General features: G+C 41.6%; 4 protein-coding genes and 1 long non-coding RNA gene across 17 annotated transcripts; 1 reads left to right on the forward strand and 4 right to left on the reverse strand.

Annotated features, from left to right (window-relative positions):
• Window positions 1–9223: 9223 nt before the first annotated feature.
• Window positions 9224–119919, reverse strand: LOC117514315 (threonine--tRNA ligase 1, cytoplasmic-like). 4 transcript variants are annotated; one of them, XM_034174701.1, is made up of 18 exons: window positions 42759–42966; window positions 32789–32961; window positions 32588–32702; window positions 31871–31992; window positions 31573–31681; window positions 30236–30300; window positions 29971–30049; window positions 20681–20827; window positions 19415–19513; window positions 16988–17157; window positions 16750–16912; window positions 15140–15277; window positions 14067–14144; window positions 12001–12101; window positions 11631–11732; window positions 9876–9948; window positions 9627–9741; window positions 9224–9465 (listed from the first exon to the last, which is right to left on the reverse strand). In XM_034174701.1, the coding sequence occupies exons 1-18, from the start codon at window positions 42822–42824 to the stop codon at window positions 9323–9325; spliced, it is 2058 nt and encodes a 685-aa protein (XP_034030592.1). In that variant the 5' UTR covers window positions 42825–42966; the 3' UTR covers window positions 9224–9322. The 4 variants fall into 4 exon arrangements, 3 of the variants coding, with proteins under 3 accessions (XP_034030592.1, XP_034030591.1, XP_034030590.1); XM_034174700.1 differs by lacking the exon at window positions 42759–42966 and adding an exon at window positions 37296–37549; XR_004561856.1 differs by lacking the exons at window positions 9224–9465; window positions 9627–9741; window positions 9876–9948; ... (11 more) ...; window positions 31871–31992; window positions 32588–32702 and adding exons at window positions 44988–45155; window positions 48681–48935; window positions 49084–49369; ... (4 more) ...; window positions 67305–67434; window positions 119694–119919 and having other exon boundaries at window positions 32825–32961; window positions 42759–44879.
• Window positions 119920–120037: 118 nt separating this feature from the next.
• Window positions 120038–155801, reverse strand: prpf3 (PRP3 pre-mRNA processing factor 3 homolog (yeast)). Of its 3 annotated transcripts, none has more exons than XM_034174702.1 (17): window positions 155578–155801; window positions 153068–153215; window positions 146511–146626; window positions 142103–142270; window positions 141724–141804; window positions 141297–141556; window positions 141066–141184; window positions 140804–140991; window positions 140513–140679; window positions 140200–140282; window positions 138421–138564; window positions 138240–138339; window positions 127234–127347; window positions 127030–127148; window positions 121813–121890; window positions 121042–121097; window positions 120038–120935 (listed from the first exon to the last, which is right to left on the reverse strand). In XM_034174702.1, exons 2-17 carry the CDS (start codon window positions 153204–153206, stop codon window positions 120786–120788), a joined length of 2082 nt encoding a protein of 693 aa, XP_034030593.1. In that variant the 5' UTR covers window positions 153207–153215; window positions 155578–155801; the 3' UTR covers window positions 120038–120785. The 3 variants fall into 3 exon arrangements, with proteins under 3 accessions (XP_034030593.1, XP_034030594.1, XP_034030595.1); XM_034174703.1 differs by having other exon boundaries at window positions 155493–155801; XM_034174704.1 differs by having other exon boundaries at window positions 140519–140679; window positions 155578–155799.
• A 32302-nt stretch (window positions 155802–188103) lies between these two features.
• LOC117514318 lies at window positions 188104–190553 on the reverse strand. The gene is made up of 2 exons (XR_004561857.1): window positions 189723–190553; window positions 188104–189686 (listed from the first exon to the last, which is right to left on the reverse strand). It is a non-coding gene; the product is annotated as an uncharacterized LOC117514318 (long non-coding RNA).
• Window positions 190554–191243: 690 nt separating this feature from the next.
• LOC117514317 lies at window positions 191244–201470 on the reverse strand. Its single transcript, XM_034174705.1, has 6 exons — window positions 201242–201470; window positions 198200–198555; window positions 198031–198106; window positions 196987–197065; window positions 192328–192511; window positions 191244–192204 (listed from the first exon to the last, which is right to left on the reverse strand). Exons 2-6 carry the CDS (start codon window positions 198551–198553, stop codon window positions 191599–191601), a joined length of 1299 nt encoding a protein of 432 aa, XP_034030596.1. The 5' UTR covers window positions 198554–198555; window positions 201242–201470; the 3' UTR covers window positions 191244–191598.
• A 25074-nt stretch (window positions 201471–226544) lies between these two features.
• Window positions 226545–286940, forward strand: ca14 (carbonic anhydrase XIV). 8 transcript variants are annotated; one of them, XM_034174707.1, is made up of 13 exons: window positions 226545–226863; window positions 227112–227135; window positions 243643–243822; window positions 257624–257769; window positions 260119–260214; window positions 261478–261544; window positions 262146–262303; window positions 264883–265009; window positions 274247–274270; window positions 278795–278879; window positions 280446–280487; window positions 281322–281375; window positions 286655–286940. In XM_034174707.1, exons 1-13 carry the CDS (start codon window positions 226800–226802, stop codon window positions 286764–286766), a joined length of 1179 nt encoding a protein of 392 aa, XP_034030598.1. In that variant the 5' UTR covers window positions 226545–226799; the 3' UTR covers window positions 286767–286940. The 8 variants fall into 8 exon arrangements, 7 of the variants coding, with proteins under 7 accessions (XP_034030598.1, XP_034030599.1, XP_034030605.1 ...); XR_004561858.1 differs by lacking the exon at window positions 286655–286940 and adding an exon at window positions 284522–284785 and having other exon boundaries at window positions 226547–226863; window positions 281322–281461; XM_034174714.1 differs by having other exon boundaries at window positions 226547–226863; window positions 280446–280479; window positions 286655–286783.
• The last annotated feature ends 1418 nt before the right edge of the window (window positions 286941–288358 follow it).

Genomic DNA, 288358 nt, shown 5'->3' on the forward strand with positions numbered 1-288358 from the left:
CCAGATTCCGATTCAGCACCCCCAAATTTTCCCCCCAAAACCCTTGAAAAATTGTGTTGACCAGTGTTATTATTACAACTATGTGCACAGTACAATCCTAAAATCTAATCAGCCCCTCTTCTCCACAGTAGGTACTTACAGTGCAACTACCAAGTGTCAACCATCATGAGTTGTCATGGTCACAACAATACTCACAGAACCGATGTAACCATGACAACACAATGTCTCAAATAATGTGTGCCTGTTATTTTCTTTTAAAAAAGGGTTCCAAGCTGTTCATCATTAAAAACTGTTATTCTAAACAGATATTCATTAGTTCAGAAATGTGCTTTCAGCTTGAGCTTGCTTCGCCATGACCACCCCCCACCCCACCCCGCCCCCACAAAACCTCAAAAGTGACTCACAAAAGCTTTTTTAAATCTATTTAACTATGCGTTTAAACCCTGGTCAGATTACTATCCACCGGGGCAGTGCACACACACACACACACACACACACACAGACAGAGAGAGAAAAGAAATATTCCATGAGAGCCAACGTACTGTCAAGCAGAGGGGCCCAGATCTTTACACACTAGAGATTCAAGACTGGAAAATCATGCAGGGCTCTGAGAGAGGCCCCCATCATTTCCGTCGATACTGTGCATGAATAGTGCATATTCCCACACAAATTAGCATTCAATCAAATTGCCACTAACCTGGGGCCGGCCTATAGGGCCCCTGGGGTGCTGGCATGTTTGGAATTGTAATTCAACTTTAATACCTACAAGTCTTCACAAATACTGATACATTATTAAATGTTTTGTTAATCTGCTCAATATTAGACACTTTGCATGAGGGGAACAAAAGGCGGCGGGGGGTTTGCACAGTTTTTGTTTCTGGGTGGTATCAGTCAGGAAGCTAGCACAGCAGGCTTGTGATGAGAGGATTCTTGGTTTGATTCCCTGTCAGACAGGAAAATCATTAAAGACCCCTGAGCAAGGTCCTTAATCTCAAAACTGCTCCCAGTGTGCAGCTGAGCAGTGTATGTGTGCGTGAATGTGAGGCATCACTGTAAAGCTCTTGGCTGCCAGCACCAGATGTAAAAGTGCTACAGTCTGTTTGCCTATACTAGACCATCAGATATTAAAAACAGACACACAGCGCAAAATGACCTTACATGATGAGAATATCTTTCTTTTAGCTGTAAAAACTCAAAGCAGCCCTCACAAACATGAGTACAAACCATTCAAAACGTGTCTAGCTCTACAAATAAACTTTTCACCACATGTATGTGAAACCAAAGATAACGAAGAAAGAAATTATTACACCGTTATCACACACAGAAACTGTTATGAAACAGTGACATGATAAACTTCTACAATATATCATAGATATCTTCATGAAGGATTTGTCAGTTTAATCTGCTCTCCCTCCCTTTGTTTAGCTCTATATTAACTCTCCACTCAGCCTCCTCAGCCACGTTTAGGCCTCGCTCTAAAAGCAGGAATCCTTAAAACAACCCGAGGGTCAGAGTCTGAGATCACCTGCTCCTGCTCTTACTCCCCGAGGCTTCACTAGTTTGTACACAGCATACTGAGAGAAAAGCTGCAAAGGGGGTGAAAACAAATTCAGCATACATAAAACAGATGCTGACGTTCGCTTACGGAGCTCAGTGGACAGTTTTTCCGGTAAAATATGCAAAACAATATGACTTTGGTTGCAAGTAATGAATAGTTGGCATAGTTGAAATTGTATTATAAATTATTACGATGGTTGTTTACTCCAGAAATCATCTTGAGTGGGCTAGCTATGATTTCTATGACTGAGGTTTGCAAATGAGAAATTATTCATGATGACTGCACAGAATAATTGACGATGCATTCAGCTTCATTTTCTTCTCATCAAAAAGATGAATTGACCATAGAGTGAGAGTGTGTTTGTATGTCCATGTGTCAGCCCTGCAAAAAGACTGGTGGCCTCTCCAATGTGCACCCCCCCTTCTCCCCCAGTGACCACTGAGATACACTCCAACCACCCCATCCGACCCCCACCCGTAACCCTTAACTGGAATAAAGGGGTTTAGGAAATAGAATATTGACTCAAATACAAATGTAAGAATAGCTTGTCCTGTCAATTTTGAAAACCGTCACTGATTCTGGCTCATGCTGAGGCGGATTAGTGAATGGGCCTGCCTGGGATGTCAGGGACCACAAGTCACTTTTCATTGTGAATTGTGGAGTTCATTCCTGTTATAAGCAGAAGGGACTCATTCTTCTGGTTAAAGCAGCAACGCGGTCACCACTGGCAATAGATTTACGAGGGATGATTGAGAAGTTCTGAGTGTTACCCAGAAAAAGTAGGCGTGGTTCTCCATCTTTTGCATTCTGAGAAACCAGTATTTCTCAAAAATGTGTTTTAACTCACTGGGTGCAATGCTGAGAAATGTTGGTTGCTCAAAATGCAAAACATGGAGAACCATGCCCTACTTTTTCTGGGTCAAGCCCAAAACCTCTCAATTGGCCCTCATATATGTACTTATAGGAGAGCAGCATCGCCATACGGATTTGAAGGTAAGTCACTGCCTGCATCATCAGTCATTTAATAAAAGTTTCTTTACGTGTACTGAAATAAACATGCACATCCCCATAGGGAACCTCTTCATGCTAAAAGATACTTATGACATTTTCACCTATTCAGTGGTGAAAATGTAGACCTTAAACCCAAAAATATTTAAGGCCAAGTTTGAAAAATCCCAGAGTTTGCCTTTACAGTACTAAGTATTGCTGTTTCAAGTCAGGTCTGCAAGCATGCACCAATCCTGAGTGTCGCATCCCCGCATCTTGAAAGTAATCATTGTCTGCTGCTACCTGGTGAAACATAGGAGTCCCTTTGGTCTTCTCCAGCCACCAGGGACCTCAACACTGAGGCACCGCTGGATATAACTTAGCACAGAGGTATCTCAGTGCTGAGGAAATGTGAAGCTGATGGTCTCTCACAATGCAAGTGCCTTCTTGTCAAAGGTTTTCCCCCAGTAACCGCTCACTTGGCAGAAAGTCCTTCTAGCAGTACCCAAGGATTCTCTGAAGAGATCTACTACCAAAGACATTTACAATAGTCATTGTTTCAAGTCACTGTAAAGCATCCAGGTCTCACATCCACACATTAAGACAGGAAGAACCAGAATCTTTCAGACCTGGACGTTCACTGTTCTGCAGAGGTATTAATATTGCCAGGCATCTCTCTCCAGGGACCTCATGACTCAAAGGAACCAGAGCCATGAAGGAGCTAAGCTAATCTCTCTATAAGTTCAACACTTTCACCACATGCAGATACACTTCTGATGGCTGAGTCCAGGAAGTCATTAAAAGCCTGGATCTTTGTCTTCATCCAGGACAATCACACACCCAGACACTAGGATTCTTCATTCAGCTTCTTAAGTGCTGCAATCAGGGAATACATTGATCCAACAAAGGTCACAGCAGCGTCAGTTAACTCAAGGTCAGTAAACCTTTCCTCAGCCCTACATGGACCGCACTGTTTGCAATATTTTAAATCTGTGGCTGCAATGGTGTTTTAAGGGCCCTCAGTGTAATCCGGTGACCTATGGTCAGTTTATACAAAGTCTGCACTGAGGTGCGAGTACATCCTGAGCTAAATCAGTCCCTCTTTCCTGTGCCTTCTGAGCATTTGCTCCCTGAAACATTTGGACATAAACAGTAATGGAGATCAGAATGTGGGCGTTTTCTACATGGGTTGGCACAAAGTCATCCAAACAAATTCAAACCTGATGCGTGACTCCCGCATTTTATTTCCTCGCTCCTTTTCACTTCGTATAAAACGTTTTAGAATTTATAGTGGGTTATTGGGGCTAGAGAACTGTAAATATTTGTAAATTTAAACAGGGCAGGTTTATACCCAATGCCCTTTCCCTGAACCCTGAAACTCCTCCTTTCTGACAGCGACACAACAGGGTGGCCGGAACAATAAACCGAATGTTTCTTTCACACAGAGGCTCTTGGTTCTTTCCGTCTGGTCTGTCTAGGTGTTTGCATACACTCAGATGAGAGTAGGACGTAGGACGGGAGATGTGCTGAATAGCAGACATACTTTGCAGCAGACTGCAGCCAGCTTGAGACTGTACAGCTCTGTGCAGAGTTACAACTTATCGTTGTAGCAGCTCAGTCAATGTGTGCGACTTCCGCGGCCTGGCACACTTGCAAGTTGTGAGTGAGTGTGCATGCGGGAGCATCCATTACTTTGAAATTAATCTAAAGTCAAGCACAAACTACACAACTAAATCAAAGGCGTGAACTACACACCGGTGGATTAGAGTGGAGACCGTCTGACGAAGGGAGAGAGCAGCCAGATCAAATAAAGAGCAACACACACACAAAATAGTTCTTTATAGAAGAGGAGAGTTGAGACTGAGCTAAGAGTTTGGCTAGAGTTATTCAAGCCAGAAGTGAGAGGGAAAATAGTCTGAGAGGGAATTGGCAAGAAGGAATAAGAGCCAACCAAGCTTGTTCGTCCGTGGCAGTGTGGGTGGCCTGAGGTTTTGGGGTATCCAGCTGAAGCACAAAACCTTCTCGCAGTTGGTAACAACAATAAGGAATTTCATTTTTGTGATTGCCCTTAAATTAAGACAAATGAGGCCTCATCCAGCTGTGATACATATTGTGGAAATCTGCACGAATCTAAAGGAAATGGAAATATTCCATCAAGTGGTATTTTACAATCCCCTGTCCAAACATTAGGGATTTACATGCTGTGCACAAAGTACATGCACAATTGACTCAGAAACCTGAGAGTTAGAAGGAGTGTGTGTACTGCAAGCACGAAGCAGATCAGTGTGTTTGCTGAAGACGTATTGACCAGCGGGTCACAGTTTGTCACTCAATCCTCTTGTTTGTTTTCGGTGACTTCACTTTCTAAGACAACATGGAGGTGATTACATGCAATTCTTTACACACACACAAGTTTCACTGATTCCTCCGATCATAAAATGCATGAAAATAAGGTATGTGCGCACATACAGGTTTATTTATAACAGGGTGGATAGGAAAGTCATCCCGACCCCACCGGGCCTATTTTGGGCAACGCAGCTTTCAATCATTCAGGCTGACAGTTTATCTGTGATAGCGGTAGAACAATACAGAGCAGCCTGTTTATCTTCCTCCAGCCAGCCTGCCAGACTTTAGCCTCTTTGCCTCCGGCCGGCAAAAAGAAGCTTCCAGCTGCTTTATAAGTGTTGAGGGGCTTTCAGAAAGCTTTTCCATTCTTGAGACCTTTCCTAATATTTTGTTGCTGTGCCATAGTTTGACTTTTATTTATATTTCTCCTGTTTGGTCAAATCTAAAAGGAAATTTATGTGAAATCTGTGCAATTCCTGCAGTTGAATGAAAAACTGCTTTGCCAGTATGGAAGCAGAGAAAAGATGTTTTGGGTTGCTGGCGAGGCAATGGGAAAGAGAGGTGGGTGAAGGGAACTTGATAGTGTTATCTATAGAGTGAAGAGTTTGGGAGTGTTTGTGGCAGCTAATGGTCTATATCATCGCTGTGGAACTACTGTGCAATACCCCCGGGCCGGGTCAAACTTACACTTTATCTCATTTCACCCAAAACCTACAGCCAACTCTAAAGCTCATAACTACGGGATGACTTCAAGAAAAAAAAGGTGCTAAAAGAGTTAACCTTGCTGCTTGGGAAGAAGTAGATTTTGTGAACCACACCCTTTGCGTCCACTCGCAAACCCCAAAACTACTGCTAAGACTAATTTTAAAATCTTATATAGTGGAAAAACTGCAAACCCTTGGGCTTTGAAAGAAAAAACAAAACAAGGCAAATTGCTGCAATATCCACTCATTTTCTGAATACACTTATTCCAGTTAGGGTTCAGAGAAATAATAAATCATCAATCACAGCGTGTATACAAATATCTTCAACCCGTTATAGACATCTTAGTGGTGAGGAAGGGCCCAGGTTCAAGAACATTTTAAAGGATTATTTACAATTGAAAGCTACTGAAGGCCCATTTGTAATTCTTCACATGAATGTCAGACAAAGATGAAGCAACCGTGAAAATGATGCGTTTCTGACTGGCTTGAAAATTTTAAAATGTAACAGTGAATGCTGTCACTTTCAGCCAAATTTGAGACTGAACTCTACATTACTAAAAATACTTTTGTAGGGAGCCATTTTCATCATAATGTTCTCCATCTCTGGTGGAGTGCTTCAAATAAGCAGGAACATTGTGATTCAGTGTCGTACTAATCTTCACTAAAGAGCCCATTTCCTCTGGTTTAAGAAGAAAAAAAAAAAAGCAAGAATTTTTAAGTAAATCTTAGTCTATGTACGGGTTAAGGTGACTCGATTTTTGATTTATTTATTTATTGGGAGGGGGTGGGGGGTACCTGGGTATTAAAAATAAATACATTTTCACAAGACTGTGGTCCTTTCCAAGGGAACATGCTCTCTAAAAGCCCTGCAGCTGGCCTATTGTGGCATTCTTTACATCACTAAAAAAGTTCCATCAGCTCAGGTTACTACAGGCCCCACTGCACCACCACGACTGAGCCTCAGGTCTACTGATGACCTTTTGTGATCCCCTTTTCAGCATTGTTGACAATTACTCTTACAACACCAATTCCAATGAAGTTGGGACATTGTGTAAAATGTAAATAAAAACAGAATACACTCATTCACTCATCTTCAACCGCTTTTCTGGGTTCAACCTTTATTCAGTTGAATACACCACAAAGACAAGATATTTAATGTTAAAACTGTTTTTTTGTGCAAACATTTGCTCATTTTGAAATGGATGCCTGCAACATGTTTCAAAAAAGCTGGGACAGTGGTATGTTTACCGCTGTGTTGCATCACCTTTCCTTCTAACAACACTCAATAAGCATTTGGGAACTGAGGACACTGTTAATCCACTAACTGTTATCTATGGAGTGAAGAGTTTGGGAGTGTTTGTGGCAGCTAATGGTCTATAACATCGCTGTGGAACTACTGTGCAATACCCCCGGGCCGGGTCAAACTTACACTTTATCTCATTTCACCCAAAACCTACAGCCAACTCACCTTTGTAGGTGCATGGCCACCTTTGTAGGTGGAATTTTTTTCCCATTCTTGCTTAATGTCTTAATGACTTCAGTTGTTCAACAGTCCAGGATCTCCATTGTCGTATTTTGTGCTTCATGCGCCATACATTTTCAATGGGCGACAAGTCTGGACTGCAGGCAGGTCAGTCTAGTACCCGCACTTTTACTACGAAGCCATGTTGTAACACGTGCAGAATGTGGCTTGGCATTGTGTTGCTGAAATAAGCAGGGATGCCCCTGAAAAAGACATTGCTTGGATGACAGTATGTGTTGCTCCAAAACCTGGATGTACCTTTCAGCATTGATAGTGTGATCACAGATGTGTAAGTTGCCCATGCCATGGGCACTAACACACCCCATACCATCACAGATGCTGGCTTTTGAACTTTGCGCTGGATGGTCTTTTTCCTCTTTTGTCTGGAGGACACGATGTCCATGATTTCCAAAAACAATTTGAAACGTGGACTCATCAGACCACAGCACACTTTTCCACTTTGCGTCTGTCCATTTCAAATGAGCTCGGGCCCAGAGAAGGCAGCGGTGTTTCTGGATGTTGCTGATATATGGCTTTTGCTTTGTATGGTAGAGTTTTAACTTGCACTTGCAGATGTAGTGACAAACTGCGTTAGCTGACAGTGGTTTTCTGAAGTGTTCCTGAGCCCAAGCGGTAAGATCCTTTACACAATGTTGGCTTTTAATGCAGTGCCACCTGAAGGATTGAAGGTCATGGGCATTCAATGTTGGTTTTTGGCCTTGCCACTTGCATGTAGAAACTTCTCCAGATTCTCTGAATCTTCCGATTATATTATGGACTGTAGATGATGGAATCCCTAAATTCCCAGCAATTGAACATTGAGAAACATTGTTCTTAAACTGTTGGACTATTTTTTCATGCAACTGTTCACAAAGTGGTGATCCTCGCCCCATCTTTGCTTGTGCATGGCTGAGCCTTTTGGGATGCTTTTGTGACTGACTGTGATATGGTCTGACCTTGTTTGCCTGTGAAAGTGATTTATTGTGGGAGAGGAATTTTAGAATATTGTGCAATTTCATTGTTAATTTATTTGATATACCCAGGGACTGCAGCTGGAAATTAGCTATAATCTGGTGCAACTCATCTGTCTCGTTGAGCTTAATGATGCTGTACATTGTCCCTTAAATAATCTAATAAACTAAATTTATACCCAATCATGACACTCACCTGTTTCCAATTAACCTGTTCACCTGTGGAATGTTCAAAACAGGTGTTCTTTGAGCATTAATCAAACTTTCCCAGTCTTTTGTTGCCACTGTTCCAGCTTTTTTGAAATGTGTTGCAGGCATCCATTTCAAAATGAGCAAATATTTGCGCACACACACACACAAAAAAACAGCCTATCAGTTTGAACATTAAATATCTCGTCTTTGTGGTGTAGTTAATTGAATATAGGTTGAAGAGGATTTGCAAATCATTGTATTGTTTTTATTTACATTTCCCACAACGTACCAACTTCATTGGAAATGGGGTTGTAAAAAGGCATTTCATCTTGGGCGTTACATGCATTTGAAGGTGCATAGCCACATGTGGGACATATCTGGGTTTGATTTAAAGGTTGCATGACTGTTGATCTTCTGAATCCAACCAATAGCAGAGGCTTTGCCACAAAGGTTTCTGACCGTTCGTCCCTGACCCACAAAATGAGTTCCAGAACAATTGAAAACGTTTTCACGTCTAGGTTTGCCCTCTCTACTGTTTTTTCCTCTCTTTCATTCGCTTTCTGTCACTGTTGTGACCAATGTCTTTCCATCCTACTGCTCACTTACAAAAAGGAAAAACTTCCAATTCTTTTGACCTTTACCTTGACCTTCCTGTTTCCAGGAAATAGAGGATAACACGCAGCCCTGACACTTTTGATCAGTCTCCTATTTTAGGCAAATCCCCCTCCACATCCTCTCTTTCTTGCAGTCTTTCAAGGGCATAGCTGATTCCCATTTCCTTATCATGACACAGGCTTAGGTAAGAGGGAGAGTCACGCATTTAATGTATCTTAGCTAACAACTATGAGTAATGTTTATACTGGACTGACAGTAAACTTATAACAACTTTTAATCTCTACTTTTCAAGACTGATTTATCAGAAAATATCTAACAAGACAAATTACTTTTTAATATTTTATTACAAATTTTTGCAGCTAATTCTTCAACATTACAGTTCAAGAACTTGAGGATGCAAGACATTTATGGCAGTAGTGACTTTTCTTCAAAACTCATTTTGGTTGCTCCTTGTGTTTCGTAGCTGTATGAGAGAAGACAAAACCTCCTCTATGCACCTCCTCCCCAGCCGTTTTCCTCCTCTGCTCCTCACATTCACTGTCCCACTCTCATGCTCTGCATCTCCCACCACTGGACATAAACAGCAAAACAAAATATTGTATTCATAATTAAATGTGGCAGCTTCAGTGGCAATAACCAAGTCTAAGTCAATGTGTTAAATCAAAAGTCAATGATGGCAGGATTTAATATGCTGCAGAAATAATGAGCTTGTTTTTACTTATTTATTTTACCAAATATGTAGTTGTACTGTGCAAGCTGTGCAGAGCGAATTTTCTTATTCAAGGTCGCTCCCTGATCGGCGTTCAAATCAGTCATGAAGCCAGCTTCACAGAACTGCTGAACCACCTTATTAAAAAACAGACAATTTTTACTTTTTAAAATCTTCAATACACTGCTCACATCAACATTAAAATGAATACATCATGTGCACGTGATCAAATAATGTACAACAACAAAAAAAATCTTCCTTCAGGACTGACCTGTCTGGCATATGACTCACTGTTGCCTCCTACAGGAATAACCATGATTTGCGCTGGGGACAACCACAGTGGCCTGAGAGGGGAAGAGAGAGAGGCGCTGGATCAATGCCTGGAACACACGAGATGTGTTTTTGTGTGTGTGTGTGTGTGTGTGTGTGTGTGTGTGTGTGTGTGTGTGTGTGTGTGTGTGTGTGGTGGTTGGGTTGCATGCTGATTTTCATTTCGGTGACACTTAACAGATTACACCTTGCACACTGTTTGTATGAGGAAAGCATCCCAGACACATGACTCGCACTGTGGCTGCTGCGCCCCTCTAGAGAATGGAGCTGGCATCTATTTTTCACAAGTGATGCAAGTGGCATGCAACAAGAACAGAGAAATGATTTGTAGCCAACCACTTTGACATCATAATGGTAACATTTACTGGAGTTTCTACATCTGGGGAAGAGGTTGCAGACATGTTAAATATAAACAAATTTTTTTAAACCATTTTTTAAACCATTTTGATGATTGATAAACAGTTACATGACTCCTATCATGTTAGAAGAAGTCACTTTTCTGAACACTCCTCAACTCACACCAATCTATGACCCACAAGATATGGATTATAAAACTAAACCACAAAAGGAAAAGGTGTTGGTCCAGATGGTAAATCGATGCATATTTCTATTTTTAAGTATATACAACAAATATAACACAATGTGTGTTTTCAGGGAGGGCTGTCTGCTGACCACTGGATCATCTGCATGCCATAAAAAAAAAAACTCCCCACAAACAAATCCCTGTAAAATGAGTTCTACAAAACAATCATTGAAGATGTAAAGTATGGGAGACAGTGACAGTCATCATTACAAATGATGTGGAAACTACAGCTGGGTATTGATTCAAATTTCAAGAATCAATTCAATTCTGATTCTTAAGCTTTAGAATTAATTATTTTGATTCGATCGGATAGCGATTTGGCTTAGTGTTATTAAAACCGGTTTTTGAGCTGTTACCTGATTGTCTAATTATTCAACATATTAATACTACTTTACAAAATTTGGTCCTTAAAATGCTGCCAATAGTGTTTCAGAGTTATAAATTTAAAAATTTTCCAGGGGAGGAAGGTGCCAGTCTCCGCTCTCTGCATGGCACGCTCCTGCAGCAGGAGAACAGAGTTATGGGAAAAGTTCACACGCAGCTATGGGGAAAAAACCTTTGTGCGCTGTCCCACTGAAATGGCACGTTATGAGGAATGAAAATTCACCTACCGTGTGAATTAAATGGTGGACGGTTCTCTTTTTTTGCCCGCAACAACAGATAAGAGTTCTGGTGAGAGGCTGATGAATAAATTGTGGCCGCGCTGCTTCTAAATCAGAACCAGCGCGTCCACAATCAATGTAGAGAAATTATCTTTTCTCATTACACACCTTCAGAAGTGGCATAACAGCCCAAGTGCAGCGCAATTTTTTTCAGGCAGGCTGGTATAATGCTGGTGAGAAGTGCATATATATATATCTTTGGATGTATGAATCTATCTGTGGGAATTAAAATGAGTATCAATTTAAAATTGGAGAATCAATCTTTTCAACCTAGCACTAGTGGAAACATGAAAAAAAAGTTGAGCAATGACGCAACAGAAATGCTCCATTGTGTAAACACATACACACGTGAGCCTCAGCAGCTCAGACACCATGCACAGACAATTCATCTGGTGTGTTTCAGGTCTAACATATAACTGACTGACTCAGCATTATCCAGTTACATTCTCACCATTTCCCTCCAAAGTTCTCAGCCAATATAGCAATCATTCTCTCCAGTGAGCCAAGCACTGCTCTGTGGATCATCACTGGCTGGTGATGCTGTCTGTCCTGCCTGAGAGAAAGGCATCCAAGTTCATTAAGAAAGGAGGAAAAGCCACTTAGTACAAGGAGACCATGAGAAAAGTAGCAGAGACTAAAAAGACACATAACTTCACTGAATTAATAAGACACATGCTGACCTAAATCTAATAAAGGAATCATCATACATTATCCAGTTAGGGCCATTATACATTCCTGGTTTAAATCACTATAGACAGAGCAACAACTACATTCCAGTAACACACCTCCGTAAAAAACAAAACAAAAAAACATCAGCTCACCCGACATACTGAAGCTCAAATCTGATTGGCAGCTGAAAATCTAACTGGATGGTGGCACACTGGTGCTGTCTGCCAATAGCATCTTTAATCAGGATATCAATCTAAGATGGAAAATGAAGGAACATGTTACAGTCATGCTTCATGACTCCAAGCAAAATGTTTATGAGTTTAAAGGGAGACATTTGACACAAGATGAATATTTGTGGATGGAAACAGCTATCACCAGTAGCTCATCTTTCTACCTGTAGCGTACACACCCCTAGCTACATGGCTGTGAGGGATGTTAGCTTTAGGACCATGTGTCTCAGCCCACCCTGACTTGACCTACCTCTGTTCTCTGCACCTCCTCATCACCGCCATCATTATAATGTCTGCCTGAGGCTGTTTTCCTCTTGATGCTTAATGACTTCTTGCACTAGCGTGACAATAAAATGACCTTCAAGAAATTCAAAGTAATTCTTCTCTTACAACATTTATTTACAAACAAACTTGTGACATATATATGTATTCATTCTAGGAATCACCTTTTTGCAGTAATGAAGTTGTCAAATTTCTGCTGTTAATGGTGTATTTGTGGCTACAAAATATAGATCAAGAGAGTTTTTCAATGTTAAAATCAAATGTCTGCTAAATCTGCCATATGGATCAGATGCAGATCAGAGTGTCAGTTTGCACCACATTGTGACAAATGAGTAACTGAGGCACTTTTGATTGAGATATAATACAAAATGTACACCAAATTGGCTTTTTGATATTAAATTCAAATGTCCACAAAATCCACAATCCAGATCATATTCGGATCAAACTATGTCAGGCAATAGTGAGTGCCAGTCTGCACCTCCCTTTCAAATATGAATGTGATTGGGGCATGTTTGATTAAAATGTAATGTAAAATATACATTAAATATACATCAATTTTTTTTCCAATGTTAAATATAAATGGTCACAAAATCTGTCATCTGGATCAGTCAATAAAGGATACCATCCTACATAACGCTCTCAAATATGAAAGCAATTTGATGTTTTTTGACAAATATGAAATTTTGAAAATTTGCTCAATGCTAAAATAGGGATTTTTCCAAGACTTTTCCTCCTGACTTTGCCCTTTGATCTAGAAATCTAATCAGTTATTGCCTATCAGGATTTGAGCCCTCTGTAAAAAAAAAAAATTCATAATATATGAAAAGTTGTGGGTTACAGGCTGGTCACAAACAAACAAACAATACATCCTCTCAGCTTCGTTGGCAGAGGTAGTAATAAGTTAATTTTACTATGAATTCATGTTTGTTACTGCATCAATTAAAATCTGGGACAAAACTAAATTGTCCCCAAGAGTGAAACACACACACACACACACACACACACACACACACACACACACACACACACACACACACACACACACACACACACACACACACACACACACACACACACACACACACACACACAGCACCAGGTGGGGTACACCCAGGACAGGACGCCAGTCTGTCACAAACAGACAAACAAACACATTCACACCCACTCGCACACCTATGGACAATCTAAACATTCCAACCCACCTAACCCGCATGTCTCTGGATGTGGGAGGGCACCGGAGCACCCTCAGGAAACCCACAAAAACACGGGAGAACATGCAAACTCCACGCAGAAAGGCCACAGGCGGGAATTGAACCCATGACCTTCTATAGCTGTGAGGCAACAGTGCTAACCACTAATCCACTGTGCTGCCAAGAATGAAATAAATAAAAATTACAAAGCCAAACCTGTAAAAACCTGAGCCACCATACACTACAGGCTGTTGATGTATAACATTTCTTTTGTTTTTTTGCTGTCACTGATCTATTAAATCCACATATGGGCCTTGAGAATCGGTCAAACATTGTATCTACACTCCACTTTTAATCTGACACCAAGAGGAAATTCCTATTCAAAGCATTTGAAATAATAAAGGTTTGCTTATTTTTACTGTATGCCGATACTATAAATGATGACTGTACAACACAGATTGTCTTCACTTGTGTGGAAACCAGATTCCACAACTGCATGTTTGACATGCGACTGACCTTTGGTCCATAGAAGGCTCCGTCTCCTGGGTTCAGCTCCCAGTATTCTCCAAAGTGCTGCAGAGCTCTCTCCAGCTGCTGCTCACAGAAGCAGATAGGAATGCAAAAACAGTAAGACTGTATGACAACAGTTGTGGTATTGTGGAGTGTAAGTAAATGCTTTAATGCACATTATGACCATCCTGTCAATTTTTCTCTGTGTAAGTGCATGCCTGCGTTTAGGACCCCAGAGAGCAGGGGATCATAATGTTCAATTACAGTCGAGTAAATCATCTTAAATTACTGCTGTGCCTCTTTAGAAGATGTCTCTGGGGATTTAGAGATATACATAAACAGAGCAGCCATTCACAGTATAGCTATCTGTCAGATCACTCACAACTGATCGTACACTACCTCATCTTGTTTAGAGATGTTTTATATCAGATTTATAGCCTTACAGAACACAAGAGTTTAAAACCAGAAGTCAACTAAAGTGCACACCTCCCCCATGGGCAAAAACACCAAGTATTGCAGTACTATAAAGCTAAGGTATGTTCTGCTGATCCCCATAGGAAAATATGTCTTCTGCATTTAACCCATTGCAATCACAAATTCAATATCATTTAACCTCGAAGAGCAGTAAGCTAAGGGACCAGCTTCAAGTCCACAGCTGCTGCCTTGTCAAGGACAGTTGAAGAAGCATGAATCTAAAGTGGTGTTTTTGATGGTAGGAGGAAACCGGAGTGTCCGGAGGAAACATACATAAACAAGGGGAGAACAGATAAACTGCACACTGAAAGGAACTAGGCTCTGGAGGAGAATTGAAGCCAAGACTTTTTTGCCGAGAAGCAAAATGAAGTAAACCATTACTCAAATGTGCTGCACTGTGCAGACACTGAAAACTCTATTATTCAATTTTTTCTTTTTAATGAGATCCCCTCCTTTAATAGTGTATATTCCACTTGGTAAAACAAACTTTGCGCAAGAGGTAAAACGGGTGCAATGTCAACCTTTACTTAATTATTCAAAATACACACACACACACACACACAAAAAAAAACAGCAGCAAAGTGTGTCAGAGTGAGTGTACTGACCTGCTCAGCATTGTCCCATTGTTCAGGGTCCCCCAAGCACTGTGGAGGACGTGTGGAGAGGAGGCAGTGGAAGGAGAACCCAAACACTTGATACACATTCCTCACAAAGTCCAAACATCCTACAATCTCTTCTTCCAGCTGGAAAGTTAAGGATGACAAAAAAATGCAGACTGTGAGGACAACCACAAGGAAGGGAAGACATCATAATATACACATCTTAAAGATGAGAGGTTGCAGCACAGGAGCCAGGACACTTCTGACAGGTAAGGCAAGAAGCGATTGTTTGCACGTATTATACATATGTGGTAGGAAATCATTTGTGATGAAATATCTAAATTAAACTTACCTATCGACCTTTGTACATGTAACTGGCAAATGTGATGTCTTACAAACAAAAACAGCAAAAGTCCAATTATCTCTCACTGAAGATGTCGGACCAGAATTGTTCTCATTCACGCAGATCTTCATATGGTATGGAAGTTAGGAGGATTTCCACGAATTATGAAGAGACAGATATGATGATTCCTGCATACCCTTACCCCGCCCAAACTTTTTGTTTGTGTTTTTATAATAATAACGACACGTCCTGTCACCTAACACCACCGTGTTATAGGTCCAAGCTCTGCAATATGTGGATCACAAATAGGATATCAAATTTAGGATATCAAATTTCCATAACAAATTTGTGTGAGGTGGAGACAGATGTCTCAGGTCTTGAGACCCCAAGATGAGGGAGCAGCCAAAAGAATGAAAGAGAAAAAGAAATCTACACATCTCCACTGCCAATTCACACAAGGTTTGTTCTGTCTACACAAGCGCTTGAAATGCTATCGCACTCATGAAATAATTAATTTTGACGGTGAATATGGCCAAGGTACTCATTCCTATATCTGGGAAAATGCTAGTATGCCATGCTGGTGCACAGCAAAAATATTTCCATGTTTGTGATCTAAAACTGGGTGTACTATTTGCTCTCTCAACATCTGTGTGCAGTCATCTTGGTGCGCTACACACACAGCAGAAATACTTGTATTTGCACAAATTACATGGGAACAAATTCATTAAATCATGATAACAAATTGCACCTCATTCGCACTCAGCAGCATTTCAAGTGCTCAATTTAGCAAAATGTAACCTTGACATGTATTCTTCCTTGTCATCACTCCAGGGTTCTGAATTGATTATGAATGGGACCATAACTTGTTGAAAATGCAGCTCCAGGATCCTCCTCAGGAAACACAGTTATGTATATGCCGTTATTCAGTGGCTCTTCTGTATTACGATGTTGTGTTGCATTAATATGTTTATGACATGGCAGCATCTTATTGTATGATCGAGTGGTACATACATGCCTGGTTAAGGCGCCATCTAGGTTAAGGATTACACAAACAATACAGCCAAAGAAATGCAAATGGCTTGAGGTGGAATGCTTGAACAGGGCAAAGACCATCATGAACTGGTACTGAGGCATACTGCAATGTCATCATTGAATTAATGTAGTACAAGTCTACATTTCAAAGTTTCTGATCCTGTTACAGAACCTTAAGAATTGCTGTAGCCTAGAAACAGTATATCAGCTAAAAGACAAATGTCTTCGTACTCAAATGTACCTGCTCAGGAGTGCAGAAGATGTGAGCATCATCCTGGCAGAACCTGCGAACACGGGTGAGTCCTCCTAGGGCTCCAGAGGGCTCATTACGATGCAGCGCCCCAAAGTCAGCCCATCGAAGAGGAAGCTCCCGCCATGAACGTACACGATGTTCAAACATGAGGCTGGGGACAGAACAGGAGAGTTCAGAGCAGCAGAAGCTTGTAAGGCCATTCGAGTGTAATTGTGTGTGGGCTCACCAGTGTGCGGGGCAGTTCATGGGTTTGAGAGCATAAGTCTCAAAGCCCTCTGATGTCACTGTGAACATATTCTCGCTGTAATGTTCCCAGTGGCCCGAGCGCTCCCATAATGCAATACTATACAGAGTTGGTGTCACAACCTCAGTGAAACCTCGCCTTCGGTATTCACTCTAGGAGAATACAGGAAGGAAGAAGGAGGAGCAGCGACAGTGAGACCATAACAGGATTGGACGAAGGTCAGACTGACACAAAAGTAAAAGAGCTGAAGGTTAGTAAGGAGTAATATCCTGATGAGTGATATGAACTATGTACTCCATCAATTTTCTAAACTCGTTTGTTCTAGTTAAGGGTCACCTCAGCAGTCACTGTGTGAGAGGCAGGGTACATCCTGGACAGGCTGTCAGCCCATCACATGACGCATAGCACAGACAGGAAAACACATTCACACTCTCGACACACCTACAGTCAAGTTAAATTCACCAATTCACCTAACCTGCATGTCTATGGAAGTGGGAGGAAGCTGAAGCCCCTGGAAGAAACCCACACAAACACAGGGAGAACATGTAAACTCCAAACAGAAAGGACTAGTTCGGAAGCAAACCTGACAGCTTCTCACTGTGAGACGACAGTGATAACCACAAAGCCACAGTGCTGCCCTGATCTCTGTATTTCCAGAATGCATGTACCATTGTCTGATATTTACCTGGCCAGTGACATTATAAAAACTGACTGAGAAAAACATTAAATGAACTAGGGGCACTGAGAGGGCACAGTATTTCATAAGACTAACAATGAACCTGAACACACATTTTGTGAAAAGGCATCTTCCATGATAACTGCCATATACAATCCACTCAGTACTGGTAAAAAATAAATAAATAAGCAGTCATTTTGGTGACTTTTCGCCTGGTGGTCAAAATAAATTTTAATGTAATGCTACAACATAAATGTGTAAGAAATTTGGAGGTTTAGCTCCGACTGTGAATATGGTATTATACTTAGTATCTTTGGCACTATATGGCTTGTAGTTTTCATTTTACACCCTAAAATGGAGAGGGATCCCCCACAATCGCCTACTGCAAAATAAAATTATATGTGAGCCAACAAATCCATCGTTTGTCCGTTTGCATATTTTGAAATTTAGGATTTGATTGATTATATCGTAATGCAAATTATGTTCAAAGTACAAAACAAAACTTCTACCACATGTCCAGGACCTGTTTAAAATGAGGGACTCCAGTTATAATTTACGAGGAACATTGTTATTTCAGGAATCAAAGATTCAAACTACCGTAAAAAGTCATTGTGTTTATGTTAAAGGTGTTAATATTTGGAATACATAAATGTCCGGATAACATGAAATCACTCGGTATTATGGTTGGCTTTAAAAGGCTCAAAAAAAATGTTTTTTTTGATTACTTGCTATAGCATGTTAAAGTAGGTTTATTGATTTTGTTTTGTTTTTGGGTGCACTGCTGCTTGCATGATTGTGTTTTTGAAATTTTAGTTCAGGGATCAATTTATACTTTGTATTAGTTATCATGGGTATATGTACAATTTTATATACTTATGTATATTTTTATTTTTGGTTAAAGGGGTAGGCCTTTACTAGCGTTTGCTTCTGCCTACGCCCTTTCAGGCGCATTCTTTTCTTTCTTTGTATATTTTTTGTTGTTTTGCATGTGTGTGTGCCGAATAAATTCATTCATATGTAATGTATACAAACAAACGAGGGAAAAAGCAAATAATGACACTGTCAAATTATTTTTTAAATTGTTGAAAATTAGTGATGCTAAAATGTCTGAAGAAATGCAGCCAGCTCAGATTGATAGCAGCGTAGGAAGTTATTGGCAGTCAGTGTTGCTGCTGGATATGGTGCACTCTAAATACTCCATACACAGATTTCATAATAACACCAACAATATTTTTCATAAATAAATAATCATAAAATGCATGAATGTGTTAGTAAGGCAACCCTGTAATTTTAAGGTTTAGAGAAACACGATTTTGAGTTGATTTAGACCTCTACTACCAGGTGATCTATCGACACCAATGTATTCCCTTTCATAAGTTTTTTTTTTTTAAACAGGATTTCTCTCATGTGCAGTGGTCAAAGATGAGTTCAGCACTCAGAGGCTTTATTGTTGGAAATATTTAAATATGACTAATGTAAAAAAAGTGAGTTTGTGCTTTAGCCCAAGTCTTTGGTTTAGCATTTCTTACATTAAGTCACCATCACCAGCACATTACACACATCCTGGGAGTTGATTTTGATTTTTTTTTTTGTTAAACTGTTGTGTTTGCTGCAGCTGAAAGTTTCTTTAAGTTCCACCCCCTCATTATGATCAGGTTGAGAAAACAATGGACAGTTAGATTCTTGCAGAGTGTACACAGTACACACAAGAGTGTACAAATGCATACCCTCACCTTTATGAAATCAGTAAGTGTGTTGTAGATGTGAGCTCCTTTAGGCAGGAAGAAGCAACTTCCAGGACTGACCTCATTGAAGAAGAAGAGCTCCTGGTCCTGCACACAAACATAGAAATGTGGCAAAAATACTTTATCTGGTTGTTCAATTGTTGCATTTTTACCCGAGGTCATCAAATTATGCCCATCAGGTATTGCAAAGGCTCCACGTCCATCTGTCCATCCGTCTGTCTGTCTGTGCCCAGCATAAGTCCAGTCCTATTACTGCCAGAGTCTCACATTCACAGGGAACGTTCTTGGATCCCAGACCTCAGACAAGTTCAAAGATGGCTAATCTTGACCTATTTTCACAAAAGGTATTTTAAAAGGTTAAAATGTCACATTCTGCCTCATATTTTTATGCTATGAATCATGCCAATCCACTTTTGTTTTATGAGGGGAGGGGGTGAGAGCCAATCACGGCACCGTGACATCACTGCTCCGTCTCTCTCTGGCGCTCCAAAACCGCTTTGTTTATGTGTAAATATAACGTGTCTCATATCAAACATCATCAAACAAAAAGCTAGCAAGAAATAAACACTTCTAAAAACTGAAAATGCTGTTTTTGGAACCTGGTAACACCTCTGGAGTGATTTACAAAACATTTCGCGGACGTCAGTGTGGTGACGTCACTGGCTGGTTTAGCTAGTTGCTAACTCTGTTTCATTTGTGTGTAAATATAACATCTTTCTCATACATTATGTAAAAGCTAATAAGAAACAACCACTTCTAAAACTGAAAACACTGGTAACCTGATAACACGTCAGGACATCAGCGTGGACACTAACGTGCTAACGCAAAGCTAACTTCCCCTCTTGTCAAAAGCTCATGTAGGCGCACATGCATGCAATCCTGCAGACGCCGTTAAAACACAAATAAAATACTATTTATGACTGACTGATGAATTGGGTTTATTCTGCAACATCAATATAAACATACAGAGGTGAATATCAATGATACATGGTTAACACAATAAAACATAAACGCTAATTTCCATTATGGTCCTTGTGAAATTATTACGTGAAAAAATAGAGGGGCTTGATTGAACAAGTACAAATTGTACTAGGATCTTAATAATTATTATATATATATTGCACTGGAATACCAATTAAACAACTGCAAATTATAAAGAAGACAATGCGCATACGGCTGAGGCTATTTTAGCACTGCATTATATTACTACGTAGTTCTAATTTTATGCAGCTCCTAGTCTGTATTCCATCTTACCTTACCAACGCGTCTGTGGTCCCTCTTCTGCGCCTCCTCCTGCTCCAACTCCCATTCCTCCTTGTCCTTCTCCCGTGGAAAGACCACACCAAATATACGCATCACACCGGAGCACTCTATCTGATTGGGCAGTGTCACAGGTTGCAGCTGTATTGTGAGAAAGCAGAGAACATTAGTGGACAGAGAGCACAGACACAGGGATTAAAGCAAAAAAACAAACAAAAAAAACCAATAACAAAAAAAAAAAAAAAAAACAAAAAAAAAAACACTTCTGTCTGAAATTTTTTTTCACGGCCAAATCATAAGCTGTTCACCATCGACCTTTTATAGAAACCCTTTTGCGATGGCGTCCTAGTGTTTAACCCTCTGGGGTCTGAGGGCATTTTTTTGACAGTTCACTCGCCTGGCATAAATGTTTTATTATTGCTGTTAACAGCTCTCCCTGCATCCCACAATCAAGTTTTATGTCTCTTTTTTCAGGACAACCTGTTCTTTTATAATATATATGCTTTTGTTGTGTTTTATAAGTGTAATAAAGGTTTACAATCAGTAATAAAGATAAAAGTAAAGCAGAAAATAATTTTCCACATACATTTATTCAAAACGCACAGTAAACTATAATAAACAACCGTTTTGACACTTTATAAAGGTGATTTGAGGTCTTGTGTGAAAGACCGTACAACAAAACAGTTCAAACAATAAACACAAATGCACATTTTGAACAATATATACAAAATGGTCTATGTGTTTATGCTCCAGTCTGAGGAGCGGCCCCTCTCCCTCACCCCATTGATATGGTAAACAGTGCTTTACGCCAGAGGGAGAGAGCCACAGGGTAATCCAGTAACATTCAAATGCAAACTAGTGGAGCAATCGTGATAGTTACACACTCTTTGTTTGAGCACGTGAGATTGTCATGCGAGGCTCTCTGTCTGCTTTCACTTTTGCTGTGCGTAATGGCGCAGGGCGCATTGGAGGAGTTAGGGGGCTATTCAAACGGGCCAACTAGTAACATAACTCCTGAAAACAATCTAATTGTTTTCCTGCTGAACAAGATTATATTTCACTCACTAACCATTGCTGGTCTTTGCTAATGCAGCATCATATTACAGAAAGATGTTAACCTCCACATTATTTAAATACTTCAGGATAAACACATTTTAAGGACGCAGCTTTTCTACAACATTTACTTCAATTGATACCAATTAAAATTTCAGGCGTGGAGCTAGGATCTGGATTGGGGGGGGGGGGGGGGGGTTAAGGTTAGGTGGGTGGGGTTCTTTTTTTTTTGGTGAAAATGGCGTACTGGGTCTGGGGGCTGCTTAAGGCCCCACAAAATTTGGGGGTTTTGATGTCCAAGGATGCATTCTGGAGTTGGTTAGAGGGGTTCTGTAGTTAGTTCCACCACAAGGCTACTGAAGGAGGTTGGAATGAGAGGACAAGCATAGCGGAGGACTGTCAAAGAGCTTGAAGCTACTGCCAAAAGCAGCAGTCACTGGCTGTGGCTGAAGCAGAGGGAGATGGTATGAGATACCAAGTGATTTTGTGAAGCCTCCGGTGCGACACACACCCAGGCCTGATCAGCCTTTGGTGGGCCAGCCTTGGGTGAGGCTGCATTGTGATAAAAGGCTGAAACATCCGATGAAGCCGGGGCGCACAACCGATGATGTGTCAAATTGGAGGCACCAGGTGGACATCCCTAAATCCAACCCCAATGGAGAGGAAATCCCCATCAACAGCATTGTACTGATTCATCAAGGGATTTTAACATCTAGTCCTGGTAAGAATACTTTAATGGCTATTTTGTCACCCCGATCTCCCCAATTTAGCTGTACTTCTTAATGTGAGTTGTATGTGTATTTTCTTTTGCACATTTTCAGCTTTTCTTTGCCTTTAACCAAAACTGATATCACAACAATGTTAAGTCAGTATTATACTGAGTGTTCTACTTTTACGACTGCCATACACAGAATCACCAGCCGCTTACTCCAATTAAGGGTCGCGGGGGGCTGGAGCCTATCCCAGCAATCATCGGGCATGAGGTGGGATACACCCTGGCCAGGACGCCAGTTTATATTCTTATAAACTTGCCTTTTTCCAAACAATATGTTGCTGATATAATACGTGGTCTATTAAACATTAGGTCTCTCTCTTCTAAGTCCCTGTTAGTAAATGATATAATAATTGATCAACATATTGATTTATTCTGCCTTACAGAAACCTGGTTACAGCAGGATTAATATGTTAGTTTAAATGAGTCAACACCCCCGAGTCACACTAACTGCCAGAACGCTCGTAGCACGGGCCGAGGCGGAGGATTAGCAGCAATATTCCATTCCAGCTTATTAATTAATCCAAAACCCAGACAGAGCTTTAATTCATTTGAAAGCTTGACTCTTAGTCTTGTCCATCCAAACTGGAAGTCCCAAAAACCAGTTTTATTTGTTATTATCTATCGTCCACCTGGTCGTTACTGTGAGTTTCTCTGTGAATTTTCAGACCTTTTGTCTGACTTAGTGCTTAGCTCAGATAAGATAATTATAGTGGGCGATTTTAACATCCACACAGATGCTGAGAATGACAGCCTCAACACTGCATTTAATCTATTATTAGACTCAATTGGCTTTGCTCAAAATGTAAATGAGTCCACCCACCACTTTAATCATATCTTAGATCTTGTTCTGACTTATGGTATGGAAATTGAAGACTAACAGTATTCCCTGAAAACTCCCTTCTGTCTGATCATTTCTTAATAACATTTACATTTACTCTGATGGACTACCCAGCAGTGGGGAATAAGTTTCATTACACTAGAAGTCTTTCAGAAAGCGCTGTAACTAGGTTTAAGGATATGATTCCTTCTTTATGTTCTCTAATGCCATATACCAACACAGTGCAGAGTAGCTACCTAAACTCTGAGTGAGATAGAGTACCTCGTCAATAGTTTTACATCCTCATTGAAGACAACTTTGGATGCTGTAGCTCCTCTGAAAAAGAGAGCCTTAAATCAGAAGTGCCTGACTCCGTGGTATAACTCACAAACTCGCAGCTTAAAGCAGATAACCCGTAAGTTGGAGAGGAAATGGCGTCTCACTAATTTAGAAGATCTTCACTTAGCCTGGAAAGAGAGTCTGTTGCTCTATAAAAAAAGCCCTCCGTAAAGCTAGGACATCTTACTACTCATCACTAATTGAAGAAAATAAGAACAACCCCAGGTTTCTTTTCAGCACTGTAGCCAGGCTGACAAAGAGTGAGAGCTCTATTGAGCCGAGTATTCCTTTAACTTTAACTAGTAATGACTTCATGACTTTCTTTGCTAATAAAATTTTAACTATTAGAGAAAAAATTACTCATAACCATCCCAAAGACGTATCGTTATCTTTGGCTGCTTTCAGTGATGCCGGTATTTGGTTAGACTCTTTCTCTCCGATTGTTCTGTCTGAGTTATTTTCATTAGTTACTTCCTCCAAGCCATCAACATGTCTATTAGACCCCATTCCTACCAGGCTGCTCAAGGAAGCCCTACCATTAATTAATGCTTCGATCTTAAATATGATCAATCTATCTTTATTAGTTGGCTATGTACCACAGGCTTTTAAGGTGGCAGTAATTAAACCATTACTTAAAAAGCCATCACTTGACCCAGCTATCTTAGCTAATTATAGGCCAATCTCCAACCTTCCTTTTCTCTCAAAAATTCTTGAAAGGGTAGTTGTAAAACAGCTAACTGATCATCTGCAGAGGAATGGTCTATTTGAAGAGTTTCAGTCAGGTTTTAGAATTCATCATAGTACAGAAACAGCATTAGTGAAGGTTACAAATGATCTTCTTATGGCCTCAGACAGTGGACTCATCTCTGTGCTTGTTCTGTTAGACCTCAGTGCTGCTTTTGATACTGTTGACCATAAAAATTTATTACAGAGATTAGAGCATGCCATAGGTATTAAGGGCACTGCGCTGCGGTGGTTTGAATCATATTTATCTAATAGATTACAATTTGTTCATGTAAATGGGGAATCTTCTTCACAGACTAAGGTTAATTATGGAGTTCCACAAGGTTCTGTGCTAGGACCAATTTTATTCACTTTATACATGTTTCCCCTTAGGCAGTATTATTAGACAGCATTGCTTAAATTTTCATTGTTACGCAGATGATACCCAGCTTTATCTATCCATGAAGCCAGAGGACACAAACCAATTAGCTAAACTGCAGGATTGTCTTACAGACAAAGACATGGATGACCTCTAATTTCCTGCTTTTAAACTCAGATAAAACTGAAGTTATTGTACTTGGCCCCACAAATCTTAGAAACATGGTGTCTAACCAGATCCTTACTCTGGATGGCATTACCCTGACCTCTAGTAATACTGTGAGAAATCTTGGAGTCATTTTTGATCAGGATATGTCATTCAATGCGCATATTAAACAAATATGTAGGACTGCTTTTTTGCATTTGCGCAATATCTCTAAAATTAGAAAGGTCTTGTCTCAGAGTGATGCTGAAAAACTAATTCATTTATTTCCTCTAGGCTGGACTATTGTAATTCATTATTATCAGGTTGTCCTAAAAGTTCCCTGAAAAGCCTTCAGTTAATTCAAAATGCTGCAGCTAGAGTACTGACAGGGACTAGAAGGAGAGAGCATATCTCACCCATATTGGCCTCTCTTCATTGGCTTCCTGTTAATTCTAGAATAGAATTTAAAATTCTTCTTCTTACTTATAAGGTTTTGAATAATCAGGTCCCATCTTATCTTAGGGACCTCATAGTACCATATCACACCAATACAGCGCTTCGCTCTCAGACTGCAGGCTTACTTGTAGTTCCTAGGGTTTTTAAGAGTAGAATGGGAGGCAGAGCCTTCAGCTTTCAGGCTCCTCTCCTCTGGAACCAGCTCCCAATTCAGATCAGGGAGACAGACAGCCTCTCTACTTTTAAGATTAGGCTTAAAACTTTCCTTTTTGCTAAAGCTTATAGTTAGGGCTGGATCAGGTGACCCTGAACCATCCCTTAGTTATGCTGCTATAGACTTAGACTGCTGGGGGCTTCCCATGATGCACTGAGTGTTTCTTTCTCTTTTTGCTCTGTATGCACCACTCTGCATTTAATCATTAGTGATTGATCTCTGCTCCCCTCCACAGCATGTCTTTTTCCTGGTTCTCTCCCTCAGCCCCAACCAGTCCAAGCAGAAGACTGCCCATCCCTGAGCCTGGTTCTGCTGGAGGTTTCTTCCTGTTAAAAGGGAGTTTTTCCTTCCCACTGTCGCCAAGTGCTTGCTCACAGGGGGTCGTTTTGACCGTTGGGGTTTTTCCGTAATTATTGTATGGCCTTGCCTTACAATATAAAGCGCCTTGGGGCAACTGTTTGTTGTGATTTGGCGCTATATAAATAAAGTTGATTGGATTTTGATTTGATATTGCCAGCCAGGATGACAAATTCCCACTCTGCCCAGTAAGAGACAAAATGGAATACTCTCTCCCTAAATCACTGAGTGATAATTTCTGCTTGGGACGACAATGACATAAGTTTCAGTAATGAGCATCCAACATCCTGCAAAGCACATATAGAAAAGCAAGTAAGCAGTCTTACATAGGCACTGAGGCCTGCTGGTGCCGCTGCTTATCTTCAGAGTTGGTAGCACAAGTCAAACTCAGGTTACTTCCCCAGCCAAATCTGGTACCCAGTTACAGCTGGGTGGACTGAGACCATGCAGATTTAACTGTCTCATCCAGGGATACAGACAGGTAGTTTGAGTGGGAATCGTAAAAAAAAAAAAAAAAAAATACGACTGATGTGTATATCATATTTCCTTGATGAAACGTCTGACCTTAAATACAGGCAAGCCTCATTTAATTGGCGGGTCAAAACTCCACTGGAAAAAAAACAAAAAAACAATCTGCCTTAAACATGGGTGCTGATGAGAAATTTTTTTTGACTGAAACCTTTTTGGTGTTGGACAGATTGTGCAGTGAAGGGGTACGACATAAGCACCGAAGGCGCAAAGTCCTCTGGGGGGTCTGGGGCATGCCCTCCAGAAATTTATTTTTAAAATGGTGCATTTTGGTGAATTCTGGTAGATTCTTGACACACAATTCTTACTTAGAAAAATCAGTGTTCTCAGTTATATCTTAACAAGATATAACCCTAGAAAGTGATTTTTTATTTTTTTTTAACAGTTAAATAAGCTCTGTTCTTGTTTAAAGGCCGGGTCACTTATGTTAGGCTCCAGATGTCTCTGCCTGGCTCAATGTCAGTGTGAGCAGTCAGAGGCCCACATAGCAGCCTCCTGCTCTAGCGTATGTGCTGACACACAATATACTGGCAATTTGACTCTATAAAGTGTACCTTTATATGGTATGGTGTTTACTCCTGTAGGATTTTCATGCTAAAATTGATTTTGTTGCTGTTTGGGTTTCAATAGCGCCTATACTACCAGAAAATGACAGGGTTCAAATTTTCAGACCCCTGCTTCTCTTCTGCAAGGGGGCAAACATTAGTACAGGGGTAAATTGAAATTCAAGTTAAATTACATTAAAATATAAACCAATATATCTGTCTCGTTGAGAGGATTAAAATAAGTATAGTTTGTCTAGGTTCTAAACAAAAGATTTAAGGTCATCCTGGGGTAAATGCTCAGATTAGGGCTGCAGCTATCGATTATTTTAGTATTCGAGTATTCTATCGATTATTCTGGCGATTAATCAAGTAATCGGATAAAAAGTACTTCTGCGTTTTTAAATGACATCAATAGTCCAGGGCTCTCCCTAAGCAATGGCACAATGTCACTGCGCCAAAGTGTTGGGTTTTGCTGAAACGGCGATGGGATGTGGCTTTCTGCTTTGTTTTCTCCAACTTGTAAAATGTAACAATTTTTAAGTTTTTTTTTATTTTTTATAAAGGCTGATGGACTGGGTCCCTGCGTGATTTTTTTTTTATCCCTCTTTCTCTGCAATTCAGCAGATGCATTTCAGCTGGAGGTTGAACATGCAGCCTCGCAGTCAGTTTTTTTATTATTTTATTTAAGTTACCGTGTTTGTGAAGTGTTGTGTGTTGCCCAAAAAAAGCAAAAATTAAAAAGTCAAACACTCAGTGTGAATCTGAGGGAAACACAGAAGAAAGAGTGGACTTCAGCTGTTTGTCAATATAGCCGGGGATGGAGCTGCAACTCGCCTGGTCTGAGAGCCCCTCACACTGTGCAGAGAGAAACAGCAGCCGGCCACCAGGTCAATAAACGACTTTCCGATGATGTCACAGATATCCTACAACTCCACAGTCCACCATATTGTGTGGCTACTTTCTTTGTTTGCTACTTTCTTTGTGTGCATCACCACAATAATGCTGCCGTCGAAGATGGATAAAAATAGCGCGAAGGAAAAACCGAGATATCGTGACACATTGGATCCAATTAGCAAAACGAGGTATTTGCAGAAAATCGCTGAAACTGACAACAAGTACCCGTACACGATCACAAAAGAAGAATGGTCCTCGGACGAGGAAGCGTTCCCAGCTATCACCTTCCCAGATGTCGTCAACTATTTGGTATATGGTGTGAGTGTCTTCATTTAAAACATAAAGATCAGTGAAACATTGTGTTTCTAACAACCAGTTCATGTACCGACGCTGTAAGAAAAAAGTGTTAGCTTGCAAGTAACAACCCCACCTTTACTCGCTCTCCGCCCGGCCCATTTGTACCATTTTTGTTTAAAATGTTATTAAACACAATTCATGTTACTTGCCTGTGATGAAATGGTCGCAACAGACTTTATAATGACGTTTTTGGGGATCGGGATTGAAGCCCTCTCGGTTGATCCTGGCCAGCCATTGATTCCGCCACTCAGTCGACAAGCGTTCAGTTTCCTCCTTGGTTCTTAATTACCTTTGGAATGTCAAAAAACTGTCGCTTATTATCTCCAGGAACAGCACGATTCGTACAGCCCCACACAATGCATGTGTGCACCATCGCTCGCGGCGAAAAAAAAAAACAAAACAAAAAAAAAAACACGTCTGTAGTTGAGGAACTACTGAATCAGTGTCCGGTAATGTTCGACAGCTACACAAGATGGCGCATGCGCACAGGATCATGGGAAATACATCGGAGCGGAAAGTCATCTATAGTCCCTCCCCACGTAGAGCAGACCGTTTGTTTTTTAAAAATAGACAAAAACACTGCTTCGCTTTAAATGCACAGTAAGACTATTTCAGATGATCAGCATAGACCATCTTTCTCTTAAAAGCCTTTATTTTACTCTGTGTGTCATGTTGGAAAGCGGTAGCTATCATTGCTAATTTGATTAGCTGTTAGGCTCCAGTCTTCTGTTTTTTTCCCTGCCGACATTGCAGCGCCACACACAGGCCTGGCATATGTACTGCAACGTTAAACGAAGCTTCGAGGCACAGAATTTGCCTCGAACATTTTTTGTAATAGAATTATTCGAGTTACTCGACTAATCGTTTCAGCCCTAGTTCAGATATGATTGAAGTTGGTGTCAAATAGCTCCTCTTGTTACACTGAAGCCAAAAATGCATTTTAACTGATTTGGTGACTGATTTGTGGCACCATTTGCAACATCCAGGGAAAGTCTTGGTGACCCCATAGACCATGTAGACCATTGATACATTTTGCCATTTAATTATTCAACCAAATGCCACACACTGTAAAATAGTACATGTTTGGATCCTATGAGACAATAAGAACAACTTGTCACCAGTTTCAATAAAATCTGAGCAACGGGTAAATTTTACCGCAGGATGACCTTGAACCATTATGGGACTATAATGCTTTAACTAAAAGGTTGGAACCTAAGCAAATACATACTTTTTCCAATCCTTATAAGGAGACAAACACGTTAGTGTACATTAAAACACAATTTGACTCAATTTCAAATTTACCCCTGTACTAATATCTTCCCTCCTTGAAGAAGGGGGCAGCAGTCTGAAAATTTGAACCCCATCATTTTCTGACAGTCTGGTCCCTACTGAATTCAAAACAGCAAGAAATCAATTTTAGCACAAAAATCCTTTGGGAATTCTTTCACTGACATACCATACTACACTCTTTAGACACTACATGACAGATGTAAATCGGTTGTCTTTGGTTCACCACAGCCAGAGATATGTGTGAAATTTGTAAATTACAGAGCAGGCAGCAAGCACTATTTTGTTAATAGTCACTGGCCTTGAATAAGAGCCTGCCTTGTTTAGGCACCAGGTCTGCACACGCTTTGAAAAAAATTAATGCCCCAGCTATTAATCAAGGAAATACAATGCATACAGTACATGCATGCACACACCTTGAGCATCTTGAAAACCTTGAGGAGGCCAGTGTGTGGGAGGAGGGGGCCACTGCAGACAGCTATACTGTCCCCACACCTGATTCACACAGAAAAAGAAACTGTTTAACTTGTATTTCATACTTCTGAATTTATTTTTTTGTTTAAATTTAGTTTGTATTTAAAAAGGGACAATGGACAATTAGTAAATTTCCTGGTGACATACATTTCAAATGAGAATGGAAGGTAAGTCATTTTACTGTATGTTTGCTGTACTTATACATACCTAGATACTGTGATGGTGGGGCCAGTCATCTGCTCCTCAACAAGCTGCTGTCTCAGGTTGCTGTCCTACAAAAATTATGGGCACAAAACAGTCACAAAATCAACTACAGCTCAGAAGGGGCAATAACAAAATAAACGAGGCCTGATGGAAATATCAGCAAGTTCTGTAAGACCAAGGTCCTCATCTGCAATAAACTTATAAACTTAGAATGATATGGTGGTGAACAGCACTGTTGGACAATGGAGAGCGTAAGATAAGTGGTTAACTGTATAATTGGTCCTCTTAAAAGTCTATTTACATTTTGTGAGGTAAACGTGCATGTTTATCTCTGTAGGAATCCTCTCCACACTATTAATCAAATTTCTGCCTCTTCAGTGCTCATAAGAAAGGTTTACTGTGAGTACTTTTTAGTATGACCCATCCAATAGTATGACATAGCCGGTTAGCCCATGATAGTGTTTGTGTTCTAAGCCAACAGTGCACCAATTAAATTAGTTTTTGTCATGTTTCATGTTGTCAAAAACAGCTGAGACTATGCAGTGCCCTCTAATGTGTGTACTGCTTAACATCTGTGCCAGTGTAAAGGACACACACACGCTTCCCACTGATCTTTACCTGTACCCAACGCCTTTTTGTCCCCTGTTGCACAATGGGGAGACACAGAAATGCTGCCCACTCATCCAAAACATTCCCTATAACTTTTCATAGATTTGAGACAAGTTTACCAAACTTGCAGCAGGAATACATCCCTTTAGGGTCTAGGTCAAGTTTGATGATGAGTGACCTTGATCAAATGCTGAAGGTCACAGAGCCAAAAGTAGTGTCTGTGTGTGATGAAGGCAGTACTCTCAACAACTTGCTAAGGATTCAACGTCTAGGCCAACTGCGACGGTGGACACATGGTTTTCAGGCCATTAATACATTTTACTTTCAGTCTCAGATCATTTTCTACCACCCTATTGTCATTTTGGAGGCTGGAGCCAGAGGTATTATTATTGAATTCCCTTATGCTGGAATAAGCTTTTGTTTCATTGCTTTTTTAATGCGAACTAAGTTTTTAATGTGTTAGACAGAACTTAATATGATGCAGTCTGATACACTACATCCAGGCAGGACTACTACACTGTACTATGTTACAATGTAAAAATGGGTCCATTTTCTAGTAACTGAGTACGGATGCATTGCAACATATAAATATTTAGGATAAGTAGCATCATGGGAAAATGGAGTTGAGCTAATTACAAAACATAAATCAAACCTCTAAACATGTTCAAATTGTCAAAACAATTTCCCATAAACAGTTGGCTCTGGACAAGAGACAAGTGTGTACTGCTGACCTGAAACAGTTGCTGAACCTCTTCATGATTTAATTCTAGCCTGAACAGAGGGTGTTTGAGTGTTGCAGCTTCCTTACACTTCTCCTCCACATCAGGTAAGGACAAGGCGCTGTGGGTGATGAGAGACTGGTGAAACATACCAAAGCCTAAAAATTCAACAACACACCTACACTACAAACACTGAACTGATTGCATCATCAGAAACTGTTCACCTGATATGATAATAACCCAAAATTATACACGTGAACACTGTCAACCGTGTCTTTAAATTACACATGGACTTGCATACACACCTCACCTGTTCTCCAATATATAGTCACAGTACAGCCCGAGCTCCGATTCACCTTCTCTGCACACCTCGGCACCAAATACCGACTCCAACACACTACCCAGGAGGCAGGCGCCTGTCCTCCACGCTGCCTGTGACAACAGGTGACACATAAGGACCCTTAATGTTTTATGCTTGTCTCAAGAGTATTAGTAAACAAGTATTTAAAAGATAAAAGGTATTAAATGACACCCCTCCCCCAACATTTTTTAAACATAAGGCATTGTTGGATACATTTTTCCTGTCATAACCTTCAAGATTAAAGACAGAAAAAACAGAAAAAATACCAAGCCAAACTCAAACCAAAAACAAAGATGTTTCCTTTAAAGAATCCAAGAATTAACACCGGGTCCTTAATGAATGTAAGGAAGGTTGTCACTTTCGAGATGTACCTGTTTCAGTTCGTATTTAACATATAAGGGTCAAAACTCCTGCCCACTTCAATGTGACAAAAATATCATCCAATGTCATGTGATGTTCCAAAGTCCAAGTTCACCTGGCTGCAAGGTTGTTTTTAGTTCTTGCATCTGTTTTCATTAATCCTTCCTTGATTTCAGAATAAAAAAATAATAATTTTTTGAAAAAGTATTTTTTACACGTCAAGAAAAGACATTTTTGTCAAATAGGGAAGAGGAGGTACGAAGTGAAAATTATTTCAGACCAGTTGAAGGCAGCAAATATTATTACCTGCTTTCCCTCAAGTGTGTTAAACCCCAGAAGTTGTAATTCACAGTCTGTCTCTAGGGGGCGTGCAAGCTCCCAAAGCTCTCCATTCACCTTGCACACCAATGCTCCCTCCACACTACAATCAAAGACGATGCTGTTTTAGTATTAGAGGAAGATTAAGCACTAACAAAGTGCAATCCTGTGTGTAATGTGTGAACTGACCGGGCACTGTGAGCAACAAACAGAGGTGTGGTCACACCAGCGGTTCCCTTTACCGTCTGACCACCAGCCAGACAGATAGTGAGGGGTTTTTCTTGAGCTTCAGCTCTCCTCTGATTGTTTTTCTCCCTGAATGATTCAAAAGCTTGCAGTCGCTTTGAAAGAGCAGACGATACCTGCAGCCAAACAACAACAACAAAAACAAACAGTCAAAAAGAGTGAATGGAAAAGAAGGTATCTGGTAGGTTTTTTTCATGACAAAGTATTGCTGCCAGAGAAATCAACATGTCCAAATTGTGATGAAACTTCCTAATGTTTTAGATTTATTTTGGTTTCACACTGCTACGTCACTGAAATCAGTGACGTAGCTGGGTGACTGAAAATGCCTTTGCCTTCTCCTCACTCTGATTGTTTATTTTACATGGTACATGAAGCTAAAACTGAAATAATGAAAACTTTTTTGAACATCAATTAAGCACTGGAGTAAAATTAGCATACAAATAAGACAATTAATTGCTTCCGGTGTGAGGATCTGTTATTTTGAGTGTGACCTCAGTATAAGATGAACACTGGTTAAGATTTTTAACTACAATTATTATCACTTATTTTTAAATTATAAATAATGTCTATAAAACATAGGAAAACAACAATCAGGTACATAAGTATTTGGACAGTTAACCTTTTTTTAAAGTTTGCCTTTGTACACCATAATAGTGGAGTTGAAATGGAGCAGTGTGAAGGACCTTGGGGCAGCTTTGTTGTAATATGGTGCCATTTAATCAAATTATAATGAAGCAATCATGATGTGATTGTGATATATAGACTTTCAGCTTTAATTCAAAGGGCTTAACAAATATTTTGCATAAACTATTTAGCAATTACAGCCATTTAGCAATTGCATACTTGACTGACAAGCAGCTTAATGGCCAGATGTAGCCTGTTCCATCTTTATTTCCCCACAATTTAAATAAATAAAAGCTCTGGAGATGATAGCAAGTGTTGAATTTAGATTTGGCTGTTTTTCCTTGTAACTTGCAACACAAATTAGTATGATATCCAAAGAGTAGTCCATGGAGGTAAATAAGGCCATAATTATGCTGGACACCCTTCAGTGAAACATAAAGCTAGGTCACGCAAAAACTGGGTAGGCCAGATCGATTTAGTATATCCTCAAAAAGAAGGAAGCAGGGCAACAAGGCCTGGAAGACCACTGAAGACAACTGAAGTGGATGATGGGAAAATTATTTCCTTGGTGAAACCCTACCCAACAGCTAACCAAGGCAAGAACACTGTGGGGGAGTTCATAAGTGTTAACACTGTGGGTTTACAACAAGGCACAAAACACTGGTAACCATAAATTCAGGAAGACCAGATTAAACTTTGGCAAAAATCATTTGACAAAACCCTGCCCACTTCTGGAACAAGATTCTTTGGACACATGAAAAAGATTACCTTGTATCAGAATGATGGAAATAAAGGGTATGGAGGAAGAAAGAACAGGCAGTTATGATCCAAGTATGCCACACCATATGCTAAAGTTGACTGAGGCAGTGTTTAGGTACAGTTGTGTATTGCTGCCAAATGAACAGGGTCACTGGTGTTTATTGATGATGTAACTGTTGACGGAGGTTGCATAATGAACTCTGAAATGTATAGGATTAAGCTGTCTGCTTGCATTCAGTGTACATGGATAATGACTTAAAACATAATGCCAAACAACTCAAGACGTATAATAAATCCTTCAATGGCCAGCAACTCGAACAAAGCGTGTTTTCCAATGACTGAAGACAAAACTGAATACAGAAAAACAAACAGCAGCAACTTTAGGAGGCTGCAGTCAAGGAAGGAAACATTATTTGGTGATAAATCCCAGACATCAGACAGCCATCAACTGTAAAGGATTTTCACCAAACTACAAACAATAATACTCATATTTATATATTTTTAATCCTTTACCTCCCAATGAAAAAAGTCCCTTTGGCTGCTCCCTTGTTTGCACTCGGGGTCGGCACAGCAAATCCAAGGTGGATCTGCACGTTGAATTGGCACAGGTTTTACGCCGGATGCCCTTCCTGACGCAACTCCACATTACATGGAGAAATGTGGCAGGGGTGGGATTTGAACCCAGAGCCTTCTGAACTGAAACCAAGCGCATTAACCACTTGGCCACCACCCCTGCTTTTACCTCCCAATGAAAATTTAGTTTATTCCCCCTGGGTCCTCTTTACTTGTCTCTCTTGTAAAATAAATAAATTGGGCTTTGTTATCAGCATGGGTGCAACTGGGTGATTGCGGAAGGAAAACCATGTCTTGCCCCTTGCAGATGCCTTTAATGTTCTCTTCTCCACTTTAACCACTACCTGACACTCATGTAAACAATCCGTGCATGATCTCCTGTCACCAGGGAGAGGGTAGGGCTTCGATCAGTGTTAATGGTAAAAGAAATTAAAAGCTGGGATAAACAGAGCCCAGCTAACCAGAATCTGATAGCAAAAAGCTATGTTCAATCAGGAACAGTACTGTGAGTGCACGTAAAGGGGTGATTCTTTAACTACGGGCACTATTGGCCTTGTAAATGTAATTTCCACCACACCATTGCCTTACAATATAAAGTGCCTTGGGGCAACTGTTTGTTGTGATTTGGCGCTATATACATGTGCTCTGATGTCACTGTCTCCATAGGAACTACCCAAACAATCTTTCATACAAACTGTTTAAAGGGACATTATAGTGTTGTGGTGGAAATTACGGCAATAGTGTGGGACAACTATATTTTGTTTTAAAAAAATCACAACTGTTGTATGACATTGAATACCCCAATTATGTTTTGATTATTTTACTGATATTTTATTCAGAGGACATTTTAAAACATTAGACAAACATTTTTTTACCATTCATTTTTATCATTGAAGATCAAAAGTCTGGGTGTGGGACAAGCACAAAATGGCAATATTTGCATATATTGATGCTGAAATTTCTTAAAACACTTTCATTGTAAAGATAACTATAAAAGTGTGATATTTCCCCTTTTTTCTGTTTTTCATACAATATGATCAAAGGACATAAGTGCCCGTAGTCTAAGAATCACCCAAAGATGACTTGGGATGGAAATTAATAATTATGCAAATTTGTCCAATTACTTCTGGTCTTTGAAATGGTCTGGTCAATTCCTTAATATGATTGTTTTCTTAAACCCTTTTGAGTGACAATTAATGATTATTTTCATGATCTAGTAATCTGTCCATTGTCTTGATTATTCAAAATGTTGCTTGGCACATAAAATCTCAGACAATGGTGAAAAATGTTGATGTGTCCACGAGCCATCAATCAAAAAATATTTTTTTATATACCCATTTACTCCATTTAAGGGTCAAGGGGGGCTGGAGCTTATCCCACCAGTCACAGGGGGTGAGGCAGGGTACACACCGGACAGGATGTCAGTCTGTTACAGGCCACATATAGACAGATAAACACATTTACACCTGCGTGCATACCTATGGACAATTTTTTTAAGTTTCCAATTCACCTAACCTGCATGTCTCTGGATGTGGGAGGAAGCTGGAGCATCCGGAGGGAACCCATGCAGACATGGGGAGAACATGCAAACTCCACACAGAAATGCCACAGGTGGGAATCAATCCCATGACCTCTTACTGTGAGGCAACCACTAAGCTATCATGCTGCCAAAGTCCATGATCTTGTTCAACTATCAGTTTACTGTCAGAGGCGTAAATAAACTAGTAACGAAAGCAGCAATTTGTTACATTGAAGAAGTTAAATTCAGAGAATTTAGGCACTGATGATCAAAATAGTACGCAAATAATTGCAGCAGTTAAAAATCCTTTCAGGCCAAAAGCCTTAATCTCATCTTGTTTCATTTCAACTACTATAGTGTACAGAGGGGACATCAGAAAATATAACTGTCCAAACACTTATGTACCCAAATATATTAAAAATGTTATTCACAATTCCCAAGGTCAGAAGATGACAATTTATTCATGTCTGTCCAATGGCGTACAGATGAAAAACACCACACAAAAAAGACCCAAAATGACTAAATTAAAGCACTGCACCTAGTCAAGAACTGACATTTTTAGTTGGTAAAACATGATTTATAATTTACATTTTTTTCTTTTGCTGATAAAAACAAACAAACAAAAAAAACAGAATTTCAATTAAATCCCCCCCGCCAAATAACTTTTAGTGACTGTTCCAAAGCGAACAGTATTTATTCAACATGGCACGTGCCACAATTCAGTCAGTATTGTAATTACTGAGTTACTATTACTTTTTGGGGTAATAACCAAGAGAGAGCAGAAAGAGATTTTTGGGTCTATTTGGTGTCAATGTCACACTGCTGTTCGTAATAAAATAGTCAAACCATTACTTGATTTAGCAAAGAAACGCAGCAGCACCACGCTGAAGCAGCAGCAACAACAAACTTCAGCGGTAGCTAGCTTTAGCTTAGCGCTACTTCAGCGCGCTAAGCTAAAGCTTAGCCTTTGCGCACCTTGCTGTAGCCTCTGTGCACACAGACTGTAGTGTGAAGCGATGACCGACATGTGACCAGTCGAGCCAGGTGAGCGACCGCCATCCTAAACATTCATTTCAGCGCACACGTTACTGCCTCCCCTTCCAACCGAGCCGACATAACCTCACAATTACACACAAGAAGGCGCCGCTGACGTCACTCTTTGGGCGGGGACGCTGTGACGCCGACGTAAAGTGGCGTGCGCGCCCCCTGATACACTAGAACGCGCATCCTCTGCAGAACTGTGCAAAGAAGTGTGATGCTTTTCTCTTACATGCCGAGTACTGCGAACTGGGTGTACTGATACAAACACTGCGTACACTTCGGTAGCTGGCGGAAGATCTATAGCAAGAAGTTTAGTCATCCAAATTATTTCTTTACAGCAGTCTGCTGCAACACGACACGAAAGCATGCAAAGCAACGGATCCGGTGATCCATCATGGAATCGGTGCAAGAAATCGTATTCACTTTTCACTGTGCTTAGTAGTGCGACTGGCCTAAATGTTGCAGTATATTGTCAGTAAAATGTATTTGCATGCAGTGACCACTGTACGCTGTGAGAAGTCTAGTTAAAAGGCTCTGATCGCTGACATTTTAATATGCACATTCTGGAGTAAATCCAACTGTGCAAAAATGCTATGAGATCTTAATTTCAACCTGGGCGCTGTGATAAATGATTTATTCACCAACCCCACACAGCCAGATATAAAATTTCAAACTGAATGTCATAAATCAGATTCCCGAGCTTAAAGCTGATGGTTTGAATTTTCAGAATGACACATACATGTTCCACATGAGATGAAGTGTCACAAAACGGCCACCTGAGGGTGGTAAAGTACTTTCAGAGAGAACTACAACCTTGCGCATTTGAACACATAGTACTATGATTTTAGTCAGATGTCCAAAAACATAAGATAGCAAACAATTTCACTGTTACTTATATGAACCTTTTTAGATTTTGCAACATGAGTAGCAGGATTTGCTTGTATCACCTAAATCCACCGTGAATGTAGTGAAAAGTACACATGCGCAGTGCAGGATGTAGGGCTTTGAAGTCTGGCATCAAATTAGTGCATACAATTAAAACGTCTTCTCTTTCTTTGACATCTTATGTAGATATCATGACGTCACAGGTGGTGTGCAGGTTTAATTTTATGCCTTAGAAACACTTCTCTGCACGGGTATAATGAAACTTTTCCATTCACAGATCCATCGTGTCCACTGTAAGACAGTGGAATAACATAAAAGATTTTTTTAAAAATTATGTGGAAAAATGCGTTTTTACTCCAAGAGCTTTAAATAATACGAGATTTTCTATCAGTCAGTATTTTGATATGAAGAGTGAATTTTGCTAAAGTAGCCCATGTTTACCTACAAATGTGAAGTGAAAAGTTTTACAGCATTTTTAAAGTTACATTTCTCACAATGGAGTGCACTTTGGAGAAAAACATCAGTAAAAAAAAGAATACAAGTTCAAGTTCGAGCAGAGCTATCAAAAGCAATCAACTGAAATATTAGTTAATGAGAATACTATATGTTAATTTAAATCAGGGCACCGACTGCTTACAGTAAATGGTGCAACCCAACATTCAGACCAGTAAGTATTTGGACAGTTTGTGGTTTTACCTTTGTATACCACCACAATGCAGTAGAAATTCAACTATCAAGATGGGCTTGAGATTTCTCTAACCATTTAAGAATTATAGTTATTATTCCCTTCATTTTTAGAGGTCTTAAATAATCTGGACAAATGTTGGACAAGTATTTAAAAATATATTATTCAGCTAGTTTGCTACAAAGGGCATTAAAGAGCCTGAATTTAGTTTTGTTGTATCAAACTTCTCTTCCACTCCACTACCAAGATGCACAACTTGGTTATGTAACAGAAAAGGTTTTTCCAATCACAGCGTCTCCTTCAGAGTTAGGGTGTCTGTGGCTTCCCTCACTATTCTCCTCCTCGCTGTACACCACCTAATCCAAAAAGATCAACCATGTCTGATTACATTTCTGACTCCCTGATGTCATTCACAAGTGATCTGGAAACATTCATGTATCCATCCCCTAACTTCTCTAAAGAAATCAGCAGGTACGTGATGATTTCTGTAATACTTTTCTTACTCAGTTACATCTGACCTCTGAAAATGGTACTATGTATAAAAATGACTATAATACCAAAAAGATTGATGTGTATTTTTGCCTTACACTAAAGCTGAAGGTCTACATTTCAATCACATTTTGATCATCTAATTTCTACTCCATTGTGGTGGTATACAAAGGCAAAATTCCAAAAATTGTACTGCCACTTTAACACTTACAGACCTGAATGTGTGTACATAGCTTATGTGTGGAAAGTGGATTTCATTCCGGGACAGACACACTCATTTTTTCTGTGTGCTGTGCAGCAGAAGAAATACCTGTATCCATTTATCTAATGCAATATGCATCTATAAATATTTGGATACTGACAAAGTTTAGAAGTGTGATTTCCAAGTACCAACACACAGGTATTGTGGTGTAGGATTGTGTCACTTGATGTGTATGTTGAGTGATAGAAAAAACTTTCACAAGTTTATCAAAATCAAGAACTGCCTCCTCTTGATGAGCATCATCTGTGTCAGAGTCAACAAAGCCCCCCCCCCCCCCCCCCCACCCGTTAGTAATTATGTCAGTATGGCCAATTACTTTGACCCAAGACAAGGAACGGGTCTGAAAAGTGATAAATCCCCACACCATTCGTGTGATTTGAAAATGAACACCAAAACAAGTCAAAGTCTCCACTTTCAGTTTATGTTAGTGGTTTCCTTCAGCTCCAATATGGTGTTCCCCGAGACGAGTCCGTCAGTGAGCGGGTCTGCAAAATTTCTGTCAGTACCTCTGTAAAAACTGCTGCATACAGCTGGAGACCAGTTCATTTAATTTGGACCATGTTGGCATCTTCTAACATAATCTGAAATTACTTTTATATTTTAGTTCAAATAATAATGGCACACGGGGATATATATGAGTTTGTTCAGGCAGCTACATGTAAACTACAGCCATGTATTTGTATGTGATTTAGAACTAAAACAGTAATTCTTCATGTCTTGATATCTCCTTCAGAAAGTGTGTAAAGGTGCATCTTAAAAAAAAAAAGATCATGAAAAAATTCTGTTTTGTCAGTTATTTCAGAAAGTCAACATTTTATATATTTTAGACTCATTACATATAAATTAAAAATGTTCAAACACATAAAAAAACCTCCCCAAAAATATGAGAATAATTCAACTTTGAGTAACTATAAAAATATAACAAATCTCTGTCTGGTTCAGTACAGACAGACACAATCACGAGGACTTCACTTTCTTACAACAATTATTTCAAGAAAGTTTTTACTTTCTGAAATACTGACAAACATTGAACTTCTTCCATAATATTGTATTTTTTTTTAGATGCACCTGTATGTTCATCACCACTGAAACAAATGGACACACAGAACACTGACGCAGCATCATTGAGGAGTACAGCAATATTCACTCATCTTCAGCTTACTAACATCTGCAGATAGTTTCAAAAATTAATTTGTCAGAATCGTCTTGAAGAGAACAAAGCGGGACGCCATTTACAACTCTAAGCATGCACGGAAAAGCATACAGCCATTAAATCTGAGCTTCTTGATGTACATTAATACACCAAAGAGATGTGAGATGAACTGTCCCATAAATGATGCACAGGTTGCAGAGGGTGGTAACAGACATCTGCGGGGTTCAGTAAAACAGAGCTAACGTTGAACCAACATTGTACAGATAAATATGTTCACTGCCATTACATTTTTAAAATATATGCAGCAACTTGTTTGTGTGTGTGTTTTTTTAACTTGGGAATTAGACAATGCACAGAAGACGCATTTCATGATGTAACGAGAAATGTTTTAGCAGCATCACTCAACCTGCTGTACTGGATGCTTTAGACAGAATGAAGCATTATGGCTGCAGTCCCTCCAAAAGTAGAAAGGACTATCTCTGGCAAGGTAAAAATCTTTTTCCCCCTCTCCTCCATTAGTGATAAGAGGTGTAGAAGCATTTGCTGGACAAATGCACATGGACAAGCACAATGTAAGCACAAAGGCCTCAGAGCAAAATAATGAAGATAAAGACAAAGGTGGGGACCTAAATAATATGCATTTAAATTAATAATTTTCAAAAACAATTCTACCAACTGTAGAGGTCATCATACTGATCGCTATAGTTTGTGGAAGAACTGCCAAATGTATAAAGCAGAACTATGAAATGTGGAAAAAAAAAGAAATGAGGTGTAAACTGTACTCAAAGAAAATGGCAGCTGTGTAGATTAATGTGAGAAAACAAGCAGAATTATCATCTTAAATTGGGGGGGGGGGGGGTGGAGCTGGCTTGGGACTGACAGCGACAATAACCACGCAGTTCAAGCCATTAATTGTGATTGAATAATAAAATGCCTCCCCCCCAGTTGGATTGAAATGCTGGGTTTTATTCAAGTCAGTACATAGACACCTAGCAAGAGTGTTTCAAGCTGAAAATCCTCCTTTATCCTACACCCGAGTATCTTCATGATTCTAACCTGAAGCGCGCACAGGTAGGCATTTCTTTTGGAAACAAACCACAATTATATCCGCTCTCCTCCTCTATCTGGTGGCTTCAACAGAAGGAGAGAAAGACGCAACAGATATTGGAGAGAAATTCTTCTGGAATTAAAGCTGTGTCCAATCACAGTAAAGACGGGGTGGGTGAGTGACAATCACTTTCCTTGTTTGCAGAAACAACAGCTTGAAGAGAAACAGATGCATCATTTCAGTCAGTCTTTACATTTACAAGCTTATATACAATGGGAGGGGTAAAAGTGTGGAAAATACTTAGCAAGAGAAGAAGCGCATTATTTACAACAGGTACTCGAAAAAAGAGAACAAAGACTCCTCTTGAAATCAGTTGTAACTCAAACCTTATTTAAAGTGAGAATTCAGGAGAGATGTAAAGATACACTCAATAGGTTACTGGAACTTTGGGCACCATCTACTTTCACAAAGTAACTATTTTAACTTTTCTCTGTAGCCTACAAGACCCAAACCATTCTCTCTTGCTCTCTCTTGAGAAAGGTACCCCCCCCAAACACACACACACACACACACACACACACACACACCACAGAAAGGCAATTTAAATATTATCAAATGTATAGTTTCTATTCTGTTTGAACTATTTGTGTATTCTCCCAAGGGTTATGCCACTCTAGGTCCTAGAACTAGAAAAGTTTAATAGCTTGTGTTTGCAGTGATGGAACAAAGGAGTAGATTTCGGGCTGGTAATACGGCACTCTGTAACTAACTTGTTACTACACTGTACAGTGCAAGATTAAATCAGCTATTTACACACACAACTCAAGGTCATTTTAATTCAAGCAACTAAACAGTTAAGATATCTAGGCTCATACCAGCAGGCCTAACACACTCAGTGCTAGATTTAGCAGAATGTGTGGCTTGCACTTCTCATTCAGCATGCCATCAATGACCACTTCAGTAGCGCGGCGGTAGGAAGGGTCTCTTTGATTTATGGAAGGGACCACCTGTGAATGGAGGACCAGGCCGCTTGCCCCCACGAAAACCTCGTACGTTGAAATCTCGGTTAAAGTGTGAATTGGAGGGCCGGCCTTGCAGCAGAGGTCTTGGTGGGGTGGGGAGGATTGGGGGCCTGGAAGTAGGCAGGTCAAGGAGAGGAACAGGATTAGCCGTTTGGTTGCAGGGCTCAGATGGGGGACTTAAGGTGGGCTTCTGAAGGAGAGGGGCAGAAGACAGAACAGGTGCAGAGGTGCGAACAGGGGCAGTGTCGACTGCTGGGGAATTAGGAGTAGAGGGAGGAGTTGTGGAGGATGCAGAAGTTGGCGTAGTGGAGGGTGATGGAAGAGGTAGACTCAGAGGCTCCTTCACTCTGCCTAGCAAGGGTGGAGGAACACCAGGGGTACCTGGGCAGTGAAGAGGGGGTACGTGGCGTGGCATAAAAGCCTCTTTCGCTGTGCATGGATGAGGCAGCTTTGGGGGCTCACCCAGCAATGACGTCATGAGCGGAGGAGGGGGTACTTTCCCTCCTCTGGGTCCTACTGCAATTCCCATTTGCTCTGCACCTTCAGGTCTAACTGAAGGAGGAAGGGATAGGGGGCATTCAACAGGGACCATTACTCCACCCACCATGACTGCAGAGGGCATTGGGGGGAGGGTGGGTGGAGGAGGAGGGGGCGGTCGAGGGATTGGTGGAGCAGTGCTAAAGAATGCGGGTGGAAGCAGGGGAGGATGGTGGAGGTGTGATGGAGGAGGGGCTCCAATGTTATCAGTATGGTAGGGCATTTGGAACTGAGGCTGGGCAGGAGGATGTGGAGGAAGGGGGGGAAGAGGGGGAGGAGGACCGTGAAGGTGTGGAAGAAGGACATGTGATTGAAGAGGCAGCTGTATAGAGGGAGCCATGTTCTCAGAGCCTCCTCTGCCAATCTCAAGGGGTGGGGGAACAGCAAGGGGTGAGGAAGGCTGAGCTTCCATATATTCTTCCTCTTCATACCACATTGCACTTCCCGAACGACTGCCAGCCCCTCCCCCTCGACGAGGACCTCTGCCAGTCACCCGGATGCTCTCCACCGTCTTGATTCGCTCTCCAGCAAGAGGGCGGTTGGAGTAGCCAAGAGTCTGGATGGGTGCTCCTTCAGTGCAGGGTGACACCAGCGTCTCAATACGATGATACTGATCTTCCTTCCCTTCCCCAACTGGAGAAACAAGCTCTGGACCTTTCGTCTTGTCTTCTCTTTTCCCAGTCAGACCTCCTTCATCTGAGCCAGTGCTTATTTTTCGAGAACCCCCAGAGAGTCTCCTCTCTCCTACTACTTTGTTATTTCCCACTGTCTTCATGTGCTGTCCATCTTTCTTACCCTTCAATGTCTCATTGCAGGGCAATGATGCAACAGTAGTCTGCTTTCTCACATCACCATCCTTCAGTTTCGAGGTGCTTTTTTTCCCAGAGGCATACTGGGAAGAGGAGGAACCTACAAAATCTCCACTGCTGTTGCTACCTGAAGGGGTGATCACTGCATCCCATGGTTCATTACGGTATGCTGTGGGTGAGAGGGTATGACCTCCAGATGACCCTAGAGATTCTGACACACTCCCAGGTGTGTCCATTATCTCATCTTGGGTGGGGGTGCCAGCAGCCTCATCTCTCACTGGCGTTCCATCCACCCCATCACCCCCTAGAGGACTGATATCACCAATAGCCAGACTAAAACTTGGATTACCCTGCAAGAAACTGTTGATCTTTGATTCTAGACTGGGGGGAGCGATAGAAGAAGCTGAGGAACGGGGTGGCGGGGGTGGAGGAGGAGGTGACATCTGTCTCGCCTTCTCCCAATCTCTGTTTCTCCCAGGTGTGTTTCGCTTCAGGCTATTTCCTAGAGTTGACTTAGTTTTGGGGGTGGTTGGAGTTTGAGGAGTTTTGACTGCAGCTGACTCTGGAGAAGTTCGGGTGGGAGCAGCAGACACAGTGTTTGTCACACTTTGCAGGAGAGAAGATAATCCTGGGCCACAAGAAAAATTAAGAGAAAGAGGGATGTGACAAGAAATTGCCATTTCAAAATATTTTTTTTCAGCAATAAATAAATAAACAAAAATAAAAGTTGGTTTACCTGGTGTGTTCGTCTTAGACAGAGCGTTGAGTATGCCTTCAGGTGTGATATCAACCCGTGACAGAATGCTGGCAAGTGTGGGGCTTGGAGGGGTCACTTTGGACACCGCTGATTGGCTGGAAGGTGTGGTGGGTGTTCCAGGAGTTGGTCGAGGAGGTGGGGTAGCTGCTGAAAAGTAGATGAAGTTTCATACAAAATGAAAGTTAGTGTGGCAACCAGTCTTCATTTTCAGATCTGTATCTTATAATTATTTTGAAGATAAACTCAAGTAAACGATTGAAAGACTACAACTCTGATTAACTGCAAAAGTCAAGTCTGGGAGAATGCGCTGGTGCTGCGCTTTGCCACATCTACGACAAAACAGAACTGCTACTTGAGGGTGGCTCCGAGCAGACTCCCATCGAAGCCCATGTTAAAAGATACAATTTTAGAGCAGAAATAAACATGTTTACAGTCTAATGCAAAAAATGGCTTTGATCAGGATTCTAGCTAAGACCATTTCAGTGCCAGGTAAATTATGTGATCATGGTTCATAGCTTTGGGGGGCTGCGGGCTCCGGGATCCGCGGCTCCCCAAAGCTATATAGTTTTATACCACTAAAACATTCTTGGCAAGTCTTATTTTAACTCATTTTCGGTGGTTATAGATGCATTAAACACAATAATAATAATAATAAAAAAAATTATATTTATATTGTGATATATAAGATCAGTTATTTTTTGCATGTTTCTGTCAAAGTCTAAGTTAATAAATTAAATAACATTGAAACTGTTAAAAACACATTAATATTTAATGGACATAGCATTTACTCTTCTTCAAAAATGACACACAGTAGTATTTAATCCAGTGAAGCAGGCAGTTTTTCTGCCATCCTGACAGTTTTTCTTCTCTCAACAATTTGAGTGGGAAAGACCTGGATTAATGTTGGTTTTTCATGGTGGCTTTTTTTCAACTCAGAGCAGAGATGCTGTTTTCTGCTGCTCTTCACAGCTCTGTGGCCACTGACTCTCTGATCTCTACTGTTTGTGATTTGATACGAAGAAATATATTTCTTATTACTTTAATTACTGGTTTAAAATAGCTAAACTATGACTCTATAAGCTTGAAATACAATCAAACTGGTACATTTTCAGCAACATTTCACTTAATTTTTCAGAAATTCTGTGCTGGGCGGCACAGGCAATTTGACCTCGAGAGCCGGGCAGAAATTTGCAGTACCAGACAGGGCCGCCCAGCACCGCCCACCGTGGCTAGAACCCTGGTTTTGATCTGTATATCTAGTTTCTATTCCATGACAACTCAATAGGTGGGCATTACAAGGCATCAGTTTAACATATCTTCAGCCATAAAGTTATGAATAATTAGGGGAGTGGTTGCTTAGGCAGTGTGTGCCGCTGAATCAAGTCCAGCGCTCCACTACCAGAGAGGATACCAACTGTAGCGTTGCTGTCCTTTTTGAGCATTTTATTACAAATAGTTGTAAAAATATGGGTTGTTGTGTGGTTAATTATCTGAACAGATCATTTAAGAAGTCTGTGCTCTAATATTTCCGGCGAGTGAAATTTTTGTGTTATTTAATTTGTACGTATGTTACAGATGTTAGCATCTTTAGCAGCTATTGGGAACTTGATGACATTGGGTCCAGTCCAGGTTTACTGAGGAAATACACTGGTCATATTGTTTACTACCCACACTCAAGCCACCAGTCATGAAAAACAATCGCCAAAAATATGCTTTAATAAAAAACCCAAACCAAAGTCAGCTTTAGCTTGTTTGGTAGCTCTGAGATGGAGCTGTGCTAGAAGGAAAGCAAATGAATGGGGGTAAATGAAGCTGGAACACTTCATCAGTTCATCTTGCCCAGGTCATGCAAGGTCTTGTCCATGCTTCACCCCTTTACTGATTTATGGGTTGGCCAGGATGTAAGAGCGGAGTAAGCACTATCAATGTGGCAACACCCAGAGAGGCAATTTTCAAAATAGATCTTTCAGGTATCTTCAGAAAACCTATGGGTGACATCATGGAGGCATCTGCATGCTGTATCACGCACAGAGAAGCATGTCATGGCTGATATTCTATCACAGTGCATGAAGTACACCTCAACTGAGTCTAACAAAGCAACATTCATTAATCACAAAGTTATTTAAAAAGATCTAGCAACTCATAACCTCCAACTTTTTTTTTGCAAAGCTGAGGAGCTTTAAGCCAGCAGGGGTGATGACCAAGTGGTTAGTCCGCTTGTTTCCAGTGAGTTGCATCAGAAAGGGCATCTGGCATAAAACTTATGCCAATTCAACATGCAAATCCACCTCGGATTTGCTGTGGGGACTCTGAGTGAAAAAGGAGAACCTGAAGGGACTTACTTACCGAGGAACTTTAAGCCATTTTCACAAGTTACCAGATCCCCAAGAACCAATACAGTCCCTGTCAGGGCCAGTTTTTGCAGTGAAATCACCCATGACTATTAGGGCAGTTGTCAATCAAGTAGTGACGTTGAGATAACAGACAGGAAACCTGAAGTATGTTCAAGTCTAAGTCTCATAATACACCTGCTGACGGGGTGATATCCAACAGTGCCACAGCAACTATCAATGCCTTGCTATGGCTACTATTTGAGCATCCAGACCAATAGTAGATATGTCCACGCATTGATATCTGGTCATTTCTTAGGTTTGCAAAGCTCTGAAAGTGCAGCCACTCCAATATGGAGCTTTTCAAACCCCTCCAACAGCTGTGGAAGATGGCAAATGGTAAAGAGACTGCATTTATATAGGGCTTTTCCATCTGCATCTGATCCTCAAAGCGCTTTACCATTATGCCTCACATTCGCCCATTTACACAGACATACTCACACACCGATGTCAGGGTGCTGCCATGCAAGGCGTTCAATACACACCGGGAGCAACTATGGGATTAAGGACCTTGCCCAAGGGCCCTTGGAGATTTTCCAGTCTGGCTAGGTTTTGAACTGAGAAGCCTCTGGTCTGAATCCCAGTGCTTAACCACAGACCATCACCTTTCCACATGCAAGATGTTTATCCTTGCTTAGAGAAAGGATGCTTCAGGTCCCCATGTGGATGAGCTGCCTTGGGTTTGGACCTGTGTGCCATGATGTAGTGGATGACCCCTCACCACACCAGTTACCACCCTCCAAAGACAAGACCCTTTGTGCTCTCTGGTGGGTCTCCCCCATCTCCTTCACATCATTTACCACTTTCCGCTGGCAGTTGGCAGCCGAATTACTCCCAGAATGTGGAAACAAAAGAACATTTTAAGTACAGAAAGTAATAGTAAATTAAGGGTACAGGCAGTGTATTATAATCTATATTTTGACAAAATATAATAATTTTTAACATATCAGGAATGTGAATGATGGTATATCAGACTATACTGCATAAACAGCGAGAAAAGTTTCTATAAACACATTCTACCCCTACCAATGATTGTGATATTTGTTTACTAGAGGAATATTTTTTAGTCATACTGAAGGTATCTAATAATTCTTCCTGTGCATTAATGGCCAAAGAACACAAAATGCTTGCTTTAAGCTTGGCCACAACATTTAAAATTTTCTTAAACACAACTATGTGTCCTTTTGTTCCGCAGATCTGATAAATCCTGTGGATTTCATGTTGCTTTTAAATACAGATCAAAATTCTCATTACACCATCATATTACAACTACCAAACAAACCTGTGTTCTTCATAGCAGATGTGAGTGAGCTGAGAATGGAACTGATCTTTCCGAGGTCCACTTTAGCCAGATTGACCCCCAGAGCAGTGGTGGGAGCACTCTGTGTGGGTGTAGTGGAGGTGGGAGTCAGTGGGGTGGCTGTGTTAGCAGCACCACTCTTCGTAGCTTTGGTGGGTGTGGTTGGAACCTTTGGTGACACAACCAACTTTGTTGTCTTGGACACAGTCGAGGGCATCTTATCTTTCTTGTCATCTTCTAATGAAAACAATCACAGCCAATACAGTTTTACATCATAAATCATAGACATGGATAAGCAAGGGAAGTAAGAAATGCTTTTTTTTCACCTCAGTGTAACACTGCCCCTCAAAACTCAATGAAACTAAAGCAATTTGTAGGCACTAACCCAATGTTTCAGTAGAGTTTGGCTCATCATCAGACATATCCACATCCTCTGTGTCTATATTGTCACTGGCTATTTCTCCTTCATCCATGGCCTTCCCATCAAGGTCTGGGTCCAGCTTAGCTCTGGCAGTCCCAAGTCCCATGAAGGGTGAGTCTGACCCGGTGGGGGAAGGGGCATCTTCAGAGGGTGAGGGGATGGGAGAGTCTTCTGGTGCAGGAAGGGTTGACTTGAGGGAATCCAATTTCTTCTTAAGACTAGCTACCCGGTTTGCAAAAGCATTGTATGCCTGAGCACATGAGAAGAGAGCAGGGAGAGGAAACAGACATTGTTTCTTAGGAATAAATAGTATAATCATTCAATTTCTGAATTATTGTATTATTCTGAATACTCATGAATATACAGATGTATTAACATAAAATTGTTACAATATTCACTTGTAAACAATTTAAGTGCATCATAACTACAAAAACATGGCAACAATTTAACAACTCACATTTGCCACAATCTTAACTTCCTTGTACTGCATTTCATAGAAAATGTCTGCATTTCCCAAAGCTTCCAGCAGAGGAGGCCCTGTTTTCAACTCTTTCTCCAGGAAGTTGACAAACTCCTGCAGCTTCAGACTGCTGTCCTCAAAGTCTTTTGCAAACATGTTCCCTCCTGCTTTGTCTGGAATAACATACAATGAATAAACAAAACAACATTTTTCCCTTGGAAAAAAACAATCAAACAACAAACATAAGATATGATCAATGTTGTCAGACTGAAATTTAGAGCTAATATCAAAACTAAAACCTGAAGCATATCTGTGACTATGACTTCCCTGCAAAATATTTATTAAATTTTAAATCCTTGTTTTGTACAATACGTTTATGTACCGTGAAAATGAACCATTTCCACATCATAGCTTTTTCTTCAGTCAGTCCACCAAACCATTAAATCCACTGTTCAGATTGAAGGACATATTTTTGTAAAAGTGGCTTTTCTAAAAAAAAAAAACAAAAAAAAAAAAAACAAACAAAAAAACCAAACCCTTTTGGAATATGGGAACCTCTTAATGGCACATCTGGCTGATTTGATTTTATAAATGTATTTGGGCTGTTCCATACTAAATCACATAGGATGAAGACAGTCTAAAACTGTTTGTTTCCTGTTCTCACAAGTGGACTGTCCCATTGTCCACATTGTGAGAGCTGACAATGTGCTGTTTCGGCTACAATGGTGAATAAAACTGGAGCTCCCACAGGCTTTATATAGTCTAAAGCCATTTGATTCATATCTTTTCTGTTTGAATCTAAAACTGTTTGATTCCTGTTCTGGACTGTCTTGCTGTCCACCCTGTGAGAGCACAGCTCGTGTCACTTTGTTTACCATCCAGCATGCCAGTATACTGCTGGTTTCCGGGTTTGACGTCATGTGCATACCCTCTATATATTAAGTCTGTCTGTGACTGTTTGGAAACTACATCCCTTTGGCATTTTACAGTGCATCCGGAAAGTATTCACAGCCGTCACTTTTTCCACATTTTGTCATGTTATAGCCTTATTCCAAAATAGATTAAATAAATTTTTTCCCTTAAAATTCTACACACAATACCCCATAATGACAATGATTTTTTTTTTTAAGCTTTTTGGAAATTAAAAATAAATCCAAGCTATCACGTGTACAAAAGTATTCACAGCCTTTGCCATGAAGCTCAAAATTGAGCTCTGGTGCATCCTGTTTCCACTGATCATTTTTGAGAAGTTTCTACAGCTTAATTGGAGTAAACTTGGAGTAAATTCAGTTGACTGGCCATGATCTGGAAAGGCACACACCTGTGTGCATACACTTGACAGTGCATGTCAGAGCACAAACCAATTAATTGTCTGTAGAACTCCAAGACAGGATTGTATTGAGGCACAAATCTGGGAAAGGGTACAGAATCATTTCTGCTGCTTTGATGGTCCCAATGAGCAAATTGGCCTCCATTATCCATAAATGGAAAAAGTTTGGATTCACCAGAACTCTTCCTAGAGCTGGCCGCCTGTGTACACTGAGCGATTGGGGGAGAAGGGCCTCAGTCAGGGAGGTGACCAAGAACCCGGTGGTCACTCTGTCAGAGCTCCAACATTCCTCTGTGGAGGGAGAACCTTCCAGAAGGACAAATGCGGCCCGCTGGAACTGCATTTGGTGTCATTTCTTTCTTTCTCTTTTTGCTCTGTATGCACCACTCTGCATTTAATCATTAGTGATCGATCTCTGCTCCCCTCCACAGCATGTCTTTTTCCTGGTTCTCTCCCTCAGCCCCAACCAGTCCCAGCAGAAGACTGCCCCTCCCTGAGCCTGGTTCTGCTGGAGGTTTCTTCCTGTTAAAAGGGAGTTTTTCCTTCCCACTGTAGCCAAGTGCTTGCTCACAGGGGGTCGTTTTGACCGTTGGGGTTTTACATCATTATTGTATGGCCTTGCCTTACAATATAAAGCGCCTTGAGGCAACTGTTTGTTGTGATTTGGCGCTATATAAAAAAAAAAATTGATTGATTGATTGATTGATGAAAACAGTTTTGTGTGTTGGATCAAGCCTGGCAGAAAAAAATAAATCCCTGATCCATCATCATCTGAGAATTGGAATGATAACATTGACAGGAACCCTAGTGCAATGTTCCTTACAGCAGTGGAAGAAAAAGAAATAATAGATATTGTAAACACATGTAAATATAAAATATCTATGATTGTAATGAAATTCATATAAAGTTGTAAAAAAAAAAAAAGGTCATCAAGGGGATTTCAGAACCACCAACATATACCTGTAACTTATCATTCCAAAGCAGTAAATTTCCAAACAAAATGCCATGTATAAAACTGGCGATAGACACCAATTCACAAATTAAAGTCCTGTTTCTTTACTTCCACAATTCTCCAAAATTCTAGAAAAACCTTTCAATAACAGATTAGACAAATTCATAGAAAAACATCCCCCAGGGGTCAGTACTGGGTCCAAAACTCAGCTGGTTCGTTTTGATGAGAAGAAGCAACAGCTCTACTCCAGAGTCCCTCTCGGATATTCGATCTTCTCATCCTGTTCCTGAGTGTATGCCCTGCTCCAGATAGAAGAGTCTAATTTCTGTCACTTGACCTTGTTCTTTAGGTCATTACCCCAAAGCTCGTTATCATAGGTGAGGATACAATTGTATGCAAAAGTTTGGGCACCCCTGGTAATTTTCATGATTTTCCTTTATAAATCATCGGTTGTCTGGATCAGAAATTTCAGTTAATCATATAGCAGACAAACACACTGATATTTGAGAAGTGAAATGAAGTTTCTAGTAATTACAGAAAGTGTGCAATAATTATTTAAACAAAATTAGGCAGCTGCATAAATTTGGGCACCCTTGTCATTTTATTGATTTTAATACATTTAGCACTAATTATTGGAACACAAAATTGGTTTGGTAAGCTCATTGACCCTTGACCTCCTTACACAGGTGAATCCAATCATGAGAAAGGGTATTTAAGGTGGCCATTTTCAAATGTTCCCCCTCTTTGCATCTCTTCTACTGAGTGGCAACATGGGAGCCTCTAGACACCTCTCAAATGACCTGAAAACAAAGATTGTTCAACATCATGGTTTAGGGGAAGGATACAAAAAGCTATCTCAGAGATTTCAGCTGTCAGTTTCCACTGTGACGGAACATAGTAAGGAAATGGAAGACCACAGGCACAGTAGTATTTAAGGCCCGAAGTGGCAGGCAAAGAAAAATTTCAGATAAGCTGAAGCAAATGATGGCGAGAACAGTCATAGTCAACCCACAGACCTGCTCCAAAGACCTACAACATGATCTTGCTGCAGATAGTGTCTCTGTGCATTGTTCAACTATACAACACACTTTACACAAGGAGATACTGGATGAAAGAGTAATGCAGAGGAAGCCTTTTCTGTGTACATGCCACAAACAGAGTCGCTTAAGGTATGCTAAAGCACATTTGGACAAGCCAGCTTAATTTTGGAATAAGGTGCTGTGGACTGATGAAACTAAAACTGGGTTATCTGGACATAAGGGGCGGAATGCATGGCTGAAAAAGAACACAGCATTCCAAGAAAAACACTTGCTACCTACAGTAAAATTTGGAGGTGGTTCCATCATGCTGTGGGGCTGTGTGGCCAGTGCAGGTACTGGGAATCTTGTTAAAGTTGAGGGTTACATGGATTCCAATCAATATCAGCAGATGCTTGAGAACAATGTTCATGAATCAGTGACAAAGCTGAAGTTGCACCGGGGCTGGATCTTTCAATAAGACAATGACCCTAAACACTGCTCCAAATCTACAGTACTAAGGCATTCATGCAGAGGAACAAGTGCAACGTTCTGGAATGGCCAAAGTCCAAGTCCCCAGACCTGAATATTATTGAAAATCAGGTGTGATTTTAAGCGGGCTGTATATGCTCGGAAACCAACAAACCTGAGATGTTTTGTAAAGAAGAGTGGTCCAAAATACCTTCACCCAGAATCCAGGCTCTCATTGGAAGCTATAGGAAGCCTTTAGAGGCTGTTATTTCTGCAAAAGCAGATCTACTAAATATTGATGTATTTTTTTCTGTTGGGGTGCCCAAATTTATGCACCTGCCTAATTTTGTTTAAAGAATTATTGCACACTTTCTGTAAATCCTTTCAACTTAATTTCACTTCTCAAATATCACTGTGTTTGTCTGCTTTATGATATAGTTAACTGAAATTGCTGATTCAAAAAACCAACGATTTATAAAAGAAAATCATGGAAATCATCAGGGGTGCCCAAACTTTTACATACAACAATAGAAGCGTAAGCTGACTGGTAAAACGAGAGCCTCATCTTCTGGCTCAGCTCTTTCTTGAACACAGCAGTTCAGTACAATGTCCGCAGGATCTCAGATGCAACCGCAATCTGTCTGTCAATTTCACAGTCCATCTCAACTCCACTTGTGAACAAAACCTAGAGACACGAGGGAGCGTCAGCTTTTGGTCATGTGGCACGATTCTGTATGGATGAGCAAGCACATAGGTGCCTGGATGTTCAAGACTCCAGTGGCTGGAGAAGTCCAAGGGGATGCCTACCTTTCATCTGGCTGCTGCAGATAGATGGTTACTTTCAGGTGGTGATGGACCGGTTGTCTACCTGGCTGGTTGCTATTCACTACGAAAGGCAGTTCTGTGGTGTTCTGATGTGGCCACATGCCACGCCTGTGCATGCTCCCAGACTCGACTTGGTATGATATGAATGACATCTGTATTCAGTGACCTGTGCACACACCGGCTCAGCAGCTTGGCTAGAATCTGTTGAATTATTTTGTATAATTTTATATAACTTTTGTTGATAAAATTTTGTTTCCAGATTTTTAATGTTCTTGCTATTTTGGCAATCCATATATCTTGCTGTGAACAGTTTTCACTGTTTGTGATATTATGACCATAAAGATGTGTGACACTGTAAAGTGACATCTGACCTTTCAGTCTTTTGAGGGCCTCTGTGTTGCAGACATCTACCCGAAGGGTGGTCAGCTGTTTTTCTCTGTACGCCTCTTCTGAAACTATTCGTTTGTACCGTGACAACTGTTCAATGAGGGACTGGGGCTTGTGGAGAAATGGAGGGTAAAGGAGAAAAGATGAAAAGCTTCTGCAGTGTTGATAATACAGGTTTGGACACATTTAACAAACAAGACCTTGAATCAGCAAAGTAACAACATGGGACTTACAGTGAACTCTGCAACAATCTTAGACTTGAGGGCAGCTTTAGTGGTAGCTTTTTCTGGAACTGCAGAAAAAATAAATGTATGGTTCAATTTAATGACACTCAAAGGTATATACAAGCCATTTTCAACAGAATTGATTATTCTAAGACTCATTAAGATTTGATTAGGAAGACCACTTCAATATACTGTTAAGAAAAAGTAAATAAACTGACCATTTGGAAGGGAAGCCTCCTTTTCTTTTGCCTTTTCTTTTTCTTTTGTCTTTTCTCGCTCCTTGTCCTTTTTATTCAGGCTGGCTTTGAACTGGGAAATGAGCTCCTCTGAATACACACTCCTCTCTTCCCATATTGAAAAGATCCTTTCCACTGATTTACGGACCTTCGCATCCCTGACAATGCAACATAACAGTATGACAGGATTCACGTCAATAGCAAAAAGACCATATGCAATAACACAAACATTTTACAGTATAAGTATTAGCACAGTATAAGCACCAAGACTAATACTATTTCAATGAACACATGACTGACTTGAAAGAACTTCAACACAAACTGGCAGATTTTTTTTCCAAGTAGATCCAGTGATGAGGAAAATTTGCACTCAACCCGGAAGGTACGTCTTTTGGATCATTGTCCAACATGACAACGATCCAAAACACAAGGACAAGTCGACCTGTCATTGGCTACAGCAGAATAAAGTGAAGGTTCTGGAGTGGACATCTCAGTCTCCTGACGTTAATATCATTGAGCCACTTTGGGAGATCTCAAATGTGCAGTTCATGCAAGACAGTCGAGGAATATACAGGAACTGGAGGCTTTTCCCCCAAGAAGAATGGGTAGCTTTACCATCAGAAAAAATAAAGAGCGTCATCCACAACTACCACAAAAGACTCCAAGCTGTCACTGATGTTAAAGGGGGCAATACACGGTATTCAGAACTGGGGTATGTAAACTTTTGATCAGGGTCACTTGGGTACTTTGTTGTCATTATGATTAAAAAAACAAACAAAGAGTAAACACAGTTGTTTGACAATGAATGGCTTCACACAACCACTTTTGTCTCACTCATGGTGAGAAAAAGTTTTTATCATTCATATTAAAACAGAAAACTGGCAGTTAAAACAATATTTCTGTGTAGGCTCTCAGTTGTCCAGGTGGTTTCCATAGTAGAGAAGCTTGAATCTTCGACTGGACTGGGTTGCTTGACGTGAGGACGTTTCGCTTCAAATCACAGAAGCTTCCTCAGCTAAAATTCTTGCTCTGGTAGTCTGACTTCTGTCTTGACTCTTGTAGAGAAGAATAAACCAGAAGCCAACAAAAGCTGGAGTTTTTTTTTTTTTGGAAAGGACTGCTAAAAAGATAGCTAACTTTAGAAACCACTTAAGATTTAACCTAAGATGCAAACAAAATGTTATTCCCAAATGCATGAAGCAAAAGGCACTAGAAGCAGGCCACACAGCAGAAAAGATCCAGCACAGTTACCTTAGGAGGATTTTGGGTCTTAGAATTAGAAAGCTTCATTTTAAAATATTAGACCTCCAAAATAATCTTGATAGTCTTTACAAAAGGTTAGAAACCTTAGTGGGGGAAGAGGCCCATAATAAGATCACAAAGTTCATAGTTAAAATTCAAATGGCTGAGCATTTAAAAAGTAAGGAGCGGCAAATCAGGAAGTTTCACAACCTTTTAGTGCAGAAAAGGTGTACTTTCAGTGGGAGTAGTTTTAAAGATACACCCAGACAAATTAGTGACAACAGGGAAAATTGGGTAAAGAATCTCTCCAACAGGGTTCTTACACAGACAGAAAAGGATGTGCTCACCAAAGGACTAAATTTCTCAGTGACCCCTAAACATATACCGACAGTAGATTACATCACTGCAGTAGAGTCAGCCATTAAACATAACAGTTTGTCAGAGTCAGAAGCTTGGGACCTCCGACTTAGAGTCACAGCAGCGCTTAACAGTGCTAAGCCTCCTCCGTCCAACATCACAGGAGAAGAACAGAAAGCTCTGGCAGCACTGCAGAAGGACCAAAGCATCCTTATCCTGCCAGCAGATAAAGGCAGATGCACGGTGATCCTGAACACATCGGACTACAAGGCCAAGATCAACTTGCTCAATGACTCCAGTACATACAAACGTCTGAAGAGAGACCCCACGAGTGGCTATAAGAAGAAAATCATTAGCTGCCTCCAAAACCTGGAGAAAGAGGGACTCATCAACAGGCAGACATATTACAGACTATATCCGGGGGACGCCACTCCATACATCTATGGACTGCCCAAAATCCACAAACAGGACGTGCCACTCAGGCCTATTGTATGTAGCACAGATTCCATCACATACAATTTGGCCAAGCACCTCAAGTGGATTTTGGCTCCTCTAGTGGGTAACTCAGACCACCATGTGGCGAACACAAGATTCTGTGAACAAAATCAAGGACCTGCAGCTGGAGGCAGATGAAACTATGGTGTCATTTGATGTGACTTCGTTGTTCACCTGCATCGCCACCGCTGAGGCCATCTCAGCTGTGAGGCGGAGACTGCTAGAAGATGTGTCTCTACCTGAAAGGACCAAACTCACACCAGACCACATCTGCCAACTCTTGGAGCTCTGTCTTAACACCATGTATTTCCTGTTTACGGGGAATTACTACAGGCAGATCCATGGTTGTGCGATGGGGTCTCCGGTATCCCCCATTGTGGCCAATCTGTACATGGAGCGAGTGGAGAAGACGGCCTTGACGTCGTTCACGGGCATCTCTCCCAGTCACTGGTTCAGATATGTCGATGACACATGGGTTAAAATCAAGCAACAGGAGGTCGAGGACTTTACAGAACACATCAATTCGGTGGACTCCAATATCAAGTTCACACGTGAGGATGCCAGAAACAACCATTTAGCCTTCTTGGACTGTGATGTTACGATTGGAGAGAACAGGCAGCTCCAGACAGAGGTTTACAGAAAACCCACTCACACTGACCAATATCTGCTCTTTGGCTCAAACCACCCACTTGAACACAAGCTCGGGGTGATCAGGACTCTTCAACACAGAGCCCTACAGGTGCCCACAACTGCAGAGGGAAGGGCTAAAGAGCAACAACTTGTACAGAAAGCCCTCACAGTATGTGGGTACCCACGTTGGTCCCTGGACAAAGTGCAGAAGTCCCAGAAAACAAAGAGACCAGATAGACAGGAGACGGAGACAAGAAGAAGAGGAGTGTCTCTCCCTTATTTAGCAGGAGTAGGGGAAAAACTACAGAGGATCTTCAGACAGCACAAAATCCCAGTTTACTTTAAACCAGTCAACACCTTGAGACAGAAATTAGTTCACCCTAAGGACAGGATCCCTAGTTACAAACAGAGCAATGTAGTGTATCATATCAGATGTCAGGAAAACTGTAATGAACACTACATAGGTGAGACGAAGCAACTTTTACACAAGAGGCTATACCAGCACCGCAGAGAGGTCGCCAGTGGACCTCAGTCTGCAGTTCATCTCCACCTGAAAGACACTAACCACATGTTTGAGGACAAGGAAGTTAAAATCATAGCCAGAGAGAAGAAATGGTTTGAGAGAGGTGTCAAGGAAGCATTCTTTGTAAAACAGTTGAAACCCAGCCTTAACCGCGGAGCGGGTCTCAGACACGCTTTGTCCCCTGTTTACAATGTGGTACTCAGGTCAAAGCAGTTTCAGTCTTTTGTTCATGGTAATGAGTCATTCACGTCATCAGGAGAGAGTCGTCAAGGGAGCCATCAGGGGAGGCTTCTGTCCTGTCATTAGGAGAGTGCTAACTAGAGCACAATAGGTGCTAATTAGAGCTATTGTTTAGTCACTAGCCTATAGCAGTCAGCCTCTCGGTAAGTGGGGTCAGGTTAGGTTAAAAAACTCCAGCTTTTGTTGGCTTCTGGTTTATTCTTCTCTACAAGAGTCAAGACAGAAGTCAGACTACCAGAGCAAGAATTTTAGCTGAGGAAGCTTCTGTGATTTGAAGTGAAACGTCCTCACGTCAAGCAACCCAGTCCAGTCGAAGATTCAAGCTTCTCTACTAAGTTAAAACAATACTATACATATGAATGAATGAATGATTTATTCAGCACGCACAAACAAAATTTCTCATTTACAAAACAAGTCAAAAATTAAAACGTATAGAACAAAACAAAATTTACCAACTTTGTGCGGCTGAAAGGGTGTGGGCAGAAGCAGAAGCTTATAAATGCCCACCCTGTACATCAGTTTCTGTGTACAAACAAAAAATAAACACACACACAAAAAAATGCCAGTCAGTAATGTAATGCAGTGAAACAAAGTAATACAACAGACAAACAAAAAATAGCCACACAGGCAATTTACTTAATTATTTAAACTATAACAAGTTAATATATTATTTTTATACAGTCTTTTAAAACAAGCCAATGTACTAGATACTTGTATCTAAACAATCATTCTACACTCTAACACCCTTTACCGAAAAGCAATGACCTTTAGCAGTAGTTCGAATCTTTCTTCTATCAAATACCAATATCAAATTCTATCAAATTTTATTCTATCAAATACCAATATCATTTTAAACAGCTCCTGGACATGTTGAGGCAGGAGTTCATTTTTAACTTTATACATTATCTGTATTTTAAGATAATCAACCAAGTCATAAAATTTCAAAAACTGAAGACGATCAAACAATGAATTTGTTGGTTCACGATATGGTTTTTTACTTATCACTCTTATAGCTTTTTTTTTGGTAACAGAAATATTGAATTAGTATTTGTTTTGTATGTATTTTCCCCAAACGTCAATGCAATAAGTCATATAAGGGACAAGGAATGAGTGATACAATGAAACCAACTGATGCTGGGGGAGAAAGTATTGTACTTTGTACAAGACAGCAATAACTGTTGATATTTTGGACTCAATATGGTTTATATGAGTTTTCCAACAAAGCTTATCAACAAAAACTCCAAGAAATTTAGTTTGAGATACAATTTCAATGCCATTCAACAATAATTTACTGCTTAAATTTCTAGGCTTATTTCCAAATATAATGCACTTAGTTTTAGTGAAATGAAGTGATAATTTCTTCTGTGGGTTCACCACCTGCAGAGGGGGCCATGGGGGTCAGGTGCAGAGAGGATTGGGTGGCGATCGAGGGCAGCTGGCCTGGCGGCCCGGTCCATGCTCACAGCCCCTGGCTGTTGGGACGTGGAATGTCACCTCGCTGGGGGGGAAGGAGCTTGAGCTTGTGCGGGAGGTTGATAAATACAGAGTAGAGATAGTCGGGCTCACCTCTACGCACAGCTTGGGCTCTGGTACCCAACTCCTGGAGAGGGGCTGGACGCTTCATTTTTCTGGTGTTGCCCATGGGGAGAGGTGGAGAGCTGGGGTCGCACTGCTTATTGCTCCCCAGCTCAGTCGCCATGTGTTGGAGTTCACTCCAGTGAAGGAGAGGGTCGCGTCCCTATGCCTTTGGGTCGGGGACAGGTCTCTCACCATTGTCTCGGCCTACGGGCTGAGCGGCAGTGCAGAGTACCCGACCTTCTTGGAGTCCCTGGGAGGGGTACTAGATAGCGCTCCGACTGGGGACTCTATTGTTCTCCTGGGGGATTTCAATGCCCACGTGGGCAGCGACAGTGAGACCTGGAGGGGGGTGACCGGCAAGCACGGCCTCCCCGATCTGAACCTGAGTGGTGTTCAGTTGTTGGACTTCTGTGCTAGTCACAGTTTGTTCATCACAAACACCATGTTCGAGCCCAAGGGTGTCCATAACTGCACGTGGCACCAGGACACCCTGAGCCGGAGGTCGATGATCGACTTTGTAGTCGTATCATCTGACCTTCGGCCACGTGTCTCAGACACTCGAGTGAAGAGAGGGGCAGAGCTTTCGACCGATCATCACCTGGTGGTGAGTTGGATCCGCTGGGAGGGGAGGAAGCCGGTCAGACGTGGCAGGCCCAAACGTATCGTGAGGGTCTGCTGGGAACGACTGGCGGAACCCTCTGTCAGCGAGGTCTTCAACTCCCACCTCCGGGAGAGCTTCTCCCAGATCCCGGGGGAGGTTGGAGACATGGAGTCCGAGTGGACCATGTTCTCCACCTCCATTGTCGATGCGGCCACTCACAGCTGTGGTCGCGGCGGCAATCCCTGAACCCGGTGGTGGACGCCGGCAGTAAGGCATGCCGTGAAGCTGAAGAAGGAGTCCTACTTATCTTTGTTGGTAGGTGGGACCCCGGAGGCAGCTGACAGGTACCGGCAGGCCAAGCGTGCCGCAGCCCGTGCGGTCGCAGAGGCAAAAACTCGGGTCTGGAAGAAGTTCGGGGAGGCTATGGAGGAGGACTATCGGTCGGCCTCGAAGAGATTCTGGCAAACCGTCCGGCACCTCAGGAGACGGAAGCAGCTCTCCACCCGCACCGTTGCGGGTGGAGAGCTGTTGACCCTGACTGGGGATGTTGTCGGGCAGTGGAAGGAATACTTCGAGGATCTCCTCAATCCCATTGTCACGTCTTCCGAAGAGGAAGCAGAGACTGGGGACTCAGAGGCGGACTCATCCATCACCCAGGACGAAGTCACCCAGGTGGTCAGAAAGCTCCTCGATGGCAAGGCTGCTGGGGTAGATGAAAAATGTCCAGAGTACCTTAAGTCTCTGGAACATCTCGTGGTGGTCGTGGACAGTGCCTCTGGATTGGCAGACCGGGGTGGTGGTCCCTCTGTTTAAGAAGGGGGACCGGAGGGTGTGTTCCAACTATAGGGGGATCAAACTCCTCAGCCTCCCCGGTAAGGTCTATTCCAGAGTACTGGAGAGGAGAATTCGACCGATGGTCGAACCTCGGATTCAGGAACAGCAGTGTGGCTTTCGTCCTGGTCACGGCACACTGGACCAGCTCTACACACTCCATCGGGTGCTCGAGGGTTCATGGGAGTTCGCCCAACCAGTCCACGTGTGTTTTGTGGATCTGGAGAAGGCGTTCGACCATGTCCCTTGGCTTGGGAACGCCTTGGGGTTCCCCTGGAGGAGCTGGGGGAGGTGTGTGTGGATCGGGAGGTCTGGGCGGCTTTGCTTGAGCTGCTGCCCCCGCGACCCGACTCCGGATAAAGCGGAAGAAAATGGATGGATGGAAGTGATAATTTATTAGAGTCAAACCAATATTTAAATTTTGGCAGTTCCCTCTCCACCAAGTCCAAGAGCTGTCTCAAATGATCCCCACTACTGATCACAGTGCAAACAAAATACAACTTAAAGACTTAGAAACCAAACCTATATCATTTATATACAACAAAAACAATAATGGCCCGAGGACTGACCCCTGGGGCACCCCACACGTAATCCACAAAAATTCAGGATTTTATCCCACCAAGATGAACACACTGATATCTATTACGTAAATAGCTAGCTATCGAGTTAAAGGCCAGTCCTCTAATACCATACATCTGTAATTTTTCCAATAATAAGGTATGATCAATAGTATCAAATGCTTTCTGTAAATCAAAAAAAAAAACAAACAAACAAACAAAAAAAAAAAAACCCCAACACTGTATTGCTTCTTCTCTATTACATTTGTAACTTGTTCCACAAAGTCTACAACCCCTGGCAATAATTATGGAATCACCGGCCTTGGAGGATGTTCATTCAGTTGTTTAATTTTGCAGAAAAAAAGCAGATCACAGACATGACACAAAACTAAAGTCATTTCAAATGGCAACTTTCTGGCTTTAAGAAACACTATAAGAAATCAGGAAAAAAAAATTGTGGCAGTCAGTAACGGTTACTTTTTTAGACCAAGCAGAGGGAAAAAAATATGGACTCACTCAATTCTGAGGAATAAATTATGGAATCAACCTGTAAATTTCCATCCCCAAAACTAACACATGCATCAAATCAGATCTGCTCAGTCTGCATCTAAAAAGGAGTGATCACACCTTGGAGAGCTGTTGCACCAAGTGGACTGACATGAATCATGGCTCCAACACGAGAGATGTCAATTGAAACAAAGGAGAGGATTATCAAACTCTTAAAAGAGGGTAAATCATCACGCAATGTTGCAAAAGATGTTGGTTGTTCACAGTCAGTTTGGGGATGATGAAATCATTTTTCAAGATGATAATGCATCTTGCCATAGAGCAAAAACTGTGAAAACATTCCTTGCAAAAAGACACAGGGTCAATGTCATGGCCTGCAAATAGTCCGGATCTTAATCCAATTGAAAATCTTTGGTGGAAGTTGAAGAAAATGGTCCATGACAAGGCTCCAACCTGCAAAGCTGATCTGGCAACAGCAATCAAAGAAAGTTGGAGCCAGATTGATGAAGAGTACTGTTTGTCACTCATTAAGTCCATGCCTCAGAGACTGCAAGCTGTTATAAAAGCCAGAGGTGGTGCAACAAAATACTAGTGATGTGTTGGGGCGTTCTTTTGTTTTTCATGATTCCATAATTTTTTTCCTCAGAATTGAGTGATTCCATATTTTTTTCCCTCTACTTGGTCTAAAAAAGTAACCGTTACTGACTGCCACAATTTTTTTTCCTGAATTCTTATAGTGTTTCTTAAAGCCAGAAAGTTGCCATTTGAAATGACTTTAGTTTTGTGTTATGTCTGATCTGCTATTTTCCCTACAAAATTAAACAACTGAATGAACATCCTTCGAGGCCGGTGATTCCATAATTTTTGCCAGGGGCTGTATTAAAGCCAAAGACGTTGTTCGATTTTTTTCTGAAACCATACTGTTGTTCGTTAAGTATATGATGTTTTTCTATAAAATCGTTCAACTTCTTTACAAATATTTTTTCCAGAATTTTAGAAAACTGTGGTAACAAAGAGATTGGGCTATAATTTGAAAAAAATGTGTTTATCACCAGATTTAAACAGTGGTATCACCTTAGCAATTTCATTCTGGAGGGAAATTTCCCAGTCATGAGTGACAGATTACAAATATATGTTAAAGGTTTGATAATACAGTCACTAATGTTCTTAATCAAAACCATATCAAAGCTATCGCTATCAGTGGATTTTTTTCCCTTAATTTTGTGAACTATATTAAGAATTTCTTTGTCATCCGTTTCTCTAATAAACATTGAATCCTGAATTTTATTAATTACTTTACAGTTGTCCATAGAACACTTTGCCGTAGTTACAATTGAGTTTGATAAATTTTTACCAACATTAATAAAATAATCATTAAAATAATCAGCAATTTTATTTCCTTTTACAATTTTAGCAGAGTCTATATAAAAGTAAGATGGATAATCTTTAACAACTTTTTCTTTTTAATGATTTCGCTTAAGAGCTTTCAGGTTCCCCTAATCTTCTTTGTGTTTCGGCTGTTCCCATTAGGGGTCGCCACAGCAGATCAATCATTTCCATCTCACCCTGTCCTCTGTATCTTACTGCAGCTCTGCACATCACCCTTGTTCTTGATAATAGGAACCAGCACACTTCGTCTCCACTCCTCAGGCATCCTCTCACTTTCCAAGATTTTATTAAAAATCTGGTTAGAAACTCTACTGCCATCTCTCCTAGACGTTTCCATGCCTCCACTGGAATGTCATCTGGACCAACTATCTTTCCACTCTTCATCCTCTTCATAGCAGCCCTCACTTCTTCCTTACTAATCTCTTGTACTTCCTTTACTCTCACCACATCATCCAGCCTTTTCTCTTGCTCATTTTCTTTATTCATCGGCTCTTCAAAATATTCCCTCCACCTTCTCAGCACACACTCCTCACTTGTCAGCACATTACCATGTGTATCTTTTACCACCCTAACCTGCTGCACATCCTTTCTAGCTCTGTCCCTTTGTCTGGCCAATCAGTACAAGTCCTTTTCTCCTTCCTTACTATTTAACTTCTTGTACAGCTCATAATATGCCTTTTCTTTCGCTTTTGCCACTTCTCTTTTCGCCTTATGCCGCATCTCCTTGTACTCCTCTCTACTTTCTCATAAATTTTATAATCATTCAGGCATCAAGACTGGCTGTGTCCCATCGTTTGGTTTTCTTAATGATGTCTTCTCAATTGAAGCCCAAGACAGATTCCATGACGTGCAATGTTCATGTAACTATCTCCTGACTTGTGTAAAGAAAAGTGGCTGTAAAAGTGCTGCTTTATATTGATATGGTAATTATAGTTAATTTGTCCAGTTACATACAGACTCTGAAACTGTGCACCAAAATGGCTGGAATTCCTAAATAGTTAATGTGATATATTAAACCCTGAGAATTTAAATGATCCACACTACAAGCCCATCTTTATAGTTTCATTTCAACTCCATTGTGATGGTGTACATAGGCAAAATTACACACTTTTTACTAAGACATACTTAATATTGACCTGTCTTTGCAGTTTTCCCACTGTGTAATCTGATGAATATATGTTTGATATGCTAATACTTGCTTGTTAAAAAAAAAAAAAAAAAAAAGCACCAGAGAGACACGTTACTTCCTGGACCCCCCCCCCCCCCATGCAAGAATGGATATAGTAAATAATATTGAGGCTATAGAAGGGATGACTTTTTCCCCTTTAAAAAATAAATAAATAAATAAATAAATAAAAGTTACCTCCCCCACAATGCATAAAGTTCTCACAGATCTTATGTGTTGTAAAAATGATGAAACACCAGACGAAACAGTTCAGGTTCTGTATTAATATCTACTTTTTATTATAAGCTGCTATGTGAAAAAAAAATTATATATATATATATATATATATATATATATATATATATATATATATATATATATATATATATATATATATATATATATATATATATATATATATATATATACACACGAGGTCTATTAGATAATAAACTGACCCTTTTATTTTATTTTTTTAACTATATGGATTTGAATGACATGCGATTACACCAATCATGCTTGAACCCTCGTGCGCATGCGTGAGTTTTTTCATGCGTGTCGGTGACGTCCTTTCCCTGTGGGCAGGCCTTGAGTGAGATGTGGTCCCGCCCTCTCGGCTGAATTCCTTTGTTTCACACGCTGCTCGAGACGGCGCGCATTGCTTTATCAACATTTTTTCTGGACCTGTGAGGAATATCCGAGTGGACACTATTCGAGAAATTAAGCTGGTTTTCGGTGAAAAGTTTAATGGGGGATGAGAGATTATGGGGTGTTTCTGTCGCTGTAAGGACTTCCCACAGAGCAGGACATCGTGCAGCGCCTCCAGGCGCCGTCGTCGGCCTGTTTTGACCTGAAAACATCCTAATTTAAGGCTTAATTCACCCAGGACGTCGTGAGAGAACAGAGAAGATTCAGAAGAGGCCGGCATGAGGACTTTATGCGGCCATTCCACTGTTTAAGGACATTTTTTAATGAAAGACGTGCGCGCAAATTCGCCAAGTTGTTTCCGTGACAACTTGGCAAATCTGTGTGCGCCGCGACAGGAAAAACACCTCCGTGTTGAAAACCATTTGTAAAATTCAGGCGGCTTTTGATGGCTTTCAACAAGTGAGTAACTGAGAAATTGTTTAACAGCTTGGGCATGTTCCAACTTGCCCGTTAAGGTTTCCAACGGAGGTGTTTTTCCTGACGCAACCCCCCACGGTCGGGTCCAGCCCGACATGCGACTCTGCCCGCACATTCTTTCATTACAAAATGTCCGTTAACAATGGAATGTCCGAATAAACTCCTCATGCCGACTTCTTCTGAAAGTTCTCTGTTCTCTGACGACTTCCTGGGTCAACAGAGCCTGAAATGTGGAAGTTTTCAACTTGAAACGGCGAGATGCTGCCGCCTCGAAGCGCAGATCGCTGTCAGGCGCCATGGGCCGTCCTTACGGCGACACTACCAGACCAAAATCTCTCATCAGCCGTTAAAATTTTTATCAAAAACCAGCTGAATTTATCGAATGGTGTCCACTCAGTTGTGCCTTACAGTTTTGAAAAAAATTTGATCAAACAAAACAGCAGTCTCTGAGTTATTCCTAAACAATGAAAAAAATCGACGAGAGGGTGGGCGACTCCTCACTCAAAGACTGCCCACAGGCGAATGACGTAACCGACAGGCGTGAAAAAACTCTCGCATGCCCACGAGGGTTCAAGCATATCTGATGTAATCACACGTGATTCAAATCCATATGTTTTTTGAAAAAATAATAAGGTGGGATACTAATAGACCGCGCACACACAGAACAATTCCATATCAGCTCCAGAAATTGAAGAAAAAGCGCGCATATGCAGTCCTCCCCCCCCTTTATTTTTTCCATGGACAATGTCATCTTTTTGACAAAAGAATTTGAAGCTTTAAACTTTAGACTATTTTACTGGATCAGTATTATTATTGACTCAATGTTATGACATGAAAGGCTACTTTTATTAACTGGTACTGTTCATATTACAACTGAGTGTTCTTATGCAAGACCATAGGCAAATATTCCTGGTTTTCAAAAATGGAAAAAGTGATTGAATCTGAAAATTCTGGGTTTTGTGCTCAATTACACCCCAATCTCAAATATAAACAGATCTAATGTGGATCCAACACAACAGATGAATACACAATTTGTGCACTTACTTGATCAGATGGGCAGCACTTGGAAGGATTTCTGCAAAGGCTGAACGAAAGGCAATAGCATTCTTTCTTTTGCAGTTTTGTATCACATCATTGGCAAGGTAGAAAAGATTCAAGCGGTGATTGTTGTCAGCTGAAAAAAGAAAATAATGAAGAACTAATTAGGCATGAATGTAATCCTCAAGTTACATAAAGTGATTGTGGGTACAGATCAAGTCAAGTCTGGGAGGATGCGCTGGTGCAGCGGTTTGCTGCATCCACAGCACCAGAGAACCACGTTAGGACCTGGATGACAACCACTTAGGCAGACAACCGGTCCATCCTTACATTCCTAAAATAATCTATCTGCTGCAGCCATGTGAAATGTGCGTGTCCCCATGGCCTTCTCCAGCTACTGGATACTCAGGCACCTGCTCACTGGATTGTGCACAGAGAAATGCATCGCACGGCCAAAATGTCAAAACTGACAGTTTCTCACAATGTGTGTTATTCCTCATCTTATTCTCTCCAAGTGACTGCTTGTTTGATACAAAGTCATTCCAGTGGTACCCATGTTTAATTTTTTGCATCCGTTTCACGTTGTCCTTTGCGTCCGTCAGCGTATTGTGGTGTTAGGCTGCATAACTTGGCAATGTCATGATGCCGCATGACGCAAACCTATGTTGGCCCGGTGTGAAAGGGGCTTTAGTAAGAGAATTTGTACTTGTTAGTGATTTTCTCCAGCAACCGGACTTCAAACATGCTACAGCACACAGCCTGAAGCAAGTGAACATAACCAGGAAATTTGGACCTGGGCTGGAGGGAGCAACTGGCTCGAGCGGACATACGGCGCCAGGAGTAGAGAAACCCACCGATCCGAGGACACAGACCTATGTCCTGTTGATATTTTCTCCTGCTAGACCAATGACTAGTTAAAAATCTTGTCTGTCTTGTGATTAAAAGTGCTCGAGAAGTCCAACAATTTTTTTTTTTTTCAAACTTGCGCCTTAAATATCTGAGCCATTTGGCGATTCGGCCTTCATTTGGACGGTCAATTTTCAAAAAAGATGGCCGAAAAAGCAGTGGACGCTTGTTCAAAGCAGTCTAAAATGTTGAGTTTTTCAGACGAGCTCTGTGTGTGTGCAGTCAGCTGGCTCACAGACGCAGACAGTGTGAGGGGGCTGAACGGAGCAGTGTCTCAAAGCTACGTTTTATTTATTTCAAAGTAAGTTACATCTTATTTTATTATTATTTTCAAAAGAACATGGAAAGTTGAATCAGCCTGCTTTGTTCTGTTCAATGTACGATATTTACGTATATCAAAGTTTTCCTGCACATGTTCGTGTATTTTTTTCTTTCTTCATATGAGTTTGGTGATTACATTTGTTCTACAAAGTGTTAAAAAAAACAATAAAATGTTAACACTTTTCTTTATAGCAGTTCTGTAATTTCAGAAATACAACAGAAAACAACCACAAATCAGAAAAAAGTTGGGAGTATATGTAAAATGAAGTAAAAATGTTGCATGATTCTTAGTTTCTCCCCTCACACCCACAGAAGCCAAAAATCCTTCCAGAGTTGTGTCTTGGTGACTTCACTCACTTGTCTCCTTCCAGCATGGTCATTTAGTTTTTGAGAACTGCCTACCTGACACAGATTTACCACAGAGTACCACACTGTTTGTGCTTCTGAATGATTGACGTAAATATTCAGTGAATTGGAAATGTTCATGTTTTCATCCTCTGACATTTCTCAATAAAAGTGGCTAGAAAAATGACTGATTATATTACATTTAGAATAAACTGCCCTGTCCCAACCTTTTTTTTTTCTTGGAAAATGCTGCAGGTCTTAAATGTCGGAATGGATATATATTAACAAATAATATAATGCTGACCACACAAAACATGAAATATGTTGGTCAAAGAAAACATCAGAATCATTATGGGTCCACCACCACCACATATTTCATATCATCCAAACGTTTCTGATTTGGAGTTTGTATATAGAAAACTTTATAAGCTGTATTATCTTTATTCATCCATTTTAAAGGTCAAATATGTTTTATGGCTCTAGAAGAATTTTATTTGTGGATGACGAGACAAAAATGGCTCTTTGACAGCAAAGGTTGCAGACTCCTGACCCATTCATAAAATTTTGATCTAGGGCTGCAGCTATCAATTATTTTAGTAATTGAGTATTCTATCTATTATTCTGGTGATTAATTGAGTAATCGCATAACTCAGCCACATGGGGTGTGCAGCCAGTACATTCTGAGTGCCGGTCCCAAGCCCGGATAAATGAGGAGGGTTGCGTCAGGAAGGGCATCCGGCGTAAAACAAGCCAACCGAAATATGCAGACTCAGAATCGAATTACCATACCGGATCGGTCGCGGCCCGGGTTAACAACGTCCACCACCGGTGCTATTGCCCAACAGGGTGCCGGTGGAAATTGGGCTACTGCTGGGCAAAGAAGACGAAGAAGAGGAGGAAAACGTTGCCACGAACAGCGGGAGAAGAAGAAAACTAGAAGGGTGGAAATGAGAGTGGGGACTTTGAATGTTGGTAGTATGACTGGTAAAGGGAGAGAGCTGGCTGATATGGAGAGGAGAAAGGTAGACATATTGTGTGTGCAAGAGACCAAGTGGAAGGGAAGTAAGAGCAACAGCATCGGCGGTGGGTACAAGTTGTTGTACCATGGTGAGGACAGGAAGAGAAATGGTGTTGGGGTCGTTTTAAAGGAAGAGTATGTTAAAAGTGTGTTGGAGGTTAAGCGAGTGTCTGACAGGGTGATGAGTGTGAAGTTGGAAATTGAAGGGGTGATGATGAATATCATCAGTGCATATGCCCCACAGGTTGGTTGTGAGATGAAGGAGAAAGAAGATTTCTGGAGTGTGTTAGATGAGGTGGTGGAGAGTGTGCCCAAGCATGAAAGAGTGGTGATAGGAGCAGACTTCAATGGGCATGTTGGTGAAGGGAACAGAGGTGATGAGGAAGTAATGGGTAGATATGGTATCAAGGATAGGAATGGGGAAAGACAGATGGTAGTTGATTTTGCAAAAAGGATGGAAATGGCTGTGGTGAATACCTACTTTAAGAAAAGGGAGGAGCACAGGGTAACATATAAGAGTGGAGGAAGGTGCACACAGGTGGACTACATTCTTTATAGGAGATGCAAGCTAAAAGAAATCACAGACTGTAAGGTGGTAGCAGGAGAGAGTGTCACTAGACAGCACAGGATGGTTGTTTGTAGGATGACTTTAGAGGTAAAGAAGAAGAAGAAGAGTGAGAGCTCAACAAAGGATCAGATGGTGAAAGCTGAAGGAGGAAGACTGTTGTATGAAATTTAGCGAGCAGGTGAGAGAAGCACTGGTTGGAGGGGAAGCAATTTTGGACAACTGGAAAAGTACTGCAGATGTGGTGAGGGAGACAGCTAGGACAGTACTGGGTATGACATCTGGACAGTGGAAGGAAGACAAGGAGACTTGGTGGTGGAATGAAGAGGTCCAGGAAAGCATAAGGAGAAAGAGGTTGGCGAAAAAGTTTTGGGATAGTCGGAGAGATGAAGAAAGTAGACAGGAGTACAAGGAGATGCGGCGTAAGGCGAAAAGAGAAGTGGCAAAAGCAAAGGAAAAGGCATATTGCGAGCTGTACAAGAAGTTGAATAGTAAGGAAGGAGAAAAGGACTTGTACCAATTGGCCAGACAAAGGGACAGAGCTGGAAAGGATGTGCAGCAGGTTAGCGTGGTAAAAGATGCACATGGTAATGTGCTGACAAGTGAGGAGTGTGTGCTGAGAAGGTGGAGGGAATATTTTGAAGAGTTGATGAATAAAGAAAATGAGCGAGAGAAAAGGCTGGATGATGTGGTGAGAGTAAATCAGGAAATTCAAGAGATTAGCAAGGAAGAAGTGAGGGCTGCTATGAAGAGGATGAAGAGGATGAAGAGTGGAAAGGCAGTCGGTCCAGATGACATTCCAGTGGAGGCATGGAAATGTCTAGGAGAGATGGCAGTAGAGCTTCTAACCAGATTGTTTAATAAAATCTTGGAAAGGGAGAGCATACCTGAGGAGTGGAGACGAAGTGTGCTGGTTCCTATTTTCAAGAACAAGGGTGATGTGCAGAGCTGCAGTAACTACAGAGGCATAATCAGCCACAGCATGAAGTTATGGGAAAGAGTAGTAGAAGCTAGGCTTAGAAAACAGGTGAAGATCTGTGAGCACCAATATGGTTTCATGCCGCGAAAGAGCACTAGAGATGCAATGTTTGCTCTGAGAATACTGTTGGAAAAGTACAGAGAAGGACAGAAAGAGTTACATTGTGTGTTTGTGGACTTAGAAAAAGCTTATGATAGGGTGCTAAGAGAAGAGTTGTGGTATTGTATGAGGAAGTCTGGAGTGGCAGAGAAGTATGTTAGGGTAGTGCAGGACATGTACAAGAATAGTGTGACAGCGGTGAGATGCGCAATCAGAATGACACTCATTCAAGGTGGAGGTGGGATTACACCAAGGATCAGCTCTGAGTCCTTTCTTGTTTGCAGTGGTGATGGACAGGTTGACGGATGAGATCAGACAGGAGTCCCCATGGACTATGATGTTTGCAGATGACATTGTGATCTGTAGTGAGAGTAGAGAGCAAGTTGAGTCTAGTCTTGAGAAGTGGAGATATGCTTTGGAGAGAAGGGGAATGAAAGTCAGTAGAAGCAAGACTGAGTACATGTGTGTGAATGAGAGGGAGCCCAGTGGAATAGTGCAGTTACAAGGAGTACAAGTGGTGAAAGTAGATGAGTTTAAATATTTGGGGTCAACTGTTCAAAGTAATGGAGAGTGTGGTAGAGAGGTGAAGAAGAGAGTGCAGGCAGGGTGGAGTGGTTGGAGAAAGGTGGCAGGAGTGATTTGTGACCGAAGAATATCAGCAAGGGTGAAGGGGAAAGTTTACAAAACAGTAGTGAGACCAGCTATGTTGTATGGTCTAGAGACAGTGGCACTAACAAAAAGACAGGAGGCAGAACTGGAGGTGGCAGAGCTGAAGATGTTGAGATTCTCTTTGGGAGTGACAAGAATGGACAAGTTGAGGAATGAACATAGAGGGACAGCTCAGGTGGGAAGGTTTGGAGACAAAGTCAGAGAGGCGAGATTGAGATGGTTTGGACATGTGCAGAGGAGGGACCCAGGGTATATAGGGAGAAGGATGTTGAGGATGGAGCCATCAGGCAGGAGGAGAAGAGGGAGACCAAAGAGGAGGTTCATGGATGTGCTGAGAGAGGACATGCAGGTGGTTGGTGTGACAGAGGAAGATACAGAGGACAGGGTGAGATGGAAACGATTGATCTGCTGTGGCGACCCCTAACGGGAACAGCCGAAAGAACAAAGAAGAAGAATTGAGTAATCGCATAAAAGTACTTTGGCGTTTTTAAACAACATGTAGGGGTGGTGCGGAAGGTTCCCGGTTCGAATCCAACCCCACCACATTTCTCCATGTAATGTGGAGTTGCGTCAGGAAGGGCATCCGGCGTAAAATTTGTGCCAATTCAATTTGCAGATCCACCTTGGATTTGCTGTGGCGACCCCGAGTACAAAACAAGAGAGCAGCCGAAGGGACTTACATCAATAGTCCAGGGCTCTCCCTAAGCAATGGTACAATGTCACTGCGCCATCACGCAAATTGTCAAATTTAGTGTATCCCTTTCTGTCGACAGTAGACGGTGAGCGCAGGCGGTCAGTGTAATCCTCAATTAGTCTGGCTGCACCTGAACGTGAGCGCAGCTGTGTGACGATTTATCCAAACTGACACAGACTGACTCCAACAATTTACCCAAACTGGACCAAACTGACTTCAAATATGACTAAATGAAGTACTTTTATTCATTTTCAGAAATGCGCTCCATTCTCAAAACAGTACATGAAGCGCTCTCTCTCCCTCCCTCCTTCTGTCTCGCTGTCTCTTTAGAATGCCGAAACAACAAACAAGGGATGTTTAAGTACATTTGTGAGTACTGCCAAGTTTTTTTGGAGGGGGGAGAACATACAACAGATTCTGAACTTTAAGACCTGATGTTACAAGCCCTGACAAGGCACCAGTGCATCCCACTATACGTCTGCAAAGGCGAGTGCCATTTAAACAACTGCGCACTTAAAGTGAACCGCGGTCAGCCTATTTCAGATGATCAGCGTGGACCCTCTTTCTTTTAAAAGGCTTTATTTTACTCTGTGTGTCGCGTTGGAAAGGTGTAGCGTTTGGTGCTACATTGATTAGCTCTTACGTGGCTTATGTGAATGCTCCAGTCTTATTCTATTTTTTTCTGGGGATGTTAGTGCCGCACACAGGCCCGGCATATGTACTACAATGTTAACCGGAGCTTTGAGGCACAGAATTTGCCTTTAAGATTTTTATTTTGTAATCAAATTATTTGAGTTACTCGATTAATCGTTTCAGCCCTATTTTGATCATACTAGTCTGAGAAGCAATAAGTATAATGGTTGCCCAAAAATCAGAGATATTATAGTAGAGCTTACACAGAGAGAATAGACAAGTGGATTAAGTAACAAGAGTAAAGGCTGTTTGGGCTGCATAAGACAAGCACAAGGGCAGAATTACAGAGAAGCGAAGTATAAGGTGCATTATAAGTACATTCACATAAAAGCAGAGGATCATGTAAGAAAATGTTTATAACTTCACATACATTCAACACAAAATGAAAACATTCTATCATGCTATAGATTTACAAATACAATATTGATTGAATCTATGCACATGATGTGATGATTAATGCTATGCTGAGGCTCACCGGCTCGCTGTCAGAGTCTCTGAGCTTCCAAATACCTGGGGCCACTACCTTGGACCAGGAGGGCCAGTAACAAAACTGGTGCTACTGGTCCTGACCAATAGGCTCAAAAAAATTTCTCTAACCCCGGGCGTCTCAATCGGTAAAAGACTAACAGATGGCGCAAGCGGCAGAAAACGACAGCATTCAGAGGAAAAGTACTTAATCAGTGAAGTTCCACAAAAACAATGTATGAAGCATATTATTATTATTATTATTGTTTTTCCTTTACATGAAGTACCATAACTTCAGCTTGCTGGCACGCCGGTAACACTGGCAGCATTTGGAGGAATGATGTTCAAGAGCCATTATTTGTAAAGTTCAGGCTGGTTTACATTAGGGTGTGATTCAAGCTGACGCGGATTTCAATGAAACTTGGCTCCGAGATGGAACCTACAAAGAAACGAACTTTCCCAAAATTTCTCAACCAAAAAAAACAAAGTGACCTTGCCTGGGGTCATCAAACTTTAAGGCAAAAAAACAAAAAAAAAAACCTGATATCTCACTAAATTCCCATCTTTCAAGTGGTGTAACATTGAGTGCCATCAAGCCCCCAAGATAGTTTAACTATCAAATGACATAGGGAGGCAAACTCTTTCATCTTATATACATATTTGACTGGGGGATCGATGGCGTTGAATATAGGGGGCACTCAAAGTCTGGTCATTTTGCGAAATTGGCTGTATTTAAAGGCCCATAACCCTCTGCACCATCAAGACCCCAACCAGATTTCAATGTTATCAACAAATATAGGCCGTACTTTATCAAATGCAACTTAAAAAACATTGGGGTCTTGATGGTGCTGGCCACCAGAGGGTGCCAAATTACTCGGTTGGCCAAATTTTGAGGATGTTTAGCGCCACCTATTGATTTGCAGGACTGGATAAACCAACATTTCTACTTTATATAACAGTTCTGGGGACTCCTCTTATATTGATTTGATACCCCTTTAAAATCAGGTCATTGGTCAGACATTTGTCTCTCAATCTGCGTCATCTGCAGTACAAGAGTTCATGCATGACTTACTTGGATATGCCTCAAATTGCCTTTTCCCATGGCAGACTGGAGGATTTAGGTATGGGACAAATAACTTCAGGAAAATTATTATGTTCTATTGAACAGGACATGTTCACAAGCTTGTTGCCATAACAAATGATACCAATACACTTGTACTGGATTGACTTGATTGATCAAAAAATATCAGACCATACATCATTCATGTGGTAATTCATGCAACTACGTTTGCTGGACCAAGAACCATCATTTCAGTCTTATCAGAGTTTAAAAGTAGCAAGTTTCTAGACATCCAACTTCTCACTGCTGTAAGGCGATCTTCTAAGGATTTTATGTGAACGAGTTTACCAGCAGTTATCGGCATGTATAACTGAGTATCATCTGCATAGCAGTGAAAGGTAATCCCAAAACGCCGCAATATGTGCCCAAGGGGTGCTATATAAAGGGAGAAAAGCAGGGGGCCTAAGACAGACCCCTGTGGAACCCCAAATTTCATGTCACTAAGGTTAGAGGTAGTATTACTGTACAAAACACAGTGAGAACGACTGGTCAAGTATGACGTCAGCCATGCAAGGGCACTCCCAGTAATCCCAAAATGATTTTCCAGCCTATCAAGTAGAATATGATGATCCACTGTATCAAATGCAGCACAGATCTAACAGGACCAGAACCGTAGTGGTGTCTGAATCCACTGTAAGCAGAAGATCATTCACCACTTTAGTGAGAGCTGTCTCTGTGGAATGTTATTTTCTAAAAGCAGACTGCAGTGGCTCAAAGAGATTATTCTCAGTATGATAGTCTACGAGCTGCCATGACACCACTTTTCCCAGAATTTTAGAGAAAAATGATAGATTTGATATTGGCCGATAGTTTGTCAATACACTAGGGTCAAGATTAGGTTTCTTAAAGTAGACCTGCATTGAAATAAATGCAGTCAAATCTTTGGACCAAAGAATTACTTACATTTACACATAAGATCCTTCTGAATGTAGTAAAGTAAATCTGGAAGCCCAGATCTGTCATTCAACGGAGAAATCTTCATTTAAAATGACAAATTTACAGCTAACATTTAGCCCTCCGCAAAACTGTTCCCTCTCATCATGGACGCTGCCGAGACGTCACGGAGAAGACCCTCTCTCCCAGCATGCATTGCGCGCCAACTGTAATTGGTGGATTTACGTCAGTTTGCATCTGCACCTTTTTCTTGTCTTATACGGAAGGATCTACTTTTTTAAAAACTTAATATTGTCTTGCGGCACGTTTGGTGAGTACACATTTCTTTTATTTGTCCTTGAAAATTATTTTGGGGGACTTTTTCATACGCCCGTTTGATTGAGTGGTGTCGCAATGAAAATCTACTGTCTTTCGCCTCCGGTACCATCGCGGGATATGGAGGCGAGACCCCGCAAAAAATCCCAGTCATTAAAAATATATAAACCTCTCTCAGCGTCCATGGAGCGCTGGGGCTCTGATTGCCGAGACGTGCGGTGCTGTGGATTTTGCCACAAGAAGTCTGTCCTTGCAGCAACAGGTGTACCGGCCACTTCGCATTAAAACAGCGAGCGTAATCTCAGGACTTGTGCCAAGTGTGCTGCAGCTCCATTCAGTAGACAGAGAGGTGATGCCGGTGTTGTGCGCTGAATCTGTCACAACATCGGCTGCAAAGCAGACATGGGCGGTGTGAGTGGCCCGTGTCGGCGGTTAACGAACTTGTTAACTAGCCCGCAGACTTAATAAGCGCAGCGGAGGCAGAGAGTGGGAGAGGAAGAATGGCGCCCGCTGTCGATGTCGTTGCTGATCTGAGCACACAGATCTGTATCTCACATTCATTGCAGCTTACTTTTGGATGTTGAAACCAGGATGTGTATAAGTAACATTACTAACAGATAAAATCAATTTCAATGCGGGATCTGACTGAAGGCGGGAGTGCGTCGTGTTGTCCCTGACGTCATGGAAATGATACGGCTGTACAAACTGTTTTCACAGAGGGCCAAATTTTAGCTGCAAATTTGTCATTTTTAAACAAAGATTTCTCTGCTGAATTACAAATTTGGGCTTACAGATTTACTTTACTGCATTCACAAGGGTCTTATAAATACATATCAGCTATTTCTTTCTGAAATCTGACCACATTTATTTCAATGCAGGTCTACTTTAAGTAATGGTTTAATCACTGCAGATTTGAAACATTTAGGAACAGATCCAGAAGTTAAAGAAAGATTAATCATTTCCAGCACAGTCGGCCCAAGAGTGGGCCACAGGTCCTTAAACAGTTTTTGGTATAGGATCAAATAAACAGGTTGTGCTTTTTTGTTGACATTACAAGTTTTGTCAGCATGCCTAGTGAGATACTGTCAAATTCTGTAAATCTAGGTAATACCTCAGTAGTGGCACCCACATCAATAGCAGGGTGTAGTGGCTGGGTTAAGGCATGCTGGGATATGTTTAACCTGATGTCTTCTATTTTCTTCCCAAAGTAATCCAGGAAATCTTGTGCTGTAAAAGGAGAGCGAACTACAGGTGGTTGTCCATGCAAAAGTGTCGCCACCGTGTCGAACAAGAACTTTGAGTTATGCTTGTTTTTGTTGATCAAATCAGAGTAGTAAGTCCGCTTTGTAGCCAATAATGCATACTTATAGTCCAAGATAGCATCACGCCACGCAAGGTGAAATACTTCTAATTTTGAACGATGCCATTTCCATTCTAGACCTTTTGCTTTATGCTTGAGGTCACGCAGATAATCACTGAACCAAGGTGACTGTGATTTGGGGGAGCACAGTTTTAACACAGGTGGTGCAGTCATGTCGAGTGTAGTTTTGAGCACCGAGTCTAAAATATTCACAAGTCTGTCTACTGACTGGGTATTTGTCAAATGTGAAGCTAAGACATCAGGCAGTCTAGCTTCGAGTTCAGTCTTAGTTGAGGAGTTGATGCATCGCTGTAATGATATATAAGGTTGTTGTTCCACTAAACACAGCAGCAAAACTGTGAACATATTAAGTGAGTGATCAGACACCACTGATGTAAGAGGCATGATGTCAATATTCGTGACAGCAATACCACGTGCGAGAACCAGATCCAGGATATTTCCACTAATGTGCGTCGAATCCCGAATGCATTGCTGAAATCCTAATGCATCCACAATTTCCATAAATGATTTGCAGAGGGGATCAGAAGGCTTATTTATATGAATGTTAAAGTCACCAATGATCAGAATGTTATCTACACTAGTTGCCAAGTTAGAGATGAATGCACCAAATTCATCTAAGAATTCAGAATATGGGCCAGGAGGCCTATATACAGTGACAAAGTAATACGACTTTATTCTTCTGACCTTGGCAATGTGTAATATCCTGAGCAGAGCGGAGAATCAGATGCTCAAATGAGTGATATTTGTAACCCCCAACAGCTAATAAGCTAAACCTAGATTTATAAATAAGACCAACACCCCCGCCTTGCTTCGCATCATGAGGGATGTGACTAAATGTATATGCTGGTGGGCAGGCCTCATTTAAGGGGAGGACAGCTGTAGGTTTAAGCCAGGTTTCACATAGCCCAATCATACTGAAGTGATGATCAATAATTAGATCATTGATCAACAGTGATTTTGAGGACAGTGATCTTATGTTAATGAGACCCAGTCTAAGGACCTCCGTGGGGTTGACAGTTGAACTGTTTGGGTTTAGGGGTGGTTCCAGAGTAGCATATATAAGATGCCTAGAAGTAGGTTTAGGTTTAAGACATTCCACGCGCGTTGTAGGTAGCAGACACGAAATCTTTGCTATTGCTGGAACAACCACTGGGCCATCCTCAATTTCAACATCATCCAATATAGTAATGGGTATTAAGTTTGGAAAGCATATCCCTCTATGATTTTTATGGACACGACTACGGAAGCAGGCCACAGTCTCAACTTGTTGAAATTCCCTCATTGGCAAATAAACTGCACTATCACCATAGTGGATTTTGTGCACTAAATTCCCCACTAAGCTAATGGATTCCACACCCACATTTGTCATAAGCCTTGCAGGGTCTCTAATCACCTGCTCCGTGGCCTGCTGTAGATTCCTAATGTTACCCTCCCTGTACAGCTCTATCTATGTTCGCAGACAAGATGGCGGCACCTTCCCCAGTAGGGTGGAGGCCATCCGGCATCGGCAAGCCACGGCAGCCCCCAGAACAAAGGCCAGTTATCAATAAAGCTAAAGCCTTACTGTCTACAAAACTGCACCAGCCACCTATTTAACGATGTCAGCCTGCTAAGCGCCTCATCAATACTCCGGGAGGAGAGGGGACCAGAGACTACTAATCGATGCCGACACATCTTTCTTGCAAGGTCACAAGTCCTCTCTATGTCCATTTTTGTGACCTCTGAGTGCTTCATCCTGATATCATTAGTGTCAACGTGAATAACTATGTGACTATATCTCATGTCATGTTCCTTCATCTGTCTTACCTTCTGCAGCGTCAGCACCCTAAGATGAGATGCAATGTCGGGAGCTCTGGCCCCAGGAATACATTTAACGTCAGCCGGCGTCTGTAATCTGACTTTGCGGGTGATAGAATCCCCTATCACTAAAGTCTGGTGTTTCGGCCTGGAGACAGGAGTGGAAGTCACTTGTGGGATCTGGCAAATCCAAGGGGGAGAACCGATTCACAGTTCGCACTGGCAAGTGTGATTGGGGTGCCACAACTGGGCACCAAGCCCTATGGGGCTTCCTCCACCTAGCCACAGTCTGAAAGCCGTCCTCCACAGCCGGCGTTTCTATCAACAACAAAAGTGTATTAAATATAAAAATATAAATATATAAAAATATAAAATCAACAACAAAAAGTGTATTAAATAAGAACAACTAAACTCAAGAATGAAAGACCAAAATAAAAGCAAGAATAAAACCACGATATAGAATACAAGAATAAATAAAGTGCATGTTCAGATACATCCTGTGACTATGACTGTGCCTGTCATATAGAAACAGAAAAGGTGGCCATTCTACATTTAGCAGCTTAATGACAAACAACAAAACAGACTTTCTAAGTTCTGAATATCACAAGTACCAATTAGTTAGGTCAGGTCAGGGAGCATGCATCAATGCCACACTTCATCGTATCCACCACACCATGGAACCAGACCAAGTCCTGGATGGCAACTACCTAAGCAGACAACCGGTACATCCCAAAAAGTAGTCATCAATCTGCCGCAGCTACACTTGAGACTGAAGCCCAAGGCCCCCACTACAACACTGAAGCATATGCTAAATGAGAAAACAAATGGCATTAATCATTTATCACTTTAGCAAAGTTTCAGTTCAGGTCATCGCATGCTGGCGTGGCACGATGCTGCATTTACCACACTACAGAAATGAGTCTTTGATAGGAACCACACAGGCAGGCAAGCAGTCTATTTTTCTAAGTATTCAAAATGACTGTATTCTGGATGCATTTATCATTCATTGCATGCATGCATGTAGTGGAGCTGCCTGAGTCAAACCCGTGGTGAAATTCTGTCTCAGAAGACAAAATGACAAACAGCACAGACGTGAAACATTCATTTGAGGATAAAGTGCCCAAGGGGACAGAAGGATCTGGGGGTCTCCCCTAGGAATTTTGGATGTTTTTAAGATGTACTTTGAGGCATAAAATTGTGTTTTACAACAATGCTTTTAGACAAGCACAATCAAGACAAACGTGAGAATACTGTGTAGACCTTCTAAAGAACCGGTGGTGAAATTATAATATACACTTCTCAGACTAAACTGAACACCATCATGTAAGACATATTAAATATAGGAATGGAAACTAAAAACAGATTTGTTATCTGCAGCACTGTAACCATCCAGATTCTGGATGGATACAAAGACATTTCTTTCATATCACACTGATGGATAATGATTTGGCTTCAAACAGTGTAACAATTATGAAGGACAGACATCATGGTAATATCATTTGAATTCCAATCATTACTCATCAGTGTGATATGAAAGAAATGTTGTCCGCAGTCTATGGTGTGCATTTTGTGTTGCTGTCTTTTATTATAAGCGTTTTAAAACCTTACAAATGCCAGATAAAAAAAAAAAAAAAAAATCACAGGTGTTAAAACTGACAGTTTTTCAAACTTGAACTTTTCTTAAACTATTTGAGGAGTGTTTGAGTTAAAGAGGATGATACTTTTCCTTCCTACAGGTCAGCTGTTTACCGGTTTTGTTTACCAGTACATATATTGTCTCTAAGAACTGATACCAGAGCTTTCTCGTCCCCCAATTGGTTAAATGTGTCACCTGATAAAAAGACACTGGGCCTCATGTATCAACGTGCGTACGGCGATATTTGAGCGTATATGGGGTGTACGCCAAAACGGCTGCGCTACTTGGCATTTATCAATGTGGTCGTTGGCGTACGGTGCGCTGAAAATATACACCAGGTCGAGAGGTGGCGTAAATTATACACCAAAATGAACCAGCGCTGGAATCCACATAAAAATGAAAATTATCAACATGATAAACAGTGCCATTATACAAATCAATGCATATGTTACATAAATAACACTTTCTTGATTATACTACATAATAATCAATACAAATCCCGTTTTTGCGGGATTGCTGGTCTATCGAGCACGATCTGTGGCCAGAGCGCTGACCGCAAAGAAAGTGCTGCTCGCCTTTTTCTCCAGAGCCTGGAGCCAGAGCAGCGCTGAGCTTAACTTCATGTGGTGTGATTGTTTTAGACAATGAAATTGATAATTACAACTGTAGTGTTGTCATTCTCTTCGCCCGTGCTGCAACCAGGTTTTGTTTTCTCCATTCGTTTGTTACAATAAAATAAAGAAATCCATTTTAAAAATAAAGAAATCTGAAAAATTAGGCGTCTTATTAACTGAGCGAGCAAATATCTACATGTCAAGATTTATTGACATGTGAAAAGAGAATACAGTGGTCCCTCGCTATAACGCGGTTCACCTTTCGCGAGTTTTTAGTCCAATTTTGCATGCCTTTTTTTTTTTTTTTTTTTACAGTGTTCTGTGTGTCTGTTTATAAGAATCTTCTCGCCCAGAAGAAAAAGCAACTACTCATAACTGTGTTTGTCACTCGAAAACAGATACCTGCAGCGAGGTGTGAGTGGAAAAAGGCGCGGCGTCAGGACGCAGAGGCGCGATCAGAGTAACTGTGAAATACTGGTCAGTCACTATTAATAATTTCTTATGTGTCCAACCTCGTACATTGATCGTTAAAATTAAATTTGTTAGTTCTAAAAGCCATCATAATTATTTATAGGAAAACGTTCTATTTTTATTTCTCAAACAAATGTTTGGGCCTGAAAACAGTTTGGTCTTATTTTCCTACTAAGGTTTGAACTTTGAGAGTGTTTACACACGAGAGAAAAGTGTTCATGCCTGATTGAGAAAATGTATAAAGTGGTTTTACAGCTTTAAAACGTCTATAATAATTGTAAAAAAATAACGCTGACTACGTCGCAGTTTCACGTATTACGGGCTATTTTTAGAATGTAACTCCCGCGATAAACGAGGGACCACTGTAACACTTTTTTGATTATACTACAAAACAATTGATACGACGGCCGCTTCTGACGCTCTATTGGCATGCGTCGTGATTGGTGGAGTTCTTTTTCTTTGCCGTCTACCTGGCTTCCATGTCGTAAAATGAGGGTGTGTCTGAAGCGGAGTCTGAATATTTATGGGCGTGTTTATTATAATTACGATTGTTTTCACCTGCCGCATTTATCAAGGTCACCTCAGGCGTACGCTGGAAATGGGCAGGTGCGCACTGCTTGATACATGTCATGGCAACTTTGGTGTACTTCAAATTTACACCGTAAATTTACGTTACAAGTGCGCAACATTGATACATGAGGCCCACTCTGACTACCGTTGCATCCTATTTCAGCTCCACTATTTGCAGAATCACAACGGTAACGTTTCTTGCTTACATGTTTCAATTACCTCTTAATCTCACGTTCTAACTTAGTCTGCATCAGCCAGCCACAAAGCAACGGAATTTAATGAGCCTTATGAAAATGATATGTTAAAGCTGCTTCCACACACTTAATGGTGCAGACACTTGAACGTCATTTACCATTTAGTTGCTTTAACACCTAAGAGAGATCAATCTAACACTGCATTGGAAATTTTATCTTTGGTTAGCATTTGTTTATATTTACCAACAATAACGTTACATCATGAATACATCTCTCTTGACTCCACCGTCAACAAAGTGATACCAAGCAATGCTTCATATGAGTCAGACTCAGCTAATGTACGCTTCAAACACTAGACCAGGGTGCAAATTAGTTTCCTGCTGCAATGTTGTTTTTCCTCTTTCAGCCACAGACTGCTGTAGACTGTACAACTGACCATGCCAAAAAGCTTGACTTCAGAGCCAGAAAAACTTCAACCATCACCAGCTGGGCAGACCATAGACTATGAAGAGGAGCCAGACAACACCATTGCAATGCATGGTGATGGCAACTGTTTCTTCCGCAGCATCTCCTAATTCTTGACTGGTGCCTAGCCAAACCATGCAATCCTGTGTAATCTCACTGTGTAGTACATGAGGGAGAACACCACCACATTCAGCAACCTGGCAGCACAAACTGACTACAAAGATACTAGCATCATCGCCAAGCCTGGACAGTACATGACAGAGGTGGAGATAACAGCAATCATCAACCTTCTCACCACACCAATACACATTCTCACCATTTGGAAAGAAGTACCCCTGGCAGTGCTACTACCCGCTACTAGATGTGCTATTTTCTTTCTTACTTTTTACTTTGGCCTTTCATTCAGTTCTGTTCTAGTTTTCTTCAGTCAGTTGTGTTTTCATTTATTGTTCATTAATTTATCACTTGATTATCTCTCATTCTCTCATTTGTAACATTTGCTGTGCTTTAATGTCAGGTTTTGTTTTCTATTATTGTTTTGTCACTGCTTTTCTTATGGTTTGTTTTACCACCTTGTTTTCTTAGTTTCTGTTTAGTTTTAGTATTTATCTCTATTCTCATGTAGTTTTCATTAGGTTATCACTTGTTGATTTTGTTGTTATTATTGTCATCAGTTCTGCTTACTTATCGGGTTCTGCTTTCTGTTAATTATTTAGTCTGATTATTTGTTCTGTCATCTGTTTATCTCCTCCTCTCACACTCATCCAATTATGTTCTCACTTCACATCTCTGCACCTGCCTCATGTCTTTGTCTTGCACTTAGTTTCTGTCTGGTCTGTTTTTCTTTCACTCTCACTCTTGGCACATGCTCACACATCTTTGCATCCTACATCACTTCACTTTGTGCACGCTCTTCCTCACCATCTTGCACAGTGTTAAAGGTAATTTGGGGTCTTGTGTGAAAGACTGTACAACAAAAAGGTTTTAACACAAATGCACATTTTGAACAATATATACAAAATGGTCTATGCGTTTTGTTTGTCTTCATCTCAAAGCAATTTCTGTCTGCTATTACACAAAGGGCACATCACAAACTTCTACTTCTACTGTGTTTTGGAGTGTTCTGTCCTGCTCTGAAAGCAGCTTTCACAGTTTGGCCCACTTTGGTTCCTTACACTCTGAGGAGTGGCCCCTCCCCCCTTGCTCCATTCATATGGTAAACAGTGCTTCACGCCGGAGCGAGAGAGCTTGCCACAGGCTTATTCAATAACATTCACAGGCAATGACTAGTGGAGCATCTCTGAAACTCACACACGCTGTGTTTGAGCGGCTCTCCGTCTGCTCCCTCTGATGAAATTCTGTGCGTAATGGCACAGGGCGCATTGGAGCCAGAAGCCAGGGGCCTAAAAAAAAATTTAATAAACGTACTTAATTTACTTCTATTTGATATTTGGGTAAATAGTCTCATCCTGGCTGATTTGACGTTCTGTTCCGGTTAGCAACTTGTTGCGTTATTTAATGTGCCACTTTGTGAAATGTTCGATTCAGGTCACGACGGACTGCCCACCTCTCGGTTCAATGGCTTTGCAAATATTTCACGTTGCTGTGTGGTGCTCAGGGGACATATCAGTGACAAAGGTTCTCAGTGCATGCCTGCTAGCCACATGCTAAGAGCTGAAAGGACCTCCTGAACGGAGGTATCTTATTTACATGACTCATTTCTTATCTCAGTGAGAGACACACCTCCAATGAGAAACCCCCTCCCCTCCTCTACAACAAAGACAGCACTTGTGACTCACAGACATTTCACAGAGTTTTCTTATATCGCGAAACCCCGGAGGATGTATTGGAAAATTCCAATCCGTGAATAATGTTGGTATAGCAACCTAATACTGATACTGGATCGGATCAGGATGGGGCTGATCCACAATTTTTCACTTCCGATCAGATTCCAATACCTGAATTTGGATTAGGGATGGGTATTGATAAGATTTTATCGATATCAATACCATTATCGATTCTGCTTATCGATCCAATTCCTTATCAATTCCCTTATTGATGCCTCTTGTGAATTTTCTGGGTACTAGAAGTACCCTTTACAGGTTTGTCAACATTTTATTGAGTCTTAAAGCAAATAAATATGAAATTGGTCACTGGATCCTGAAACTCTCGACATAATAAACTCTACATGGTGGATCCTTGATCTCTGGACATAAATAGCCATACAAACTCTTTTGAAATTAAGACTTGACATGTTTCACGTTTTCAGGAGAATTAAACTGAGATATATGTTTGGGACTGGAAATGAAAATCAAAGTGAAAATAAACCTATGTTCAAGCCTAAAAGTACCTTTGTACCCTATGTAAACCACCCCTCGATTAATACATTCTGTAGGGTTGTTGAACAGGAGATTCTTGAGAAATTACAGAATGCACCTTAAGCCCCGTTCACACATAGACGGTAAACTCTCCCGGAAGTGTCCCGGCGTAGATTTTGCCCCCTCTGGGCCATTTTAGGGATCAAACACCGTAGTTAACGCCGGCGCACGGGGGCGTGGTTTGGTTCCGGCTTCACCGGGAATTGTCGAAAAAATTATTCAACATGTCGAATAATTGCGGGAGCGCTCCCGGAGAAGTGGCCTGACGACGGAGACAACGCGAACAACGGCGTTTGATACTTTTTAATCGCCATGTCATCCCGCCCCTTCCTGTAGTGCCGCAGTTTACACTGCCGTAATTGGCGGCCGGCGTTGTATGCCTAACCAACGGCTTGTAAAACGGCGATAGAGCCCACATCGGCGTCCTCAAAGGCGTTTTAAAAGGCAACAGAGGCAGACAAAACGGCGGCGCTAGTGGACAGTACGCTGTTCTAAACGCCACCTCCCGGTTAACGGCGTTCCAAATGGCCGATATGCGGCAGTCAGTATAAAAACGCTAGCGCGCTGCATGCAGGTCTCTCACTCGCGGTCAGCTCCAGATATTTTTGCAGAGAAGCTCCAGAATACCTCCTAAAATAAAACTGGCAGTGGCAAGGACTTACCAAGAGGTCTGGTTCAGAAGCAGAGGGTAGCCCTGTGGTGGAAAGGAGCAACACGTTGAGGAGGGGGAAAAAAGAGAGAAATGAAAAGGCTGAGAGATGAGCTCCCTGTCACTCCCTCCCCCTGCACTGACAGCTGCTTCAGCCTATTATACTCTGGGGGCGGTGCCTATAAGCAAAAGTTCCTGGAGTAAGGCAGGATTTGCCTGGATAAATCCAGCGGTACACAGGGCATTATCGGCGGCAGCAGAACACCGCTGTTCTCACGGGCAGCGTTTTATCCGCGTATTTGCGGCTAGTACGGCGCTCAAAACGCCAGTGAAATGCTCCGCCCCTTTCCACCGCAAAAACAGCCGGAACTACCGCGAACTTCGGTCTACGTACTACCCGCGAACAAAACCGTCTATGTGTAACCTGGGCTTTACTCACATCAGTAGAATCTTGGCCGGGAGGACGAAATGCCATTCAGGAGCTTGCCAAAGACCCTGAAATTATAATAAAACCAGCTGATAAAGGTGGTGCTATAGTCATCTTGAACCATAGGTGTCAAACTGATTCCAGAAAGGGCTAAGAGGGTGCAGGTTTTCTTTGTAACCACCCACTGCACCAGGTGATTTCACTGATTAACATCACTTTGAGCAGATGGAATCAGTTAATCAGTGAAATCACCTGGTGCAGTGGGTGGTTATAAAGAAAACCTGCACCCTCTTGGCCCTTTCTGGAATCAGTTTGACACCTATGTAACAGTACTGACTATGTAACTGAGGCATACCGTGAACTGAATGATGAAACATTCTACAGGAAGCTTAAGACTGACCCCACTATGGACTTTAAAAAGATAGTTGTTGAGCTGACTACTCAAGCTTTGGAACAATATTGGATAACTAAAGATGAATTTAATTATCCTAATAAACAACATCCTGTTACCCCAGCATTTTATATGCTTCATAAAATCCATAACAGCCTAATTAAATCTAAAGGCAGACCCATAGTTGATAGTAATGAGTCACTGCTTGAGCCACTATTGAACTTTGTGGATTTTTTCATCAAACCTTTTGTGCAAAAGCTACCTGCCTATGTACAAGATTTTACTGATGTCACCAATAAAATCTCAGAACTACAAGATCTCCCTACTGATACCATCCTAGCCACGTTTGACGTAGAAATTCTCTACACGAATCTCTCATGAGCGAGGTATTACAGCACTTGAATATTATTTGCAGAACCGCCCAGAGGATGAGAACCCCCCAAATACCTTCATCTGTGATCTGGCATCATCAATCCTCAGATTAAATTTCTTTTCCTTCCACCAGGGAGAGTATTACCTCCAAATTAAAGGCACAAGTATGGGGAGTAATTTTGCCACCAGCTATGCAAATTTGTATGTGGGATTTTTTGAACAACAGTTCATTTTCAATGAGGACAGATATCCATTCTACAGTAATATCATCAGATATTTTATGTATTTAGATGATGTTCTTTGTGTTTTTAAAGGGTCTCGAAATGAGCTGAATGAATTTACCACACACCTGAACAGGATGAGCCCAGACCTGAAATTCACTGTTGAGTTTGACTCTAAACATGTGCATTTCTTAGATATGTGGATCAGACTAGAAGATGGAAAACTGACCACAACTCTCTATCGGAAGGAGACTGACCGCAATTCTTTCCTGTTGGCAAACAGCTCACATCCCAGTGCTCTAAAAAAAAATGTACTGCCCAAGAGCCAGTTCTATAAACTCAGACGGATCTGTCACTCTACTGAAGAATATGAGGAGAATGCATTAGAAATGAAACAAAGATTCTTGACCAGGGTTTACCCCATGAAGACTGTGGAGGAGGCATATAACATTGCCCTGTCCACACCATGGCCGCACCTTTTGAAAAAAAGTGTCAAAAAAGATATAAAGTTTTCAGTTTCTTGCATTACTACTTTTACTCCGAAATCCCACATAATTAAAAACATTATCATGAAATATTGGCATCTTTTATGTGATGATCCTTCACTCCAGGGTAAATTCAAGGACCCACCGTTGTTTGTCTCCAGACGAGGTCCCAACCTCAGGAATAAGCTTGTCAAAGCATGTATAAGATCTGCTCCTTCTCAAACACTCTTAGCCCCTCTGAAGGATGGTAACGACCCATGTGGTAACTGCCCAGTGTAACAGTACACATAAGACCTGTAATTTTAAACACCCTAGGTCTGGTAAAAGTTACAATGTGAAGGGTTTTATTACATGTTACACCAAGAATGTTGTTTATTTGTTAAGATGTCCCTGTGATAAGGTCTATGTGGGACAAACTACACGCAGTTTAAAACAAAGGATAAGTGAACATAAAAGTTCGATTAGATGTGCTGACCTGAATTATCCTGTGGCCTGTCACTTTGTACAGTGTGCCCACCCTGTTTCTTCCCTACGGTTTGAGGGAATTGAGCAAGTTAAATTGTCAAGAGGTGGGAACATTGATAAAGTGCTATGCCAAAGGGAATTGTTTTGGATCCATACCTTGGATGCCCTACACCCTAAAGGCTTAAATGTAGACAGCTCATTCATGATTCTCCTGGTGGTTGGCTCTCACTGCGGTATTGTATCACTTCCTGTTCTGGAGCACAGCCGTGTTTTGCTGCATCTGTTAGCTGTTTAATCTGCGCAGTTAGATTGATCTAGTTAACTAGATAACGATTTGTTTCACAGTGTAATCTTCACGTGCCTTAACTAAAGCACTCCCTCTGCTGAATCACCTCTAAATTATTTACACATTATTCACTTTGCGTGTTTTTAGGAATCCGCTAGCTTAGCGCAGCTACTAGCTCTTAGCCGGTTTCGCATGGCGGCTTCTCCTGTCTCTCCCACACTTTTCTGCTCTGGGTGTGAAATGTTTAGTTATTCCTCGGCCTCCTTTAGCAGTAATGGTACTTGTAATAAGTGTAGCGTATTCGTAGCTTTGGAGGCCAGGCTGGGCGAGTTGGAGACTGGGCTCCGCACCTTGGAAAATTCTACAGCTAGCCAGGCCCCTGTAGTCGGTGCGGACCAAGGTAGCTTAGCCGCCGTTAGTTCCCTCCCGGCAGATCCCGAGCAGCCGGGAAAGCAGGCCGACTGGGTGACTGTGAGGAGGAAGCGTAGTCCTAAACAGAAGCCCCGTGTACACCGCCAACCCGTTCACATTTCTAACCGTTTTTCCCCCCACTCGGCGACACACCCGCCGAGGATCAAACTCTGGATATTGGCGACTCTGTTTTGAGAAATGTGAAGTTAGCGACACCAGCAACCATAGTCAATTGTCTTCCGGGGACCAGAGCAGGCGACACTGAAGAAAATTTGAAACTGCTGGCTAAGGCTAAGCGTAAATTTGGTAAGACTGTAATTCACGTCGGCAGTAATGACACCCGGTTACGCCAATCGGAGGTCACTAAAATTAACATTGAATCGGTGTGTAACTTTGCCAAAACCATGTCGGACTCTGTAGTTTTCTCTGGGCCCCTCCCCAATCGGACCGGGAGTGACATGTTTAGCCGCATGTTCTCCTTGAATTGCTGGCAGTCTGAGTGGTGTCAAAAAAATGAGGTGGGCTTCATAGATAACTGGCAAAGCTTCTGGGGAAAACCTGGTCTTGTTAGGAGAGACGGCATCCATCCCACTTTGGATGGAGCAGCTCTCATTTCTAGAAATCTGGCCAATTTTCTTAAATCCTCCAAACCGTGACTATCCAGGGTTGGGACCAGGAAGCAGAGTTGTAGTCTTACACACCTCTCTGCAGCTTCTCTCCCCCTGCCATCCCCTCATTACCCCATCCCCGTAGAGACGGTGCCTGCTCCCAGACCACCAACAACCAGTAAAAATGTATTTAAGCATAAAAATTCAAAAAGAAAAAATATAGCACCTTCAACTGCACCACAGACTAAAACAGTTAAATGTGGTCTATTAAACATTAGAGCTCTCTCTTCTAAGTCCCTGTTAGTAAATGATATAATAATTGATCAACATATTGATTTATTCTGCCTTACAGAAACCTGGTTACAGCAGGATGAATATGTTAGTTTTAATGAGTCAACACCCCCGAGTCACACTAACTGCCAGAACGCTCATAGCACGGGACGAGGCGGAGGATTAGCAGCAATCTTCCACTCCAGCTTATGAATTAATCAAAAACCCTGACAGAGCTTTAATTCATTTGAAAGCTTGTCTCTTAGTCTTGTCCATCCAAACTGGAAGTCCCAAAAACCAGTTTTATTTGTTGTTATCTATCGTCCTCCTGGTCGTTACTGTGAGTTTCTCTGTGAATTTTCGGACCTTTTGTCTGACTTAGTGCTTAGCTCAGATAAGATAATTATAGTGGGCGATTTTAACATCCACACAGATGCTGAGAATGACAGCCTCAACACTGCATTTAATCTATTGTTAGACTCCATTGGCTTTGATCAAAATGTAAATGAGTCCACCCACCACTTTAATCATACCTTAGATCTTGTTCTGACTTCTGGTATGGAAATTGAAGACTTAACAGTATTCCCTGAAAACCCCCTTCTGTCTGATCATTTCTTAATAACATTTACATTTACTCTGATAGACTACGCAGCAGTGGGGAATAGGTTTCATTACAGTAGAAGTCTTTCAGAAAGCGCTGTAACTAGGTTTAAGGATATGATTCCTTCTTTATGTTCTCCAATGCCATATACCAACACAGGGCAGAGTAGCTACCTAAACTCTGAGTGAGATAGATTATCTCATCAATAGTTTTATATCCTCATTGAGGACAACTTTGGATGCTGTAGCTCCTCTGAAAAAGAGAGCCTTAAATCAGAAGTGCCTGACTCCGCGGTATAACTCACAATCTCGCAGCTTAAAGCAGATAACCCGTAAATTGGAGAGGAAATGGCGTCTCACTAATTTAGAAGATCTTCACTTAGCCTGGAAAAAGAGTCTGTTGCTCTATAAAAAAGCCCTCCGTAAAGCTAGGACATCTTACTACTCATCACTAATTGAAGAAAATAAGAACAACCCCAGGTTTCTTTTCAGCATTGTAGCCAGGCTGACAAAGAGTCAGAGCTCTATTGTGCCGAGTATTCCTTTAACTTTAACTAGTAATGACTTCATGACTTTCTTTGCTAATAAAATTTTAACTATTAGAGAAAAAATTACTCATAACCATCCCAAAGACATATCGTTCTCTTTGGCTGCTTTCAGTGATGCCGGTATTTGGTTAGACTCTTTCTCTCCGATTGCTCTGAGTTATTTTCATTAGTTACTTCCTCCAAACCATCAACATGTCTATTAGACCCCATTCCTACCAGGCTGCTCAAGGAAGCCCTACCATTAATTAATGCTTCAATCTTAAATATGATCAATCTGTCTTTATTAGTTGGCTATGTACCACAGGCTTTTAAGGTGGCAGTAATTAAACCATTACTTAAAAAGCCATCACTTGACCCAGCTATCTAGCTAATTATAGGCCAATCTCCAACCTTCCTTTTCTCTCACAAATTCTTGAAAGGGTAGTTGTAAAACAGCTAACTGATCATCTGCAGAGGAATGGTCTATTTGAAGAGTTTCAGTCAGGGTTTAGAATTCATCATAGTACAGAAACAGCATTAGTGAAGGTTACAAATGATCTTCTTATGGCCTCAGACAGTGGACTCATCTCTGTGCTTGTTCTGTTAGACCTCAGTGCTGCTTTTGATACTGTTGACCATAAAATTTTATTACAGAGATTAGAGCATGCCATAGGTAGTAAAGGCACTGCGCTGCGGTGGTGTGAATCATATTTATCTAATAGATTACAATTTGTTCATGTAAATGGGGAATCTTCTTCACAGACTAAGGTTAATTATGGAGTTCCACAAGGTTCTGTGCTAGGACCAATTTTATTCTCTTTATACATGCTTCCCTTAGGCAGTATTATTAGACAGCATTGCTTAAATTTTCAATGTTACGCAGATGATACTCAGCTTTATCTATCCATGAAGCCAGAGGACACACACCAATTAGCTAAACTGCAGGATTGTCTTACAGACATAAAGACATGGATGACCTCTAATTTCCTGCTTTTAAACTCAGATAAAACTGAAGTTATTGTACTTGGCCCCACAAATCTTAGAAACATGGTGTCTAACCAGATCCTTACTCTGGATGGCATTACCCTGACCCCTAGTAATATGGTGAGAAATCTTGGAGTCATTTTTGATCAGGATATGTCATTCAATGCGCATATTAAACAAATATGTAGGACTGCTTTTTTGCATTTGCGCAATATCTCTAAAATCAGAAAGGTCTTGTCTCAGAGTGATGCTGAAAAACTAATTCATGCATTTATTTCCTCTAGGCTGGACTATTGTAATTCATTATTATCAGGTTGTCCTAAAGGTTCCCTGAAAAGCCTTCAGTTAATTCAAAATGCTGCAGCTAGAGTACTGACAGGGACTAGAAGGAGAGAGCATATCTCACCCATATTGGCCTCTCTTCATTGGCTTCCCGTTAATTCTAGAATAGAATTTAAAATTCTTCTTCTTACTTATAAGGTTTTGAATAATCAGGTCCCATCTTATCTTAGGGACCTCATAGTACCATATCACCCCAATAGAGCGCTTCGCTCTCAGACTGCAGGCTTACTTGTAGTTCCTAGGGTTTGTAAGAGTAGAATGGGAGGCAGAGCCTTCAGCTTTCAGGCTCCTCTCCTCTGGAACCAGCTCCTAATTTGGATGAGGGAGACAGACACCCTCTCTACTTTTAAGATTAGGCTTAAAACTTTCCTTTTTGCTAAAGCTTATAGTTAGGGCTGGATCGGGTGACCCTGAACCATCCCTTAGTTATGCTGCTATAGACTTAGACTGCTGGGGGGTTCCCATGATGCACTGAGTGTTTCTTTCTCTTTTTGCTCTGTATGCACCACTCTGCATTTAATCATTAGTGATTGATCTCTGCTCCCCTCCACAGCATATCTTTTTCTTGGTTCTCTCCCTCAGCCCCAACCAGTCCCAGCAGAAGACTGCCCCTCCCTGAGCCTGGTTCTGCTGGAGGTTTCTTCCTGTTAAAAGGGAGTTTTTTCTTCCCATTGTCGCCAAGTGCTTGCTCACAGGGGTCATTTTGACAGTTGGGGTTTTTCTGTAATTATTGTATGGCTTTGCCTTGCAATATGAAGCGCCTTGGGGCAACTGTTTGTTGTGATTTGGCTCTATATAAATGAAATTGATTTGATTTGATTTAGACTTTGACATAAGTGTCGTTATGACTGGAGGTTTACCTTTTTGTTTAATCTTGAAACTGCAGTTTATGAAGTTTTTACTGATGTCTATGCAGTTTTCTTGAACTTATACTGCTTGTATGTATGTGTGCTGACATGTAAATATATTGTTTTTTGTGGAGGGTAATTCTTTATTGGTGTATTTGTGTAGATTTAATGCCTAGCTACCTTGGGTAGAGGAATTATGAAAACAGGAAGAACGGGAAGAACTACACCTCCCACTACACTTGGACTACAACTCATCGGTGCAGGTGTTACTGAACACCTAATGAGTCTTAATTGATATGTGTGTTGTATGTTCCATTTGTGACTGAGCCCTGAGGAAGGTCTGTCGACCGAAAGCTTGGCTATCAAATGTACAAAGGATTTAAGTGTGCAGACATTTTTCTTTTTCTTTCACAGTTTTCGTTTATGTTTGGCAACTTTTAATCGTGAGTGCGGTGTCTCTGTTTATATGCATAAATAGAAATAAACAAAATCTGTAGTTTTTGTCAAAAGCATTTCCTTTCATTACATTATTGGCATGAATATCACTCCATATCCCTGAACTGAGCTCTTGCAAAGTGAGACATGCAGCACGCACGTCTCATTTTGGGAGGAAAAAACACTTTAGTCGATTGTAGTTTATCGTCTGTATTACAACATTTGGAAAGAGGTGTCATTTTATTTAAAGCGGCGATTCGCTTTGAAGTTATTAATTCCGGCCAGACTGTAACTTGACTTGGCAGAGAGTGGCGCAGTGTTTGAAGCTGTGTGAACATAACGGAGGAGAATTCTCATTTCTTGACTGCAACAAGACAAGAGTCTCAATTAGTGAGTTTAATCCACAGAAAAGTGACTCATGACTCATCCCTAGTTCAAACATCTTTAAACAGGGTAGTCCTAGCACAGGGGTGTCCAAGTTCTGTCCTTGAGATGTACCTTCCTGACACTCTTAGTTGTCTCCCTGTTCCAACACACTTGAATCCAATGAAAGACTCATTAGCAGGCTTTTAATGAGCCTTTCACTGGATTCAGGTGTGTTGGAGCAGGGAGGCAACTCAGTGTGAATCTGATTTCTACTCCTCAGCCCTTCCCCTTACCCCTTCTCCTCTGTTTTGTGCGGACACGAGACAGAGGGGTGTCTCAATTCTCTTTTTGGAGCGAGGCGGAGGGGTAGGCGGAGGGCTTCAAACCCCTCCTAACGGAGTGAATCTGGATGCACACTCCGTTTGGAGGGGTTGGAGGGGCTTACTGCTGTCTCCAAAGAAACTAATATGGCACCAAAAGAGCCGCACAAATGAAACAGTTTTTATTACAAATTACGCTGTTTAGAAAATTATAACTTGCCAAAAAACTTTACAGGCAATTACCTATGACAGCAACGTCTGTGCTGCTGGATGCACGTTGCGTATATTGTTGTTCTGAAGAATATCGTAACTTCGCTCGTGCGCTGAGGCGTTATAATGCATTCACATGAACGCTACGATAAGACACTTTTATATCTCACAATGGAGAAAATCATGATAAAGTGTAAGCATGTTAATTTGTATGTTCAGAAATCTTTGGATAATATCAATCCCTGGTGTTGGATTTCAAGGTCTGTAACGTGTGTGTATTTTGTAAATAAACAGGGAGCCCTGAGCACACTCGGCTCCTAATAAGCTTTCAGGCAGAAAATAAGAAGTTTCACCAATGGGAATAAGTTGGAAAATATACACACACACACACACACGTACATGTGTAACACATAACCTGATGTCCTAATAGACTGCTATTATTTGTCAAGGACATTTCTAAAGGAAATAGGGCTGGATGCAAAAAAAATGGGAGAAACTGAAAAAGAAATATAAGGTTAACAGAACTAGATGCACCCCATAACATACATACAGGTGCTGATCATATAATTAGAATATCATGAAAAGGTTGATTTCAGTAATTCCATTCAAAAAGTGAAACTTGTATAGATTCATTGCACACAGACTGATATATTTCAAGTGTTTCTTTATTTTAATTAGTAATTAATTACTAATCAATCAATTAATGATTAATCAAACATTAATTATTATTGATTAATTATTGTTAGTATTAACATTAATTAATTACTAATTAATTATTAATACTATTAATTATGATTATAAATTACAAATTAAATTAAGTAACATTAGAACCCGGCCGATATAAGCCCTTTTCAAAGTACTCACTATTGGCCGAAATTTTGCCGATAGAACGCCGATAATTTCTCAAACAGAATAGTTACTGAAATAATGTTTGTGTCGGCAATGTAAAATCTCCTTGCACCGTTTATCCAGTAGATAGAGATCTGACTCCATTCAACTGAGAGCTGCTTACACCCCTGCTTAAATGTGTTCATCACCGGCCCCCATAGTTCGCCATCACACTGCACTGATCGGCTGACAAAAGCATACAAGTAAGTTTATAAGGATGTTGTTTGTAATAACGTTGCGATTACATTCACCCGATTTCTCCCGTTTCAGTTCAACTCAGTTGGATCAACTCAGTTTATGTAGTAATGTGTCAAATGTGCTTCATTGCGTCGGTCACGCTTTTTATTAAGCCCACGTTGTGTAGACCGTATTTCTAGCATGAAAAACTTTCATTTACTGCTAAGTGGTTGAAACATTCAGATTCACTGGTCATCCGGAAGGGTTCTGGGAATTATTGCCGTTCGCCACTAACCCTCTGGGGCCGACGCCGTCGTATACAACGGTTGGGACCATGCTTTACTAAATTGTAAATAACTTTAATAATATGAGATAGAAACTTACTTTTTTTTTTTGCTGAAAAGTTAACTCCACGGACTTTCGATCCACCGTTGGCCATCTTGGTACTCCTCATAGAAGATGTGTGATGATGTGCAATGTGAGTATCCAATCAGAATTGGTTCTCCATCACATGGTTTTCCAAAATCCAATCACAGGGCAGATTTACCTCACGTGATATGGCAAAGATCATTTTCAGGAGCAATATGGCCCATTTGAATAGCCCCTTAACTGCTCCAATTGCATTTTTGCATTTTTTATTTTTTTTTAACTTGAAAATTCTTCTCTGTTATAAAGTTTATCAATATGAGGACAAAGCTTCAGCTTTTAGCTCATACCTTTTTTGTTAAGGGTCCAAAAAAGAACATTTTATTCATTAAAAAAAAAAAAAAAAAATCGGCTGATTTATCGGCTATCGGCAAATCAGCCGATTTATCGATTATCAGCATTTTTTTCATCCAAATATCGTTATCGGCATTGGCCTCAAAAAATCCATATCAGGCTCTATGTAACTTAACATGATTGCGATGTGTCGAATTTGCGACTTCTATTTCTTTGCATTTACGCAGAAAGGCGAGAAAATAAAAAGAGCAAACAGGCAACTGCAACAAGTTGCATTTCGGTTGCCACGTTAAACAGTGAAGATGGCAGTCTGACACGGGCAGTTTTTTTTTTTTCTCCTAAGGCGGAGGGGTGTCTCAATTCATAGGGCTAGAGACATACTCCTTCACCTTACCCCTTGTTTTAAAGGGGTAGGGCCAAGGGGAAGGGGTACAAAAGAGAATTAAGATTGGGGTAAGAGTGTCAGGAAAGTAGATCTCGAGGACCAAACTTGGGCACCCTTGTCCTAGTGAGTACAGCTTGAAACCTGTTTGATTGTGTTCTGTGGGGGTAAAACTTTGAAGCAAAAGCAATGTTTGTTGCGATTCTGGAGCCGCTTTAGTTTTCGAGCGGGTTGCCAGGTATGCCCGTTAAAAGGCTGCCAGTTGCCAGGTCTGTACTTTATAAGCCAACTGATACGAGGCATGACGGAGTAAACCCTTTCATCCCGTTTTTGCACTTTTTGTGGATTGTGGAGGATTGTAATAGAACGGTGCCCTGTGGAAATGGGGTTTTACTACAGCAAACACTGCGCTTACATCAAATTAGGGATGCACCGAGCACAGAGCCACAGTGTTTCACTTCCGATCCCATCCCGATACCTGAATTTGGATATATGCCGATGCGATACTTTTCCAATCGATACATGAGCTCTGTTTGCTTTAATATTATCATCATCATCATCATCATCATTGTTGATGATTTTATATGAGGACTTTCTTAAAAAGGAGGCCTGAAACTTCAGCTACAATTTGCCAGAAGGTGCATCTAAGATGAAAGCCAGGATTTGATGTTTTGGTGAAAGAATTAAGTATTTTTATTTTTATAGACTTTATAGCCTTATTTTTATAGACAAAGAGAAAAGACAGCACTCTGTCTGTCTGCCTGTCTCTCCTAAATTGTCAATTTCAGGGGAGCTTTATTGATATGGGAGACATATGTTTACATTGTCAAAGCAAGTGTTAGAGTAAAAATTAAGTCCTCTGTCTCTCTCCCTCTGTCTGTCTCTCTCCCTCTGTCTCTCTCTCCTTTCTGTCTCTAGTTTGCTCTCAATCTCCCTCTCTCTCTCGCTTTCTCTCTCCCTCCGTCTCTCTCTTTTTCTTTCTCTCTCGCTGTTTTTCTCCCTTTTCTTGCTTTCAGCGGACAGAATCTCTCTTCGGCTTCTCCTCGGCTGCATGCTGAGCTGGCTTTTCACAGCCTCAAGACAGTGAAGCAGCTAACTTTTAGCACAGATTTTCGGCAACAATTCAGTTAATTTTTCAGAAAATCCATGCTCAACAAACAGACAATTTAAACCCAACAGCCAGGCAGAAATTTGCCGCTACCCGCAGCTAGAACACTGCGGAAGAGAGCTTTCTCAAACAGCCCGGCATCAAAAACCTCCCTCTCTCTTCTTCCCGCTCGGCAGTAAACAAATATAGAGCAAACGGCAGTTGAGAGGGTTGACAGTGGCTCTTCTGTGGTACTGGAAAATGTCACAGGTTGGATTGGTATCTTCCAATACGTGAATTACATCAGTATTGGAACAGATACTGATCTGGGATCAAATCGGTCCCATCCCTATATCAAATCCACACACATAAAGCAGCCAGAAAAAGTGACGTACACTAAACACAGACTTAAAGGTTCAAAGAGATCATTGTTTGAAATCATTGTTCGACAAATGCCATACTTTCAACAGTATGAGGTTTTTTTTTTTGTTTTTTTTTTACTAGATTGGGAGTTACTGCAACTCCCAATCTTTTTCGATGCAACTAGGGTGCAGTGAAAAAACAACATATTTGTTATTGTTATTATATTAATAATAATAATAATACGAGCAAAACAACACACAGCGGGGCAAAGCTCACTCATGGTACAGAGAGTCCCAAACAGGAAATGCCAAATTTTGAGCCCAGAGTGAAACAGGAAATGTCAAATGTTGAACACAGTGCCAGGGTTGCACTGGACTCCCCTAAAACCCAACTGGACACAGATGATTGACATGTCACGGCACCGCACGTCTGGTTGAAAAGAGCTGCATTTTGAAATCAGTGAGTCATACTGACTGTTAGGTTCCTCCTGTCCAGTAGTTTGTGCTGTGTACCACAAAACGTTCTAATCCACCTTAGTAGAAGAAGAAAAATGTTTGCCTCAGATTTGTACTGAACACATCATTTGAACCATGGACTAATAATGACACCAAAGTTAAATTAGTGAGTAAACGACCACATTTTATGCCAGAAACGAGATCCAGGTTGTTAAAAGCGGCACTTCTCCTTTAATTTGGGTTGCCTTATATATACACACACGTGTTTTTCCATTTATTTTTAAATGAGCAGGCAGCTATTGATTAAATAACCTCTTAATTTTGCTGTCTGAGTGGCAACCAGTTACACAACTTTAGATAAATAAATATAAAGTTACCTTCTTTCAACTCAAACTGAAAGCAAATCTCTACAACTTGATATAAATTAATTAAAAATATAAAATCCAGCTTCCTGATGAGGTGGTGTAGAGGAGGATTTTCTTAAAAAGAAGATCACCCCGTAGTTCAGCTACAATTTGCCAGAAAGTACATCTGAGATGCAAGCCTAGATTTGATGTTTTGGTGAAAGAAACTTTTGCATTTCTTCATAACTGATGTAAATAAAGTCCAAGACATATTCAGTGACTTGAAAAAGTTCATGTTTTCATCCCTCGACTTGTCTAAAGAAAATTGGCAATAAAACTGATTATTATTTACAGGTATTATCAAGTTTGAGAGATTTGCTTTCAGTTCGAGTTTGAGGAAGATAATTTTAGAAAATTTTATTCTTTATATTTTTTATATTTCTTGTATTTGAAATGGCATAAACAAATGAAAATGTGTGAAATACCAAGTGGTCGAATACGTTTGGAGGGCATTGTATTCTAACCTTATGAGTGCAAAATGAGCATGGTATTATTACTGTTTTGTTTAAGAATGTTTAATTTTCACTGTTGCTGCACTTTGTGTCAAATCATAGTCATATACCATATTGATATGACAATATTGAGATATGATAATTTGGCCATATTGTAAAGCCCTACTGTCAACGAGCTGAAAACTGTCAATATTAATTTACATCTACATTAAAAAAAATGCTTAAAGTGGCAGGGGGTTAGGGGGTTCTGGGGGGGGCGGAGTCCCCTCAGAAGCTGAAAGGTTTCTGACATGCCAATACTCCCCAAGCATTTGCAAAAAAACAAACAAAAAAAAAAAAAAAACAGTCTGAAGGACCTCAATGACATGGTGAGATGCTGAAGAGCTTCGCTCCCCATAACAGGGTAAAAAATGGTTTGCCACACTGCACTCAAACTTACAGAGGCCCCTTTACCCTGTTATGGGTGCAAATTCTGCAAGTTCCATGAAAATCGGAGGAAGCTGCCAATTTAATATATCTGCCCTCTTCATGAAGTGGTCCAACAAAAACTGTGAAAAAAGGGTCAATACCAAAACCAGTCACAAAACTCTCTTTACCACTGATACTAGAGATGCTTTGTGACAATATGAGCCACAGTTCATCACTTTTGACTTAGGGTGCATGGAGAAATCACTGCGCGAAAAGGTGGTAATTTTGCATTTTGGCAGCAAAAGCTCCCCCTATACTTGTGCGCCCAAAGCCAAAATTTTCATCGAAATCAAAGTAAGAGGTCCTAGTCCATCATCAAGTGCATAAAAGACCTTGGCTGACTAAGGGCGCAGGCCACACCGCCCCTGTGAAAATGTGCACAATTACAAAAAAATAGCGATTTGCAGCGCGACTTATGGGCTGTGCCCTAAGTCAGCCGCTAAAATTTTCACATTTTTGGAGAGTCCATACCCAATAGCATAACACAAGTGAAAATCAATTTGGCTCACTCAGGGCACACGGAAATATGAGCTTTTGAAAACCTAAATTTTGTGATTTTGCTATTTTGGATCATTCTGACCCCAAATTTCCAAATTTTAAAAAGTGATTTTTGTTCATTTCTAACATATCTACCCATAAAAAATTGGGACAAATCTGAAGAAATAATAAATCACCACCTGCCTGACTCTTATAAAAACTGGCTCTTAATAATAATAATAATAATAATAATGAGCATTTATATAATAATTTTGACTCCTTGTGACCCTTAATTGGAGCAAGTAGGTAGAGAAAATGGGTGGATGGCTAATTATGACTATTTCTGTAAGACTTTCCCAGTAATCAAAGCACTAAAACTAAACTAATAATAAAAAGTAAATGGCAATAATAGAGTACACTACAACAATGCACAAAAATTTCAAATTAAAGAGCTGATAATACAGAAAAAAGGTGCAGTTTATACGCCAGTGTGATTTATACTCCAGAGCAACTTGTATATGGGGTTTCCCTCTGCAAGAGGCACCCTTTAACAGCTGCAACTTACACTATGGTGCAACTTGCACTTTGGAAAATACGGTATGAAAGAAGCTACTCAGCAAACAATCTCAAATTTTTGAGAAAAAAGTGACAAGTTGGAAAATGAGTCTACAATTTGCCAGTAACCCTGGCTCCACACTGGGTTTATTTAAAGATACGTTTTACTACATAAGTCTGAAAACTAGCATGAACACTTGCAGTGGTAAATGACATTTATAATACCAGATGGTGACCTAATATTACACTGTGGCAAACAGAGAATATGGACATCACAAAAGTGATAACTGATGTAGTCATCCCGTGCTCCACAAGCTACCAGCAGCTGCTGCCATCCAACACTGGATCAAACTGTAACAAAGTGTGGTTATGAGGATGGATTTCCAGATGTTGGTCCATGTCAGACACTGAATGACTGACACCAGAGTTCACCGTGCAGCAAAGAGTTTGGAGGAATAATCAAATGATTAAAGTAGAAGTTCACTACAACTTACATTTCAGCCTATAAGTATAGAGACTGTATGTAGTACTGTGTAAGTATATACTTTATATTTAACATTGAACATGTACAGTAGTGTTCAGAATAATAGTGCTATGTGACTAAAAAGATTCATCTAGGTTTTGAGTATATTTTTTATTGTTACATGGGAAACGAGGTACCAGTAGATTCAGTAGATTCCCACAAATCCAACAAGACCAAGCATTCATGATATGCACACTCTTAAGGCTATAAAATTGGGCTATTAGTATAAAAAAAAAAAAGTAGAAAAGGGGGTGTTCACAATAATAGTAGTGTGGCATTCAGTCAGTGAGTTCGTCAATTTTGTGGAACAAACAGGTGTGAATCAGGTGTCCCCTATTTAAGGATGAAGCCAGCACCTGTTGAACATGCTTTCTCTTTGAAAGCCTGAGGAAAATGGGACGTTCAAGACAGTGTTCAGAAGAACAGCGTAGTTTGATTAAAAAGTTGATTGGAGAGGGGAAAACTTATACGCAGGTGCAAAAAATTATAGGCTGTTCATCTACAATGATCTCCAGTGCTTTAAAATGGACGAGAAAAAAAAAAAAAAAAAAAAAAACAGAGACGCGTGGAAGAAAATGGAAAACAACCATCAAAATGGATAGAAGAATAACCAGAATGGCAAAGGCTCACCCATTGATCAGCTCCAGGATGATCAAAGACAGTCTGGAGTTACCTGTAAGTGCTGTGACAGTTAGAAGAAGCCTGTGTGAAGCTAATTTATTTGCAAGAATACCCCGCAAAGTCCCTCTGTTAAATAAGACGTGCAGAAGAGGTTACAATTTGCCAAAGAACACAACTATTTTGTGTACTGATGAGAGTAAAATTGTTCTTTTTGGGTCCAAGGGCCACAGAGAGTTTGTGAGACGACCCCCAAACTCTGAATTCAAGCCACAGGTCACAGTGAAGCATGGTGGTGCAAGCATCATGATATGGGCATGTTTCTCCTACTATGGTGTTGGGCCTATATATCGCATACCAGGTATCATGGATCAGTTTGGATATGTCAAAATACTTGAAGAGGTCATGTTGCCTTATGCTGAAGAGGACATGCCCTTGAAATGGGTGTTTTAACAAGACAATGACCCCAAGCACACTAGTAAACGAGCAAAATCTTGGTTCTAAACCAACAAAATTAATGCCTCGCAGATGTGAAAAAAATCCTGAAAAACTGTGGTTATACAACTAAATACTAGTTTAGTGATTCACAGGATTGCTAGAAAAGCAGTTTGAACATAACAGTTTTGAGTTTGTAGCATCAACAGCAGATGCTACTATTATTGTAAACACCCCCTTTTCTACTTTTTTTTTTATTTTTTACTAAGAGCTCAATTTCATAGCCTTAAGAGTGTGCATATCATAAATGCTTGGTCTTTAGATCTGTGAGAATCTACTGAATCTACTGGTACCTTGTTTCCCATGTAACAATAAGAAATATACTCAAAACCTGGATGAATCTTTTTAGTCACATAACTACTATTCTGAACACTATTGTATATAATATACATTTGTAAAGGAAAAAAAAAATTTAGAAAAAAATTTATTTTGGAAGGATTGTATAAGCAGACTGTTTTTTGTGTGTATAATTTTTTTCCATGATAATATATCGTGTTGTACCCCTTTGTAATGAGAGACGTATTCATTTTATTGTTTAACCCTCTGGGGCCGACGGCGTCGTATATGACAGCTAAGACCAAGCTTTACTATATTATAAATAACTTCTGAATGATATGAGATAGAAACTTACTTTTTTTTTTTGCTGAAAAGGTAACTCAAGGGACTTTCGAGCCAGCCATCGGCCATCGTTGTACTCCTCATAGAAGCTGTGTGATGACGTGTGCAATTTGAGTGTTCAATCAGAATTAGTTCACCGTCACATGGTTTTCCCAAATCCAATCGTAGGGCAGATTTACCTCACGTGAAAAGCCAAAGATCATTTTCAGGAGTGATATGTTACTACTTGGCCTATTTGAATAGCCCCCTGGGTGCTCCAATGAGTACATCCAGTGCGCCCTGCGCCATTACGCACAGCGATCAGTGAGAGCAGACGGAGAGCCTCTGATGACAATCTCACGTGCTCAAACAAAGTGTGTAACTATCGGGATTGCTCCACTAGTTTGCATGTGAATGTTACTGGATAACTCTGTTGCTTTCTCGGCGTAAAGCACTGTTTACCATATCAATGGACAACAAAATGCATAGACCATTTTGTATATATTGTTCAAAATGTGCATTTGTGTTTATTGTTTGAACCTTTTTGTTGTATAGTCTTCCACACAAGACCTCAAATTACCTTTATAAAGTGTCAAAATAGTTTATTATATAGTTTGCTGTGTGTTTTGAATAAATGTGTGTGGAAAATTATTTTTCACTTTATTTTTTCCTTGCCTATTTTTGATTGTAAACCTTTATTACACTTATAAAACACAACAAAAACATATTCTGAAAGCACAGGTTATTCTGAAAAAAGAGACATAAAACTTGATTGTGGGATGCAGGGAGAGCTGTTAACAGCAATAATAAAATATTTATGCCAGGTGAGTGAACTGTCCAAAAAATGCCCTCAGACCCCAGAGGGTTAACTCCAAGCTTATTTCAGAAAGTAAATAAGTATATAATGAAAACTGTAAGATATGCTTGTCTGATGTGTTTTTGATTAACATTTTAACAACTTCTTTAATTTTGTAGCTTACATCCCCATAGAAGTTGTTGTCTTCATTTGCCTATACAGAGAAAATAGAATTGGTGTGCAAATCCCAGTTAGTAAAAGATGCTAGAAGGAGGAAAATAATTTTTGGCCGACAGCGAGACACAAAAGGACCCCTTGATCTTGGAATCGGTGATGCCTTTCATAACATTTTTAAGAAACTGTTGCATGAGACCCTGAAAACTTGCTAAAACAAATATTCCGTGTCTGCTACGATTAACCTGTGTGGAACTTCATAAACACAAACCAAATTTCAAACATTTTATATATATTACTCTGGAACAAACAGTGCTGTAAAGGGCAATAAGCAGGATGTTAAAGAGCAAACTTCAGTTTCCTCCAGAATGACATGAAAATGACGCAATCGTGGCTTACAGCGATTCGCTGCCCAGTTTAAATAACGGTGAAAAAACCTGAGCTTTTCACAGGTTTACATAAAACAAACAATAACAATGCCTATAAACCCAGATTATATATTCACAAATGTTTTAGGCACAATATACAAAGAGTTTTATGTTGGGATGACGTTAATGCTGTTTGCATGCAGTGCAGCTGTTAAATTGCAGCCTGGTCAGACAGTCTCAATGCAAACCCTCTGAAATATTGTATCATTTTGCGGAATTTGAAACCTCAATACCACACGCAAATTACAGTTGGTCTATTTACACTCGCATCCAGTAGATGGCAGTGTTCTCTGCATTTTGACAGGGGGGGAGTGATGAGAGCAGCTTATTTGATTTTTCCCATAATGCCTTTTGGCACATGGGTCTGTTTAATGCTAAAACCTTTAAAATTAGTGCATTACTTTAAAACTTATAGCTGATATTTTCACTTTGTGAAAACGACAGAGGTGACCTTAATTTTGATAACATGTCCGGAATTAGTCTATTTAAAATTTTAACCATTAAGTTAAAACTGCCTTGCTGTGCATGTGTCCCACAACACGTCTGCAAGACTGTATGGCTGTGAAAATGAATGATTTTTTTCTCTCCCTTTTTTTCCTCTCTGATCTTAGAGAGAAGTGCTGGCTTGCTGTTGTTTGTGACTACCTTTGAATTTACTCAGAAGTATCAGTAACTGCCAGTGCACTGGAGTCAGTACTAAAAGTTAAGGGTTTAGCTTTTACCTGCAACTTCCACTAAAGTTTTTATGGGTTTATCGGTTTAGCTTTATAAAAGTTAACTTTCCAGTTAGCGAATTAACGGTTATCAAAGCTAACTTTATGGTTAGCTGTGCCCACCACTGAACCTACACTGAGTAAAATAAATAAAAAAGTAAAATTCAAGGCACTTTCAGGAGTAGCAACAAAAGTGTAACCTCAAATCTAGTTAAGTCCCTTCGGGAGCTCCCTTGCTTTCACTCAAGGTCACCACACCAGATCTGAGGTGGATCTCCATGTTGATTTGGCACAGGTTTTACCCTGGATGCCTTTCCTGATGCAACTCTGCATTACATGTAGAATGGGTAGGGGTGGGGTTGGAACTGGGAACCTTCAGCACTGGAAACAAGTGCACTTAACTGCTGGGCCACCCACCCCTGCCTGTAACTTTAAATATAGTAGTGCAATAAAACATCTTAGAGTAAACTATGTGGCATTATATTTTATGTCATTTGATGTTATGCATAGGTCATGAATAATGTTTAAAATGTTACAAACTCAATATTGGAAGGACCACAGCATTTGCTGGCATCTTAGAAATTTACATACAGTAGCTAGCGGTGTAACAATGTTAGGGATGCACCAATCCACAATTTTTCACTTCCGATCCCGATATCTGAATTTGGATATCTGCCGATACCATTCCGACACCAGACCTCTGTTTGCTTTAATAATAATATTATTATTATTATAATTATTGTTGATTTTATATGAGGATTTTCTTAAAAAGACTTGATAGTTCAGCTACAATTTGCCAGAAGGTGTGTCTATGATGAAAGCCTAGATTTGATGTTTTAGAGAAAGAACTAAGTACTTTTATTTTTATGGACTTTTGGGCAATTCTACGGTAACGGAATTACAATCTGAGCTAATCTGTCATGGTTAGATGCCTTATGTCCAGATTTTTGCTGCTGTTGTAATTCCGTTAACATAGAATTGCCCTTTTATAGCCTCATTTATAGACAAAAGACAGCACTCTGTGTCTGTCTTCCTCCCTCTCTCTCTAGCTCTCCTTCTCAATTTTCAATTTCAATAGAGCTTTATTGACATGGGAAACATGTTTACATTGTCAAAGCAAGTGTTAAGAGTAAAAAATTTTAAAATTGAAAATAAGAGGTAACTTACTTCGAGATAAGTAAAACATAGCTGCAGCCTAATAACTTTAAATCTATACATAACATAAATCAGCAGGCTGTATTTTTATTCTGATTAGAATAAATTTTAGTGCGATGATGGAATTCATCCTGTTTTTCTTCTCCTCAGTCCTGTTTTATGCATGAACATACAACAACTCATGATCTAAAATAAATACTTTTGAAAAATAAAAGCTTGTTAAAGTTCAGAGTTCTCGCCTGTTTAATGTGATTAATGCTTATGATCATCACTGTGCATTGAGACACTGTTCCGCTCAGCACCGCCCCCGCACTCTCTGTGTATGTAAAGCTGGGCAGACACTGTATGATATTTTCAATCGTTGTACTCGGCTCCAACTCAAACTGTACGACCAAACTGCAGGGTGTAAAAATTCAGAGCGCACCATTTGTTCTCACACTATACGGCCCGATGCTCTGATGCATTCTGACTGCTCTGGGTGTGAAATGTTTAGTTATTCCTCGGCCTCCTTTAGCAGTAACGGTACTTGTAATAAGTGTAGCTTATTCATAGCTTTGGAGGCCAGGCTGGGCGAATTGGAGACTCCGCTCCGCACCTTGGAAAATTCTACAGCTAGCCAGGCCCCTGTAGTCAGTGCGGACCAAGGTAGCTTAGCCGCCGTTAGTTCCCCTCTGGCAGATCCCGAGCAGCCGGGAAAGCAGGCTGACTGGGTGACTGTGAGGAGGAAGCGTAGTTCTAAACAGAAGCCCCGTGTACACTGCCAACCCGTTCACATTTCTAACCGTTTTTCCCCACTCGACGACACACCCGCCGAGGATCAAACTCTGGTTATTGGTGACTCTGTTTTGAGAAATGTGAAGTTAGCGACACCAGCAACCATAGTCAATTGTCTTCCGAGGGCCAGAGCAGGCGACATTGAAGGAAATTTGAAACTGCTGGCTAAGGCTAAGCGTAAATTTGGTAAGATTGTAATTCACGTCGGCAGTAATGACACCCGGTTACGCCAATTGGAGGTCACTAAAATTAACATTGAATCGGTGTGTAACTTTGCAAAAACAATGTCGGACTCTGTAGTTTTCTCTGGGCCCCTCCCCAATCGGACCGGGAGTGACATGTTTAGCCGCATGTTCTCCTTGAATTGCTGGCTGTCTGAGTGGTGTCCAAAAAATGAGGTGGGCTTCATAGATAATTGGCAAAGCTTCTGGGGAAAACCTGGTCTTGTTAGGAGAGACGGCATCCATCCCACTTTGGATGGAGCAGCTCTCATTTCTAGAAATCTGGCCAATTTTCTTAAATCCTCCAAACCGTGACTATCCAGGGTTGGGACCAGGAAGCAGAGTTGTAGTCTTATACACCTCTCTGCAGCTTCTCTCCCCCTGCCATCCCCTCATTACCCCATCCCCGTAGAGATGGTGTCTGCTCCCAGACCACCAATAACCAGCAAAAATCTATTTAAGCATAAAAATTCAAAAAGAAAAAATAATATAGCACCTTCAACTGCACCACAGACTAAAACAGTTAAATGTGGTCTATTAAACATTAGGTCTCTCTCTTCTAAGTCCCTGTTAGTAAATGATATAATAATTGATCAACATATTGATTTATTCTGCCTTACAGAAACCTGGTTACAGCAGGATGAATATGTTAGTTTAAATGAGTCAACACCCCCGAGTCACACTAACTGCCAGAACGCTCGTAGCACGGGCCAAGGCGGAGGATTAGCAGCAATCTTCCATTCCAGCTTATTAATTAATCAAAAACCCAGACAGAGCTTTAATTCATTTGAAAGCTTGACTCTTAGTCTTGTCCATCCAAATTGGAAGTCCCAAAAACCAGTTTTATTTGTTATTATCCATCGTCCACCTGGTCGTTACTGTGAGTTTCTCTGTGAATTTTCAGACCTTTTGTCTGACTTAGTGCTTAGCTCAGATAAGATAATTATAGTGGGCGATTTTAACATCCACACAGATGCTGAGAATGACAGCCTCAACACTGCATTTAATCTATTATTAGACTCTATTGGCTTTGCTCAAAATGTAAATGAGTCCACCCACCACTTTAATCATATCTTAGATCTTGTTCTGACTTATGATATGGAAATAGAAGACTTAACAGTATTCCCTGAAAACTCCCTTCTGTCTGATCATTTCTTAACATTTACTCTGATGGACTACCCAGCAGTGGGGAATAAGTTTCATTACACTAGAAGTCTTTCAAAAAGCGCTGTAACTAGGTTTAAGGATATGATTCCTTCTTTATGTTCTCTAATGCCATATACCAACACAGTGCAGAGTAGCTACCTAAACTCTGTAAGTGAGATAGAGTATCTCGTCAATAGTTTTACATCCTCATTGAAGACAACTTTGGATGCTGTAGCTCCTCTGAAAAAGAGAGCTTTAAATCAGAAGTGCTTGACTCCGTGGTATAACTCACAAACTCGTAGCTTAAAGCAGATAACCGTAAGTTGGAGAGGAAATGGCGTCTCACTAATTTAGAAGATCTTCACTTAGCCTGGAAAGAGTCTGTTGCTCTATAAAAAAAGCCCTCCGTAAAGCTAGGACATCTTTCTACTCATCACTAATTGAAGAAAATAAGAACAACCCCAGGTTTCTTTTCAGCACTGTAGCCAGGCTGACAAAGAGTCAGAGCTCTATTGAGCTGAGTATTCCATTAACTTTAACTAGTAATGACTTCATGACTTTCTTTGCTAACAAAATTTTAACTATTAGAGAAAAATTACTCATAACCATCCCAAAGACGTATCATTATCTTTGGCTGCTTTCAGTGATGCCGGTATTTGGTTAGACTCTTTCTCTCCGATTGTTCTGTCTGAGTTATTTTCATTAGTTACTTCATCCAAACCATCAACATGTCTATTAGACCCCATTCCTACCAGGCTGCTCAAGGAAGCCCTACCATTATTTAATGCTTCGATCTTAAATATGATCAATCTATCTTTGTTAGTTGGCTATGTACCACGGGCTTTTAAGGTGGCAGTAATTAAACCATTACTTAAAAAGGCATCACTTGACCCAGCTATCTTAGCTAATTATAAGCCAATCTCCAACCTTCCTTTTCTCTCAAAAATTCTTGAAAGGGTAGTTGTAAAACAGCTAACTGATCATCTGCAGAGGAATGGTCTATTTGAAGAGTTTCAGTCAGGTTTAGAATTCATCATAGTACAGAAACAGCATTAGTGAAGGTTACAAATGATCTTCTTATGGCCTCGGACAGTGGACTCATCTCTGTGCTTGTTCTGTTAGACCTCAGTGCTGCTTTTGATACTGTTGACCATAAAATTTTATTACAGAGATTAGAGCATGCCATAGGTATTAAAGGCACTGCGCTGCGGTGGTTTGAATCATATTTGTCTAATAGATTACAATTTGTTCATGTAAATGGGGAATCTTCTTCACAGACTAAAGTTAATTATGGAGTTCCACAAGGTTCTGTGCTAGGACCAATTTTATTCACTTTATACATGCTTCCCTTAGGCAGTATTATTAGACGGTATTGCTTAAATTTTCATTGTTACGCAGATGATACCCAGCTTTATCTATCCATGAAGCCAGAGGACACACACCAATTAGCTAAACTGCAGGATTGTCTTACAGACATAAAGACATGGATGACCTCTAATTTCCTGCTTTTAAACTCAGATAAAACTGAAGTTATTGTACTTGGCCCCACAAATCTTAGAAACATGGTGTCTAGTAATACTGTGAGAAATCTTGGAGTCATTTTTGATCAGGATATGTCATTCAAAGCGCATATTAAACAAATATGTAGGACTGCTTTTTTGCATTTACGCAATATCTCTAAAATCAGAAAGGTCTTGTCTCAGAGTGATGCTGAAAAACTAATTCATGCATTTATTTCCTCTAGGCTGGACTATTGTAATTCATTATTATCAGGTTGTCCTAAAAGTTCCCTAAAAAGCCTTCAGTTAATTCAAAATGCTGCAGCTAGAGTACTGACGGGGACTAGAAGGAGAGAGCATATCTCACCCATATTGGCCTCTCTTCATTGGCTTCCTGTTAATTCTAGAATAGAATTTAAAATTCTTCTTCTTACTTATAAGGATTTGAATAATCAGGTCCCATTTTTTCTTAGGGACCTCGTAGTACCATATCACCCCAATAGAGCGCTTCGCTCTCAGACTGCAGGCTTACTTGTAGTTCCTAGGGTTTGTAAGAGTAGAATGGGAGGCAGAGCCTTCAGCTTTCAGGCTCCTCTCCTGTGGAACCAGCTCCCAATTCAGATCAGGGAGACAGACACCCTCTCTACTTTTAAGATTAGGCTTAAAACTTTCCTTTTTGCTAAAGCTTATAGTTAGGGCTGGATCAGGTGACCCTGAACCATCCCTTAGTTATGCTGCTATAGACGTAGACTGCTGGGGGTTCCCATGATGCACTGTTTCTTTCTCTTTTTGCTCTGTATGCACCACTCTGCATTTAATCATTAGTGATCGATCTCTGCTCCCCTCCACAGCATGTCTTTTTCCTGGTTCTCTCCCTCAGCCCCAACCAGTCCCAGCAGAAGACTGCCCCTCCCTGAGCCTGGTTCTGCTGGAGGTTTCTTCCTGTTAAAAGGGAGTTTTTCCTTACCACTGTAGCCAAGTGCTTGCTCACAGGGGGTCGTTTTGACCGTTGGGGTTTTACATAATTATTGTATGGCCTTGCCTTACAATATAAAGTGCCTTGGGGCAACTGTTTGTTGTGATTTGGCGCTATATAAAAAAAATTGATTGATTGATTGATGATTGGGTATAAAAGGAGCATACCCAAAAGGCTCAGCAGTTTACAAGCAAAGATGGTGCAAGGATCACCACTTTGTGAACAACTGCTTGAAAACAAAATAGTCCAAAGTTTAAGAACAATGTTTCTCAATGTTAAATTTCAAGGAATTTAGGGATTCTATCATTTACAGTCCATAATATAATCAGAAGAGTCAGAGAATCTGGAGAACTTTCTACACATAAGTGGCAAGGCTGAAAACCAACATTGAATGCCCGTGACCTTCAAACCCTCAGGCGGCACTGCATTAAAAACTGACATCACTGTGTAAAGGATCTTACCGCGTGGGCTCAGGAACACGTCAGAAAACCATTGTCAGTTAACACAGTTCGTCGCTACATCTACAAGTGCAAGTTAAAACTCTACCATGCAAAGCAAAAACCATACATCAACAACATCCAGAAACGCCACTGCCTTCTCTGGGCCCAAGCTCATTTGAAATGGATGGACGCAAAGTGGAAAAGTGTGCTGTGGTCTGATGAGGCAGCATTTCAAATTGTTTTTGGAATTCATGGACATCGTGTCCTCCAGAGAAAAGAGGAAAAAGACCATGAATCGCTGTCTCAACGATGTAACAATTTGCATAGATTTTTTTTTAAAGTTATTTCAACTTAACTAGATAAGTCTTGTGGCATGGAGTCAGTTGAAATAACTAAGTTGAAATAACTTTAAAAAAAAAATCTATGCAAATTGTTACATCAATTTTTCTCATCGAGACAGCAGTTCCTTTTTTAGAGTGCAAAATGAGGGATTTTATTTTGAATTTTTTTCAGAAATTTTGAATCCATTATCCAAAACATCTTTTAAGCATTCAGGAACATGAGGCTGTAGTGGAAGTATGCGATTGCTTTCTGACTGGCTTCTACTTTGCAAGATATTTTCATTTCAGATAATCACTTTCAAAGCCCAGAAGTATGAATTGAGTTTAAAAAATGAAATAAATAACCTACAAGTTGCTGTTTATTTAAATGTATTTAAGTCACAAATTGCCGTAACTGTGCATATTTGTCTGGTGAATAAAATTCCCCCACTCTTGCTCTTGTTTGTAAGAGGTGCAAATAAATCTTTTTTTATAAGAATACCTATCTGCCTCCACGCTTTCTTTGCATCCTCTTTCAGAAACACAGACACACACAACCGGCGTGACATAAAGACATGGATGACCTCTAATTTCCTGCTTTTAAACTCAGATAAAACTGAAGTTATTGTACTTGGCCCCACAAATCTTAGAAACATGGTGTCTAACCAGATCCTTACTCTGGATGGCATTACCCTGACCTCTAGTAATACTGTGAGAAATCTTGGAGTCATTTTTGATCAGGATATGTCATTCAAAGCGCATATTAAACAAATATGTAGGACTGCTTTTTTGCATTTACGCAATATCTCTAAAATCAGAAAGGTCTTGTCTCAGAGTAATGCTGAAAAACCTAATTCATGCATTTATTTCCTCTAGGCTGGACTATTGTAATTCATTATTATCAGGTTGTCCTAAAAGTTCCCTAAAAAGCCTTCAGTTAATTCAAAATGCTGCAGCTAGAGTACTAACGGGGACTAGAAGGAGAGAGCATATCTCACCCACATTGGCCTCTCTTCATTCGCTTCCTGTTAATTCTAGAATAGAATTTAAAATTCTTCTTCTTACTTATAAGGTTTTGAATAATCAGGTCCCATCTTATCTTAGGGACCTCATAGTACCATATCACCCCAATAGAGCGCTTCGCTCTCAGACTGCAGGGTTACTTGTAGTTCCTAGGGTTTGTAAGAGTAGAATGGGAGGCAGAGCCTTCAGCTTTCAGGCTCCTCTCCTGTGGAACCAGCTCCCAATTCAGATCAGGGAGACAGACACCCTCTCTACTTTTAAGATTAGGCTTAAAACTTTCCTTTTTGCTAAAGCTTATAGTTAGGGCTGGATCAGGTGACCCTGAACCATCCCTTAGTTGTGCTGCTATAGACGTAGACTGCTGTGGGGTTCCCATGATGCACTGTTTCTTTCTCTTTTTGCTCTGTATGCACCACTCTGCATTTAATCATTAGTGATCGATCTCTGCTCCCCTCCACAGCATGTCTTTTTCCTGGTTCTCTCCCTCAACCCCAACCAGTCCCAGCAGAAGACTGCCCCTCCCTGAGCCTGGTTCTGCTGGAGGTTTCTTCCTGTTAAAAGGGAGTTTTTCCTTCCCACTGTAGCCAAGTGCTTGCTCACAGGGGGTCGTTTTGACCGTTGGGGTTTTACATAATTATTGTATGGCCTTGCCTTACAATATAAAGTGCCTCAAAGTGACTGGAAGTCACACCCTCACAACACAACTGGAAGTCACACCCTCACAGCACAACATTACCCGGTGCCAATTTAGGATTCCTGCTGTGTTCCATTGTTCCCGAAGTATAAGTCATGCAGGATTGTTTTTATACTGTGTACACAAAGCAGTAAAAACTACACGCTCAAAGAGCACAAAAAAAAACATGCTCAGTCTGGCTGCAGTTCCTCACTCTTAAATTCTCTCACAACTGTGTTTAAATAAAGTCCATAAAGGTCCTGCTCACAGACTGATTGCCAGAGACAGGACATGTAAACCGGTAAAAAGTCCGGACATCTCCAGTCCACTCAGATGATTCGTTCGCGTGCGCACATGAACAATTAAAAGAAAAAAAAAAACTGGCTGGCTGCAGGCAGTTCCTCACTCTCCCCTCAAACTCTCTCATCATTGTGTTAAATAAAGGATAAAAAAAGACAAGTCTTGCTCACAGACTGATTGCCAGAGACAGGACATGTCCACATCACATTTACTCATGAACGGTTCGTTTGCACGCACACAGCTCGCAGTCAAAGGAAGAAAGATAAATAATAATAGAAATCAGAGCGCAGCCCTGCACAAGAACAAATATAAACTAGAAGAAAAATCAGAGTGCACAGTCTGCAATGCCTGCAGATCCTCCTCTGCATTCTCACCTCCTCTGTCCCCCTGCTGCGCGCATTCCTGCATCATCATATGGATCAAAGGGAAATTGTAGCAGGTTTATTTATTGACCTAAGAAAGGCTTTTGACACAACTGTTCACAATATATTATTTCAAAAGTTGGAACTGTATGGGATCAGAGGGGTTGCTCTGAGTTGGATTAAAAGCTAGCTGGAATTTATCAGTTTTTGTTATTTTTGAGTCTGTGTGCCAAATAAATTCATTCATTCATATGCCTCATGAAGCAACTCAAAGCAGGCCCGGTGTGAATGGGGCTTTAGACAGCCTTGCTAGAAAAGCACACGCAATCAAGACCTAAAAACACCTTCCATCACCACAAACTGTGAGACCAGAAAACAAAACTTCAGCTTTACAGAGGGTCCCATTTTCTGAGAGCCACAAACGGCACTTTAACAACCCAATAACTGATTTGTATTTTCTTGGAAAAAATGGCCACTGGTTGTTACCATCAAGAGGATATATACACAAACTCAACAAAGCCTGTGTGACGGCACAAATAGGGTTTCTTTGGAGACCCAGTGTTGCAGACCGAACGGAAAAGATTGGTCCGCCCTGCCTTCACTGCGCATGCGTCATTTGGGACTACAGCAGCTCATCCGAGTCTGACTCTCGAAACCCAAAGTGATCAAAGGGAATAATGTGATTATTAACCATCAGCTGACAAAGTAAAACCTCTTAAATCATTCTAAAGTCAGTTTTAAGCAGAAACTGGGCTGTTTTAAGTGGAAACAAGGTGATAATCGATGAGTCGCTACTGACGCTTTGAAATTATGGCGACGCAGTGAACGCAGCACCTAACAGCTTGTCTGGCTGCGGCGCTCTGATTGCTTCCTCTGTCTTTTATAAAATAACGCTGAATTTATGTGGAAATGATTGTTGTACAAAAGCTTGAGATATCTGTTGCTGAGATAGATGATGACTAGAGTGCAGTTTTAAGCAGAAACGAGGTGATAATCGATGAAACGCAGCTGACACACGGAAATGGCGTATGTGCAGTGAAGGCAGGGCAGACCCATTTTTAAGGGGGACCACTTGGTCAGTGACACTGGAACAGCCGAGATTAAGCCCAAGATGAGCGTCACCATGTTGGCAGCAGTGCTAATTCTGGCTATGTCACAATGAACTCATTAATGCATGGTGGCTGTGTGTATGACAAAGGAAGCTTGAACCCACCCCTATCTTCAAGCCTGAACCAGGAAAGTCAACCTGGTCAACCTGCTTATTTTCTCAGTAATAGTGTACAAAGGCAACTTATGGCCCAGTCACATGGCACACGATGATTCCTGAATGAAGGAAAAAAGTAAAAAAAGTCACAATTCGTTGAGAAAAGGTGGACAAAAGAGCTTTATCACCAAAAAGCCTGCAAAGCAAGAGCGCAAAAGGGACGAAAGAGGACCTTAACAAAACCGAAGCTAATGATCTCAATGCTTTAAATGAAACGCGCCTGGAGCCACAGCTCGAGCAGTGTGTGTCTGCATCACTGAGTTCCAGGACTCTGCACTGGGATGGAGCTCATAGTGCCTGAGTCCTGGAGAAACTGCAAACAGAAGTTGTGGAGATCTGTATGCACGTCGGTGGGATGACCTGCTCTAGTTACTCGTCCAGAACAAAAGAGGGATCATCTCCATCATCAGAACCCTCACTGTCTGTCAACACACTGCGCGCTCCATCTTGCTCCAATTAAAAAAAACAAAAAAAAAAAACTGGTGTGCCGGTCATTGCTGTATCGCTGTATTATGTTACTAAGCAAGATATATATTACAGACTGTCAAAACAGGGAATAAATATAAGTGTAAAGATGATTGATGATATATCAGAGCAGTAAATTTATCAGTCCGTGTGAACGCCGCGCATTGACTCCCTATGTGCGGTTATTCCCGCCAGCTGCAGCTGATCCACAACGTGAATTCTGCCTTCCAGAACAGCTCTTTATATCTTTTGAATTATCTACCTATTGCCACATGTATATAAGGACTGGATTGTCATTCCTACACTCATATTGTTATATTTAATAAAAAAAATTAAGCGCATGCAGCAGCTGCTGCTGCGTTCAAGTGCCATTGGAAATTACACAACTTTTTTGACGTTTCAAATTTCAGCAGTTGCTTGTGGCAAAATAATTAATTGTATCCACACAAAAGATTAATTTTGACCTATATAAGGTGCCTGAGCCCATTGAAGCTGACCCCCACCCAGATATTAAAAAAAAAAAAAAAAAAAAAAAAAAAAAAAAAATACAAGCAAACAGGTTGAGTGTGCCCTGTAATTTCCGACGGTACATGAACTCTGCAGCAGCCTCAGCACTCACAAACCAGCTTTCTTGTGTGAAAACATTCAGCCGGTCGAACAAAATCAAACTGAACAATAACATTACAAAAACTAAAACGATTAAAAAAGGTCAAGAACGACAGCAAAACGAAATAGATGAATTGAGGTTTTCATTGCCCTTCATTCAAATTTTTCAACAGTTTAAAAATCCTGATGAAGTGCCAGCTGCAGGAACGAAGCTGCGTGAAGGTTCAACGATGCCAACGAAAGTCAAGATTTCTTGTTTCGTTAGGGCTTTGCTGCCCTTTGTTAAGTGCCGTGTGACTGGGCCATTAACGGATGGGGGTACCGACATCTGTTAAAAGTGTTAACATTGTTAGCATACAACACTGAATACCACAAGATTTTTACTCCAAACAAATATTGCAGCAGGACATCTTAGATGATCTATTAGGACATTTCACAACAAATGCTGCTTTTGCTTCAAATTTTTACCCAGATGGAACGCAATCAAACAAGTATCAAGCTGTACTCACGAGGACTACCCCGTTTATACAACCCCAATTCCAATGAAGTTGGGACGTTGTGTAAAATGTAAATAAAAACAGAATACAATGATTTGCAAATCCTTTTCAACCTATATTCAATTGAATACACAACAAGACAAGATATTTAATGTTCAAACTGATAAACTGTTTTTTGTGCAAAAAATTTGCTCATTTTGAAATGGATGCCTGCAACTCATTTCAAAAAAAGTTGGGACAGGGCAACAAAAGACTGGGAAAGTTGATGGATCCTCAAAGAACACCTAATTGGAAACAGGTGAGTGTCATGATTGGGTATAAAAGGAGCATCCCCAAAAGGCTCAGTCATTCACAAGCAAAGATGGGGTGAGGATCACCACTTTGTGAACAACTGCATGAAAAAAATAGTCCAACAGTTTAAGAACAATGTTTCTCAGCATTCAACTGCAAGGAATTTAGGGATTCCATCATCTACAGTCCATAATATAATCAGAAGATTCAGAGAATCGAGAGCTTTCTACACGTAAGCAGGAAGGCCAAAAGCTAACACTGAATGCCCATGGTCTTCAATCCCTCAGGTAGCACTGCATTAAAAACCAACATCATTGTGTAAAGGATCTTACCACGTGGGCTTAGGAACACTTCAGAAAACCATTGTCAGTTAATACAGTTCGTTGCTACAGCTACAAGTGCAAGTTAAAACTCTACCATGCAAAGCGAAAGCCATACATCAACAACATCCAGAAACACTGCCACCCGAGCTCATTTGAAATGGACAGACAAAGTGGAAAAGTTTGCTGTGGTCTGATGAGTCCATATTTCAAATTTTTGGAAATCATGGACAGCATGTCCTCCGGACAAAAGAGGAAAAAGACCATCCAGATTGTTACCAGCACAAAGTTCAAAAGCCACCATCTGTGATAGTATGGGGGTGTGTTAGTGCCCATGGCATGGGCAACTTACACATCTGTGATGGCAGCAAATTCTCAAAGGTACATTCAGGTTTTGGAGCAACACATGCTGCCATCCAAGCAACGTCTTTTTCAGGACGTCAATGCCAAGCCACATTCTGTACATGTTACAACAGTGTGGCTTCGTAGTAAAAGAGTGCGGGTACATGACTGGCCTGCCTGCAGTCCAGACCTTGTCACCGATTGAAAATGTGTGGTTCATTATGAAGCGCAAAATACCACAACGGAGACCCCAGACTGCTGAAGTCGTACTTCAAGCAAGAATGGGAAAGAATTCCACATACAAAGCTTCAACAATTAGTGTCCTCAGTTCCCAAATGCTTATTGAGTGTTGTTAGAAGGAAAGATAATGTAACACAGTGGTAAACATACCACAGAAGCTGTAACCAAACTGTTCTGTTCCAAACTGTCAAATTATTAAAAAAAAAATATATGTGTGTGTGCATCAAAATCTAAAATAGCGCTACTGTTTTGGCGTCGTGAATTAAACAGTCCACTTACGCTAATAAAATACTGACAACTAAATTGTGACCGTTTTAAAAAGTAATCACCACCTTAAAAAGTGTGTGTGTGTGTGTGTGTGTGTGTGTGGTGGGGGGGGGGGGGTTTGGTTGGAGCAGTCTTTTGACGTACAAAGGGAATTTCAAACCCGTGTTCAACTTCATTAATAAAGCAAATTTCATTTTTTCATGTTTGACATTTGTTCCAATCTACCTGCAACAAACTAAAGCTAGATGCACCAAAAACGGATTTACTAAACACGACAAAAATCAACACAGCAAATTATCTTTGAAATCAGCAATACGCTTCAGAGGCCACTGCTTGTGAATACTCACAATTAGTGTTTTATTCACACAACAAAGGGGCCCATCAGCGAACAGTACCAACTGAACACTTGAACACGGCAGCTAACATTAGCCTCACTAGCTGTTGTCTGCGTCAGCTTTCAGATATGCCCTTGACAGATATATTTTAATTTGTCTTACGCATTCATCAACATACTTGCGGAAAACGTTAATCCTCACATGACTTTCTCTCAACTCCACATCTGACGATCATAAAATAATTGCATCTGAATTAGCCGGGGGTTGGCTCGTACGATTAGCTTCATGAGAAGCTACTCACATTTCTTGAGCCACTTCATCCAGTAGCGCACGACGAGACTGTGGTGCTTCTTGTTTTCGATGCACCAGGCTGAAAGCCCTTGGATGGACTCCATAGTGTTGGATATTCCTTGAAACCGCCGGTCCAAAGACGCTTCCAGGGCAGCGGTGGAGCTGCGAGCTCCGTGGCCGCTGGCAGCGTCAGAACCAGCCGCCATCTTTCCGCTTCTCTGCCGAAGTGCGCTCGCTCGCTGCTGATAGGGGGTGGGGCGGGGGGAGAGTCACACCAGCAACATTTTATCGCAAACATTTTTTTTAAAATACCGAATGTGGAGGCAGTTTAAACGAAACAAAATAAACGCACAAGTGAGTCAATTGTTTATTTAAGGCTGTGACTGTAGTTACAGAGAAAAACACTTTTTTCTTCTTTTCAAACAGGAGCGATGGAACTGGAAACACGTGAGCAACAATTTATTAACAGCTAGACCTGAAATAATGAACTCCCCTTATACCCTGTAAATTAAACAGATTTGAGGATTTTGACTGTACCTTGCAGGCTCTTGAAAGGGTTGCTTCTCCTTTTCTTACATTTTACATAACCAAACAAAACGAGCAACACGTTTTAATCAACATAGTTGTCCATTTTACCTCAGCAGGTTTACTGAAAGCTAGCAGCATGTGTGCATGCTGTTTGGTTTTAAATAACTTTTTGTGTTGCAGAGGGAGTACTAGTGCACGAGAACACCACGTCATTATAACATTATGATCATTTCTCATGAGCAAAGCTGTAAAGTGATTCTTGCTTCACACGTCGCAGCCCGTCCGACTGAGTACTCAATAGCAGATGGAATATCTGACTATCATACCACCATACAGAGGAACGTTGATGCAGGCACACATACACACCGTTACACACATCCTGGTCTGTCCAGCAGTCATAAAACATCCAAACACAGGTTTATTGTTCCTCCTCTTTTTAACATTCAAGTCTTATTTGAGTGTGATGGGTCCTTGACTGTAACCAACCAGCCATGAGAGCCAGCTGATGTCGAGGCTACAGCTTTGAGGTCATAGAAGGGAGAACAATAGCATCTCAGTGCTCAAGCGGTAGGTTTCAGTCATCGGTGCTATCCAACACACTTTGGCTGAGCGCTAGATCCCAGTAGTGCTCCGTGTTGTGCTTTTTGAAGTGTTCCCTGGCCATGTTCTCAGTAGGGCATTGCTTGAATTTCATCTCCCCAAAGCTACGTTCTTTAGCTGTGCCCTAACAACGAAAGAGGAACGAAGGTGAATAATTAAAATCAGACAAAAATCATTTTAAAAACAGAACCTTTGCAGAAGCCTGATTAGGATGCACTATGTATACACACCTCCCAAATCAACCAACACTTGTTGTTCCTCTTTGTATCGTCATCACCGTCTGGATCTAATTGACAGTCACCAGTAAAGACAGTCCCCAGAAATTAGCACATACTCAAACTACTTAAAGCTACTTAAACTGTATGCATTCACAGGCGATTCTTAGACTACGGGCACTTATGTCCTTTGATCATATTGTATGAAAAACAGAAAAAAGGGGAAATTTCACACTTTTATAGTTATCTTTACAATGAAAATGTGTTAAGAAATTTGTTCTAGTAGTCTATGATGACTTTTTCACCTTTTTTCAGCATCATTATATGCTAATATTGCCGTTTTGTGCTTGTCCCACACCCAGACTTTTGATCTTCAATGATAAAAATGAATGGTAAAGAAATGTTTTCTAATGTTTTAAAATATCTCTGAATAAAATATCAGTAAAATAATCAAAACATAATTGGGGTATTCAATGTCATACAACTGTTGTGATTTTTTTTTTAAACAAAATGTAGTTGTCCCACACTATTGCTGTAATTTCCACCACAACACTGTAATGTCCCTAAACAGTTTGTATGAAAGATTGTTTGGGTAGTTTCTATGGAGATAAACAGTGACATCAGAGCACATGTATATAGCGCCAAATCACAACAAACAGTTGCCCCAAGGCGCTTTATATTGTAAGGCAATGGTGTGGTGGAAATTACATTTACAAGGCCAATAGTGCCCGTAGTTAAAGAATCACCCTCACACACAAAAGGATTCAAGAGTTAATCCCCGCTTACCATCTCTTTTAGTGTTATGTTCCTCCCATTTGATTCTATGCATCATCAACCTTTTGAACTTCTTCTGAGATTTAGGGCCTAAAATAAGAAGATGCAATTTAGATACAAACTGCCATAAGAGACACAATAATAAATACAAATGTAAACAGAAGCATATTCCATCAGTTAAGAACAAAATAGATATCAGAAACATGCCAAAATTGTTGAAAAATGGTCTGTAAAAGTGGCTTGAATTTTAAAAAGCAATTACTTAACACACAATATGTTGCTTTATTTTACACTGAACAGTTACAGGGTGGTTTAAATCATGAATCAAACTGTCCTGTGGTAACAGTCACCATCATATATTTTGAGGGCTTTTATAGTTGTTTTAAAAACCTGCACAACTTCCACCACTTGAACTTGTTAAGACAGATTCACTATGTTCAGGTATTAGAATTCATTGGAATTTTGTGGTGATTTGCAAAAAGAAAAATCAATAATTTGGGATTACTGATAGTGCCCTTGCGTGGTTGATGTCATACCTGTCCAGTCGTTCTCACTGTGTTTTGTACAATAACACTACTTCTAATCTTAGTGATATGAAATTTGGAGTTCCACAGTGATCTGTTCTGGGCCCCCTGCTTTTTTCCCCTATATGTAGCACCCCTTGGGCGTATACTGTGGCATTTTGGGATTGCCTTTCATTGCTATGCTGATGATACTGATGTACATGCCAATAAATGCTTGTAATCTTATTCATATAAAATCCCTAGAGGATTGTCTTGCTTCAGTGAGAAACTGGATTCTAGATAATTTCCTGCTTTTGAACTCTGATAAGACTGAAATGATGGTTCATGGTCCAGTGAGGCATCGGTTTGACCAGCTAGCGCTTAGTTTAGGTTCGTGTGTTATACATCATATGGACAAAGTCATTATTGGATTAATTGATTTATGGATCTGCGACTGCTCTAAAAATTGCCCCTAGGCATTTTTTTTCAGCTGACTGCTTGGGGTGCTGCCCAAAAATTTCAAGACCCAGTTTTATTTGATCGTCAGTGTTCAGCGCCAAACAAGATAGTAGAACATGTCACATTTTGTGTGTGCATCATTCACAAGAGATGCGGGCGGAAAACAGTTCCTTCACAGAGTGGCAGCCCATGAAAATGTTAGTGACACTGTCAACTCAACATGTGGAGATGAAGGCAATGAAATATGTTCCATAGCAGCAAGCCCGGAGCCACCACGAGGGAGAAAAATGATCACCCTGAAACTGGACAAAAAAAAATGACCATGTTGGAGTTGGCAGAATTCAGGTTGCCTTCTTACCCATTTGTAAGAACCAGACTGTGCATTCCCAAAGAAAAAGAGAAACCTGACAAGACAGAGTGCCTTTGTCTTTGATCTACTGATGAGTGACTGATGAGACTACCAGATGAAATGTGAGTGGTGAATGTAATTTTGCTAACTCATTCAGCATGTTCTGCGTGGCCCGGCTGTGCACGCATGCTGGACACGTCCTGTTCGACCACGGAGGAGACGCTTCATCCAGTGGAATTAAATTTTATGCGTGGACCTGCTGTGCATGCAACAGAGCTGTGAAATGAAAATTGTGAAATCCAAGGAAAATTTGCAGGGGGTCTGGGGGGTACAGCTCCCCAGAAGCCGGGGTCTAGGGCCCAGAATTAAATTTTTAACTAATGATACTTTTTCAACATCTGGTACAAATCTCAAAATTAGTGGATATTTAAATGATCTATATTCAACCTTTTATTTGACCTGTCGATGATGGTGAAATAACAGAATATGACATGGAAGTATGACCTGGAATGATTTTCCTTTTAACTGTAAACCAAATTATGCATTAACGTAGAACAATTAAACTACATGAAATTTATGAAGACTGAAATGACTTACAGCATTTCAAAAACCACAGCTAAAGCTTGTAGAATATTTGGAAAATCATCACAAACCTTATAGTAAAAAGTCACATATTCTTGTGTAAATTCATGCAGCCTAAATCCATTCAAAGCCACAATATCTGTTTTACAATGAAAGAAAGTCTAGATAAGTGAAAAAAGTCACATAATCTTGTCTAAAATCCTGTTTGAACAGCAGAAGGTTTATTTTCCAGGGAGAGAAAAATTCTTAACGTGTTTTCCTGAGAAAACAGAAGGTTCACTTTTCCCGTTTCTTTTATCTTTCAGGTGTGTTGATGAAGCCAGCAACAATTCCACGGATTCTTGTCCTTACAAGACTTTTTCAAACAGTCTTTCTCGCCATCTTCTCTCTGTGCGACGTCGGTCCGTGACACAAACATGCTGCACAAATATTCTTTTAAAAACATGAAAGCTTTAAAAGTTTGGGATGTCCACATGCTAAGTTTAGCTTAAGCGTCGCACAGTAGCCACACAGCGTCGCCGCAGCAACCAACCAGTCCCGCTTTATGTCGTAACAGCTACGCTTGGAGTGGCATTTTTCCTCCGTGAAACTCTGCGGATCCGAGGAAACTGATTTGTATCTGTAACACACAGATCAGTGTCCGGACTTATAAAACTTACACGATGTCGTAAAAAAGAACACTTTGCGATAAGCATTTTAAAAACTCTGATGTTCATGATTAAAGAGTACATCACCAACCCCCCCCCCAATGAAATCCGCGGAATCCCGCAGATCCGCAGAGTTTTCACAGCCCTGATGCAAAGTCCAGTTGTGCACGGACACTGGACACATTCTGTTGAGCCATGGAAGAGTCGCATGAACTGGATTTATTGTATTTTTTCTCTTTTTAATAATTTATTTTTCTGAGGACCACTGTGGAAATAAGTCTAATGCTGCCAGGCCTGCAACAACCCCCATGCACGCAGCAAAAGCAAGCTTACACCTGTGTGGAGAAGGTGGACGAGGCAATCAGGATTTATTATTTAATTTTCATCTTCTCTGAGGACGTCATTGGAAGTTGAGAGACGCAGCTCCTGGACATCATCAGACATGCAAGTTTTCTGTGGAAACGCGAATTTCCGCTATTTTGAAATTTCCCATTAAAAAAAAAAAAAAAAAAAAAAAGATTTTTGCATCCATCAGAGCCGTGGATTGCTCCGTGGATGCACCATTAATGACTGCCTTCATGGTCTTCATCAACTAGCGTGGCCCACGCATTTGCTCTGACCTCTTACGTGTCCAAAAGCCGCAACAACACGTTAACGTTTAAAACAGTCCTGGACATTTTTCCACAGTGTGAGCAGCAGATTAATTGCAAAGATTACAGATTAAAGTGTGACTTTGTGTCACAGTGACCTGATTTTAAAGTCAGCAAAAAAAAAAAAAAAAAAAACACGGCCTGGTCGCAAGAAATGCCACAGCTCTGCTCTGACAGACTTAAAAGAAATGCTTCTACGTGTGTGCTGATAGTCCATGATCAGGACCTGTGGGATCAGGATGAACGCATTTATCCAGAAATGGAAATTATTCTTGTCCCCTTCTCACCAGATCATGTGGACACCCTCATTATATCTCTTATAGTTTTTTTAAGAGTTAAAGTTATAAATTATAACAGCAAGCCATGCTATCTCAGATATTTGTAATATGCTCAAAACAGACAGAAATGGTCAGCCAACAGCAACTACTTTCCACTGCTGGCAGTCTCTTGACACACTGCGGACTGTGTGGAGCACACGGCTCAGGGATAGAATACAGCATGCTGATTGAATGAACTCAGCTGTGTGGACAGAATACGATTATGTGATTGGGCGAACTCTTCTTTTCCTTTTCTGGAGGCATAGATTTTTTTGTTGGAATACCTGAGTGACAAATTGTACTATGATATCAAAATGTAAGCCTTTTATTTAATAGAAGTCAAACTAAATCTAAGAATCACTGAAGGTTTTTTTGTTTCGTTTCCCTCCCCTTTACTTTCTCTCTTTTCAAATACCATCGCAACTTTTTCTGATTTGGGGTTGCAATTACACAAATGTTAATGGAATCGCATTAAGCTCAGGAACACAGCTGGTTTGTTTTTATTTTTCAGAACACAACAACTATGCTTCAGTGATTATCTCCTAATGAATCTACCGAAGTCATCAAGCCAACAGCCACGATAGAAATTACCAAGGGGATGCTGTGTGTGTGTGTGTGTGCGTGTGTGTGCCGGGGGGGGGGGTTAACACACAGTCAACATTCACTCATTTATACAAACACACACATTTGCGTCAGGGTGCTGCAAAACAAGGTGCTCACTACACACCGGGGATTAAGAACCTTGTCCTTGGGGCCCTTAGTGATTTTCTGGCCAGATGGGGGTTTGAACTCAGGATCCTCTGGTCTCAAGCCCACTGCTTAACAACTAGACAATCACCTCCCCAATCAAAGCAACTCATTTTTTCCCTACTTTCAAATTATGCTCATAGATCTAAACTTTTGGTTATTATAGATGCCAACCAGTGTGTGCAGAATGCTAGTCACTAATTAAAAATAATAACTTGCTGAGTTACCTGTTCTACACACACATGAAGTTTAGCCATGTCATTGTACTGCATATTTCATGTAAATTTAGTTAAGGTGTAGTAAGTTGCACTGCCCTGCCCTAAGGTGTAGTAAGTTGCACTGCCCTGTGTGTATGTTTTCATCATTAATTTTCATAGAACAATTTGTGACATTCATAAGACTCAAGTGAATGATGATAAAAAAGGTGACAGCATGTCATATCACGGTAATGCTCTGGCATGCTGTACACAGCAGGTATATTTTAACTGAAAAAACACACACTTTAACTGCCACATGGCACGCGCTGGCCTGTTTGGATTGTAATTAAAGTGCACCCTCGCCAGCTGCTACTATGTAGTAAGTATAGTGTGATGCTTGTTACCTGACCTGAGTACCACGTGAACTGTGAAAATAAAGGCTCCAGGGAGCGGGTTGTGATGTCATATATAAGGCTGACCGTGTGTGTGTGTGTGTGCTTGCGCACGTACGCTTTCAACCTAAGGGTCCCAGTGACTTCCCCCCTGATGCCCCAAGTCACCACGGCAAGTTTGGTGTGGATTGCTTAATTACTGTGGCTGTGCATAGCGAACATACACGCACGTCAACTTTATATATTAGATGATAATAATAATAATAATTACACAGCACACATACACAGGCCTCAAACTGCATCAACAGTGATATTTTTTTTAAACTACAAAGACAACATTTTTAATAATTCTGCACAAATACCACTGCTTTAGTGTTGTGTCTTACCGCCTTCCACCACAACAAGGTTGACATCTTTGTGCAGAACTACTGTGCCAGTCAGATACAGCTGGTTAGCATTGGCCTCCACTTTAAACTTCTTAGCAGGATTTTGCAGGTTGCGGATTCTGTAGTATCAAGTACTAGAATCAGTCAAACAACACGATGGCAAACATTTCGTAAATATTTAAAATTTTGTTTAATAACACAAACCTGTACACTGCAATGTGAACACCATTAGTAAGGTCTTCTTTTAACATTTTGGCTTTCTTCTCTTTCCTCTGCTCTGCGGTGAGTTTGCGAGCTGCATTAGCCTCCTCATGAGCCCTGTAAAAGGGGGAGGGGCTTATGAGCTGAAAACTACAAGCTTAAACCAATCACACAATACACTCAGAACTGTAGAAGGCATTTACAGTTGAAGCAATAAGTTAACATTTAAATAAGTTAACCATTAAACCATCCCAACTACTAACCTCAAGCCTTAAATTAGTTACTAAACATTTCAAACAATACTGCAAAGGTATAGCGCGGAACACTGGAGTTAACTGTTTTTGGATTATCGATAATGCCACAGAGGTTTTAAATAAACTAAAAAAGGTAAACAAAACAAAAAGTAGCTACACATTTTGATAGTTTTGATTTTTCCACCCCCTCGAACTGCCACCTTATCGTGGTGGGGGAGTTTGCGTATCCGGATGATGCTAGGAGTTATGTTGTCGGGGGCATTGTGCCTAAGGCAAACAGGTCCCAGGTCAGACTAAGGGCAGTTCAGAAGCTCCCATGACCCGTACAAAATCAAGGACCGAGACGTCGCCCGGTATGGCGGAGCCGGGGACCCACCCTGGAGCAAGGCCTGGGGTTGGGGCTTGCGCGTGAGCGCCTGGTGGTTGGGCTTTAGCCCACCGGGCCTGGCCGGGCTCAGCCCGAAAGACCGACGTGGGCCCGCCCTCCTGTGGGTTCACCACCTGCAGAGGGGGCCATGGGGGTCAGGTGCAGAGAGGATTGGGTGGCAGTCGAGGCGGGTGGTCCGGCGGCCCAGTCCGCGCTCACAGCCCCTGGCTGTTGGGATGTGCAACGTCACCTTGCTGTGGGAGAAGGAGCCTGAGCTTGTGCGGGAGGTTGAGAGATACCGACTAGAGATAGTTGGGCTCACCTCCACACACAGCTTGGACTCTGGTACCCAACACCAGGAGAGGGGCTGGACACTCCACTTTTCTGGCATTGCCCACAGGGAGAAGCAGAATGCTGGGGTAGCATTGCTTATTGCTCCCCAGCTCAGTCGCCATGTGTTGGAGTTCTCCCAGGCGAACGAGAGGGTCGCGACCCCACACCTTCGGTTCGGGGACAAATCTCTCACTGTTGTCTCAGCATACGGGCCGAGCAGCAGTGCAGATTACCCAACCTTCTTGGAGTCCCTGGGAGGGGTACTAGATAGTGCGCCAACTGGGGACTCAATTGTTCTCCTGGGGGATTTCAACGCCCACGTGGGTGGCAACAGTGAGACCTGGAGGGGGGTGATCAAGAAGCACGGCCTCCCCGATCTGAACCCGAGTGGTGTTCAGTTGTTGGACTTCTGTGCTAGCCACAGTTTGTCCATCACAAACACCATGTTTGAGCACAAGCGTGTCCTTAAGTGCACGTGGCACCAGGACACCTTGAGCCGGAGGTCAACGATAGACTTTGTAGTTGCATCATCTGAACTTCGGCCATGAGTCTCGGACACTCGGGTGAAGAGAGGGGCTGAGCTGTCGACCGATCACCACCTGGTGGTGAGTTGGATCCGCTGGGAGGGGAGGAAGCCAGTCAGACCTGGCAGGCCCAAAAGTATTGTGAGGGTTTGCTGGTAACGACTGGCGGAACCCTCAGTCAGCAAGGTCTTCCACTCCCACCTCCGGGAGAGCTTCTCCCAGATCCCGGGGGAGGTTGGAGACATGGAGTCCGAGTGGACCATGTTCTCCACCTCCATTGTCGATGCAGCTGCTCGTAGCTGTGGTCGCAAGGTCTCTGGTGCCTGTCGCGGCAGTAATCCCCGAACCCGGTGGTGGACGCCAGAAGTAAGGGAAGCCGTCAAGCTGAAGAAGGAGTCCTACTTGTCTTTGTTGGTAAGTGGGACCCCGGAGGCAGCTGACAAGTACCGGCAGGCCAAGCGTGCTGCAGCCTGTGTGGTCGCAGAGGCAAAAACTCTGGTCTGGGAGGAGTTCGGAAAGGTCATGGAGAAGGACTATCAGTCGGCCTCAAAGAAATATCTCGGGGTCTTCTCCACAAGCGAGGGACGGATGGAGCGTGAGATGGACAGATAGATCAATGCAGCGTCTGCAGTGATGTGGTCGCTGTATCAGACCGTCGTGGTGAAGAGAGAGCTGAGCAGGGGGGCAAAGCTCTGGATTTACCGATCAATCTATGTTCTGACCCTCACCTATGGTCATGAGATTTTGCTCATGACCGAAAGAACGAGTTCGCGAGTACAAGTGGCCGAGATGAGTTTCCTCCGCAGGGTGGCTGGGTGCTCCCTTAGAGATAGGGTGTGGAGCTCGGAGTCGAGCCGCTGCTCCTCCACATTGAAAGGAGCCAGCTGAGATGGCTTGGGCATCTTTTCCGGATGCCCCCTGGACACCTCGCTGGAGAGGTGTTCCGGGCATGTCCCATTGGGAAGAGGCCCCGGGGAAGACCCAGGACACGCTGGAGGGACTATGTCTCTCGGCTGGCTTGGTAATGCCTCGGGTTTCTCCTGGAGGAGCTGGGGGAGGTGTGTGTGGATCGGGAGGTCTGGGCGGCTTTGCTTGAGCTGCTGCCCCCGCGACCCGACTCCGGATAAAGCAGAAGAAAATAGATGAATGGTATTCCATCAGAAGCCACCTTCCTTCCTCTGTGTGTGACAAGGAACAATTTCTGAAATTTTGGCAGTTTAGTGTTTAAATGTTTTAAAAGATAACAGGCAATAATTACCAAGTAACCTTTTGATATATGTACAGGCTTATGATGCACTTCTCATTACTAAAACAATCTGTTTTTTTTTCGTTAGTAAGGAATGTTGTGCAACATTTGTATGGCCCATCAACCTCAAAGGCAAAAGGGTCTAAAGGTTTGGCGCAAATTGCTGTGCACTACACTTGAAAAGGAGAGCCTCAGGAAGCATGTGAAATCAGATTAGCATAAAGAAGCACAAGGCTGCATAGAAAAATGGAAATATCAGGCTTCTTCAAAGAGCAGGTCAACATGGAGAGGATGGCATTCTTGGCAGCACTGCGAAGGATGTACTGGCTGAGTAAGAATAAAATGGCACAGGCCGCCAAATTTTCCCAGCCTTTTAAATATGATGAAGGGCCTAGGGCTCTCCTACCTTGCTCACATGAACAAGGTTATTTTTACTCTATTACATGCGGAATTCTGAGAAAAAAAAAAAAAAAAACATGTTTTAGATACCTTTTAGGACTCAAATCACTGTGTTTTGCTTTGCCAGGCTGGCAGTTTTTCAATTTCAATTTATTTTCATTTATATAGCACCAAATCACAACAGTTGCCTCAAAGCGCTTCACACAGGTAAGGTCTAACCTTACCAACCCCCAGAGCAACAATGGTAAGGAAAAACTCCCTCTGAGGAAGAAACCTCAAGCATACCAGACTCAAAGGGGTGACCCTCTGCTTGGGCCATGCTACAAAACATAAATTACAGAACAATTCACAGACGAATATACAAGAAATGCTATTGGCGCACAGGACAGGAGGATCGCCAACACGAACACAACTCTTATCTCTGGATGGAGCTGCACCTTCAACAGAGAGAAAAAACAGAATCAGGCATCAGAAAGACAAGAAATACTGTATAATTTGTCAGCATTAAACAACAAGAAAAACAGAGAAATACTAAGGTGAACACCGGCCGCTAGCCCTAAACATAACTAAAAGACACAGAATTTAGGTAAAGTTGAGGCCGCGGCCCGCTCCAATTACTAATAAAATTAATTAAAAGAGTAAAAAGCATAAAACAAAACTGTACCAGTATGCTAGCCATATGAAAGGGAAAATAAGTGCGTCTTAAGTCTGGACTTGAAAGTCTCCACAGAATCTGACTGTTTTATTGACGCAGGGAGATCATTCCACAGAACAGGGGCATGATGAGAGAAAGCTCTGTGACCCACAGACTTCTTATTCACCTTAGGGACACCAAGTAGTCCTGCACCCTGAGAACGTAAAGCCCGGGCTGGTACGTAAGGTTTAATTAGGTCAGCTTGGTAGGAGGGTGCCAGTCCATGAATAATTTTATAGGTTAGTAGCAGAACCTTAAAATCTGATCTCACTGGGACAGGAAGCAAGTGAAGGGATGCCAAAATGGGTGTAATGTGGTCGAACTTTCTGCTTCGTGTCAAAAGTCTGGCTGCAGCATTTTGAACTAATTGGAGACCCCTAATGCTAGACTGCGGTAAAGCAGAAAATAGAACATTGCAGTAGTCCAATCTAGAAGAGATGAACGCATGGATCAGGGTCTCAGCATCAGCCATAGACAGGATGGGACAAATCTTCGCTATATTTCGCAGGTGGAAGAAAGCAATCCTAGTAATATTTCTAATGTGGAGGCCAAAGGACAACGAAGGATCAAAAATTACTCCAAGGTTCCTCACTTTGTCAGTGTGATGTATGACACACAAGCCAAGGCTGAGCGTTAAGTGGTCAAATTGATGTCAATGTCTCACTGGACCAAGAACCATCATTTCAGTCTTATCAGAGTTTAAAAGTAGCAAGTTTCTAGACATCCAACTTCTCACTGCTGCAAGGCAATCTTCTAAGGATTTTATGTGAACGAGATTACCAGCAGTTATTGGCATGTATAACCGAGTATCATCTGCATAGCAGTGAAAGGTAATCCCAAAACGCTGCAATATGTGCCCAAGGGGTGCTATATAAAGGGAGAAAAGTAGGGGGCCTAAGACAGTCCCCTGTGGAATCCAAAATTTCATGGTCACTAAGGTTAGAGGTAGTGTTACTGTACAAAACACAGTGAGAACGACTGGTCAAGTAGGACGTCAGCCATGCAAAGGCACTCCCAGTAATCCCAAAATGATTTTCCAGCCTATCAAGTAGAATATGATGATCCACTGTATCAAATGCAGCGCTGAGATCTAACAACAACAGAACCGTAGTGGTGTCCGAATCCAATGTAAGCAGAAGATCATTCACCACTTTAGTGAGAGCCGTCTCTGAGGAATGATATTTTCTAAAAGCAGACTGCAGTGGCTCAAAGGACTATTCTCAGTAAGATAGTCTACGAGCTGCCGTGACACCACTTTTTCCAGAATTTTAGAGAAAAATGATAGATTTGATAACAGCCGATAGTTTGTCAATAAACTAGGGTCAAAATTAGGTTTCTTAAGTAATGGTTTAATCACTGCAGATTTGAAACATTTAGGAACAGATCCAGAAGTTAAAGAAAGATTAATAATTTCCAACACAGTCGGCCCAAGAGTGGGCCACAGGTCCTTAAACAGTTTTGTTGGTACAGTATCAAATAAACAGGTTGTGCTTTTTGTTGACATTACGAGTTTTGTCAGCATGCCTAGTGAGATACCGTCAAATTCTGTAAATCTAGGTAATACCTCAGTAGTGGCGCCCACATCAATAGCAGGGTGTAGTGGCTGGATTAAGGCATGCTGGGATATGTTTAACCTGATGTCTTCTATTTTCTTCCCAAAGTAATCCAGGAAATCTTGTGCTGTAAAAGGAGAGCGAACTACAGGTGGTTGTCCATGCAAAAGTGTCACCACCGTGTCGAACAAGAACTTTGAGTTATGCTTGTTTTTGTTGATCAAATCAGAGTAGTAAGTCCGCTTTGTAGCCAATAATGCATGCTTATAGTCTAAGATAGCATCATGCCACGCAAGGTGAAATACTTCTAATTTTGAACGACGCCATTTCCGTTCTAGACCTCTTGCTTTATGCCTGAGGTCACGCAGATAATCACTGAACCAAGGTGACTGTGATTTGGGGGAGCGCGGTTTTAACACAGGTGGTGCAATCATGTCGAGTGTAGTTTTGAGCACTGACTTTAAACTATCCACAAGTCTGTCTACTGACTGGGTATTTGTCAAATGTGAAGCTAAGACATCAGGCAGTCTAGCTTCGAGTTCAGTCTTAGTTGAGGAGTTGAAGCATTGCCGTAAAGATATATAAGGTTGTTGTTCCACTAAACACGGCAGCAAAACTGTAAACTTAATAAGTGAGTGATCAGACACCACTGATATAAGAGTCATGATGTCAATATTCGTGACAGCAATACCACATGCGAGAACCAGATCCAGGGTATTTCCACTAATGTGCGTCGAATCCCGAATGCATTGCCGAAATTCTAATGCATCCACAATTTCCATAAATGATTTGCAGAGGGGATCAGAAGGCTTATTTATATGAATGTTAAAGTCACCAATGATCAAAATGTTATCTACACTAGTTGACAAGTTAGAGATGAACGCACCAAATTCATCTAAGAATTCAGAATATGGGCCAGGAGGCCTATATACAGTGACAAAGTAATACGACTGATTTTTATTCTTTTGACCTTGGCAATGTGTAATATCCTGAGCAGAGCGGAGAATCAGATGCTCAAATGAGTTATATTTGTAACCCCCAACAGCTAATCAGCTAAACCTAGATTTATAAATAAGAGCAACACCCCCACCTTGCTTCGCATCACGAGGGACATGAATAAATGTATATGCTGGTGGGCAGGCTGGTGGGTAGCCCAATCATATCTAAGTGATGATCAATAATTAGATCATTGATCAACAATGATTTTGAGGACAGTGATCTTATGTTAATGAGACCCAGTCTAAGGACCTCAGTAGGGTTGACACTTGAACTGTTTGGGTTTAGGGGTGGTTCCAGAGTAGCATATATAAGATGCCTAGAAGTAGGTTTGGGTTTAAGACATTCCACGCGCATTGCTGGTAGCAGACATGAAATCTTTGCTATTGCTGGAACAACCACTGGGCCATCCTCAATTTCAACATCATCCAATATAGTAATGGGTATTAAGTTTGGAAAGCATATCCCTCTATGATTTTTATGGACACGACTACGGAAGCAGGCCACAGTCTGAACTTGTTGAAATTCCCTCCCTGGCAAATACACTGCACTATCACCATAGTGGATTTTCTGCACTAAATTTCCCGCTAAGCTAATGGATTCCACACCCACATTTGTCATAAGCCTTGCAGGGTCTCTAATCACCTGCTCCGTGGCCTGCTGTAGATTCCTAATGTTACCCTCCCTGTAGAGCTCTATCTTTTCTTTGCAGAAAAGATGGCGGCACCTTCCCCAGTAGGGTGGAGGCCGTCCGGCATCAGCAAGCCACGGTGGCCCCAGAACGATGGCCAGTTATCAATAAAGCTAAAGCCTTGCAGTCTACAAAACTGCACCAGCCACCTATTTAATGATGTTAGCCTACTAGACGCCTCATCAGTACCCCGGGAGGGGAGGGGATCAGAGACTATTAATCGATGCCGACATCTTTCTGGCAAGGTCGCAAGTCCTCTCTATGTCCATTTTTGTGACCTCTGAGTGCTTCATCCTGATATCATTGGTGCCAACGTGAATAACTATGTGACTATATCTCATGTCATGTTCCTTCGTCTGTCTTTCCTTCTGCAGCATCAGCACCCTAAGATGAGATGCAATGTCGGGAGCTCTGGCCCCAGGAATACATTTAACGTCAGCCGGCGTCTGTAACCTGACTTTGTGGGTGATAGAATCCCCTGTCACTAAAGTCCGGTGTTTTGGCCTGGAGACAGGAGTGGAAGTCACTCGTGGGCTCAGAAAATTCACATCTGGCAAATCCAAGGGGGAGAACCGATTCACAGTTCGCACTGGCGAGTGTGATCGGGGTGCCACAACCGGGCACCAAGCCCTACAGGGCTTCCTCTGCCTAGCCACAGTCCGAAAGCCGTCCTCCACAGCCGGCGTTTCTAAGCTGATGCTAATGGGTTTGCTAGCCGGCCCAACACTAACCTCATCTGGAGTGCCCGTAACATCTAACTCCACTGTGCTAAGAAGCTGCTCTAACTTACGGACACGGCTCTCTAAGAGAGCCACCCTATCTTCCAACATCACGCAGGATTTACGGAGGGTGTAAAGTATAATAAGTAGTGTACTTTGTGCAATAAGAAATTCAAAAATGTAGCCAAGCAAACACGAGCTAACCAATAATGGATAAGCTAACCACTCCTAAGGCTCACACAGACGCAGATAAATGAATTAAAATTCACAGCAGTTACACTGAAAAACTAACAGAAGTATTAAACAGGTAAAAAAAAAGCAGCAGCTATAAAATACACTAAACAGTTAATAATTAACTAACAGGAGTGTAAAAAGTGAAATGAAAAAATGATGAGAAGGGTCAGAAATAGCTAACGCTAATAACCAGAAGAGTGTTAAACAGAAATAAAAGAAGCGTATACAACCGTGTGGAGTTCAGAGTGGCGTCACAGCAACAAAGAATCCGTCAGAAGCAAGTTGCCAGATCTGTTGGTATAGTATAGGTATGTTGGTATGGTATAGGTATAGAGCGCATCTGGCAATGCGCACTACACCTCGGAGCAAGTGATGGGGGAGATGGTGAAGGTGTGAGCCGATGAACCACAGCAGAGGATCATCTCAGACATGCGGGCAAGCCCCTACTTCAGTTTTCCCGCTGATGGGACAACTGATGTTACAGTGTCCAAGCAGCTCATCCTGTTCGGTCATTACCTGAATGACCGATATAAGGTAACTGGCTTTTCCATAGCTGGTGGTTTCTTTCTTAGTTCATTAATAAATGCACTGTTGATTACTAAAGTTAGTATGACTGGTACCTCACATGAGATTTAGACATGCAGTGCATTATAATGTTAAAATCTTTTTTCATCAGCTCACTCCTGGGAATCAAAGACATTCCCAATGGCACTGCAGACAGAATTGTGGCTGTCATCAAGGTCTTCCTGTGGTTCATCGATGTCTACATTGCAAGAATGGTGGGGTTCCGGTCAGATGGAGCAGCCGTCATGGTTGGGGGAAACAATGGAGTGAGTTGCACCTAAGGCTGGGTTCACACAGCAGGATAATTAGGCCGATATCGGACCCGATCTTCCCCTTCCGACAAAAAGATAATCTTATCAGATATTCCAGCAGTGTGTGGTGTGTTAAGAGCACTCTCATCTGCTAGGAAGGACGTCAGGGGCGCTCCAATCGCAACTGAGGGATATTCAACATGTTGGATTTTCTTGGTCCGATATCACAGTGTGTGTGGTGTCCTCTGACCACAAAGGAGCCCGCAGCCTGCTGAATGTAACGTGCGGAGCGGAAAATAAAATCAAAACAGCTGCTCTGACTTACCAGAAAGTCCGGAGGTCGCGCTGTCTCCACTCCTTTAAAGAACGACTATTCTTTTTGTTTTTGTATTGTTTTTTCCCCCTCTGTTTTAAATAGTCCACAATGTATCTGTTTGTTTACTCTGAAGTCACATTTTATCTCGAGAGATTTTGCGAGAGTTCCTGTCTAAGCTGGGAATGTTCGTGTGTGAAATCTGTTTGTGTGTGGTGTTGTTGTCCTTATGTGTGGCTGAACACCACACACTGTACGACCAAACCTGTTAGATCTATAAGTTTTAGAAACCTAAAGATAATTTTAAAATCCTGTCATGTGAACTAGGCTTAAGTTGATTTTAAGTGGTCATTATTTCGTTGAGTACCTCATCTCTAAACCTCTACTATGGCCCGAGTGACACTGCCTATTGTTTTTCCAACTATCAGAAATCCTCAAAGACAACCGATTAATTGAACCTAACGTACCGAAAATTGACATAGATGTCATTTTTACAGTCTTAATCAATCTATTTCAATAGGTTGCTAAACAACTGAGGACAGGGAACCCCAAGCTGGTCAACGTGCACTGTACTGCACACAGGTTGGCCCTGGCAGTAGGGCAGGCAGCCATCGGCATCCCTTACCTGGTCAAGTTCAAGGACTTGCTGGGCCAGCTTTATCGTTTCTATGAATATTCTGCAGTGAGGATGTTAGGATCGTCTAACCAGTAGTCTACAATAATCTTATACGGGTATTTTCAGATTCCTGCCAACTCCAGCTTCTTTCTGTATCAATTTCGTGCCTCAGGTCATAAATTCTGTTCTTTTTACAAATGAAATTGCAGTGAATGACACAAATTTTAAACCGATTAAATACGCGGATGACATGGCCCTAGTCGGCCTGCTACAGAAATCTGATTCCTCTGGCGAAGCCTCCTATCTCGCTCACACTAAGGCTCTTGAAGCTTGGTGTCTCGACAGCCAGCTAGAAATCAATCTGTCTAAGACAAAGGAGCTTGTTTTTTTACACAAAGCAAGAACTGACAGTACAGCCAGTTTCACTCGATGGCCAGCTTGTTGAAACTGTGGAAACTTTTAAATATCTTGGTACAGTTCTTGACAGTTACTTGAGCTTCTCTGAAAGCACTGATTTTATCTTTAAGAAATGTTCACAGCGACTTGCTTTGGTGTTAATCCACAGATTTTAGAGCTTGTGTATTCTGCACATATTGAGAGTATTTTAACATTTCATCTTTGTGTTTGGTTACTTGAGTTGTAAGTGTAAGGACAAATTAAATAGAATTGTAAAAATGGCGGGGAAAATTATGGGAAAATCCCAGAAGTCTCTGGCCCACATTTACACTAACAAGATGAGGAGGAAAGCTCAGAGTCCTGGCAGACAGCTCTCATCCTCTGTCCTGTCAGTTTGAGCTCTTGAAGTCTAGGAGGCGCTTACAGAGCTCCTCTGGCCAAAAGTTCTTTTAAAAAATCTTTTATACGAAATGTCGTCGCCATAATGAACTAAAAAAAGTGCTCACATTTCACACAAACAAAGATGGCGCCTAGAAATTACGTCACGTGTGATGCCACGCCGACTGCGAGAATGGCCGCTGCACAGACAAAAGGCCATTACAAGTGGCCAAATACACAGACAGCTTCAATTTGGAGCTAAACATGCACACATTTACCTCACTAACTGTAAATAAACTTTTTATAAAACAGATTTTGCAGTTAGCCTTACCTTAGCTTAGCTGTATTTAAGGGCTTATCTACAGAATTTAATAACAGAGGTGGTGAAGTAAAAACCCAAAACTGAAAGTTTTTAGCCAAGGTGTGTATAGTTTCAAGTGTAAATAACCCAGTGTATTTGGAGATCATTTAGGTTACTAACTTCTGTCTCTTGGCCATCTGTGCTCTGACGTGGGCTTCTACTTTTGTGGGGTCCTGAACGGCCTCGGTACCCAGCACTCTCATCAGGTTCGAAATGCGTACTAAAGATTTGAAAATAAATATCAGCTACATTCTGTACAAGTATGCACTGGCACCAATTACTTGTGTGTAAGTGTTGGTACCTTTTGGTTCTGGTGGAGGCATCAAGCCCAAACGGACTTTCTCTTGAAGTTCTTTTTGGCCTTCCCTACGAGTCTGTCTTCTCAGTTTCTTTTGTTCCTTCTTTGTCAGGTATACGCCAAGTGTCACTGGTTTATCTGTGTCAACTGACCAAACACCAAAAGTTGCAACCATTCAAGCAAGTTATTAATGGTAACAATACAAAGATGACATTAAAACCCTATAATTAACAACAGTAAGTTCAGCCAATAGTTGAACCTCAGATTGAAGAGGAACAATGCGGGTTCTGTCCTGTCCACGGAACAATTAACCAGCTCTTCACTCTCACAAGGATCACAGAGGGGGTCTGGGAATATACCCATCCAGGGTACATGTGTTTTGTGGACTTGGAGAAAGCATATAATCGGGTACTGTGGGAGATGCTGCGGGAGTACGGAATGAGGGGGTCCCTTCTCAGGGCCATCCAATCTCTGTACACACAAAGCGAGAGCTGTGTTTGGGTCCTCGGCAGTAAGTGGGACCAGTTTCCGGTAGATGTTGGCCTCGGCCAGGACTGCACCATGTCTCCAATCATGTTTGTCATATTCATGGACAGGATATCGAGGCGTGTCTCATCGCTGCTTTTTGCAGATGATGTGGTCCTGTTAGCATCATTGGCCTGTGACCTCTAGCACTCACTGGGTCGGTTCACAGCTGAGTGTGGAGCGGCTGGGATGAGGATCAGCAGCTCTAAATCTGAGGCCATGATGCTCAGCAGGAAACTGACAGATTGCCTCCACTGGGTAGAGAATGAGGTCTTGCCCTAAGTGAAGGAGTTCAAGTACCATGGGTTTGGTTCACGAGTGAGGGGACAATGGAGTGTGATACTGGCCAGAGAATCCTCAGAAGGGTTGCTGGGGTCTTCCTTAGACATAGGGTGAGAAACTCTCATTTGTGAGGAGCTCGGAGTAGAGCCACTGCCCCTTTGTTTTGAGAGGAGCCAGCTGAGGTGGTTCGGGCATCTGGTAAGGATGCCTCATAAGAGCCTCCCTCAGGAGGTGTTCCAGGCATGTCCAGCTGGAAGGAAACCTTAGGGAAGACCCAGGACTAGGAGGAGCGATTATATCTCCACAATGGCCTGGGAGCGCCTCGGGATCCACCAGTCAAAGGTGGTAAATGGAGGAAACTGAAGTTTGGGGTCCCCTACTGGAGCTGTTGACCCCGCAACCCGATCTCAGTTAAGAGGTTGAAGATGAGATGAAAAAGTACAAAGTAGTAGTTCGCAAGATAGATATTTCCCTTAAAATTGGGACACCCTACACATCCAACAGAATTTATAAATCAAAGGGCTTAAATTGTCATATGAAAGAGAGAAGCTGAAACAACTTTCTCATTCTCAAAGTGTCAAGAGATTCACGTATCTCAACAACATTTAAGTATCTGGGGTCTTGGTTTTTGAGTTCAAGAGATGAGAGGCCTATAAACCAAGTTTATGTTGGATATTAAGAAGCTTTAAAGTAACTAAAATGTAATCCCTTTTAATTGGCACTCAATTCCACAATACTTGAGAATATTACTGCTTACTTACTGAAAGGAATTTCAAATTTCCTGCATTTTCTCATGATGTGACAATTTAAAATCTCAAACTCAGCTCACCAGATTGATGCCAATTTATTGTCACTGGAGTAGGCGCTTCAGTTTACTGATGAGACTGTTTTAGATACTTAAATGTTTCTTTTTTAATTAAAATATCATGGGTCATCCATCACAACTTGCAAACACTTTATTTCATCAATATTTACCTGGAGGGCTCATTTGTGCAGGATGTTCTACTAGGTTGGTCACACCAAAGAATTCCATTTGATCAAATGTAGATTCTGGGGTTCTTAAAAACAAATTGATTAAAAATAATAATGAAGTCAAACCAAAGCAATGTTACCTCAAAATTATCACAATACAAATACATTATTCTCCATACTCTCATACCAGAAGAGACAGACGATTTCTGTAGATACACTGAAAAGTTTACATGACAGCAACAGCTCAACAAATGAGAGCTTTTACATTTAAATTATTGAAATGCATTACTTAAAGTTGTGTTCGCTAATTTCTCACATGACTATGTTGGAGAGCAGGATGTAGGAGTCCCACCACTCAATGTTGGGCACCTCCCCCTCCCCAAGCTCCTTCTTGGGGGCAATCAGAGCCAACTTGGTAGATGCCTGAATACCTGTTTTCTTAGCTGCTTGGGCAATTTCATTCTGCAGCTTTTCTAGTTGAGCCTGATTCAAAGATATAATAAAGAACAAAAGAGAAAGAAATGCCAATCAAAGCTATTCCATTCCAAATAAACAGTTTAAGAGAAAACAACTGGTGACATCAAACAGTTAACTCGGTACAGCCAACCTTAGTTCTGATCCTCTGAGCAATTTTTTCAAACCGCCCTTGTTCATGAAACTTAAAGGTCCTGCGAGGACGCTGTGCAGGTGTAATTAGCACTCGATTATCAAAATAGGATGTGGACTCTAAGTCATCTCCAGGCTTCTCTTTCAGCTGCTGACGAAACTGCTCCCTCTTTACTGCTCGAATGTTGGCTACACAGAGAGAGAAGTAAAATGGTGAACAACAAAAGATTTTGTTGACACACGTGCCGGCCCAGTTTACATACCTTTCAATGTAGGCATACGATGTGTAAGTTCAATCTCTTTGCCACTAGCATCAACTGTTCTCCCCATTTCATCCAGAATAAGAGGAGTTGGCTTATTCACCTCTTTGATTTCAACTTTCCTGTAGGGGTGCACCAACAGAACAATTAAGCACAAGCTGAACCTCTTTAGAGTTTAAAAACAATCCTTTAACTACTGTGTAAAACTAATGCATCCCACAAAATGTTACTTACGGTGGAGCTATGCCCATGGCATGTAGATTAGCTAGTGCCACTAGGTTCTGAGGCCCAGTGTTCCCCAATGCGCCAAGAATATTAGGTTTCATTGACAACTGAGACTGGATGCGAGCCTGCAGCTCAGCAGCTTTGCGGGCCTTCTCGATGGCATCATTCATGAAGTTAGCAGCCTGGGATGGAGCAATAGAAGCGCCACCCATTGATGCAGCAGCTGCAGCACCAAGAAGTCTCGATACTGGTATGTTGTCCAGCTGCAACTGTGATGCAGGAAGAGGTAACCGCTGGAGTCAGACTAACAAGTACCACCACAAATATGATGTGCTACTACAAATTACAGCAATGATTCATTACAGCTCCAGAAAAGTTAGGCATTTTGTGATACTCAGTAATATGTTCCCAAAACAAATAAAAAGTTGATGATTACTGGTGTAGTAGAAGAGGAAAAGCTCAGTTGTTTCTTCCTTTCTTCAATCTGTTTTGTAGCTGCCTCCATCATCTGCTTAATCTAATGACATGGAGAATGAGTTAGCACATTTATACAAAGACCACAAGAAAAAGTTCAAAAAAGAAGTCTTACTACAGTAGTGAAAACCCTGCTCTTCATTCTGGCATCATGTTGCTAAAATGTTGGTGACATTCTTATGAAAACAAATGTGTGTATAAACAAAAAATTGTAATACTGAGCTCAGCAAAAAATTATCAAGGTCCTGTCTATATATTCTATGAGAAGTTGTTTAACTCATTATCATGACCAGTCAAGGTGACAAAAGGTGGTGACTACACTTGTGACTGCACAGTTGTACCTGCATCTTTGTGAGCATGCCAGGATTCTCGGTCGGAGTGGCAGGTATGGCCTCTGGCTCTTCCACCTCCTGAAATCGAGGGACACGCTTCCGCTTTGCGGGTGTTCCATCACCTGTTTCAGAAGTCTCTCGTACGACACGAGTTTCAGTCTCATTACTAAATGCATCCTGCAAGAGCACAACAAAAACAATTTTTTTTTTTTATTAAAAATGTAAAATGTGTTCAGAACATACACAAGTGATTTTCAGATTGGGTCAACAATCTTATCTCACACATTCATGGTCCCTTGTCCTTAAATATGGGCCAGAAATTTCTGATTTAGTGATACATTTTGATGGTAACTCAAAGTCAAATTAAGAAACTTTATCTACATTTAGGTCTTTATCCACATCCACATTTTTATCCACATTCCCAGAAAACATCTGGGAATACATGCCTATTTTGGCTTTCAGTGCTTACCAGCCCAGTGAGTATAAGAGAAATTGTGGAGAGCTTGTCCCCTGGCACTCCGAAACGGAGGTGTTCCTTTGTCTCGCTCGATCAGCGAATCGGTCCTGACGCGCGAAGCCTCCGCGCAGCTTTCCATGACAAAATCTCTTGTTAAAAGTGAAATCTGCCGGAAAATGGCTGATGTCCAGCTCTTGTGATAACCAGAGAAATTGCTCACGACGGTCCCAGCTCCACACAGCGATCCGTTTAGAAATGATGTGGTGTTTTCTGCCTCTCGATGGCGGCTCGGAGCGCCGCGCGCCATTGTGGCGCGTCCTTAAAGTTGTAGTAACAGTCCTTATTCTCTGTGAAGACCGTAAAATTTTCACCGAAAGCCAGATAAATTTTTCGAATGGTTTCCAGCTGCTTGTCTCTAACAGTTTCTGAAAAAATTCTGATGGAAAAAAAGCCCAAATCATTCTGCCATTTCCTGACAATGAAAATCCGACAAGGGGGCTGGACCACTCCTCCCACAAGGCGTGCTCACAGACGAATGACGCAACCGACAGGCGTGGAAAAACTCACGCATGCGCACGAAGGTTCAAGCTTGGCTGACGTAAAAACATGTGAATCAAATCCATATAGTTTTTGAAAAAAATAAAAAGGTACGATACTTTTCTCACAGACCTCGTACATGTAAGGGCGGGAGAAAGGAAAGGGCGGGAGAAACGCATATATAACTTTTGCGCTGATTGGTCATAAGCTTTGTAATAACCAATGAAAACGTGCCTAAGTAATAGCTTGACTGCGCTTCAATACCGTCTCAGGTTTTATGATTTATTGGAGGGAAACTACCGAATATTGGAAGTTGAAAGACTATACAGTTACCTCCCTTACACTACATGCTCACTGTGCACCTACTTCATACTGGTCACTGATCAGGACAGCGTTACTTCCGCGTTCGGTTGACTGACAGACTGATCAAACTTGCTGCGTCGGCGATAAACAAAGACAACTCAGTGTTCTGAATAGACAACAATTTTATTAAACAAAGGTACTCCTGGCATTAATTTTTTTTTTTTGCATTCTTACCCCCCCCCCCTAAAATTTTATCAACGGATTTGGACGTTTCACAAAATCAACCCCCGGGACTGTCAAATCCGCGGATCCCCGGAAAAATCTCATCCCTGTAAAATACAGGGCAACGAGAAAATTCACTTAAAAGAAAAACCTTCTCTTTTTCTGTAATCCAGCCTGTTTTATAAGATGAGTCAATAAATTCATTTATTATATGGTACGTGATTTTGCCAACTTCTGATTGGCCCATTCGCCACTTTCTGAGCTGTACCACATGCCGAGTTGACCGCTGGTGGAGCCGAGTACACCTCGCATGCAGCGTAGTGCTAGCCAATTGAGCGACGCATTCTATCGATAACGACCAATCAGATAACGCGATACAATGCCTACTTTGGCTATCATGACGACACCGTGTACACAATGCAGTAAAAACTAAGGGCACAGAAAAAAAAGAAAGAAAAAACACTCCTGGCTGCAGCAGCTCCTCTGTCTTCTCTCACAAATGTGTTTAAATACAGTCCATAAAAGTCCTGCTCACAGACTGATTGACAGGACATGTCCACATCAAGTATAACTCCAGACATCTCCACTCACAGACGGTTCGTTCGTGCGCACGCGCATCTCGCATGCGCATCTCGCGGTCAAAGTAGGAAAGATAAACTATAACAGAACTCAGAGCGCAGACCTGCAGCTCAGCACAAATATAAACTAGAAGATAAATCGGAGTGCACAGTCTGTCTGCAGCCAAACTGCACTGATTCCTCTGTGCAGAGAACCTGCAGGCTGCATCCTCACCTCCTCTCTGCCCCCTGCTGCGCGCACCTGACGCAGGCATTCCTGCATCGCCATGACACCACAGGAAGCTTGAGGCAGCCCCGGTGTGAAAGGGGCTTTAGAGATTGTGCCAGTGTTGCCAGTTACTTTGAAAAAGTAATCTAATTACTGATTACTACTTGAAAAAGTAACTTAGTTACTTTACTGATTACTCAATTGGAAAAGTAACTAAGTTATATTACTAGTTACTTTTTTAGTTACTTTCCCCAGCTGTCGACAACAACCCTCTGCCACCTCAACATGACAATGATACTTGTTTTGCCAAAACTGACTTTATAGTCACCCTTTTTTGGCTTCAATGAAAATAAAAACTTGTTTTATAAAAAGTAAAATAAAGACCTCTTTCTTGACCTCATATTTAACTGTTGACAGCACTGTAACAGTAAAACTTGCAATTTCTAACCTACATTGTTTATAAATGTAACTATTAAATTCATTCTAACATTTTTCTAACATTTAAATTCTCTCTAAACATTTTACTTGTCGAAATTATTATTTTAAGTAGTATTAGTAGTTGTAGTAAAAAAAAAAAAAAAAGGCTTCAAAACTGGACCTTTAATCTAGGGGTGTTGTGGGGGGGGGGGGGCACATCCCTGCCCCACGCCCCCATTCCATCTGGATTCGCCCCTGCTTTGGCGTTTGAGCACAAAGAATGGATAACATTTATTTATGCAGAAAACATGACCAGATTTACAGGTAAGAAAGTTTTATTGCGTTTTCACATCATGTGGTCCTCAGAAAGAGAGTTTAGGTGCATTTGAGTGGAAAATAGTGTTAGTTGTTGACGCGTCGCGGAGGATCAGCTGTTTTTAGCAGCAGATATGGAGCGGCTCGGAGAAAAAAAAAAAAAGCATAAAAATGTCTTTGTAAAAGCTCAGTGCAGGTGTGTTGTAAGAGGTGAGGACGAGTCGTAGCTGTTGCAGAAAACCGCGGATGAAAAGCTCCCAGCTCGCTTAAAGTGGGCAGTTCAGTCGAACCACGACCCCCTGCCCACGGACCAAGTTTAATGCTGCTATCGACCCACAATGCAAAAATAATAGTAACGCACAGTGACTTGGAGAAGTAACTTTAATCTGATTACTGATTTGGAAAGATTAACGCGTTAGATTACTCGTTACTAAAAAAAGTGGTCAGATTAGAGTAACGCGTTACTGAGTAACGCGTTACCGGCATCACTGGATTGTGCTCATGAAGTATTCTGGACCTGTTGGTGGAGTATGACAGTAATAATAAAGAGCTGAAACTTGAGATTGATTTTCAGTTTTAGTATGTTTGACAAACTCCCAATTTTCTTGTTTACCATATAATAAAACAGTTATAGACTTTTAATTTCGGTGTACCCGTGATTATGCGGACCTGGTCAGGATGGGGTTCACTGGTCAGGATGGGGTTCGCATAATCACGGGTACACCTCATCAAAAGTCTATAATTGTATAGAATCATACTACTGATATTAGAAGTGGGATTATAAGATAAAGGTTGATAGTGTTTTACATTATTTAGCAATTTCAAAATACCACGTTCATAATTATCCAGCCCCATGACAACAGCACCCCCCTTGTCAGCGGGGCGAATGATGATATCCCATCTGGATTTCAACGATTGCAATACATCCAATTCACTCTGTCATATTTTTATCTTTAGATGGGCATAAAACACCTAATTTAGCAAAATCCCGCTCAAATAACTGTCTAAAAGTCACTATAGTAAGGTTTAAATTTGAAGGCAAAAAACTTGATTTCTTTTTAAAAGTCTCTTGAAGACTTACTAATATTAGAGTCCAGATCATCACTTTTATTGTTAGAGAAATTATTAGACTTAGAGAAAAAATGTTTCAAATGAAGCTGTCTGAAAAATTTAAAAGAATCAACTTTAAGAGAATAAGAATCAAGGTGGTTAGAAGGAGCAAAGGAGAGTCCTTTCTGAAGAATCCCTGTCTCAGTAGCTATGAGGACAGAATCAGAGACGTTAATCGAGTGGGTCCCAGACCCACTCGAGGAGACTGTGTACCATTTATTTTGTACCATGAAGATTAGATGAGAAATGCATCCTTTTTGTTTTTGTTACCTTTAGGTCTCTCTTGCGATTCTGTTCTTTGCTGCCACGGCGAGTCTCCTCCAAAGCTTCAAAAAGTCTTTCGACAAAACCGCCAGCAGATTCATCAAGAAATGGACGTAGCTGGTCTGAGGGAGTACAAGTGTCATTAATTAGCACATTTCCAGCACACATGATCATTTCCATAACACATTTTACTTGATTAAACAGAATAAAGTTGCATGCAAAAAAATAACATCCTTGGTGGGAATATCCAGATTGAAAATAAATTTGAGCTAATGTACTTCTGCTATTTGCCATTTTCTCTATTCCTCATAGTTAATGTCACTTATCTTCATACAGCAGAACAACAGAAGTGAACTGAAGAATTTGTTTTTTTATTTGAGCAATCATGTGGTAGAAGAACAGAAGCCCTAAGACCATTTGCAGTGTTAATTGCAAAATGAAAAGCAATTTGCAGCTGAACTACACTTTTTCCAAACACTGAGCTACTGCTGAACAATTAATACATTTTTTTTTATCATCATCACTGTGATAAATCAATGTGAGCCATGATGAATGGCGATTAAAATTAATCAAGTCATTAACGGTGACCGCACAGCAATACATGTTTTGTGTACATGTGCAGGGTTTTCTGCAATTCGCAGACCCTCCAGAAATTTGGGATGGCAGGATTTCAACAATTAATTCAACTAATATATAAACATATACAGAGAGAGAGATGGATATATCTCTCTACAGAGAGACAATTATCTATATATTGTAACTGAATGATTGTTTAATTATTTGTTGAAATCCTTCCATCGCAAATTTCTGGAGGGTCTGATTTAGCAGCTCTTCACTCCTTGTTCAGCTGTCTTCTCATCAAAACAAGAATCATGAGGAGATGGCGTGTTCTCCGAACCCCACAAATCATTAATACTAAGTGTCGGGGGACCCAAGTACACACTTATGCTAAATATAAATGAAATTGGTCACCTGGTTCTTGAGATATTGGGTGGCTATGACAGTATACAGAATATCTTGCTGTGACGTTGAAATTGACCCCAAGTTCACCGTAATCGACTGTTGTCGGGGATCACCCAAGTACGTCCTTATAATACAATAACATGCTTTTGGAGGGCGGTATGCATTTTCAGAGGCCTGAAGTTCATGCCCAGTCACTCAAAATGACAGATATTCGCCCGAGTTAGACGAGCAGGCAGCACGATGTGGTTACACACATCGCGTGGCTGGGGGAAAAAAATAAAAAAATACATGTCACCCACAGGAGTCGAACCCGCGCCTTCCAAAAGCTCTGATTGCCAGTCGGAAACTTAACTAGTGAGCGTCCATCACTGTCCTGTGACAGGTGCTGGAAACTGCCTCATATCAGGAAGCACATGGACGTATTAAAAAAAAAAAAAAAAAAAAAAATGAAACGATGCACCATATAAAAACATCTCATTGTACAACCCCTAGCAAAAATTATGGAATCACCGGCCTCGGAGGATGTTCATTCAGTTGTTTAATTTTGTAGAAAAAAAGCAGATCACAGACATGACACAAAACTAAAGTCATTTCAAATGGCAACTTTCTGGCTTTAAGAAACACTATAAGAAATCAGGAAAAATAATTGTGGCAGTCAGTAACGGTTACTTTTTTAGACCAAGCAGAGGGAAAAAAATATGGAATCACTCAATTCTGAGGAAAAAATTATGGAATCATGAAAAACAAAAGAACGCGCCAACACATCACTAGTATTTTGTTGCACCACCTCTGGCTTTTATAACAGCTTGCAGTCTCTGAGGCATGGACTTAATGAGTGACGAACAGTACTCTTCATCAATCTGGCTCCAACTTTTCTCTGATTGCTGTTGCCAGATCAGCTTTGCAGGTTGGAGCCTTGTCATGGACCATTTTCTTCAACTTCCACCAAAGATTTGCAATTGGATTAAGATCCGGACTATTTGCAGGCCATGACACTGACCCTATGTGTCTTTTTGCAAGGAATGTTTTCACAGTTTTTGCTCTATGGCAAGATGCATTATCATCTTGAAAAATGATTTTATCATCCCCAAACATCCTTTCAATTGATGGGATAAGAAAAGTATCCAAAATAACAACGTAAACTTGTGCATTTATTGATGATGTAATGACAGCCATCTCCCCAGTGCCTTTACCTGACATGCAGCCCCATATCATCAATGACTGTGGAAATTTACATGTTCACTTCAGGCAGTCATCTTTATAAATCTCATTGGAACGGCACCAAACAAAAGTTCCAGCATCATCACCTTACCCAATGCAGATTCGAGATTCATCACTGAATATGACTTTCATCCAGTCATCCACAGTCCATGATTGCTTTTCCTTAGCCCATTGTAACCTTGTTTTTTCTGTTTACGTGTTAATGATGGCTTTCGTTTAGCTTTTCTGTCTGTAAATCCCATTTCCTTTAGGCAGTTTCTTACAGTTCGGTCACAGACGTTGACTCCAGTTTCCTCCCATTCGTTCCTCATTTGTTTTGTTGTGCATTTTCGATTTTTGAGACATACTGCTTTAAGTTTTCTGTCTTGATGCTTTGATGTCTTCCTTGGCCTACCAGTATGTTTGCCTTTAACAACCTTCCCATGTTGTTTGTATTTGGTCCAGAGTTTAGACACAGCTGACTGTGAACAACCAACATCTTTTGCAACATTGCGTGATGATTTACCCTCTTTTAAGAGTTTGATAATCCTCTCCTTTGTTTCAATTCACATCTCTCGTGTTGGAGCCATGATTCATGTCAGTCCACTTGGTGCAACAGCTCTCCAAGGTGTGATCACTCATTTTTAGATGCAGACTAACGAGCAGATCTGATTTGATGCAGGTGTTAGTTTTGGGGATGAAAATTTACAGGGTGATTCCATAATTTATTCCTCAGAATTGAGTGAGTCCATATTTTTTTCCCTCTGCTTGGTCTAAAAAAGTAACCGTTACTGACTGCCACAATTATTTTTTCTGATTTCTTATAGTGTTTCTTAAAGCCAGAAAGTTGCCATTTGAAATTACTTTAGTTTTGTGTCATGTCTGTGATCTGCTTTTTTTCTACAAAATTAAACAACTGAATGAACATCCTCCGAGGCCGGTGATTCCATAATTATTGCCAGGGGTTGTATTACATCCCTCTCATCAAGCGGGCAATACAAATATGATCCGTCTGTTCCTCTGTCGATGACCCATGGTCACTGACGTACATGAATGAGGAGTAGTTTGCTCGTCTCATTCATGCCACATCTGCTGGCACATGTCCTGCTGGCCCGCACGCGTGTCTTGTGGACGGCACGCCGCAGTACACCACGTCATGTGGAACAGAGCTCAAGTGAGTGATGTGACAGTCAGATCACCTGCTGCGTGTTATGATCTGACAGTCTGTTTCAACCTGGGAGCAGCCTGTCCATGTGCGCACTGTGGATGCGTACGCTCCCTGCAGCCCGTCACCACAGTGATATGTTTTTATTTCTGCCCACTTGATGACAGCAAACAGACATATGCACGTCACAGTGGTCAGTTGTTAGTCCATGTCTGTCCAAACACAGTACTGGCCAGCTGGGATGTCCAAAATGACAGATCTCCACAACTGCTTCAGTGGGTGGCCACACCTCCTATCAGTTTTTAGCACACACACCAAAGCCACACTCGTGGGGCACTTTGACAGATTTCATTGTGAGTACAACATTGATTGTCTGCAGTCTGTTGTCGTGCCAAGATGGCGAGCAGCCACACAGTTTCTAAGTGCCATGCGAGCAGTGTTATATGTTCGTGCTTGTCACCTGGAATTTGGCCGACACCTGCCGCGAGAGGGTTTGATGGGCTCGCACAGCAGACACTGTCTGTCAGCTGCTGGTGTGCGCAAATAGTTGTAGCAGCAGGTGTACGAAGTTTTGGAAGTAGCTATGAAATTACACGGTATGCATACGAATCCTGCTTCACGCGCACTTTGACCAAATTTGCACTATGTGTGAAGGGGCCTTTAGGGAGACGCCTGGACTGTTGATGTTGTTTAAAAACTCAAAAGTACTTTTTATCCGATTACTCGATTAATTGCTAAAATAATCAACAGAATACTTGATTACTAAAAAAAAAATTGATAGCTGCAGCCCTAAAGCCAAACAACTTCAGATCAATTAAATTATTTCAATCACAATTTCATTCATTAAAGTGAGCCTTCAACCAGCTCTTATCAGAGGTAAAGAGTCACAACTCACCAATTTGATACACACACTGGTGATACCCACAGTAATTCTTCCATATCAATGCAGACAGTAGGAACCCAAGATATTTCATGTTTTGTGTGGTCAACTTCATTTCATTTGTCAACAATCATTGCTACATTTCAGGCCTGCAACACATTCCAAAAAAAGTGTGAATGGGTGTAATTTCTGGCTAGTAAGGAGGTCATAAATAAATAAATAAATGTTATTTCAAATACGTGATGCTAATAAATAGTAAATGGACTGCATTTATATAGTGCACCCTTTCTGGTTCTTTGGATCATTGGATGCACAAGGAGAATGGGCCACAGGCGACCTTAAAATGGAGACATGCTCGGTGGGATACAAGCATAATAATGAACGCTTCTGTGCGTTACTGTAGTCAGTGCAACTACTCTGTAAAAGCAGAGGTTTAAAATATGTAGCATATCTGGTATTTCCTTCATATGAACATCCAATTTTAAATTTTCATGCTGATTTGGGTCACTTGCATATGTGGCTGTAGATTTGCCCTCTTTGGTAAAGTGCCTAATGTGTCAGACCATACACTGCTCACATAAGGCCGTCTATGCATCTGCCAATTTTGGTACTTCGGCTGTCATGGGGTTGGCAGCTACTGTGAGGTTCTAACAATAAGAGCACAAAAGTGACGTCACAGAGTCATACTATTATCATTATGAACGCTCACTGCAAGACAAGTCCAGATATGGCCAGAAACTTGACATCTGTAATTAGACAAATGAATGCACGAGCTGTCAATCTGTACAACCATGTGTACATTATTCATATTTTAAAGCATGTCCATTTTCCTCCCACTGATGCTCTGTACACTATTGTTTATGCACCTCGAAATGGCAACATCTGCTTTAATGCCCTTCAGTCTATGGTTAACATGACAGGTTAAGGCACAGGGTGTCGGTGCAGACCAGGGTCACCAATCCTGTAAATGTATTTGCTATTGATACATAGATTCCTAAACTATGGTAATTGTAACCACTAATCCTAAACCTTAACCATAACAAAGCTACACTACCAGAGCTTGGGACTCTGGCGAGGGCAGTCGCATCTCCTCCTCTCTCCTCTATCTCTGCTCCAATCTTCAAAGTCCCTACTTCACCGCACTGTGAATTCTTCAAACTATATTGGATTAACGATGGAATTGATGAGCTGGTCTCTGAACACTACTGACACCATTTGTTCAATAAGGAAATCAGGGATGGGGGACCCTGCGTACCCAGATGGAACCTACCTTGTGGGCTATGTTCTCAACGCCTGGGAAAAATGGCATGTTGCATGCTTGGTACGACTCTCTGTGGAGGACGTCGAGGATTTATTTATATTTGGTTGTACTGTGGGAGAGCTGGTACTTATTGATTTATGTGTTGCTTTGACCTACCGGAGAATTGGCAAGACAGCTGCTACCAGAACCCCTGACCCCTCACCTGTCCATCATGATTAATGAGTTGGGCAAGGCGACACAACATTCTCAGACTGCATTAAACCTTGAACTCAGACGTAAGTTGGATAACATCTCGGAGCAAATGTAGGCCTTGCAAAGGAAGATGTCGGAGACCAGGGATTACTTATAAATTGGATTTGGTTGGTCAGAGGAGCTGCAAATGTGTTTTCGCTGCGCAACCCTAAACATGGCATGGCAGGCTTATCAGCCTCCAAAGGGCAAAATGCCCCGCTGTTTTCCTCCAGAAGAATTTCTACAGCCTTGGTGAACCATTCGGCTGCCCTCTTATCTTCTGTCCTCCCCGACAGTCTAATGTTGTCAAGGCAACTCCAGACATTATGCACAGACTGACAGAAACTGATACAAACTCATCTGACTGATACGAACTCATCTCATCTGCACTCATGACGCATGCCCCATCTCCCCCCCATCTCTACCACCCCCCTTGCCTCTGCCCTGCCGCTCCCCCAACCCCCCAGCTCGCGGCTGCGTGGGACACTGCAGCCCCCCCCACACCCACTTTCACACTGCCTCAATTAGAATGACGGACTGTCTTAAAGTTCAGCGTACATAAACAATCAAATGTATACGTATGGGTGTTCTAATTCTGATGTGTGCATTATTACGTTCAACTTGTAATAATTGTGGATTAATTGTATTTTTGTCTGAGGTGATTGGGTGGGAAGAAATTTCATTGCACTTGTTGGAATTACAATAAATCTATCCATCTATCTATCTATCGTACAGACATTATTATTACAGCTATGTACGAAAAGCCACTTCCAAACATTTTTTATTTGGCTAAACTTAAGTCTTGTGTGAGCAGGGATTTGCTTTCACCAAAGCAAGTCTCTCATCATATCTAGTCAGTTTACCTGTGGTCTTCCTTTTGTCGAGACCTTTTCCAACACAGTGTAAAGCTGCAGTGACCACGGTGGGCTCTGAAAAGCCCAGGACCTTTTTCACTGTGCGTTCCACCCATGGCCTCAACTCCTCCGCCTCCCGCTTAGACATCCTGTAGTCCTGCAGAACAGCACAAAATAACATCAATGATTAACACAAATGACTCAGGTTACTTCTCACAGACTCACACATCTTAATGAGGACAAAACCTCACAAGTGGTTTTATTATATACACTCAACAACAATATAAACGCAACACTTTTGGTTTTGCTCCCATTTTGTGTGAGATGAACTCAAATATCTCAAACTTTTTCCACATACACAATATCACCATTTCCCTCAAATATTGTTCACAAACCAGTCTAAATCTGTGATAGTGAGCACTTCTCCTTTGCTGAGATAATCCATCCCACCTCACAGGTGTGCCATACCAAGATGCTGATTAGACACCATGATTAGTGCACAGGTGTGCCTTAGACTGCCCACAATAAAAGGCCACTCTGAAAGGTGCAGTTTTGTTTTATTGGGGGGGGATACCAGTCAGTATCTGGTGTGACCACCATTTGCCTCATGCAGTGCAACACATCTCCTTCGCATAGAGTTGATCAGGTTGTCAACTGTGGCCTGTGGAATGTTGGTCCACTCCTCTTCAATGGCTGTGCGAAGTTGCTGGATATTGGCAGGAACTGGTACACGCTGTCGTATACGCCGGTCCAGAGCATCCCAAACATGCTCAATGGGTGACATGTCCGGTGAGTATGCCAGCCATGCAAGAACTGGGACATTTTCAGTTTCCAAGAATTGTGTACAGATCCTTGCAACATGGGGCCGTGCATTATCCTGCTGCAACATGAGGTGATGTTCTTGGATGTATGGCACAACAATGGGACTCAGGACCTCGTCACGGTATCTCTGTGCATTCAAAATGCCATCAATAAAATGCACCTGTGTTATTCGTCCATAACAGACACCTGCCAATACCATAACCCCACTGCCACCATGGGCCACTCGATCCACAACATTGACATCAGAAAACCTCTCACCCACACGACGACACACACGCTGTCTGCCATCTGCCCTGGACAGTGTGAACCGGGATTCATCCGTGAAGAGAACACCTCTCCAACATGCCAAATGCCAGTGAATGTGAGCATTTGCCCACTCAAGTCGGTTACGACGACGAACTGGAGTCAGGTCGAGACCCCGATGAGGACGACGAGCATGCAGATGAGCTTCCCTGAGACGGTTTCTGACAGTTTGTGCAGAAATTCTTTGGTTATGCAAACCGACTGTTTCAGCAGCTGTCCAAGTGGCTGGTCTCAGATGATCTTGGAGGTGAACATGCTGGATGTGGAGGTCCTGGGCTGGTGTGGTTACACGTGGTCTGCGGTTGTGAGGCTGGTTGGATGTACTGCCAGATTCTCTGAAACGCCTTTGGAGACGGCTTATGGTAGAGAAATGAACATTCAATACAGGAGCAACAGCTCTGGTTGACATTCCTGCTGTCAGCATGCCCACTGCACGCTCCCTCAAATCTTGTGACATCTGTGGCATTGTGCTGTGTGATAAAACTGCACCTTTCAGAGTGGCCTTTTATTGTGGGCAGTCTAAGGCACACCTGTGCACTAATCATGGTGTCTAATCAGCATCTTGATATGGCACACCTGTGAGGTGGGATGGATTATCTCAGCAAAGGAGAAGTGCTCACTATCACAGATTTAGACTGGTTTGTGAACAATATTTGAGGGAAATGGTGATATTGTGTATGTGGAAAAAGTTTTAGATCTTTGAGTTCATCTCATACAAAATGGGAGCAAAACCAAAAGTGTTGCGTTTATATATATATATATATATATAGTCCTAGGTCCCAGCGGAACTAGGATTGAATAAAACACAGTCATCAGCATACATCAGATGGTTCACCACTGTATCCCCAACCACACAGCCAGTTCTGCACCCATTCAGCTGTTCAAACAGACCATTCATATAAAAATGAAATAAAACTGGAGACAAAATGCTCCCTTGACTGACTCCATTGCTGACCTGGAAAGGCGAAGATATACAATCACCCCATTTCACCTGCATTTTTTGGTGTGCATACTGATACATAAGTAGCCTCACTAGAAACGCCAGCATCACTCAATTTACTGAACAATTTTCCATGGTTCTCACACACACACACACACACATATATATATATATATATATATATATATATATATATATTAGAAACGTTAGAAACAGGCAGTCAAAAACACGCTCCCTCTTGGATTGTAGTTTATACCACCTAGCTCACAAGTTACGTTCGAGTGGTTCACAAACCAACTAACCAAGATGCCAAACATGCCAAAAAAACAAAATAAAAATTAAAAACAATTCACATCTGCCAAAACTCACCAGCTATTTGCTAATTAGCGTTAGCTCACCGCTATTCACAAGTAACTAACATCAAAACAAAAACTGCCTAATTACACATACAAACCTTCAAATTGGATCTTTATCCTTCGTTGAATCGCTTACGTAGTAAATATCCAAAAGAAAAAATCTAATTAAAAGAGACTAATATACTCCAAATGGGAAGTTTCTGGAAAAAGTTTCTATTTATCCGCGCCGTTAGCACGACGTTTCTGGTCGACGACCCGGAAAAACATAAAGGAAAAGCTTCCGCTTCCTGACAACTCACGTGTCTTCTGCCAAAGGTGTACTATTTTTGTTTGTTTCCACCTACAGGGCGCACACAAGAAGGAGCACAATACCTATACAAATTAATACTAATAATAATACATAAATAAATAAATTAATAATAATAATAATTATTATTATATATATATATATATATATATATATATATATATATATATATATATATATATATATATATATACTGTCGATTTTGCAAGTTTTCCCACCTACAAAGAATGGAGAGGTCTGTAATTTTATCATCATAGGTACACTATGATAAGGAGACAGAATCTAAAAATAAAATTCAGAAAATCACATTGTATGATTTTTAAATAACAAATTAGCAATTTATTGCATGAAACAAATATTTGATACAATAGAAAAACAGACCTTAATATTTGGCACAGAAACCTTTGCTTGCAATTACACAGGTCAGTGTTTCCTGTAGTTCTTGTCTAATTTTGCACACTGCAACAGGGATTTTGGTTCATTCCTCCATATAGATCTTCTCCAGATATTTCAGGTTTCTAGTTTCAGCTTCCTCCAAAGAATTCCATTGAGTTCAGGTCTGGAGACTGGCCAGGCCACTCCAGGACCTTGAAATGCTTCTTACGAAACCACTCATTAGTTGCCCTGGCTGTGTGTTTCAGGTCATTGTCATGCTGGAAGACCCAGCCACAACACATCTCCAATGATCGTACTGAGGGAAGGAGGTTGTTTGCCAAAATTTTGCAATACATGACCCCATGCATCCTCCCTTCAATACGATGCAGTTGTCCTGTCCCTTTTGCAGAAATATACATATATTATATGGCTGCGACACTATGCACACTCTGCTTGAATGATTTCCGGTCCAATATTTTCCCATATCCGACTGGTTACCATGACAATCGGTCTGAAACGTGTATCCCATTCATAACAAACCAGGAAGCTAAAAACACGATTATAAAAACCAAGTCGGATATGAACACACTCCATAAATAGCTAAACTGCATTAGAAAAAAACATACATATTGAAAGCTTACCAGGTAACAACTGGACCATCTGTTAGCAAGTTCTTCATTGAAGTGAAGCGAACAGGTCGGACTACGAGCTAAAAACCGTCAGCAGCTTTCATATTCGGGCGATACAATGTATAAGTTCGTGTATATATAATAGCCATATAATAAACAAATTATTAACCTCGCTTGCTCGGACTGTACGAGATTATCAGATGTAGATAGATAGATAGATAGATAGAGACCTCTTTGTCATATATTATGTAAAAGCTAGAGAGAAATTAACACTTCTAAAGCTGTTGTTGTAACCTGATAACACCTCTAGAGTGATTTACAGGACATTTTGCAGACGTCAGCATCCAAGCTAACTTCCGCTAATTCAAAGCTAACTTTAGTTCTTGTCAAAAGCTCATATACGTAAATATTGTTTATAATTGATTGATTGATTGATAGATGGGGCTTTATTGAACATGAACAAATTGTAAGTGAGACAAAATAATAAAAGTTGCTCTCAAAACTACACCTTCATGTTATTACTCAGATCTAAATTTTATTGATAAATCTCCCATATGAAAGTCGTCTTGCCAAATAATCACATTCATCAATGAACTCAGTTCCCTCTGACACAACATGGGATTATCATGTTTGCTTTTCTTCTACTGTAGCCCCGCCTTTTCTCTTTTTTTCTTTCTTTCCCAGCATGATGTGGGTCAACTGAGTGCCATTGTAGTTATGGTAGTGCAGAAGCAGTAGTGAGCCTGGGGCTTTTCCAGTCTGCCACACAACCCTGACAATACATAAACACCCAGCACTGCACTGTCACTGAGGGCTCTGTCTTACCCCCGGTGCAAAGCCATGCATAGTGCAGCACAAGTGTAATTGTGAGTTTCCAGCTTTTCCAATTGTCAGCTTTATGCCAAGCACCTACAGTGTTTAAATATCAGATGTACCTGTGCATCCGTGAACAGGCTGGTCATAAAAGGAGGTGTGGTCTGGCATTGTGCTGATGCATTGCTATTGTGAGGCATCAAAAATTGATTGCACCATAAAACCCCAAGAACCTGGTGTGAAGTTGAGCACAGAGCATTTATGCTTTGAAAACAGCGCAAGAGTCAGATATACCTTACACAGGTAGGTTCAAAACACACATAAACTCTGCAAAGATACACATTAACATATTGGCATAAAACAAAACTGGAGTGAAGACAAAACTCTAAATGAAATAAAAGTAAAAATTAATGGAATTACATATAACTTTAACAACTCTGGTAGGTTTGTGTTGTATTTTTATGTTGGCTTTTTCCTCTGTTGAGTAGGTAGCTTAACGGGATAAGAGTTGGGTTTCCAATATGTAGACCTGGTTTTGATTCCTGGTAGTACTTGGGCAAAACACTTTGTTTGCATTGTCCAAGTCCACCCAGCTGTGATGGACTTGCATCCCACCCTGGAGGAGATGCAGACTCTCATCTGCTTCATGCTTCAGAATCTCTGGATAAGTGTCGGCACCTACGGGCCTGAGGACTTACGTATGTAGGACTCTTATTCACTGTCTGGAGATTGCGCGGGGTGAACAGAGGTGTTGCAGAAATGAGGCTTTCAGCACCTTTACCTCACAGAGCTGTGCTGGATGCTGCTTCTGTAAGTAATCTGCTGCATGCTTTGCACACAGATCAGATCCCTTACCGCGTGAATAGTTATAGACCAGTTTGCAGTACACTGCTCTGAGTGGTGTCCAAAAAATGAGGTGGGCTTCATAGATAATTGGCAAAGCTTCTGGGGAAAACCTGGTCTTGTTAGGAGAGACGGCATCCATCCCACTTTGGATGGAGCAGCTCTCATTTCTAGAAATCTGGCCAATTTTCTTAAATCCTCCAAACTGTGACTATCCAGGGTTGGGACCAGGAAGCTGAGTTGTAGTCTTACACACCTCTCTGCAGCTTCTCTCCCCCTGCCATCCCCTCATTACCCCATCCCCGTAGAGATGGTGCCTGCTCCCAGACCACCAATAACCAGTAAAAATCTATTTAAGCATAAAAATTCAAAAAGAAAAAAATAATATAGCACCTTCAACTGCACCACAGACTAAAACAGTTAAATGTGGTCTATTAAACATTAGGTCTCTCTCTTCTAAGTCCCTGTTAGTAAATGATATAATAATTGATCAACATATTGATTTATTCTGCCTTACAGAAACCTGGTTACAGCAGGATGAATATGTTAGTTTAAATGAGTCAACACCCCCGAGTCACACTAACTGCCAGAACGCTCGTAGCACGGGCCGAGGCGGAGGATTAGCAGCAATCTTCCATTCCAGCTTATTAATTAATCAAAAACCCAGACAGAGCTTTAATTCATTTGAAAGCTTGACTCTTAGTCTTGTCCATCCAAATTGGAAGTCCCAAAAACCAGTTTTATTTGTTATTATCTATCTTCCACCTGGTCGTTACTGTGAGTTTCTCTGTGAATTTTCAGACCTTTTGTCTGACTTAGTGCTTAGCTCAGATAAGATAATTATAGTGGGCAATTTTAACATCCACACAGATGCTGAGAATGACAGCCTCAACACTGCATTTAATCTATTATTAGACTCAATTGGCTTTGCTCAAAATGTAAATGAGTCCACCCACCACTTTAATCATATCTTAGATCTTGTTCTGACTTATGGTATGGAAATTGAAGACTTAACAGTATTCCCTGAAAACTCCCTTCTGTCTGATCATTTCTTAATAACATTTACATTTACTCTGATGGACTACCCAGCAGTGGGGAATAAGTTTCATTACACTAGAAGTCTTTCAGAAAGCGCTGTAACTAGGTTTAAGGATATGATTCCTTCTTTATGTTCTCTAATGTCATATACCAACACAGGGCAGAGTAGCTACCTAAACTCTGTAAGTGAGATAGAGTATCTCGTCAATAGTTTTACATCCTCATTGAAGACAACGTTGGATGCTGTAGCTCCTCTGAAAAAGAGAGCCTTAAATCAGAAGTGCCTGACTCCGTGGTATATGTTGTGTAGGTGTAGGAACACGGACCCACAACAGGGGGCGTTAAAAGAACGGGCAATGGATAAGCCAAACAGTAACAATTTAATGTTGTAGTGCACAACAAAATACAGACAATCACAGTTTAGGTACCACCGAATTACAGATTTGAGTGACGTGTGGGCAGGCTTGAGGATAGGAGACATCCGTCCAGAGCCGAGTCGGATCCCACACGGCCCTCACCGCCAACGGATCTGAAGAACACCGGAGCCGCCAAGTCCTGTGTCCCCAGGTGGGCACCGTCTCCAGCTGTCAGACCTGGTACTGCTGGCAGAGAACAGAAACAGTGTTGATGAGTGTGAGTTCGCACACTCAGTAATCCCACAGTCTGTATTCTTTTGGGAAGGAGCACCTCCACCTCCAATCACACACTCGTGCACCTCCTGTCTAACCACTTATCTGGTTGGAGTGTGAAGCGAAGTCGTCGCTGATCACACTTTACTCCAATCCCACAGATAAGGAAACGCCACAGGAAAATGGCTGCAAAGAAGTTCAGATTATTACTCAATGTTTTAAGTCAGCAGAGAAAATTACCTCTTCTGATGGCTGATTTCTCGGCAGGGAGGTGGAGTTGCAGTCCGGCCTTTATGGTGGTGGTGATGTGGATGAGTGACAGCTGTCACTCCCGGTTGCTATGACGCCCTCTCATGCTCGAAGCCCGCACTTCAAGCAGGGCGCCATCTGGTGGTGGTGGGCCAGCAGTACCTCCTCTTCAGTGGCCCACACAACAGTATAACTCACAAACTTGCAGCTTAAAGCAGATAACCCGTAAGTTGGAGAGGAAATGGCATCTCACTAATTTAGAAGATCTTCACTTAGCCTGGAAAAAGAGTCTGTTGCTCTATAAAAAAGCCCTCCGTAAAGCTAGGACATCTTACTACTCATCACTAATTGAAGAAAATAAGAACAACCCCAGGTTTCTTTTCAGCACTGTAGCCAGGCTGACAAAGAGTCAGATCTCTATTGAGCCGAGTATTCCTTTAACTTTAACTAGTAATGACTTCATGACTTTCTTTGCTAATAAAATTTTAACTATTAGAGAAAAAATTACTCATAACCATCCCAAAGACGTATCGTTATCTTTGGCTGCTTTCAGTGATGCCGGTATTTGGTTAGACTCTTTCTCTCCAATTGTTCTGTCTGAGTTATTTTCATTAGTTACTTCCTCCAAACCATCAACATGTCTATTAGACCCCATTCCTACCAGGCTGCTCAAGGAAACCCTACCATTAATTAATGCTTCAATCTTAAATATGATCAATCTATCTTTATTAGTTGGCTATGTACCACAGGCTTTTAAGATGGCAGTAATTAAACCATTACTTAAAAAGCCATCACTTGACCCAGCTATCTTAGCTAATTATAGGCCAATCTCCAACTTTCCTTTTCTCTCAAAAATTCTTGAAAGGGTAGTTATTAAACAGCTAACTGATCATCTGCAGAGGAATGGTCTATTTGAAGAATTTCAGTCAGGTTTTAGAATTCATCATAGTACAGAAACAGCATTAGTAAAGGTTACAAATGATCTTCTTATGGCCTCAGACAGTGGACTCATTTCTGTGCTTGTTCTGTTAGACCTCAGTGCTGATTTTGATACTGTTGACCATAAAATTTTATTACAGAGATTAGAGCATGCCATAGGTATTAAAGGCACTGCGCTGCGGTGGTTTGAATCATATTTGTTATATGGCTGGGGGGGCCTGGCTGCCGGTTTGTTTCTGTTTTTTGGTTTTCCTCCCAGGTGGCTTGCGTTTGGGACTGAGTGGCTGTGTTGCTGAGGCTGTCAGGACCTCACCCTGATCACCTGCGACTCGTCAGGACTCACAGCTGTGGTGCATCTGGATGGATTGGAACATGTTGGCATTTAAGACTGGAGTGCACAGTGTGTATTTGCCAGAGACTCGACCTTGTGACCAGACGGGTGAGATCGTCGTCTCGGGAGCCATCTCATCAGCAGCGGATGCTGAGAACGTCCAGGTTTGATGCACAGTCTGTGAAAGAGGAGGGGGTGAGGTCTCACGCTCGTCAGCACACTTCCTGAGGTACGTTAGATTTTGTGACTAACAGTTATACAGTCAGTAAATGTGGTGTCCCTCACACCTTATTGTATTGAGCTGTTTGTTAGTCATGTATCAGCTTCCACTGCAGTGGAGTTTTGTGAACTGGATGTTCCATGCCTGCAGGTTGGGAAGCTGATCAGTAATCAAGCCAGGAAGTGTTTGCTGTTTGTACACCTTTAACTGTTCTGTGTGTAGAGTGTGGACTCACATAATGGTTCCTTCTTTCACAGACTCGGTTTGTTGCGGCCACCTGGGGGGTGTCGGCGGGGTCCTTGGGTCCGAACAGCTTCTGGCTCCGGACCGTTAGCGCTGCTGGGAGCGCACCACGCCAGGCCGCACCTTTTTGTTATTATATTATCACTGTTATGTATTAAATTCAGTTAGCCTTTGAACCGTGCTCTGCTTATTTCATACTGGGTCCTTCAAACGCTGGTCGGTTCTCCGAGCTGCATCCGACACATAACAATATTTATCTAATAGATTACAATTTGTTCATGTAAATGGGGAATCTTCTTCACAGACTAAGGTTAATTATGGAGTTCCACAAGGTTCTGTGCTAGGACCAATTTTATTCACTTTATACATGTTTCCCTTAGGCAGTATTATTAGACGGCATTGCTTAAATTTTCATTGTTAAGCAGATGATACCCAGCTTTATCTATCCATGAAGCCAGAGGACACACACCAATTAGCTAAACTGCAGGATTGTCTTACAGACATAAAGACATGGATGACCTCTAATTCCTGCTTTTAAACTCAGATAAAACTGAAGTTATTGTACTTGGCCCCACAAATCTTAGAAACATGGTGTCTAACCAGATCCTTACTCTGGATGGCATTACCCTGACCTCTAGTAATACTGTGATAAATCTTGGAGTCATTTTTGATCAGGATATGTCATTCAATGCGCATATTAAACAAATATGTAGGACTGCTTTTTTGCATTTGCGCAATATCTCTAAAATTAGAGTGATGCTGAAAAACTAATTCATGCATTTATTTCCTCTAGGCTGGACTATTGTAATTCATTATTATCAGGTTGTCCTAAAAGTTCCCTGAAAAGCCTTCAGTTAATTCAAAATGCTACAGCTAGAGTACTAACGGAGACTAGAAGGAGAGAGCATATCTCACCCATATTGGCCTCTCTTCATTGGCTTCCTGTTAATTCTAGAATAGAATTTAAAATTCTTCTTCTTACTTATAAGGTTTTGAATAATCAGGTCCCATCTTATCTTAGGGAACTCATAGTACCATATCACCCCAATAGAGCGCTTCGCTCTCAGACTGCAGGCTTACTTGTAGTTCCTAGGGTTTGTAATAGTAGAATGGGAGGCAGAGCCTTCAGCTTTCAGGCTCCTCTCCTGTGGAACCAGCTCCCAATTCAGATCAGGGAGACAGACACCCTCTCTACTTTTAAGATTAGGCTTAAAACTTTCCTTTTTGCTAAAGCTTATAGTTAGGGCTGGATCAGGTGACCCTGAACCATCCCTTAGTTATGCTGCTATAGACTTAGACTGCTGGGGGGTTCCCATGATGCACTGAGTGTTTCTTTCTCTTTTTGCTCTGTATGCACCACTCTGCATTTAATCATTAGTGATCGATCTCTGCTCCCCTCCACAGCATGTCTTTTTCCTGGTTCTCTCCCCTCAGCCCCAACCAGTCCCGCAGAAGACTGCCCCTCCCTGAGCCTGGTTCTGCTGGAGGTTTCTTCCTGTTAAAAGGGAGTTTTTCCTTCCCACTGTCGCCAAGTGCTTGCTCACAGGGGGTCGTTTTGACCGTTGGGGTTTTTCCGTAATTATTGTATGGCCTTGCCTTACAATATAAAGCGCCTTGGGGCAACTGTTTGTTGTGATTTGGCGCTATATAAATAAAATTGATTTGATTTGCTCTTTAATAGAATGTCAAAAGACAATCTGATTGGTGTAATTCACGTTACACCCAAAAAACACCTGTTTGCGCCTGCACTTTACTTTGGGCTCAGATTCCAAACCATTTAATTAGCAAAATGGAGTTGGACATGCCTCCAAATGTACCTGTACTGTGTGGTATAAATGGTCAAAATAAGGCCCTTAGTGTGCGAAGTCTGATTGTGGAATTGAATGTATGACCCCATGGTCACAAACACACTTTGTGTCATGGTTCACTTACCTGGTGTCTGTTTTTCTGCTTCTTGGGATTTTGATAAGTTCTTATCATTTCTCTTTGTGTTCTCGCATGAATTCCCCTCTTAATTGAATCACACACTATATAGCCATCCACAGCCCTTCACCCCAGTGCCAGATGGTCATGCTTTCCTGCTTTCTCACTTTTTTCCACCATTTTTTATCTATTTCAATTCAATTCAATTTACTTCATTTATATAGCTCCAAATCACAACAAAGCTGCATCAAGGCGTGTCACAAAAGTAAGGTCTAACCTTATCAACCCCTCAAAGAAGCACACAGGTGACAGTGGTAAGGAAAAATTCCACCTAATGATTTGAGGAATAAATCTTAATCAGGCCAGACTCAAAGGGTTGATCCTCTGTGTGGGCCATGTTACTGACACACTTGGCAATACAAATATACAGGAAACCTGGGAGTCCATGCTGGTGTCCAGGACTGAGAGGCTGGAGGGGGTTGGGTCCACATTTCATGACCATTACAGAAGAAGACACCCACTCCCACTTCTGGATGGAGCCACACCTCGGACAGAGAGAAAAAACAGAATCAGGTGGCAGATCTCCAGCTGCTGACTCACACTGCCATTATGTGTTTCCCGATTTTCACCTGCCTCTATCTTATTTATCAACCTGGTATGTATAATCACTGTGTACTGACCCTCTGCTTGGTTTACTGTATTATTCACTTGCTGCTTCCCTCATGGATACTATTGTTGGATAGACTGTCCTACTGTGTACCAAACCCTCATCTGTTTCCTTGACCATCCACACTGTCTGCTTCTTCATGGATTACATTACTGTACTGACTGATGTCTTTGTTTCCCTTGGCTATTCCAGTTTCCTCATCTGCCAGTAAAACCAGCTCTTACTGCATACCTATGGTATTCTCTGATCAGGCATCAATGATCGTACATTACACTTTACTAACCTATAGGCCTTTAGGATTGCATTATTAAGAGAAAGGCCCACATGTCTCCTCAGCACATTTTCTTGGGGCCAACAAATACTGGTTTCTAGGCCGTATGTGGCCCACAGGCCATAATTTGATGATGTCTGCCATAACATGGCAGTAATTAGAACAACTGGCACATGAAACAGGACTGTTAATCTGCAAATACTTACTCTGATCATAAACCTTATTTGTGCTTAAATGACCCATTAAATCTTTACATTTACATACATAATGCAAAACGTTTTTTATAATCAAGTGATTAGAATGGAAGCGGGCGCACTCACTCACGATCCACATCCATGAGCGCCTCTGATATCAGCACAAACACTGCTGACTAGCCTAAAAATTACTGTTGGTACCTCCCATGTTGTGTCTGCTCCCCTCGTCGCACAAAAACCAACTTGATGATTACATAATGACACTTCAGCACCCAGTACAACAATACAACAGACAGACAGCTATACACACACACACACACACACACACACACAACACACACACACACACACACACACACACACACACACACACACACACACACACACACACACACACACACACACACACACACACAAAAGCTCATTCATGAGATCATAAGTGTGCACACACACATATGACCCTAGAAAACAGTGACACATACTTGATTAATTCATGTAAATGGGGAATCTTCTTCACAGACTAAAGTTAATTATGGAGTTCCACAAGGTTCTGTGCTAGGACCAATTTTATTCACTTTATATATGCTTCCCTTAGGCAGTATTATTAGACGGTATTGCTTAAATTTTCATTGTTACGCAGATGATACCCAGCTTTATCTATCCATGAAGCCAGAGGACACACACCAATTAGCTAAACTGCAGGATTGTCTTACAGACATAAAGACATGGATGACCTCTAATTTCCTGCTTTTAAACTCAGATAAAACTGAAGTTATTGTACTTGGCCCCACAAATCTTAGAAACATGGTGTCTAACCAGATCCTTACTCTGGATGGCATTACCCTGACCTCTAGTAATACTGTGAGAAATCTTGGAGTCATTTTTGATCAGGATATGTCATTCAAAGCGCATATTAAACAAATATGTAGGACTGCTTTTTTGCATTTACGCAATATCTCTAAATCAGAAAGGTCTTGTCTCAGAGTGATGCTGAAAAACTAATTCATGCATTTATTTCCTCTAGGCTGGACTATTGTAATTCATTATTATCAGGTTGTCCTAAAGTTCCCTAAAAAGCCTTCAGTTAATTCAAAATGCTGCAGCTAGAGTACTGACGGGGACTAGAAGGAGAGAGCATATCTCACCTATATTGGCCTCTCTTCATTGGCTTCCTGTTAATTCTAGAATAGAATTTAAAATTCTTCTTCTTACTTATAAGGTTTTGAATAATCAGGTCCCATCTTATCTTAGGGACCTCGTAGTACCATATCACCCCAATAGAGCGCTTCGCTCTCAGACTGCAGGCTTACTTGTAGTTCCTAGGGTTTGTAAGAGTAGAATGGGAGGCAGAGCCTTCAGCTTTCAGGCTCCTCTCCTGTGGAACCAGCTCCCAATTCAGATCAGGGAGACAGACACCCTCTCTACTTTTAAGATTAGGCTTAAAACTTTCCTTTTTGCTAAAGCTTATAGTTAGGGCTGGATCAGGTGACCCTGAACCATCCCTTAGTTATGCTGCTATAGACGTAGACTGCTGGGGGGTTCCCATGATGCACTGTTTCTTTCTCTTTTTGCTCTGTATGCACCACTCTGCATTTAATCATTAGTGATCGATCTCTGCTCCCCTCCACAGCATGTCTTTTTCCTGGTTCTCTCCCTCAGCCCCAACCAGTCCCAGCAGAAGACTGCCCCTCCCTGAGCCTGGTTCTGCTGGAGGTTTCTTCCTGTTAAAAGGGAGTTTTTCCTTCCCACTGTAGCCAAGTGCTTGCTCACAGGGGGTCGTTTTGACCATTGGGGTTTTACATAATTATTGTATGGCCTTGCCTTACAATATAAAGCGCCTTGGGGCAACTGTTTGTTGTGATTTGGCGCTATATAAAAAAAATTGATTGATTGATTGATTGATTGATTGATTATGCAGTTCTGGAACATGTCATCTGGGGATTGTTCCAAGCTACAGATCGTACATAAGTTATAGGACTGCAGTTAAGATCCACTGACACATAGCTTTTTGATTTATCAAGTGTGTAGTTATGTGACATTTCATCATGCTGACCCACTTTTTTTTTCATTTACCTTGACAGGGGGTTGTAAATTGTCTTGGAAGTTACAATCTCAGGGGTCTTCACCTCACACATGGCAGGATTTCACTCTGTGGATCCGTGTGTGCATGTTTTTAATCTAAAACAGTCTGCCAGGGCCATAATCTTTCATTTTTTTCTCATTCATAATAATCTGTCTGCTTGGCAACTCATGTCTATTTTGCTCATGTTTCTCTTTCTATCCCCAAACTGTTCATTATGGCATTTCCTTCTCCCCCACTGTAATTGAATCGCTGAGCATTCTGGTAAAATACCATTCTCACAAAATATGCTCCAGAGAACACATTTAGGACAAGAAACTGATGAGAATGTTATTTGCCTGTAGCTTAGCTGTGCCCCAAATATCACACAAAGTCATGAGTTACACGTGCGTCCTTGAAAACATCATGCTGGTATCTCTGATTTCACTCTGTCTCCTGTTGGTGACATCACGGTGACGGGAACCACAGGTGGCGGCCAGTACAGCTTCCTCGATCCCACACCGCAGCCCATCGTCACTGTCAGTCCAGCGGGGCCAAAATTCACAGGCATTAGCTCTGATTTGTAGTGTTGTGCTGCCACTGTGCATTTTTAATGAGCACTGAGGCTGTTTAGGGATTAGATGGCATGAAACCCCCTGAGGACATGGGGTGAGAAAGTGCATGTGCATCATCCTGTGCCTTCGTTTGGCCATGCATGTGGTTTTATATAAACAAATGAGTGCGTAAGAAGTTGTAAAGTCACAGTGTGGCATCAACTCATGTGAGCTTTACTGGACTGCAGTGAATGAATTATGGGGGAGGGGAGTGTAAAATGACGGAATCAATGCTGTGTGTCACTCCCCCTGTCTGAGATGTCTGTCTTGCTCAAACCAATAAACGGACACGGAACCTCAGTTAAAACCTGCAGCAACACAGGATAAGACGAGTAGTAAGTTCATGATGTGCAGTCCTATTGACGCACAGACACACATGCACAATAATCCAGGACATGCTTGCAGAAGGCAGCAGCTGCAGACCTTTTTTGTCATCTGTCTGCTGATATTGACAATTACGAAATATACTCGGCATTATTGTGGGGTCAGTGGACCTTTGTTGAAACCATTTTGTAGAATATAATGTGAAAAACAAATAGAAAAAAATACAGCATGTACCACTGCCATGCACCCTACTATTTATCTGAGCTTCAGCTTCTCCTCTCCATGTTTGTGTGGAATCCCTCTGGCGGTTCCGGTTCCACATACAAAGACATGCAAGTTAGGTGACATTCTAAACTGGCCGTGGGTCCTGTGTCTGCTGGGATAAGCTTCAGCCCCTCGTGACCCTTAACTGGAGTAAGTACATATAGAAAATGGACCCACTTTAACCTGCCATTGTGATGTATACGGCCAGATTTCCTTATTTTTGGAAAGGCGACAAATCAAACAAACAAAAACAACACAACAATGGAAGACCAGCCTTAGACACCTAATTTCATAACCAGCATGCTGAAAGGCATATTATATATATTACAATCACAGTAAAGGGTGTTTGTCATAGTGTCATACATTACAGGTGTCACACACCAGGTTACTGGCAATTACAAGCGACAATGAATGCAGAACTACAACAAAAGCCACTGGTGTGAACTAATAAAGGTACTAGATTAGATTACATTAGACAGAACTTTATTGATCTCTTAGGAAGACTCTCTCAGGGAAATTGAGGTTCCAGCAGCATAGTATAGCAGCACACAGGGTAAGAAGGACACAGAGTATCAAAAGTGAAAGTAAAAACATTTTGCAAATATAAATATAAATACCAGACATACTGATCAATACTGATTTACTGGCTACTACTTTGTATTGTGTACTATATGCAGTATATTCACTAATGTCTGTGGTTATAACAAGACATTATGACAAACCTTAAATGTGTTTGGTGTACCTGATGGCTGACTTTAAGGTCAGAAACATGAGTCCAGTTGTAATGAAAACAGTAGTTTATTTACAATTGTGAGTGTGCAATCTTTGTCCATTCACAATATATTCAAAATCACCAGTCCTTAGAGTGTTCAACAAAATGTAGTTCCTCTTTACTTCTCCCATGTGTCCAGAACTCCTCACACAAGTTCCGTCCATTGCGCTCACAAGTCTCTTCCAACATGATGTGTCCAGTGATTCGCACACAGCCACTCTGTGTGAATCCAATCCTGCACACCATGCTCACAAGTAGCTGTGAACAAAGAGAATAGGATTAGGAGTCCAAATAAGTCCTTTAAATAGTCACTCATCAAGAGCCCCCACTGGCAGAAAATGGATTCATTAGCTCTTTCAACATACATGAACAATGGCTACATCCCAGCAAAAACCATCTGTCTTCTGCAGCTTTTTAAGGGAGCTTCCATCACATGCAGGTGTTTCCACGGCTCCACCCCTCTGCACAACAATCACACGTAACAGCAGTTTAGAACGTGAAGGGAGAGACCGACGAGCTCTCGCTTGCAAGTTATGAGTGGCTGCAGCTCCCTAGAGCAACGGCGGAAGTTGCAGCCACCTCAGGTGCAGCAGTGTCCCTTGTGAAGCGGCCCCCTGGTGGAGCGGCAGCCCAGTGCAGGAACAGACATAGAAATGCGTCTGTTAACATCTGAAAACTGTCTTTTGCTGAAGAGTGCAGCATGCCTTTTATCGGCTTAGAGAATTATATTTCCAGAGGAGATCTAAAAAGGTCAGCAAACAGTGTGTTATGTGCAGACGCAGGTTGAGGAGCGGACCAACGTCTGACCGAGCTCAGCGCTAAATAACCAGAAAGCGGGGTTCCACAAACAAAGGATTTTATTTCCCCTCCAGTGCAATAATAGTGTACAACATAAGTATTTGGTTTGTCTGGCAGAGTGAAGGACGGCGCGCTCTCCAGCGCCCAAAAGGATCGAAGCCTCGGCGCTTCTGGACTCAGATTCACCGCCAAACACCCCCCAGGTGGACACGACAAACTGACTCTGTGAAGGATGGAAAAGGTGAGGTAAGTCAACAGAGCTACAGCAAATATTCTTCAAAGGCCACACTATCAGCAAACATTCAGGTCTGAATTTTAAGCTTTATGTAAATGAGCAGCTTCTCACAACAGGTGGAGGATCATCAGTCCGTACGCCACGGCAGTGAGAAGCAAACTGCACAATTCTCATCAATGTTCAATATACTGCATACAGAATGCCAAATTACTATTAACGATCATTCAGACAATAATCACCTCTGATGTGTGCTGACAGCATGTGTCCCTCACCCGTCCTCCTTCACAGGCACGATGTGTCAAACCCTGGCGCGGTCCTCAGCGTCTCACAAACGAATGTCACAAGGTCGAGTTCCCGGCAATTCTGCTCGAACCACTCATGGCTTAAATGCAGAACGCCATCTCATTATCTGCTTCAGCTGAAAGTCTTTAAGTTTGCACGTGAGCATCATCCACAAGTGCTGCGAGTCAGTAGGCCTGCACGTGAACAACCTCCACAGGTGCAGCTACTAATGCTGATGAGGGTGAAGGACTCTTCTGCCAGCACCTTCTCCACAGACAAAAACCAGTTTGCATACCACCTGGAGAGCAAAGAAAAGAAAACAACACAAAAACATCCAGCCAAACCCCCCAACACACAACAGTACCCCCCATCAACGGGAAGCCTCCGGTGACCGAAACAGACCAGGCCCGAGAACAACACCTCCCTCCGGGGTCCATGACAGAAAGCAGACGGCAGGACAGGGCACCGTGGCTGGAAGGCCGGCTGGCATCAACAAAACCCCCAAAAAAGTCCCCATATACAACCCAACATAGAAGAAAAACACAAAACCCCACCCAAACACCTCCCCAGGGGACCGTCCCATCCACCCCAGGAAGAAAAGAAAAACTCCAAAGCAATAACCCCAACACAGCCCCAACAACACAATACAAACATAAATTCACAAAGAAAAATAACAAACAACCCCCCCCCAGAACGATATGCAGACGCCCACCCCAGAAGACCTTTACCGCCAGTTCCAGGAGAGACAACCAAAACCGGATCTTACAGAGGTCCCCAGGTTTACACGGAGGCACAGCGCCCCCCAGAGGACCGTACCATCAACCCAGGAGGCACCCCTCCCCACAACCCAGGAACCCCAGACCCGGCCACACTTGGTTAATCTGCCCCACGATCAATTCCCCCCAGAGGACCGTCCCATCGACCCTGGAGGTGGAACCTGGAAGGAAACATAACAACACAAACATCCAACCCCGGCGGACTTCATTAAAACACCCGGGGGCCAAATAAAACAACTGTCCAACCCTGTTTACCACCCCCCAGCACCCGAAAGACCCCAGATCACTCCCAGAGCCTATCGTTAGCCCAATTTTGGCGAACGGCACAAAACTACTAGCCTGGGGAAGGAAACAGGAAAAACTAACTCGGTCCCATCCCCGAAGCGCAGCGGAAAACCGGAAAGACGTCCGTTGCCCCAACCCGACCATACCACCAGCCTATCGGAAGGGGTGGAACTACCGAAATGGCGAACGGCAACAGATTGGCCCACCACTCCGACTGAGGTATGTTCCCGCTGCACCACACCCCGGTAACACCAATGACGAACGGTCAAAGGCCCACCGGGGCTGGAGAGGAACCGAGCCCTAACCAAACCCAAAAAAACGCCCCTGACAACCCCCCCTAGGTGCAGAGGTCTTCTGAGAAACGCTCAGCGTGACCAACCTGCACCACCCCACAACCCAAAAGACAAACGGTCTCAGAGCAATGTGAGGTTGGGGTTAGGGAAGCAGGGAAATAAAAAACAACAAAACAAAACGACCCAATCCTCAAACAGAAAATACATAAGTCCAAATAATGAAAACAAACGATTACCTGACTCCAGCCGAGCTCCGAACTGCCAGTCGTTCACTCCACCAGAACCGCCTCTAAATCCCCAAACAATTTATAACCCCTTACAAAAAAACAAAAATAGCCCAAATAACTAAACAACCAAAGGTTTTTTTTGTGTGTGTGTCCATTATTATGCCTGTCCTAGAACACCTGGAGATACGTCATCACTATCTTTCTTGACGCTTATGTGACCGGGGCAATATGGCGGCTTCAGCTCGTCCGAGCTGCATGGGCTCATCCGCAAGAGGAGCCAGAGGTCCCGTCGGAGGAGTCTCAGTGGGGTGAAGAAGAGGCAGCCCAGATCTGTGTCGGGGAAAGCCCCGAGATGAAAAAACCCGCTCTAATGTCCGCCCTCTCTCGCGTCCACGCTCCTTCATCTGATCATCTAGACGAATAACCAAAGATATTAGTTCATCTAAATCTTTTGGTTCGTCACGGACTGCTAGCTCGTCTTTTAATTAATCGTTCAAACCATCCACAAACACTCCTCTTAAGCTGCGGCATTCCAACCGGACCTGAGCAGAAAAAATTCGGAAATCCACGGAATAATCCGCCGCACTCCGCCTCCCCTGCCTGAGATTCAGCAACCGTTAGGCAACGGTATTTGTTTTCACCGGATGGTCAAAAACCAAACGGAACTCCCAGGAGAAATCCTTAAAGGATCCTAACAATGGAGATTATTACTCCACAACGCAGTGACCCAAGCTAAGGCGTCACCTCGGAGCAAATTTGTCACATATGAGACACGGCTACCATCAGAAGAGAAGGAAGCCGGTCGCTGAGCAAAAACCAGAGAACATTGCATCAAAAACGGAGCACAGGCTTCAACGTTTCCCGCATATGGCTCCGGATGACAAATGATTGGTTCGGAAGCCGAATCTCTGGGTGACGGAGTTATCTGCACCGGTATCGATGGTGCCGCAGCTGGAGCAGCAGGAAGCGGAACGGCTTGCGCTGCAAGCTCCGTAACGCGGACATCTGTTTGTTTAATTTGGTTTGCGAGATGCTGTAATTGCTCCCATATTTTCTCCAAGTCTTCTTGAACTCTTTCAGCAAATGGAACCGTTTCTGCCGCTGGGTCCATTTTGGAATGGCCGGGAACTACTGTTATGTGCAGACGCAGGTGAGGAGCGGACCAATGTCTGACCGAACCCAGCGCTAAATAACCAGAAAGCGGTTCCACAAACAAAACGATTTTATTTCCCCTCCAGTGCAATAATTAGTGTACAACATAAATATTTGGTTTGTCTGGTGGAGTGAAGGACGGCGCGCTCTCCAGCGCCCAAAAGGGTCGAAGCCTCAACGCTTCTGGACTCAGATTCACCGCCAAACACTCCCCAGGTGGACACGACAAACTGACTCTGTGAAGGATGGAAAAGGTGAGGTAAGTCAACAGAGCTACAGCAAATATTCTTCAAAGGCACACACTATCAGCAACACATTCAGGTCTGAATTTAAGCTTTATGTAATGAGCAGCTTCTCACAAACAGGTGGAGGATCATCAGTCCGTACGCCACGGCAGTGAGAAGCAAACTGCACAATTCTCATCAATGTTCAAATATACTGCGTAACAGAATGCCAAATTACTATTAACGATCATTCAGACAATAATCACCTCTGATGTGTGCTGGACAGTATGTGTCCCTCACCCGTCCTCCTTCACAGGCACGATGTGTCAAACCCTGGCGCGGTCCTCAGCGTCTCACAAACGAACGTCACAAGGTCGAGTTCCCGGCAATTCTGCTCGAACCACTCATGGCTTAAATGCAGAACGCCATCTCATTATCTGCTTCAGCTGAAAGTCTTTAAGTTTGCACGTGAGCATCATCCACAGGTGCTGCGAGTCAGTAGGCCTGCACGTGAACATCCTCCACAGGTGCAGCTACTAATGCTGATGAGGGTGAAGGACTCTTCTGCCAGCACCTTCTCCACAGACAAAAACCAGTTTGCATACCACCTGGAGAGCAAAGAAAAGAAAACAACACAAAAACATCCAGCCAAACCCCCCAACACACAACACAGTGAGCATATACGTACAGACTGACCGCTGCACTCTGCTGCTTGCTCCTGTCAATGAATGCGCTCTGCTCCAAAACAGAAAACAATCTGCATAGTATTTTAATTTTAGCCTTTCATTTAAATCTGACATTAAAGTGAGCATGCATCCAAATCCACATTCAAGCAAAAATTATTTATTTCAAGCTGTAGCAAGATACAGATTTATAAAAAATTGTAATTTTTATTTATTTTTTGCTCATTTTCAAAAACTTCACAATTGGTCACTACGATCTACAATGCCACTAGAACCACAGATATACAGTAGTGTTCGGAATAATAGTAGTGCTATGTGACTAAAAGATTAATCCAGGTTGAGTATATTCTTATTGTTACATGGGAAACAAGGTACCAGTGGATTTCAGTAGATTCTCACAAATCCAACAAGACCAAGCATTCATGATATGCACACTCTTAAGGCTATGAATTGGGCTATTAGTAAAAAAAAAGTAGAAAAGGGGGTGTTCACAATAATAGTAGCATCTGCTGTGGATGCTACAACTCAAAAACTATATGTTCAAACTGCTTTTTAGCAATCCTGTGAATCACTAAACTAGTATTTAGTTGTATAACCACAGTTTTTCATGATTTCTTCACATCTGTGAGGCATTAATTTTGTTGGTTTGGAAGCAAGATTTTGCTCGTTTACTAGTGTGCTTGGGGTCATTGTTTTGTTGAAACACCCATTTCAAGGGCATGTCCTCTTCAGCATAAGGTAACATGACCTCTTCAAGTATTTTGACATATCTAAACTGATCCATGATACCTGGTATGCGATATATAGGCCCAACACCATAGTAGGAGAAACATGCCCATATCATGATGCTTGCACCACCATGCTTCACTGTCTTCACTGTGAACTGTGGCTTGAATTCAGAATTTGGGGGTCATCTCACAAACTGTCTGTGGCCCTTGGACCCAAAAAGAATAATTGTAGTCTTATCAGTCCACAAAATATTCCTCCATTTCTCTTTAGTCCAGTTGATGTGTTCTTTGGCAAATTGTAACCTCTTCTGCACTTGTCTTTTATTTAACAGAGGGACTTTGCGGGGGATTCTTGCAAATAAATTAGCTTCACACAGGCTTCTTCTAACTGTCACAGCACTTACAGGTAACTCCAGACTGTCTTTGATCATCCTGGAGCTGATCAATGGGTGAGCCTTTGCCATTCTGGTTATTCTTCTATCCATTTTGATGGTTGTTTTCCATTTTCTTCTACATGTCTCTGTTTTTTTTTTTTTTTTGTCCATTTTAAAGCATTGGAGATCATTGTAGATGAACAGCCTATAATTTTTTGCCCCTGCGTATAAGTTTTCCCCTCTCCAATCAACTTTTTAATCAAACTACGCTGTTCTTCTGTACAATATCTTGAACGTCCCATTTTCCTCAGGCTTTCAAAGAGAAAACCATGTTCAATAGATGCTGGCTTCATCCTTAAATAGGGGACACCTGATTCACACCTGTTTGTTCCACAAAACTGACGAACTCACTGACTGAATGCCACACTACTACACTCAACAAAAATATAAATGCAACACTTTTGGTTTTGCTCCCATTTTGTATGAGATGAACTCAAAGATCTAAAACTTTTTCCACATACACAATATCACCATTTCCCTCAAATATTGTTCACAAACCAGTCTAAATCTGTGATAGTGAGCACTTCTCCTTTGCTGAGATAATCCATCCCACCTCACAGGTGTGCCAGATCAAGATGCTGATTAGACACCATGATTAGTGCACAGGTGTGCCTTAGACTGCCCACAATAAAAGGCCACTTTGAAAGGTGCAGTTTTGTTTTATTGGGGGGGGGATACCAGTCAGTATCTGGTGTGACCACCATTTGCCTCATGCAGTGCAACACATCTCCTTCGCATAGAGTTGATCAGGTTGTCAATTGTGGCCTGTGGAATGTTGGTCCACTCCTCTTCAATGGCTGTGCGAAGTTGCTGGATATTGGTAGGAACTGGTACACGCTGTCATATACGCCGGTTCAGAGCATCCCAAACATGCTCAATGGGTGACATGTCCGGTGAGTATGCCGGCCATGCAAGAACTGGGACATTTTCAGCTTCCAAGAATTGTGTACAGATCCTTGCAACATGGGGCCGTGCATTATCCTGCTGCAACATGAGGTGATGTTCTTGGATGTATGGCACAACAATGGGACTCAGGATCTCGTCACGGTATCTCTGTGCATTCAAAATGCCATCAATAAAATGCACCTGTCTGCCATGTGCCCTGGACAGTGTGAACCGGGATTCATCCGTGAACACTCCTCCAACGTGCCAAATGCCAGCGAATGTGAGCATTTGCCCACTCAAGTCGGTTACGACGACGAACTGGAGTCAGGTCGAGACCCCGATGAGGACGACGAGCATGCAGATGAGCTTCCCTGAGACGGCTTTCTGACAGTTTGTGCAGAGAAATTCTTTGGTTATTGCAAACCGATGTTTCAGCAGCTGTCCCGAGTGGCAGGTCTCAGACGAATTTGGAGGTGAACATGCTGGATGTGGAGGTCCTGGGCTGGTGTGGTTACACGTGGTCTGCGGTTGTGAGGCTGGTTGGATGTACTGCCAAATTCTCTGAAATGCCTTTGGAGACGGCTTATGGTAGAGAAATGAACATTCAATACACGAGCAACAGCTCTGGTTGACATTCCTGCTGTCAGCATGCCAATTGCAGGCTCCCTCAAATCTTGCGACATCTGTGGCATTGTGCTGTGTGATAAAACTGCACCTTTCAGAGTGGCCTTTTATTGTGGGCAGTCTAAGGCACACCTGTGCACTAATCATGGTGTCTAATCAGCATCTTGATATGACACACCTGTGAGGTGGGATGGATTATCTCAGCAAAGGAGAAGTGCTCACTATCACAGATTTAGACTGGTTTGTGAACAATATTTGAGGGAAATGGTGATATTGTGTATGTGGAAAAAGTTTTAGATCTTTGAGTTCATCTCATACAAAATGGGAGCAAAACCAAAAGTGTTGCGTTTATACTTTTGTTGAGTGTATTATTGTGAACACCCCCTTTTCTACTTTTTTTTTACTAATAGCCCAATTTCATAGCCTTAAGAGTGTGCATATCATGAATGCTTGGTTTTGTAGGATTTGTGAGAATCTACTGAATCCACTGGTACCTTGTTTCCCATGTAACAATAAGAAATATACTCAAAACCTGGATTAATCTTTTTAATCACATAACACTACTATTATTCTGAACACTACTGTAGCATGCCCCAGTTGTATCCCTTATCACAGATGCCTTAGCTCGAAGTGGGTTAGAGTATACAAGTCCGCAGTCCATCGCAGGGCACTTCCCCAGTCAGTGTTTGAACCTACTTACAATGGGATGGAGAGGGCTTCCACAGTCGGACCCATTTCTGTACAGTACGCTTGTGGAAACCAGTATCTTAAGTGCGTTTGTTGGCAAGAAAAGGGTGGGTACTGATTTTGACTTCGTAGATGATGCTGTGATCTTTGCGGAATCAGTGGATATTCTGATTGCAACACTTGAGAAGTTGAATAAGTAATCAGAGTGTCTGGATCAAGACTAAGATCCAAGTTTACAAAAATTTCCTCAACTTGGGCATCAGAGGTGTGTCTGTATCGAGCGAAGGTGTTGAACTTGTCAAGACTTTGCAGTGGCAATCGCACCTCTGGATCTTTGGCCTTGGAGATCAAGACACACCTGTGAAGATCTTATGGAGTCATGTCATTGGACAGAGGTGTTTGACAATACTGATACCCTTACAGGAACACGAAGGTCCAAATCTTTATGATCTGGTACTTTCTGTCCTACTGTAGGGCCATGAAAATTCAATGCTAACCAATGCCCTAAGGCAATGATCAGATGTCTTTACTACTAGGACTTTTTGGAGGATCTATGGGTACTGCTGGACTGACTTTGTGTCAAATAAATGGTTATTTTTGTAGACTCAGATGAGGACTGTCATTTGTATTGTGAAGTAATATCAGCTATGGCACTTGACCATGCAACACATTTCTCTGTGCATGATCCAGAATGCAGGTGTCATATAGAACCCTGTATAATGCTAAGGGCACACCACATTTCACCTGACTGTGGCAGATTGAGAGGTGGGAATGGACCGGTTGTCTAATTGGGTGGTTGCTATCCACGACCCAATGCGGTTCCTTTGTGTGGTGGATGGGGTGATGTGTGGCACCAGCGCATGTTGCCAGACCTGGACCTAAACAATGTAGATCTGCTTTAGAATGGAATACGGCTGCATCCACTCTCTTTTCAGAGAGAGGATAACCTCAATCATCCAGCCCCTCTTTCTGAGAAGGGTTTGGATGGATCAAACCACATTTGTAGACTGTGAGGAGACAAAGACTGAGCCATTTCTAAATCTGAACATTGGGTGTTCATTGGCTGAGAGCTCTTCCACCATCACTGTGACCAATAGCTGTTGCATAAACATGGTGTTTTTGGAGGAGAAAATGAAAGTGAGACATTATCACAAAGTACGATGACTGAATACAAAAACAACACAAACACTTTCAATTTATGATGAAGTTTTTGTTGTACGACTGCCTCACCATTTCCAGTAGATCATAAAGACATATATATGCGTCCCCCTCATGTGGAGGAGGTCTCACAGACTGGGAGTGAGTCTAGAAAGGGGAGATCTCCTTTCTCCCAGACACTGGGACACAGAATAAGCAGGAGCCTATATTAGAACTTCTGATACACTGTAAAAATAATCCCTTGTTTTTACAGAACAATTATGGCAGCTGTGGTTACCTGGGGAATTCTGTAAAAATTACAGTGAATATGTAAATGGTTTTATATAAAATACGTAAATTTTACAGTGTAAACCTGTTGTCATTTTATTGTCTATTTAGAAGATAAAATCTCTGCAAAATGGTCACCTTAGGTTTAAATATCCTCAAAATGTAGTTTAAACAGACACATCACCACTATTTTCAAACCCTTAATTATCAGTAATTTACCATATTTGTGAAAATTCTCATCTGTAAAGTCTAACTGTATTGTACAGTTTTTGGTGTTACAGTTTTTCAGTGTTTAAACTGCAGTTTCATTTGTAAATTCCACAACGGTATGATTATTTTAACATATTTGTAACATATTCACAGTTCAGTTTCATTCCACATTTTACACATTATTGTTGTAAATTTAACACTACACCATTGTTCTTCTTTTTACACTTTTTTTCAATGTCGTGACTTTACTGGGCGAATTGGAGACTCGGCTCCGCACCTTGGAAAATCCTACAGCTAGCCAGGCCCCTGTAGTCGGTGTGGACCAAGGTAGTTTAGCCGCCGTTAGTTCCCCTCCAGCAGATCCCGAGCAGCTGGAAAAGCAGGCCGACTGGGTGACTGTGAGGATGAAGCGTAGTCCAAAACAGAAGCCCTGTGTACACCGCCAACCCGTTCACATCTCTAACCATTTTTTCCCCACTTGGCGACACACCCGCCGAGGAACAAACTCTGGTTATTGGCAACTCTGTTTTGAGAAATGTGAAGTTAGCGACACCAGCAACCATAGTCAATTGTCTTCCGGGGGCCAGAGCAGGCGACACTGAAGGAAATTTGAAACTGCTGGCTAAGGCTAAGCATAAATTTGGTAAGATTGTAATTCACGTCTGCAGTAATGACACCCGGTTACGCTAATCGGAGGTCACTAAAATTAATATTGAATCGGTGTGTAACTTTGCAAAAACAATGTCAGACTCTGTAGTTTTCTCTGGGCCCCTCCCCAATTGGACCGGCAGTGACATGTTTAGCCGCATGTTCTCCCTGAATTGCTGGCTGTCTGAGTGGTGTCCAAAAAATGAGGTGGGCTTCATAGATAATTGGCAAAGCTTCTGGGGAAAACCTGGTCTTGTTAGGAGAAACGGCATCTATCCCACTTTGGATGGAGCAGCTCTCATTTCTAGAAATCTGGCCAATTTTCTTAAATCCTCCTTAAGGATATGATTCCTTCTTTATGTTCTCCAATGCCATATACCAACACAGGGCAGAGTAGCTACCTAAACTCTGTGAGTGAGATAGATTATCTCGTCAATAGTTTTATATCCTCATTGAGGACAACTTTGGATGCTGTAGCTCCTCTGAAAAAGAGAGTCTTAAATCAGAAGTGCCTGACTCCGTGGTATAACTCACAAACTCGCAGCTTAAAGCAGATAACCCGTAGGTTGGAGAGGAAATGGCGTCTCACTAATTTAGAAGATCTTCACTTAGCCTGGAAAAAGAGTCTGTTGCTCTATAAAAAAGCCCTCCGTAAAGCTAGGACATCTTACTACTCATCACTAATTGAAGAAAATAAGAACCCCAGGTTTCTTTTCAGCACTGTAGCCAGGCTGACAAAGAGTCAGAGCTCTGTTGAGCCGAGTATTCCTTTAACTTTAACTAGTAATGACTTCATGACTTTCTTTGCTAATAAAATTTTAACTATTAGAGAAAAAATTACTCATAACCATCCCAAAGACATATCGTTCTCTTTGGCTGCTTTCAGTGATGCTGGTATTTGGTTAGACTCTTTCTCTCCGATTGTTCTGTCTGAGTTATTTTCATTAGTTACTTCCTCCAAACCATCAACATGTCTATTAGACCCCATTCCTACCAGGCTGCTCAAGGAAGCCCTACCATTAATTAATGCTTCGATCTTAAATATGATCAATTTATCTTTATTAGTTGGCTATGTACCACAGGCTTTTAAGGTGGCAGTAATTAAACCATTACTTAAAAAGCCATCACTTGACCCAGCTATCTTAGCTAATTATAGGCCAATCTCCAAACTTCCTTTTCTCTCAAAAATTCTTGAAAGGGTAGTTGTAAAACAGCTAACTGATCATCTGCAGAGGAATGGTCTATTTGAAGAGTTTCAGTCAGGCTTTAGAATTCATCATAGTACAGAAACAGCATTAGTGAAGGTTACAAATGATCTTCTTATGGCCTCAGACAGTGGACTCATCTCTGTGCTTGTTCTGTTAGACCTCAGTGCTGCTTTTGATACTGTTGACCATAAAATTTTATTACAGAGATTAGAGCATGCCATAGGTATTAAAGGCACTGCGCTGCGGTGGTTTGAATCATATTTATCTAATAGATTACAATTTGTTCATGTAATGGGGAATCTTCTTCACAGACTAAGGTTAATTATGGAGTTCCACAAGGTTCTGTGCTAGGACCAATTTTATTCACTTTATACATGCTTCCCTTAGGCAGTATTATTAGACAGCATTGCTTAAATTTTCATTGTTACGCAGATGATACCCAGCTTTATCTATCCATGAAGCCAGAGGACACACACCAATTAGCTAAACTGCAGGATTGTCTTACAGACATAAAGACATGGATGACCTCTAATTTCCTGCTTTTAAACTCAGATAAAACTGAAGTTATTGTACTTGGCCCCACAAATCTTAGAAACCAGATCCTTACTCTGGATGGCATTACCCTGACCTCTAGTAATACTGTGAGAAATCTTGGAGTCATTTTTTATCAGGATATGTCATTCGATGCGCATATTAAACAAATATGTAGGACTGCTTTTTTGCATTTGCACAATATCTCTAAAATTAGAGTGATGTCTCACAGTGATGCTGAAAAACTAATTCATGCATTTATTTCCTCTAGGCTGGACTATTGTAATTCATTATTACCAGGTTGTCCTAAAAGTTCCCTGAAAAGGCTTCAGTTAATTCAAAATGCTGCAGCTAGAGTACTGACAGGGACTAGAAGGAGAGAGCATATCTCACCCATATTGGCCTCTCTTCATTGGCTTCCTGTTAATTCTAGAATAGAATTTAAAATTCTTCTTCTTATTTATAAGGTTTTGACTAATCAGGTCCCATCTTATCTTAGGGACCTCATAGTACCATATCACCCCAATAGAGCGCTTCGCTCTCAGACTGCAGGCTTACTTGTAGTTCCTAGGGTTTGTAACAGTAGAATGGGAGGCAGAGCCTTCAGCTTTCAGGCTCCTCTCCTGTGGAACCAGCTCCCAATTCAGATCAGGGAGATAGACACCCTCTCTACTTATAAGATTAGGCTTAAAACTTTCCTTTTTGCTAAAGCTTATAGTTAGGGCTGGATCAGGTGACCCTGAACCATCCCTTAGTTATGCTGCTATAGACTTAGACTGCTGGGGGGTTCCCATGATGCACTAAGTGTTTCTTTCTCTTTTTGCTCTGTATGCACCACTCTGCATTTAATCATTAGTGATTGATCTCTGCTCCCCTCCACAGCATGTCTTTTTCCTGGTTCTCTCCCTCAGCCCCAACCAGTCCCAGCAGAAGACTGCCCCTCCCTGAGCCTGCTTCTGCTGGAGGTTTCTTCCTGTTAAAAGGGAATTTTTCCTTCCCACTGTCGCCAAGTGCTTGCTCACAGGGGGTCGTTTTGACTGTTGGGGTTTTTCCATAATTATTGTATGGCCTTGCCTTACAATATAAAGCGCCTTGGGGCAACTGTTTGTTGTGATTTGGTGCTATATAAATAAAATTGATTTGATTTTGATTGAATTGATTTGATTTACTGGATTTCCCCATTAATTTCACAGACTTTTTTTTTTTACAGTGTACATATGTCTGAAAAATCAAACATTTCAGGCCTTAATTTTGCTTGCAGTGCAATCATCTTTACACAACTGTGGGACCTTAGAGATGTTGTGTGAAAGTGTAATGACACGGACCCACAACAGGGGGCGTAAATGAACGGTCAATGGAAATAAAGAGTAACACTTTTAATGTTGTGAAATGTGCACAACGAATACAGATACAATTCAATACTACAGTCAATTTGTACAGTTGGTGTCGTGTGGGCAGGCTCGAGGATAGGAGACGCCTGTCCAGATAAGAGTCGGGACCCACACGATTTCCACCGCCAACGGATCTGGAACACACCGGAGCCGCCAAGTCCCGAGTCACCAGGTGGCCACCGTCTCCAGCTGTCAGATCGGGTACAGCTGGCAGGGAGCAGAAACACTCAAGGGTGGGTGTGTGGACACACCCAGCAAACAGTCAGCAGAGTTCTGATAATGAAGGGAGAAAAACATCACCTCCCACTTCTCACAATGTCACAGTCGTGCAGATCCTACTCTCACTTAACAGCTGAGGAACGGAAACACCAACTCCTCCTGACCAGCTGCAAGTATACTGAAACGTCTGCAAACTCAGAATATAAAGTACAGCTTTTCGAGCTTAGTAGCAAAGTATGTTGCAACAACAAGCTTAGCTGAAACAGCCAAAGACGGCTGAGAGTTTACCTGAGAACCTCAGATGATTTCTCGGCAGGGGTGTGGCGTCTTCTCTAGGCTTTTATGGATGGCTAGATGAGATGATGAAGGACAGCTGTCAGGGTCCTTGGCGGCGAACTGCGCCCTCTGGTGCCTGAAGCCCGTCTACAGGCAGAGCGCCCTCTGGTGTTGGCCAGCAGTACCTCCTCTTCGGGCGACCCACACAACAAGAGATATTTAATGCCAAAACCAACCTCATTTAGCTATAAATACAACAATAAAATAAAAATAGATAAAACAGATTTTGCAAGCAGGAGTTGTGGCCAAGTGGTTAATGCGCTTGGTTTCATTTCAGAAGGCTCTGGGTTCAAATCCCACCCCTGCCACATTTCTCCATTTAATGTGGAGTTGCGTCACGAAGGGCATTCGGCGTAAAACCTGTGCCAATTCAACATACAGATCCACCTTGGATTTGCTGTGGCGACCCCGAGTACAAACAAGGGAGCAGCTGAAGGGACTTACTTACTTACAACAGATTTTGCAAAATTTCACCCCTTTAATGGAGTTGAAGGTTGTGGGGGTCAAAGTAAAAATAATACAAAAACAAAAAAATCCACATTAAAAAAATACTGATTCTGGATACACGTTGGATCAAAATCTAATCAACTCCTTGACTCAAGGACTACTTCACCACCAAATTAAATTTGAATCAGTTTGTTTATTAGATATCAAACAAACAGAAAAAGAGAGCTGAAAGTAATACCCACCTGGGGAAGGCAAAAAAAAAAAAGTGATATTAATATGCTTCACCCTATCCAAAAATGTGGTGAGGTCAGGTCCCCCCCCACTGACCTGCGACCTCCACTCATCCTCTTGCCGCTTGAATCTGTTGTTCAGAGCAGGAAGTGATGCAACGGTAGGTGGTGGTGAAGGGCAAACGCTTCTTTTCTAAAAACTGCATGGATACAAGGGGGGGTCAAGAGGGATGGAGGTAGGGAGGCGGAGGGCGGTCCTTGTTTTTCTACTCAGTGAGTCAGAAAATCTACCAGTGTGCTGCAGGGAGGAGTGGTGCACGTGTGACCACTTTTGTGTTTGTGTGTGAGCATGCTGTTCCTTCACACAGCCAAATCAAACCACACCTTCCTATTAAATCTGCTACTCTCGTGTCCACATGTATGAACACTGATACATGGATGTGATGCAGAGCTAAACGGTGAAGGGTTTTCCACTTTTTCCAATACCGGATCATGAGTGATAGTCAAGTTCATATTTAATTAATTTCGTATTTGTCAACCTATGATGAGATTTTCGCATCTGAATTGAACAATTTACATTTCCTTATGTGAATAATAAATCAAATGTTCTTTTTTTTAACATATTAAAGTTGTCTTGATCTCAGCATGTTTGCACTTCTGGATAATTTAGCAGACAAGCTGCAAAGACAGAAATCAGTTTTTTTTTTTGTTTTTTTTTTTGCATGTGTCAAAAAATACGAGTTTTAAAAAAGCCATTACCAGTAATGAAGGCTTATAGTTTTAAGTTTCACCGAACAAAAATGAAAACGAGAAAATGGCAATATAGCTAGGATATTTTTTTGATGTTGAATAACAAAAAGGCAAAATAAATAAATAAAAATGTTTATTTGAGACAGTAACTGGTAAAATTTTTTTTGTTACAATTTAAAAAAAAATCTTTTACTATGTATGTATGTATGTATGTAGCTTATATCAATAGACATTTTCAGAATATCTGAAAGATAAATATTATGTTTCACAGTCTTACATGGAATGTTATAAACTGGTGTTTTCTTTTGTTCCAGCACATTTGGGATTTTAAGGTGGAACCCAAAATGGCCAACATTAAAATGCCAATTCTGCTTGAAACAAAGTAACTGAAATAAAATGTAATGAAATAAACTCTGGTTTGAAGCCTGACTGGAAATGAAGCAAGCATTTGGAGTAGTTTTGTGAAATCATACTGTATCAAAGAACACTGTGAGGAGCAATTATTTTTGACTTTCACTTTGTCAGGCTGAGATCAGTGATGATGCACACCATCCTGAAAGCATATATATATATATATATATATATGTGTGTGTGTGTGTATAATCAGATATAAATACAAGTACTGTATAAAATACAGTAATGTGCTTTGTGGCAGCAGCTGCTTAAAGGATCAACCCCCCCGCCCATCACGCCAGTCTGATTACTAAAGCTCTCATCTGATGCCATGTCTCCTCTTTCCTTCTATCTGCCCTTTCCTTCCTTTCCTCCACCACACCCACTTCAAAACATACAATCTAAATCTGCACCCCCTTGAGTCCCACATCTGTTTAGTCCATAAGAGCTGCTGCTCCAGTGACGTATTGCATTAAATATTAAAAACAAAAACCTAAAACAGATGTGCAGAAACAGTCTTTGAGAAAAAAAAAAAAAAAAAGAGGGCAAAACACCAAACAATTAAGCTTTAAAAAAAGTGTCATTTATTAAAAGATTTTTTTTCATTTTGTGTCATTATTGGGAAAAGTAGGCAGAAAAACAAAATCATGTAAGGATGGGGTTGAGGGAAGGACAAAAACCGTTTAGAAAGTAAGATGCTAACAGGATTGTGGGAGATGAAGGAGAGAGGGCGAGGATGTAGAGTGAGAGAGGGAGGCCCGGGGAACTAGCATACAGTCAGCTTTTACAGTGGACAAAAAGGCAGCTACAAGAAACAAGACGTTATTTCTGACCACTCAGAGCTGGTCTATGTAGTAGAAAACCTTTTTTTTTTTTTAAATGAAAAACAATGAAAAATAAGTGCAATTGGTTTCTCTGTCACACCTCAACTGTACAAAAAGTAGAGTGGGGTGAGATCGCCATCGAGAGTCAGTGTCTTGTACACAGAGTAAAATAGACTGGCACGACATTTATTGCCACTCTATACATACAGTGTCAAATCAGCTCAATCTTAGTGTTAAATAAAGGGAAAGTTTGATGTTTTTTTTCCAACCAAGGCTCTGGTTTTAGATGTTTTGGGCGTAATCCTTTCACTTCAGGTAAAAACTATTCGGTGCAATACTGATTTATGGCCCAGTCACACGGCACTTAAGGAAACGCTGTCACAGACTAACCAGCTATATAATGTAATTGCACGCGGCAAGCTAAAAAGACATGCAGAAAACTGGTTCTTGTCATCACTGAACAGGTTAAACTACCATTAGAAATGTCTGGCAGCATGGAGAGGGTTTTTAATGGAGGCAAATGTGTGTATATTTACCTCACGCAATTTAAATACACGTTTTAAGATGTTCGTTAAGATCGACTTGCTCATCGACAATCAACTTGTGGCTCAATGGCGAATGGTGCAGCCAGAGGTCCAGGATCCTAAAGTAAGCGGCTAACTGTACAATTGGTCATTCTAAAAATTATATTTACATTTCCTGAGGTAGGTATGCACATATTTACCTCCACTGAGACCCTCTCCATGCTGCCAAACACTGCCAATGACATTGTCACCTCTTCAGTGCCGACAAGAGGCAGTTTACTGAGTGTTTTAAACTTGCCGTAGCCATTTAGCCCATGACAGCGTTTGTGTTCTAAATCAATATGTCCCGATTGAAAAGATGAACCCCAAAACATCTGCAATTCGAGCCTAGGTTGAAAATTGTCAAACCTCCCCTATAAGCACATAGTGGTAAATCAAGCTGTCTGACTCAAATAAGAATTATTTATACTGATAGAGAAGATTTAACACTGTGATAGAATTGATTTCACACTATTTCGAGGGGGACCAAATGTAGTCCTGGTAGAGTCTATTTTACTCAGCAAAATTTACTGGTAACATCAAGGGTCACCAAGCCTGCTCCTGGAGATCAACAACCCTGCATGATTTCCAATTCTCCATGCTCCACCCACAGCTAATTAAGTAACCTGTACTCTGAGCCAATCAAAAACACCAGACTTGACTAATCACCTGTGGTTGCAGCAGGTAGATGTGATCTCCAGGAGCAGCTCTCCTGGTGCATACATGGTCCTGTAAGGCTTGCCATCACTGGCCCTTCAGGCTAGCATGAATTCCGGCTTGTTTTCTGAAATGGGCCCTGCGTGATAAAGAGTTTTTAAAATTGGGCCAGTCAAACCGGTCTATTGGTCTGTGACTGACAGCATTTACACTCCATAACCTCGGCAGGCAGTATCTCTGTCCACACATGCTGGATGTCGGATGTGTATTTCCATCAATGTTTTACTGGCAGTGTTGCCAAAGTAACTTTGAAAAGTTACTTTTTTAGTTGCTTTATACAGTTACTTCATAAGCAGCTTTATGCAATTACTTTATTATAAGCTGCTGACAACTTGCAACTAATAAGTAATGTAACTAATAAGGTAACTAGTAATCTAACTTGGTTACTCTTAAAATTGAGTAACCAAGTTAGATTACTCAATCTTAAAAATAACCAAGTTTCGTTACGAGTTACTTGATTAGTTACATTCAGTAGCTGCCGACAAGTTGTCTGCAGCTGCTGAATGTAACTAATAAAGTAACTGTAAAATATAACTGTATAAAGTAACTTTTCAAAGTTACTTTGGCAACACTGTTTACTGGTTATGTAAATAGTTCACCACTCATATGAATTAAAAAAAATATTTTTAGGTTAAATATTTACAGTACATTATCAATATTAGTAAATTTGAATTTCTAAAACCCAGCCAACAATGATAAGAATATTGTGAGTGGATTTTCACATAAAGAGCGCATCTCCTCCAACCTAGAAATCAGAATTGGAATTAGAATACAGTAGCAGCAGTAGAGGGTGGTACAATAATTGCCTCCCTTACATTACAGTTTGTGTTTGTTCAAGTTTTAAAATGCACGAGCTACGAGTGCAGTTCAGACTATCAGGTCAGGAAGGGTCCACTCTAATAAAAATGATAGTAGCCACTGCTGTATCATGTGGAAAGTTGGCGATGTATGCAGTTATGATGAAACATAGCTATCAGAATGTTATAGTTGGAAATTGGAAAGTTTATAATACCGCTGGTGTTGAAGCTGCTTGGAACTTTAGAAGTAGTTGAATACTGACTACATGTACGCTTTCATGATTGAATGTGTAGGGTTTGTTTTGTGAAATACAAGCAAACAATCAAATTGCAGTACAAATGCATTGAAAGCATGATATCCTGTAGGTGTTTTTTTTTTTCTGAACACATCCTATTTGGTAAAGGCACAGTAGTCCAACTGTCCATTAGTAAGTTTTCACTTCATTCTATTTTTTTCCTCCTTGTGAAAGCAATAAAACGCACAAACCATCAATAGCACCTGCCCAATCACCTTAGCAATGTAGGCTAAATTATGCAGGCGTATAGCCTGCAAAATTCAGCTGCCCCATGAATAAATACAAACAATAAATAAATGCAGTGTCAGTCAGTATATGAATAAATCAAGCATGAAACTCCAGCCGTTTGTCTTGCAGTGAATCTTGTTTTTCCTCAGGCTGGTCTTTCAAAGTCATCCTTGGATCTTTGTGACTTTCACTGTCACTTGGTTTGCAGTTGGAGATGAGATGCAAACATCTGACAGCAAAAGTCCCGTGACCTCTGATGGGTGTGATGCCACTCCTCTTGATGAATTGCCACAGATCTGCCAGCCAAGTGCCCAAACAGCTCTTGGTTTACATTCGTGGCTTGCTGACATCATTTGTTCTCTACTCCAAAGAGTCCACACACACACACACACACTACATGTTGTGTTTTGTACACCGTGTTTCTCACATCACCAGCAAACTTCAGTTGAGTTTTAATCATTTTTTTTTCCTGCAGATGCCTCACTTCTAATGAGGATAAACTGAACTGCACCATACCCTTCCTGTTAAACGTGCCACACCTGTTTTGCACACCTCTTCACTCAAATTAAACGAACACTACACTCCTGTTACCCTTCAGCCATCTTCAGAATCATGTCCGCTCTCTGGGGATATGCATGCCAGAAGATCACAGTCTAAAACCATGACATACTGGCGTGTGAAGATCACACTTAGCCTGAATGTGATCTAGCAGACAGTTTGATGTAATGTGCCGGAACTGTATCACGTTGGTCCTCTCTGGGCCCCGAAGCCCCTTGGTGTTGGTGCTTAACTTTGTATGCCAAGGTGAAATGGTTTCAAGTCTGCAACTGCCCCTGGATAGAACACTTGTCCAAAGCAGGATACTACCACAGCCAAGGCTCTGAAACTATGCAGATGAAGTGTCTTGTCCAAGGACACAAACAGATGACCGGGAACTGCACCCAGGTCTACATATTGATAGCCCACACTTTTATCCACTGCGTTACCTGTTCTACAAGCTCGCATTGTGTGACCTGTGCAAAAACAACCGTAGCAAGGCCCTTATGTAAGATTAGCACTTTCAGGACCCAACAATGCTACAGCCGCTCCAGAAATGAAAGGGATTAATAAAATATGTCAGTAGTATGTCAGTATTGATCAATTAATTTTCAAACATCTTGAAATTCCCACCACAGTTAAAACAAGACCATGGCACAATGATGGAATATCTCAGTTCAACATGGACACGTTCTCGGACTCTCTACAGTTCTTCAAGGTACAAACAAGGTTTCAAACTGCGACCTTCTGAGCTGCATATCCATGAGACAGAGAATCGAGTTTTACATAAGTCTACGTCCTGCTCACAAACTCATCATCACTACTCGCTCTTTGTTGCTCAGGTCCTTGCTCAGGTATGCAAAAATTGAAACGTTTTCAAACTTATCGCTGTATACAACTTATAAATTATGTTTGGTTTGCTCAGATTGACCTTGCGTCACTCATTGTCAATTGAATCTTAAGTAGATTCACCTCAACAAAAACCTCTGAAGCACTCACTGAGTACAGACATGAATTTATCAACCATCAAACTTGAATGTGGCCTACAAATAACATCATTTGCTGAATCTCATCTCTGAATAATCTGATTGCTTTCATACTGTGGAGCTCTTCTAAATTTCTGAACATCGTCATTGGTCATTATTCAATCGTCTGTTAATCGCCCTTGGGCTTTCTGTGTTCTACATTATAAGCCCCTGAATCGAGAGCATGCTTTATTCTCGTTTTTCTGTTAAAAAAAATATATATATATTGAAAATGCAGGTCTATCTGGATGTAATGTTTTCATTTTACTGTCTTTTGCCTATTAGCAGCATAACTCAAAAAATAATGAATCGATTTCAATGAAATTTGGTCACCAGATAGATAATGGTCTGAGAAAACATGATTCAGTTTTGGAGGTGACCCGGAATATATTCTGAAACAGAGATTCAGAAGAACATTTGGCACATAGCACCATTTAACAAGAGAAAAAAAATTATGTCAGCAGATGTCGCTGAAACCTGTAAGAAGACTGATAATATCCTAGAAAATTTGAAATTTTATTTAGAATCTGAATCAAACCATATTTTTTATATTCAGGATCCAGAAGAAGTTGTATGCAATATATGTGTGCTCTCGGAGTGTCTTCTAGTTCAGTCTTCTTTGAGTCCATTCTAGGAAAACTCAAAAAAAAAAAAAAAAAAAAAGTGTTACACCAAACCACAATACCTGGAATACCTGGTTCTCTTCCTGGACACATAATCTCCTGCTCTCCCTGAATATATCAAAACTTTTTCCTCCCTCACTGTTCTTTCAAAGCTGCACGTCTTTCTTTCCGCTCTCGTCTTATTGTTACGCAACTTCCAGGAATCGCCAAAATGGGAATATGAGAAAAGCCTATGAGGAGAAAGCCGTCTCATTTTTCTTGTCTTGTTATTTAGAGTTCTGCTTTCTTAGCATTTTGTTTTTTACTTTCAAATGAAATAACTGACAAACACTGTGTATGAATGTTTTGATTTTTAAACAGAAAAACACGAGGATGAATCACACTCAGATTCTCCTAATCCACAACCACCTGTATACTTTTGGATTACCATAAAATTTTGATTATCAACACAGATTTGATTCCTATAAACACAGCATCTCTTTCATTTATTTAAATAATTATTAGAATCACCGCCTTAATTACAGGTTGTGTGTAATTTATTGTTTATCTTCAACATCTAAAGCACCTACCATTCTTCCCTCTCACCTTTTCTTTAATTACTGTACAATAACATCCCGTCACCGTTTCTTATTCTTCGCACGGCAGCTTTCAGCTCAACGGCCGAGCAAATCGAGGCTTGCCGGTTAAGTGCACGTTTTGATACATCATGTATTGACAGGGGTGGGACACACCTTTGGCAAAGGCTGAAGTGTGATGTGATGACAATGGCTGTGACCCTGAGCGGTCTCGTTGGTCTCGCCCTCGCTGTGTCCTCCAGCAGCAGGCTGGCTTTGGCAACGGGTTGGCTTCTTCACATTTTTAGGGTGTCTGTACGGTGTAGTAGAAGAGATGGAGCTGTCTTGCATGGCTGGACTTCCCATGTTTCTAGGTGGAAGGACAGCAAGCTGGTTTTCGTTATTGCTTGCCAGGACTGTGCTCTCGTGTGAAGGACAAGACTTTCGCGGCGACAGGATGGGGGCAATGTGCACCCATGTCAAACTCGGCTCCGAGCTTTGGCCTATTTTGTATTTTGCCCGCTTGCCAAATTCCTCACTGTCACAGTCCTTTTCCTTTGTGTCTTCATTCACCTGGCTGTCACTGACAGCATGTGGCGACTTTCGGTTTGCGTTGGACGTCGCTGATGTAGGAGGACCATCTCCTTCCGCATTTTCCCGTCTTTCTGTTTGGTGTTTCCCGCTGAGACGAGGGCACCTGAGGAGCACAGGAGACGGTGTGGGGGAGTCGGTACCTGTCCAGCTGAGTCTGCGTTTCTGGAAAATGAGTAGGAGAATCATTTATCATGGAAAGTAGTGATGACTTTGTGGAGGTGATGGAGGTGTGGTGCGGCTAGCTTGCAAGTGCGTGCTTGCATACACAGATATGCCTTTTCTCACCTTTACGGGAATATGTAACTGATTCCTGTGCTTGTGTGGTGGTGTGAAGCTGGAAGCATCTTGAAGGGGCCGAGCAGACGAGGTGGAAACACTCGAGGCAGCAGGGACGGGGTGAGTAGGGACCTGAGGAAACCAGAGCTTCAGCATCATCTCCACCTGCAGCAGAGTGTTCAGATACTTTTCCCTAAAAACAAACAAACAAACCAAAAACAACAAAATTAAGAAAGTGAAAGGAAGTCAAAAACTAAGTGAGGAGTCGATATACAAACACTGGCCACTTCATTAGGTGCACCTTTTCAACTGGTTATTAAAGCAAATATCTCATGGTAGAAACTCTGTAGATTTTATATATATATATATATATATATATATATATATATATATATATATATATATATATATATATATATAGCAACAGAATAGGTAAGAAAGGGGATTTTCTCTATGGTCTTCAGACTATGGTCCAAAAAAGAAGAAACTTCCATCAAGTGGTGGTTCTCTGGGTGGAAAAGCCTTTTGTGGTCACAGAAGAATAGCCAGACTGGTTCAGCTCGAAGAAAGACCAGACTGGTTCAAACCAATAGAAAGGCACCAGTACCAGTAATTCAAATAATCATCATCAAAACCGGTGTATGCAGACAAGCATCTTTGTCAACACACATCAAACCGTGAAGCAGATGGACTACAGCAGTAGAAGATTATACTTAGTGTCACTTCTACAGGCCAAGAAGAGGAAACGGAGGTGAGAGTGGCCACAGGCTCACCAAAATTGCACACTGTATGACCGGAAACTGTTTTCTGTTCTAATGAGTCTCAGTTTCTGCTGCAACATTCAGATGATTGGGTCAGAATTTGGTGTAAACAAAATAAACACATGCATCCATCTGGTCTTGTATCAGCACATCAGAATGGTAGAAGTGTAATGATGCAGCAACTTTCAGATGACAATATGGACCAAGATCTCTGAAGAATGTTTCCTGCATCTTGCTGGATCTACACGCCAAAGAATTAAAGAAGTTCTGAAGGCAAAAGGGGGTCCTACTGAATAGTAGCAAGGCATTTAGACATGCAGGTTACGTGAATTGGAAACTTTATAATTGCCCAGGTCTCCCTTGCAAAAGCGGTCTTGAGCTCAATGCAGGGGTGGCCAAGTTCGGTCTTCGAGAGCCACCTTCCTGACACTCTTAGTTGTCTCCCTGCTCCAACACACCTGAATCCAATGAAAGACTCGTTAGCAGACTTTTAATGAGTCTTTCATTGGATTCAGGTGTGTTGGAGCAGGGAGACAACTAAGAGTGTCAGGAAGGTGGCTCTCGAAGACCGAACTTGGCCACCCCTGGCTCAATGGGACTAACCTGGTTAAATAAAGGTTAAATTAAAAAAAAAAAAAAAAATCTTTATCCTTATCTTTCCCCTGGTCTTTGTGACGTTGACATTTCTGAAGAACTTCCCGCTCTCCCTTCAACCCTTTTCTTCACCTTGTTATGGATTAGGTTCTTTAACCAGGTTAAATGTGACCCCTTCATGCCACTGATAGTATGAGATACACACAAGCCCTTCCCAAAATTTAATGCATCAAGCTCATTATTTATGGTTTGGTACCAATTCTGCAGACAGGTGCCCTTCCAGACACCAACTGTTGCACCAAATTTAGCCAGTTTTGTCTAAATAAAGGTTTCTGCAACATTATGTTTCTCTGAAAGACTGAACTTTTAAAAAACATGGAACAACAGATTATCAGTGAACAGTGTCAGTAGGTGACATCAGGAAGTTTGCTCACAATCAGCTGAAATTCTAGTTTAATCATTAAGACATTTTACCACTCACCAGAACTGAAGAACTGGGGGGAAAACAAACAAAAATTAATGTATAAACAAATATAAAGAGATACTTGGGGGGGGGGGGGGGGGGGTACAATGGTGGCTTTATTAACACTTCTTCATCTGTGTTGTGTTTGTGAGCATGCACCAGTGACGTTCAGCGACACGCATATGGCTGCGTTCTTAGTAACACTTATCTGGATGTTAGCAAGCCCACTGGGTGGCAGTGTCACATTTATAACTACAAAAACACACAGTAATTCTGGAAATAAATCCCTACAGCGAGCACATAAAAACACTGTGCCACCTCAAATGATGGTGACATAAATGTGTTTACTAATATACACTCAACAAAAATATAAATGCAACACTTTTGGTTTTGCTCCCATTTTGTATGAGATGAACTCAAAGATCTAAAACTTTTTCCACATACACAATATCACCATTTCCCTCTAATATTGTTCACAAACCAGTCTAAATCTGTGATAGTGAGCACTTCTCCTTTGCTGAGATAATCCATCCCACCTCACAGGTGTGCCATATCAAGATGCTGATTAGACACCATGATTAGTGCACAGGTGTGCCTTAGACTGCCCACAATAAAAGGCCACTCTGAAAAGTGCAGTTTTGTTTTATTGGGGGGGGATACCAGTCAGTATCTGGTGTGACCACCATTTGCCTCATGCAGTGCAACACATCTCCTTGGCATAGAGTTGATCAGGTTGTCAATTGTGGCCTGTGGAATGTTGGTCCACTCCTCTTCAATGGCTGTGCGAAGCTGCTGGATATTGGCAGGAACTGGTACACGCTGTCGTATACGCCGGTCCAGAGCATCCCAAACATGCTCAATGGGTGACATGTCCGGTGAGTATGCCGGCCACGCAAGAACTGGGACATTTTCAGCTTCCAAGAATTGTGTACAGATCCTTGCAACATGGGGCCGTGCATTATCCTGCTGCAACATGAGGTGATGTTCTTGGATGTATGGCACAACAATGGGCCTCAGGATCTCGTCACGGTATCTCTGTGCATTCAAAATGCCATCAATAAAATGCACCTGTGTTCTTCGTCCATAACAGACGCCTGCCCATACCATAACCCCACCGCCACCATGGGCCACTTGATCCACAACATTGACATCAGAAAACCGCTCACCCACACGACGCCACACACGCTGTCTGCCATCTGCCCTGAACAGTGTGAATCAGGATTCATCCGTGAAGAGAACACCTCTCCAACGTGCCAAACGCCAGTGAATGTGTGCATTTGCCCACTCAAGTTGGTTACGACAACGAACTGGAGTCAGGTCGAGACCCCGATGAGGACGACGAGCATGCAGATGAGCTTCCCTGAGACGGTTTCTGACAGTTTGTGCAGAAATTCTTTGGTTATGCAAACCGATTGTTTCAGCAGCTGTCCGAGTAGCTGGTCTCAGACGATCTTGGAGGTGAACATGCTGGATGTGGAGGTCCTGGGCTGGTGTGGTTACGCGTGGTCTGCGGTTGTGAAACTGGTTGGATGTACTGCCAAATTCTCTGAAACGCCTTTGGAGACGGCTTATGGTAGAGAAATGAACATTCAATACACGAGCAACAGCTCTGGTTGACATTCCTGCTGTCAGCATGCCAATTGCACGCTCCCTCAAATCTTGCGACATCTGTGGCATTGTGCTGTGTGATAAAACTGCACCTTTCAGAGTGGCCTTTTATTGTGGGCAGTCTAAGGCACACCTGTGCACTAATCATGGTGTCTAATCAGCATCTTGATATGGCACACCTGTGAGGTGGGATGGATTATCTCAGCAAAGGAGAAGTGCTCACTATCACAGATTTAGACTGGTTTGTGAACAATATTTGAGGGAAATGGTGATATTGTGTATGTGGAAAAAGTTTTAGATCTTTGAGTTCATCTCATACAAAATGGGAGCAAAACCAAAAGCGTTGCATTTATATTTTTGTTGAGTGTAGTTATCTGCAGTTATCACACTGCGTGTCAGTGTGTGAAGAGTCCCTCTTTTTCTGGGATTTGCATTTTCCCCCCACTATTACAGTTTTTGTCCCCAAAAAATGTGTACTGCTGATTGCTGTAAAGAACTTATGCTGATTGGCCAAAATGTAATTATACTGATTCAAAGAAATGCACCTTATCTGGCACTGAAAATGTCACATGGATCCCGAGATGTCTGCGAAGAGGTTTAGTCATCCAGGTCATGGTATCAAAGTAGGCCGAGTCAGATCAACTGCACTCGTTTAGTTCCTTGAAGACGTTTCACTTTTCATCCGGAAAAAGCTTCACCAGTCAGCTACTCCAACTAGACCTGGGTAAGCTTTTCTGCATGAAGATTGAAACATCTTCAAAGAACTCTAAAAATGTCCATCTGAAGTGTTTCTGTGTAGGCTCTCAGTTGTCCAGGTGGTTTCCATAGTAGAGAAGCTTGAATCTTCGACTGGACTGGGTTGCTTGATGCAAGGATGACTCTTGTAGAGAAGAAAGAGTCTTCTCTACAAGAGTCAAGACAGAAGTCAGACTACCAGAGCAAGAATTTTAGCTGAGGAAGCTTCTGCGATTTGAAGCGAAACGTCCTCACGTCTAGCAACCCAATCCAGTCAAAGATTCAAGCTTCTCTACTATGTCCATCTGAACTGACACAACCTACTTATCACTCCCTGTTAACTGTGGCAGGACGTCGGCCCTGCAAACTGGGATTACATGCAGCCCCACAGGGGATCCTCATGCCTGCATAACAGCCTCCTACCTTTACGTTTACTTATGTAGATGCCTTCAGAAACACTGTATACATAAGGGCCAGCAGGGTAAGGCCGTGTGGACGACATCTTACCCACAACTGGGTCGCTGTAAAACCCCGACGATCCTCTGGATACGATCCATGGCAACACTTTGCTGGAAACTACTCAAACCTGTCAATCAAAGACAGAATTCATAGATTTAAGATGATACACTTCCAGAAGTCATCAGTACAGTTGGACATAAATGTTGTCTCACGGGCAGACAAACAGCACTTTTATTTGTGGTGTCACTAAACTTGGATGGTAAAGCTACCTTGACACTTGCACTAATTTAACCCCCGCACTGCTGCACAATTTCTCATGCCAATGTGTCCCGCTTGACGCCACTCTATATAAAATAAAGCCTGTGCCATATCATCTTGTAGCCAATGACACATTTGCTCTCAGAACTTGGAAGATGAAACCATCTCTCATCGCTCCCAGAATCACAGAGAAATTATCTACACCTGCAGGTTGTCTCGTGCGCGTCATGCAGTGGAGAATGCATTAGGACTCTTGTCTCAGAGGTAATTATTTATAATATATATATTGGAATGGATTGGAAAAACAGTTGCATTTTCATTCCTTCTTATGAGTTAGATAATGTATCTGTGAAGTTATGTTTATTATAGATGTAACATCTCATCATAATCTAATTCCAGGTTAAGATGCCCTGCGCGCAATGACGCGCATTGACACGCAGCGTTTGTGAATAGGTTGTGCAATGTTCACGACTAGGTCATGCAAGTGGTATGAAATTTATGCATGCCAGAAATTTTGAACATTTCAAATTTTTCTTTGCACAGTGTCACGCAGCCGTGCACAGTTTACAACAAGTCTACTCATTGGCATGCCAGTGCGGGAATCAAATTCGTGTGAGTGTCAAGGTGCCTTAAGTCAGCTATGTGACTGGCACCTCAGGCACGCTTCACAGTTTGATTGTATTGATAAGACGAGTCAATACAAGCTGCTGCTTAGAGGCATGCGCGCTTCTGTGCTGGACTGAAACCATGCAGATCTCAGAAAAATGCACAGACAAACTCAGCTTCTAGTCTGCACTCATCCTGGTCTGTGGGCACTGATGTAAAGATGTTTACCACGGTCAAATCGTCCCCTCTTCAGTCCATTCAGCAGCTCCAGCAGAGGCCTGATAAAACCCTGCAACTCAGCACACTGGGAGAAAAACACAGAAGACAAATGACTTCAGACTTTATCCAGCTTGTGCCGTGTCACCAAGTCGCTGGACTTCCCTCCGCCACCCCTTACCTTCTGAGCAAACAGCAGGTCTCCCTGGGACTTTGGGGTCTGACGTGCAGGATCTCCCACCTCCGCACCCATGCTCGCCGCCTCCTTTCCGCCGCCTTCTGACCTGTAAGGCTCCTCCTCTTCCTCTTTGTTGTTGAAGGCGTCACATGTCCACTGAGACGCGGGGCTCTCTGACCCCCTGTCTCTGTTAGCGGCGACCCCCTCCGTCCCGCTGATCATGACGGAGGAGGAGCTGTCCGTCAGGAAGACGTCGGCGTCGTCCTCCGCCTGCTCAGAGTCGCTGAACACGAGGCTGTCGCCGGAGCTCAGTGAATCGAAGGAGGGCTGGGAGGAAATGCTGCCCTGGGACTGCATCACTGGTGGAGGAGCGGCAGAGTTTGTGCATTAGGACAGAAATGATATTGTCAGCTTAGAAACAATAAGAGCTTGGCCGGACAATCTCCCCACCTCCCAGAAAAAAATCTAAAATGTTACAGAAGTGAGAAACAGGGCACCCGAAGATCTTTTGCAAATATTCAGTTTAATCCACCTCACGGGCAAAAACAACACTAACGTAGTAAGTCAAGATGGTGGATTTACTAGTGGCCTACTTTAAAACACAGTGCAGACTGCAGAGTGGGTCTGGGGGAGTCGGGAAGCACACAATGGTTGTACACGTCTGGCTCCCACTGAGGAGAGACTGGAGAGCAGAGTAAAACGTGAGGGGGATGGGGGCTTGTAGCGCAGAGACCGTCTCTCTTCCCTCCGGTCCTCCTCGATCTGGCTCCTCCTCCTCGGCTCTCCATCCCCCCACCCCACCCCCCACTGCATTTACACACAACCTTGTCTCTGTATGTCACTCATCCATGCTCTCTTCAGCTCGTCCTGTTCTCTACGCACACGGGCCCCGTGCTCCTCTTTCCTTCCTCTTCCTCAGACCACACCTCCTCTTCTTCCTCATTTTAAAACAAACAAACAAAAACCCTTGTCTTTAACATTCTGCACCTTGTGCCTCTCTCTTGCCTCTCGTGCACTTCCTTTCTATCTCAGTCTGTGATCTCTGCGCGCCTCCTGGTCTCTGATCACGCCAACACAGAGTAGCTATTAAATTAGCAGAGTTGCATGAATAGCGGGCAGCACAGTGGCTTAGTGGCTAGCAACAAGGTCATAGGATCGATTCCCACCTGTGGCCTTTCTGTGTGGAGTTTGCGTGTTCTGTCCGTGTTTCCGGGTGCTCCGGCTTCCTCCCACATCCAAAGACATGCAGGTTGGATCAGAAACTTTAAATTGTCCGTAGGTGTGCGTGTTGGTGTGAATCCGTTTGTTTGTCTATATGTGTACCTGCCTCACACCCTACGACTGCTGGGATAGATAAGTGAGTTCCATGAATATACTTGCACAGGCGTAATGCTGTAAAATAAGAAATAACGAGCAGGAAGGACTTACGTCCTTAAGATAGCAGCGTTTTAAACACACTTGCTCACTGTGGAAAACACATGGCTTCATCATTGATGAGGCATCAGATGTCTGGCTTGTGTTCCCCACTAAAACCCACACGTTCAGCTTGTTCACACTCACCTGACTTTATGGGAAATCAAACTTAATTGGGTTGTATTTGTCCATTTTTTCCACACCTCTTCTCGTACACTGTGGGGCGACTGCAGTCGGCAAAGGGTTGATCGCTGAGTGAGGAAGAGTCTTTGAGCAAGACACCCCCCCCTGCCCCGCCCAACAGTTCAAACTGTTACACGTGTTTTGATGAAGATATATAGAGAGAAGAAATGTATGTGGCCAGTGAGGTCTACACCCAGAGCATGACAAGTACCTCACGTGTTCTACAGCAGCTTATTCTTCCAAATAATCACCGTCCATTGATACCAAAGCAACAGAATTTAAAATATCACCCTTAAAGCTGAAAAGACGATTCATACAAGCAAAAGGCTGAATTACCTGTCAATCAAAGCACAGCCAGTGGCAGATTGCTACAAGACAATGACACTTAATAGAGTTGGCACAAGGTGTGTGACTATATTTAATATATAAATCCTGTAGCAGAAAGGTATTCCTCCAAAAAAGCAAGATGATAATATGGAGATTATAGAGCTTTATTATGTCATAAATCAAAAATAAAAGAGATACACTTACAATTTTAAAAATGAGGGAAAAAGAGGTGATGGTGTCACAAGGCAAGAATCTTACAGATCAATTTAAGCTATCTGAGATTTTTTATTTTTATTTTTTTTTAACGTAGATCAGATCACCACCAATATTTACTATTTCAGTCCTCCTTCACTAAAGCCCTTAAACTGCCACAAAATGTGGCTGAAGTGTCTTCAATACTCTGAGTTGTCTTGGACAGAAACAAACAAACCTCCGCCCATCCCGTGCAAGTCTGCGGAGATTAAATAAATAATTAAAACAGTCAAGTCTCCTATATTTGACTTCTGTGCGCTAAAAAAATATTCTGACCAAAAGGGAGGAATTTTCAGTCACAAGCTACATGTTATTTTAGATCAGGAAAATAAGGTAAAAACGTTCAGAACCAAACATTTTTGTAAGAAATGTCAGAAAGTAAGAATAAATAGAACTATATTTATTTGTTTTAAATAAACATTACCATATTGTCCTGTTTTCTGTGGAAAACGGCTGTCCAAAATTCAGAACTGAACTGAAAGCAAATTGAATTTTCACTTCAATCCTTCATTTCGAATTGAGGAAGCAAACAGAATGCAGAATAACAATTCTCAATTCCTGAATTTTGCACAGCCCTGCTGGAATCAGTCCAGCCCCAACAGATAGTCGATAAAATGGATAAGAGGCATCAAATAATCAGGTCGGATGAGGTGGAGAGAAATTTGATTTGAAATTTAAAAAAAAAGACAAGAAAAAAACTTAACGAACGCTTCTCAGAGCCGTTAAGGTTTATTTAAATGAATACCGGCTGTATTTAGCAAACAGCGCCCAGAATACACACAGGACATAACGGGACGGGAAATTCCTTCGGGCTTTTCTGCCAACTCGGGGTAACTTGATGCCGAAAACAAACAGAAAGCGGATTCTCACCTGCTGGTAACGTGACGTAAAAGGCTCCCGCGCCGCTAACGGCCGTTATAACGGCTCCCAGCTGCGCTCTGATAGGACGGATCCGTCGGCACACACTCCCGGAGCAGCGTGGACGAGCCCAGCCTCAATTGCTCTCCTCCGGTCCGTTCATCCCTCTCTGGCTCCGTTTCCACTTTACGAGCGTCAACATGTGCGCGGATCCACGTGCCCACGGTTTGCGCGCAAGCCATTGGCCCGAGTCCCCACGGCGGCGCACGCTATTGGCTGACCCTTCCAGCCAGTGATGGCTAAACTCGTTGCTGATTGGTCGCCTGCCCAGGCATTCACGAGCCGGCCCACTCATGTGCCGCCCGTGTGTGTTTGTTGGTGCCGGGCAGGGCGGCTCTACTACAGTCGACGTGCGTAAACACACGCACAGCGTTTATGCGGCTTCTGCGCACACACACACGTACACGCACGCACACACAAAATATCAAAATGCATGCACAATATGAACACCTCAGCAAACGAGACTTCTTATGCAAGAGCGCTCACTGATCAGTGATTGGATTTGAATTGTTTGGGACGCACGCACAACACACCCCCGAAATGTGGCGGGCGTGCACATCGATTGAATATCAAAGACCTGACGATCCATGCAGAAAAACAAGTCAAACATTATGCAGAGCATGTGCTGGCTACATAGTGCAGATCGATTGTTGGCATGCAGAGAGATTGTGGTTTCCAGAGGAAGAGCCTTTTGTACTGTTTGGCAGAGTGCAATGGATTAAATGCTTTAACCACCATTAGTAGAGAGGTGTCACCATACAGTCACCAGTTATACAGCTCCAAGCCGGATTCTGGAACAGCAATTGTGGTTTCATACTGCACATGATAATCAGATTGATGTGCTGGCTTACAAGTTCACACTGACCTCAGGTTTGCCACTCTGTCACGACTGGTAGTACTAGTACTGTAAACATCAGCTGGGCATTCATCATCCACCATCCACCTTCACTGTTCATAGTTTTAAAGAGGCAGGCCCAGAGGCCAATCAGGCCATTGCGTATCTTTAGAATCCACAACATGAAGTGGATGAGAGTCCACGACTCCCCCTGGATGGGACACCAATCCATCACAGGGTATTCCCCACCTAATGCTTGGTGGCATTAATTAAACCATTACTTAAAAAGCCATCACTTGACCCAGCTATCTTAGCTAATTATAGGCCAATCTCCAACCTTCCTTTTCTCTCAAAAATTCTTGAAAGGGTAGTTGTAAAACAGCTAACTGATCATCTGCAGAGGAATGATCTATTTGAAGAGTTTCAGTCAGGTATTAGAATTCATCATAGTACAGAAACAGCATTAGTGAAGATTACAAATGATCTTCTTATGGCCTCAGACAGTGGACTCATCTCTGTGCTTGTTCTGTTAGACCTCAGTGCTGCTTTTGATACTGTTGACCATAAAATTTTATTACAGATATTAGAGCATGCCATAGGTATTAAAGGCACTGCGCTGCAGTGGTTTGAATCATATTTATCTAATAGATTACAATTTGTTCATGTAAATGGGGAATCTTCACAGACTAAGGTTAATTATGGCGTTCCACAAGGTTCTGTGCTAGGACCAATTTTATTCACTTTATACATGTTTCCCTTAGGCAGTATTATTAGACGGCATTGCTTAAATTTTCATTGTTACGCAGATGATACCCAGCTTTATCTATCCATGAAGCCAGAGGACACACACCAATTAGCTAAACTGCAGGATTATCTTACAGACATAAAGACATGGATGACCTCTAATTTCCTGCTTTTAAACTCAGATAAAACTGAAGTTATTGTACTTGGCCCCACAAATCTTAGAAACATGGTGTCTAACCAGATCCTTACTCTGGATGGCATTACCCTGACCTCTAGTAATACTGTGAGAAATCTTGGAGTCATTTTTGATCAGGATATGTCATTCAATGCGCATATTAAACAAATATGTAGGACTGCTTTTTTGCATTTGCGCAATATCTCTAAAATTAGAAAGGTCTTGTCTCAGAGTGATGCTGAAAAACTAATTCATGCATTTATTTCCTCTAGGCTGGACTATTGTAATTCATTATTATCAGGTTGTCCTAAAAGTTCCCTGAAAAGCCTTCAGTTAATTCAAAATGCTGCAGCTAGAGTACTGACAGGGACTAGAAGGAGAGAGCATATCTCACCCATATTGGCCTCTCTTCATTGGCTTCCTGTTAATTCTAGAATAGAATTTAAAATTCTTCTTCTTACTTATAAGGTTTTGAATAATCAGGTCCCATCTTATCTTAGGGACCTCATAGTACCATATCACCCCAATAGAGCGCTTCGCTCTCAGACTGCAGGCTTACTTGTAGTTCCTAGGGTTTGTAAGAGTAGAATGGGAGAGAGAGCCTTCAGCTTTCAGGCTCCTCTCCTGTGGAACCAGCTCCCAATTCAGATCAGGGAGACAGACACCCTCTCTACTTTTAAGATTAGGCTTAAAACTTTCCTTTTTGCTAAAGCTTATAGTTATGGCTGGATCGGGTGACCCTGAACCATCCCTTAGTTATGCTGCTATAGACTTAGACTGCTTGGGGGTTCAAATGATGCACTGAGTGTTTCTTTCTCTTTTTGCTCTGTATGCACCACTCTGCATTTAATCATTAGTGATTGATCTCTGCTCCCCTCCACAGCATGTCTTTTTCCTGGTTCTCTCCCTCAGCCCCAACCAGTCCCAGCAGAAGACTGCCCCTCCCTGAGCCTGGTTCTGCTGGAGGTTTCTTCCTGTTAAAAGGGAGTTTTTCCTTCCCACTGTTGCCAAGTGCTTGCTCACAGGGGGTCATTTTGACCGTTGGGGTTTTTCCGTAATTATTGTATGGCCTTGCCTTACAATATAAAGCGCCTTGGGGCAGCTGTTTGTTGTGATTTGGCGCTATATAAATAAAATTGATTTGATTTGGTACAGCTAGGTGGACTTGGACAATGCAGATTAATCTTTTTTTTAAGGCCACTGCCAGCCTGCGTGATATATTATAAGCTGAGAGTTCAGCATCTATGTGTCGACATGCTCTACACATTGTTCAGTAACATTTTTAACCTGTATGTTACCTGGTTTAGCTAATAATAAACAACTGCCACTTCGACCTTCTGTCCGCTGTAAATGGGCACTGGCCTCGGATAAGGAAGTAACCTGCATTAGACTGGCGATCCATCCAGGGAGAGTCGAAGGCTTTCACACGCTTGATTCTATGGAATCCTGAGATAAGCTCCGGCACCAATGAGCGTCAGCGCCTATAAGGAATAACTTACTTCTACCTTGTCCAACTTACTGGAGAGGATCTACACCTATTTTATGTTGGACCTACAGTATGTTATTTACATTGCCTGATTTTAGCTTTATTTTATTGTTTGGTATGCTGGATATCACAGGTGGGACAAAGTCACCATCAAGTCACTCTCAAATCATGAATCAGCAAGTCCCAAGTCAAGGTCATAATAACCACCAAAAGTACAACAACAATAGAAAAAAACACTCACAATGTGAAATACATGTGCAACTTCAGCAGTAAACAAATTCACCATAATATAAATCAGTATATTAGGAAAAAATACATTTACCTGGCTGTATTTCTTCAGACCTTGTTGAAACACTTGGTAGCTGATCATTAGAAAGTAGGTTTCAAGCATTTTTCATGACTAATTTTTATGGATTTTTATAGGGCCCGGTGGTGTTGCCCTTTCACTCATTCATTTGTTCTTAAATGAAAACATTTTTCGCACAAATGCAGCAAAGGTGAGTAGAGCTGTCAGTTATCCTTTAATAGCAATGCGATGGATATCTGACAGACATCGTGATCTTTTCAGAAGAAAGACCACTTTAAGGACATTTCACATGATGACAGAGTCAGCTGTGAACACAAATGATTGTGACCCTCTGACACACTTTCTGTTTTTGACATGTGGATGAGGGTACAGATCACAACACAGATCATATCACTTTGACTGGAATAGCAGACCTAAAGTTTCATCGCTTTCGCCAAAACATCTCAGGCATTTAGAGTCAGTCACTTTGCGGTGACAACAGCCGTCTTATTGTCAGTTCAAGTATCAGTTTCACCTTTCATCACCAAATAATGCTGGTATATACATTCCCTCCCTCCTTTCCCTGTCAAGCCCTTCACTGCCTTTCAAGGTTAAAGTCAATAATCAACAGCTCTGTGGCACGAACCTGTAGCACCTGCAGGGTCCTTAAAGTTGACCGCGGTATTAAGATATTACAACGCCATTGCTTGAGCTGACCTGTTATACCATGTGGACTACTATTAAAGGGGCAGCTGTCATTTAATCATTTGTTTCTTGCACTTTTACTCAAAAATGACTACAATTAAAATAAAATTCTCAGAAGATAACGAAGAAAACAGGTTTTTCCAAACAAATGTGTCACAACAATTAATTATTACATTCCGCTCACTGATACGTCAAACTGGGTGAAAAGAATTTGACCGTGGAGCCGCCTGTTTTCAAGGGCTATGATTAATGTCCATGAACTGTAGGTTTCACGTTTTCCGCAGAGTGTACTCAGTAACCCCGCTCACAGCATGCAGCATATACACGCCAGAAACACATTATTCTCATCATCACTACCTGTCTCACACAAAGAAACCTTGTGATAATTAAAATTTTTAAGATGCTTTCATTGAATCTCAGTCATCATTACATTGGGTGTTACTGTTTTTTTTTTTTTTTTTTTTTTTACCTCTGGCAAAGAGCACGAGTGTGTTGTTTGCTTCTTTGTCTTTTAGCAGGATAACTGAAAAGGTAATGAACACATTTCGATTAAATTTGGTGAGCAGATGAATAATGTTCTGGGAAATAAGTGATTCAGTTTTGGAAGTGATCCAGAATATATCCTGAAACTGAGATCCAGAAGAATGTTTTGCCCATAGTAAGATTTAGCTCAAAATGTTGTGACAGCATGCTGATGAAATTTGGTGAAGTGGTGGTGAAGTGATTAGTGCACTTGGTTTCAGTGTGGAAGGTTCCCGGTTGAAACCCCACCCCTGCCACATTTTTCCATGTAATGTGGAGTTGAAGCAGAAAGTGTATCCGGCATAAAACTTGTGCCAATTCAACATGCACGTCCACTTCGGATATGCTGTGGTGACCCTGAGTGGAAAACAAGTGAACAGCCAAAGGGTCTTACTTTTATGGATATTATCCATGTGGACATTTGCCCCCTGTCTACTGCCAGCAGAGCAGTGCACCAGAACCTGTACAGACGACCCGCAGGTGGTGAGCCCACATGGAGAAGCATCTTTCTTCACATCAAAAGGAGCAAGTTGATGTGGTTCAGGCAACTGGTGAGGATGTTCCCTGGTCATCACTGTAAGGAGGTCTTCCAGGCACATCCAACTGAAGACCCAGAACATGCCGGAGAAATCATATTTCCCAGCTGGGTTGGGAAGACCTTGGGATCCCCGGGGAAGAGTTAAAGGATTTGGCGGTGGATTGGGAAGTGCAGGATGAGCTGCTTGCTCTGCCGCCACTGTGACCCGGATAAGCAGCTGAAAAACGAATGAAAAAGATGGATATTACACCAAGAAAATGAGGGAACTTACTTTGAATTTGATTTGGAACATATTTCTCAAACATATGTGGCCTTGGCTGAGTTCTGAGTTCTGTGAGGGCCTTCTAGTTCGACATAAAATAGCAGCCTATGGCATGAGGAGTGGTGGGTGCCTGTGTGTCTACATGCAGTTAGGAAAGAAGGCGCCTCCCTTCCCCCACCCTACATTCAACATACACATGAACCCGGTGACCGCTCTGCGCGTCACACGCTATAGGCTGTGTCCTTGCTCCAGTGACATCTCTTGATATGGAGGATTAGAACCTATAGTCTCTTAGTAACCTCAACATTAGGCATGTCACAACAATAAGAAAGATGTAAAAAAGCGTTAAAACACACAACTTCACAGCTGTATTATTACATTCCTCTCACTAATACATCAAATTGGGTGAAAAAGATTTGACTATGAAGCCGTGGGTTTTCATGTCCGTGATTAATGGCCATGTACTATAGGCTTCACATCTGCTTTACCACAGAGTGTACTCAATGACCCCGGCTCACAACATGCAGCGCTGCATATACACACCATAAACACATGATTATCATCATTACCTGTCTCACACAAATAATGCATGCAATGATTTCTATTCTTCTGATTCTGTCACTGGATGTCAGTCATTACGCTGGCTGTTACTGGTATTTTTAGACATTAAATAGCTGCCTATAGCATGAGGAGTCGTGCGTGCCTACGTGACTTGCATGCAGTCAGCGAAGAAGCAGCCTCCCTTCCCCCCACCATACATCCAACATACACATGAACCCGGTGACTGCTCTGCTCAACACGCTATAGACTGCACCCTTGCTTGAGTGACATGGAAGATTAGAACCTAGTCACTTAGTAACCTGAACAGCAGGTGTGCAAACCAAAACCCCCGTCACTGTCAAAATACAGTAAGTGTTAACCTACAGTATGGTAACATTGAATGTAAATGTCCATTAAAAACAACAAAAAAAGGCTTTCCACTCCCACTGCATTCCTATGCAGCACGTGAACCCACTGAACCTCCTCCGAGATCATGTGTGCTGAAGACCACCCCCATCATTTCCATCCTTCCATCGCCATCTCCAGTCGTTCCATCCCCCCATCTAGTTTCTGTGTCAGTTTTTTTCCTCTCTCTCGTCTCACTTCTGTCGCTTAACTCGTGTGTCTGGTATGAAAAAGGTATTTCTTAACATGCTTGAGAATGCAAAAGGCATGAACTCACAATGCAAAGCCAGTGTTGGTGAACTGGGTCAAAGTGCAACATGTAAATTTGATAGCTAATTTGAAAAAAAAAACCAACAAAAAAACCAAACAAAAAACCCCAAGATCTTCCTCAGTTGGGGTATGCAAAGAGTACTTGGATGGAATTAAATATGTGATGTTGCTTCTGAAGTAACAATTATTTGTAAAAGATTTGTAAATCTAATGCTCGGGTGTCTGCCTTCAAGTTGCATGCAACTCTGTGCAGCTTACAAACTGTTTAACAAAGTCACATTGACAGTGATGTATTAAGGTTTCTACTGAGGACGTCGTGGTTTTTGTGTCTGTTTGTTGGATTGTGAAGAGGATTAATCAATATTTGCTTAAAATATTTCTCACACATTTATATGGAGATGATCCATCCATCCATCCATCCATCCATCCATCCATCCATCCATCCATCCATCCATCCATCCATCCATCCATCCATCCATCCATCCATCCATCCATCCATCCATCCATCCATCCATCCATCCATCCATCCATCCATCCATCCATCCATCATTGGGATATGTGGGATTTATATGGTAGCTGTTTGAGATCTGGAGCATGCCTACGGGTTAATGGACCATTATGTGGCCAAACAAAACAAACAAACAAACAAACAAACAAACAAACAAACAAACAAACAAACAAACAAACAAACAAACAAACATAACTGTGACTGGGTATAAACATGGGCTTACCAATGGTAGTTCATTTTGCTGGGATTCTGCTCTTGGTTGTCTGAGCTAGTGGTGATTGTGATAAGTGGACTCGTCATGTATATGGTTGCTTAGCTGCAATATTGCAAGTATTTCTGTCTCTGCATTTTTTTACCATTTCTTGTTGTGCTTTTGTTTCATTTCATTGTTTTGTTTTTGTTAGTATGGGCAAAGCAGATGGTCACCCCAATGAGTCTGGTCTGCTTGAGGTTTCTTCATATATATATATATAAGCTTGAAGGAGTTTTTATTTACTACTGTTACCACTGTTACCATGTGCTGGCTCAAGGGATGGGTAAGGTTTAAAACTTGTGTTAAGCACTTTAGGGTGACATATGTTGTGATTTGGTGCTGTATAAATGAACTGAATTGATCCACCATGCAGGTGCTGCAGTACTGAAGATTCCAGGGGCTGGAAAAGGCCAAGGACATGTCCATGTTTCACCTTGCTGTGGCAGATAGATGACTACCTTCAAGAGGTTGGGATGGACTGGTTGTCTGCCTGTGTGGTTGCCATCCAGGACCGAGTATGGTTCTGCAGTGTTGAGTTTTGGCATTGGGATGCATTCTAACAAGGGCCTTTCTAGTTACCCTCACAAGTGGACTTTGATGAAAGTTTGGGGTGACTTGGTGTTGCTAAAATTTTGATGGCTATCCACACCTACCTGAAGCATGTGTCCTTGGATCTGTGATGTCTCCAAGATCTAGAATGTTCACATACGTTTTACAGTTGGCTGGTCGGTCACAGAAGAGATCCAGTAGAGACTTCTAGTCCAGGTTATGCCACTGAACTATCCCAAGATGACATGATGTGGCATGATGTATGTGACCAATGAAGTCGCCACATGTGGGACAGACTGTGGATGTGCTCATTGAGTGTGAATTTGCAGTAATTTTTTGCTGGTAAGCATGATGAAATCCTGCTCACCACAAGAACATGCAGCAGTAAGTGAAACCAGGCACATGTTCCTAAAGCCTCTCGCACTCGCAGATGTGGTGAGATGTGGAAACTACAACCGAAACATGATCCGCCTGTGACAAAACACAGACCTAAAGAGACATGAAACTGTGAACCGCCTGCACACAAGAGGCCTAGTCACATATCACATTACACCTGGAAACCAGGTGACTGCTGGGAAACAAGTGTATGTTAATGCTCTCTCCTCTGGGCACGTGAGTGCCTTCTTCAGTAATATGTCAGAGGAACTAAAGATACCATGTCATATTTAAATTCCATATATTGGCAGTATTTTCACACAGCTTTCTTTCTACTGTTGTGTTTCCACATTTTTATCTCAGACAACAAAATTTCCTCAGAGATGATCCCTATGTCAGGGGAGACTTGGCTAAATTTTTGTGCTAATGTGGACCTGTCTCACATCGATTCCCTTTTTATCTCTTGTTTAACATTGTAAGATAGGTTTTCCTTTGATCTTCTCTCTGACATTCTTGCCTTACGACATCACAAATATCTTTCCACACTCATTCTGGTTGGTGTTTACTTTGGGGAGATCCATAGTCCAGAGTCGGTTAAACCAAAATCTGTCTTTGTCTCTGCTCTGAAGGTCACATTTTCACAACCAGTTTCTTTATTTGACTATTAGCAGAATTACTCAAAAACTGCCAAAATGATTTTCAGAAAAATTTTGTAAAATAACCCGAGGAACAAGCTGTTATATTCTGAAGTGGATCTGGATTAGGGAGCAGATCCAGGAATTCCCTCCACCTGTTATGAATATTGCCAGATAGGCCATTTTTTTTAACATTGTCATCATTTTCTCAAAAATTGTTGAGACAGTTTTCAAAGTTGGTGGAGATGTATGGAATCAGATTTGTGTCAAAATAATCAAACAAAGCATCTTTAATAGCAAATAAAAATATCATCTCGAACATCTGTGACTCAAAAAACCTCATTAACCCATATGAGAATTTAGTATTAGTATTGGGGAAAACCAACCAACCAACCATACAAACAAAAAACAGATAGTGCAAACGAAACAGTGTAAATCTGATCAGTGAAAAAGAAGAGGGAATTTTAACATTTATACAAAAAAAATTTGTTCATAAGCAGGCATGCACATAACTGGTACTCATGGTGCCTGTGCATGCTAAAAATAAATAATGTGCAGCAGAAAACACAAGGGAATCAATAAGAGGAAAGCAATGACCGATTATGTAAAGTGTTTCCCTCTGCTGTGCATCACTAATGTTTAGCACACACGAGCACCATGAGTACCAGTTATGTGCACCCCTGTTCATAAGTGATAGGTTTTACTTTTCAGATGAGTTTTTTAACTTCACTGAGTTTTGTTCTCCCTCATGTTGTTACTTTGTTTGACATTTAAGACGTTTTGTTTTACTATTTGGACACAAATCTGTTTCCACAGAACGGTGGGACATGGGCCAAAGAAGAGCCTATTTTTTTTTTTAACAGATTTGTATAACTGGGTTTATCAAAAACATTTATTTTTCTTTCTTTAACATCTTGAGATATGCCATTTTTCAACATTTTTACTGTTTACTCAAGTCATAAAACGAAGTCATGAACATCTATAACAAAGGTTCAGTTTGGTAAAGTTTTGAAATATCTAGAATGGAAATAAAAGTACAGTATACTGAGTTTTAAGACGGTGACCCATTTGCTGATTTGTGGCTATGATTGCCCTCCCCATTTAAAAATCGAGGAAATTGTGCCAGATTTATTACAATACCAATCCAAATTCATGTGTCATAGTATTATATACCCAGGATAGCCAGTTAGTCCAAACTACACTTGAATTTGGACACAGCCCAAGACAAAGGCAGTTGCCTCCACAAGGTGGAGCTAAACGCATACATACTTTAATAGCCTATGTGGTAACCTGGTGATAACACACTATTACACAAAGCTAAAATGTTAACATCTCAAAATTGCCTTCTGTTAAAGAGCCCGATATGCATTTCATGGAATTTATTTTGCAGAGGAGAATCAAAACAAGGCTTGTGCTTAGAGAATGGTGCGTCCCTCTCACTGCATTTTCTACTTGCATGTCCACTGTCATCTACTTTTGCCGCATGCCAAAGTGAAGATGTGCGCCATATGGAGAGCCGCTGTGTGCCACACAGAGCTGGGTTACTCTCAACACTGCTCCCCCATGCACAGCCACTACACACTGCAGCGCACAATCACCGCCCACCCCAGTCACCGATATGGCTCACTGCAGTATGTATTGTGACAAATCCACATTCAAGCAGCAATGATTTATTTCAAGATGCACTATCAAAATGAAATCCAAAGCCATCTGTAAATTTAAAGACGCATATTATGTGTATGTGCACAAATTACATCTGATTATTCAGGTTTTGTGGATCACGATTCATCCCGACGGCAGAATTTTTTTGAACATGTTAAAAAACCTTTCTGATTGGTCACAGTGTTGTACAATGCTACTATTACCACAGATTACACAATTTCATGATCTTCCAATTGGGCATTGAGGCAAAAAAGAAGGTACATATTTGGGTGTCAAACTTGACAATGAAAGACTAGCTTCATATGATGGATTCAGGTGCCGATCAGCAGGCAGTGGGAGAGGAAATTACAGCCCCGACAACATGGAGACGAGTTTAGGCATATTCAAGAAGGTTTTGTATTCTACTAGCGTGTTGCCTGTGGGGATCCGCAGGCTCAAAATTGGGTAGTGTTTATAAAATAGGTAGCTGACATTTTTCAAAGGTGGTAATAAATTAAACAGTGTTTGTATAATGAGTTGGAATATGTGAGTCCAGAATGTTTTTAGAACCTTAGACCTCAACAAATTTTAGAAAAGGAACTCAGCTCTTTTATTTCCTGTAATTATGTAATTTTTTATATGTTAATTTACTGTCTTAATGTATTTAAAAATTCTTTAAGTTCTTGTTATCATATACACACTATTAATATCATTATTATTATTATTATCATCTTTATTATTATATTTTATTATTACTTCTATTTTGTCATTTGATTTTTTTGAATGGATCACAATGGAAATAAGTGTTTTCACTTTCTTGTGTCATCCATGTATTTTTAAGATATTTATAATTATATTATGTACTTACAGTGAACTTAGCAAATAAAATCATGCACACGTGCACTCACACTTTTAATATAAAGGTGATTTACCACCCCCTGCTGGAATGGCATGTTAGTCCAGAATGTAATTAGCAACCTTAGCTAATAGCCGTAGTTTCTCCAAAAATATTAGTATGATCAACGTTCCCTTTTGGCCCCGTTCATTCTTGACCCAAAATACATAAGCATACCAACTTGACCCAAAACACATAAGCATACCAGATGGCAAACGTCAGCTGTCCCCAGTCGTACACACACAGAGCTTTTTGTTTCTTCTGCATTCTTCTACAAGCAGGTGCTTTAAATTTTTACATATGCACAAACAGAGACGGTGGCAGAAGACACCAAAAGCAATACTCTTTTCACTCATGGTAATGACAACGTGACACTTAACTAAACTGACTAAACAAATTGAGCTACAAAACACAATAAATCAATAACACTAACAACACTGTTAAACTAACATGAACCACAATAACAATATTTAAAACTCCAAAACCCTGAACTCTCATGGTGCATTGCAGCACAATGCCCATTGTTTACTGGCTAGATAAAATGGCTAATTTTTCCAAAAAATATTAGCCCTATCAACTTTCTGTTTTCACAGCATTGATCCTTGATCCAAAATATATAAGCATAGCAAACGGCAAATGTCAGCTCTCCCCAGTTTCTCCATGATTGAAGCCATGCGCATTCAGCTTGGGACTCTGACGAGGGCGGTCGCATCTCCTCCACTCTCCCTTATCTCTGTTCTCTGCCTTTGACCTTCAAGTCCCTACTTCAACAGACTGTGAATTCCTCAAATTATATTGGATTCTGGATCTATTGGACTACTATTGGATTAACCATGGAATTGATCAGCTGGTCTCTGAACGCTATTGACACCATTTTTTTACAAGAAGGTCAGGACCAGGGGATCTTACCTGCCCAGATGTAACATATCCTGCGGGCTATGTCCTCGACTCCTGGGGGTCTTGGTGTGTTGCATGCTTGGCGCCTTTCTCCATTGAGGACGTCGAGGATTTATTCATTTTTGGTCTCATGGTAGCAGGGCTGGTACTTTTTGGCTTATGTGCTGCCCTGATCTACCGAAAAATTGGCAAAATGGCGGCATCAAGAACCACGGCCCCTTGCTTGTCCGTCATGATTAACAAGGTTGGCAAGGCAGTGCATTCTCAGACTACGATGACTCTTGAACTCAGATGCAAATTGGATGACATTTGGGAGCAGATGCGTGTCTTACAGTTGAAGCTGAAGATTTCAGAAGCCGGTGAATATTCTTAATTCATAATTGGGAATATTCTTAATTCATAATTGGGATTTGGTTGTGCAAGTGGATCTGTTAAAAAGTGTTTTTCACTGCTCAAACCATAACATTACAGGCTTATCAAGCCTGAAGGTCAAATTGCCGACTGTTTTTCCTCCAGAGGGATTTGTTTCGGCCTGGGGAACATTGGCTCTTTCTTATCTCAACTCAAAAAGACAATAAACTGCTTTTCACAAGAATGAAGCATGCTCCATTCCCCCCACCCCTTTCCCCCATCAACACCCCCCTTTCCGGCGCCTGCTAAACATCACTCCTTCCCCTTTCGGCGGGGGCGGTGCAGTTTTAGCTGCAGCCCCCGTCACTCCCCCCCAAGCTGACGGCGGCGCATCTCAGGGTTGCTGCGTGGCCTTCACCCACTTGCCTCAATTCGAATAACGGACTTCTTCAAACTTAGTGCACATAAACAATGTCAAATGTGTATGTGTTGCCTTTAATTCTGATGTGTGCCATTATTATGGTAAACAAGTAATAATTGTGGACTAATTGCTGTCTGAGGTAACTGGAGTGTAAACGTAATTTCTCCACTGTGAGATCAATAAAGTATATCTAATGCACGCACGCACACAAAGGTCACTTGGTATTATAATATAGATAGGCATTTCACCCACTGCCATTTTCAGAGGCCAAAAACACTACTTTTCAAAATGGATCCCAGAGTGGATAAATCTGAAAATGTCTCCTTTGCATTTTCGTGTGTACAAGCAATACGCAACATTTTTGAAATGATGATGTCATAGCCCCACCTCTCTAACCTCAGCCCCCACTGCTAGATGTCACGTAGCAACAAGAAAAAATAAGAATTTTTGATTAACTTGAACTAATTGTATATTAAGTAAACAACACTTTAAAGCATAACTTAAGCACAATTTAAAAGTATTAATTATATATTTGAATTCCACTTACACTGACCAAAAATATAAACGCAACACTTCTGTTTTTGCTCCCATTTTTCATGAGCTGAACTCAAAGATTTAAAACATTTTCTATATACACAAAAGACCTATTTCTCATAACTATTGTTCACAAATCTGTCTAAACATGTGTTAGTGAGCACTTCTCCCTTATGCAGCCCACCTCATAGGTGTGGCATATAAAGATGCTGATTAGACAGCATGATTATTGCACAGGTGTGCCTTAGGCTGGCCACAATAAAAGGCCACTCTGAAATGTGCAGTCTTGCTTTAATGGGGGAGTCTGGAGGGGTCAGAAAACCAGTCAGTATCTGGTGTGACAACCATTTGCCTCATGCAGTGCAACACATCTCCTTCGCATAGAGCTGATCAGCAGCCAGATACCATCGAATGTGAGCATTTGCCCACTGAAGTAAGTTAAGATGATGAACTGCAGTCAGGTCGAGATCCTGATGAGGATGATGAGCATGCAGATGAGCTTCCTTGATATGGTTTCTGACAGTTTGTGCAGAAATTCTTTGGTTCTGCAAACCGATTGTTGCAGCAGTTGTCCGGGTGGCTGGTCTCAGATGATCTTGGAGGTGAACATGCTGGATATGGAGGTCATGGGCTGGTGTAGTTACACAGGGTCTGTGGTTGTGAGGCCGGTTGGATGTAATGCCAAATTCTTTGAAACACCTTTGGAGATGGCTTATGGTAGAGAAATGAATATTCAGTTCATGGACAACAGCTCTAGTGGACATTCCTGCAGTCAGCATGCCAATTGCACGCTCCCTCAAAACCTGTGACATCTGTGGCATTGTGCTGTGTGATAAAACTGAACATTTCAGAGTGGCCTTTTATTGTAGCCAAGGCACACCTGTGCAATAATCATGCTGTCTAATCAGCATCCTGATATGCTACACCTGTGAGGTGGGATGGATTATCTTGGCAAAGGAGAAGTGCTTGCTAACACAGATTTAGACAGATTTGTGAACAATATGAGAGAGAAATAATTATTTGGCAAATATAGAAGATGTCTTAGATCTTTGAGGTCAGCTTGTGAAAAAATCAGGGCAAAAGCAAAAGTGTTGCATTTATATTTTTGTTCAGTGTATTTCTATTACTTCAGCATTACTGCATGTGTCTGATGTCAGCAACATGTGGTGTGGTGAGGGATGATATGAGAGTACACGTTTATGTAAATATTAAAATATATGAGTTGATTAAATGAGCACTTTAGCAGGGGTGATGGCCAAGCGGTCAGTGCCCTTGGTTTTGGTACAGAAGGTTCCCAGTTCAAACCCCACTCTTGCTACATTTCTCCATGTAGTGTGGAGTTGAGTCAGGAAGGGCATCTGGTGTAAAACCTGTGCCAAATCAACATGCAGACCTCAGATCTGCTGTGGGGTCCTGAGTGGAAAAACAAGGGAGCATGTAATCAGATCTTTTAAGTTCCGGGAACAATTGACTTTTAAGTTTATGAACTCAAAGATTTTGTGGCAATTGATTGCCTCAATATTTTTGAGCTCTGACAACTTGTTTGGGTTTACAGTGTAATAATGGCATATTAATACTGACACTGGCAGATATATGGACTCTGAATACCCTTTTAGTTTGCACATCTGACTCAGTGCCCAAAGGGAAGCAGAATTCCACTTTGTAATCATGAATTGGTGTTGAAATGAGCAGCATCACTACCACAGACCATCACCACATCCTCCATCTCTCTGTCTCGTGGATTCTGTTTATTGTTGTTTAGTGTTCATAAATCAGTATTTTCATGATCATCACTGTTCTCTTCCTGCAGCTGTATTTGTCTTTACATTTATATTTTGTCTGATAAAACCTCTAAGCCTGCCAGACTCCATTTTCAGCCAGCTCTGGCCCGTTTTCTCTTCGCTCACATGTCGGGGAAACGCTCTGGTGGCAAATTTGTGAATGAAATCAGCGGGACACGCCCCCCCAGACACGATGTGACCAATAGTATGAGGGAGTAAACAGAACCGCGTCCCTCCACGGAGCTTCTTTCGGCCAATCGGAGGGCAGCAGAGGTTGTGGCCGTTGCATAATTTTAAGTCGGCACGTTTATGTGTGAAGAGCAGCAATGAAATAAATTACTATCAACAACACGCACGCTCACATGGAATCCTCATGCACTGTGCTCCAAAAACAAAATCAAATCAACGTTCAACATAATTATCCAGTTGCACTCTGTATTTAAAATGTGGGATTTTTAGAGAAAAATGCAGGTGATTTTTAAAAACAGATGAACACAACAGCTTTATATACAACCCCTGGCAATAATTATGGAATCACCGGCCTCGCAGGATGTTCATTCAGTTGTTTAATTTTGTAGAAAAAAAGCAGATCACAGACATGACACAAAACTAAAGTCATTTCAAATGGCAACTTTCTGGCTTTAAGAAACACTATAAGAAATCAGGAAATAAAATTGTGGCAGTCAGTAACGGTTACTTTTTTAGACCAAGCAGAGGGGAAAAAATATGGACTCACTCAATTCTGAGGAATAAATTATGGAATCATGAAAAACAAAAGAACACTCCAACACATCACTAGTATTTTGTTGAACCACCTCTGGCTTTTATAACAGCTTGCAGTCTCTGAGGCATGGACTTAATGAGTGACAAACAGTACTCTTCATCAATCTGGCTCCAACTTTCTCTGATTGCTGTTGTCAGATCAGCTTTGCAGGTTGGAGCCTTGTCAAGGACCATTTTCTTCAACTTCCACCAAAGATTTTTAATTGGATTAAGATCCGGACTACTTGCAGGCCATGACATTGACCCTATGTGTCTTTTTGTAAGGAATGTTTTCACAGTTTTTGCTCTATGGCAAGATGCATTATCAACTTGAAAAATGATTTCATCATCCCCAAACATCCTTTCAATTGACGGGATAAGAAAAGTGTCCAAAATATCAACGTAAACTTGTGCATTTATTGATGATGTAATGACAGCCATCTCCCCAGTGCCTTTACCTGACATGCAGCCCCATATCATCAATGACTGTGGAAATTTACATGTTCTCTTCAGGCAGTCATCTTTATAAAGCTCATTGGAACGGCACCAAACAAAAGTTCCAGCATCATCACCTTGCCCAATGCAGATTCGAGATTCATCACTGAATATGACTTTCATCCAGTCATCCACAGTCCACGATTGCTTTTCCTTAGCCCATTGTAACCTTGTTTTTTTCTGTTTAGGTGTTAATGATGGCTTTCGTTGAGCTTTTCTGTATGTAAATCCCATTTCCTTTCGGCGGCTTCTTACAGTTCGGTCACAGACGTTGACTCCAGTTTCCTCCCATTCATTTCTCATTTGTTTTGTTGTGCATTTTCGATTTTTGAGACATATTGCTTTAAGTTTTCTGTCTTGACGCTTTGATGTCTTCCTTGGTCTACCAACCGTCCCATGTTGTTTATATTTGGTCCTGAGTTTAGACACAGCTGACTGTGAACAACCAACATCTTTTGCAACATTGCGTGATGATTTACCCTCTTTTAAGAGTTTGATAATCCTCTCCTTTGTTTCAATTGACATCTCTCGTGTTGGAGCCATGATTCATGTCAGTCCACTTGGTGCAACAGCTCTCCAAGGTGTGATCACTCCTTTTTAGATGCAGACTAATGAGCAGATCTGATCTGATGCAGGTGTTAGTTTTGGGGATGAAAATTTACAGGGTGATTCCATAATTTTTTCCTCAGAATTGAGTGAGTCCATATTTTTTTCCCTCTGCTTGGTCTAAAAAAGTAACCGTTACTGACTGCCACAATTATTTTTCCTGATTTCTTGTAGTGTTTCTTAAAGCCAGAAAGTTGCAATTTGAAATGACTTTAGTTTTGTGTCATGTCTGTGATCTGCTTTTTTTCTACAAAATTAAACAACTGAATGAACATCCTCCGAGGCCGGTGATTCCATAATTATTGCCAGGGGTTGTATAATAAATACTTTATGGAGAAAATACGAAACCATACAGCTGTTCAGAAGCTCTCTGACACAACACCACATGGTGATTAGTTTCAATCAGCTGGAAAAGATTAGCTGAGTTTTAAAAGTCAGCGAAAGATTGGGAAAGGTGGAATCACTGCATGATAAAAACGATTCAATCAGGAGTCTCAGCTCAGAAAACAGAGGTGACCACATCCTCACTGACTGCTGGAGCTACAGTTTGGAGGATTTAGGGGTGTTAATTTGCAGAAATGGAATATAACATTCTTAGCCCTCTGTTCATTGGTGTTTATATAACGCCTAAATAGATCCTTGTCATTTGTTTGGTGGTTTGTATGTCATTTGATATTGATCATTCGTCCCATTTGCCATTTTGTTCCATTTACTGTGCAATTTTGGTTCCATACGTTTTGTACTATTGTGCGCTGCGACCACCTTAACGTAAAAATACAGCGACAACGCGTAATTTAAAAACAAACATGGCAAGGTGTTTTTTGGTGACAGACAACAATTTGAACTAGCTTATTGACAATGTTTATTCTTGTAACACACACACACACACACACACACACACACACACACACACACACACACACACACACACACACACACACACACACACACACACACACACACACACACACACACACACAACAAATCTAGTATGCCATAAGCATTCTAGAGGCATTTGCAGTATTCGCTCGGATCTCTCTAGCTGAAGTAGAAAGACTCTCAGATGAAGAGCTCGACAAATTTATCGCAATTTTTCACTGGACTTTGGAAAGCAGGCAGCAGTCTGTACACAAGCAATTTTGGATTGGATTGCTTTGGAACTATCTGACTGGTTTTCGCAAGTTTACTGAGAACAATTTTGGATTGGATTGGACTGCTATTTAAAGTTCATGTTGGACTGTTTAGAGCCTTTTGACCTCAAAGGACCAGTGACACACACACCACAATGTAAGCCCTGTTTCTCTTGTTTCTAAATTAATAAAATATCAAATTACAAGGATCTATTTTAGGTGTTCTATAAAACAAATAATGAATGTTTTTTTCATTTGTGCAATGGAAAGAACATTTCAATCAATCAATCAATCAATTTGATTTATATAGCGCCAAATCACAACAAACAGTTGCCCCAAGGCGCTTTATATTGTAAGGCAAAGCCATACAATAATTACGTAAAAACCCCAACGGTCAAAACAACCCCCTGTGAGCAAGCACTTGGCGACAGTGGGAAGGAAATTTCTGAAAATTGTCAAAAAACACAAATTGTGGCAGCATATATAAACCTTTGAGCACACACACACACACACACACACACACATATATATATATATATATATATATATATATAGAGAGAGAGAGAGAGAGAGAGAGAGAGAGAGAGAGATGTACTCAAAAGTTTACATACTCTGCCACAATTCAATTCAATTCAATCAATCAATTTGATTTATATAGCGCCAAATCACAACAAACAGTTGCCCCAAGGCGCTTTATATTGTAAGGCAAAGCCATACAATAATTACGTAAAAACCCCAACGGTCAAAACAACCCCCTGTGAGCAAGCACTTGGCGACAGTGGGAAGGAAATTTCTGAAAATTGTCAAAAAACACAAATTGTGGCAGCATATATAAACCTTTGAGCACACACACACACACACACACACACACACATATATATATATATATATATATATATATATATATATATAGAGAGAGAGAGAGAGAGAGAGAGAGAGAGAGAGAGAGAGAGAGAGATGTACTCAAAAGTTTACATACTCTGCCACAATTCAATTCAATTCAATCAATCAATTTTTTTATATAGCGCCAAATCACAACAAACAGTTGCCCCAAGGCACTTTATATTGTAAGGCAAGGCCATACAATAATTATGTAAAACCCCAACGGTCAAAACGACCCCCTGTGAGCAAGCACTTGGCTAGAGTGGGAAGGAAAAACTCCCTTTTAACAGGAAGAAACCTCCAGCAGAACCAGGCTCAGGGAGGGGCAGTCTTCTGCTGGGACTGGTTGGGGCTGAGGGAGAGAACCAGGAAAAAGACATGCTGTGGAGGGGAGCAGAGATCGATCACTAATGATTAAATGCAGAGTGGTGCATACAGAGCAAAAAGAGAAAGAAACAGTGCATCATGGGAACCCCCCAGCAGTCTACGTCTATAGCAGCATAACTAAGGGATGGTTCAGGGTCACCTGATCCAGCCCTAACTATAAGCTTTAGCAAAAAGGAAAGTTTTAAGCCTAATCTTAAAAGTAGAGAGGGTGTCTGTCTCCCTGATCTGAATTGGGAGCTGGTTCCACAGGAGAGGAGCCTGAAAGCTGAAGGCTCTGCCTCCCATTCTACTCTTACAAACCCTAGGAACTACAAGTAAGCCTGCAGTCTGAGAGCGAAGCGCTCTATTGGGGTGATATGGTACTACGAGGTCCCTAAGATAAGATGGGACCTGATTATTCATGGATAGATAAAGCTGGGTATCATCTGCGTAACAATGAAAATTTAAGCAATACCGTCTAATAATACTGCCTAAGGGAAGCATGTATAAAGTGAATAAAATTGGTCCTAGCACAGAACCTTGTGGAACTCCATAATTAACTTTAGTCTGTGAAGAAGATTCCCCATTTACATGAACAAATTGTAATCTATTAGACAAATATGATTCAAACCACCGCAGCGCAGTGCCTTTAATACCTATGGCATGCTCTAATCTCTGTAATAAAATTTTATGGTCAACAGTATCAAAAGCAGCACTGAGGTCTAACAGAACAAGCACAGAGATGAGTCCACTGTCCGAGGCCATAAGAAGATCATTTGTAACCTTCACTAATGCTGTTTCTGTACTATGATGAATTCTAAAACCTGACTGAAACTCTTCAAATAGACCATTCCTCTGCAGATGATCAGTTAGCTGTTTTACAACTACCCTTTCAAGAATTTTTGAGAGAAAAGGAAGGTTGGTTTTGATATATATATATATATATATATATATATAGAGAGAGAGAGAGAGAGAGAGAGAGAGAGAGAGAGAGAGAGAGAGAGAGAGAGAGAGAGAGAGAGAGAGATGTACTCAAAAGTTTACATACTCTGCCATAATTTTTGATATATATATATATATGTGTGTGTGTGTGTGTGTCATGTAGCTCTGAGTGTGGGGAGGGACTACTTGGTGAAAGTGTGACTGATAGTAGAATTTAGATAAATATCTTTTCTGTGGAATAAACAGTGATGTTAGCGATGGGATCATGTGTACAAGCTCAGTTGGTAGTTGGAGTGTCGATGAACTGAATGGTTGGACAGTTGATTCCTTGCTACACTTGGATGAGGGTCTAAGAGCTTTGAGCAAGACATTGCCCTGGATAGAAGCTCTTGATATCAGTTACACCCTGCAGGAATTTGCAATACCAGGATTTCAGGAAATTAATTCAACAAAGAATTGAACAAATATACATCTACATATATAGAGAGATAGATAAATTTGTTGATTATTGAAATACTGGCATCGCAACTTTCTAGAGTAGAGGGATGAATCAGTGTATGAATGTGCTTCAGATAACAACATCTTTCAAATGTAAGACGTCATTCTGCAAGGATGGTACCTTTGTTCCAGAACTAATAACAAACCCTCAAAGAACTTTTTATTTATTTATTTATTATTTTTAATGATGGAGTTTCAGGTCAGGTCAGATTAAGGAGTATGTGCTGGACTTCTGCATTGCTGCATGGTTACTGTGAGACAGCTAAATCCACCACCGACCCTGAGATGGATTTGTGTCCCAGGGATAAGAACCAGCACCAATGGACCTTACCTCTTCTTCTTACAGACTATTGACCTACAGACCAGGATGCAAATAGACCTTATCTTGATGATCTACATTGCACAGTCCAAAGTGCACAGCATGTGCATTTGGTGCATATCCAACTCCCATGTATTGTTAACATAAGTAATCTGTAAGGTCTCTTACTTAACCATGCATGTTTTGGGGCATAACCAAGTGATAAGCTTTGACAGTGTCAAATGAGGCACACCTGGTTGAAGAAAAAGTTGCAGTTCTTTGAGTGGACACTTAAGGCTGGCTTCAGAAAGGAGCAGGTTCCCAGTGAAGACCATTATAAAATGTCAAATTTTAGAACACAAATAAACATGTTTACAGCCTGGTACATAAAATGTTTTGGTCTCTATAGATAATTTAACCCTCCCTGACAACTGTATGGGTGGTAAATATTTCTTATATAAACTTATGGTGCATGCATTAGGGGAGTGGTAACTTTGAGTGACAGCTTGTTTGTTGTCACTCGTGAAACTTACTATCAGCTCACATCAAGTGATTGGCAGCTTGATAACAGGTTCATTTAATCCACGATTACTGAGGAATTAAGTGGCTTACAATTTTTAATGCTCACACAAAAGCAAACCTTTATAAGAACCACTGCTCAGTCTCCAAAAAAAAAGAAAGAAAGAAAATAAATACCACAAGTGAGGTTGGCCTATTACTTTACCTTGTTTTGTTTGGATTCGAAGATGGGGGGCATGTTTGGGCTTTGTTTGTTCCACTGAGGTCATGCAAGATCTCACCCACGCTCCACCTCTTTATCCAAGTATCAGTTATGATGTAGGCAGAACAAATACTGCCAACATGGTGACATCCAGAGCAACAATTTTTGAGCATCGAAACGGCTCTTTGGGTCTCGATAGCACACCTACGAGTGATGTCACGCAGGGTTTGTCCAGTATACATACAGTCTCTGGGCACAACATGAATCAAACCAATCACAGTGTCAAGGGGCATTGATTTTAAAAGCTGGGTGCACTGGAATCTGTCACATCAGTACATAGATGGTGGAGTCAGAAATGAGAGGTTTTCTGGTAAGGAACTGCATGAGCAGTTGCAAGAGCAGCAGTCATCCACTGACCCTCAGGTCCCTCAGCTCCTTCAAGTAAAGCACCTGGGAACGTGGTTTCTGCAACATCTCCTCTTCCTCTGTCTCCATCAACTAGACCGTCTTCTGTACCCCCGTCTCACTCACACACCCTCTCAAGGTCATGGTGCTCCTTGCCTGTAATAGTAGGGAGGAAGAAAACCAATGTAAAAACATGGTAAATTCCAGAGATATTGAAGTTTTGTGTTTTTCAATACTTTTTTTTATTATTATTTCATTTTATTTCACTACAGGTTTGTTGTTGATGAGTAATGGTGAGTGCTAAAAACTCTGAGCTCAACTTCTGATGAGGTTTCTGGTGATCTGTGCTGCCTCACAATAGTAAAGCAACCAACACTGTGTCAAACCACAACTCATTTTAAGTCCAACACACCCATGGGTGTGCATATGAGCACAATTACACTTGTTTGACTGGTTGGTTTGAAAATGACAACAGTGTCAGTTTGAAACAGGGAATGACAGTTTGCCTCAGGTGTAATACCATAGAAACAGCAACTGGGGGTCCAATCCCTTGGTTCAGGACATTTTGTTGCATAGACAACCAGATGTCAAAGCAACACAGATGGTAAAGTATTTTGAAATAATACTTCTCCAATGTCATGCAAGGTGTGTTCATTTAAACACCAGGAGCAACGTAGGGATTAAGGACCTTGCCCGAGTGACCTTAGTGATTTTCCTGTCTGCTGGAGAATCAAATCAATGATGCTCACACAGGATCCCCAAGTCCACATCTTTAACCTTGAGCCTATGACCTCCTATAATGTCACAAATATTTGCTTGAAGTTTGGTTCTGATAAGCACCAAACAGAAACAGATATGTGCTAAATAAATAAAGGATTGCTTCTGGGTCCATCTGGAATCCTGCTGTGAAAAAACCCACCAAAGCTTTATGGATCAGCCCATATTAACTTCTATTAAAACATCACCTCATCTCCAACTGTCTAATGAGTGAAGGTCAGAGGGGGAAAATGGGTTTTATTTTATTCATTGTTAAATCCATGACTTGTTTTTGAGTCACATGGTTTTGTCTTTTGATCTTATGACTGCTGTAGGAAAGTGGGATGGTTTAAACAATCACTGACCCAATCATATGTCTGTTCTGGTCAACGACACGTTTGTATCCATTGTTTTTTTTTTAATGAAACAAACAAAAGAAAAACTAAAAACTGGCAGTTGCCATAATAATTTTGTAAAAAAAGAAAAAAAAAAAGAAAAAGAAAAATGTAAATATATTTAGAGAAAATACTGTAAAATTTATAGTATAAACCTGATGCAATTTGAAAAAAAAAATGGATGTACATGGATATGCACAATACAGTACGTGATTTAATTTTGTTTTAATGTTTTAATTTTGCATTTGATTCAATTTGATGCAATATAGATCAAAACACTCCTGGCTGGGCGGCTTCTGAAAAATAGACAACTCTAAAAATAGAATTGATGTTACGATCGCTGAAACCTTAAACCAAACTCCTCATGGTGGAAATACGAGCATCAGCATTTTAACTGAGATCAGGTGACTTCGTGAGGGGCTGACTCTGTGACGTCACAATATGATTTTAGGTGGTCCTTCTATACGTTCAGTTCAATTTAAATGTCAGATTAACAAACAAACTCAGTGTCACACAGAAGTTTTCTTCATCGGAACACGTGCCGTGGAGCAGTTTCCAACCACAATCTGTTTTACTGTGGATTTCTGGTCAACGCTTCAACCTAGAACATGCATGCTACGTGGTGAGGGCGCCCTCTAGTGTTCAAAATGTACAAAGCAGTTCAGTTCAAAGACCGGTAACTGGTGATGTATCAGACAAACGTTGCACTATGCCCACTCTCTCCAGTCACAGCCACAGAAGCCTATAACGTCTTTAGAGCTGTCATGGGTGTGTTGGTGGCTTCCCTCACTAGTCCCCTTCTTGCGCAATCACTGAAGTTTGGAGAACTTCTTATTTCAGACTGATTTACCCATACAGTCCCACACTGTATTTCTTAATGACTGACGAAAATGAAGTCCAAGTCCAAGTAATATTCACTGACTAGGAAATGTTCATGTATCCATTCCCCTGACTTGATCTAACTGTTATATTAAAGTGAGTGCATATATTCCATTGCTTTGATATTTTCTATTTAATTCACATCATCTTGCAGAGATTTGTTTTCACAGAGGCCATTGTGTGCATTTTAGCATAGAGAAGGGTGAATTCTTTTAAAATTTGATTTTATAAAAACATTTAAATGCACATAAACCCAAATTTTGCAGGCCACAGTGCTTTCCCGGCTTAGTTCATTCTCATCCCTCCATACTTTCTCTCGCTCACCCTCTGTTGTTTGCACCTCCCTCCCATTTCACAAACTCTCTCTGAATTAATTCTCACTCACTGGGGTGGTCACTCTTTTGCACTCCAGCCACCCCTTCACAGGTCAGGCCCCCCGGCCGCTGTGGGCTCACATTCTGATTTCTCTTTACCTCTTCCTGCTCTCTCTTGTCTCTTTTCTCTCTTTCCCTCTGTCCCCTGCTGAATTCTGTCCAGGCCTTCTGTAAGCTGGGAAGTGGACTCCACACTGTTGGAGAGCTGGAGCAGGTGGAGCAGTGGACCTGAACACTCTCTCTCTCTCTCTCTCTCTCTCTCTCTCTCTCTCTCTCTCTCTCTCTCTCTCTCTCTCTCTCTCTCTCTCTCTCTCTCTCTCCCACCCTGGACTCTTCCTCCTCATCTCTCTGTCCACGTTTATCCATGATTGCCTATGGACAAATAGGACTAAGATGGATTTTTGGGGTGTTTTTATTCCACTTTCTCTTCTTTTTTGCATGTGGACGGATGCTGCTGGTAAGGTCCAAATCATCATCATCATCATCATCAGGAGAACATTTTGTTGATATTTCAAAGTGAAGCAGCATTAAATCAGCAGTAAATTTAGAACTTGAATTTAATTTTAGTTGAGGACTTTTCAGCTGGCAGATGTTATTTTGATCTGCTTTGGAATAAGTGAACTAACAGAATCTGTGTGCATCCTTTAACGCTCTGATCTATGTTTTGGGGAAATTATGGAAGAACTCTTTCCTATTATTTTTCAGGGGAAATTTCCTGGACCTACAATGGTAAGTGCAAGCTTCTAATTTAAACTACTTGTGTTTACAAACCTCCGTCTTCACATCATTACAACTAACTAGGTAGGATTTATGTCTTTTCCCTTCATCCCTTATTTTTCCTCTGTGTGATCTGCTCTGCATTAGATCCATTTCAGCAGGCTGGTATGAGCACAGCAGTAACTCTGACACGATGAAGGGGTGGAGGGAGATTAAGAAAAGGAAGGGAGCGAGAGAACACAGAGAGGCAGGTGCAGGAGGATGAGGCAGAGAGGAGAGAGGCTGTGGGGCAGAAAAGGGGCCGAGGTTAAAGCTGACTAAATCGCGGCCTTATTGTTGCAGAGCACAATAACCTAAGTGTTGATGGCGCTGAAGATGCACACTAGCTGCCTGTGCTGTGGACAATGCCATCGTGAGAATGAATAGGCGCACACGCCACCACTCTGCATGTATTCAGGAGAGGGCCGTACAGTTCATACACGGCTGTGCCAGGAGTGCGCTGGTGTCTCAACACAGCCCACATTCACATGCACTGATTGGTGCTTTTAACAAGTTTGTGGAAGTTGTTTCATCATTTTCCTCAATCATTTTACCCACAGAGGATGTGTCCTCTCATCATTTCTTTACACTTTTTTTTTTTACACAAATCATTGAAATTTGAAGATGACTCAGTTAGCACACCCTTGTGCAGTGCACACTGGGTATTGTTTTCGGCCTTGTGTGTCTGTCTGTGTTTTAGCAAAATATTTCAAAGAGCTTTAATCTGATTTGGATCAAACTTGGTGGAATGAATAAGGAATAGCCAAGGATTTGATCTGATTTGGATTTGAAGGAAAGTGATTTGATGAAGGGAAAAATTGGTTAAAAGTCAAGATTATTGACAGAAAGGTCAAAATTTGGGCCCAATGCTTATAGCTGATTTTTAGAATGAATCGTCATAAGCTTTGACCTTGGGTGACCTTGAAAGGTCAAACCAATGTCATAGGTGCAGACACAGGCACAGAATGCAATGTTCTTACAGAAAAATGCTATCAATCACGAAACTAGCTCAAGGCTGAAAGTTGCATCCTGCAAGCTACTGACTTATTCTGGTCACCAGATGTCACCGGTTGCGAAAGCAACACTTATCTGCGAACACAAAGCCAAAAGCCATGAGACTGAGTTCCAAATCAGTGACGTTGATGCACCAGCGATACTTGGATGAGAAACGTGAGGAATTAGACATGGTGAAGAGGATTCATGACATCAAAGCACAAAATGATCCACTAAAAAACTTTGATGATCTGTTTTCTGGTCTTGGTTGTTTGCCAGGGCATCACTACATTCAGATTGATCGAGAAATCTCACCAGTCATACATCCACCAATTATGAGTTCCTGTTGTACTGAAAGACCAGATTGTAAAAGAACTACACAAATTGGAAGAATTAGGAGTAATAACCAGACAACATGACCCAACTGACTGGGTGAACAGAATGGTCACTGTTCTGAAGCCAAGCAAGATTAGAATTTGCATCGACCCACAAGATCTCATCAAAGCCATCAAACATGAGCACTATTCACTACACACTGTGGAAGAGGTCATAGCCAGGATGCCAAAGCAAAAGTGTTCTTCATGCTTGATGCAAATCACGGATTCTGACAGATTAAACTAGACAAGGAGAGCTCCAAGCTTTGCACGTTCAATACACCCATCGGAAGGTACATATTTCTTCATCTTGCCATTGGAGTATCATCAGCCTCAGATGTATTTCAACACACCATTGCACAGATGATTGAAGGACTTGAAGGTGTGGTTAATGTGACTGATGACCTCCTGGACAGGGGAGAGATTGTTGAGGAACACGACAGACAACTCACACAGCTACTGAAAAAAAAAATGAGAGAAGATACATTGGTCACACACAGTTGTATGCAAAAGTTTGGGCACCCCTGATAAATTTCATGATTTTCTTTTATAAATCACTGGTTGTCTCAATCAGAAATTTCAGTTAAATATATCATATAGCAGACGAACACAGTGATATTTGAGAAGTGAAATGAAGTATAGTATTTACAGAAAGTATGCAGTAATTATTTAAACAAAATTAGGCAGCTCGCCTAAACCGTCATGGTATAAACGGGATATTTGCACTAACTGGACAAAAGCAAAAGTCCCAATACTTTTGTATGGTTTTCCATATAATAAACACAGTATACGAGATCTGTCAATAAAGTATAGGTCTTTTTTATTTTTTTCAAAAACTATATGGATTTCATTCATATGTTTTTACGTCAGACATGCTTGAACCCTCGTGCGCATGCGTGAGTTTTTCCACGCCTGTCTGTGACGTCATTCGCCTGTGAGCACTCCTTGTGGGAGGAGTCGTCCAGCCCCTCGTCGGAATTCCTTTGTCTGAGAAGTTGCTGAGAGACTGGCGCTTTGTTTGATCAAAATTTTTTCTAAACCTGTGAGGCACATCGAAATGGACACGGTTCGAAAAATTAAGCTGGTTTTCGGTGAAAATTTTAACGGCTGATGAGAGATTTTGAGGTGATACTGTCGCTTTAAGGACTTCCCATGGAGCGAGACGTCGCGCAGCGCTCCCAGGCGCCGTCGTCAGCCTGTTTCAAGCTGAAAACCTCCACATTTCAAGCTCTATTGATCCAGGAAGTCATGAGAGAACAGAGAAGTTTCAGAAGAAGTCGGTTTCAGCATTTTATCCGGATATTCCACTGTTAAAGGAGATTTTTTAATGAAAGACGTGCGGACGGGTCCACGCGTCGGGACGCAGCCGGCGTGGTGCGGCGGCACAGGAAAAACACCTCCGTGTTGATAACCATTTGTAAAATCCAGGCGGTTTTTGATGGCTTTCAGTGGAGTGAGTATATGAGAAATTGTTTAACAGCTGGACATGTTCCAGCTTGTCCTTAAGGCTTCCAACAGAGGTGTTTTTCCTGTGGCGGAGCGTCGTGGCGGCTGCGAGCCGACGCTGCAATCCGCCCGCACGTCTTTCATTAAAAAAAATCTCCTTTAACAGTGGAATATCCGGATAAAATGCGAAACAACTTCTTCTGAAACTTCTCTGTTCTCTCACGACGTCCTGGATCAATAGAGCCTGAAATGTGGAGGTTTTCAGCTTGAAACAGGCTGACGACGGCGCCTGGGACCGCTGCGCGACGTCTCGCACCGTGGGAACCTTTACCAAAAAGTAGTATATGCAAGTATGTTTCAAGTATACTTCGAGTTTACTTTTTATATACTTATCAGTACTATTTTTTGGTAAGGGAAGTCCTTAAAGCGACAGTATCACCTCAAAATCTCTCATCAGCCGTTAAAATTTTCACCGAAAACCAGTTTAATTTTTCGAACCGTGTCCACTTCGATGTGTCTCACAGGTTTAGAAAAAATTTTGATCAAACAAAGCGCCAGTCTCTCAGCAACTTCTCAGACAAAGGAATTCCGACGAGGGGCTGGACGACTCCTCCCACAAGGAGTGCTCACAGGCGAATGACGTCACAGACAGGCGTGGAAAAACTCACGCATGCGCACGAGGGTTCAAGCATGTCTGACGTAAAAACATATGAATGAAAGCCATATAGTTTTTGAAAAAAATAAAAAGGACCTATACTTTATTGACAGCCCTCGTATAACAGATTTTGTATAACAGATTTTCACTTACACTGGACAAAACATCCCGCTCCATCGTAATGCATTTTCATTAAAAAACCCCTTGGAGCAGTCTGGACGTGCACAGTAACAGAGGTATGAAATGAAGTTCAGCACTGACACTCGCCAAAAAGAATGAAGCACACAAAGAAGTTCGATCTTATTGGACATTAAAGGAAGAAGCAAGCTACTCATCAGGATTGCTGTTCAAGGCTACAAAGCTTATTGTGTCAAATCAGCTGTGGCAAGAGATGTTGGAGAAGATCCATGAGTCGCACCTTGGAGTAGAGAAGTGCAAAGAGAGAATGAGGGACATTTTGTACTGGCCATGCATGTCAGTACAAATGGAAAACATGGTGTCACAACGTGCTGTGTGCAATACCAACAAAAACAACTACCCCAAAGAGCCTCTCATACCACACACACTACCTGATAGGCCATGGTCCAAGGTTGGAACACACCCGCTTCACTTCAATGGGTCCAAATACTTTCTCTGTGTTGACTACTACTCAAAGTTTCTAGAGATCAACAAACTGACAGACACAACAGCACAGTATTATCAAGTCCATGAAGTCTGTGTTTGCCAGACATGGCACACCAGACTTCGTGATGTCTGACAACGGACCTCAGTACGCTGGTGCTGAATTCAGTAAGTTTGCGAAGGACTGGGAATTCACACACATTACCTCAAGTCCTGGACATGCGCAGGCCAATGGGAAGGCAGAAAGGACTGTCCAAACAGTGAAAACTTACTCAAGAAAGCACAATCCATCATACATTGTAACACTCCACTAGAGGCTGTAGGGCACTCACCTGTTCAGCTCCTAATGGGTCATTGCCTGAAATCCAAAATTCCCACTACCACCACCCCGCTAACACCTGAAAACATCTCGATTAAAAGAAAGCTAAAAGAAAAACAAATTATACAGAAAAGCTACTATGATCGACAAACAGATGATCCAGAACTACACACAGGAGTGAGAGCGAGAACATGAATGGCAACCAGCTGTCATCATTAGCAGACATGAACAACCAAGGTCATTCATTGTTCAGACTCCAGATGGAAGGACCTACAGGAGAAACTGAAAACACCTTCTGAAAACAGGAGAGAAAGAGTTTGCAACACCTACAGCCGATGCAGATATTTACGTCCAGCCAGATGTTATTCGCTCTACATCACCTGATGCTGCACCCATGGAACAGACCAAATCAACAAAGAATGAGGTGCTGGAGGAACACGTCACTCACTCTGGCAGGATGGTGAAAATTCCAGCAAGATATAGAGACTGACCTCACTTGCAACACATATACGCATGAACAATATCGCATAATGCACATCATGCACACACAAAGGACATGAAAGCTCAATGCAGATTAAAGGACATGAAAGCTCAATGCAGTTTAAAGGACATGAAAGCTCAATGTAATTTAAAGGACATGAAAGCTCAATGCAGATTAAAGGACATGAAAGCTCAATGTAATTTAAAGGACATGAAAGCTCAATGCAGTTTAAAGGACATGAAAGCTCAATGTAATTTGAGATGAGATGAGATATACATTATTGATCTCACAGTGGAGAAATTATGTTTACACTCCAGTTACCTCAGACAGCAATTAGTCCACCATTATTACTTGTTTACCATAATAATGGCACACATCAGAATTAAGACAGCACATACACATTTGACATTGTTTATGTGCACTAAATTTGAAGAAGTCCGTTATCCAAATTGAGGCAAGTGGGTGAAGGTCACGAAGCAACCCTGAGATGCACCACAGTCAGCTTGGGGGGGGAGGAATGGGGACCAGCAGCAGCTAAAACTTTACCACCCCCGCAGAAGGGGAAAGGAGTGACGTGAGCAGAAGCCAGAGTGGGGGGTGTTTGATGGGGGGTAGGAGGGGGGTGGGAATGGAGCATGCTTCAGTCCTATGAAAACAGTTTATTGTCTTTGTGAGTTGAGATAAGAAAGAGCCAAATGATCACCAAGGCCAGAAGACATTCCTCTGGAGGAAAACAGTCGGGCAATTTGTCCTTCAGGCTTGATAAGCACGCCGTGTTGTGGTTTGAGCAGTGAAAAACACTTTTTACAGTTCCACTTGAACAACCAAATCCCAATTATGAATTAAGAATATTCCCAATTATGAATTAAGAATATTCACTGGCCTCTGAAGTCTTCAACTTCAACTGCAAGGCACGCATCTGCTCCAAGATGTCATCCAATTTGCGTCTGAGTTCAAGAGTCATCGCAGTCTGAGAATGCATTGCCTTGCCAACCTCGTTAATCATGACGGACAAGTGAGGGGCCGAGGTTCTTGATGCTGCCATCTTGCCAATTTTCCGGTAGATCAGGGCAGCACATAAGCGGGAAAGTACCAGCCCTGCTACCATAAGACCAAAAATGAATAAATCCTCGACGTCCTCAACGAGAGAAAGGCGCCAAGCATGCAATACGCCAAGACCTCAGGAGTTGAGAACATAGCTCGCAGGATACGTTCTATCTGGGCAGGTAGGATCCCCCGGTCCTGACTTTCTTGTAGAAAAAATGGTGTCAATAGCGTTCAGAGACCAGCTGATCAATTCCATGGTAAATCCAATAGTAGTCCAATAGATCCAGTATCCAATATAATTTGAGGAATTCACAATCTGGTGAAGTAGGGACTTGAAGGTTAAAGCAGAGAGCAGAGATAAGGGAGAGTGGAGGAGATGCGACCGCCCTCGTCGGAGTCCCAGGCTAGGACATGAAAGCTCAATGCAGTTTCAAATGCAGTTAAAGCAGTGTTATTACATGCCTTCAAGTGTTTTTCTAGGCCATGACACGAGTTTAGTCTCATACCTTACATTTTGCCACATTCTAGGTATTATATATTGCACTTAATTGATGCTTGTCTCTAATTCATTTGCAATGTGAATGAGTTAGTTGATGAAATCTTTTAGTAATGAGCTATTGTTGTTGTGATGTGATGAGTTATCTAAAAAAAAGAGAACAAAGATAACTCGAAGAAGGGGGATGTCATGTACTACATGTTGTATGTTGTGAGCCCTAGAGGGTAGTACATCTTAAGTAGGTGTTGTACATTGAATAGGGTATGAGTAAAGCTTCTGGACTAATCAAGCTACATGTTGTCTGTGTAGTCCGTACATTACAGTAATGATGAAAACGGTAATTAGATTACCGTTACTGAAAAGAATTACACCGTTATTAACGGCATTAATTTTAAGGGCATTATTCCCATCAGCGGTTACGTATCACTGACTCATAAAGAATTAATGTGCATGAGGTGGTGTCAGATATGTAAGGGTGTTGTCAGTGTTATGGGCAAGTTGTAGTGTCAAGAGTTTTTGTTGAATGGTGTGATGCTTCTTTTCTTCCCACCTGGGATAAATTCAATTGATTGGACATGATTTTGAAAGACACACACACAGGAATTGTCTGTAGACCTCCGAGACAGGATTGTCTCAAGGCACAGATCTGGGGAAGGGTACAGAAACATTTCTGCTGCTTTGAAGGTCCCAATGAGCACAGTGGCTTCCATCATCCTTAAATGGAAGAAGTTTGGATCTACCAGGACCCTTCCTAGAGCTGCCCGCCCGTCTAAACTGAGCGATCGGGGGAGAAGGGCCTTAGTCAGGGAGGTGATCAAGATCCTGATGGTCACTCTGTCAGAGCTCCAGCATTCCTCTGTGGAGAAAGGAGAATCTTCCAAAAGGACAACCATCTCTGCAGCAATCCCCCAATCAGGCCTGTATGGTGGAGTGGCCAGACGGAAACCACTCGTTAGTAAAAGGCACATGGCAACCTGCCTGGAGTTTTCCAAAAGGCACCTGAAGGACTCTCAAACCATAAGGAACAAAATTCTCTGGTCTGATGAGACAAAGATTGAGCACTTTGGCGTGAATGCCAGGTGTCATGTTTCGAGGAAACCAGGCACCATCCCTACAGTGAAGCATGGTGGTGGCAACATCATGCTGTGGGGATGTTTTTCAGTGGCAGGAACTGGGAGACTAGTCAGGATTGAGGGAAAGATGAATGCAGCAATGTACAGAGACATCCTGGATGAAAACTTGATCCAGAGCGCTCTTGACCTCAGACTGGGGCGACAGTTCATCTTTCAACAGGACAATGACCCTAAGCACACAGTCAAGATATCAAAGGAGTGGCTTCAGGACAACTCTGTGAATATCCTTGAGGGGTCCAGCCAGAGCCAAGACCTGAATCCAATTAAACATCTCTGTAGAGATCTGAAAATAGCTGTGTGCCAATGCACCCAATCCAACTCGATGGAGCTTGAGAGGTGCTGCAAAAAGGAATGGGAAAAACTGCCCAATAGGTGTGCTAAGCTTGTGGCATCATATTCAAGAAGATCTGAGGCTGTAATTGCTGCTAAAGGTGTATCAACAAAATATTGAGCAAAGGGTGTGAATACTTATGTACAAGTGATTTCTTATTTTTTTTAAAATTTTTAATAAATTTGCAAATATTTCAAAACATTTTTCGTGTTGTCATTATGGGGTGTTGTGAGTAGAATTTTGAGTGAAAAAATTATTTTACTCCATTTTAGAACAAGGCTGTAACATAAATGTGGAAAAAGTGAAGTGCTGTGAATACTTTCTGGATGCACTTTAAGTAGAGATTTTAGCAGAGACTCAGCTACTTAAAATACCGTCATCAACAGACAGAAAAGTCTCTGCATTTAAATATCTGTGAATAGTACAGGTCAACAAGGTGAAGTCTGAACACAAAAGTGGTCGTGAGAGACCACATCACTTCCAAATAAAGACACTAGCAAATGCAAAAAACAAAACAAAAACATATACATCCCAACAACAATAGCAACAACAAAAAGCCAAACAAACAAAATCCACTAGAGTTTCTTGCATCAAAAAATGTGTTCAAACTTGAAAAAGAAAAAACAAAAGAAGGTTACAAACACAGAGAACACAAACAAATACACCCTTTGAACATTTGGTCTGATAACATGTCTTCTGCAAATTTACAAAGGCAGACACACTGCAAATATGTACACTACGGACGTACACTGGCTGGAGGACTTTTTCTTCTCCATCATCACAAATAAAAAACTAAAATACAGCTAGCATAAGAATAAAATCATCATTAAAATAAATACATGAACTTAGCACTGCAGACCATGGATTTGGCTTATCCCAAAGATAATAGAGCACTGAATGGTGGTGCATCAGTAAAAATACTCAGAGCAGAAACTTCTTGTATTGCTCGTATTTGTATTGTGTTTTGGCCGTGCTTTTGCATGCATTGTCAATTTAGCAGATTTTTTTTTTGTAGAATTGATGCCAGTGTTTTCTGCATTTACTGGTGTTGTCTTGGTGTTGAAAAATGAATCAACTTCTCTACTTGCCTGAGAAATGTGCTAATTTTATTTGACAAAAGCGACACTGAGTCTCTCAATAGTTTCTTGTTTGCAAAAAGTGAAGGTGCTGTAAAATCAGTGGAATAAACAAGACACCATAAAGGACAAGAAGGTTATTTCAGACTCAAGCCACCATTTGCACCCTGAATTTTCTCTCTTGTGGAGTTACGCTTTCATATACAAAGGATGTATCTGTGTTTGATTGTAATCCTTTTATGTTGCATTTTCTTTACTTTTAATCACAGCATTATGTATTGTCTATTGTAATGTTGCCATTAGTTTGATGCTTCTTTATGTGTGCATTATATGTTTCTGAATGGATACTGCCCAGTCTGGGACAAATGAAGATCCCCAAGTAACATTTAAAAATCATTGTTGTTGTTTCTTTTTAAAATTTGGCTAAATTTACTGAACAGAACAAATGGAACAGGGGTGCTGGCCAAGTGGTTAGTGCGCTAGGTTTCAGTGCCCCACCCCTGCCCCATTTCTCCATGTAATGTGGCGTTACATCAGGAAGGGCATCCGGTGTAAAACTTGTGCTAAATCAGCATTGGATCTGTTGTGGCATCCCTGATTGAAAAAAGGGAGCAGCTGAAGAGTCTTACTGAACAGAACAAATGGTTCAAGTCAGTTAATTAAGAAAGCACAATAGAAACAAAAACAGATAAATCACTTCATATAAACAGTCTGAATAATTTCTATAAAATGATACCCCCCCCCACTGGCGGATTTATCACCTGAATGATTTGGATGTTATAAACATGCATTTTTAATCCAAAATGAATCAAAACAAAATTTTGCCTCATACGGTTCTCACCTATATCAATATCACAGACAAGCACATGACAAGCTTTTAGGGATTCTTTGTCTTGCTCAAGGAGACGTTGGCACATGGACAGAAGTAGCTGTGCAGGGATCAATCTATTGACCCTTTGAAATCTGCTTGATCACCTGAGCCACAAGAAAATTTGAAATTTGCGAAAATTGCTCTCTGAATACAAAATTTGCTGGAAATATCATGTTAAAATTCACACACCTGCAGACATCTCTCTCTAAAAATAAATAAAAAATCAAATAAAACACAAGAGTGTGTGTATCTTAGATCATTACACACATTCTATTTATGCATTGTTGCGTAAATGACATGGCATCATTCCAGAGTGATACCTAATCACTCTGTGATGTTCAATGACACTTTTTTGTCACATAAAGCAATGCTGCACTCTTTCAGAGATGTTACTTTCCATCACAGCTGTGAACAAAAAAAAAAAGAAAAAAAAAAAGAGCGATAAGTGTAGAAATGAATGAAGACATAGATCATTAATTAATAAATACTTAAATTTGAAGGGGAAAAATCCTCACATTTCATCACTTCTCACTGACTGTGGTTTCCTGATTGTATTTATGCTATGAGAGGTAGAGCGGTTCAGAAGGTTGGAATATTTCGGCCTCTGGTTGTCATGGAGACCTTGGTGATGGGCAGTGCTAGGGCCGTGGGTCACACTTTGGAAGCTGAGTCGTGGTACAGGGCTTTGCACTTAGAAACACACTTGCATCATATAAAGTCATCGGACGGATGCCTTTTGCTTTTGTCTTCACTGTATTTTTGCTGGAAAAGTTTGGACGGTGATGATTGCTGCACATCACGCCATGAATCTGTACTAAACATGGTACAGGATTAAAATAATTCCTTATGCTGGTTGCTTCTTCCTGAGCCTGTACTTGTTAGCATCTTTGAAAATTGCAGCAAATACAATAATGTACACAACATATAATTGGAATTCCCCCTCCCCCGTTTCCTTGTGCACAGTGTGGCAGCAGTGCACTTTCTTTGTCCAGCATTCCTCTGCAATTCAAATGGAGATGCTTTCAACCACGTGTCACTTTCTTTTCTTATGCAATTTGGCAAACTGGGTCCTTTTTCCCCACACTGTGTTTCTAATCTGCTGATGTTTGCAGGAGAATAAATGAAATGGAAATTGATTAATATTTTCCTAAATATTTTTATTTAAATTCTGAAATTTATATTTATTTTTAACTATATCCTTCGAATATATGTGGGTAACAGTCTTCAACATGATAAAAAATTCCATGCTGCCAAAATTATGAAAAACTTCTAAAAATCAAACAATTTATAATAAAGAATTCTAAGCAGTGAAGTTTAAAACAAATAAATTCACATGTGACTATCAATTACCTTTAAAATGGATTTTTAAATGTATTTTATTGTTTTTTTTGGGGGGGGGGGGGTAAGTGAATTATGGCTGCATGAAAACATTCTATTAATCAGTTCATTATTTAATCATTTCTATTCTGTTTGCTGTTTGACCCTAATCATAGCTGAACACATACAACATAATCAGGTTTTTATTCAACAGAAAGGCCAGCTAATTTTATTTAATGTACTACTTAATTTAATAAAATATATAAAGCTCTTTGAAACATTTGATTTTTTTCCCCTTTCATTTTTGGAAAATTAATATGTAAATTTAAAATCTGTGTTTTGCTGACATCAAAAGCATATTTATATAGAAATAGTAATTAATTTCCTTTTTGAACAGTACTGTATGTATACTCACAATAATTAGTGCATAATACTACATAAATATAATAATTTATTTTTATTTGAGAGAGATTATTTATAGCAACTCGACAGCATTGTGCATTGTGATCCTTATTCGGAATAAGGTGACACTTTGTAGAATATGTTCATCCTCAACTACTGATTTAACGTTGTCTACTTTCCTTCAAGAAATGCCAATTGAAAAAGAAATCTTTAAAGTTGTGACAGTTAAGACATTAGAATTACTTTATATATTTTAAAATTTCTGCAAATGTTTGTCCATAAAAAAAAAAAAAATCTAGCAGATGACTAATTTCATGTGCAGTGTGTAAACCTTGTGATGGAGTACAATAACTCCCCGTGTTTACAGTGCAAAGCAGACATTTAGTTCAATGAAGTTAATTTCAAAATATAGAACAATAAAGCAGATCATTTTCCTCAAGACTATTTTTGAACATGTTCATTCATGGGGATTTATATAATCTCACTACAGTTCCAGTCTTTTATTTTTCCATTTATTAGTAGGTGCTCACAAATTAATTTTGCTCAGGTTGAAATCCATCCCTCAAATGCAGTGGCGGTCCTAGAGTGATTTACTCCCCGGGCGAAACCCCCTGCGTGTGCCCACCCCCCGCGCACACTAACAAATTTCCAGTTTTAATGAGTACTGCATTAACAAACACAAAGAAATTGGCACAGTCTAATGTGTCATCATCCATGGACTTATCTGCAATGATCATCTCAAAAGTTTGCAGGAGGGCATCATAATTGTTTGCCCCTGTGCTCACTATCCGTGATGTGAAATTCCTTCGAGTAGGAGCATTTCTGGGCAACCTTGAGCAGCCTGCAGACTCAAGAAAAGACATCCTCTTTGTGGATTTTGAGAAAAATGTGGCAAACCCAGAGAATGATGCAAAAAATATTCTGCACTCAGATAAGCATTTAGCCCCCTGAGACAGAACCAGATTCAGTCTGTGTGCATAGCAATGCACAAACATTGCACTGGGGGCTATTGCTTTAACTTTGGCCTGCAAACCATTGAGAGCTGACTTCTTCATAAGGAAGACTATCAAATGGCTTCGCCAAAATCCGGTCCACAACATTCAGATTGTCTGCCATTATGTGCAGCTTGCTACCTAGCTAGCTTGCTAGCTGGGACTGGTGCGAGGCTCGTGTGAAGTGTGTCCGCCTGTGAGTGCTTTGTGACGGTGAAGGAGCTCAGCAGCACCCGCTGCTCGGTAGGGACAGAAACTGTGATAGAAGTCAGAAAGAGTGATAGAAGTCAGTCTCCAAACACAAGCAGCTACCAAAAAAAACAAAACACCAGAAATAGAAGCTCGATTTGTCGCTAGTTGTTTTTAACAAAGAAAATGCCGCTAAGAGGATTAGGAAAGTCTCCGGTTCAACTCAGAACAGAATGAAAACGCTCCCACGGATGTTTACACCAAAAGATCGCTGATTCGCTCATTTCGCTGTCAATCAAAAAGGGATTCAGCCTCAGACAGATCATCCAATCATCATGCAGAAGCTGAGCGTCCGGGCCAGCCGAGGCCAGCCCACTGCCCCATAAACCCCCAGACACGCTGAGCGTCCGATGGGCGGGACAAAGCCCAGTATTTATCCAATGACTCGTCTCGTTTCGCTGCAGTCTTTGCTTCGCTACTGTTTATAGCACTGTGAAGCTGCGGGAATGAGTGAGAGGAAAGCCGCCATGGGACGGGAAGGTGGGGGCGCCACTCTGCCGTAACGTAACGAAACCACGAACCCCCCCGTCAGGACAACCCCCCCACCCCGTTTTTTTTTTGACCGTTTTTTTTTTCTGCACGGTCGTGCCGTCCCCCCCCGCGATGCCGCCCCGGGCGGCTGCCCGGTCAGCCCGCCTACAGGACCGCCCCTGCTCAAATGTAGTGTAATTTACTCTTTCTGATCACAATAATGACACCGAAAATGTCAGGACGTCTGCATCATAAAAATTTCCACCAGGAAGCACAAAGTTAGAACTTGTTACACTCTGTATTTACAATATCGCTGCAAAAATGTGACAGTAATAGCCTGAATCCCGTCTTTTCCCCCTGTTCTCTCTGAATTTTGCGTTTGTTTGTTTCATTTGGTCAGGGCTTTGAACCAGAATTGGTTTGTGCTGAACAGAAACTGTTTTTTTTACATTTCCAGTTTTGGGTTCCACACAAAAATTGATGTTCCTGAACCAGTTAGAACCCCCCCCAGCTAGATTTTTGCAAAAATCTAGCTGGGGGACACTGAAAACACTGTATATGCCAGACCTGTATGTAACACTGTAACGTTTCCACGAAAAGCGGAGAGGAAGGCAATAGAGTGTTTTAAGAGAAAAAGAGTCCACGCTGATCACCTGAAATAGACTCAACTGAAAAAAAATTTAAAGCGAAGTAGTGTTTCTTGTATTTTTAAAAGTTATGGCACTGTGTTGCTCTCAGCCTGACAGAGAAGACTGAGCAAACCCACTGCTGCTCATTGATTGGTTCAGCATACGTACATACATACATACATAGAGTTCCAACTGAATAAAATCTTCATCTGACCTGTTATGTTGTTTCAGTCAGATTCATCATCACAACCTGATGATTCTTGTTTTGGAGGATGATGCCCGGGAAATATCTTAATTCCTTATCATGGCATTTTTAAAGAAGTCCCTCGATGTTTATCTGCTCTCGGTGCATTTCTCAGTCAAACAATTAACAAACAGTAGAGCAGAGCGACTGCAACACCATCCCCGCTGAGCCGATTCTCCGGCCAATCTCACGCTCTATTGTCACCTGAACAAGACGTGAACATTTTGGTGTAACGTGTATTTAAATTGAGACTGCTTGAATGTACTGATGTTAAATGTACTCTAAATAATCTTAGAACAAGAAAACACTGGTTCAAATCTCCATCTCCAGACCTTCATATAATGGAAAAGGCCCAGTTTTCCAGCATTGTGAGATTACAACCCCTGGCAAAAATTATGGAATCACCGGCCTCGGAGGATGTTCATTCAGTTGTTTAATTTTGTAGAAAAAAAAGCAGATCACAGACATGACACAAAACTAAAGTAATTTCAAATGGCAACTTTCTGGCTTTAAGAAACACTATAAGAAATCAGGAAAAAAAATTGTGGCAGTCAGTAATGGTTACTTTTTTAGACCAAGCAGAGGGGAAAAAAATATGGAATCACTCAATTCTGAGGAAAAAATTATGGAATCATGAAAAACAAAAGAATGCTCCAACACATCACTTGCAGTCTCTGAGGCATGGACTTAATGAGTGACAAACAGTACTCTTCATCAATCTGGCTCCAACTTTCTCTGATTGCTGTTGCCAGATCAGCTTTGCAGGTTGGAGCCTTGTCATGGACCATTTTCTTCAACTTCCACCAAAGATTTTCAATTGGATTAAGATCCGGACTATTTGCAGGCCATGACATTGACCCTATGTGTCTTTTTGCAAGGAATGTTTTCACAGTTTTTGCTCTATGGCAAGATGCATTATCATCTTGAAAAATGTTTTCATCATCCCCAAACATCCTTTCAATTGATGGGATAAGAAAAGTGTCCAAAATATCAATGTAAACTTGTGCATTTATTGATGATGTAATGACAGCCATCTCCCCAGTGCCTTTACCTGACATGCAGCCCCATATCATCAATGACTGTGGAAATTTACATGTTCTCTTCAGGCAGTCATCTTTATAAATCTCATTGGAACGGCATCAAACAAAAGTTCCAGCATCATCACCTTGCCCAATGCAGATTCGAGATTCATCACTGAATATGCCTTTCATCCAGTCATCCACAGTCCACGATTGCTTTTCCTTAGCCCATTGTAACCTTGTTTTTTCTGTTTAGGTGTTAATGATGGCTTTCATTTAGCTTTTCTGTATGTAAATCCCATTTCCTTTAGGCGGTTTCTTACAGTTCGGTCACAGACGTTGACTCCAGTTTCCTCCCATTCGTTCCTCATTTGTTTTGTTGTGCATTTTTGATCTTTGAGACATATTGCTTTAAGTTTTCTGTCTTGACGCTTTGATGTCTTCCTTGGTCTACCAGTATGTTTGCCTTTAACAACCTTCCCATGTTGTTTGTATTTGGTCCAGAGTTCAGACACAGCTGACTGTGAACAACCAACATCTTTTGCAACATTGCGTGATGATTTACCCTCTTTTAAGAGTTTGATAATCCTCTCCTTTGTTTCAATTGACATCTCTCGTGTTGGAGCCATGATTCATGTCAGTCCACTTGGTGCAACAGCTCTCCAAGGTGTGATCACTCCTTTTTAGATGCAGACTAACGAGCAGATCTGATTTGATGCAGGTGTTAGTTTTGGGGATGAAAATTTACAGGGTGATTCCATAATTTATTCCTCAGAATTGAGTGAGTCCATATTTTTTCCCTCTGCTTGGTCTAAAAAAGTAACCATTACTGACTGCCACAATTATTTTTCCTGATTTCTTATAGTGTTTCTTAAAGCCAGAAAGTTGCCATTTGAAATGACTTTAGTTTTGTGTCATGTCTGTGATCTGCTTTTTTTCTACAAAATTAAACAACTGAATGAACATCCTCCGAGGCCGGTGATTCCATAATTATTGCCAGGGGTTGTAGAATAAAGCACAAAGACAGCATTTATGACAATGTTCCTCACAGAGCAGGTAGTTCAAAGGGATAGGAGTCAGGTTACCAATATGTAGACCTGTGTTTGATTTCCAGTCATGCTAGTCATATGTAATCCTATACTTAAAAAGGAGCAGACATCCCAGAGTAATGACTTTCGCTAACTTATATGGATCTAAAGGGATGTTTCTGCATATGTCATACGATGTGTGTTATATGTTGTTCATATGATGTACGACATCATAAAGCGGTAAGAAACTAAAATTTCTAATTGTTCTGTCTGTGCTCTTCCAAAGGTTTGGTGGGACAGTCTGAATGGTCTGAGTATTTTCCAGACTGTAGTGGTACTTCCCAGTCCCCTGTTGATGTGGTAACCACTCAGACCAAATATGACCCTAGTTTAACATCTGTGACCCCGCTGGGCTACAATCAGCATGGCAGCATGCCCTTTTCTCTGTACAATAATGGGCATACAGGTACCTTTGCCAACCTTGTGATTATATAGCATCCTTTAATGTAAACTATTTAACTAATCTTAATCTAAAGTGATCTTTTAGTGCCTTCTGAGATCCCTGTTTGTCTAAAGAAGGAAGAAGAAAATGACTGAAACTTGGGTCAACTAGTTTTTAGGTTGAGCAATGTGTCAGTTCTCCTTCACTGCATGCGGGAAAGGAATGCAGATAATCTCATGAAAGGGTATTTTCCATCCAACCTTTCTCAATCAGGACCTTCTTGAAGCAGAAAAGGTAGCTCACTGGGAAAGGAGTTGGGCTCCTAATATGTCAACTTGGGTTTGATTCATGGTCACTGTACTTGCCACTTCATCTGCATTGTTCCTGTCCACTCATCTGTAAGTAGGTACTGCACTTGGTTTGGGAAGTAGTCTGCAGTGGACTGGTGGAGTCATGAGGTCACTGGTCAGAGTTCTTTGACAATGCCAACATGTTTGCAGGAGAAGGAAGGTCCAAATCTTTGGAATCGTGGCACGTCCTGTTTTACTGTATGGTTGTGAGGCTTGGATGACCTAAGGTGAATATTACACGTCTTTGGTACTAGGTCACTTTTTTTTTTGGAGGCTCCTTGAGTACCACTGGAATGACTTTGCATCCAACGAGCCACTATTTAGGGAGACTAAGATGAACAGTGTCACTAGCATTGTGAAGGATGCTAACCCCCAAAACATAGTCCCAGAGCTATGGGGGTTTTATTTATGTTTGCGAGCACAAAAGGTTCAGTGGTTGTTTCTTATGCAGAAAATTGTGAGGAATTCAAAAATGTAACTCTTACAACTGTAAAGGTAGACACAAATTCACAATATTGATTTGAAGTGTGGTACCTTCGCCTCTCAGATTTCCTCTTCTTATGAGACTAGATTTTTACAGAAATAAACCTAAATCCATCTAAACGTAGGGAAATTATGACAAAATGGACATTTCAAGACAATCTTATAGTGCTGATTTCAAATCTGTAATTTTCGTTGTTCTACAAAATGTCTAGTACCCCTTAATTTGCATATCAAAATGGCCATCAGTCAAAACGCCAAAGGCACTGAGAGGATTCTATATTGGCAGTTCTAGAAACTTATTTAATATACTGTATATAGAAGATTAACAATTTCAGTGGATGAAAAGGAAAGAAAAAATTCTTTATATTTCAAATATGTATCACATATGTATACTTATCTTTTACCATAGGTTCACCACAAATTGTGAAGCTACACACATTGTGAACTTGTTTCAACTCTTTCTTTCTTTCTTTTTCTTTAATATATTTATTTCATTCATTTAAAAGAAAAAACAGAAAAGCAGAAACAAAGCATCACAACACCAGAATGAAAAGGAGCACAAAGAACAAGTCTTATGATTTCTGCCCCTTTTAACAATACAATATTTCAATATCCAGCATCATAGTCAACATTATTTAACAGATTGCATTTCTTTAACTTGTCACATACCACTGACCCATTCATAATTATGACCATTAATTAATAGATTACATCTCTGACAGGTTACATTTTAAACTTAAGACACTCCAAACATTATTAACAGATTACCTTTTTTTTTTTTGACGTTCTTGCAGCCCACTGACTTATTTCATAGTTTCATACTTACTTAATACATCTAATTTAATACGTTGTTTAAATAATTTAAGCAACCTTAATTCTTTAATTTCTTTATTAAGATTGTTCCATAATTTGACACCATTTACTGCAATACTCCTTTCCTTTACTTTGGTTCTAAATCTTGGTTTTTTAAAGACTTCTATTCCTTTCAGTTTATAACTACTTACTCTTTTTTCAAACATATTTTGAATGTTTGTTGGTAAAGTATTTTATTAACTTGGTACATTGTTTGCAATATTTTCAAATCGACTAAATCATGAAATTTAAGTACCCTATACTTAATAAACAATGGATTAGATAGATCTCTAAAACCACTGTTACTAATCACATTTAAAGCTCTTTTCTGCAAAATAAATAAAGGTTGTATATAGGTTGTATATGTTGATCCCCAGATTTCTACACAATAAGTTAAATATGGGACAATCAATGAATTGTACAATGTTAATAAACCATAACTATTTAATGAATATTTTATTATGGGTATATATTTTATTTGGGTCCAAGTACCGATCCTTGTGGTACTCCATAAATAATGTTACACAATTCTGATTTGGTATTATTTATCTGAACAAACTGTTTTCTATTTTCTAAGTAGCTTTTTACCCACTGATGGGCAACACCTCTTATTCCATACTGTTGTAACTTGTGAAGCAATCTTGAGTGGTCTATAACATCAAAAGCCTTTTTCAGGTTGATAAAAATACTTACAAAATAATCCTTATTATCTATTGTTGTTGATATTTTCTCTGTTAGTTCCATAATTGCCATAGCTGTCGAATGTTTTGTTCTAAATCCATACTGAGCATTATTTAAAATATGATGTTTCTCAATAAATTTATCCAATCTTGTCACAAAAACGTTTTCCATAATTTTTGAAAACTGTGGAAGCAATGATATTGGCCTGTAATTAGAAAAATTATGTTTGTCTCCATTTTTATATAATGGGATTACCTTAGCAATTTTCATTTCATCTGGAAAAATCCCAGTTGACAGAGACAGATTACAAATACACTCAACAAAAATATAAACGCAGCACTTTTGGTTTTGCTCCCATTTTGTATGAGATGAACTCAAAGATCTAAAACTTTTTCCACATACACAATATCACCATTTCCCTCAAATATTGTTCACAAACCAGTCTAAATCTGTGATAGTGAGCACTTTTTTGCTGAGATAATCCATCCCACCTCACAGGTGTGCCATATCAAGATGCTGATTAGACACCATGATTAGTGCACAGGTGTGCCTTAGACTGGCCACAATAAAAGGCCACTCTGAAAGGTGCAGTTTTGTTTTATTGGGGGGGGGGGGGGGGGGGGGTACCAGTCAGTATCTGGTGTGACCACCATTTGCCTCATGCAGTGCAACACATCTCCTTCGCATAGAGTTGATCAGGTTGTCAATTGTGGCCTGTGGAATGTTGGTCCACTCCTCTTCAGTGGCTGTGTGAAGTTGCTAGATATTGGCAGGAACTGGTACACGCTGTCGTATACGCCGGTCCAGAGCATCCCAAACATGCTCAATGGGTGACATGTCCGGTGAGTATGCCGGCCATGCAAGAACTGGGACATTTTCAACTTCCAAGAATTGTGTACAGATCCTTGCAACATGGGGCCGTGCATTATCCTGCTGCAACATGAGGTGATGTTCTTGGATGTATGGCACAACAATGGGCCTCAGGATCTCGTCATGGTATCTCTGTGCATTCAAAATGCCATCAATAAAATGCACCTGTGTTCTTCATTCATAACAGACGCCTGCCCATACCATAACCCCACCACCACCATGGGCCACTCGATCCACAACATTGACATCAGAAAACCGCTCACCCACACAACGCCACACACGCTGTCTGCCATCTGCCCTGGACAGTGTGAACCGGGATTCATCTGTGAAGAGAACACCTCTCCAACGTGCCAAACGCCAGCGAATGTGAGCATTTGCCCACTCAAGTCGGTTACGATGACGAACTGGAGTCAGGTCGAGACCCCGATGAGGACGACGAGCATGCAGATGAGCTTCCCTGAGAAGGTTTCTGACAGTTTGTGCAGAAATTCTTTGGTTATGCAAACCGATTGTTTCAGCAGCTGTCCGAGTGGCTGGTCTCAGACGATCTTGGAGGTGAACATGCTGGATGTGGAGGTCCTGGGCTGGTGTGGTTACACGTGGTCTGCGGTTGTGAGGCTGGTTGGATGTACTGCCAAATTCTCTGAAACGCCTTTGGAGACGGCTTATGGTAGAGAAATGAACATTCAATACACAAGCAACAGCTCTGGTTGACATTCCTGCTGTCAGCATGCCAATTGCACGCTCCCTCAAATCTTGCGACATCTGTGGCATTGTGCTGTGTGATAAAACTGCACCTTTCAGAGTGGCCTTTTATTGTGGACAGTCTAAGGCACACCTGTGCACTAATCATGGTGTCTAATCAGCATCTTGATATGGCACACGTGTGAGGTGGGATGGATTATCTCGGCAAAGGAGAAGTGCTCACTATCACAGATTTAGACTGGTTTGTGAACAATATTTGAGGGAAATGGTGATATTGTGTATGTGGAAAAAGTTTTAGATCTTTGAGTTCATCTCATACAAAATGGGAGCAAAACCAAAAGTTTATATTTTTGTTGAGTGTATAAGTAAATGGTTCAATAACAATTTCTATTATACTTTTTACAGTCATCATGTCTAAATCTTCATGGTCAGTTGATCTTTTGCTTACACAGTTTTTTACAATATTTCTTATTTCATCTTTTTCCACATTGTCCAGGAAAATACTATTGACCGTATTTACCAGTGTATGTAATTTATCTTCTATTATTGGTTTATTTCCCACCAGACCTGATCCTACATTTGAAAAATAATCATTAAACCCATTTGCAACTTCTTTTATGTCATATATCTCTTTATTTTCCTTAACAAAGTAGTTTGGAATAGTTGCTTTCGCTCCATCACTATCAATCACACTTTTTATAATTCCCCATGTTACCCTCATATTATCTTTACTCTTATTTAATTGTTCACTATAATAATCTTTTTTTGTTTCCTAATTATTGTTAATAGTTTATTTTTATATTTTTTTATTTTATATTTTTATACTTTCATGAATTCATACAAAAAAATCATTCACATCTTATAACTTTTACATAGCTAATGAATCCTTCACTTGAACTGCAATTATGATAATGTATAGCCTACTGAATATCAATTCAAAACCTTGATTTACATATATTGTGGTATCCAAATACTTTCACATTCAAAATAAGCCATCAAAATACATGAAAACCATCAGACATAAATTTTTTACATACAAATTCAGGTACGCATGCAGGAGTCTACCAGTACATCTAAATTGTTGAGTTTGAAAGTCATGGGCTATGAAAGGGCACACTAATCAGTTATATGTATGAGTGCCCTTTCTCCAGTGTATCATCCATGTGCAGTGTGTAGAATTAGGTAAATATGCATTCATATATGACTTCTCCAAAATCACAAAGTATAAAAGCTTTTATAATCTGCAATATTCCATATATGAAAAGAAAGAGACTAAACCGACAAGACTAATGATGGGTATATATATGTACCATGACTATATATAGCTTGAGAGCTATGTCATATCTAAACTTTTACATAAACAAAATTGTCTTATGTATTTATGTATTTATGTATTTATGAGTGTCCGTCACAGCTGCCTCTTTCAAAAATATATCATAACATTAAACAGCTAAACACTGAAATCCCAGTTATCATACATTAGAAATCACAACATCCCACAACTTTACGTATCATTTAGTTCATTAGAACTCAGAGTCAGTGAAGGCCAAAGTCACTCATTGTCATCATCACCATCATCATCACTCTCATCACTGGAGCAGGACAGGAGTAGATGTCTTGCTTGAAAACATTGTATCAGATCGAGTAACCCTAGATGCATTTCTTTCAGGAACTGGCAGTGTTTTGTTTTTTGGAACAGCGGTGAAACTGTAGTAACACTGTGGATGATAACCATGGCTATCATCCAATTTTTCAGGAAGTTCAATGGCAAACAACTTGGACTGGGCAAATAATTTCCTCCTTTCATCCTGACATTCATGAACTTTCGCCCATGTTTCTTCAGTAAAGGACCTCACATCCTCTGAACTCTTTCCCTCTAGATGAAGAAGGCAAATCTGTCTTGGTGGATTAGAAGCCATCTACAAAAGCAGAAACATGCATCTCATGCAAACACCAACACCACTACCACCACCACAGCGTATACATATGTGCAGAAACCATGTGCAAAACCTATACTGCCATACATTAAAAGTCTTATGGTACATAACATTCACCTTTAATCAAATCAAATCAAATCAACTTTATTTATATAGCGCCAAATCACAACAAACAGCTGCCCCAAGGCGCTTTATATTGTAAGGCAAGGCCATACAATAATTACGGAAAAACCCCAACTGTCAAAACGACCCCCTGTGAGCAAGCACTTGGCAACAGTGGGAAGGAAAAACTCCCTTTTAACAGGAAGAAACCTCCAGCAGAACCAGGCTCAGGGAGGGGCAGTCTTCTGCTGGGACTGGTTGGGGCTGAGGGAGAGAACCAGGAAAAAGACATGCTGTGGAAGACAGCAGAGATCAATCACTAATGATTAAATACAGAGCAGTGCATACAGAGCAAAAAGAGAAAGAAACACTCAGTGCATCATGGGAACCCCCCAGCAGTCTAAGTCTATAGCAGCATAACTAAGGGATGGTTCAGGGTCACCTGATCCAGCCCTAACTATAAGTTTTAGCAAAAAGGAAAGTTTTAAGCCTAATCTTAAAAGTACAGCGGGTGTCTGTCTCCCTGATCTGAATTGGGAGCTGGTTCCACAGGAGAGGAGCCTGAAAGCTGAAGGCTGTGCCTCCCATTCTACTCTTACAAACCCTAGGAACTACAAGTAAGCCTGCAGTCTGAGAGCGAAGCGCTCTATTGGGGTGATATGGTACTATCAGGTCCCTAAGATAAGATGGGACCTGATTATTCAAAACCTTATAAGTAAGAAGAAGAATTTTAAATTCTATTCTAGAATTAACAGGAAGCCAATGAAGAGAGGCCAATATGGGTGAGCTATGCTCTCTCCTTCTAGTCCCTGTCAGTACTCTAGCTGCAGCATTTTGAATTAACTGAAGGCTTTTCAGGGAACTTTTAGGACAACCTGATAATAATGAATTACAATAGTCCAGCCTAGAGGAAATAAATGCATGAATTAGTTTTTCAGCATCACTCTGAGACAAGACCTTTCTAATTTTAGAGATATTGCGCAAATGCAAAAAAGCAGTCCTACATATTTGTTTAATATGTTGTGGCTGGCGTGCCTGGCTGGCTTTTGTTTGTCTTCTGTTTCTGTCTTTTGGTTTTCCTTCCAGGTGGTACGCATTTAGGACTGAGTGGCTGTGTGGCTGAGTCATCAGGACCTCACCCTGATCACCTGAGGCTGATCAAGTGCAGCTCGTCAGGACTCACAGCTGTGGTGCATCTACACGGATTGGAGCATGGTGGCATTTAAGTCTGGAGTACACAGTGTGTATTTGCCAGAGACTCCACCTTGTGACCAGACGGGTGAGATCGTCGTCTCGAGAGCCATCTCATCATCAGTGGATGCAGAGAACGTCCAGGTTTGATGCATGGTCTGTGAAAGAGGAGAGGGTGAGGTCTCACGCTCGTCAGCACACTTCCTGAGGTACGTTAGGTTTTGTGACTAACATTTGTACAGTCAATAAATGTGGTGTCCCTCACACCTTATTGTATTGAGCTGTTATGTTAGTCGTTTATTCAGCTTCCACTGCAGTTGAGTTTGTGAACAGGGTGTTCCATGACTGCAGGGTGGGAAGCTGATAAGTAATTAAGCCAGGAAGTGTTTGCTGTTTGTGTACACCTTTGAGCGGTCTCTCTGTGTGTGGAGTGTGGACTCATATGATGATTTCTTCTTTCACAGACTCGGTTTGTCGCGGCCACCTGGGGGGTGTCGGCGGGGTCCTTGGGTCCGAACTGGTTCTGGCTCCGGACCGTTTGTGCTGCTAGGAGCGCACCGCAAATCCACCACGCCAGACCGCGCACTTATTTGTTTGTACTTTTTCACATCACTGTTATGTAATTAAATTTAGTTATCCTTTGTACCGTGCTCTGCTTATTTCATACTGGGTCCTTCAAACGCTGGTTGGTTCTCTGTCCTGCGTCCAACACATAACATAATATGTGCATTGAATGACATATCCTGATCAAAAATGACTCCAAGATTTCTCACAGTATTACTAGAGGTCAGGGTAATGCCATCCAGAGTAAGGATCTGGTTAGACACCATGTTTCTAAGATTTGTGGGGCCAAGTACAATAACTTCAGTTTTATCTGAGTTTAAAAGCAGGAAATTAGAGGTCATCCATGTCTTTATGTCTGTAAGATAATCCTGCAGTTTAGCTAATTGGTGTGTGTCCTCTGGCTTCATGGATAGATAAAGCTGGGTATCATCTGCGTAACAATGAAAATTTAAGCAATGCTGTCTAATAATACTGCCTAAGGGAAACATGTATAAAGTGAATAAAATTGGTCCTAGCACAGAACCTTGTGGAACGCCATAATTAACCTTAGTCTGTGAAGATTCCCCATTTACATGAACAAATTGTAATCTATTAGATAAATATGATTCAAACCACTGCAGCGCAGTGCCTTTAATACCTATGGCATGCTCTAATATCTGTAATAAAATTTTATGGTCAACAGTATCAAAAGCAGCACTGAGGTCTAACAGAACAAGCACAGAGATGAGTCCACTGTCTGAGGCCATAAGAAGATCATTTGTAATCTTCACTAATGCTGTTTCTGTACTATGATGAATTCTAATACCTGACTGAAACTCTTCAAATAGATCATTCCTCTGCAGATGATCAGTTAGCTGTTTTACAACTACCCTTTCAAGAATTTTTGAGAGAAAAGGAAGGTTGGAGATTGGCCTATAATTAGCTAAGATAGCTGGGTCAAGTGATGGCTTTTTAAGTAATGGTTTAATTACTGCCACCTTAAAAGCCTGTAGTACATAGCCAACTAATAAAGATAGATTGATCATATTTAAGATCAAAGCATTAATTAATGGTAGGGCTTCCTTGAGCAGCCTGGTAGGAATGGGTCTAATAGACATGTTGATGGTTTGGAGGAAGTAACTAATGAAAATAACTCAGACAGAACAATCGGAGAGAAAGAGTCTAACCAAATACCGGCATCACTGAAAGCAGCCAAAGATAATGATACGTCTTTGGGATGGTTATGAGTAATTTTTTCTCTAATAGTTAGAATTTTATTAGCAAAGAAAATCATGAAGTCATTACTAGTTAAAGTTAAAGGAATACTCGGCTCAATAGAGCTCTGACTCTTTGTCAGCCTGGCTACAGTGCTGAAAAGAAACCTGGGGTTGTTCTTATTTTCTTCAATTAGTGATGAGTAGTAAGATGTCCTAGCTTTACGGAGGGCTTTTTTATAGAGCAACAGACTCTTTTTCCAGGCTAAGTGAAGATCTTCTAAATTAGTGAGACGCCATTTCCTCTCCAACCTACGGGTTATCTGCTTTAAGCTGCGAGTTTGTGAGTTATACCACGGAGTCAGGCACTTCTGATTTAAGGCTGTATTTTCAGAGGAGCTACAGCATCCAAACTTGTCTTCAATGAGGATGTAAAACTATTGATGAGATACTCTATCTCACTCACAGAGTTTAGGTAGCTACTCTGCACTGTGTTGGTATATGGCATTAGAGAACATAAAGAAGGAATCATATCCTTAAACCTAGTTACAGCACTTTCTGAAAGACTTCTAGTGTAATGAAACTTATTCCCCACTGCTGGGTAGTCCATCAGAGTAAATGTAAATGTTATTAAGAAATGATCAGACAGAAGGGAGTTTTCAGGGAATACTGTTAAGTCTTCAATTTCCATATCATAAGTCAGAACAAGATCTAAGATATGATTAAAGTGGTGGGTGGACTCATTTACATTTTGAGCAAAGCCAGTTGAGTCTAATAATAGATTAAATGCAGTGTTGAGGCTGTCATTCTCTGCATCTGTGTGGATGTTAAAATCGCCCACTATAATTATCTTATCTGAGCTAAGCACTAAGTCAGACAAAAGGTCTGAAAATTCACAGAGAAACTCACAGTAACGACCAGGTGGGCGATAGATAATAACAAATAAAACTGGTTTTTGGGACTTCCAATTTGGATAGACAAGACTAAGAGTCAAGCTTTCAAATGAATTAAAGCTCTGTCTGGGTTTTGGATTAATTAATAAGATGGAATGGAAGATTGCTGCTAATCCTCCGCCTCGGCCCATGCTACGAGCGTTCTGGCAGTTAGTGTGACTTGGGGGTGTTGACTCATTTAAACTAACATATTCAACCTGCTGTAACCAGGTTTCTTTAAGGCAGAATAAATCAATATGTTAATCAATTATTATATCATTTACCAACAGGGACTTAGAAGAGAGAGACCTAATGTTTAATAGACCACATTTAACTGTTTTAGTCTGTGGTGCAGTTAAAGGTGCTATATTATTTTTTCTTTTTGAATTTTTATGCTTAAATAGATTTTTGCTGGTTACTGGTGGTCTGGGAGCAGGCACCGTCTCTACGGGGATGGGGTAATGAGGGGATGGCAGGGGGATAGAAGCTGCAGAGAGGTGTGTAAGACTACAACTCTGCTTCCTGGTCCCAACCCTGGATAGTCACGGTTTGGAGGATTTAAGAAAATTGGCCAGATTTCTAGAAATGAGAGCTGCTCCATCCAAAGTGGGATGGATGCCGTCTCTCCTAACAAGACCAGGTTTTCCCCAGAAGCTTTGCCAATTATCTATGAAGCCCACCTCATTTTTTGGACACCACTCAGACAGCCAGCAATTCAAGGAGAACATGCGGCTAAACATGTCACACACTTGTCATGCATTGATTCAGTCTAGATGAGGAGGTGCCTTTTCCTTCATCTGAAATTGAGAAAACATGCATCTCATGCAAACACCAACACCACCACAGTATCTACACATGCAGAAACAAAGTGCAGTGCCATGCAATGTTAAACTGGCAACTGGCTAACCATACTATGTACATTAACACAAAGAAAGTGTCCTGAAATAGTAATTGGTATAAAATATATGAATAGAATTGAGATGATGATGATGAAATGCAATACGGCAACATCAGTGTAATTTAGCGTTATATAATATATACTCAACAAAAATATAAACGCAACACTTTTGGTTTTGCTCCCATTTTGTATGAGATTAACTCAACGATCTAAAACTTTTTCCACATACACAATATCACCATTTCCCTCAAATACTGTGCACAAACCAGTCTAAATCTGTGATAGTGAGCACTTCTCCTTTGCTGAGATAATCCATCCCACCTCACAGGTGTGCCATATCAAGATGCTGATTAGACACCATGATTAGTGCACAGGTGTGCCTTAGACTGCCCACAATAAAAGGCCACTCTGAAAGGTGCAGTTTTGTTTTATTGGGGGGGATACCAGTCAGTATCTGGTGTGACCACCATTTGCCTCATGCAGTGCAACACATCTCCTTCGCATCATCCGTGAAGAGAACACCTCTCCAAAGTGCCAAACAGCAGCGAATGTGAGCATTTGCCCACTCAAATCGGTTACGACGACGAACTGGAGTCAGGTCGAGACCCCGATGAGGACGACGAGCATGCAGATGAGCTTCCCTGAGACAGTTTCTGACAGTTTGTGCAGAAATTCTTTGGTTATGCAAACCGATTGTTTCAGCAGCTGTCCGAGTGGCTGGTCTCAGACGATCTTGGAGGTAAACATGCTGGATGTGGAGGTCCTGGGCTGGTGTGGTTACACGTGGTCTGCGGTTGTGAGGCTGGTTGGATGTACTGCCAAATTCTCTGAAACGCCTTTGGAGACGGCTTATGGTAGAGAAATGAACATTCAATACACGAGCAACAGTTCTGGTTGACATTCCTGCTGTCAGCATGCCAATTGCACGCTCCCTCAAATCTTGCGACATCTGTGGCATTGTGCTGTGTGATAAAACTGCACCTTTCAGAGTGGCCTTTTATTGTGGGCAGTCTAAGGCACACCTGTGCACTAATCATGGTGTCTAATCAGCATCTTGGTATGGCACACCTGTGAGGTGGGATGGATTATCTCAGCAAAGGAGAAGTGCTCACTATCACAGATTTAGACTGGTTTGTGCACAGTATTTGAGAGAAATGGTGATATTGTATATGTGGAAAAAGTTTTAGATCTTTGAGTTCATCTCATACAAAATGGGAGCAAAACCAAAAGTGTTGCGTTTATATTTTTGTTGAGTGTAGATGATGTATGTGATATCAGACTGACATATTAACAGTGAAATTATGGTGAGAAGTAGGAATACATATATGATACATATTTGAAATATAGAGAATTTTTCCCTTCCTTTATATCCACTGATGTTGTTATTCTTCTATTTTTAATATGCTTCTAGAACTGCCAATATAGAAACCCCTCAGCTCCTTTGGCATTTTGACCGGCGGCCATTTTGATATGCAAATTAAGGGGTACTAGATATTTTGTACAGCAATGACAGTCACAGATCTGAAATCAGCACTATAAGATTGTCTTGAAATGTCCATTTTGGCGTCATTTCCCTATGTTTAGATGGATTTAGGTACATTTCTGTAAAAATCTAGTTTTGTAAGAAGAGGAAATCTGAGAGGCGAAGGTATCACACTTCAAATCAATATTGTGAATTTGTGTCTACCTTTACAGTTGTAAGAGTTACATTTTTGAATTCCTCACAATTTTCTGCATAAGAAACAACCATTGAACCTTTTGTGCTCAAAAACATAAATAAAACCCCCATAGCTCTGGGACTAACATGAATCAGGATAATTCACGATTTGCAGCTGATTCACATTTTGGGGGTTAACAACAAGCATCAGCTTCAATATTCTGGATATGATCCTGCTTCACTGCAGTGACTGGAGAAGGCCAAGGGAACACCCACGCTTCACCCGTTATGGCAGAAAGATGGTTACTTTGAGAGGTGGGGATGGATCAGTTGTCTTTTTGAGTGGCTGCCATCCACAACTCAGTGTGGTTCCTGTGGTGAATGGCAAATGGACTGCATTTATATTGTGCTTTTATGATCAAAACACTTTACATTGATGCTTCACATTCACACATACACTCCTACACTGATGTCATGCAAGGCACTTGCTATCCACAGGGAGCAATTTAGGTATTAAGGACCTTGCCTAAGGGAACTAAGTGAATTTCTGGTCTGATGTGGATTTGAACCGAGGATCCTCTGGTTACCGCTTTAACCACCTGGCCAACACCTCCCCAGTGTCTTGGATTTGGCAAAGTGTGGCACCAGTGCATGCTCCCAGATTTGACTTGACTTGATTCCTGTCCAGTGTCAGACTTTCAGCCACTTCACATTACGTAATCTGTGGATAGGCAGTGGCACCAGTAGTCCTTGTTCAAATTTTTCAACAGTTTAAAAATCCTGACGAAGTGCCAGCTGCAGAAACGAAGCTGCGCGAAGGTTAAACGATGCCAATGAAAGTCAATGACAGTCCAGATTTCTTGTTTCGTCAGGGCTTCGTTGACCTTCATTAAGTGCCGTGTGACTGGGCCTTTAGACCTTACATAGGACTTAATTCATGAATTGCCAATGCTACCCAGTACACAACAATAAGATACTGAAATTGTCTGTAATCGATTTTCCCATTGCTACTGTGGCAAGATGAAAAATAGTCTTTTTTATCTTATGCACCATCGTGGCCATTCTCAGAGCCAGCAGGGGTGGATTTTTTCCTTTCTTTGAAAACAGTGGAACGTCTGCTGCATACTACCAATACAGGAGTGTAGTATCAAAATTTTGTGTGTATGATCACATTTGCTGATAATAGAACTACGTGAATCAGCTTGAGCATGGTGGAAGTTGGTCAAGTTTTTTTTTTTAACCCCATTTGAACCCACTGGAGGGATCTCAGAAGGGCCTAATTCAGGATGTGAGTTAAAAACTGCTGCTTCTCAAAGTATAATTAGTATTAGTTAGTCTTTCAGTAAATCTTTCAATGTCTGTTGAACTCTGAGACAAAGAATAAGCATTCCCTCACCTCTCTACCATCAGCTGTGATTGAGCTACCAGAGTGGATGGGACTGGGAGGGTTGCCATGGCTCTTTACAGCTGTACAACTGCACCTCCACTGGGGGAGCGGTGGCCCGAGCCCAGGTGGCAGTGAACACACCATCAACGGACAGAGTGCAGATGCAGAGGTACGTTTCAACAATAGCAGTAACCATTGAAGTTATCTGAAGACAAGACAGCAGGTTAGAGGACTGATGGGCGGAACAATCAACTGAATACTCTCAATGGCATTTTTGTATGAGAGAAGAGTGATTAATGAAATGCAGAATTGATTGAAATGTAGATTTCTGGGGAGTAACATGGTGGTGTTATGGTCAGAACTGCCAGCTTGTAGCAACAAGTCTCAGGTTTGGGGAATGCGGTATTACCAGATAGGTAGGTTAAGCCCTGGTCCCACCGAATAATAAAGCCATGAATAATGAGTCACGTATGGCTTTGTCAGAAATTTCAGTTATTATTCGAATAATGAGCCACGTATATGAACATTGCACAAACAATTAACAAACACTACATGTGATTATAATGAGATGTTAAATCTATCATAAACATACTTTTATAGATGCTCATAAGAAGGAATGAACATGCAACTGTTTTACCAAACCATTAAAGTATAAACATTAGAAATAATTACATTTTAGATGGTTCCAAATTCCTACTCCACCTCATGAAGCGCAGGAAAGAGGGAGAGAGAGAGAAAAGCTACAGATGAAACGGTCCTCTGTGATTCCAAAAGCAATTAGAGGTGGTTTCTGATAGAAAAATGATTAGTCCACGGCAAAATACTTATTTTATATATATGTAGAAAGCGGGTGGGATTGTCACGATGAAATGCATGAGAGGGCGGAGCCAAAATATCCTGTCCTGTCCTCGTAGCTGCCAGGTACTTGGACAATGGGTTTCTAACAGCCTCGTACTAACCACTAACATTCCTCTAACATCCTTGTTTATCCTTGTAGACCTCGTACACAAACTGCCCCACACTGTTGTTGCTAAATTTTGAACGTCTCCAAATTGGCGCCACGCTCAGAGATAAGCCTCATTAGCCGAATATTCTGCCTCTAAGAGCCACTATTCTCTCACGTTTGTTGAATAACTCGACTTGTACCAAAAAACAAACAAACAAAAAAACAAAACATGCTGCATGGCTCATTATTCATCATTCATTATTTGGTGGGTCCAGGGCTTATGATCAACTTGGGCTAAGAGACTGCAAATTCAAGACTGTGCAACATCTTGTGAACAAAACCTGTATTTTAATGAAGAAACTTGAATTTGTTAAATATTCTGTTAGTGCTTGATGTTTTGTGATGGCAAAGACAGTTCTCTATAATAATAAAGAATAAATTACAGTAGCGTCATTAATGAGCACATTTGATTGTTTCATGAAACAATGACATGTCTCTCATATCTTTGTTTTAGACCTCATCGATATCACTCACGGAGACTTATTTTTCCACAGTCTGTGTATGTTCTTAATGCTTCTTAATTCCTCATGATGGCAACGGAATGTTGAGCTCCTTTACTCTCTAGCAGCACTTGAAGAGAACTGCAGTGAAATCAGAATATCATGTGAAAAACTGGAATTATCATTATTATTATTATAATTAAACAATGCAAACTTGAAGACATGATTTTATAACATAAACGGGAAGAATGGACTGTGATTGCATTAAAACGACAAAGGGTGCAATGGAAGTTTAGCAGCGTGCACAGCACCTCTTTCCTGCCCATACTGCAGGTATGGTGAGCAATTAGTGAGGAAAAACAATGACAATTAATGAGGATTATTAAGACATGACTCAAGCAGCCACTAGAAGGGGAAATATAACGCAATGCTAAAATACCCTCGGCTGTATGAGCATTGTCTTCTTTATAATTTGCAGTTGTTTAATTGGTATCCCAGTGTGTGTGTGTTTGTATGGTAAATGGACTGCATTTATATAGCGCTTTTCCATCTGCATCAGACACTCAAAGTGCTTTAAAGTTATGCCTCACATTCATCCTGATGTGAGGGTGCTGCCATACAAGGCACTCTCTACACATCGGGAGCAATAGGGGATTAAAGACCTTGTCCAATATATATATATATATATATAACACACACTCACTCACACACACACAATTCTATATTTATTCTTATTTACATTAATTATTAAGGTTCTATTTCTTGTCTTACAATTTGTACATGTTCAATAAAGCCCCTCTATCAATCAGTCATAAACAGTATTTAAGTTTATGAGCTTTTGACAAGAGCAGAAGTTAACTTTGAGCTAGCAGAAGTTGGGGTCACAGTGTAGCTCTACTCTGATTGGCTGTCAGCCCCGCCACTCAAAAAACAAACAAAAAAACAGAATGCAACAGAATGTGGCTTTTTAATTTCTTAAAATGCCTCTTTTTTAACCTTCAGCGCTGAGTGAGAAGTCAGATAATGTAAGTGGCGCCCGTCATCAGTGTACCTTTGTTCTTCTTCTCTCCAGCTCCACGTGGTGCATTATAACTCCGAGCTCTACCCCAACATGTCTGTGGCCATGACACAGAGGGACGGCTTGGCTGTTCTGGGAATTCTCATTAAGGTGATAAAGATAGCACAAACAAACAAAGCAAACAACCAAACAAGTACACATACGAGGTCTGTCAGAAAAGTATTGGACCTTTTTATTTTTTTCAAAAACCATATGGATTTGAATCACGTGTGATTGCATCAGCCAAGCTTGAACCTTCGTGCGCATGCGTGAGTTTTTTCACGCCTGTCGGTTCCGTCATTCGCCTGTGAGCAGGCTTTGTGTGAGCACTGGTCCACCCCTCTTGTCGGATTTTTATTGCGAATAAATGTCTGACGTGCGGAATTCCTCCGCACGTCTGTCTCAATGTGCCAAAAAAGTGCTGATGTCCACGTCTTCCACAATTCCTGTGCTAGTCAGAGGACGTTCCGGATAAAACACAGCGTCCAGTTTGGAAATGAACGGCACATTCCACTGTTACAGGAGTTTTTTTCATGGAAAGAGGAGCGGAGGAATTCCGCGCATCGCGGCGGTGCCGCATGGCGCAAAGCAACACCGTGATGAAACCTCACAGGACATGTTCAAATGACCAGCTCATCCACAATTTCTCGGTTAGTCACACGACTGAAAACCCACCGATAGCCATCTGAAAGCCATCTCAAAGCCGTCCTGTGAAACCAACACAGAGGTGGTTTTGTGCTGCGCCATGAGCGGCACGGTGGCGCAATCCTCCTCTTCTCTTTCCATGAAAAAAACTCCTGTAACAGTGGAATGTGCCGAAAAAGTACTGATGTCCACGTCTCCTGCCATTTTTGTGTAACTCAGACGACGTCCCGGATCAACAAAGCCTTCACGTTGGAAATTATCTGGTTGATTCAGCCTGTCGATTGGCGCTTGGAGAGCGGCGCGCTCTCAGCAGCTGTGGGCGGTCTTTAAACCGGCTGGAGCACTCCTTAATCTGTGTAATCCCCATAAAATCGTCCCTGAAAGCCAACAGAATTTTCCAAATAGTGCCCACCTGGAGGTCTCTCATAGTTTCTGGAAAAATTGATGCAGCAAAGCTCCAAATCTTTCAGACATTTATTCACAATAAAAATCCGATGAGAGGGGTGGACCACTGCTCACACAAAGCCTGCTCAGAGGCGAATGACGCGACCGACAGGCGTGAAAAAACTCACGCATGCGCACAAAGGTTCAAGCTTGGCTGATGCAATCACACATGATTCAAATCCATATGGTTTTTGAAAAAAATAAAAAGGTCCAATACTTTTCTGACAGACCTCGTATTATATTATTATACTATACATATTTTAAGTTTGATTATTGAGTTTTCAGACAGGAGAGGATACCAATGAGGCATATGGCAACATCATCAACTACCTCAGCCGCGTCAGACATGCAGGTAAACCTACCAGAAATCTGTGAAATCCCATCTGGTCCTTAACAACAGCATCAGCTGATAATGATCACCTGGAGTCCTTTAAAGGATATTAAAGTTTGTAGCCAAAAACACGCTATAGCCTTCGTGTCTATAGTATACAAAGTAGAATAGTATAGTTATAGTGTAGCATAGTTACCACAGCATTCTTTCAACCACAAACACACTGGCTTAGCAGATTTAATTAAGGTGCTAAATCCATTACAGGTCAACAAAAGGCAAAATATTTTTTCTGTGGTAGCTATTTTGGGAGGTGAAAAAAGTCAACACTGAGTATAAAATACATAGATTTCCATATCTACTAAGAATGTCAATGTAATTGTATTTCTTAACACGGTGAAACAGATTTTTTTCTCCACACAGTTTTAAAATTCACTGAATTCCTATGAAGTTGTCCATAAAGGGGTTTTTCATACATTTATGTGCTTTTATTGCAACTACAGAGATTCATGTTAAATGTATGACAAAAAGAGCTGTCATCAGATTTGATGTGTATTTTTGGGTTATTTGGTGGCTGTGGTTTTGTGTACACTGATCTTTCTTTCTTCTTCACACATTCTGCCAGACCAGAGAGTGTTCATCCCGGCCTTTGACGTCCAGACTTTGCTTCCTAACGATCTGGAACACTACTACCGCTATAACGGCTCTCTCACCACTCCTCCCTGCTACCAGAGCGTCATGTGGACAGTGTTCCACAAGAGGGTTCAAATCTCACATGCACAAGTGAGGCTGAAACACAAACTATCCAAACATCACCAAACATTCAGCCATTGGGAAAAAAACTATACCTTATCTGTCACCTTTGTGTCTCCTGATTCTGTTTTTTTTTTCTCTCTGAGGTTCAGCTCCATCCAGAAGTGGGTGTCTTCTTCTGCAAGCCTCCCATCCTGTACACCAGAGGTCTCAAACTGGTTCCAGAAAGGGCCAAGAGGGTGCAGGGTTTCTGTGCAACCACCAACTCCACCAGGTGATTTCACTGATTAACTGATTCCACCTGCTCAAAGTGATGTTAATCAGTGAAATCACCTGGTGGTGTGGGTGGTTGCACAGAAAGCCTGCACCCTCTTGGCCCTTTCTGGAACCGATTTGAGACCTCTGCTGTACACCAACATGGACTCCAAAAACATTTCTACATATTTGTATTGTCAACTGTGTCAGTAGCATGGGCCAAACAGAGGGTCACTCCTTTGAGTCTGGTCTGCTTGAGGTTTTTTCCTCAAATCACAGGGAGCTTTTCCTTACCACTGTCGCCTGTGTGCTTGGTAAAGTTAGACCTTACTTGTGTGAAGTGCCTGAGGCAGCTTTGTTGTGATTTGGCACTATGCAAATGAAATAAATAAATTAAAAATGTATTAATTAAAATAGGCTCCAGTCACTTCTGGCCCTTAAACAGAATAAGCAGGTCCAGAAAATGAATGAATAAAATCTGACTTGTAAGAAATCTTCATTTGGCATTATAATGATTGGTTTGAAACAACAGTATTTTTTTCTAACATGATCAAACCCTCCAGCTGATGTCACTGATCTGATTAACCAAAGATAGAAACTGAATGAGCTGCACAACCACAGCACTCCAATACAAAAAAAAAGCTTTATTTAATAAGACAACGTTTCGGGCAACCTGCCCTTCATCAGAGGTAGAGGTGGGCGGATCGATCCTAATATCGATAATATCGATACCAATGCTGGTATTGATAGTGAACGATCCTCGTGTAAAAAGATCGATACTCAAGCTTTCTTTCTCTCCCGCACGCACTGACTGCTGCCCACGCAGAGTCATCAAAGTCTACTCTCTGTCTGTAAGAGCAGCGCTGCGCTGTCACACAATATGGAGCAGTGCATCCTTGTATTGTGGTTTGTCAGCCCTCTACCTCAATAGATTTTGTTTTAAGTTGTGTTGAGTGAGTTTTTTTAAACAAAAATGTTGACTGTGATAATAAAGTATTTTTGTCATGTACAATGTTTGGCGAAATTCTATCCTAGGTCTTTGGATCCTTTGGATCTATGAAGCTTAAATACGAAAAAGTATCGGTATTGGTATCGATATCGGCGATACTGGGCATGTATTTACTTGGTATCGGATCAATACCAAAATTCCCGGTATCGCCCACCTCTAGTCAGAGGGGCAGGTTGCCCAGTCTGGGAAAATATCCGACTGGTAACCAGCCAATCAGAGTGTGTGTAGCGTTGCAGCCATATAATAAATTTTATTCAGCTGATATACTTACTGAAACTTTTTACAAATTGTGGAAAAGTATAAGATTTTATTCAGCTTAGGTACTTACTGAAACATTGTACAAATAGTGGGAAATTTGTTGGTGTTAGCAAAAAGCGGAGTTTAGCTAATGTCTCCTCAGTGTTGTCAAGTTAAACTCAGTCGCAAGGAACACTGACAGCATGCGTTTCACAGTAAAAGTATTTGCTGGGATGCTGACATTGAACATTTTATTGTGAAATGGTGGGTGCAACATGAACTATCTGATTTTGTTTAACTTTACTACCAGTAACATTAGCGAGCCACGCCATCTTGGAAGTACGAATGTTACAATGTTAAATCAAAATAAAGGTTTCAAAATAAAGGTTTTGAAAATTCATTTCCAAAATTTTCATAATAAAGGATGCTGTGTGTAAGCCATATCCGAAAGCTGAGGCCAATCTGACAAATAGAGGGATATACGAGCCACATACTCACACTCACAGACACACAGACGCTTATTGCTTTACAGATAGATAAGTAAAAAATCTAAAATGCACACAAAAGCCTTATTTCTTCTAAATTGTCTTCACGGATGCCATCTGTGTTAGTGAGCACTTCACCTTTGCACAGATAAATCCTACAGCAGTATCAGGTGTGGGGTATTAAGATGCTGACTAAACAGCATGATTATTGCACAGATTCCTGCACCTTCGCCTAATAAAGACCTTTTTCAAAGTCAGCTGCACATTTATTGTAGTCCATAAGAGGCACATTTGTGCAATCTTTATGTCACCCCTGGCAGGTGGACGGATTATCTCGCCAAACATGAAGTCCTCACAAACACAGATTTTCACAAATCTGAACAAAACTCAAGGAACATAAACCTTTTGTGTGAAAACAAGAAAGCTTACATTTTTTTTTTAATTTCAACTGATGAAAAATGGGAGCAAAAACAAGTGTTGCATTTATATTTTTGTTGAGTATGTTGAGTATATTTTACACAAGAGCTGTTAGTCCCAATGAGGAAATGACACGTTGATGCGCCTCCTCCTTTTTCTATTGTAATTGTTCTTACAATCCTTTTCTTCTTCTTTCTGCACTGCAGCTGTTGAAACTGGAGACGATACTTTACTCCAGTAAAGCAGAAGATCCAGACAGAATGCTGCTGCAGGACAACTACCGTGCAACACATTCGCTCAACCACAGGGTTATCTTGACTTCATTCAGCCCAGGTTAGATGACGAGCACATGAAGGAAGAGACTGCCATTATCTGAGAAAAATGCACCCTCACGCTTCTAAACCGACTCTCCAGATGTTTGAAGATGAAACACTTTGGGCCCTACCCGGTGCAGTGCAAAGTGTCTTTGCTCCTTTCAAACACAAGCCAATCACACGACATTTCATAATGGCCTTACGAAATGTACGAGGTCTATTAGAAAAGTATCGGACCTTTTTATTTTTTTCAAAAACCATATGGATTTGAATCATGTGTGATTGCATCAGCCAAGCTTGAACCTTCGTGCGCATGCGTGAGTTTTTTCACGCCTGTCGGTTGCGCCATTCGCCTGTGAGTAGGCTTTGTGTGAGCACTGGTCCACCCCCTCGTCGTTTTTTTTATTGCGAATAAATGTCTGAACGATTTGGAGCTTTGCTGCATCAATTTTTTTCCTGAAACTGTGAGAGACCTCCAGGTGGACACCGTTCGGAAAATGAATATGGCTTTCAGGGATGATTTTATGGGGATCAATCAATCAATCAATCAATTTTTTTTTATATAGCGCCAAATCACAACAAACAGTTGCCCCAAGGCGCTTTATATTGTAAGGCAAGGCCATACAATAATTATGTAAAACCCCAACGGTCAAAACGACCCCCTGTGAGCAAGCACTTGGCTACAGTGGGAAGGAAAAACTCCCTTTTAACAGGAAGAAACCTCCAGCAGAACCAGGCTCAGGGAGGAGCAGTTGTTGTGTGGGCCGCCAGAAGAGGAGGTACTGCTGGCCCACCACCAGAGGGCGCCCTGCCTGAAGTGCGGGCTTCAGGCACGAGAGGGCGCAGTCGCCTCACAGGAGCAGCCAGGGTGACAGCTGTCACGCATCACCTGCAACAGCTGTTACCCATCATCTGATCAGCAGGGGAATATCAGCAGGACGACGCCTCCACCTCTTTGCCGAGATATCGTTCTACCTGGAAGGTAACGTGCTCAGCTGACTGGTTAACAGTGATCTTTTGTGACTTTTGGGAGTTGTTTAGCTGACTCCTTTTCCAACGAGTGGTGGAGGTAGTTTTCCTGCCGTGCGGATTCCTGGGTGCAGACGCACCCACATTTAATTGTTCTTTTGTTCCTCGCCAGCAGTACCAGGTCCGACACGCGAAGGCAGTGGCCACCTGGGAGTTCGGGACTTGGCGGCTCCAGTATTCCCGGGGTCTGGTGGCGGAGGAAATCGTGTGGTTCCGGTTCTGCTTTGGACAGACGTCTCCTATCTTCGAGCCTGCCCACACGACACCTTTTGTGATTTGGCTTTGTCTATTGTTGTAATCTGATTGTATTTGTTGTGCCCATTCACAACAGTAAAGTGTTGTTATTTGACCTCATCCATTGTCCGTTCATTTGCGCCCCCTGTTGTGGGTCCGTGTACCTACACTTTCCCAACAGGATATCTCGGCCAACGTCATGGACCCCGAGGGGCATCGACCGGCCGTTGAACGGCCAATGGAAGAGCAGGGCGCACAGGCGTCTGCAGGAGGAATGATCGGTGAGTTGCAGCGAATCCTCACCGCTTTTACGGCTCGGCTGGATCTGATGACCGAGCAGAACGTCCTCCTTAACCGCAGGGTGGAGGCTCTCGCCGCGCAGGTGGAAGCGCGCCCTCAGGGCGCTGCTGCGGCTGTCCCTCCTGTCGATCCTGTGCGCAATAGTGACGTTCCACAGGTCGTTCAACGACCCCTCCCACCTTCCCCTGAAGCATACATAAGCCCTCCAGAACTGTACGGGGGTTGTGTGGAGACATGCGCGGACTTTCTTATGCAGTGTTCGCTTGTCTTCGCACAACCCCCGTACAGTTCTGGAGGGCTTATGTATGCTTCAGGGGAAGGTGGGAGGGGTCGTTGAACGACCTGTGGAACGTCACTATTGCACACAGGATCGACAGGAGGGACAGCCGCAGCAGCGCCCTGAGGGCGCGCTTCCACCTGCGCGGCGAGAGCCTCCACCCTGCGGTTAAGGAGGACGTTCTGCGACTGATGCTAGTAAGATAGCTTATGTGATTAATCTGCTTCGCGGCAAGGCACGCGCTTGGGCTACAGCGCTCTGGGAGCAAAATTCACGGCTCCTTCTGACATATGATGGGTTTGTGAGGGAGTTCAGAACAGTGTTCGATCACCCAAATAGAGGAGAGACCGCTTCAGCCGTGCTGCTGTCAATGAGACAGGGGCGCCGGAGCGCAGCTGCTTATGCAGTCGACTTCCGCATCGCGGCTGCGAGGTCCGGCTGGAATAGCACTGCCCTCCGCGCCGCCTTCGTAAACGGACTATCGTTGGTCCTGAAGGAGCACCTGGTGGCTAAGGACGAACCGCGGGATTTGGACGGGCTTATTGATCTCGTTATACGATTAGACAATTGGTTAGAGGAACGCCGTCGGGAGCGAGGCAAAGGACGTGACCGGATACACGCCGCCCCTCTCCCTTCCGGGTTCGAAAAGGGGCCGCCCTCCCCACGCTCCACAGCCGCAGCGCTTTGTGGGGCAACAGCTCCCCCTGTTGACGTTGTTAGGGAAACGCACAGGGCCAAAATGGGGAGGCTGATCCGTGGAGAGTGTTTTCTCTGCAGCTCAACAGAGCACACACAGAGAGACTGCCCCAAATGGCCAAGACGTCAACACTCGCCCTTAGAGACTGGGCTAAGGGGGGGTCAAGACATTCAAGTGAGACACACACAAATTGCCACACGACTCCCAGTCACAATCCTGAGCGGGGATTTAACCCTTCAAGCCCGAGCACTGGTGGACACGGGGTCAGAAGGGAATCTGCTAGACAGCGGATGGCCAAAGGAGGTAGGGCTCCCTCTGGTGGCGCTTCCTTCGCCATTGCAGGTGCGGGCACTAGATGGCACCCTCCTCCCTTTACTCACACACAAGACACAACCAGTAACTCTGGTGGTGTCTGGAAACCACCGGGAGGAGATTGAGTTTTTTGTAACTCCTTCTACCTCCCGCGTGATTTTGGGCATCCCATGGATGTTAAAGCACAATCCCCGGATCGATTGGCCGTCTGGGGTGGTGGTTCAGTGGAGCGAAACCTGCCATCGGGTGTGTTTAGGATCCTCGGTTCCTCCCGGTTCCCAGGCTAAGGAGGAGGTCAAAGTCCCTCCCAATCTGACGGCAGTGCCGGTTGAGTACCACGATCTTGCTGACGTCTTCAGCAAGGATCTGGCACTCACCCTTCCCCCGCACCGTCCGTACGATTGTGCCATTGATTTGGTTCCAGGCGCTGAGTTCCCGTCCAGCAGGCTGTACAACCTCTCACGACCTGAGCGCGAATCAATGGAGACCTACATCCGGGACTCATTAGCTGCCGGGCTGATCCGGAACTCCACCTCCCCGATGGGGGCAGGTTTCTTTTTTCTGGGCAAGAAAGATGGCGGACTTCGTCCATGTATTGATTACAGGGGGCTGAATGAGATTACGGTTCGCAACCGATACCCGTTGCCATTATTAGATTCCGTGTTCACCCCCCTGCATGGAGCCAAAATCTTTACTAAGCTGGATCTTAGAAATGCGTATCACCTGGTTCGGATCCGGAAGGGAGACGAATGGAAGACGGCATTCAACACCCCATTAGGTCACTTTGAGTACCTGGTCATGCCGTTCGGCCTCACAAACGCCCCCGCGACATTCCAAGCATTAGTTAATGATGTCTTGCGGGATTTCCTGCACCGATTCGTCTTCGTATATCTAGACGATATACTCATCTTTTCTCCGGATCCTGAGACTCATGTCCGGCATGTGCGTCAGGTCCTGCAGCGGTTGTTGGAGAACCGGCTGTTTGTGAAGGGCGAGAAGTGTGAGTTTCACCGCACATCTTTGTCCTTCCTGGGGTTTATCATCTCCCCCAACTCCGTCGCTCCTGATCCGGCCAAGGTTGCGGCGGTGAGAGACTGGCCCCAACCCACTAGCCGTAGGAAGCTGCAACAGTTCCTCGGCTTTGCAAATTTCTACAGGAGGTTCATTAAAGGCTACAGTCAGGTAGTTAGCCCCCTGACAGCCCTGACCTCACCAAAAGTCCCCTTCACCTGGTCGGATCGTTGCGATGCCGCGTTCAAGGAGTTGAAACGGCGCTTCTCGTCTGCACCCGTTCTGGTGCAGCCCGATCCTAGTCGCCAGTTAGTGGTTGAAGTGGACGCCTCGGACCCAGGGATAGGAGCTGTGCTTTCCCAGAGCGGGAAGACCGATAAGGTCCTTCACCCGTGTGCCTATTTTTCCCGCAGGTTGACCCCGGCCGAACGGAACTATGACGTCGGCAATCGAGAACTCCTTGCGGTGAAAGAGGCTCTTGAAGAGTGGAGACATCTGTTGGAGGGAACGTCCGTGCCATTCACGGTTTTCACTGACCACCGGAACCTGGAGTATATCAGGACCGCCAAGCGGCTGAACCCCAGGCAAGCCCGCTGGTCACTGTTCTTCGGCCGTTTTGACTTCCGGATCACCTACCGTCCCGGGACCAAAAAGCAGAGATCGGATGCCTTGTCCCGGGTACATGAAGATGAAGTCAAAGCGGAGTTGTCGGATCCACCGGAACCCATCATCCCGGAGTCCACTATCGTGGCCACCCTCACCTGGGACGTAGAGAGAACCGTCCGGGAGGCCCTGGCACGAAGCCCGGACCACGGAACTGGACCGAAGAACAAACTATACGTCCCACCAGAAGCTAGGGCTGCAGTCCTGGACTTCTGTCACGGCTCCAAGCTCTCCTGTCATCCAGGGGTGCGAAGAACCGTGGCAGTTGTCCGGCAGCGCTTCTGGTGGGCGTCCCTAGAGGCCGACGTCCGGGATTATATCCAGGTCTGCACCACCTGCGCCAGGGGCAAGGCTGACCATCGCAGGGCATCAGGACTACTCCAGCCGCTGCCTGTGCCTCATCGCCCCTGGTCCCACATCGGCCTGGATTTTGTCACGGGCCTCCCGCCGTCCCAGGGTAACACTACCATCCTCACGATAGTGGACCGATTCTCCAAGGCGGCCCACTTTGTGGCCCTCCCGAAGCTCCCAACAGCCCAGGAGACAGCGGACCTCCTGGTCCACCACGTCGTCCGGCTGCATGGGATTCCAACAGACATCGTCTCTGATCGCGGTCCCCAGTTCTCCTCGCAAGTCTGGAGGAGCTTCTGCCAGGAACTGGGGGCCACGGTGAGTCTCTCGTCCGGGTACCACCCTCAGACCAACGGGCAAGCAGAACGGGTAAACCAGGAGGTGGAACAGGCTTTGCACTGCGTGACTGCCGCGCACCCGGCGGCCTGGAGTACCCATTTGGCCTGGATCAAGTATGCTCATAACAGCCAGGTGTCTTCAGCCACCGGCCTCTCCCCTTTTGAGGTATGTCTGGGGTATCAGCCCCCATTGTTTCCGGTGGTTGAGGGAGAGGTCGGTGTGCCCTCGGTCCAGGCCCACCTACGGAAGTGCCGTCGGGTGTGGCGTGCCACCCGTTCTGCTTTGCTAAAGGCCCGGACGAGGGCAAAAGCCCATGCAGACCGTCGGCGGGCCCCGGCCCCTGCGTATCAGCCAGGGCAGGAGGTGTGGTTATCCACAAAGGACATTCCCCTCAAGGTGGACTCCCCCAAGCTACAGGACCATTACATCGGCCCATTTAAGATCCTTAAGGTCATCAGTCCAGCCGCGGTGAGGCTTCAGCTTCCGGCCTCACTGCGGATCCATCCTGTGTTTCATGTGTCCCGAATAAAACCACATCACACCTCACCCCTCTGTACTCCGGGTCCGGCACCGCCTCCTGCCCGGATCATCGATGGCGAGCCGGCTTGGACTGTACGCCGGCTTTTGGATGTCCGTAGGATGGGCCGGGGCTTCCAGTATTTGGTGGACTGGGAGGGGTACGGCCCCGAAGAACGCTCCTGGGTGAAGAGGAGCTTCATCCTGGACCCGGCCCTCCTGGCCGATTTCTACCGCCGCCACCCGGACAAGCCTGGTCGGGCGCCAGGAGGCGCCCGTTGAGGGGGGGGTCCTGTTGTGTGGGCCGCCAGAAGAGGAGGTACTGCTGGCCCACCACCAGAGGGCGCCCTGCCTGAAGTGCGGGCTTCAGGCACGAGAGGGCGCAGTCGCCTCACAGGAGCAGCCAGGGTGACAGCTGTCACGCATCACCTGCAACAGCTGTTACCCATCATCTGATCAGCAGGGGAATATCAGCAGGACGACGCCTCCACCTCTTTGCCGAGATATCGTTCTACCTGGAAGGTAACGTGCTCAGCTGACTGGTTAACAGTGATCTTTTGTGACTTTTGGGAGTTGTTTAGCTGACTCCTTTTCCAACGAGTGGTGGAGGTAGTTTTCCTGCCGTGCGGATTCCTGGGTGCAGACGCACCCACATTTAATTGTTCTTTTGTTCCTCGCCAGCAGTACCAGGTCCGACACGCGAAGGCAGTGGCCACCTGGGAGTTCGGGACTTGGCGGCTCCAGTATTCCCGGGGTCTGGTGGCGGAGGAAATCGTGTGGTTCCGGTTCTGCTTTGGACAGACGTCTCCTATCTTCGAGCCTGCCCACACGACACCTTTTGTGATTTGGCTTTGTCTATTGTTGTAATCTGATTGTATTTGTTGTGCCCATTCACAGCAGTAAAGTGTTGTTATTTGACCTCATCCATTGTCCGTTCATTTGCGCCCCCTGTTGTGGGTCCGTGTACCTACACTTTCCCAACAGCAGTCTTCTGCTGGGACTGGTTGGGGATTACACAGATTGAGTGTTCCAGACGGTTTAAAGACCGCCCACAACTGCTGAGAGCGCGCCGCGCTCCAAGCGCCGATCGACAGGCTCAAACCCCGCTGAAACAACCAGATCATTTCCAACGTGAAGGCTTTGTTGATCCGGGACGTCGTCTGACTTTCACAAAAAGGCAGAAGGAGTGGACATCAGCACTTTTTCAGCACATTCCACTGTTACAGGAGTTTTTTTCATGGAAAGAAAAGTGGAGGGACGCGCCACGAAGCCGTTCATGACGCGGCACAAAACCACCTCCATGTTGGTCTCACACGACGGCTTTCAGGCGGATTTCAGATGGCTGTCGGTTGCTTTTCAGCCGTGTGATTATCCGAGAAATTGAGCATGAGCTGGACATGCCCCAACATGTCCTGTGAGGCTTCATCACGGCGTTGCTTAGCACCATGCGGCTCCACCGCAACACGCGGAACTCCTCCGCACGTCTGTCTCAATGTGCCGAAAAAGTGCTGATGTCCACGTCTTTTCACAATTCCTGTGCTAGTCAGACGACATACCTGATCAAGACAGCGTCCAGTTTAGAAAAGAACGGCACATTCCACTGTTACAGGAGTTTTTGTCATGGAAAGAGGAGCGGAGTTCCTCGCGTCAAAGCTCCAAATCTTTCATTTATTCGCAATAAAAAAATGACGAGAGGGGTGGACCACTGCTCACACAAAGCCTGCTCACAGGTGAATGACACAACCGACAGGCATGAAAAAACTCACGCATGCGCACGAAGGTTCAAGCTTGGCTGATGCAATCACACGTGATTCAAATCCATGTGGTTTTTGAAAAAAATAAAAAGGTTGGATACTTTTCTAACAGACCTCGTAAATTAATCTTTTGGTTCGTGATACCATCCTGAAAAGTGGCACATTTTCCGTGATGGGAGCATGAATTAATTTAGTGACGGTATCACGGAATGCAGGATAGGGTTTGAAATAGTAACATAATAAAAAAAAAGATCAGTTACGAAAATGTGACTCATTTCGTGACAAGAGCACGAAAAAATGCGAGAGACTGGACTGTTTGAACAATACAATTGTCATTTTCATACACAATACCCAAGTTGTGTAACTTAAAATGTACGTCTGCTCATTTGTGCACCCATCGGCATGTCTACCTCAAAATGATGGGTGGTCACGTACAGTGTTGGTGCACTGCTGTGCTGAGACAGCAGAAAGTATTTGCACCATAGAACATCAAAAACATGTTCTAATTTGAGTTTTCTGCATGATATTCAGATATGTTACATACAGTCAAAACTCATGTATGCTGTGTTTGCAACATGCAGGGAGCATGTTAACATGCAAACTATGAAAACTGTGAAAACATTTTTTTTAAAAGTACATCAAAGTATAAAATTATGGGAAAAATACAAAGGTTCCTATCGAATGCAGATGCTCAAAGCACTTTCCAATGATGCCTCACATTCAGATATACGCACAGAAATTTGTAGATTAAGGAGCTTGCTGATGGAGAAATTAATCGGATCCTCTAGTTACAAACACACTAGTCTCACCTGTTTCCTTGCCAGAAAAGCTCTCACTTCTTCACCGTCTCCACCAATGTGCAAGTTTCAAGAGCAAAAGACTTTTAAAGGGGGTGACAAGTGACCCTCTGAATGGTTTACTTATGTTACGCCCAAAACACACCCATGATTAATTAAGTGACTGAATGCAACCGCTTTTCACACTGCACCTCACTTTGCACTCAGATTACACACCGTCTAAATACGGAAGTAGAGTTGGGCATGCCCCAAATGCTCTTGCACTATGTGATTTAAACTGTGCGCTACACTTTGTCAAGATAGGGCCCTTTACATAAAATATAAGAATAACATGCACACTCTAAAACAAAATGTCTTGCGATTTCCGAGCCTAAATTCACATTGCCAGTATTTGAAGCTGTAAAATGTCACAGCCAATGAAAAACAGTGTTGCATTTGTTTCAGTGGCATGGGTGCAATGCCACCGTGCTTGCTCAGAATCCAAGATAGTGGGGTGGGCACAGTGAGCAATGATAGGAACTAGCACACAGCAAATTAAAAGTGGAATGGGGAGAGAAATGTGACTTTATTAAGGATTATAGTTACTTTATCAGAGAGAGAGATGGAAAAAGGGAAATGGGTCTGTCAAAATGGGAGTAGTGTTTGCAAACTGATTAGAAAACACTGACTCCTTTGTCTCACAGGAGCGTAACTAAGAAAAGCTGAGAGGAAAACAAACAGAGGAATGAAAGAGGGAGGCAGAGTTGTAGAGAAAGACAAAGGAGAAAGAATTTGAGCCTCATTGTACTGAGTGAGTGAGCTGGAAGAGCTGTGATATCAGCAGGGTTTGTCAAAAGCAGAAAGCCTGACCGATCATCATCAGCCGGCTGAACAGAAGGTCGTGATCACAGAAAGCAACAAATCTTTCTATGTGACATCATGTAAATAAAGCAGAATGTGGTTTCACTCATGTTTTGCTCTTTTTTCTCTGTTGCAGAATCAGGGAAGAAGCTCACTTCTGGTAAGATTTGGGTTTGTTTGTGTGCTTAAAAAAATCCCCAAAACATCGGTACAGATGATGACATCACAACCTTTGCAGAGTGACATTCACTAAATATCTCGTCTCACCACTACGAGCCCTCCTAACTTGGGTTGAGTTTTGACTCCAAATGATGATGTCATACTTCTGTGACTGGTTAATAGACAGACAGGCAGGTCAGGTCAGATCTGGGAGCTTGTGCTGGTGTCTCACATCCTCCCATCCACAATACTGCAGAACTGCCTTGGGACCTGGATGGCAACCACCCAGGCAGACAGCTGGACCATCTTGATCTCTCGAAAATAACCACCTGTCTGCAGCAGCCAGGTGGGTGTCCCCTTGGCCTTCTCCAGCCACTGGCGTCATCTACATTACAGCAGGACCATGCCCAAAATGTCGTAGTTGATATTCCCTCACAATGCAAGAGATGTTCCTTATCTACAGTAATCAGTAATCACTCATTTGACACAAAGTTATTTCAGCTGTATCCAAGGATCTTCCAAAGAGACCAAGTACCAAAGACATCCAGTTGTCATCTTAGGTCAGTGGTTAACATCTGAATATCACAACTATATATTAAAACATGAAACACCAGGACCCAAAAGACTTTGACCTTCATTTTCCTGTAAAGATATCTGCATCTCCAAGCTATTCACCACATGACTCGATAAGCTCTTCCAAGGTGTCTCTCAATATCAAAGGCAGAGGACTCTAATACATGGATGTCACTGTCTAGATAAGTGAACGTCTCCACAAGTTCAGCTCTTCCACCGCACGCAGATACGTCTGCTGACTGAGTCCAGGAAGTCACTGAAAGCCTGGATTTTAGTTTTGATCCAGAGCAGTCATGAACCCAGACACTTCTGTTCCCCTCTCAGCTTCTCACACGCTACAATCAGGGAATCTGTTGGTTCCTCAAAGATCACAGCATCAACTGAGAACTCATTATGGACACGCTGTGAACCTGAGCAAAGTCAAGGTCACCTTCACTGTCTGTGCTGCCACATGCAGAGGACACACACAGAGGATCAAAATGCAGCCTGGTGTGTCAAACTGTTTCACAGTCTGATGGAGCGAGCTCAGAGGCCTCGGTGCCTCTTGCCAAATGGCAGGAGGCTGCAGAGGGTGTGTTAGGAGTGGGTGTGGTCGCTTGTAATCCTGGTGGTTTAACGTGCTGAGCGGGTGTGAAAAATATCAAGGAGAGGACTGACTGAGGCGCCAGGGATCTCACTCCTCTCCCTAATGCACTGTAAAACCCAGTGAGTTAGTTGAACTCAAACCATTTGAGGAAACCGATTGCCTTCAACCATTTGAGTTTACCAACTTAAATTAAATAATTTTCAAAACTTTATTTGTTAAAGTTTTAGTACCTTAACAATTTATAGTTAATCAAACTTACATAAATCTAGTTTATGTTTTTCAATTAAAAAGTGACATAAATTTCTGCGTAAAAAATTTGCATTGTATTTTGGATTAAATTTTTGGATGCATTCTTTGATTTACTTATTGACAGTAATCTGCTTATATATATATATATATATATATATATATATATATATATATATATATATTTATATATATATATATATATATATATATATATATATATATATATATATATATATGATGCTTTGACATGTAGGAATACACAAGGATGGGCCCATTAACTTTCCAGGATTAGAAGAGCGTGTTCTGCCATCTGCACCATTACACCGAAGCACTGTGTGTTCCCATAAATGTGCAAAACACTATTTTCCATTTGTTTGATTTCAACATATATACAATCTGCTCTCTGCTCCAGTTAAAGAGAGAGAGAGAGAGAGAGAGAGAGAGAGAGAGAGAGAGAGAGAGAGAGTTCAGAGTGATGAACACTGGACTCAAACCCACAACCTAAGGTATTAGTGGGGAGTGGCGCTCTAACGAGGCTACAAGTGGAGGCTAAAACTCTGTGTGTGTGTGTGTGTGTGTGTGTGTGTGTGTGTGTGTGTGTGTGTGTGTGTGTGTGTGTGTGTGTGTCACTAAAAGTTGATTTTTATTTTTTGTTTTTGGTGGACTGAGATTTCCACACTGCAACTTAATTTTTCTACAAATTACAGGAAAATGCCTTAAAGAAACTATGTTTTTTTTAATATATGAGAAGTGGGTCACATATTCTACTGTATGCATTTATAATTATTTCCAAATGTTCCATATTTAACATTTGTTAATTATGTTTTAAAAGTTACAGGAATATTGAATATGACTAAAGTGTTCACACTATACGTTATCTTTTACAAAAGCTGTCTGGGACTTTAAATTTCCTGAAAATTGCATTTCCATATAAACAAAGGCAGTCCATTAGAAATTCTTGATTATATACTCAACAAAAATATAAACGCAACACTTTTGGTTTTGCTCCCATTTTGTATGAGATGAACTCAAAGACCTAAAACTTTCTCCACATACACAATATCACCATTTCCCTCAAATATTGTTCACAAACCAGTCTAAATCTGTGATAGTGAGCACATCTCCTTTGCTGAGATAATCCATCCCACCTCACAGGTGTGCCATATCAAGATGCTGATTAGACTCCATGATTAGTGCACAGGTGTGCCTTAGACTGCCCACAATAAAAGGCCACTCTGAAAGGTGCAGTTTTATCACACAGCACAATGCCACAGATGTCGCAAGATTTGAGGGAGCGTGCAGTTGGCATGCTGACAGCAGGAATGTCAACCAGAGCTGTTGCTCGTGTATTGAATGTTCATTTCTCTACCATAAGCCGTCTCCAAAGGCGTTTCAGAGAATTTGGCAGTACATCCAACCAGCCTCACAACCGCAGACCACGTGTAACCACACCAGCCCAGGACCTCCACATCCAGCATGTTCACCTCCAAGATCGTCTGAGACCAGCCACTCGGACAGCTGCTGAAACAATCGGTTTGCATAACCAAAGAATTTCTGCACAAACTGTCAGAAACCGTCTCAGGGAAGCTCATCTGCATGCTCGTCGTCCTCATCGGGGTCTCGACCTGACTCCAGTTCGTCGTCGCAACTTCGCACAGCCATTGAAGAGGAGTGGACCAACATTCCACAGGCCACAATTGACAACTTGATCAACTCTATGCGAAGGAGATGTGTTGCACTGCATGAGGCAAATGGTGGTCACACCAGATACTGACTGGTATCCCCCCCCAATAAAACAAAACTGCACCTTTCAGAGTGGCCTTTTATTGTGGACAGTCTAAAGCACACCTGTGCACTAATCATGGTGTCTAATCAGCATCTTGGCATGGCACACCTGTGAGGTGGGATGGATTATCTCAGCAAAAGAGAAGTGCTCACTATCACAGATTTAGACTGGTTTGTGAACAATATTTGAGGGAAATGGTGATATTGTGTATGTGGAAAAAGTTTTGGATCTTTGAGTTCATCTCATACAAAATGGGAGCAAAACCAAAAGTGTTGCATTTATATTTTTGTTGAGTGTACATAGTATTTAAATGTGTCACATAACTCTGTTTGCTGAGTGTGTGACACAAAAATGTATAATTTAATAAAAACAAACAAACTGTGCATTTGTTTCTTCACCAAGTTGCAGAAGCATACAACAATGAAACTTTTAATGTCCAGAATTTAATTAATTATTTGTTTATTTGTAAAGAACAAAATTTTGCTGCTGTCAGATATGTGTACACAAAACTTGGAAACAAATTATATATATATATATATATATATATATATATATATATATATATATATATATATATATATATATATATACTCGTATATATATTATTTGTTTCCTACACTATCATCATGTCTGGACTTCCTCTAATGTCTTCCTCTAATGTCTACATCTTAACTGTCCTGATGTCAGGACTAAGGGTCATCTCCCATTGCTAATTTTTGACCCCAGTTCCATCTGGAGCCAATTTTTTTTTTTAAAATAGTAGCCAAAATTCAATTTGTATGACCTACTACTTCTGGGTATGAGGGTAAACTGCCTAAAGTTGAAGAGTACAACATGGGTTAAAGAGCTTTTCATGGGTTTAATGTTGCCGAGGAGGATCAGAAGGTTTCTGCTCATATAAACAAAACAAAAAATGGTAGGTCCCCAAGAAGTGCACGTAGTGCCCGTCTGCACCCATTAAATCAGACTATTCAGATTTTGTGGATCAGCATGTAGCCCAACTTCACAAATTTTTAAACGTATAAACTTTTCTCAGATTGCTCACAATGTTCTTCAACACTGGTTTTTAATCATAAGATTACACTCGATTTCAGGCCTGATTGAGTATCCTTGTTTTATTTTGAGGGGAGTTTTTTTTTTTTGCATCAAAAATGTACACAATCAGGTATCAAAAATCGGCAACGGAAGACCACCAAAATACACCTATAATTTATAGGAATTTCTCCCAAACTGATCATTTGGGAGCTAATTTTCATTGTTTTATTTTTTATTTTTCATGAGTGTGACCTCTGGTTTAAAGACTTTCATGCCTGTCTGTGTTTCATCTGCAGGAGAAGTCACTGCCATAGTGATCGGAGTGATGTGTGGCTGTGTTGGTCTGGCAGTAATAGTTCGCTTCATTATTAAGATGATACGGTGAGATGTTACAATGTGCTGTGCAACACATTTCCCATTTTGTGTCTAAAACCCTGCTCCCACCGAATAATGAAGGATGAATAATGAGCCACGTACCATGTTTTTTTTATTATTTAACAATCATGGGAGAATAGTGGCTCTTAGAGGCTCTTAGAGGCAGAACATTCTGCTAACAAGATTCATCTCTGAGCGTGGTGCTAATTTCAAGAAGTTCAAAATTTAGCAACAACAGCATGAGGCAGTTTGAGTACGAGGTACTAGGAGGACAAATGCGGATTTTAGAGGCATGTTTGTAGTGAGGTTTGTAGTGACGAGGCTGTAGCGGATTAATCATTTTCTGTCAGTTTGGATGTTGCAAGCACCTCTAATCGCTTCTGGAATCACAGAGGATTGTTTCATCTGGACCCTTTTTTTCCTCTCTTTCTCTTTCTCTCTTGTGCACTGAGGTGGAGAAGGTATTTAGAACAGCCTAAAAGGTAATTATTTGTAATGTTTATATTGTAATAGCTTGGTAAAACAGTTGCATGTTCATTCCTTCTTTATAAGTAGCTGTAAAAGTATGTTTATAATAGATTTAACATTTTGTTATAATGGACCAGATGAGGTGCACTCTGTGCGTGCTGAGGCAATGACTTGCACTCAAGATGAGCATTTACGCAGAACGCGAGCACGCAAAAGAGTGATTTTGCGGACAATAACAGATGAACACAAAGTTAAAAGTTGGATCACGGTGTCAAAATGATTGTGTGTTTAAAGCTGCAGATGAAATAAAGCCAGTCAGAGCAAGCGCAGAGGAGACTGTCTAGGAACTCACGGTTCGGTTCTAGCTGGTCTATGGATGTGTTTTATTTATTTATTTATTTATTTTTGGTAAGTGATCCACACAGATACGGGTGTATATAATTAAAGCAGCCACCTCGTGATGTCTTTTTTTATGGTCACAGAGAGCTGGGTGAACACGCACAACTACTGCATTTAATGACTCTGGAACACAGGTGAACAGCAGCCTGACGCAGGGAAGTGCACACAGGCTGGACTGTGCAGGAGCGTCTTTTTTTGGACTGCATTTAAAAAAATGTGACAACATCTTGAATGGATGCTGTAAATTGAAAACCCACACTGTAAAAGGGACAAAGTGTGGGATAGCTGGAGGTTTGAACCAAACACATGCCTAAACGTGCACAAATGTCACATTACATGGCGCTACATGGATCATATGTGGCTTGACGTGGATCATACGTGGCAACATGAGCTATTCGAGGCTGAATGGAGCTCAAATGACAGGTCAGTCGTGGCTCCTTAGAGGCTGATACCTGGCACATGTGAGGTACTAGAGGCATATAGAGGCTTCTTCATAACGGAAATGTGATAGACGTGGAACATTATTTGAATAATCATTGACAAATCCATACGTGGCTCATTATTCATGGCTTTATTATTCGGTGGAACCGAGGCTTAAGTTGAGTGTCTGCAGCAGCTGTTAGCTACCATTCTGCTGCAAGTCCAGTTAAACTGGGAAAATTGTGAGCAGATCCAGTTTCATATTCCCTTCTGTTTTTTTGGCAGATTTTTTACAGTCCTCCGCAGTGAAACGGTCGTGGCAAACAGGTGTCAGATCACGTTACTGACAATACTACTATCACACTTGTGACTTTTCGTCTTGTGACTTGCAGACACTCCTAAGCGCAGATCCTGGAGCAGTACCATGATAATACTGCAAACAAAGTGGGCTTATAACATATTTATACTTTTCAAGTAACATTATATTATTTAGCAGTTCCAGTCCACAGTATTCCACCCTGAAATTCAAATTACAGTGTGTGAGCCCTCAGTTATGTTTGTGCACAGTCATGATTTTATTGGAGAGAGAATACAAAAAAAAAAAAGATTCTAAGATCAGCGCTGGGGACAACCTGAGCTTCTGACCTGTGCTTCAGTAACAAGGCTGCTTTATCACATTTTATCATTCTTTTCTCTCTTTAATACCATTGAAAGGACTAATTAAATTTATTTCTGGTTGTTGCAATCAAGTCTTCTCAGCAATTCCTCCCAAGTGCTTTTATCAGAGTTCCTAAAAGTCTTTAGGTCACAGCTCCATTATTCCATCAGACCATGATGATCTCACATTGGACAGGACTGTGCCTGAAGGACAAAAATATAAGAGGTCCTTTTAAAACAATAATATTGGACACGTTGTTGTGTACAACACGTTTCTAAGAATAACAGAGGCGCTTCATGGAACTAACATTAATGTTCCCTTTGGTCCCTTAAAATGACTTTTGGGAATCACTTGATTTGCTAATATAAATCAATCTTGTGCATTTAAAAAAAAAAAATTGCTCATCTGAGGACAGAGCATAAGTGAGGTTTTTTTTTATTTTAAATCTCATGATTTCTTTCTGTTTCTTTGTCATGTGATTCTGTCTTTTGATTTTGTGACAGCTCTACTTCTAGCTGGGACGTCCTACCCAATATCCGACCTGCTCCTATGCTAAGGTCACAGTTCAAATTATGACCTTTCACCCTTAACTTCGACCTTTCAATCCAAGACTCTTTGTCACATCTGGCCATCAGCCATCCATTCTTAGGGCCCGGTCCCACTGGCGTTTAGGAGGATTTGTGTATGGATTGCGCACAAAATTGGCTCATATTCGCTTAACATCCGCAGTATGCGTGAAACATGCTTGTATGAGTCGACCGACACCCGCACACGTCTGCAATTATCCGCAGAGGCACGTTTCTCCGTTACAAGGATTTTTGAGCTGCACAAAATTTTGGCTGTGGATGACATCCGCCTTACATACTCCATACATACTCAATACATACACAATACATACTCAATCTATGCGCTGTATATTCACCGTCATCTGCTGATATCCGCAACTGACAGGGATTTGCGGCTTGGCAGCGGACTGGGACAGTGTGTAAAACGGATATTTTGCGTGTCCATCATGTCCACATCACAAACTAAAATAAGTTGTAGTGACTGCATACAGATTGGCCACAAATAAAGCGTTTTTATTACGTCTGCTTAGCATCTGATTTGCGGTGAATGCAAATCAGATGCGCTGTGTTCACAGCTGGATGCCGTTCTTTGTTCTACCGGCTGCCACGCACTCTGCGCTGGATGCTGCAGATGGGCCTTTCGCACGCACGTGCACGTGCTCGCGAACGGCTCCAGCTGCAGAAAGCATTTTGAGCCGTCTAAAAAGGTAATTATTTGACTTGTTTACATTGTCAAGGCTTGATAAAACAGTTGCATGTTTTTTCCTTCTTGTCTGCAGCTGTTACAGTATTTATTCTTGTTTATAACAGATTTAACTTCTTGTTATAATTGTTCAGACGAGCTGTGCTCTGATGTGATCTACTGACGTCACCACTCGCCCTGTTCACTGCTTCTTTACTCCAATCAACTTGTCCAAGTCCAGCAATTGCTCCAGACCCTGTTGTGTTGGCAGGGGCGTAGCACCAAATTCTGGGCCCTAGGTACTAGCCATATTGAAGACCCCCCCCCGTTATGTTCTTTTTTATTAACACAAACACCAAATTTCTAATGCGTAGTCAAACCAGATCTAAATCATGTATACCTTAGAGCACACCTGGGAGTCACAACCCTTTTTAAAGTTGGGGGAGCAATATTCAGTTGGGGGGTCTGGGGGACCAAATTGCACCATTTTCTAGAAAAATCAAATATTGTTCACAAACCAGTCTAAATCTGTGATAGTGAGCACTTCTCCTTTGCTGAGATAATCCATCCCACCTCACAGGTGTGCCATATCAAGATGCTGATTAGACACCATGATTAGTGCACAGGTGTGCCTTAGACTGCCCACAATAAAAGGCCACTCTGAAAGGTGCAGTTTTGTCACACAGCACAATGCCACAGATGTCACAAGATTTGAGGGAGCGTGCAATTGGCATGCTGACAGCAGGAATGTCAACCAGAGCTGTTGCTCATGTATTGAATGTTCATTTCTCTACATCCAACCAGCCTCACAACCGCAGACCACATGTAACCACACCAGCCCAGGACCTCCACATCCAGCATGTTCACCTCCAAGATCGTCTGAGACCAGTCACTCGGACAGCTGCTGAAACAATTGGTTTGCATAACCAAAGAATTTCTGCACAAACTGTCAGAAACCATCTCAGGGAAGCTCATCTGCATGCTCGTCATCCTCATCGGGGTCTCGACCTGACTCCAGTTCGTCGTCGTAACCGACTTGAGTGGGCAAATGCTCACATTCGCTGGCGTTTGGCACGTTGGAGAGGTGTTCTCTTCACGGATGAATCCTGGTTCACACTGTCCAGGGCAGATGGCAGACAGCGTGTGTGGCGTCGTGTGGGTGAGTAGTTTTCTGATGCCAATGTTGTGGATCGAGTGGCCCATGGTGGCGGTGGGGTTATGGTATGGGCAGGCATCTGTTATGGACGAAGAACACAGGTGCATTTTATTGATGGCATTTTGAATGCACAGAGATACCGTGACGAGATCCTGAGGCCCATTGTTGTGCCATACATTCAAGAACATCACCTCATGTTGCAGCAGGATAATGCACGGCCCCATGTTGCAAGGATCTGTACACAATTCTTGGAAGCTGAAAATGTCCCAGTTCTTGCATGGACGGCATACTCACCGGACATATCACCCATTGAGCATGTTTGGGATGCTCTGGACCGGCGTATACGACAGCGTGTACCAGTTCCTGCCAATATCCAGCAACTTCGCACAGCCATTGAAGAGGAGTGGACCAACATTCCACAGGCCACAATTGACAACCTGATCAACTCTATGCGAAGGAGATATGTTGCACTGCATGAGGCAAATGGTGGTCACACCAGATACTGACTGGTATCCCCCCCCAATAAAACAAAACTGCACCTTTCAGAGTGGCCTTTTATTGTGGACAGTCTAAGGCACACCTGTGCACTAATCATGGTGTCTAATCAGCATCTTGATATGGCACAACTGTGAGGTGGGATGGATTATCTCAGCAAAGGAGAAGTGCTCACTATCACAGATTTAGACTGGTTTGTGAACAATATTTGAGGGAAATGGTGATATTGTGTATGTGGAAAAAGTTTTAGATCTTTGAGTTCATCTCATACAAAATGGGAGCAAAACCAAAAGTGTTGCGTTTATATTTTTGTTGAATGTATATTCCTTTACAACATGAATTGTATGGACATTAATAACATGCAACACAAAAATGTATTTAATGCCAGTTATTTGTGGCATTAAATGGCCCCAGGCTCCATGCTCTGGGCCCTGGGTACATAGTACCCTTTACCACCCAGTCCGACGCCCCTGGGTGTTGGTGTGAATAGTGATGCCGATGGCCCGAGTGCACTTCATTTATGACCACAATGCAGATGCCGTGCATGCGCAACACATGCGCGATGCATCATAATACACCCGTAATACTGCCATGATAATCGCAATGCGTCTAATCCGTTTCCTCACTACATGCGTTATACAACCGTGATTGTTCATCATATATTCGCTATTATTATTAATATATCCATAATTCATACTGGGACATTTCTCATTTTTGGCCATTTTTGTTGCAGACGAAAACGAACGCCCGTACTTTGTGTACTCAGTTCATGCAAAATTAATCTTCTCCCCAGTGGGACAGGGCCCTTAGTGACATAACAGTCATGTTAGTCATTAACACCTCGTTTAGAGAATGTCTGGTTATATCACTTATCTACTTATATGGCAGACAACTAATTGTTCTGCACGGTGTGTGAAGGTGGACAAACTCTGAACATTTTGCATTCTCAAAACTGACAGTAAAAGTCTAGCCCACTCTGTAAGGTCTTCTCAGGTGTCTCCCAACCTCAAAGTCAAAGGAACCAGCAACATCAATGTCACAGTGCAGATCAGTCAGTCTTTCTACAAATTTGACACATCCACTGCAGGCAGATGCACTTCTGATGGCCAAATCCAGGAAGTCAGTGAAGGTCTGGATCTTAGTCATGATAGGTTCGGATCTTAGACTCGATCCAGGTCATTCGCAAAACCAGACAACCTGATTCCTCACTTCTCAAGTGCTGCAATTAAGGCATCCACTGATTACACAAAGATCACAGTATCATCAGGTGAAGTAAAAACCAGTAAACCTTAATCCAAATCCAGTTCTGAATGTTCCACCTTCACAAACTACGTGGAAAATAATTATTGGTATGGTAGCTAGGTGGCAAAGAGATAACTAGCTAGACTAGCTAATTTGACTCATTAATACACTTATTTCCACATTACCTCACAGGGGCGCCGAAAAGGGGAGAATAAGGAGAAGGATTCTAGGGGCCCAGATTGACAGGGGCCCAGAGAGGCCCCTAATACAATTATAATACTGACAAAATAATATGACACTCAGTAATAAATGTACAATCACACATATATTTTATTTACAAAGTACTGGTAACACTAACTTTATTGTTTTGGAAATATGAACGCAAAATAGCTCAGTCCACCTCCTCCGTCAGACAGCTGCTGGGTGTAACTTTTCACAGACAGCGACTGGACGATGTGGCAGGCAAAAAAAGAAAAGAATCAAAAGCTCAGATAGGAGAAAGAAGTGACAGTATGTCACCAAGTTCTTTCAAAGGCAAGGTGAGTCTGTTACTGGGCCATCTGATGGAAAGTTCTTGAACATTAGCATGTTGTATGTTCCTAAATTTGTCCATAGTTTATAAGCTAGCTCACTTTTCTCTCGATATTACCTCATATTTCTGGAGAAAACTCTGGATTTATACATTTCACTATTGTTTTAGTTAACTAATCAATGCAGGCAAACGTTTAGCAAACTGCTCTGCTAAAAAAGATTACACATTTTTCCGAACAGACACATCAGGAGCAGCAAGTGTCTGTTAGTCCCCCCTTCCCCGTCTCAGTGAGCAGCTGTGTGTTGAATTAATCGATTATTATGGAGACAAAAAAATAAACAATAAAAAAATCTTTCTGACATAAAAAAGCCTATAATCTGTATTTATTTAAGAATGTTTTTAATGGTTTAAAAAAGCATCAGCGATCACTGAAATATAATGTTTGGTCAGTAGTTTGAGACTCTCATCCGCCTGCTTTGCAGTAGGAACAGAGAACATTTCTAGTGCGTGCAGACTGGGTGACTGCTCTCAGTCCAATCAGGAAAATGTTTAGATTTTCTGGAAATCAGAAGATTAAATAGCAACAACCATGTAGCCTCACATATGTATTTTTGTCAGTCTAGAGTATCAGTCTTGCAGCAAATAACTGAATCTAAATGAATTTCATTTAATTTTCAGTGCTTCCCTTATCAAGTAACTGTCAAATCATGTTTTTCTTTTCACAAATATGGGAATGATAGTTTAAAATATCATTAAAATGCATATTTTTCTGTAAAATGGTATCACAATCTTCCGCTATGGGGGTTGGGGGGAATGGTGGTGGTGGTAAGATGTCTTTTCATGGGGCCCAAAATCCCTGGCGGCGCCTCTGTTATCTCACTATGCTGTGTGATGGTTACACATTCACTAGTACTACATCACACATTCATGGTTAAAAAAGTTTGGTGGGTAAAGATGTTTAGTGTTTGTTGTATGTGACTCAAAGATCTTCATTTGCATCATGGTAAACTGTATAAACTCATACCACACATTACACGTTCAACTGGATAAGGAGTCGGATTAAAGACCACACTTTGGCGACCTCTGCCGGATAACTAAAGAAACTGCACTGACAACCACATATGGTTTGGGTTTTTTAGATCTCACTGTCTCTGACATTTCAGAACGAAGGAGTCAAAGGAAGCAAAAGAGAACAGACAAGACGTAGCTCTCAACTCAACCTGCGAAGGTGCATCGAAAGACGAGCCCTTGGCATCTCTTCAAACTGAACCCTAGCAGATGTCAGGGTGCAGTGTGGACCATTTCACGCCTTGTCCCTCGTAGACACCAATCCTTGTTTGCTGCTGGGGACTGAAAGCAAATGTGTTGTAACTCTGCGGTTAGAAATGACGACTGAAAAATCCATTTTTAACAAAGTGAGCGAAGGACGTAAAGTGGAAAAGGTCAGGACACCTGTTCCCCTGAACTCATCTGCCTTTGACTTTTTGTCCTCAGGTTCAGTGACATTGCCAGTTTGGACACTAGATGTACATTTGCACGAGAAGCACTTGGTGTACATGTGGAAGTTTTCTTTTTGCATGTTTACATATGTATTGACTTAAATATTCACAATGTGCAAATTTTGTTTAGTTTTGTTTTCCCACACTGGCTGCTACTTCAAACTGTTCATCCAACCTTGGAATCATAATGACATTGTTAAAGATTTGTGTTTAGCTGAAGTAACTGTAGAATTACAAAATTTGTTTGACACCAACTAACAATCACTTTCACGTTTGATTAATCTATTAATCATTTTACAATGAATAGTTTAGCTTTTAAAATGTCAGAAAGTAGTTTGACTAGAAAAACAAAGAAGTTGGCAAAACTCAGAATTTCAAGGTAGCTTACTGCCATAAATGTTTGAGTTTTGAACCCAATTCAATTTTTTAAGTTTTGGAAACATTTAACCAACTAATAGAGTTTGTTCAGATGACTTACTTTTGTTCTTCAGACAGATTTGAAAGATGTAGAATCTCACTAAGTATCTTACAATTGTCAACTCATAAAAGTAAGTTTGGGCTATTAACACTGAACCTGGAAATAAGGGTTAGAGCTGTTTGAAATATTCAACATGGTTTACAAGAAGTGAAGCATTTTGTCTTTTATACCATTTTCAAATCTATTTACTTTAAATACAACACACATGTAACTGAAAGTCTACTTAATAAATGATGTGACCATTTCTAAATTTTTGGACATTTCTAACAGTTCTAAGGGCCCCTTCACACATAGTGCAAAGTTTGGACGAAGTGCACACTTAGTGCGCATGACGCAGGAATCATGTGGAAAACGCGTGAAATCGTCCCTGCCTCTAACGCCTCGTACACCTGTTGCTACAACTAATTGCGCACACCAACGGTTGAAGTGCACTGTGTGAACCCATCTTGCAGCAGGTGCCGGCCAAATTCCAGGTGACATGCACGAACATCTAACACCGCTCGCATGGCAGTTAGAAAATGTGTGGCCAGTCGCACTCTTCACGCGACAGCAGACTGCCACTGTCGTACTGGCAGAGAAATTTGTCTAAGTTCCAAACGACTGTAGTTTTGGTGTGTGCGCTGAGAAGTGACAGGAGGTGTGGCTGTGACGCAGCTGTGGCGATCTGTCATTCTGGACATTCCAGCTACACAACACCTACTCTATTTGGACAGATATGGACTACCAACTTTCCACTGTGAGGCGTGTGTGTCTGATTGCTTTATTTACGGGGACATAAATATAAACATATATTACGGTGGCGACAAGCTGCAGGAAGCGAGCGTGCGCACGGAGCGGACACTGACAGCCTGCCATGGTTTAAATGGACCATCAGATCAGAAAACGCAGTG

Source organism: Thalassophryne amazonica, chromosome 7 (assembly GCF_902500255.1).
Source record: "Thalassophryne amazonica chromosome 7, fThaAma1.1, whole genome shotgun sequence".
NCBI lineage: Eukaryota > Metazoa > Chordata > Actinopteri > Batrachoidiformes > Batrachoididae > Thalassophryne > Thalassophryne amazonica.

Bases quoted from the DNA above. Each gene is read 5' to 3' on its own strand.
- LOC117514317 (XM_034174705.1), bottom strand. From the start codon at position 198,553: ATGCAGTCCCAGGGCAGCATTTCCTCCCAGCCCTCCTTCGATTCACTG. The intron at 192,512-196,986 runs GTAAGATGTCGT...GTTTGTTTTTAG, and splicing joins TTACAGCGACCCAGTTGTGG to GGAAAAGTATCTGAACACTC. The intron at 192,205-192,327 runs GTGAGAAAAGGC...CTCATTTTCCAG, and splicing joins AGTTACATATTCCCGTAAAG to AAACGCAGACTCAGCTGGAC.
- LOC117514315 (XM_034174699.1), bottom strand. From the start codon at position 119,889: ATGGCGGCTGGTTCTGACGCTGCCAGCGGCCACGGAGCTCGCAGCTCC. The intron at 67,435-119,693 runs GTGAGTAGCTTC...TTCTTTTTTCAG, and splicing joins GATGAAGTGGCTCAAGAAAT to CTGACAACAATCACCGCTTG. The intron at 55,179-67,304 runs GTAAGTGCACAA...TTGCATTGTCAG, and splicing joins AGTGCTGCCCATCTGATCAA to GGATGCGAAGGTCCGTAAAT.
- prpf3 (XM_034174702.1), bottom strand. From the start codon at position 153,206: ATGTCTAAGCGGGAGGCGGAGGAGTTGAGGCCATGGGTGGAACGCACA. The intron at 142,271-146,510 runs GTAACAAAAACA...GTGCTCTTGCAG, and splicing joins ATCGCAAGAGAGACCTAAAG to GATGCATTTAGTAATGAGAC. The intron at 140,283-140,512 runs GTGAGAAATTAG...TTTGTTTTTAAG, and splicing joins CTGCTCTCCAACATAGTCAT to AACCCCAGAATCTACATTTG.
- ca14 (XM_034174707.1), top strand. From the start codon at position 226,800: ATGGATTTTTGGGGTGTTTTTATTCCACTTTCTCTTCTTTTTTGCATG. The intron at 243,823-257,623 runs GTACCTTTGCCA...CTCTACCATCAG, and splicing joins GTACAATAATGGGCATACAG to CTGTGATTGAGCTACCAGAG. The intron at 260,215-261,477 runs GTGATAAAGATA...TTGAGTTTTCAG, and splicing joins TTCTGGGAATTCTCATTAAG to ACAGGAGAGGATACCAATGA.